The sequence below is a fragment of the Eupeodes corollae genome, chromosome 2, assembly GCF_945859685.1.
Source record: "Eupeodes corollae chromosome 2, idEupCoro1.1, whole genome shotgun sequence".
In the NCBI taxonomy this organism is placed as follows: Eukaryota; Metazoa; Arthropoda; class Insecta; order Diptera; family Syrphidae; genus Eupeodes; species Eupeodes corollae.
In genome coordinates this window covers 70,562,866-70,851,223 of record NC_079148.1, presented here as the reverse complement: position 1 = coordinate 70,851,223, position 288,358 = coordinate 70,562,866, and the positions used below count along the sequence as shown (strand labels likewise).

General features: G+C 34.5%; 16 protein-coding genes, 3 long non-coding RNA genes and 1 other non-coding gene across 29 annotated transcripts in view; 7 read left to right on the top strand and 13 right to left on the bottom strand.

The window, feature by feature from the left end:
• Positions 1-110,633, bottom strand: part of LOC129946644 (uncharacterized) — a 113,570-nt gene extending 2,937 nt beyond the window's left edge. Inside the window, exons 1-8 of the mRNA XM_056056895.1 lie at positions 109,896-110,633; positions 46,391-46,579; positions 19,423-19,684; positions 19,152-19,362; positions 18,264-19,096; positions 17,994-18,195; positions 17,662-17,932; positions 16,820-17,602 (exon numbers count right to left, since the gene is read on the bottom strand). Of these exons, the coding sequence (XP_055912870.1) occupies positions 16,820-17,602; positions 17,662-17,932; positions 17,994-18,195; positions 18,264-19,096; positions 19,152-19,362; positions 19,423-19,684; positions 46,391-46,579; positions 109,896-109,928 (2,784 nt within the window). The 5' untranslated portion in view covers positions 109,929-110,633. The remainder of the gene's footprint in view (positions 1-16,819; positions 17,603-17,661; positions 17,933-17,993; positions 18,196-18,263; positions 19,097-19,151; positions 19,363-19,422; positions 19,685-46,390; positions 46,580-109,895) is intronic.
• Positions 7,652-9,060, top strand: LOC129946645 (uncharacterized). Its single transcript, XM_056056896.1, has 2 exons — positions 7,652-8,478; positions 8,535-9,060. The coding sequence occupies exons 1-2, from the start codon at positions 8,376-8,378 to the stop codon at positions 8,942-8,944; spliced, it is 513 nt and encodes a 170-aa protein (XP_055912871.1). The 5' UTR covers positions 7,652-8,375; the 3' UTR covers positions 8,945-9,060.
• Positions 25,606-25,701, bottom strand: Trnai-uau (transfer RNA isoleucine (anticodon UAU)). Its single transcript has 2 exons — positions 25,664-25,701; positions 25,606-25,641 (listed from the first exon to the last, which is right to left on the bottom strand). It is a non-coding gene; the product is annotated as a tRNA-Ile (tRNA).
• Positions 110,634-117,046: 6,413 nt separating the features above from the next.
• On the bottom strand, positions 117,047-118,131 carry LOC129945621 (alpha-tocopherol transfer protein-like). Its single transcript, XM_056055461.1, has 2 exons — positions 117,547-118,131; positions 117,047-117,479 (listed from the first exon to the last, which is right to left on the bottom strand). Exons 1-2 carry the CDS (start codon positions 117,840-117,842, stop codon positions 117,065-117,067), a joined length of 711 nt encoding a protein of 236 aa, XP_055911436.1. The 5' UTR covers positions 117,843-118,131; the 3' UTR covers positions 117,047-117,064.
• Positions 118,132-120,112: 1,981 nt separating this feature from the next.
• Positions 120,113-123,946, bottom strand: LOC129945024 (uncharacterized). The gene is made up of 2 exons (XM_056054685.1): positions 121,313-123,946; positions 120,113-121,201 (listed from the first exon to the last, which is right to left on the bottom strand). Exons 1-2 carry the CDS (start codon positions 123,944-123,946, stop codon positions 120,113-120,115), a joined length of 3,723 nt encoding a protein of 1,240 aa, XP_055910660.1.
• Positions 123,947-124,117: 171 nt separating this feature from the next.
• Positions 124,118-125,359, bottom strand: LOC129945023 (uncharacterized). Its single transcript, XM_056054684.1, has one exon. It carries the CDS (start codon positions 125,357-125,359, stop codon positions 124,118-124,120), a length of 1,242 nt encoding a protein of 413 aa, XP_055910659.1.
• A 4,378-nt stretch (positions 125,360-129,737) lies between these two features.
• On the bottom strand, positions 129,738-130,673 carry LOC129948161 (farnesol dehydrogenase-like). Its single transcript, XM_056059040.1, has 3 exons — positions 130,057-130,673; positions 129,854-129,991; positions 129,738-129,791 (listed from the first exon to the last, which is right to left on the bottom strand). Exons 1-3 carry the CDS (start codon positions 130,630-130,632, stop codon positions 129,750-129,752), a joined length of 756 nt encoding a protein of 251 aa, XP_055915015.1. The 5' UTR covers positions 130,633-130,673; the 3' UTR covers positions 129,738-129,749.
• Positions 130,674-130,784: 111 nt separating this feature from the next.
• Positions 130,785-132,190, top strand: LOC129948160 (farnesol dehydrogenase). The gene is made up of 3 exons (XM_056059039.1): positions 130,785-131,375; positions 131,448-131,588; positions 132,032-132,190. Exons 1-3 carry the CDS (start codon positions 130,800-130,802, stop codon positions 132,071-132,073), a joined length of 759 nt encoding a protein of 252 aa, XP_055915014.1. The 5' UTR covers positions 130,785-130,799; the 3' UTR covers positions 132,074-132,190.
• LOC129948162 (farnesol dehydrogenase-like) lies at positions 132,079-133,101 on the bottom strand. The gene is made up of 2 exons (XM_056059041.1): positions 132,452-133,101; positions 132,079-132,386 (listed from the first exon to the last, which is right to left on the bottom strand). Exons 1-2 carry the CDS (start codon positions 133,022-133,024, stop codon positions 132,231-132,233), a joined length of 729 nt encoding a protein of 242 aa, XP_055915016.1. The 5' UTR covers positions 133,025-133,101; the 3' UTR covers positions 132,079-132,230.
• A 6,636-nt stretch (positions 133,102-139,737) lies between these two features.
• Positions 139,738-140,800, bottom strand: LOC129945714 (farnesol dehydrogenase-like). Its single transcript, XM_056055579.1, has 3 exons — positions 140,170-140,800; positions 139,953-140,093; positions 139,738-139,895 (listed from the first exon to the last, which is right to left on the bottom strand). The coding sequence occupies exons 1-3, from the start codon at positions 140,740-140,742 to the stop codon at positions 139,854-139,856; spliced, it is 756 nt and encodes a 251-aa protein (XP_055911554.1). The 5' UTR covers positions 140,743-140,800; the 3' UTR covers positions 139,738-139,853.
• Positions 140,801-143,884: 3,084 nt separating this feature from the next.
• On the bottom strand, positions 143,885-149,548 carry LOC129945713 (farnesol dehydrogenase-like). The gene is made up of 3 exons (XM_056055578.1): positions 148,914-149,548; positions 144,190-144,330; positions 143,885-144,115 (listed from the first exon to the last, which is right to left on the bottom strand). Exons 1-3 carry the CDS (start codon positions 149,487-149,489, stop codon positions 144,074-144,076), a joined length of 759 nt encoding a protein of 252 aa, XP_055911553.1. The 5' UTR covers positions 149,490-149,548; the 3' UTR covers positions 143,885-144,073.
• A 347-nt stretch (positions 149,549-149,895) lies between these two features.
• On the bottom strand, positions 149,896-159,683 carry LOC129945712 (activating signal cointegrator 1 complex subunit 2). Its single transcript, XM_056055577.1, has 8 exons — positions 159,538-159,683; positions 159,404-159,481; positions 159,174-159,331; positions 158,528-159,109; positions 158,305-158,469; positions 158,096-158,236; positions 151,214-151,326; positions 149,896-151,150 (listed from the first exon to the last, which is right to left on the bottom strand). The coding sequence occupies exons 1-8, from the start codon at positions 159,568-159,570 to the stop codon at positions 150,087-150,089; spliced, it is 2,334 nt and encodes a 777-aa protein (XP_055911552.1). The 5' UTR covers positions 159,571-159,683; the 3' UTR covers positions 149,896-150,086.
• A 4,171-nt stretch (positions 159,684-163,854) lies between these two features.
• Positions 163,855-178,709, top strand: LOC129946569 (rabenosyn-5). The gene is made up of 5 exons (XM_056056808.1): positions 163,855-164,358; positions 164,439-164,553; positions 164,616-164,763; positions 164,819-165,420; positions 178,211-178,709. The coding sequence occupies exons 1-5, from the start codon at positions 164,018-164,020 to the stop codon at positions 178,472-178,474; spliced, it is 1,470 nt and encodes a 489-aa protein (XP_055912783.1). The 5' UTR covers positions 163,855-164,017; the 3' UTR covers positions 178,475-178,709.
• Positions 178,491-179,934, bottom strand: LOC129946570 (acyl-CoA-binding protein). 2 transcript variants are annotated; one of them, XM_056056809.1, is made up of 5 exons: positions 179,877-179,934; positions 179,506-179,578; positions 179,245-179,307; positions 179,069-179,183; positions 178,491-178,952 (listed from the first exon to the last, which is right to left on the bottom strand). In XM_056056809.1, exons 3-5 carry the CDS (start codon positions 179,257-179,259, stop codon positions 178,810-178,812), a joined length of 273 nt encoding a protein of 90 aa, XP_055912784.1. In that variant the 5' UTR covers positions 179,260-179,307; positions 179,506-179,578; positions 179,877-179,934; the 3' UTR covers positions 178,491-178,809. The 2 variants fall into 2 exon arrangements, with proteins under 2 accessions (XP_055912784.1, XP_055912785.1); XM_056056810.1 differs by lacking the exons at positions 179,506-179,578; positions 179,877-179,934 and adding an exon at positions 179,399-179,417.
• Positions 179,935-183,164: 3,230 nt separating this feature from the next.
• Positions 183,165-186,092, top strand: LOC129946493 (uncharacterized). The gene is made up of 3 exons (XR_008781608.1): positions 183,165-183,930; positions 184,014-184,120; positions 184,183-186,092. It is a non-coding gene; the product is annotated as an uncharacterized LOC129946493 (long non-coding RNA).
• Positions 186,093-186,259: 167 nt separating this feature from the next.
• On the bottom strand, positions 186,260-194,186 carry LOC129946492 (uncharacterized). Of its 4 annotated transcripts, none has more exons than XR_008781606.1 (9): positions 194,049-194,186; positions 193,674-193,972; positions 193,461-193,613; positions 193,284-193,382; positions 188,944-193,155; positions 187,890-188,896; positions 187,440-187,768; positions 187,257-187,384; positions 186,260-187,193 (listed from the first exon to the last, which is right to left on the bottom strand). It is a non-coding gene; the product is annotated as an uncharacterized LOC129946492 (long non-coding RNA). The 4 variants fall into 4 exon arrangements; XR_008781605.1 differs by having other exon boundaries at positions 187,890-193,155; positions 193,674-193,755; positions 193,819-193,972; XR_008781604.1 differs by having other exon boundaries at positions 187,890-193,155; positions 194,049-194,185.
• Positions 194,187-194,330: 144 nt separating this feature from the next.
• LOC129946494 (uncharacterized) lies at positions 194,331-196,158 on the top strand. The gene is made up of 3 exons (XR_008781609.1): positions 194,331-194,716; positions 194,800-194,906; positions 194,969-196,158. It is a non-coding gene; the product is annotated as an uncharacterized LOC129946494 (long non-coding RNA).
• A 3,490-nt stretch (positions 196,159-199,648) lies between these two features.
• LOC129948012 (armadillo segment polarity protein) lies at positions 199,649-240,666 on the top strand. 6 transcript variants are annotated; one of them, XR_008781817.1, is made up of 8 exons: positions 199,649-199,853; positions 210,427-210,483; positions 215,059-216,692; positions 216,765-216,965; positions 217,029-217,301; positions 221,870-221,963; positions 222,630-222,850; positions 229,045-229,202. XR_008781817.1 is itself a non-coding variant. In XM_056058815.1 (7 exons), the coding sequence occupies exons 2-7, from the start codon at positions 210,453-210,455 to the stop codon at positions 238,761-238,763; spliced, it is 2,424 nt and encodes an 807-aa protein (XP_055914790.1). In that variant the 5' UTR covers positions 199,650-199,853; positions 210,427-210,452; the 3' UTR covers positions 238,764-240,666. The 6 variants fall into 6 exon arrangements, 5 of the variants coding, with proteins under 5 accessions (XP_055914793.1, XP_055914792.1, XP_055914790.1 ...); XM_056058815.1 differs by lacking the exons at positions 222,630-222,850; positions 229,045-229,202 and adding an exon at positions 238,573-240,666 and having other exon boundaries at positions 199,650-199,853; XM_056058816.1 differs by lacking the exon at positions 222,630-222,850 and having other exon boundaries at positions 199,650-199,853.
• A 6,889-nt stretch (positions 240,667-247,555) lies between these two features.
• LOC129945567 (AP-3 complex subunit delta) lies at positions 247,556-282,754 on the top strand. The gene is made up of 15 exons (XM_056055376.1): positions 247,556-248,022; positions 248,424-248,519; positions 257,257-257,385; positions 257,457-257,597; positions 257,674-257,803; positions 257,874-258,013; positions 271,044-271,117; positions 271,363-271,511; positions 271,578-271,925; positions 271,999-272,170; positions 280,286-280,442; positions 280,530-281,235; positions 281,307-281,438; positions 281,507-281,636; positions 281,696-282,754. Exons 1-15 carry the CDS (start codon positions 247,927-247,929, stop codon positions 282,138-282,140), a joined length of 3,045 nt encoding a protein of 1,014 aa, XP_055911351.1. The 5' UTR covers positions 247,556-247,926; the 3' UTR covers positions 282,141-282,754.
• On the bottom strand, positions 249,947-250,649 carry LOC129945568 (putative nuclease HARBI1). The gene is made up of 2 exons (XM_056055378.1): positions 250,283-250,649; positions 249,947-250,235 (listed from the first exon to the last, which is right to left on the bottom strand). The coding sequence occupies exons 1-2, from the start codon at positions 250,595-250,597 to the stop codon at positions 250,083-250,085; spliced, it is 468 nt and encodes a 155-aa protein (XP_055911353.1). The 5' UTR covers positions 250,598-250,649; the 3' UTR covers positions 249,947-250,082.
• Positions 282,755-288,358: the final 5,604 nt, after the last annotated feature.

Sequence of the window (288,358 nt, the reverse complement as noted above, 5' to 3'; positions counted from 1 at the left end):
CCGGATGTTGAAAACAATGGAACAATGAAGCCATAATCTCAAATTTTTGAAAAGATATTTGAGTCAAAATTAAATTTTTACCACCTTTATATAATTTTTTTTTTATGTTTTTATTTTTTATAAAAAAAAAACTGTCAACGCGAGTTTTCTTAAAATTTAGCAAATGTTAAAAACTTAATTTTTAGTTACACAAAATTGTTTTGAAGATAAAATCATTTTTTATTCGTAAAATTTTCAAGGTGTTAATTTTTTTTTAACTTATTGGATTTTTGTGAAAATATTCTTGTTTGGTAGCACGTGACAATATATAATATAAAATTGAATTCAAATCGTTTGCATTTTTGGATCGTGAGATATTCAGGGTTAACCAAAACTTTTCACCTTTGGTTTAATCTTCTATATTAAAAAAAAACACCCAACCAATTTTCTTGACAGCCCTTTCTGCATCTTTTTCCACAATTATCTGTATAACAAAATTAATTTGATTTCGATACGTACGGACGTACAGACGCACGGACGTTCGAACGTACGCACACACGCACGCACAGACATCTTTGTAAAAATCTTTTATTGCGTCTCTAAGGATCTGGAAACGTCGAGAAACGTCAAAATTTTCAATTTGACAAATCGGAACCATTACAATAACTTCCTATGGGAAGTAAAAATTTCAGATAACCTAAAAAATTAACAAAGAACTGATAAGAAATGTTTATCGACTCAAGTATTATGAGAAAAAAGAAACAAACAAAGATATTGACTTCACATTTATGTAAAAAATATTGTTGTAAATATTTTGGTAAAGTTTTAGAATAATCGACAAAAGGGCACGGATGGCAAGTTATTAGTGTGTGTTGCATCCCTCTTTTTTGTAAAACTACGATCTTAAGGGAAATAAATTTATAACAATTTAAGTCTTAAGTTTTGTTCTTAGATACGTTTTCAGAATACAGTTTTTCAAACATTTTCTGAGACGTGTCCTTTTCAAAAAGTCGACAAATCAATACTAAAATAACAAAAATAGATAATTTGTCATAAGGTAACCTCGAGAATGAGAAGATTAAGCCAAAAGAAGAAAAAGTGTATGGGATGGGGTGGTCTACATCTCTCCTGTTAAGTGGGAGGGGTAATTTTTCATAAAAGTAATTTGACATGCAAAATCAGAAATAAGGAGCGCCAATACCATCATAATTGTAATGTAAACTTTTCTCAAAGTCATAGAAATCCACCATATCACTAGCTTCTTAAAAAATGTTCTTTTTTTTAATTTTAAGAATCAAAGTAATAACATTTGATTTTCAATTTTTCATGTTATTGAGTGCTATTTATTTTTTAGTAATCAATGTCCTTGTCAATTATTAATTAAACACCAAAAACTCAAACTTAAAAATATATTTTAGTTTTTGAGAAAATTTTAAACAATTATTTTATTATTTTTTCATAGTTTTAAGTTTTTTTTTCAATTTTTTCATAATAACTACTACTTTTATAAGACTTTTTTATATTATAAAATCTTTAGTTGCTAAAAATCATTGTATTCTAATCTCTATATGTGAGAAATATCCTACCATGTAACATGAATTCATTGGAGAAGAAATAAATTTGAATTTGAAACCATCTACTTCTACTATACTATTTTTTTACTAAAGTAGTTATTAAATTGGGCCGAAAGATCGGTTTTTCTAGGTTTCTATGATGTTGTTTTTATATACATAATCCAGGTTTTTGATCTCGACGCCTGAACGCAACATGGAAAAACCCTGACAAAACCACCAAAAAAATAATAGTTTCTCTAGGTATTAGCGATTTTAACCCTAATGGGTTAATTTCTTCACCATGAGTACACTCTACAATTTCCAGCTAACTGAATTGTCTTAATTTTGAGCCCAAATTCGTCTCTGTGTATCTAATACTTTTCGAAATAGAGCCATACCAAATGCATAACAAATACCCATTTTTATTAACGAAAGCACAATTAAATTGAATTGATAATTCAAATTTTATGAAAAATATATCTTATTTACTCTATTGAAAGTACTTAATAGATTTTGAATTTAATATGTTATTATTTTAAAGTGGATCATTGGATCATTAGATATCAATGTATTTTAAAGACATATCGTCAAGTGTACTAAATAAGAGCGTACTCGTAAGTCTAAGTAATTTTGAATGCAATTCTTATTGAGAGTAATAGATATCTTAATATTTATTATGGTAAGTCTATGTTTATATTAGTAGGTTCCTAACTATCGAGGAAAATTGTTTTGTAATCACCAAAAATTGAATGACTAATGAGTAGCATAATGAGTAATTCGTTTTGATAATATAGGGTTTTCCTATAATAGAAATGTCAGTAGACAATTTTCACTTTTAATGTGGTTATAAGAATGTACTCATTGATATTGTTTAAAATTATTAGTATTACGATTTTGCAAGATATTCCTGACTTTGTTATTTCTCGGGGATCTGATTACAATTGGCAACGATTGTGATTATGATTTAACACATTTGGATTTTTTACTTGCGACATAAAGGAACTATATTGCAAGTATTACATTTGTAAACATTTTGAGCAATTTTGGTTCATAACTTGGTCTTCTTTAAGAAAGAAAACATTTGGTTGTATTACTAAAAAAGGGTAACCCTATAGAACCGTTATTTTGTTTTTAAGTTTCCTCAAGAATTACTGAACTGATTTCAATTGTTTTACTAAAAATATTTTTAAACTAAAGTTATATATCAGATCTACAAAATTAATTTAAGAAAAAACAGTTCTATTGATTTAAATTTAAGTTTACATTTTGAAGACAAATTTATTTTGTATCTTAAATTATTAGTGATATTTTTGAATAGACTTTGAATACCGAAGCAAGTTCGTGCGACCGTGTGTACGTAAATTCAGCATCATAACGTTTGGGATACCATTTTTCATTTTCATTTTATTCATTTCTTCTACGAGATATAATCAACACATACGAAAACATAAATTTTAAGTCCTAGAAATAAATTTTTGCGTTAAATAAGCCACTAACAACTTCTTAAAAATAATTCTATTTAAACGTTTTAAAAAGCAAATGATAGAAGGATCCAGATGGCTTCCTTCAGGAACACCAAAGGTAACTTGGATCCTTTTAGAACAAATGTTATCAACAATTACAAATTGGTTAAGACCAAAAAAATATGAAACAAACCACTTCAACAATAGAAGATTTTTAAGTTGACCCTGCTTAAAGCCTTTGTAAATACAGTGTATACTTTTTTTATTAACTTCGACTTTATACAGAAGTTTGTTAGTTAAACCATTATTGAGATAGTAGATCTGCCCTTCCGAAACCCGTTTATATGATTAAAAAATATATCTTTGACAAGGCAATCTAACATCTTTGGAATGATAGACAGTTTTGAAATGTACCTATAATAGTAATAATACCTCATATTATGTCCCAGATTTATAAATAGGCGATGTTACCAAAATTTCCCACACTTCTGAGAAAATTCCAGAAGACGATGATTGATGAATGGCAGAGAAAGTATATCAGCACAATGACGCAGAACTATGGGAATGAAACCTAAAATATCAGGCTTATGATTGAGTTCCTATTTATTAAGAAGAAGAAAAGATTTAAAATACTTCACCAATACAACTAGAATTATATACAACTTGATTGTGATAAGCAAACATATTAGCAATATTATTACGTTCACAGAAAAAGCTCATAAATTTTGTATGCCGTTTAAGCGTTGAGTTTGTATCATTTTTAGGCTTTTTAACTTCCCATAGGAAGTTATTGTAATGGGTCTGATTTGACAAATTAAAAATTTTAACATTTCTCGACGTTTTAAGGTCCCTAGAGCCGAAACAGAAAAGAAAGATGTCTGTGCGTGCGTGTGTACGTACGTTCGCGACGTTTGTTTCGTCTTCCATAGCTCAAAAACCAGAAGAGATATCGATTTCAAATAAATTTTCAGATAATAAGGCAGAAAGATGCAGAAAGGGCTCTCAAGAAAATTGCGAGGTGGTTTTTTTACCATAGCAGTTTGAAAAAAAAGGTGAAAATTTTGGTTAACCTTAAATATCTTACGAACCAAAAACGCTAAAGACTTGAATTAAATTGTATATAATATATTGTAACGTTATACGAAACACGTATATTTTTTGAAAATAAATCAATATAACGGTTTTTTTATAAATCAATAAAACTGAAAAAAAAATTTGTCACCTCCAAAATTTTACGACTAAAATATGATTTCATCTCTAAAACAGTTTTGTGCAACGAAGAATAATGTTTTTGACATCTGATAAAATTTTGAGAAAAATCTAATTTACAGTTTTTTTTTATAAAAAATAAAAATCTAAAAAAAACATTACTCAAAGTTCGTAAAAATTGAATATCGATTCAAATATCTTCTCAAAAACTTGAAATTTTGGCTTCAAGCTTATTTTACCTATAATAAATATTGTTTTCAACATTTTGAAAAATGTTGAGTAAAATCGAATTGACATTTTTTTTACAAAAAATAAAAACCTAAAAACAATGTATAAAAGTTGGCAAAAATTGATTTTCGATTCAAATATCTTTTAAAAAATTAAAAATATTGGCTTCAAACTTATTTTATTTCACAGAAAATATTGTTTTTGATATTCAGTAATTTTTATATAAAAATCCAACAATTCGTTTTTTCATGAAAAATAAAATCTACAAAAAATAGTACGCAAATTTGGTAAAAATTGATACGAGTACATATAGACAAACTTTTAAGCAAGACAAATCGACAGACGGGATGGGAAGTTATCGATGTGGGTCGCATCCCAGCCTCTTTTTAAGGAGGTAGTTGTACCATACTTTGGGGTACAAGAACCTAAAATACCTCACGATCTATTAACACTAGCGACTTCAATTAGGTTGTAAATTATATACACCAACACCTTGATTTGCGTCGTTTCGTTTTTTTTTTTAAGCTGCGTCGATGCTGAATTAGTACTAATTTTTACTGTGCATCATTGGATTTTCGAAGTTGCCTTGTTTTGGGTTGCAGTATTGATTTTTTTGCTGTGGACGTTACCCGACAGAGTTAAAAGCGTTAATTAATGAAGATGGTAGGATCCAAAACAAGTCTTTAATGTTGACGAGATTGAGTTATTTTGGAAACGTCAACATAACAGAACTTTCGTATTTAAAACAGAAAAATCTGCGCCAGGATTTAAAACTAGCAAGGATAAACTGACTCTTCTTCTTGGTGGAAATGCAAATGGAAATTTCATGGACATCGGTTTTTCGTTTATGAATTGCTAACTTCGCACAACCGAGAATTGTCTAAAGAAGAACTATTGCAACTGGAATTGCAATTTGCTAATGAAGAAGATTTCAGTAGATATCTCGGAAGAACAAAATTTAACCTCCAAACTAATTTCGAAAGCGATGTGTCTGATTGACGAAGGTATGGACATTTTTTTAAAAAACAATCCTGACAGAGGAAGAAGTTTTGAAGTGTCCCAAGCAATAGCTTCAAATATCAATTGCTATAAGGAAACGTATTTGTTAAAAAAAAAAAACTGTTCAGCAAACATTTGACCGGTATTTTGATAAAAAAAATAGATAGCAAATATGGACTCTTCAGACAGTCATTATTTTTTTTATATAAATTGATTGCCAATTTTATTTTGGTTTTAATTGAATTTATTGTTTTGTTGCTTTTATGAATATAATAAAATTTAATATTTACTTGTTGAATTTTCTTTTTAAAAAGAAATATTTTCGTTACTCTGGAACCTATTTTACAAATATATAGGAGTCTGCTTTACTAAGAACTTGAGCATGGAAAAACATCTCACTGACAAACTTGTTAAGGCGAAAACTGCTATAAACGTAGGGAATTGCGCATGCCATTAAATTCAGGATCTTCGAAGCTGTATCGGAATCAGTTATGTTTTATGCTGCGCAATCTTGGGGAAGTTGGAAATATGAACAACTGCTCAGATTTTACATGATCATGTTGGAAACGGGTCTATCACCTTCATTTGTAATAACACTCAAGCTGCAGGTCGATTACATCCTCAATGCTCTGGATATGCCAACTTATCGTCTTCCAAAGAAAGTAGTTCCTCAAACAATCTAGTCCCGGAGTGGATGGTTTAAAGACTGGATAGAACTAGCCGAGCAGGTGGATATTGACCTAAACTATAGTAACCTTGCCTCTTAGAAGCCAACTTTATATCGCCTAATAGCTCGTCTTAAGAACGCAATACAAGGAGCAAGCCAAAGCTCACTGCACCGCATGATTTACAGTAGACTAGACTATACGATCTCCGGAAAAGAAACTACTTCCCCGACAAATATACCATTGAACAAATTTCGTGCAATTTCCGGCTAAGAGGAGAATTCCTTCATCTGAACTATATTCCCACAGTGAGGACTTGCCGATTTTATGCAACCTGTGCAACTTGAGGGAGCGCGAGGATGTTTTTGATTTTGTTGGAAGATGTGCGATATTGAGAAAATTAAGAAAACTTATCCTAGGCAGTGACTTTCTTTCAAATATCGATATCATAAGCCTTCTACACGAAATGTATGTCACAAAGTTACATGCATATTGCAAAACAGCTCTTAAATATAAAAATCAAATTTTAAATGAAGCGTTTTAATCTTAAACTGCACTTTCCTTATTTTAATTTATATAAAGCTATTAATTTAGTTGTCAATCAGAAAGACAGCAATGCCATGCATCATTTTGTTTGTATTAACCAAATTATTGTTAAAAATGTATGTTTAAATAAAATCAAAATCTAATCTAAACGTAACCACGACGCAAAGTGAGGTATTGGTGTAATTTAAAGTGATTCAAAATTAGTATTTTGAATCTTCATTTAAGTGTTTGTTTATTAAATCAAAAGAAAAAACTGATACCTCGAATATTTTACGAACAAGCAAAATGATTGAACTTCCAAAATAATCTTATGCAACGAAGAACAACGTTTTAGACATTTGGTGAAAATTTCTTTTTCATACATAAAATAAAAAGCTAAAAGAAAAACAATGTTGGTAAAAATATATTTTTGATAATTTTACCAACACAAAATATTTTATTCAAAATTAAGTATTTTTTTTGTAAAAATCCAGTCACTTTTTGCATAAAAATTTAAATCTATCAATTAAAAAAACAATTAAATAGAAATTTCTAAACAATAAATAGATGCTTAACCATATGTATATAAATATCTCATAAACTTTATGGACACCCTGAACTATTTACAACGTTAAATTAAGACGTGTACCTTTTTGTTGTTATTCATATTGTTGTTTACAGTATATTCTGTTTACTGCGGGTTAATCAACAAGCTTATCAATGAGCCCAGCTCCTAGCTTAATAGTAGGTAGGTAAGGTAGGTACTTCCTTCTAAATGTAAACCTAATCAGCTCAACGCCCATAAAATATTCTTAAAGTTGAACGAATCCATTTAATCTCTTGTCAGTCGGAGCGTGAGTCATTTTCTTTAAAACTCTGTTATTTTTTAAATATTTTATTATATTAAGCCACAATCAGCTTAATCTTTTTTGTTGTTGCATAATAATAAATTAACTTAGCTGACTGCTAATCGAAAATAGAACTAGTACAGTGGCACACGCTAAGAATTCATTTGGCATGGACTTGCATTTTTTTTTTGTTTTGCAAACATTTACGAAGCAGCTGATCGATTCGAAATTTTATTTAAGGGAACAAAAATAAAACGCCAACGGTCGCTTCATCACACAACAAGTCAGAACATGAAAATTTCGTAACCATCGTTTTGTGCTAGAAAACAATTATTCCACTCAAAAGTTGTGTCTTGTCTTGAGTGTTGCTTCACAATTTTCGGTTCAACAAACGCTCAAACCAGACCGAACGTGAACGTGATACGTGAATCTGACTCAGAGTGAATGTGAAATAGTTTCAAATTGTTTTTTCGGGTTTGGCTTGCGTTTGGTTTTGTTTGTTTTTTAATTTGTATTCTCTTCGATTCTATGGCAAAGTGCGGTCGTCGTCGCGTTTGTCGTCTTGTTTCTGCTTCCAATTCCAAATCCATACCTGAAATAAGGGATGTTGTTTTCAACAATAACTCTGTGATATCTGCTTAAGAAGGGCCTGACAATAAAATAGGAGGGTGCCATCCTAATCATCATAATAAAACTTTGTTATTGTTGTTTTCCAAAAACAAGTGTTAACAAGGATTCGTGAACCTTGTTCGTTCGTGGATTATTGTTTATTGTGAAATCAGAATAAAAGCAACCAGTTGTGAATGTCCCGGCAACATTCCTGATCACATCGTTGGATAGAAAACATCTGAGCGGAAGTTTAAAAAATTTGAATAATTTCGGAAATTTAATATCTCGATCATTAACATGGCCCAACAAAAGACCAAGACCTTAAAGATGATGTACAGTGGAAATTTGGAGCATATTTCCTGTCCAATTAAAGCAAAATACGAGGAGTGCATCGAAATTGGTAAGTTTCACTTTCTCATACTTCAGAAAATGTTCTAAAGATATTTTTTTCCTTAGCTCGTGAACGTTTTGAAATTCCAGAAGAATTTAAAAATTACATACAAATCTCAAATGGCTCTAGATATGTATTTGGGAAGCATACATTCGAGTACTTCAACTTATTATTCCCAAATCCAGAAATAATATTCCACATAAAATTGGACTACAATGGACTTTTGGGCACTTTGGACTCGGATTCGGAAGAACGAACACCATTCACCAAATTAAATAATAAAAGAAGAAACACTGACGATCACGAAGGAGTTCCGGTCACAAGACAGAATTGTTTCATTGGAGCAATTGATGGAAATGAGTCCCCATTGTCAGACATAGAAGAGCCTCAACCAAAGAGACAAAGAACGATCCTTACGAAATCCAGAAGTGTTGTTGTTAAGAAAGTATCATCGAGGAAGTCTATTCGTATTTAAATACTCTTATTTATTTATTTGTTAATATATATTCTATTTTAATTTATTTTTTTTAATTTACTTAAGACAAACTATTGAACTGAAACCTAAGACTTTTAAAATCGCAAACAAAAATATGTATTAGAATCTATGTAGAAATGTAAGTTTATTTATGACTGTTTAAAATATGTATATTTATATTTGAAAAAACTTTGCGTTCCTTTATAAACAAAATTATTTTCTTTAATATTTAAAAAACAAACCTATGTAATTTATGAAAATAAAATATTTTTCTTTACCAAACAACATTCATTGATATTTTAAATGTCGACAAAATGATGACATAGACAATTTTTCAAGTTTTGTTCCTACTTTTTTAATAAATGTAATTGCATTATTTTATACCGAATATTAAATGGAATTTCGTTTATGAATGACTAAGACTGACTCCGGTGCCAGGAAGACGATTGCCACACCTATCATTGAAGTTGGTGACATTATTAATCAAAAGTAGGTAGGTAAACGAACCAGACCCATGTTAACCGAAATACTCAAGGACAACATGTCAAAGTAAAGTGTTTTAGATCTTTGCTTAATGTTGAAAAAAAGAAATAAGTTGGAATGATAATCCTTACTGAAATACTAACATAATGTTTATAAGTCCCTCCTTGATGGATATACTGTAAACATATAGAGTATTTTTATCTACACCTTCAATAAAATATATACCTTCAATAAAATTTTACATTTGAGCTTAAGAGTCTATCGAAAAAGAGGCTGCAATGCGACTAACACTTCCCATCCTGTCTAAGGATTTGTCTAAAACTCAAAATGTTAATAACAATATTTTGTGCGAGAAGAGAAAATTTGAAGTCAATATTTTTCTTTAATCTCATAATACTTGCGTTGGAAACCATTTTTAATATCAGTTTTGAAAGTTATTTTGTTTTGTAAAAAAAGCTGTCAATTTAATGTAACAATATTTGTTTATGAGAAAATTAGTTTGCGTTCAATATCTGTTTTTGTTCCTTTTTAATTGAAAGTAGGGTTTTCTGAAAATTCTTATTTGTTATGTATACAAACATTGGATTTGTTAGTAAGTTCTACGCCAATATAATTTTTACCGGATGTCAAAAACGTTATTCCTCGTTGCATAGAATTGTTTTGGGAGTAAAATCATATTTTTTCTTGGTAAAATATTTGTTTTGACCACATTACTCACATACAGGAATGGTTGAGAGATGTAAGTCACTAGGCCCTGGCTCTTGATGAAGTGTTGCACCACCTAATTTATTTATTTAGTTTTTTTTATTAATTAACAAAACCGTTTGGTTTCAATTTATTTCGTGATATGTTTGGGGTCAACCAAAGCTTCACTTTTTCTTGCGACGCATAGGATTTATATGGCAAGTTTTGCATTCGTAAAAAGTTCTGAACACGATATTTTAATCAAACATTACGATTGTAGAGAAGTCGAAAAAGTGGGTCTTCTGATTACGTCAGTATGTCTGTCCTATCGATTTTTAAAAAAAATACCAAACTTTTTTTCAAATTTAACATCTCAAAAATGTGTCATCATTTTTTTACGAAATTGAAATGTAAACAAATATGTAGAAAATAAATTTAAAAAATACCGCTATAACAATTTTCAAATAAATTTTTTTTAAAAATTGAGGTCTTTTTGAGAAACTAAATCTAGTTTTATTTTTTTAAAAACAAACTTTTTTTGTATGTACATTTTAAAATTTTAAAATACAGGAAATATTTTTAAACAGACTTTTCGGATACATGAGCAAGTTCCAAGTCGTGCATTTTATTAACCTCACATAGGAAGTTATTTTAATGGGTCCGATTTGTCAAATTGAAAATTTTGACATTTCTCGACGACGTTTCAAGGTCCCTAGAGTCGAAATAAAAGATTTTTAGAAAGATGTCTATGCGGCGCGCGTGTGTACGTACGTCCGTACGTTGGCGACGTTTTTTTCATCGTCCATAACTCAAGAACCAGGAGAGATATCGATTTCAAATAAATTTTGCTATACAGATAATAATGCAGAAAGGCTCTCAAGAAAATTGCGAGGGTGGTTTTCTACCATAGTAGTTTAAAAAAAAGGTGAACATTTTGTTAATCCTAAATATCTCATGAACTAAAAACGCTAGAGACTTGAATAAAATTTTATATAAAACTAGCTGAATATTTTGCTAGAAATAAATAACTTGTAAGCGTGTAAGAATGTGGTTTATACATAAATAAGTGGGAGAGACATAGAGCACTGTAAACGGTGACAAAATATTAAAATAACAAACAATGTTTGTTTAAATCTATTTAAATTAATTCATATCGATAATTATGACAATACTAAAACAAACAATATCAATCCCTAAACAGAGGGTGTATATTTTTTGTGATCCCATCTTTTCCCCAATACAAACAAACTGGATGGTTTGCCCACTCGAGAGCACGCCACATATTTGCCTTTTAGAATTATGCCTTCGATAACATTTTTCATCACTATTTTAATTACTATTGGCATGCCGTTGCACAACCGTTGTTGGTTCAAATTATGAAGCAAAATTTCCGGAGATCCAACCTTCACTTGTAATTCAAGCCTGGTAAATCCAATAAGTTCAAAAACTCAGTTGGATAATTTGCAGCTTCGGTAGCTTCATAAATTGTATCAATAGATTTGTATGACATCTTGAGATTTAATTTGTTGACTCATAATTTGTATATTGTCTGTGTACATCGGGAAGTATCTGGTCAATGAGAGCATCTTGTGAATCAATAATAATTGTGCAGAAATTAACCGGTAATTTTATGCATCCAGTATCAATTGTAGTAACTTTTCCTCGCGTTTATCTAACAGTTTTTTTGAGAATATTTCAGCGAATAGAATATTTAAACATTTGAACACGCATATTTACTTTCAGTTGTACTTTTTCAACCTGAAAGGAGTAACAGAGTGCCACCAAATAGTCTGTCGTTGTTTTTTATATCTTTCAATGACTCAAACGAATGTTTGTGTGTAATAGTGCATTCATCCCAGATGATAATTTTTCAATGTTTCAGCACTGTGCCAAGGATGATTGTTTTTGTTTGTATATTGCACACCGTGTCTGTCTTATTTTGAATATTCAGTGGCAGTTTAAATACTGAATGAGCTGTTCTGCTCCATCCAATAAAGTTGCCGTAATCTAAGAAGATGCAACAGCCAACGCGATACCATTGTTTGATCGTATTTAAGCAAGCGAAATAAGGAATGCTTTGCCAGTTCCACCTGGTGCATCTTTGTTTTTGATTCATAAGTGGGAGTTGTGAGCAATAATCGCTGCCATTTCTACAATATTGTATTGTAGTTTACGATTCAATTCATTGTCTATTAAATAAGAAGTCAAATAGCTTTTCAAAAATTAAAAATATTGTCTTAAATTTTTTTATTTTACAGACAATATTGTTTTCGATATTCAGTAGTTTTTTTTTATAAAAATCCAACAGTCCGTTTTTTCATAAAAAAAATAAAATCTACAAGAAATAGTACCTACACAAATTTGGTAAAAATTGATGTTCGGTTCTTGATGTCTACCAAATTAATTTCATTCATCCAATTTTTAAAAATTTAATAAATGCTACTTAAATTGGTAAAAACTACTAAAACTCCATTAAACAAAACTAGATTTTCAAAGTAAACTATTTCTTTATATAAAAAATATTGTTTGTAATTTAAAATTTTTTAAAAATAATTCAAGTAACAACATTTTTAATCCAACCCTACAAACTTTAAAGCAAGACAAATCGACAGACTGGATGGGAAATTATCAGTGCGGGTCTCATCCCAAATTCTTTTTTTAATTGCTATACTTCAAAAAACCCCCGCTCAATTTTGTTAAAAGCCCTTTCTGCATCTTTCTGTGTACACTTTATTTGAAAAACTTCCCGAGCGATCGGACATACGAAAGTACGTACATAACTTTACAATAACTTCTTTTGAATCCTCACGTAAATCCTGAAATATTTTGACAAAAAAAATCAAGAAAACTTAAAAGACTTTGAAAATTTAGAATGAAACAACAACAACTTGTGTGTGCTACCACCAAGTTCATAGGCTGCAGACTCCTTTAGTGGTGCTTAATCGCTTTTTATGTTCAATTTAATTTTTGAAGAACTTTTGGCCGAGCTGGGCTTGAACAAGCGATCTAGCGTGTGAGGAGCTAGTGCACTACGCCACCGCACCCACATGAAAGTTGTAAGCCAATTACAGTTTTTTTTTTTTTTCGTTCTATCGAACTATACTGAACCGATTAGCATTTTTCTAAGCACACACAAGTAATTGTTGTTGTTTTATTCAGGTTCCTTCTATTATCTCCTCTCTTTTTCATAAGCCAACGATTTCGATTGGATTCGTATGAGGAGGTAGATGAGGCGAAAGAGTTGACACGGGTCAAGATTTTAATTTTTACAATTTCTAATGAGGTTTTTGTATGAAATTTTATACTCGCAGTTTAAGGCAGCTGCTTGCCGAATTTACAATTGAAAATTTAGAATGACTTTAGTCAAGTGACTTTCAGACTTCGAAACAGTCAAAAAGTATACTGTTATCAATTGACTGCTGTAGTTGTCCTTCTTTAGCAAGATTCTTAGAATGACTGTTAGCTTATAGTAAGTAATATAGTAAGTACTGTCGTGGGCCAAAGACGTGGCCTACAGAATCTTGCTAATGGACACTGTTTGACTTTTTTTTATGTTATGTTATGCAAATGTAAAGCCGCTTTTATACACAGATACGCCCAAGACAATTGACGACTAGCAAGAGAATATTCGGTGCGGTATTGTGGACATCCCTCAAAAAGAGGTCGAAAATTGCTCCTCTTGGATGGAATTAATTCAAGCCAGGATGGAATAATAACTCCGAAACGCGTCACGAAAATAAAATTATTTATAATTTATATGTTGTGTTTAAGTTTTGTTATTTATATTGAAATAAAGTAACTTTAAAAACAAATCATTTTGATTTTATATATCTTATATTAACACACAACAGGACCAAAAACCATCAAATATGATTTTATAAGATTAACTGAAAAGATATCATATTATGAATTTAGCAAGTTGTTCAAAGTTTAAGTAGTCATTCTGTAATTTTAACTTAAGCAAATTGTTAAGAGATAGTAAAACTGTGTAAGTCATCTCTTAAGCTTAGTAAATTGCTAAAAATCAACTTAGAATTATTTTGTAAGTAAGTCTCCATTTTCTAACCCTCCCACTGAACCAATTTTTACATTTAAGGGGTCAAAGGAAAGAGAATTTCTGTTATTTCTGTTAACTATGCACGATGTATGTTTGTTAAAATGTATAGTTTCTTGAAGATGCTAACTTTTTATTATAATTATAATAATAAGAACACACAAAGGTAGAAACCAAATTTATTTGTGGGAAGACCACTAGATTTACATTTGTTTGGTTTTTCACTAAAGATTAATTTTGACCACAAATTTAATTATGTTCTCCCATAAAACCACAAATCCGAAAAATAAATTATTAACATTAACGCCCAATTCCTTGACTTGACAAAGTTCTAATCTCTAAAACTCGGTTTATTGAAAAATTGAAACTAGGTTGAATTCTACCTCATTTCTTCATCAAGTTCTCGAGCATTCTGCTTTCAAGTTGAGATACAACTTCCATTTATTAGACTCCTAAAAATATTGCTAAATTTTGAACAATAAACAAGAAGTTAGACTGTTGCTAAATATTTAGCAATTTACTAAGTTAGTCCAAAATTTACTAATGGAGTCTAAGTTGCTAATTGCATTTTATAAAAAAACGAGCATCCAAACATGTCTAAAAAAAGACAGTTCGTCAAAATAAACAAAGTAAATACGTTTAAACGGACCTTGACTGGGCCATTCCATTTACAACTCTTATAAGAATAATTGTACCGATGTCATATGAATTTAGCAAAACATGGAAAATTTGTCAAGAAATAACTTTAAATATCAAACGTGCAATATGTCCATGTATTTTAATTTCTATAAGCTTAAGCTCCATTGATATTCTAACCGCAGATAATGCCATAGATCTAGTCACACCGAGCACTTCAAAAATGTATTAGAACCAAATAAGCAAAACATTTTAAAAGCAAGCAATACAAAATAATATTAAAACTCAAAACGAAACTTCTAAACGACATTGGATCACAGAAAAATAAAAACTCATTTAAAACGACAATTTATTTAATAAACTAAAATCAATGACAAAATTGTTTACTAGTCAATCAAACCTGACGGACGTTTAATATTATTACTCAACAGAATGTAAGAAATGTACGTCAAAAAATCCTACCGGTTGCCATGAAAGAAGGTTATTATTTGTTAGAACTTTTATTTTATTAAATTGAGATCTGAATCCTTAAACCTTAATAATAAATTTACATTGAGGTCTAAGGAAATTATAAAAAGCAAAGAAATGCCTGGATTCTAAATAAAAAACAAATATTAAACATAAGCCGAGAGTTATTAAATTGATTTAAGAGCTTTGCCAGGGAATTGGTTGTGTTTTCAATTGTCACATTAAAACAAATCCATGCCATTTTAACTTTAATACTTTAATAAATAAGTTAAAGATTTTTATTAAATTTAAATTTTAGTATTCACTTGTTTTAAGCTAATATTATTCGACAGAACTCCTACTTCTTTAGTCTCCCAATTAAAAATCAAAAAAAAAAAAAAAATTGATAGGCGTAATTTTGTGTATTTTATTATAATCTCATTTCGTTACAAACAAGAATTAATTTAAATTTGAGGTTTTCAAAATATTGAATTTCAAATTATCTGGATTTGGTTTTTGGAATTGTATCTATCTTCAAACAAACCACTAAATAGATCTACACGAAAAAAAATTATAACTTTGAAAGTAGAATATTTCTTTTTCTTTAGTGACAATATTTCATAATCCTGCTTGCAGTGTTGCAAGAAAATTTATTATCCGATATGATTGCAGGTACCAGATACGTTAAGTTAATTGCTCAAAAGATTTAGATATATGTAAAAACCTCTTGCAAAACTTTCCCTTCACATTTTTTCCTGAGCTAATCGAGCTATTCAAATATACCTACTTCTACATTTTCAGTCTTATTTAAAAACGCTGTATAGAGCCTACATAAAGTTATGTTATCTCTATAATGCCTCTAAACGCAAAAATGCTATTTATAAAACTTATACAAGGTTGCATAGTCCCATAATAAGCTAAACGCGTTTTGAGGTTGAATAGAGCCTACATAAGGAAATTATTGTTATTATTATTTCGTAAATGTCATTTTGATTTCTCTCCTCTCTTTTTGAAATTAAAATAAAAACAATAATGCCTCTCGAGTTTAGCTCGTGAGCCGAAGAAACGAAGAATCTAAAAAAAATATAGATTTTCGAAAGAGAATATCATACAAATAATTGGAATTATTTTGTTATATTTTAGTTGTTATGACAACTAGCAGATTTTATAGTACTTTTGGTACTTTTTTTGATATAAGCATTGTATAACTAAAATTTATAGCAGATTTTTTTATAAATAGGAATTTTTGCAACGTTACATAGAGCCTACATAAATCCTTATTCACTGTATAACTATTCATCTGTTTAGCGAATTCTATTAAATAAGACTGTTTATATACAATAATAAATACTGTCGACAAATCACGTATTAAACATAAAATACTCCCCTTTGTGATTTCGAAATATTTTTCTTCTGATTCAAGATAAGAATTGTATCGTTTAGGAAGACGCAATAAAAAAAATAATAAAAAATTACCGCAGATAAGAAACGTAGACAATTAGCTTCTGGGTTTTCTAGTTTAAATTCAATGAGTTCACCAAAAGATAGTATCAACAAAATAATTAACTCACCGTACAATCGTGCTTCTGGAATGTAGCTTCCGTACACATGCTATTCACGGTCGCAATCGAGACATTCTCGCATGCGGACATATCACCAATTTTCAATTGAACCCTCTGTAAATGGTCCCGCTGTCTTGACCAGCCCAACGTATTGCAATTAGTCCATTGTGTCTGCTCAGCAGATCGCACTGTTGTTACATAGGTTACAGGTAACTTCTGTTGACCCAAGGAACGCGCCTTCTGGGAGTAATACTGCATTTGAGGTACACTCTCTGGTAGAGGATATGATTCAAATGAAGGAATTGGTTCAACAGCTCGTCGGCGGCGCCGCCGCAGTCCTGAGCTGCTGATAGTGGTTTCTGAACTATCAATATCACTTGAATCAGTACTGAGGGAAGGTTTTTCAAGCGATGGAGCGACGAAGAACTGTTGTGTTTCTCGTTCTGATATCTGTACTTTGGCGGATGTATCACGTAGCTGATGACGGTCACCCTCTAGCTTCTCGGCTTTTGGAGTTAAAGTTCTTCTTTGGTAATCTGGACGTAGTTTCTTATCCAACTCATCGGGCAGGCAAACCGGTCGAACGAAGTCAGAGAATATCACTGGAGTCTCGAGGCGTATAAGAGCTGCAGTGGAACCTTCAACAGGGCTCTTAATCAAACCTATAACACGTCGACGTTGTGTCCAAGGAGCATTGGCATTTAATCGCACCGAACCAAATATTGCCATCCAGGTAGCTCGAGGTTGCCCCTGGAAACAGGATTCCGTTGTGAGAACCCAATCACGTGAAACCTGGAGTCAGTTAGTTGATTATATTCTAAACTTTAAAGCTTTCAGTAGAAAATTCTTACCAAAGTTCCATCACAAACATGTGTATCTTCTCTATAGAGCGCTACAAGCCATGGCCAATCTCCCGGCGAAGACATTTTTGGTAAAGATGTATGTTTTGGCGACAGCACTGACTGAACCCCACACTGCAATTCTCCACAGCCAACATAGAGTACTCTCTTGTTTTGGCATGTTGTTCGGATAAAGGAAATCTCTGGAGCATGTGGATCAAGAACTCGAACATAATCCTTGAGACTTTCTGTGTCGTTGCGGATTTCAAACAGCTGAACCGATCTATAAAACAAAAAAATTTACGTCTGAGTTATTGGATTTGATTTTCTACAGATATACTCACTCGTAACCCAGGGACTTGCATAGGGATTCAGCAACAGTTTGTCTCACTGTGTCTTTTTCACTACCGTCCAGACCTTCAGCACAAAGTTTTCCGATAATTCCTTTCTCTGAAAAGACTGCAAATCCTTCCGAATGAAATCTTGGTTGAAAAGGCACCAACGGTTCTGGATGAATTAAAGCAGATGCCAGTGGGGCAATTGATACTAAAATGGAACAAACAAAACCAAAGGTTTAAATAAACGCTAGCTGATACCCATAAGAGATTTCTTACGGCAGTCTTTTTCGTCGGAACCATCGGGGCAGTCAACTTTTCCGTCACATCGAGCCTTCTTCGATATACAAGCTCTTCCACGTCCACAATACAAGGAATTTGCTGGGCAAAACGAACACGACCGTTCATCTGAAAGGTCCGGACAATCACCAATTCCATCACATAACCGTGGGGATAAGGCATTGCTCTGCAGATCTTCAGAGCATCGGGGTTTGTGGTGACAAGATTGCATTCCAGTTGATTCAGGGAACGCCTCACAATCGAAAAATTTCTTAAATCTGTGCAACAACCGATTTCCACAGCCCTTCATGAAAATCTGACAATATTCCCGACAGATTACTCCAGGTGTTGGTTCTAATAGGCCATGCGACTCGCAAGGCGGCTGCAGAAGTCGGCAGACAAAGTCAAAAGCCTCTCGAAAACATTCAGCATCGACCATTTCACGAAAGGCGATCACATCGGCTTCCACTTCTGCAATGGAAGTGTGGCCTAAGAGATTTGGGTAGGTGGTAGAATTGTAGCCTATCGACCGACAATAGTTAAGCTTGAGAGGTTCACAATATCTTGGTGGCCTAGGAGTGGTCGTTACCAAAATCGGAACCTCATCGTCTTTTTCCAGTGGTGATGATGACATGATTGGTTCTTCAATTAGGCCAGTTACCTCTTTAATTGTCAAACTCTCCGGATCAACGGTCATATTTGCGAAGTACCTTCGGTTTTGAGCTGTAATCTCTTCTGTGAAAATGGCTAGAAGATCAGCTGTTGATACAAGGCCGATGTAGGGATCAAAGATAACATTGAAGTGGACGAGGATGTCATTTGTGTCATCAGTTCTATGAACAAACCATACAAAATACCAAAAATAATAGTGATTGATTTGTAACGTACCCATCGAGAGCCAAAATCTCAGTTCCCTCAAAAGGCTCTCTTAAGTCGGACCTCCTCAAAAGTAGATTTATCCTTTCCCTATAATCTCTTGACTTGTGTTGAAACCTTATTGACGTTTGATCCGCTAAATCCATTGACCATTTATCATTCACCACCCGAAACTTTCCACGAAACGTTCGATCTGGTAAAGGTTCTGGTCTAAAATAGGTATCTATAAGTAAAAAAGGTTGGAGTCGTTATTTCAAAAGAAAGGTATATTTTATGAACTTACATCCAATATATACAAACGCTCCAGCTACAAGCAGAGCGACTAGAAAACCTGTTATCACTACGCAACCACATTTTTGGCTGTCGCCAATTTTTCGTCTTGTAAATCGAATATCTGAATCTGTGGATAAAACTGATTCTGTTTTACGGCCATGACTGTGATGTTGGTGGGGCTTATGATGTCGTGTACAACGAGTATTGTGAAATGTTTTCTGTGATGATGGAACATGGCCGTTTGTGTGTGGCGTTGTACTGGTTTGTATCACCTGCAAAAGAAATTCCTTTCGTTATAAGTTTGATAAAACAAAAACAATAATTTATTTTATTTATGACAATAAAAAAATACTCAAAATTTTGCAATATTAATATCGGTGAAAAAGAAAAAAACAGGTATTAATTCCTTCCTTAGTACACAATTTACTTTCGGTTACTAGCCCAGCCCTGACCTAACCTCCCTGCTTTTCCTGCAATGTATAGTTATTAGTTAGTTACCTTTCAAAAACGTGCCTTCGTATGATAGTGCCTATGGAATCCTGACCCGTTCCCCTATATAGTTCTTTATCGCATATACGATTGGGCCAGAAAACCTGTTATATAATTCGAGGACATCTGTTAATCAAGGTCTACAATTTTCTAGTAATTGTTGCTGTTATTTTCCAGTTATTGCATCCGTATATAACAGTAACAATACTGATTCTTTGTCTTTGCTTTGGCTTCAAGCTAAGAGAATTGTTACTTCATTGAACAACATTCCAAACGCAGCCTTAGATTTCCCAATACGGCTACTTCCAAGATACCGAAAACTCTCTTCTTTTTCTACTGGTTGTTGAGTTATAATTATCAGAGTAATTGACTAGGAGGTTCCAAAGCCTTACATCTTAGTTTGTCCCTATTTGATTTCAGGCCCCGATTACTGCTTCTCTATCCACCCTTGTTGTCATTTGTTGGACATTCATTATCCTATAAGATAGCAAGCATACAACGTCTGCGTATCTAGATCCAGATGCTTCAAGAAGTTTGTTAGAGTTCATCGTATTCCTCCGTTCTTTTTTTCAAAGCTACTCGCAACACATAATTGATTACCACAATTGGTGGAACACAATTGGCGATAGTATGCAGCCCTTTCTGACTCCACTTTATGGACTTCAAACGCTTTTCAAAATCTATCTCCGTGCAAATTTAAAGAACTTATTTGTCTAAATAGAAATAAGTTTATGGCGGATAAACTCCTAATCCATATAACCTCCCCGTTGAACGTGTCAAAATCCTTTATTTCTTGTTGGAACACATATAAATAATACCTGACTCAACTATGAGACTTCAATATATGTATCTCCAAAATATCAAAGTTTTACATGCCTGAACCAGTGCAAATGATTCGTGATGAATTTTGTAATCCTCATGCCATCGCAAATAATTTTGTATAGAAATTAAGACAGCGCAATATTTTATACAACGCTTCCAACCATCACTCTAGTGTGTCAACCGTCTGGTGACCGAATCGCCTCATGAAATGTAGCGATTAAACACCTTTGAACTATACAAGTAACAATTGATCTTTCAGAGTGGTGCAAATTTAAACCGAGAGAATAGCGTTCTTAAAGCCTCGAGGTCGGTTAGACCAATAAACAACAACAAAAACATTAATGGCTGAAACACAAACACGCTTTAGCTTCTGCTTTGTCTGCGTTACGTTATGCCTGCTTCGAGGTTGCTTTGAATGACATTTCTAATATGACATTTTGAAAATGGTAAGAAATCTATAAGGATTGGAAACTCATTTTTGTTTTCAAGAAAAAATAATATTATATGAATATAATATACAATTTTCAATTCAATTTTTCTAATGACCAATGGGAATCCCTCCAAAAGCAATTGTATTTTGTTTGTTGACTTTTTTTTAAAGCTGTTGAGCTGTCAGACAAAGGAAATGTTCAGCAAATTTGAACTAAAGCTTCCGTTTGAAGTTACATTACGTAACATTAGGTTATTTTTCTTACGATTGTCAAACGATAGCATGCATTGAATTCCTTTGGCTGATCTCGTAAACGTCAGGTGAAGCCGAAACTGAAGCGTGTTTATGTTTCAGCCATAAATTCCCTGAATTTTATGAGCTAAAAAAGCCAACTCTTCAATAATTTGTTATCTTCTATGTTTAAAAAGAAGTGTTTGCCTCTAAACTAAGAGAATTATGTTGTAATTTTATGTTCCTTAGAAACTTCCTTGCAACAGTGATGTTTTCAGCGTATACGCAACCCTTCTATATATATTTATAACTTCTTTTGGAGCCTTTACGCCAGTTTAAAATCACTAAACAATTTCGTGAAAATGCATCCCATACACATATTTGAAAAAATGTATTATCAAAAATTAAGTTACTTGGATTTTCCTAAAAGTTAACACTAATATTTTCCATGTGATCAAATAATTCTGATTTCAATATCTTTTCTTGTTTTTGAAATGTCTTTTTATTCAAAAACCAATTTTAAATAAATTTAGTAGTATTTTTTGAAAGTCGAGATATTTGAATTGAACAGAAATTTTTAGCAGTTGTGTGTAGCATTTTTTGTAGATTTTTATTTTGTATGTTAAATGTTTAAAACAATGTTAATTTTTAGACAGAATATGATTGGAGGGAAAATCTTTAATTTTTAGAAAGATTTTCGAGTCGAAAATCAATTTTGAGCTACTTTTAGCAGTGTTTATTTAAAACTCTATTTTTTTTTGATTAAAAAAATGTCATCTCAATTTTCCTAAAAACTTACCAGATGTCAAAAAATTGTGCTTTAATGCATACAATTTTTTTTAGTAAAACATCAATTTGTTTGAAGGGTTCATGACCCTCCTCCCCTAACATTTTTTAGTAACTTAACAATATTCACCAAAAAGCAGTTTTCTGTCCAAAACAACTGAAATCTTTGTTTTTACATAATTTAGAACATGGACAGTAATGCTTTAAATTATTTTCATAAGATCTTTTCTGAGAGAAAGAGCAAATGTTCAGGTTCTTAAGAAGAAACCTTGAAACTCGTCTTCAGTGTAAGGCTTTCTTAAAGTGCTTTTTTCTCTTTTAAAATTGATTTTCTTTTAAATAAAAACTTTTGAAGATCTTGCAAATTAAAGAAATCTAATTGTTGAAGTGAATTCGTTTTGGATCTAGAACTGATATTTAAACACGAATCTCAAGAATATAAATGCCCAAAACAGCTAAAGTGACATTTTCGTCTAACTAATGGCTAACTGAAAAACATAATGAACGTTTCATATCTATTAATTTAATATAAAATCTTAAAATCTCACATAAATTGATGTGAAAAAAAGCTAAAGTGACATTTTCGTCTAACTAATGGCTAACTGAAAAACATAATGAACGTTTCATATCTATTAATTTAATATAAAATCTTAAAATCTCACATGAATTGATGTGAAAAAGATTCTGCAACGTGTAATTTGTGAATGCTACTCTTTTTATTTAATTTTTAGAAAAATTATGTATTTAAATACACCTATTTCCTTAAATTTGAGCACCAAACATTTTTCTCTCTACAATTTTTAAGTTTTGTCGATTCCTTCAAGATCTAAATATTTTCTAAAGGCTCACGCAAAACAATTTTTTTTTCAATTTGTCTTCTAGCAAACACACGAATCTATGCACGAGTACGCAGACTTATAACGATATTAATAATAGACTCTCGAAAATCGAGTCCGCAAAAAATGCGAAAAGAAAACAGCAATTCTTCATATCAGCTTCTGTTATATTTTCCAACGAAAACAAATCACATTTCTCTGGCAAACTTTCCCTTCTTCTGGGTTTTTATACCTATGTATGTTTTTTAAGGATTCATCGCATTTATAGAAATGCCAACATGTATTGTTTTTGGAAAAAGCTATATTTTAACTCAATTTCTAACATTTATGCCTGAAAAGGACCAAAAACCTTTAAAACTATTACATTTTAGCTCTTATGACCTATTTAGAAAACTGTTGAAATCTTCGAAAGCATTCATAAGTAGGGAGTCTAAATCAAACAGTGTGACCATATCTTGCTGGCGAACAGTGTTCTAAAAAATATAATAACTAAAGTTATCAATTTAGCCCTTAAAATATGAAAATGTAAGGTTATGATACCCATTATGTTATTCAAATTTTGTCAGCCTTTTTTACAGAGATTAAAGAACATTTTTTATGGGTGCTCGAAGACTCGACTTTATGTTAGTGTGTTACCAGCCCACATTGATTAAAAGTCTGGATCCGCCCTTTGCTTGTTGACCTTTTATTTAGGATCTATTTATTGGACCTTGAAACTTCGAGAAGTGTCAAACATTTTCAATTCAACAAATCGGACCTATTACAATAACTTCCTATGGGATATTAAAAAGATGAGTTAAGTGCTTTTAAAACAAAATATAAACATTTTAGCAGATTGATTAAAAACATTCTAAACAGACACAAAGTTTTTGTATCAAGTGTGTTGTTAACACATTTTCACACTCTCTGGCTCGTTTTTATTTCTGTTTTTTTTCTAAGATCTTTAAGCATTTAATTGATATTAAAAATAATTATGAGAACATTTTACGGCCTGATTATGAATTCTTTATAAAGATGATGTGTGCGATTTGAAGCATAGCTTATAATAGATACAATTATTATTTTATGATATGATGAACTCATTTTCGCTGCAAAATTATGGTAGTCTTTAGTTAGCTTGAGTCTGCAGAGTCTGCACTTTTTTTTAATTTTATATTTTAACACGGATAAATGCTACCTGTAGCCAACTAACTTATAAATAATTATTTTTAAATTGCTCTCAATTTAATCTAGATTTCATACTTTTGTAACAAATATTACAAAGATATACTGTTATACAATAGAATAAGAATTTAATGCATTATTAATTATTATAAACTTTACCCAAACAATAGGTAAGTTTCTTGAGACTTTATTTTGAATTGACGGCAGACATACATTTATTCAAGCTTACAAAATATATTTGTTGTTTCGCGTAAGTTGAATGTAGATTTATTTTCAAGAAAAACAACTTGTTGGAAATTTGGCATAACACTAAAAACTATTATTATGCAAAAGATATTATTAGAACTTAAGAAAAAAAAGGAAAAAGAAGGGGTTTAATGTTTTAGCATAAAAATTAATACATATCATTTATAGTTTAAGTACAATACTAAACCCTGAAGTATTTGATATAATTTAAAATTATTAACATAGAATTTAACCAGTTTCAATGAATTTTTGAATCGTGTAGAGTGTAGTTTACATGACAAATGACAAAAAATGACAGCTTCTCAAAAAGTTAACATTTGACAAGTGTAAGCTACGCTCTTCTACCAGGAAAGATAAGAGCGTCTTAGGATACTTCGAGAGAAAAATTCTTCGGGTGACTTTTGGTCCCGTATGCATAGATGGAGAATGGATTAGAAGATATAAAGAAGAACTGTACAGGCTGTACAACGACACTGACCTAGTAAGCAGAATTAAAGTCCAACGGCTTAAATGGCTAGGTCATGTAGAGCGAATGGATATCGACGCTCCAGCCCGGAAGGTCTTCGAATCCAATCCCGAATTATGGCGCAGTAGAGGAAGACCGTGACTCAGGTGGCGGCTCAGGTGGGTGAAGACCTCAACCAACTTGGAATGCGAAACTGGAGACAGATAGCTTGGGACCGAGCTGGCTGGAGACGCATGTTGGTTGAGGCCCAGGTTCGTCCCGGACTGTAACGCCACCTTAAATAAGTAAGTAAGTAAACTACGCTCTTTAACGTTTCAAATATTTGTATTGCTAAACTATAGTAATTGTTTCATTTTCAGTAAGTCTAAAATGTTAGCTGACAAATTGCTTGTAGGGTTACCATCACCTAAAGGTGATCAACCTTTTGTTAAGTTTAGTTTAATTTATTAAATTTAATGTGATGGAAAATGCAAATCATTTCTCAAACCTGAAATGAGTCGCAACAATATTATTTATTTATTAAACGCAGTAAGAAATAAATGGATTAGAGAATAATAATATAGCTCAGATAATGTTAAGGGTTGCCGCCCTTAAAAAAATGAATATGAATTAAAATTTTATTAAAATACTCAAATAGCAATATAGCACCGCCATTTACATGAAAACCAGTTATGTATCCCCTTTTGTTCCTATTTTTTGGATTTAAATTTTAAAAAATAACACTGCTCCAGGTGAGGCTCGAACTCACAACCCCGGCATTTCTCACACACAAGTTACTGATTATAAGTACCGTGCGCTAACCAATTGCGCCACTGGAGCGCTGAGAGGGGGGCTTGCCAAAATTATTCAACACATCAACGACACCAAAAATTGTTCTATTATGCCAGCTCATGTCTGGAGTCTTGTTTATGGGTTTCATTGTTGAACCCGTCACCCGATAGGGGTGACTCATGATAACAATTCATTATGTATACCAACTAAAAATGTATACATTGGTTTTCTAAGCATTTTGGTTGTTGGTTTCCGTATGTGGCATAAAAATAATGTTGTGTACGAACAAAAAATTGTAAGCTTTGAAGTTCTTATTTTGCAAGTAAGCTTAATTTATGCTGCCAAACTAACAAAGTAATTTTATATAAAATATGAAATTAAAAACATAGATTAGCTTAAAAACTATGCTAGAACTTTGTTTAGATTTATGACAGTGTCAATTCATGTTTTATATACACGTAATAAAGGGCTATATTAAATTATGATATTCATGATATATAAGCCATAAAAATGTTATAATAATTGACAGACAGAATTGTTGACAAATGACTATATTTAATGAAAAATAAAGCTTAAAACTTTCAAACTATAAAAAGTAGGGCTGTTCATGAAAATCGTAACATTTCAGTTTTTTGTATCGGTCTCGTATAACTGAGTCTGTCATCTGTCTCTTATTTTTCGAATGAATTGTTTTATCGCTAGTACCATCCAACCTCTTGTCTTTTTGAATGATTCAAAATTCAAATTTTTAGAAGTTTCTTTATATTCGAAATCATAGCCATTCTCCAATGAAATTTAATAGTTATTGGGATTTTTAAATTAGTAATCCAATCCTACATTTGTCACCAATATTTTACGAACAGGTAATATCTTAAATAATATTGGTTGGCAAAGGTTTTCTTGTTGGGGATAATATTGCACTTGTAAAATGGGTTTTGATGGTTAATTCAAATTCATCTTTGAAATTAATGTATCACGCTTTTTGAGACAATCTAAACTTATAAAGTAGATATTTTTCAATAAAATCCGTGATGGTTTCCCAAATCTATAATTTTTTTGCAATATTAATATAATTACATATAATATTCGAAAAATCTTCATAAAGTGTTATATTTTACTTGTCCTACAAACATCTGAAAGAAAACTTAAACCATTTATGCTACAACGGTTTTCAATATAAAAGGTAAAGGATTTTCATATAGTAAGTTTTGTTATTGTAACGAATTTATCTAAACAATTCTTTATACAGAAATATAAAAGTAATGTTGAAAACTGGTATTTTTAAAACTTGTGAAAATAGTTTAAATTTGGATTAAAAATTAGCGCTAAAAATTAACTCTTAAACGTAAATAAGATTTTCTTAAAAATTCATACAGGGCCCGCCATCTTATATTATATATTATCTTTATATGATTTGACAGATAATTCGTTTTATCCTTAGGCTAAACGAATATGGTTGTGTACACGCTTGCACCACTCTTATAGAAGATGCCGATTTTGCCAAAAAAATCATCTTTTCAGTAAAGCTCATTTTGATTTTGACGGGTATGTAAACAAGCAAAATTGGAGTGACCGTTACAGTCAATGGCGATCGTTATCGGGCCTGTTGAACAAATTTTTGCTCACAAAAATTGAAGAGGAAGGATATTGGCAACATTTGATTTCAACAGGACGGGCGGCGCAGTGCTACACAGCCGAGGCCACGTCCGATGTTTTTATAGCATTTTCAAAAAAAAAAGTTATTTGTTGGACCCCATATGTAATCAAATAAAGTCTCATAACAAATGAGGATTTCCAGAAACTAAGTTACATACATAGATAGTAAAATGGTTTAAATTGTATCTAGCAGCGAAAGATTTGTGCTTTGATTTGGAAAGTACAAATCTTAATACAATGTATTAATAAGATATATTTTCAGTTTAAACTTAGCCATACAAAAAAAATAATTTTGTTTTCGTAATCGTTATCATTTAAAAACGTATTTTGCTTTGCGTTTGGGACAGAAAAAAACGCAATTTTGTCGACCAGTGTAAAGTTACACTACGAAGAATAACGTTTTTGATATCTGATGTAATTTTCAGAGAAATTGAACAACAAAAAATACATAATTAACAAAATTACTGCTAAAAGTTTAGTGGAATAAATTGAGAATAAATAAAAGTTTAAACTAATTCTATGTTATAGAAAACATAATTTTTAGTATATGATAAATTGTTCAAAAACTTCAATTGACTTTTTTCTCGTAAAAAATGAAAAAAACTACAAATAGTTTTACGATCGAATATCTTCAGAACGAACAAAATCATCTTATACAAAATACTTTTGATAAGTCTCGGTAGATTTTAAAAAATAAAACAATTGACAGTTTTGTTAACAACACAATTCAGATATTCTTAATTTAATGTTAAAAACTTAAATTCCAATCAATTAATGCAATATTTAAAAAGTTTTGTAAAAACATTTTGTAGTAGTTTAATAAAATAATTATACTTTACTACAATACTGCAAATATATTTTGTTAATAATTGTGTTTTAATTTTTTTTTTTTATTAATTTATTAATTAATTTACTTTGTACCTGCTTATTTATGTGTTTAAAATTGTATTTATTTTTTATGTATTTAGCGGTATTAATTAATTTACTAATCTTTTTTTTATTCTTTGCTAACTAGGTAGTTATATACTATAGTGTACTTATTTATTTGTATTCGTACTTGCAAATGCAAACCTTGCAAGTCGTTATTTCATTTATGTATCTACTTGAAATGATTTGTGCATAATTTAAAAACAATTTCAATTATATGAGTACTTATACTTATTTTTACTAGAAATTTAGTTTTGTTTTGTTTTAACTTGAAGTTATAAATATTTCATTGTTTTGTATGGCCTTAAAAAAACAATAATAACTCCAAATATCATAGAAATGGGCGTTGTTAAATCCCAGAGAAATGTATTTTACTTCTGCTATAATATTACAAAATCGAGGGCTTACGAGATTTCTTTTTTACCAAGGTACCAATACACATTTTATATTATGTGTGTACATAACGAGATCATAAATTCATTCAAAAACCATGACTTTACTTTAGAATCATAAAGGCATATAAGTAATTAAATTAATAAGCCAATGTTGAATATATAACTATTTTTATGAATATTTAATTCAAAATTAACCTACGTTTGTTTGGGTTTTGGCTTTATTTTTAATTTTTGTGTTCGTAATTTGTTATATTTCCATAATATGTAGGTAAAATGATTTACATCCAAAAACAGATACAAACACTACACGGTTTTAATTTTTGGCTATAGAATCTTAAAAATTCAATATAACCCCGCTCATTCCGTAAAACGATAATCGTTAGACGATATCGTTAAAACGATAGTCTCACTTCAGGTAAGACGATAATCGTCAAAGTGATATCGTCAAAACGATAGCATTTGCACGATAGCTAAGTAGGTATCTTCTGCTATTAATTTCCATTGATAACTAAGCAAATTGAAGTAAAAAAGTTTCGGTGTAGTTTAGTTTTGTTACAAAATCAATATAAAAACTCAAAAAATACAATGAATTCGGTAACAAAGAAAATTAATAGATGAATGGGACCTTCTATCTATTCTAACCCATATGTAAGCATTTTTTTAATATATTTAAACTTTGGGGCGGAGGAACATTGGTATATTCGACAGGCAACGATTTTAGTATCGCTCTTGCACAAAGCACTAGTCCAAAGATGTTTTGGAAAGAACAAATATTTTTGAAGCCAAGTGATGTTCTCTGTGGATAAAATGGAGTCTTTACTTCCTTCCCTTGGACAAAATTGGGATTATTACTGCAGCTGATTTACAAAAATATCAGACATTGAAAAACATTTTTGATATTATAGTTTATTCTTCGGCGGCAAAAAATTAAAACACAAAAAGTGACAATAACAATAAACATCACAAAATAGTTGGCATGTTTATTAACAATACATATTTTGCAAATTTTCAAAATTTCCCATAGAGAAAAACCAAGTTTAATAACATTTTCAAGTTATTGAACAAGCTTATCTTTCGTTGATTTCTTTTTGACATTTTGAATATACTCAACGAACTTATACTGAAAACGATTCAACGAGACGATAGTGATAAAGTTACGTGAAGCAAATTATTGACGATATCGTTAATGATAATCGTTTTGAAAATCACGGAATGACTACCCTGTTTGTTTATGATTTGATTATTTTACTGACTCTTTATTTTTAAGTGCCATTCCATATTTTCCTAGCAAACAAGTTTTCTACACTGATTTAGAAACTTAGATACTTGTACATAAGATTGATATGTTTTCCAAAATTCTTTTTACTTGCGACTTACAAAAAAGATGTTGATTTAATGGTATTTAAAAAATGTTGTTACCTTACATTCAAAAAATATATTCATAATCTTCATTTTATTTTTTCCATCTTATTTCCCAAATGTATAATTTTAGAATGGTATTATTTCATCTAAAGTGAAATACTAAAATATTTTTTTGAAAAAATATAAAAGTTTGGACGGTTTGCTCGAAATTCATAAATATTGGCTGAATAGTAAAATGTTATTTCATAAAGCGTAAGTTACATATGCATTCAATCCCATTAAACTATTTATTTTCCATTGGGTTCATTTTAATTTAACATATTTTAATAAATAAACATAAGAGCTAGTTAAATTATGTCGAGAAATCACTTCCAATGTTAAATATTCAATATTCCCGTTTACAACATACTAAATACAAGTGAAGTTAAATCCGACAAGATTTCCGTTTTAAAATTATGTGCATCGAAATAAATATTAAAACATCCTAAACTTTCATCAATATTGTTCCATTTTCAATCTCAAAAATAATCTTTTGGCTTAATCTACTAAACATAGTTTCTGCTATTTAAATTTCACGCATCATGACGTTTTAGAGAATGCAGGACTTTAATATATGAGTTAATAATTCGAGTTTACAACAAGCAGTCGAAAAAAGTAGATGAAAATCAATTTATTTTGATCTTTTTTCAAGTAAAGATATTCAGTGCCACAGAATAATTTAAAATACACCAATTTTAAACGAAATCTAATTTTTATTTAAAAAAAATTGAGAATATCAAAACTAATTCCTAAAACGAATGTCTGTTACGACGAAAACTGACAGATATTTTTAATGTTGTTTGTAAAATTTCAGAATTTTGAGTCAAAACTAACTGCGGGGTGCAACACAAATAACAAACAATACAATAGAACCGAGTTCTACAGGTAAGCTTAGATGTGAAGAAATGCTCAAGTACCAAAAATCAACCGAGAAAAGATGAAACTGGATCTAGTTTTTAATTCGTTTTAGAACGTCGTCGTCAAGAAGTAGGCCGTTAATGTAGTTTCAATCCTGGGGCCGGGCGTTGAGAAGAAAGTTTACTTAAATTTTTAATTTATTTATATATATACAACTATCAACCATTCCTGTGTGCGAGTAATGTTGTCAGGAATGGAGGGGACATACAGTTTATATGCCGAATCCGAACGTCTAATTTGAGAAAGCACTTTTTCTTTTACTTTTTCTATAAATACAACAATAGAAGCTAAAACACTGCTGCTATACAAAGATTCTGAAAAAGAATACGCTAAATTGCAACGACAATACAGTAGTCAGCTGTCAAAGCTCGACAAAATATAAAATAAGCTTTGTCTTAAGGTAGTATTTCAGATTGCCTCAAAAGACTGATTGTGGCTTAACTTTCCAACTGAGTGTATTTGAAAATACAACTCTGATAGAAAAACGCTTTTTATTTTATTTAACTTTCAACTTGTTCAACTTCACCTCGGTTTTCTATTCTTTAATTGCCTCCGAATTAGAGATGTTGTACTGTATTGGCTTTTGCCAAAACAAATTTCACTTTCTTCAGAAATATTGATCCATCGTCTTTTGCTTAATTTATACTTAAATTTTAGTATTCACGATGACTGAATTTGACTTAATTATTTGTTGTTGAATGATTCAATGGGAAGATAATAATTTGAGTTCAAAGGCATCGCATCATTATCTGAATTTTAAAGTAAGTATACATTATATCAGAAACGAAATCACAACATAATTTAATCTGCATAATTCGATACTTCGAACTTGTTTTCTGAGTACCGAACGATGTCATGACAAGTGAAAGTAATAAATTATTATAAAATAATTTATATACGAACGATGCATGATTGGAAAGAGATCACTTTGTTTGTTTATATTCCAAAGTAAAAAGGCTTATAAAATGCATGTAAGTTAATTGCGTGGAAGTCTTTAAGTAAATTAACTTAAGGATGCATGGTTGTTCTTTTATTCATCTGAAGATTCATATCTACAAAAACGTTGATAGGAGCGTGAATCGTATTCGCTGAGAGATTTGTCATTATTAACATGTCATCAATTTCCTCTCGATTTTTAAATAATTAATTACATATAAATGACAAATGTTACGCTTTTCTTTTGATATGCGTTGAATTTAAGCAATAAGGAAAATTGTGTGAGAGACAGGATTTAGTACAAGCTTTTTTTCAAATCGTTTCCATGATTATCTGTAATAGCAAATGCCATTCACAAGAGTATCGTTAGTTTTAAATCTCAATTAAGGTGAAATCGAAGTGAGTTAGTGTAGTCATCGCATGATTTAAGAAATTTTCTGATGGGTACTACCCAACCAGGTCAAAGTTCAGCAATCAATATCATTGTTCAAGTCTTAGTTCCGTCAACTAATATTATTGGCTAGATCTTCAATAAGCTGTAAATGAGCAATTGACAGTTTGAAGTGGAGAAACTTTAAGGTAAAAATATCGGTTTTTGGAGTTTTGAAATGTTTACAGTTTGTAAATAATTATGTAACTTTTGGTCTAAAGATGAAAATAAAACGAGAAGTTTTTAATCTTTTTCGGGATCCTATAATGAACCGAAACACATTTTTCCGATTAGTTTTTTTTTAGATAGATAGATAGATTTATTGTTTATTTTTCAAATTTAAGTTTATAAAAAAGTATTATTCTTTAATTTTAAGACATGACTACAAAACCCGTCTGCCCGAGTTTGGCAAAATGTACATAATAAAGTATTGTAAAAGGTATGTTACAAATTTTCTTCAATTATAGCTCTTCTATATTTCGATGCTTGTTGACAATAGCTGTGCAATTTTTCCCATTCAGCATTTAAAATCATTTTCATTTCTGGTTCCTCCAGTTCTAGTTTCCCATAAAAATGAATCCTGAACTCCTTTAAGACAGGACATCTTCATAGTGCAGAAAATTTGCAAATCTTCTCTGTGGGGTAAAAAGTTAAGGTCCATAATTTCTCCGTTGGCCATAAAAACAGTAGATATTGCGTCAGTTGAATATTTTTTTATTAAAATAGTTGTTTTCGCAAAGGTTATGGTTTAAGTTGGCATATATTTCACGATGGGTTGAAGTTAGTGCTCTTTCAATGCTTTCCGCTAGCATTTTTTCATCCACCGATTGAATTAAGTTATCGAACTCTTCCTTCTATTAATGGATATTATCCATAGTAATCCTTAAAGTGTGACCAGCTAACTCTGCGAGTGCTTTCCAATGTTCATAAAACAATATTCTCTTCTCTATCACGTAACCTGCTAATCGTTTGGTCAACCTTTCTCCGTCCAGTACCATAGTTTTCGCAATGAAGTTGAAATGAAGTCGCAATGTTTCTATGAATAGTGGTGAGATTCCTGTTTCAACAAATAGCATGTGGTTTGGTGAGGATTGGGGAAGCTTGAAAATTCGCTTTAAGAAAAATCGGAGCAGTTTTTCTACTGTATCGTATGATTTGTATCCCCAATCCATATGGCATTATTGATTTGGAAACTGCCTGGAATAATTGGTATTTGATTCTCATCGATACATGTTTATCTTCTAGGCAGTTTTTCCATGCTGCACTTATAGCTGATTTAGATGAAGATAGCTTCTCCTGAAAGTGTTGTTCCATTTTCATGTTGCAGCAGGTATTTATTCCCAAGTATTTTTATTCCTGTCCATTAAAAAACCACTTCTCATTCCTAGCGTAGCACCCACCTCCATTTCTAAACACCATCGTTTTGGATTTATTTATGTTCACATTCAGCCTCCATTCATCACAGTATTGTCTGCATACATCAAAACTTTAATAAGATTCCTCCAATTCTTACACCGCCACATAAATAATCGGAAATGTCGTCTATAAACATTATGAATTGGACTTAAATTGCATCCTTGTTTTACACCTGTTACCGTTTCAAAAAAATTGACAGTTGGTTACCGCCCCAAACAGCAGAAGTAGTTGGTTCATACAATTTTTCCATCAAGGTGCCAAATTTTCTTGATAGACCTATATTGTACAATTTATAGAAAAGTGCGCTTCTGTCAACCGTATCAAATGCAGCTTTTAGGTCCACAAAAAACGCATAGAGATTTCTCTTTTCTCTAATAAATGTCTGCGCTGTCGTATTCAGAATGAAGATTTGATCTATGGTCGAGTAGTTCTCACAGAATCCTGCCTGGAATTCGCTTAGGCATCTGTTTTGTGAAGTCCAACACCAACCGATTTGCCATAACCCCCATTAATATTTTTAGCGTTGAGTTTAAAAATGAAATGCCTCTATAATTATCAGCCCGATTAGGGTCTCCTTTTTTTAAGGATTAAAAGATCACACTCTGCTGGATGCTCATAGGGACGTCTCCAGTTTCAAATATTCGATTTAGTTCTTTGGTAAGGATTTCTAATAAATCATAATTGGCATATTTGAAAAATTCAATAGGAATGCCGTCAGTTTCTGATGCTTTGCGATCTTTACTTTTTACTAACCAGCCTCTTACTTCTGCTTGAGTGATGGGTTTATCCAAAATCCAAATGAGAACATCTGGTCTTGCATACTGAAAACGAGGCTGGAGTAAAGAATCGAGAAGATTCAGCATATTACTGAAATATGTTTTTAGCTGTGCTGCATTGATATAAAGTCCAATTTTAAAATTTCTTCCATTTATTTTATTGAACATTTTCCACAAAGTTCGGCAAGTCCTTGCATTGCGAAATTTCGGTTGCTATAATGCTTTGAAACTCTGTTTTCTTGATTTGGCAGGTGTTTTTGCAATCTTTTTTTGCATTTAAAAACATTAGCTTGTAGTTGAGTTCATCGTACTTACGGTGGAGTTCTAAAAGAGCGAAAATTTTCCTTCCCTGTTTTTCACATTCATAATCAAACCATGGTTGTTTATAATGTTGACAAACGCGTTATGTCTTCAATATTTTCATCCATGTTCATTATTTCGATCTGTCTACTCATAATTGAGCGATATTTATCTATTTCCTTGTGATTCCATTTGTATTTTGGTGAAGGATTAATGGCAGTATCAGTATTTATCGTTTCATGGATACTTAAAGCAATGGTTGTAAGAACAGGTAAATGGTCTGAAAAGTTCTGTGATTGTACCTCGAAATTTTGTATTATTTGGTTCCATTCTCCTCCAGTAAGACTAAGGTCGATAACAGAACTGCCTTGGGCTCCCACAAATGTAAATTGGCCATGTCAATCTCCTTTAAAACATCCATTTTGTATTTTGAGGCCATATTCGCTGCAAAATTCCAATAATTGAATACATGTCCTATCTAAGATTTTGTCCTTGGAGTTAAGCAGCTGGGGTGGGTTGTCATCGGGTTGGGTAGCTTGCTGGGTTCCGGTTCTTGCGTTAAAATCTCCTGTTATTAATATATTAGTTTGGTGTTGTAGGTTATTAATTACATCTTTTATCCTTTGTAAATCGACGCTCCATTGTGGTCCTTGGGATCCATTTAGATACACAGGAATAATGTAGTATTTGCAACCTTGTGCATGAATCTTAAATATGCCATAGCCAATCGATTCTTGAAATTCAATTTTTATATCGCTGATGCTTTTTTGTATCCATAAATACAACCTCCGCTTGCTCGCCCTCTTCCGCTATTTCTGACTCTCGATGTCCAACAAAGCACATAATTTTCAAAATATTTTAAGTAATTTTTTTCTTTTCCTTCATATAAACAAAATATTTTACAGTTGTGGGTGCATATCCTGACTATGCTAAATGTTTGAAATCAAGAACAAAACTGGGTTAAGAATTGATTTTTAAATTAAGTAATCGAACAATATTTCAATAAGATACATAAATATGTAATTAATTTTGTATGACCTCAATGCTATATATTAACTGTTTCTTACATTAAAAAAGTATTTGTAAACAAAGGCCATTTTTACTCTATTTCATCGTTATATTTAATTTATTTCTTATATATGAGTATGACACTCATAAAAACCAAACATAATAATAAATCAATCACCGCTAAAGTAATAGAGTTAACCGTCGTCATCGCACTTCAGCTTTGTCCATTGATCTATATTGAAGCCAAGCCTTCACCTCTAAGCACACCCAACTTCTGTATACCAAACCTAAAGCCTTATTGCACAAAGTGAACACAATTTTTTCCACTCTATTTTGACTGGCGACACATGAACTATTAATCTATTTATTTATATATTTGTATTTCTGACTTGTGACATAGTTCAAGGCTGTCTTCACAGTGTGAAATTATAGGTTTTTAGCAATCCGGGCAATCCACGAGCCAGTATCATGGCCAAGAATATTACTGTCCAATCTCAATCTTCTCTCCTTTTGCAACCGAAGAAATTGCTGCAATATCAGTAAATCAACTTAACACTCTTAAAATTGCTATGATCGTCGTGTCGTCGTCGTGTAACACTTGTTGACCTTGCTGGAACATTTCTCGGTAGGATCGCTTGTTTTCTTTTCTTTTTTTTTATATTATAAGAACACAATTTAAAACAAAACAAGTTCTACAATCTTCATATGGAATTCGATACATATGCCTCATGCCTGGAGATCAGCTTGAAAGCCTGCGAAGCTTGTATAAGTTCGGTTTATCACACCGAGCGGCCGGTAGGCATGCACTGCACACTGCACAAAGCACAGCGCTCAGAGCTCAGCCACGACGACCACCACCATCATCGCTCGTCGAGATTTGAGATTCTTTTTTAAAGTGCACTGGAACAAGTGGCCATTGTTTTAAATGGCGCATTTTACAGTGTTTTGTTTAAAGATGTATAACAATATCAATATCCCTCTCCTCGTCCCACCACCTAGCTCGTCACATACCTAGACGCCAAGTCGGTAAGGTGCAGTCGCTACGGTAAGTAACTTTGATCTTCTTCGACTTACAAGCGCGAATTTCTATGACGATGACGTCTGTAAAGCCTCAAGGGAGCATGGCGTTTGAACGGCAGCATACAGTTTTCAGTGTTCGGTACTTATAAGTTGCTTACATAAAGAATGTTTTGAAAGGCATGTTAAATAAACGAAGATTTGGACAATGCATTCCATGTTACGAACGAAGAATTTCATTTGAATGGGTGGAACTTTACAGAATTCTGTGGAATTTAAGTTAGTGCATATTCCGATTAGCAAGCCCACTGAATAAACTATCTTAAATGGATGATGTAAATGGTAATGTTATACAGACTGGGAGTGCCATAGTGCATAGCTAGATTTATAACGAATGGATCTAGAGTAAGTGTCAAGACTTGTCAATTGATGATTGATTAATCGATGAGCAGGGAAAAAAATCTTCTTAAGAGTTGTTTTATTTTGCATGATGTTGGATAAAGAGATTCGAAATCAACAGGATAATCTCTAAGTTAACATTAAACAGGATGAAATGAAATGCTTACCCCATCTGTGTTCTTGAATGTTTTGAATTAAGTAAAGTTCCAACTTATTTCTTGGAACATTAAAAATGTTGTTTCCTATTTTTGAGTTCAGCCTGTACTTATTTATTTCTAACTTAAAGCCACAACAATCACTTTTTTAAACCTTCCTGAGCATCTACTTGTTGTACTCGTGGTGTGAAAGAAAAGAACACGTCTACAATTGTATTTTAAAATGGTTGCTTTTATTTCGCAATGATGTTACCACGTTGGATGTCTAAGCCAAAAGAAGGATATTGCGTCATATTAAATAAGTACATCACTTTTATTGCTAAAGACAAGTGCTACCAAATAGCTAACACATTTTAATAATCATTAAGGCTATAACACTACTGAGTGATCAAAATTTTCTCAATTGCCTTTATCTATCCTCCAAAAATACACATCCTAGTTACTGAGTCACCTTCTGTATGATTATCTTTAAAAACTTAAATTAAAGAAAAACTATTATAATCCATAACACTATCAATTATTACACTCTTACATGGATTCGCTCGGGAACGTTATGTACAGAGAAATACGTTTTTAAAGTTCAATGTCTCTTGGCAATTAAATATTGTATATTGCATTCAGTCATCATCCGGACAAGGAACAAAAAATATTGTAAAATTCGATTTGATTAAGTAACTTATTTCATGCTACATCAATTTTGAGAGTTTTGTTTTTATTTAATGTTGCTTCACTAATAATATAATAACAGAAAGAAAAACAAACCCACACCACATGAAAATATTCTTCCTCAGATGTTGATGCTTTAATTAAATTTATTTTAGTTGAACGGTTAAATCGTGATAACGTATATGTATATAATATACGCGTGCATGAATAACTATAATAATTTAAAATTGTTTCTTTTGCATGTTTTAAACTCAACAAGGTTTTAGTACAACTTGTAAATTATAACCGTTTTGCATGCTCTGTTATTTTTTAAATAGTATCTTTTGTAGGTAGATTTAAAAGGTAGGTAATGTGGAGAAATAAGAGGTGGATGGGGCAGGCTGGGATGCAAATCTAAGTAATTTGAAAACTTCCGATAACATTTTGTTATCATATAGCACGAAACTAACTTAAAACCGCAAAATTAAGTTGAGAAATTTTGTTGGCTATATCAACTTCCCTTTTTAAGCTTTAAGTGTTTCGAAACAGAATTGGGAATGTTCGATAAATTGTTTTAATTCATACAAAAATTAAGTTTAATCAATTCACCTAAACAGAATAATTTGTGTAATTTTTGGAAATGGGCAGTATTGGATTTTTTATTCCAATGAGAGTGTTGCTGACAATCCAGGAACCTCAATTCGATGTATGTCGTGGACAAGAATTGCAAATTTCAAGAACCTCTCTACAGCGTATACTCACCAAAGATCTGTGTCTTCATGCTTACAAAATTCAATTAACACAACAATTGAAGCCTAATGACCATGGACAGAGAAGAGAGCTCGTTGAATGGATTATTGAACATCAACAAATGGACCCTGATGGTGCTCGATATCGCGACATGATTACACAGTGCTTTCTGCCAAAATTGGATGATATTGATGTGTCCAATATGTGGTTTCAACAAGACGGTGCCACATGTCATACAGCCCGTGAAACAATTTAATTACTGCATGAGACATTTCCAGGTCGTGTACTCTCTCGTTTCGGTGATCAAAATTGGCCTCCTAGATCGTTTCATTTTACACCTTTAGACTTCTTTTTATGGGGTTATTTAAAATCACAAGTCTATGTCAACAAGCCCACAACCACCCGTGCATTAAATGAGGAGATTCAACGGTGCATCAACGAAATTCAGCCTCATTTATGCAGAATGGTAATGGAAAATTTCAACAAAAGAGTGCACATGTCATGCAAAGCCGTGGAGGCCATTTGTCCGATGTGTTATTCCATACATAACCCTATCCTTTGTACTTTAAGAGTCAATAAAAATATAACTATCAAAAGTCTAAAAACGGCGTTTTCTATTTAATTCAAATTAATTATAACTGGCCCCTAAGCTAACCTGGCTCAGATTGAAATATATATAATCGTCAAAGCCCAGAAAGAGATGAGAGATTTATTAAGAAAAGTCTTTGAGTGTATGAAGGTAATAAAAGTATATCAAGTCAGGGGAAAAACATAGACAAAATCTTAAAAATCTATACGTTCAATATTTTCTATTCTACCAATATTAAGGGAAGAGTCAGCCTAACAAAAGAAAAATACTAAATTTCAATAACATATATCACGGAACTCTTTTGTAGAAACCAAAGTATCCATTTTGTAGTTTGCAAAGTATAGGGCTGAATTTCGACATCTTCCAAAATTCTTCGTCAGTTGAAAGTCTGAAATTTACGAAAATGGACCGCTTAACTATCGCACAGTGCATACAAATTTATAAAACCTACTATAAAAATGGTGATTCTTCCATAGCCATAAATTGTGCTTAAGACGATATTAAATTTAATATAATCGTCCAACTATGCAAGCAATTCGCAAAATTGTGAAGAAATTTGAAGAGACTGGATTTCTTACACGATGGATGGCGATTTTTCGAACAAAATTTTCTTTAGCGATGAAACACAGTTCTCACTCGGTGGGTATGTTAATAAACATAATTTTCGTTATAGTCATATGATAACCGCCTTTTTGTTGACTGCTATTAAAGAAAACGACTTGAAAAATATGTGGTTTCAACAAGCCAGTGCCACGTGCCACGTGCCACACAACTCGAGCGAATACGGCTTTATTGCACGAGACATTTTCTGGCCGCGTCATTTCTCGTCGAGGCGATATCAACTGGCCACCCAGATCATGCGATTTGACACCGCTTAACTTTTATTGTGGGGTTTTTTGAAAGGCCTTGCTTCTGCAGATAAATCTTTAACTCAAACGTGACGAATTCAACACATAACCATAATTTATAATGTTGACGTTTGCGTGTAGAATACATCGTCGAAAATTGGTCAATATTTAAAATGAAATTGCACCATTCCCAAAATTTATTGATTGAAAATTGAGTAATTCAAAAAATTCCCAAACTCATCTGCACAGATAAGCGATACAGAATTATTTAAAACAAAAACAATTCGTTAATAAATAAAATAAACAGCAATGGACCAAAGGGATTTCCTATACAATCCTTGATTCAGTTAATAATTTGAACAATTCTAACATCATCTGGATAGATTTGCGACATAGAATTATTTAAAACAGAAGGCAAATCGTTGACAAATAAAATAAACAGCACTGGACCAAGGTGCCTTACTTGAGGTATACCAAAATTGAATTAAGATTAAATTGAAGGAATATTGCTTGGTCGTTAAGTCCAATATCATTTTATAAATTAGGAAGAATTTCATGACTTTATTTGTCAAGGGATGTAATCTTGTTTGATAGTTTTCATCGGATGTATCAACAAAAAAGTAGAGTAAAAGTAAGAAGTCAAATGCAAATCCATGCTGAATATCACTTAATAAGAAAGAATGAATTAAACAAACAAGAAGTTTAAACGATTTGAGAATAGCTATAACCAAGTCCGCTATAAGACGATAATTTTTAACTAAATTATTAGAGCCTTTTTTATTGACTAGCAATAGGTATGAATATATGCAAGGATCTGGAAACTTATAAGATTTCAGAAACTTGTAGAAAAGAAAAGAAACATAGGACACACATTTTTTTAACGTAAATTATGGTATTCCATCAGTACTAGGACGGCAACAGCTTCAAAATACTGTCACGTGCCGCAGAAATTGAAAAATTTATAAATGTGAGATGACTGTGTTCTTGAGTTTTAGTAAAAATAAGGGAAAAGGTTCTTGTAGAAGAAAAATCTTCAAAGGCACATGTCCGAAATTGACTCTGGAAGATGGCTTGAAGAGCTTTGAAAGGTCATTCTAGGATATCCGTCAAATTTACGTTTACTTTTAACGTATCTCTGAAACATATGTCGGTTTATTTTAATACCACGATCAATATTTGAAATTAATTGAGTGTACAAAAAATTTCAACAAGTCACAAAGTCGTATTGCAGTTCTGGGCAAACAATAAGCGTCTTAACACTCTGCCATAAATTGTCATTAAGAATTTATTCTAAAAAAAATTCTGAATACTGGGAAGTATCTGAAAAGACTGGGCTATGAGAAAATACTTTCAACAAAAATTGTCGTAAGTCGTTTGCTTGACAACTTTGAAAAAGGTGGAGTTAATATTATTGGAGTTTTAAAGAAGGTTGAAGTCTGTATTAAGATTGATAAGCAATGACATTATTGGTTTGCAAAAGGCATACATATATCATATATCTTTTCCGTAACTACACATGAATGATGGAATTAAGTTGCAGTAAGAGTAAGCATTCGAGTATTTAGTCTCAATTAAGTATCTAATCAAATATGCAAATATGACGTCATATTGTTTATGTTATTGTTTAAGTCTTAAGAGTAAACAAGAAAGCTGAATATATATATTTTTTTATTCCGCATTGTTAATCGATGAATGAGTGCATGCATGAGTTCCATCTTTTTTCACCTCTCATACCAAGCGATACCTGATTTATATATATTTTTTCTAAAACATGATCATTTGTTGTACGAAAAGTATCATAGGCATTAGCTCAGTGCTTCACAACAAACTTACATAGTCCAATGGTCATCAAATTGATCATGATGTTTATGCGGTCATAAGGAAGACTTAGCTGATGCTTGTACACGATAAATGGTGGAAAATCTTTAACTGGGCACGTACTCGGCATGTTCTACCTGTTTTAGGGTAAATCGTCTTCTATGTCTACTTGGAGGCCGTTTTCTCTTCTCCGTTTGCCTTAGTTACAATACAACTTATACCGTCATTTATGTCAGTTTCTTCTTACTTAATGCGTATCTACTACTCTTCATGTTCTAAAAGAATTAAAAGTAGGCCTCAAGAATAATCTTCTTTTTTTTTCTTTTAATACGAGTTGCTATAAAAATAATTGTAAAGTATGTTTACTAGAACCTACACAAATGTATGTGATACGGCTGTGGACTTGTATTTATTGCAATGGAAATTAATTTTAACTTTTTTTATTTGGAAAGGTTGAAATTTCTTGAATGAAGTTGTTGTGAAATTTTAATTATAAGATACAGATGCTGGTGAAAATATATGTTAAACCAAAAGAGTGGTTACATTAAGTAATTTCAACATTTCCGCATTATTATTTCTTTTTTTTGAGAAACGCCAAGAAATTTTGCTTACCTGTAATTTAGCTTGTAGACATTAAAAACATTCTAAGGAATTTCTTTAGGTCAATAACAGAGTGTACGATGGTTCATACATTATAATGAATCCCTTGTCTTTATTAGAACGTAAGAGGAAAAATAGGATTCTGTACTTTTAATAAGCATAAGCCCAATAAAACGAAATACAAATTTATTTATAATGAAACAAAAATAAATTATTCATAATAATTTGGAAGAATTTAAGAATGTATTTTATTTCGTTATCAAAATTAAATCTGTGACAATAAATAGCTTGGCAGTACTTTTCCTAGATTTAAGTACCTAAGTGCTTTATCTCGAGAAAAAGATTGAAAATCCGCATAATCAGTTTTAAGACCTATTTTGGTTTTTCTTATTCTTTTGATAGCTTTTTTTTAAATTTTATAATCCTTATAATTTTTGATTTGTTAAATGTGTATTTCTATTCAAATTTGTTTCTGTTTCAATAGCTGATATAAGATCTCGTCCAATTTCACGCACAAATTGTTTATAGTTTAAGGAACCACATTTATTTTGTTTTTATGAATAAAACAAAATGGTAAAATGGAAACATCTTTGCTATTTATTAAAATTCACTGCATTAAGAATAAGTTGTAAGCTGTCATTGACAAAAAAATATCCTTATAAAGGGTGTCAGTTGGCAGTTTTTATGTTTTGAGTACAATTATTTCAAAAAACCAATAAACGGATAAATGTTTGGCTTGACCCCAATAGATTCTTTTTTATGAGAGAGTTTACAGAAACAATCCCCGAACTCTAGTGAATCTAAAAGAAAGCATTTGTTGATAAATCAGCACTATTGAATAAAGTTTACTGCAGCATGTGGTGCGTAAACAAGGCTTCGTTTTAAACAACGCATGCAGCTCGACGGAAGACATTTGGAGGTCACTATTTGCAAAAATTGAAATCCGTATTTTTGGTCTATCGTTTAATATTTCAAATAAAACAAATAGATTTTTTTACTTAATTTTGAAAATATAAATCCGCCACCAGACACCCTTTACTTTCGTTTAATTAATTTTTAACTTCGATCGAAATTCATTGTAATCCGTCCAATCTGTCGAATTAAAATGTTAAAATTTATCGACGTTTCAAGGTCAATAAAATCTAAATCAAAGATTTTTAGAGAGATGTGGTTTTTATGTGCATGCAACAAAGAATAATGTTTTTAACATCGCGTAAAATTTAGAAGAAAAAGAAACAAATTAACAATTTTCTTACAAAAAATAAAAACCTGACAAATTACTAAAACTTGGTAAAAATTGATTTTTGAACCAAACATTTTTACAAAATATGTGTATGTTTTATGTGACCAATTTTTTATTGAATATGTGTAGATTTATGTTTGATAATGCAGGCTGTTTTGGTCAATTGATTTTAAATGCAAATAAAAAACTTTATTTCATCTTTTACCCAACGTTTTGTACAACAAATAAACAACATATCATAATAAAAACACCTGAAGAAGTCGTGAGTAGCGACGAAACGTTGGGTAAAAGATGAAATAAAGTTTTTTATTTGCATTTAAAATCAATTGACCAAAACAGCCTGCATTACCAAACATAAATCAACATTTTTTACAAAATTTAGGATTTTCGCTTCAAACTAAATTTATCTTATAAAAAATGTTTTCTGTACATTTATTAAAATTTTAATAAAAATCCAACAGTCACTTTTTTGTACACAAATTAAAATCTACAAAAAATACTACACAAATTAGCTAAAATTTATCTTCTATTATGGACATCTCGTGAATAAATGAAGGTATTAACTTCCAAATGATTTAATTCTTTGCTAAATTTTGTTGTTTAACGTAAGACAGTGGCCTTAAAAAAAACCAACCTTTTCTTGTTTTCCATAAGTATAAAAACTTTCAGATAAAAATTGGATTTCGACTCGTTATCTCGTTATCAGATTTGAAGTTAAAGTTTTGTTTATCACATGCAAACTATTGTTGGTAACCTAAAGTAATTTAAACAATTCAATTGACAACTTTTTTTACAAAAAACGAAATAAATATTAAGAGAACAAAGAAAAATATTAACTTAATATTATTTGTCTCACACAAAATATTGTTATTAATGTAATCAATATTTTGTTAAAGCTTTAGACTAATAGACAGACGGGATTGGAGTTATCAGTGTGGGTTGCATCCCAGCCTCTTTTTTGTTTTATGAACTTGAAAGAATTTTTAACTAAAAATCATCATCATAAATGAACAGTTTATGCCTAGGAAATTTCTTTATTTTCAGAACATTTCTCATTTGTGCTGTGAAAACTGTGTAATTGGAAATTTTAGGATTCAAAATTCAAAGCAAGAAAATAGAAGAAATTCAATGACATTTTGACTTCTTGTTGAGTCTCGAACAAAATTCTCGAACAAAATTCCATATATAGCAAAAAAAAAAAATTTCCAACAAAACGATCATCAGTAGCCATATTTTTGTATTTAAAAATTGGTACAACTGAAAGAAGATCTATCAGAATAATAATAAAAAAACACACAAATAGAAGAATGTTTGGTGAAAATCAAATGTTAAAATTAACTTATCAAAAATTCTAATTAAAACAATTAAAATGGACAATTTTCAAAAAGAAATAGTAAGAAAACATCTGTATATTGAGATTCTATAAAAAAATTATTTAATAATTGCAGCTTTGACATAAAATAAAAAAGTTCAAGAAGGCGGTTTGTTCGTAGACTACTACATTAATATGTGGTATTGAAGCGAGCTTGAAGCTCGTCTCAATTCTTTTTATAACTCAATCAAGTTGAAATGAAAGAAAAGACAAACCCGTGTGGAAGAGTTGGTTTTACAGATAATGCATTATGGTCTGTTTATTTGTATATTTGTGTATCTACAAAAAATATAGTTTTGTTTTAATAAAATTAAAAAAAAAATGCACATGGCTTAGGTATTGTATTCTTATATGTTGCTGAACTATTCAGTTCTTCATTGTTTAACACGAATCAAAGTATCTCACTTCCACTTCATAAGAAACACCCAAACACAATTTGCAATTTACAAAGTGCTGTCAAACTTAATCATTTTTAAATCTTCTTGTGCGGTGCAACCACCAAAAGGGTTTATTTAATATAAACTGAGATAAAACTCTAGTGAAAACATAGCAAAACTTGATTTTCTATTGTTTTCTCTTGCAAAATAAGCCCAGTTAGTCCATTTTCAATAACAAATAATAATATAATATAATAATAATAAATAATATCAACAGTAACAGATTGATTTTTTCCTCAAAGGAAATACATGATTCCAATCGCACAAATACTCAACGGACACAGCCATCGAGATACAAATGCAATATCAATCGTGCCAACATTTGAGAAAGAAATCACATAAGATCCATTCGAGACTCGTATAAATGTCAAAAACCTATCCGTAGTAAGATTCTACTATAACTTTTATCGGTAGTATTCATACTATGGATATTGTTTTTGTTATTTATGTAAAATCCTTCTATACTATGGATAATAAAACAGTAGTATTTTAACCCTTTGTGGCATTTTGAAATCACTGTTCCTAAATATTTTTATGTGCAATCAAAACTTTTATGTACATATGTATATGTTAAAGTGAATATATTGTTGATTTTTTGAATGAAAGTCTTACATGTTTCTCGTATTTTTAAACAAAAAAATATACAATCGATATTAAGATGTAAAATCCTAACATTCACAATGCATTCACCATGAACTTACCTTGGTATTCCAATTCGTCTTTCCATTTGAGTGCTTCCCGCAAATGTTATTGCTATCCCGGCTGGTTATGTTATTGTTATTGTTATTATTGTTGTTACTGTTGCTGTTGGTGTTATGTGTGTTATTTGTGTTATTTGTTGTCGTACTTTTAGTTCCTTTCTCAGCTGAAGACATTTTGTCCGATTTTTTCTAAAAAAAAAAAAAAAATAAAAAAATTGAAATACATAAATAAATCAATAGAAATATTTAATACGTTCAAAAAAATATTTAAAACAAATAAATAAATGGAAGTAGGTACCGGATCTGTTATTCCGGTTCCTTCAGCAAACATCCATCGTAGTCTTTAGCATATTCCTAAGTAAGATCCGATCAATGAAGTGTAACCAAACCACATACAAATATGTGATTCTCACGATCGACAGCGTATAGCGTAAAGAGCTTACACCATTCTCAACTCATAGTTTTGTGCTAAAGATGCAACATTGCAGTGCGCTATTTAACAGATGCAGAATTGCGATGAGCTCCCTGCGAATTTATTCGCATAAACCAAAAAAATCTTTGTCTTCGTGATGAAGATTCAGAAAGTTGCACCCAGATGTATGAATTTATACAATACCAGCTTGTGACTTGAGATGAATGATAAATATAAATTGCAGCAATAGTACAACACGAAAACCTCACAGCTTGGGTGGAAAATAAGGCACACGAGATGTTTGTTTTGTCTTTCGTATATAAGAGAATGATATTTATTCGCACAAAAATGCTGCAACTATTTTTGTGCTATACTGTCCATAATTGTGCGACAATGACTAATTGCGTCAGTTTCTCGAACAGTTAAATTTAGAAAGCAGAGTTTGTTTTCTAATTGTGGGACTTTAAGTTCGGTAATATATCAATATGCTTACACTTATAAGATTTCAAGTAAACTATGTTAAAGATCCTCTTTTAAATTTTTGACAGTTCAAAATAAATATTTACCTGCTTATGGGCTTCTCAGAAAATTATAAAAAAAAATATTGACGTCTTAAATTAGAAAATCTTTAATGCATATGATGAATATCATACTATATTCATTTCTTCAAATGGGTGATTTTAAAAATTTGCAATTGACATAATAATACTTTTTTTACACTTGAATTTTCAGAAAGTAATAAGCGTATAACAAGGGACAAGCTACAGTTTGCTCTCAACAGCTTCGTACCGTTTAAATCAGCAGGAACTTTGAAAAAGCTTTAAACGTAATTGTTCCAATCCTTGAGTCAGTTTTTAACAGCTGTCTACATCTGGTCCATATTAACTCGGCATGGAGAGAAGTAAAAGTTGTTCTTAAAACCTTACAAAGATTGATTGATTTCTATTTAAGGGAAAGTATTGATACAAGACTTCTGTCCGTGTCTCAACATGACTACTGTAAAGAAAAATCGGTTAGAACGGCTTTACACACCTTAGTACACCATCGAGTACTCCCTTCACTCCAAAATATATATAAGAAATCCAATTAAAAATCTCAGACGAGCCTAAGTACCTGGGTATTATTTTAAACAAAAAACTAAATTGGAAACGCAAAACGCAGTATTTGGAATCAATTCCAAAGCACACAAACTTAATAGACCATCACTCAACTGCAATTCGACAAAAAATTCCAGTTATTTCTGGCTCAATATGGCATTCCCGGAAGTAGAGTCAGTTTACTTTTATACAGATTGATCAAAAACAAACGAAGGGGTTGGTGGACGTGTGTACTCTGAATGACTGACATTAAGTCTCTCATTCTGCCTTCCCAATCATTGTAGCATCTTCCAAGCGGAACTTTCGGCGAAAAAAGCCCTGTTCTATCTAGAAAAAAGAGTCATATCAATATTTGATATCTGTATTTTCTCAGATAGTCAAGCCGCTATAAGTTTTCTGGACTCTATCGTTACAAACTATTTAACAGTCCATAGCTATTGATAATCTCTTATGTGGATGGCATAACAGTTTAATATTCACCTTTGCTGGGTCCCAGGCCATAGAGACATTCCCGGAAATTGTAAGACATACTTCCAGAAATAGTATAGTACAACCCTTTCTACCACGTTTATCTAATGATGGCATACCAATCGCTACATTTAAACTATTGCTAATACAAGACTTTATGGAAAAGGAAAACTTCAGGTGGAATAACAAGGTGCTATCTATAAACAGATTGCATATTAGCTTGATAATCAGTGTTATGTAGGGGCATTGTCTAATAGGAAACCTCCTCAAGTGGCTAGGCGTATTCTTAAAGTACCTTTGCAGAAGCTGTTTGGATGAGGAAGAGGGGAAAACAGGGCTTCAACTTCTATGTACATGGTCTGATCTAGCTCAAAAATACAAAACTCACCTATGATTAATTCAATTATATTAACAAAATCAGTCTTTAAAGTTATGTAGCGTACTCAAACTGGTTTTATTTAGTTTAGAAGAAAGCCTCAATATTCATGTGGTATCACAATGGGCCATTAAACTGGCCTTCTAACTCACTGATAGCCACTTTAACCTAAGCTAATTTAGCTTATATCAAGTGCCAAACTACGATAAGAGGTTAATCATAAAAAAAAGACGTTTAGATTTAACTCAATCGATAAACAGTTGAGGTTATGTAGAATGCTCATTCGACTTAGAGCTTCATTCTTTCCATAGTTACTTCCATGGAAGTAAATATGTATAAAATCAAGTTTACCCATAATGAGCTTCGCCTCTGTAGTTCAAATGCATACAAGATAATAAATAAGCTGCATCAATTCCACCATTAAGGAGAATTGCTGAAGAAATATTGAGTCATTACTTGCACGGCTTTATTAAATTTTCGTTAGGAGGCAGATCATAAATATCATCCCAAAGACCACCCTTTAGGTCAGAGCGAATGACCAATGAACACTGGACAATCTCCTTCTTGGTACCGTTCTTGAAAATTGGTGTAAGAGATGACTTCTTCCATTTACTGTGAAATTTTCCTGTTTCTAGGATTAAGCATTTCTATGTACACTTTTTTAATACTATCGAACGAATGCCATCGGGACCGGCGGAGCAGTCATCATTCAACACGGATAGACGATTACGGACCATACTTTGTAGCACAGGGATATGATTACAACTCGTTTTTGAAACTGAGTGAACATTTTGAAACTACTTTAGGGCGAAAGTGTTACAGATATCAAAAGTTTTATTAATAAAAGGTTCTTTTAAGTGAAGTTAACTGGAAAGCAATCTGAATTTTTATTTAAGTTGACAAGTTTCCAAATATTTTTTTGATTCTCTTTTACAAAGGTGTCCATATCAGAAATATAACTAAAGAATAAGAAATTGTCCTATATTCATTAAAGACATCAGCATAAAAAGAGAAGTTAGTTGAAGACAGATTTTCGGGGTTACTTTGCAATGTGTTAATTCTTTTGTTTCGCAGTGAACGCTGTTCTTTCAAGGATTGCTAAAGTTTTTTTATTGCTTGATTTCTTTAAAGCCTCATTTTTTCCAAACATTTTTCAAGGGCATTGTACAAAAAATACAAATATTGCTTGAACAATATTAGAAAATTTGAATGTATCAGGAAATGGACAAAAATGAAACAACTGAAAATAAGCTCTTCTGAAATAAAATTGAATGAACAATAAACAAAATTATTGTTTTCAGTAAGGTGATTTAAGTCAAAAAAACATCAATATTTTTCAATAACAGTGATTCCAGATCTACATTCTAGAACAAGGGTCAGAATAAAATTCACGTTTCACAGAAAAAAAACTTATCTAAGTAAATTATTACTAAAAATGTGTAGATGAGTTTTCACATACAAAATTAATAATAGATAACATTATGTTTGTACTTGCAATTTTTTAAGGCGATCTTCAAAATTATAAAACCTATCGAACAACTCTTCTACAAACATCTCAGGTTTACATTGTCTTCTCAATAAAAACCTCAAATGTTTTTTAACACAAAACCAACACTTATTCTGTATGCATGAACTTCTTAAGACTACAGAAGAACTGAGAAACGACACTGCCTTTTCTGTTTATAAGTTAATTTAGGTAGATATTTAGTTACTGTAAAGTCCATTAGCTGTATTAAAACTCTTTAAACTTTTCTTTACAATAATTTAAGTCCAATGATACCACAAAAATTATTTAAAAAAAAATCACTTTAGTGTGCCAACATAAGAATCTTAATAAAAACTACTATGGGAACTATTAAATCATCTTATTTCAGATTGTAATAAAATATACAAGTGATGATAGGTTGCATGAACTTGCTTGTATTTTTAAAAGATTAAGTGAAATTAAGTCAGACATTTTTGTTGTAAAATGGTTCTTTTATAAACTGCTGAATTTATAAAAGGAAGAAAAGATAACTAGTTAGAAAATACACATTTTAAAGAAGAAAAAATATTGTCAAAAAATTTCATTTTTGAATAAGTTAAACGTATGAAAAAATAAGGAAAAAAAACACAAATCGTATCCTTGCCAATTTCTTTTTTACTGTAGATATGTGTGTTCTATACATATCTACTGTAGCGGAATATTTATATTATTTTGTCATAAACAATATTGCAAAATTTACAGAACTATGGTAGAAATCTACTTTACTAATGGCAATCGCTTATAACAGTTAAAACAAAGTAAAGGACAAGGCTGGTTAGCTAACATAATTTGAAAGATATTGAAAAGAAAATACTCACGTAAAAAAATAAATACAAATATTTGTTCTTTAAAAATTATCAAAGAGCTCAGCATTGTTATTTCGTTATCATTTATTTCTGGTATTTAAAACGTTAAAATTTTACTAAGTTGGTTAGAGATTACAAAAACAGTTTATACAGACCTACAAAAAAATGTCACTGAAAGTCAAATCCATCCTATATTTTGAAGGTTTTGAATACCATCCACAAAGATTAAAATTTTGCCTAAGCATATACAGTGGGGTATATAAAATATCACCATATAGCTATGATGACGAAAATTGACCTTAAATGACTACACTGAGAAATTCTTGATCTTGAACTTATTCTTTCAAATTTTGAAAAGTTGTTCTTTTATGTACTAAATAATTTATAATGTATGTATAGCAAATAATTTTTGTATAGCCAACAAACCAAATGCTTAAATACAGAATTATATGAATGACATTTCTAAAAACATTGTAGTTTTGAAGCTTCAACCCAACTTTTTGATATGTAATCTAGCAATACGGTTTATACAAAACAAATACTAGGCCTAAAGCTGGCATCAAATACAAAACCATTAAAACTTCTCAAACATTGTTAAAAAAAAGAGAATATAAAAAAAAACACCTACAGTTAAGTTAATAAAGCGGATATTAAAACTTAAAATTTTCAAATATACATACGAGCCTTTCAAGATAAGCATCGACTTTTTTATTACTCTCACAGCTTAAGTCTCCAACCTCAATAATAACAACAACAAAAAACAAAGATGGTTTTATCATTACGCAAAAGGTCAGCAAACTTCATCGTCATCATCATCACTATAGGAAGACTTTATGCAGATAGATAGATGAATAGATAACTTTGCATCTTCCTTGATGCGTGCAGATAGTTTTTGAAATTTCCTTTCTCGTGGTAATCAATCCGCGCAAATGATCCATCGACAAAATATTAATGGTCAAGTGAGCCAAGTCGTAAATATAAAGAAATGAAGTGAAAGTATTTTATATGCATACAATGCAAAACTTTAAAGCAGATAAAATAATGACTTCAAAAGTCTGCCATCAGTCAGCAGCTTTAGACGGAGCATTAGCCAATGTTAGCTCATCAATCGGCAAATTGGTAATTTTTTCTAATGCGTTTGTATTTCTAATTACTTGGTTTATAATGTGGTAGCGTGTGTGCATTTCCTAGTTTATTAAATTTATATTTAAAATTATTTCTACTCTTTTGATGCATTGTTATATGGTAGAGAAAATTTAATTTAAAAAATAAGGAAAGCCAAATCCATTTTTAACTTAATGAAGCATAACAAAGTGGGTCAATTTTACGAAGAAGCACATAATTAGGACTCTGAAAATACTTTAAAGCTGTTTGTAGAATAAGATTAAAAAGGTGACTTTAAGGAAACTTTAAAAAACCCTGTTGGTGGATCTAAAGAAACTTATAAAGCACTCTTCCATAAAAACAAATAAATTTCAAGAACAAACATTTAAATTCAAAACCACCAAGCACTTATTACATCTTAAAGTAGGTCTTACCACTTAGTCTGGTCTTCTCTATATAAGATGTGAATCACTTCACATTTATTGACAGAACATTGGCATATTACATTATGTGATAGAAGAAGCCATATTGGTGAACTAGGTCATGCTTTGCGCATATAACGCAAAATAAAATACTCAACTTTGTTTACCTACAACATTGTTTTTTTCTTGTCAAGGTATAAACTAGCTTCATGAGCTTGATGGTTTTGATAAATGCTATTGTGGCGAAACTATGCCTATAGATATACCATAGATATTCGATTTCAATTAAAGCTGCTAGACAACAGAAAAAGCCGGTAGGTAGCTACGAACCCTAAATGTAAACAATTTATTTAAAATTTCAGTTTTGCGAATTTGACTCTTTTTGTTTTGAACCAAAAATCAATGATTCATAATAAAAGTAATATGCATACATACATACGTATGTAAATGTATTTTCATATCGTTATAGACCTTGAATATATGGTTTATCTGACTTAAGTGAAGTTGACAACTTGCACAAAGACGTATAGTGCAATTAATTTTGAACACATAAACGGGAACTTGCCGTTAAAAGTAGGTATCTTAAAGATACTGGTGTGTTTTAATGCGGCGGTTCTGTGAAATTAGGCCAGTTTTAAAAGTAAAAATAGAAATACATACATATAAATAGCCAATACATTTTGTTCAACTTATTTTGTCTCCATTTTGCAATATCAATGTCTCTATAAATTAGCCGCCCATAGTTTTTTTATATTCATTGAAATTTTATCAAACAAAAATTATCGTAAATTACAACACATTTTTAAAACAGGTTGCAACTATTTTCAAAGTCAAATTGTATTTAGAAAAATTATTGTTCAAGATAAGACCAAACAAAGTTTTTCTTTTCACAAAAATAAAAAGTATTTTTTAAAATCCAGTACAAAAATGGTTAAAAATTTGCAGTCACAGTTTTTGCAGAATTAAATTAAGCACTTTATCGGCCATCGGTCCTTTCAAAGTATATATAAGATTCTTTTCACCTCGGAGACTACGTTAATTATCAGAAGTGGTACATTTGCGCTCAGAAAATCCAAGAATAAAAATAGTCTAGAGTTCGACCCACACTGATAACTTTTCAATCTGTCCGTCGATTTGTCTTGCTTAAAGATAAATAATTTGAAGTCAATACCTTTCTTTGTTCTCCTAATAATACCTGTTTTTTTTTTAATAAAAGTTATCAGTTGAATCTTTTTAAAAATTACCATAAATATTTTGCAAGGATAGTTGCATAATAAAATCTATTTTTGTAAAGATATTTAGTCAAAAACCAATTTTTACCAATTTTAGTAGCGTTTCTTGAAAATTCGTATTTCTTGTATAAACAAATACAAACTGGATTTTTTAGGAAGAACAAAATTTAGCACAGAATGAATCCATTTTTAAGTCAATACCTTCATTTATTCAAAAGATTTTAATTCTTATGAAAATACTGACTGTTGGATTTTTTTAAATTTGACTGAGTATCGAAAACAATGTTTTGCAGGAGATGAATCTAGTCTGAAGGCATTATTTTTGAAAAGATATTGTAGTCGAAAATCAAATCAAATTTTTTAACTATAGAAATTAAAAATAAAATTAACACAAATATCTCAGATACTTATATCATCTAGCTAGCTACTTCAATTAAATTTTGTGTTATATAATTTGACATGATCCCAAATAAGTAAAATTTTGAAAAACTTAAAAAAATATTTGTCACCTCGAATATTTTACGAACGAAAATTGATGTTACCTCAAATCTAGTTTTATGCAAAGAAGAAAAACATTTCTTAAACTCTTGTAAATTTTCAAGAAAAATCGAAAAAACGCTTTTTTACAAAAGCCAAACATCTTCAAAAAATACTTCTTAAATTTGGAGTTCACAAGAGCCATAAGGCTCATAGTTGTATATCCAAAGAATTCATATACGGATTTTTTAGCAATAAATTTAACGATATTAAACAAAAAACGGTTTGTCTTTCAAAAACAACAATAATCTTAATCTTAAAAAAAATTTAAATTTGAAAGAAACTTTGTCATTGCTTTAAATTAATTAAATAAAATCATTTTATTTAGCTTTTTAAGAAAAAACCTTGAATAAAAGATCGTCAATTTGATGTTCGAAAAATCTTTGGAAAAAAGAATTTTTTATTTTCTTGACTCAAGCATAAGTTGCCTTTGAATTTCCGAAACTCGTCATCAGTTCCATTTTATTAACTTCCCATAGGAAGTTATTGTAATTGGTCCGATTTTTCAAATTGAAAATTTTGACATTTCTAGAGTCGAAATTAAAGATTTTTAGAAAGATGTCTGTGCGTGCGTGTGTACGTACATTCGTACATCAATACGATCGCGAAGTTTTAAACGTCGTCCAAAGCTCAATAACCAGTAGAGATATCGACTTCAAATAAATTTTGTTATACAGATAATAATTCCAAAAGGTGCAGAAAGGGTGCTCAAAAAAAGGTGAAAATTTGGTTAACCCTAAATATCTCGCAAACCAATGACGCTAGGGACTTAAATTAAATTTTATATTATATTTATCGTAACGTGATACCAAGCAAGTATATTTTTGGAAAAAATCCAATTAAATTTTCAACTCGAAAATTTTACGAATACAAAATGATTTCATCTCCAAAACAATTTTGTGCAACGAAAAATAACGTTTTCAACATCTTGTAAAATTTTGAGAAAAATGAAGTTTCCAGTTTTTTTTTTTATAAAAAATAAAAACCTAAAAAACATTGCTCAAAGTTTTTAAAAATTGAATTTCGACTCAAAATCTTTTTAAAAATTCGAGATTATGGTTTCCAACTAATTTAATCTTATAAAAAATATTGTTTTCAACATTCAGACAAATTTCAAAAATCCAATTGACAGTTTTTTTTACAAAATATAAAAACCTAAAAGAAAATATAACAAAAGTTGGTAAAAATGATTTTCGAAACTTTGAGGCTTTAAACTGCTTTTATCCCTTAAAATATATTGTTGTCAACATTCAGTAAAGTTTTGAGAAAAATCTAATCGACAGTTTTCTTACAAAAAATAAAAACCTAATATTAAAACTTGGTACAAATTTACTTTTGACTCAAATAGCTTTTCAAAAATTAAAAATATTGTCTTCAAACTTTTGTATTTCACAGAAAATATTGTTTTCAATATTCATTAGTTTTTTTTTTAATCCCACAATCCGTTTTTTCATAAACAAATAAAATCTACAAAAAATTTTACTCAAATTTGGTACAAGTTTATGATCGGTTCTTGATATCTCTCAAATTAATTGCATTCATCCAATTTACAAAAATTTAATAAATGCTACTTAAATTGGTGAAAATTTGTTAGCGACTAAAAATCTATTTAACAAAACAAGATTTTCAACATAACTATTTCTTGATATGAAAAATATTGTTGGTAATTTTAACTTTTTTAAGAATAATTCAACTGACAACTTTTTTAACCCAACACGGAAACCTACAAACTTTTAAGCCAGACAAATCGACATACGGAATGGGAAGTTATCTGTGTGGGTCGCATACATAACAGTTGCAAAGCTTTTTTAAAGTGCTTTTTCTTTCAAAATTGATTATTTTTTAAATACACAAACTCTGAAAGTCTTAATTAAATCAATTTACTTTTTAAAGTAAATTTTGTTGAATTTAAGTTTAAGTTTTGTTGACATCTTTTTAAACAAAATCTTTGACAAATGGTTAATGTAATATGGTATGTTTTTAGCATTAGCTCTAATTTTCGAGTTTGTATTGTTTTTACAATTATATTTTTTTTTGAAAACTAGGATACATTTCTTAACAAAAACATGTAAAGTGCGTCAAGAATCAAAAGTTTGGATCCGCCCTTGCATTAGAGTGAAGAAATTTGAAGAAAAAAAACATACTCATTTGGCCAACTGCATTGAATTAGTTGTCCATCATACTTACTTTTTCATACTTACTAAGCAATATTAAGACATCCGACCTTATTGTTCTTAAATAATTAACACATTTTCGCAATTGAAGCTAAAATTTGTCTACAAAAACTTTCATTGAGAGTAATCACTTTGGCACAGAGCTCAAAAGTCAGCACCTTCAAAATTCCATCTTATAAGACTTTCTACAATATATTATAGTCACCTGATGGGATTCAATTAATTGTAAATAGTAAAATTGTCAGAAGAATTTCTATCAATAAATTTTATTTTGCGATAAGGAAACTTTCCACCATCAATATTATGTACGTATAAAAGCCAAGTACACAGATTTGCCTCTTTGTTAGAAGTCAAACCATCCCACGATATCCAATCAACAACAACAGCAGCACCACCGAAGATGTCACCATATCACGAGCTAGCTCAAACATATGGCTTAAAGATGCTTTTTGCTCCATCCTGGTCTTCTTAATAAATTGTTTTTCCATGCTGTGTGCATCGTGGTAGAGTAAAATCAAACGAAAAGACCTTAGTGTTTCCCATGATGGCTTTATGGCAAAAAAGTGAAATCTTGCAATTGTCAAACAAAAGTTAAAATACAGCAAACACAAAGCAAAACAAAACATCGTTACCCACTTCTGACGGTCGGGTCGGTCGGTCATTGATTGAGTACCATGAACTCCAAAAAACTTAAAACTTATAGTAACTTAAGATTGTTCGTTACTTTTCTTCTATCCGAATAAGCGGTGTGGTGTGGTGTATTCAGCAAAGAAGCAATGTCAAGCGCATCATCAGCAAATAAATCCACCTTAAGGTTGCTACCGCATTTGTGCGAATCAAGCTTGGAGCACCATTTCACTTTCCACCGGAGCGGTATAGTGATGATGGTGTATCTGTATTTTGTATAGCTACTCAAAACAAAAACCGACAAACAAATTTAAAAGAAAACGTCATCGTTGTTAGTGAAAGCGAATTTAACGACCAACACGACACTCGTTTTGATTCGTTTTATAAATTTTATTTTGTTTTTCTTGTGTGAACTACAAGTTTTTGATGCAATTCAACATTGGAACTTACTTTCCATGGATTTATAAACCAGCTAACCCATCCACTCGACTTGCAGTCGCCGCTAATGTCAAGGTCTTCATTGCAATCTGAGGAAAATGGCAATGGAAAAGTGCATCCATGGAGCTGAGACTGAGAAAAAAAATGGAAAGTGGGTAAATTGCTCCCACAGCGAGAGCAATTTATATCTACAAGCCATCAGATACATTTGCATATATACCCGCTCATAGAGGAGATACGATTCCCGCCGAAAGTTGTATTAATATCTAACAGAAGTTTGATTTATTGCTGCACGATAAATGAGCTGAACTTGTTTTATCTCATACATATAAGACTCTCAGATGATAAACCTCGATATAATAAATATATCTTTACGCAGTGCACATCAAGTTGCTTTACTTTTCAATTGAACCAGATATCAGACTACACGCACTAGAGCACACTTTATTTTCAAGATTCTTGGTAAACGTTAAGTAACCAAGTGAAATGAAGTAGATTACATTTATTCAAGTGAGCAGATTCAATAATTTTGAATTGAATCAAGTTGAAATACCTGTTTGAATGAAGGTAAAAATATGCATAAATTGCTTCATTGTGGTTCTGAATAACTTCGATTAGAGTCATTCATTGCATATAGAAATATAGCATCACAGTGTTTTAAATTAGTTTTGTTTATTATTTTTATGATTTAAAGATTTTTAATAAACTGAGTTCGATTGTAAGTTATTGCAAATTTAATTTCTTATCGGCCTTCAAATAGAATCACAGGAAAAAGAGGATAGGTCGCGATCCCCTCAGAAAACTCTCATCCCGTCTTTTGATTTATTTAAGACTTTAACACAATGTTCAATCTCAGATCCTAATGTGGATAAAGAGCTATTTAGTAGGTAGAAAACAGGTGTTAAAAATTGATAGTGTCATTTCTAAGGAAATTATAATTTTCTCCGGTGTTCCTCAAGGTAATCACCTTGGACCACATCTTTTTATCATTTTTATTAACGACTCACCATAACATCTTACTTTTTCTAAATGTCTTCTATTTTCTGACGATTTGAAAATATTCTGTTCCATAAATTCACTTAACGATTTGAAAATATTCTGTTCCATAAATTCACTTAACGATGCAAAAAAGTTCAAATTTAGATAAATCATTTCATTAAATGGTGTTATATAAACTAGGGTTTTTTTTTTCTAAATTCAAAATATTTTGAAGACCCCTATACATTAAAAAATCTTTAATCTAGCCCCGTCCAACCACATTTAGAATATTGTACTGTTATATGGAGCACCTTTACCGCGTCTAGCAATTGTCGTATATAGAAAAAGTTCAAAAAAGGTTAATAGAACCGGAGCACTGGAAGTGCTTTTAAACCTAACACCTCTTGACATCTTCTCCAAAATGGTGGCAGCCAACTCATGTGTAAGGCTTAGAACCACCTCTCAATGGAACAGTAACAATACTGGACATACTACTATTCTAGATAGTTTCAGATCTATCCCAGATCGCTAAGACTATACCACCCCAAAAATAATATTCGGTAAAAGCTTTCATGTGTCCATCCCTTCAAGATCCTCCTGGGAAGAAGAGAGACCCCTGGAAGATGATGCGGTACACTTCTATACAGACGGTTCAAAGACCGATCAAGGAGTTGGAAGTGGTATCTTTTCGGAACAACTGAATTTCAGTCTATCCTATAGACTTCCCAATCAATGCAGTATATTCCAGGCAGAAGTAATTGCGATTAAAGAAGCACTATCCTGGCTCAAAGAGAACGTTAAATCTGGTAAGGATATACGAATCTTCTCAGACAGCCAAGCCGCTCTTAAATCTCTTGCGTCTGTCTCCACAAACTCTCAAACAGTCCACGATTATCGATCATCTCTGAATAAGATGACGGAACAGTTTAACATTCACCTCATTTGGGTGCCGGGCCACAGAGACATTCAGGGAAATTGCAAAGCCGATGAGCTCGTCAAAAACGGAACACTTCTGCCTAATGTTAGACGAAAACATAACATAGGAACACCACTTGCTACCAGCAAATATGTTCTCAAGCAATATGCTCTAGAATCAACAAATGCTCGATGGTCACAGAGTACCACCTGCCTAGCAACCAAGCAAATATGGCCAAGTATAGACTTAAAACGGTCAAAAGGCTCATATCACTGAGCAGACAAAGTATAAGCTCTACAATTGGAGTAATAACAGGACACTGCCTCATAGGAAGACATGCTCTGAGGCTATGGGTCTACACAAATGACTTCTGTAGAAGCTGCATGGACGAGGAGGAAGCGGAAACAGTCCAACACCTTCTATGTACATGTCCAGCACTCTCTATTAGATGGAATAATCGGTAACCCCTTCTTCGATAATACCAATGAACTGGCAACGATTGACACAAAACGTCTCTCTAACTTTATTAGAAGTACGAAATGGTTTGTTTAAATTCATTACTCTCCCATGAGTAACCTCATTAGTGGTATCACAATGGACCCTTGAGGTCTACGTGCGTCAATGACATCTGGACAGCCACTCCAACCTAACCTAACAGTGTTTGCCTTACAAAAAATATTTGTTTATTCAAATGTTCCATCTTATGAAACGAGGTGTATTTAAATTGATCTTAACCCTCTTGCTCAGAGAAGAAAATTAAACTCAATACTTTTTGATTTTTGATATCTTGAATTTTAATATTGACTGTTATGTATTTTTTTTATTTATGCGCCTTCTTGAAACTTGCATCCTCATGACTGTGATTTTTTAAATGTTCCTTATAACAGTACTAGCTTTACTAAGTATAATCCTATCACAAGAGCTTGTATGGATTTTAATGAATATGATTTTAATATTAATAGAAATGTTTTGAAACATAAATTAGTTATAATGCTATAAGTAAATTATGTATTTTTTTCTTAAGTTACGTATAATTAGTTACGTATATTATTAGAGTGTGTAACTTTTAAGACGATTAAATAAATAAATAAATAAAAATGTTCATAACAATTTTTGTGTGAGACGAAAAAAATTGAAGTCAATATCTTTCTGTGGTCTCTTAATAATTGATTCGAAAACCATTTTTTTGATTGGATTGAAATAAATTTTGAAGTCAATACCTTTATTTATTCACGTGATATCGAAAATCGAACTTCAACTTTTACCAATTCTGTGTAATATTTTTTCTATGTGTAAGCGAAACGCTTCGCACGACCCGTCTACGGCACTGGAAACCCTAACACCTCTTGATATACTTAGAAAACAAATAGCTGCAAGCTCTACTGTTTCCCTCAATGCTTCATAGCAGTGGGTTAACAACAACATTAGCCACTCTTTAATTCCTAAATATTAAGAATCAGTTCCAAGCACACAGACTACACCGTCCCCCAACTTCAATTCGACAGAAACTTCCAGATTTCTATACTACTTTTCAGGTCACCAAAAACATCTAGCCTACACTAGATTTTAAGCAGTCAAGGTGCTTGCTATTTCTAAGCAGATCACATACATATGAGCTCGATAATCGGTGACATAACCGGGAGCTGACTATTAGGAAAGCACGCCACGCGGCTAGGCGTGTATCGCAAATTGCTTTTGCAGATTGAAGAGGAGAAAACATGCCCTACTCTCGGGACCGGGTTAATAGGAGGACTAGGGGGGACTGCAAACCCGGGCCCCAGGGAAACGAGGGCCCCATCCCATCAAGAAACTTAAACCGTACAATCACGATATTTAAACTGTACAATCAATAAACCCAAAAAATAAAAACCACAATTAGTTGACCCCACAAAATCCACACTCGAAAGCTATATACGCCAAAAACGTTAAACCCATATAGCCCAACTCACGATTAATCCCATAAACTTTAAACCCACATATCTCAACTCGCTACTATATTTAAAAATTAAACCCGCATAACCCAAAACAGTATACTATAAAAAATCCATGGAGCCTAACTCAGCAAAAATGAATCCCAAATCCAATAAATTCAAAAGCTATAAGCGGATTGAAGCTTACACTTACATCACTAATATCATCGGATTTTTTGTAATATTATAAGTTTGAGTGAAAATGAAGTAAAAATAAAAGCAACAAATTTAGTCGAAATTTATCATAAATATTTAGAAATTGAAATAACCTAACTTACGAACTAGAGTAGTTTATTGAAATGATGAAATTGCAGCCACAAGTGTTTTCTTTTTAAGTTCAAAAAAAAAAAAAACTGAACTTATTTCAGCATTTAAAATACTTAACTAGATCGTTGAAAAACAGATGATTGACGTTCTTCAAAATGTTTATATAGCTCTTAGAATATTCGTAACAATATCTATGTATAATTGTAAAGCAGAAAGAATACAAAATATGTACCGATCTTAGATGTTGGATGAAAGATTAACTCGTTTAGCAATCGAATCCGAATTATTAAGATCGATTGAGTTTAATGATTTGATTCAAGATTTTGTAAAAATAAAATTGAGAAAAAAAAATCTTATAAATCCTAATTACTACATAATTTATTCGTTTCAATTTTTCGAGTTTTGAATAATCAAAAAAAAATGGTCTGACGGCTTTGAGGTCATGGTTTTTGGATTAATTACAAATTGGGTTATGTGGGTTTAACGCTTTTTGGTTTACGATTTTTTATTTGCGAACACATTTAATTTTTCAAAAACGTTAAAAGAGCCCCTGATGAATAATACTTAGCCCCGGGTTTAAAAAAATTTTAATCTTATTGTGGGTTGGAGTACTTCGGGGATAGCTTCTTGGATTTTTGATGTGTCAACTCCTTGGTGCATCGTCTCTGAGAGCGTGGACTCCTAGCACCCAGGGTTATTGGGTTTGCTCGCTTGGAGCTTAGGACGCTCTGGATTATGAGGGGTTGGCTTGCTTGGGGTTTATATCTTTTTAGGAAGCCTCAAATTTGAAATAGCCCCGGGCCCCCATTTTCTTTAATCCGGGCCTGCTTACTCTTGCTCAAAAACGCAAGAATAACCTAGGAGAATTCTTTAATAACGATCTAAACAATCTCAACCATATTAACATAATCAGTCTTTCACTTTTTGTAAGGGACTTAAAGTGGTTTCATTGCGCTTAGAAGAATGCTTTTAAAGAATCATTTGGTATCACAATAGGCCTAAGTTAATCCTTCTTCATTTTCGAAAATCAAATTTGTGGGCAATTTTAAGTTTTAATCACATTCTAAAATTCTAATTATTTAAGATGGATCATCATTAAACTCTACCACTTTGAGATTTGAGGCTGAGACGTCAAAATAAATAACCCAAAATTAATTATAACTGCATAACTACCATGCATGACTTCTGTTTATTCCTTATAATTTGTTAATGCACAAACAGGTAAAGGATCAAGGAGAAAACTTGTTACTCATTCAAAGGATAGGTACAGAATAGGAAGTAGAGACCAAAAGGGATAATACTAAGATCATTAGAAAAACATTTTAAACAGAATTAATTTTTAAATTTGAAACCAATATTTTTTCATTTCTTTGTTTCGTTAAGAGATTTCTATTTACCTTCGATATCACAAAATGGAATTTGTCTTATCAAGAAACTCGCAAAAAATATACATCAAAATTTACCTGAGCAAACTCATATAAAAAATCTGAATAGTAAATTAATAAAGTTCGATAATCTGCAGAATGTTAAAATTATAAACATTTTCTGTTTGAACAAAAATTACCTACATTTATACCTTATAAGTTCCCTGAACCTATTAACATAATCCGAATACAAAACCTATGCAAATGAAGTGATGACAAGCTTTCAGCAAATAAAAATACGTATTCATAAATTATCATTTTAACTCTCACCTTCATGCCAAAATGTTTCACTTTCTTATTCTTCAGACTTCTGACTAAACCCCATGAGAACAAAAACATTTTACTTTTTTTAAAGTTCAAATGATCAATAACTTTGTTTTAAAATACCGAAAATAAACAAAAGTCATACAAATACCATTTCAGGTAAATGATTGGACCGTATATAGAAATGTTTAGGCAATCCAAGCAGACACCCAAGACTCAACAACATTCAAGTTAACCTTTTAGTAAGCTCTGGGGAATGAAACTCCCTTACACCCGAATCTACTAGCTATGGCGTCTAACAGTATAAAGCGGTTAAAATATCAAACTTAGTACCAACATTATAGATACACCAAACAATCATTACTGCGAAAAAATAAATTACCATATACTATTCTCATGACAGCGAGGCTTACCCTGGTAACACTTAAAACCGGTGTTTATGAGCTAGCTGGGTTTATAAAAATATGACCAAAACGAAGTAGATGTACATATAACTTGAAAAAGTATAAGCGTTGATCTGAGTTAGAACTGGTTCCGATGGGAGACTGAAACTGTTGCGGTGGTGGCTTACGCTGCGCTGTATCACCGTCTATGTCTAAATTTTATTTAAAAATACAATTTCACTATTCAATCTTTGACAAGAACTTTTCTGAATCGAGGTTCGAGTCATTGTATAGTCTGAGAGTTAATAATGTACTTTGTGATATTATTGAACAATAAATAAAGCTTATGGTCGTAAACTTTCAATAATAACATAAAGTGCAACATTTAGCGATCTAAAGGTTTAAAGATAAAGTTGTCAGTTGCAAACTGCCCAAGAGTCTAAACCAACAAAATTATACTCGTTTAGTACTTATTTCGTAAATTCCCGACTGCCATTGACCATAATTCTACATTTCAAAAGGATCCATATCCATTTTATACTATTTCTGTTTCATATTTAGTTTTAAGACAAATAGGAGTGTGAAACAGCGTCAACAATAAGACCTAATAAGAGAAATTAACTTCCCTTCGATCAGTGTAGACAATCGTTGCATGTTTTTAGTTCATATGTGTCGAAAATATTGCATTCGTACAAAATTTCGAACTCGATATTTGTTTGTTCCTAGTTTTATAACAGTAGTCTCCGTACAAACATCTTGGTCAAAAATTGGAAATTCGAATTTTCTCAAAAACGAATCGAGAAATATTTATTCAATTTTTAGCAAAATTTGTATTCATAATTAGGCTTCTTTCATACCAAACAAATAGTTTTTTATAGTCCAGAAGGGTACCCCCTCAGTTCCTTACAGAACCGTAATTTTGTTTTTAAGCTTTCTCAAGAACTAATGAACCGATTTCAATAATTATTTCTATGCACAAGCTCTTATACTGTATTAATAGCATTTCCTGATCAAAAACATCTCACTTTTTGTAAAAAAATTAAATGAAAAAAGTATATTAATAAGTTCTAAATAACTGCATGCTAAGCATATTTTAACACTAAAATTTTATACTTACAAAATACATAAGAACCGCTCTAACTTTTTTCGAAAGAGAAAATAAATTTTGATTAATTAAATGGCATTTAAATTTTTAAAGACAAGCTTATTTATAGTAAATTTTAAAATATAATTTCTATTTGTAAATAAGGTGTTTGGATGCTGGAGCAAAAAAAACTAGATAGCAAAAAATTACAATTTTGGAAAAGCTGGAAACTTGTTAAATTTTTAGAAAAATGTTAACCAGCAAAATGATAAGCCTATACAGCAAAATGATAAGCCTATTAGCAATACGGTTGTTTAAAATTTGGCGATATTATGTCTTGGACTATTATAGAAAATATTTTCTAATCGCTCAACTAGAAGGCTTTTACTTTGCTTAAAATTTAAAAACAAAAAACAAAGACACAAATTCATTGATCGTTAATCTTGTAATTTTTACTTTTTCTTATGTTCAAGTGGATGTTTTGTTTTGTTTTTTTTTTTTAATTTTTAATTTTGTTTGTTGCCTTTTCTAAGGGTTTTGATATTTTGATTTTATTTTTAAGAATTTGATATAAATGAGATTGAGGTCAATATGAACAGATTGAGTTTCAGATATAACAATCATTATATTTACTCATAGTCAATTTTATTGTTGAAAGGTCATGGTCGTACTTGGAAAAAACATAATTGTGAAATAGTGTCATTAGCATTGTCATCATAAACTCATGCATGAAATTCAAATTATCTATAAAACAAAAGAAACAAGAGCATTGCACGCCAACTGGTTTTTCTTCCGATATAGCTATGAAAAAAATGTCCCCTTATCAGCAAATCAAGTTTATGTTTGTAAAAGATATATTAAAAGACTTTATTAAAATGCAATTAAAATTTAACAACAAAAAAAACACAAAAATCGTATTTATAGCAGTATACAAATATTTGTACAATGCATGTTATAAGACGATAAAATAATCAACTTTTAAATATTTCCTTTTAATATTTTTTTTTTTGGGGATATCTAAAAAAAATAACGAAAATTGCGATCCTACGTTTTGGTTTATTAAAACTGTCTGTACTCTCAATTCATTTCGGTTACTGAATGTCACCTTAAAATGTGCCCTCATATGTTTTTGAGATATGTAAATAGTAAACTCAAATGTGACGGATATTCAAAATTCTTGAAGCTATCTTCTACAGCCAATTTCGAGCTTGATCGCAGAATATTTTAAGACTGTCTTTAAAGATTTTTCTTTTGCAGGTACCTTCCATCAATCAATTTTTTGATATCTGAGGCCTCAATACGAGCAAAATTTTTAAGCTAAATTAATGTTTCAGTGCAATACAATTATTTTTGTTTTAAAATTGGGTGTTTTTTTTTCGACCTATTGATTCTTCTTTTCAACAAATCTCTGAAATGTTTTAAGTTCCCGGATTTTTGAAAATATTCATACCTAACGCCAGTTCATAAAAAAGGTTCTACAAATAATGTAATGAGTTATAACACTACACATTTTGTAATGTGGAAATCAAAACAAAAATCTACAATTACTAATTTATTACAATTCTCTACATTCGAAACACACTTTTAAGTCGATTGCATCTTTACAAACCTTAACGGGGCATTTAATAAATGAAAGTCATGAAATTCTTCTTAATAAATTAGGTAACATTGAAATTAACGACTTCTCAGTTATATTTTAATGGCAAATTTTATAGCAGGAGTAACCCTTCATTTCAATTCAATGTTAATTATGATGTACCTTAAGGGAGTAATCTGGGTCCATTGGTATTTATGATGGTTAACACTAAATATCTCACGAACCAAGAACGCTAGAGACAATGTTATATAATATCTTTTAACGTAATATCAAACAATTATATTTTTTGAAAAAAATCCAATTAATGTTTTTTTTTTATCTCCAAAACAATTTTGTTCGACGAAGAATAATGTTTTTGATATCTGATAAAAATTTGAAAAAAATCTAATGGACAGTTTTTTTTTATAAAGAATAAAATCATAAGAAAAACATTGCTCAAAGTTGGTAAAAATTGAATTTCTCCTCAAATATCTTTTCAAAAACTTGAGATTATGGCTTTCAACTTATAAGAAAAATCGAATTGACAGGTTGTTTTATATAAAATAAAAACCTAAAAAAAACAACTAAAAGTTGGTAAAATTGATTTTCGACTCAAATATCTTTTCAAAACATTGAGATACTAGCTTTAAACTACTTCTAGCTTTTAAAAAATGTTGTTGTCAGTAAAGTTTTGAAAAAAACGAATCGACAGTTTTTTTTTACAAAAAATTAAAGACCTAAAGAAAATTTAACAAATGTTGGTAAAAATTGATTTTTGACTCAAATGTCTTTTCAAAAATTTAGGATAATTATTTTCGACATTTTATAAAAATCTAACAGTCAGTTTTTTCATAAAAAAATAAATTCTAAAAAAAATAGTACGCATAATTGGTAAGCATTGATGTTCGGTTTTCGATATCTCGTGAATTAAAGAATAAATTGACTTCAACTTAATTTTATTCATCTAACTTGTATTTGTTTATATTAGATTGTATTTGTTTATATTGTTGGTAATTTTATTTTTTTTTTAGAATAATTTAACTGATAACTTTTTTAACAAAACACGAAAAAGTACAAACCTTTTAAGCAAGACTAATCGACAGACGCTATGGGATCAATGTGGGTCGCATCCCAGCCTCTGTTTTAAATAATTCTATATTAATCCATCGAGGATTGTTAAGAGCTACAAGAAGATCTATTTGAACTGGAGTCTAAATGTAACCCGTAAAAAAAAAAAAAAGCTTTTAGAGGGAGACAAATTAAATGCATTAGCTTGACATCCAAAGTCTTTAAAAATTATTAAAATTATTCTGCTTACTGTTAGTTGAGAAATTTCATGTAAGTCGCCTTATGTAACAAAATATTTACTTATTGTGGTAAAGATGCAAATATTGCCTACGCCACTTTTGTAAATAATGACAAGGGCTGACGCTTTTAAGACTTGGAAACAGTCAAATATTAGAAAACCTTTAATTGAATTTCAAACTTCAATATTCAGAAGGTCAGTGATAAACCTGGCAGTTCTTTTTAATCCAATCGATTCCTTTCATAAAAATCGCCGTTTTCATCTATTTCAAATGGGTCTATTCGATTTAATAAGAGCTTTAATTTTGTATTGGGTGGTAGCATTCCAACATCAAGCAAAATATTAAAATCTTGAGCGATGCTTAAGTCTATTGACACTTTAATTTTTGTTTTTATATTTTCAAATATTTATTTTTGACGTTTTATAGAGTTTAAAACAGCATTTACTTTAAGACTCCAGGTTTTCGCTTTAAATGGATTTTAATTTCCTATGAATATCGTAAACTGGAATTTAGTTTAGCAAGACACAATCAGAACTTATCAAATTATTATTATTATGAATGTGGTGGAATGTGTTTTACACGCGAACGTTTTATAATAAATTACGACTATATATTGAATAAGTCATGTTTAAATGGAAAATCCAGTTTTTCTGACTTTGTACTAGACTCAAAATTAACGTTTACTAATCACTGTTACTTTATAATAAAAATGTAACAAAACACTTGGTCTATTATTACCATTCCATATGTTTTTTTAGCCCAATTCTTGAATGCGCTTTACTTACTTACTTACTTAAGGTGGCGCTACAGTCCGGGGCGGACCTGGGCCTCAACCAACAAGCGTCTCCAGCCAGCTCGGTCCCTAGCTAGCTGTCTCCAGTTTCGCACGCCAAGTTGGTTGAGGTCCTCTCCCACCTGGGTGCGCCACCTGAGTCGCGGTCTTCCTCTACTGCGCCGTCCCTCGGGATTGGATTCGAAGACCTTCCGGGCTGGAGCGTTGATGTCCATCCGCTCTACATGACCTAGCCATCTAAGCCGTTGGACTTTGATTCTGCTAACTAGGTCAGTGTCGCTGTACAGCCCGTACAGCTCGTCGTTATATCTTCTCCTCCATTCTCCATCTATGCGTACGGGACCAAAAATCGCCCGAAGAATTTTTCTCTCGAAGCATCCTAAGACGCTCTCATCTTTCTTTGACAGGGTCCAGGCCTCAGCGCCATAAATGAGAACCGGGATGATGAGTGTCTTATAGATGGTGATTTTACATGCTCGAGAGAGGACTTTACTTCTCAATTGCCTTCTAAGTCCAAAGAAGCAGCGATTTGCAAGAGTTATTCTTCGTTTGATTTCAGCGCTGGTGTCGTTGTCTGCATTAATAGCGGTGCCTAGGTAGACAAAGTCCTTAACTACCTCAAAGTTATAGCTGTCCATGGTGACGTTTTGTCCAAGACGTCGTTGTTCAGTGTCCTTTTTTGATGACAGCATATACTTGGTCTTGCCCTCATTGACCACTAAACCCATCTTCTTCGCTTCCGTCGCAATGCTCAAAAACGCTCCACTGACATCACGCTTTGATCTTCCAATTATGTCAATATCATCTGCGTATCCGAGTAATTGGATGGATCTTTGGAAGATTGTGCCTCTAGTGTTGACGGTTGAGTTTTGCACAATTCTTTCCAGAACGATGTTGAAGAAGTCGCATGACAGTGCATCGCCTTGTCTAAAACCTTTTTTGACATCAAATGCATCGGTAAGATCTTTTCCGACCTTGATAGAGCAGCGTGCATTCTCCATCGTCATTCTGCACAAACGGATAAGTTTGACAGGGATGCCAAAACTAGACATTGCTCGGTAGAGCTCTTCCCTATAGATGCTGTCATACGCGGCTTTAAAATCGATAAAGAGATGGTGGGTATCGATTTGAAGCTCCTGGGTTTTTTCCAAGATCTGCCGTAGTGTGAATATTTGGTCGATAGTGGACTTTCCTGGTCTGAAGCCACACTGATAAGGACCAATCAGGTTGTTGACGAATGGCTTCAGACGTTCACATAATACGGCAGAGTGGATCTTATACGCAATGTTAAGAAGACTGATGCCTCTGTAGTTGGCACAGTTTAGAGGGTCTCCTTTCTTATGTATCGGGCACACTATGCTGAGATTCCACTCATCGGGCATGCTTTCTTCCGACCAAATTTTGCAGATGAGTTGGTGCATGCTCCGTACCAAGTCATCGCCTGCTGCTTTGAATAGTTCGGCAGCGATGCCGTCAGCTCCAGCAGCTTTGTTTGACTTAAGTTTAGATATAGCTATCTTCACTTCGTCAAGGTCGGGTAGGCGGAATTGTTGATCTGCGTCGCCGGGGTTGAGTGGTTCTATCTCCCTTACAGCGGAATTCGGTTCGTCATCGCCGTTATATAATTTGGAGAAGTGATCTTTCCATATTCTCAGCATCGACTGTGGTTCTACTACGATGTTCCCTTGATCGTCTTTACAGGCTTCGGTTCGTGGCTGGTACCCTTGAGAGGTTTTTTTTTACCTTTTGGTAAAATTTACGAACCTCATTCCTGTTGTGACATCCCTCTATCTCCTCGATCGCGCGCTTCTCATGCTCTCTTTTTTTCCGTCTAAGAAGCCGGTGTTCCTCTCTCCTCTTCTGCTCGTAGAGCTCTCGAGCAGCTCTCGTCCTTTTGTGCAGCGCCGTTTTGTATGCCTCTTGTTTCGCTGCGTGAGCTTGCTGGCATTCGTCGTCAAACCAGGGGTTTCGCTGTGGTGGCCGTGTGAAACCTAGCACTTCAGAGGTGGCATCTCTGATGGCTGCAAGGCAATGTTGCCACTGGTTTTCAATGCTTAATGCAGGAAGCATAGGACTCCTTAGGAGGTTATTAGAGATTCGATCGGAAAAGGACATGGCAGTCTCTTGCGATTGTAGCCGTCTAACGTCGAATCTTCTCACAGTACTTCCTTGTTTTGGCTTGGATCGGGATATCCGTAGCCGTACCTTGGCTACAAGGAGGTAGTGGTCCGAGTCAATGTTGGCCTCTCGGAATGTTCGGATATCCTGGATACTGGAGAAGTGTCGTGCGTCGATCGCAATGTGGTCAATCTGGTTGACGGTTGATTGATCAGGAGATTTCCATGTCCCCTTGTGGATATTAAGATGCGTGAACTGCGTACTAGCTACCAGAACGTCTCGCCCCGCAGCGAAATCGACCAGCCTGAATCCGTTGTCGGAGGTAGTGTCGTGCAGGCTGTATCTCCCGATTATGCCACCAAAGATGTCTTCTCTTCCTAGCTTGGCATTAAAATCTCCTAAGACAATTTTAATGTCATAGCCAGGGCACTGCTCATATGTCTTGTCCAAGAGCTCGAAGAACATATCTTTGGTGTCTTCATCTTTCTCCTCTGTTGGGGCATGCGCGCATATTAGGCTTATGTTGGCGAATTTAGCCTTGATGCGGATTGTCGTGATGCGCTCGCTCACACTGTTGAAACTCAAGACTTTTTGCCTGAGCCTAGTTCCAACAACAAATCCACACCCAAATAGACGCTGTCTTTGTTCTCGGTAGCAGTCGCCGTAGTAGATATCGCAGTCTTTTAGTTTGCGTTTACCCGGTCCATCCCATCGCACTTCTTGGATGGCTATAATATCTGCCTTGAAGCAGTTTAGGGCTTCCGCTAATTGTTCGGCTGCACGTGGTCTGTTAAGGGACCTAACATTCCACGTACATATCCGAAGTTCGTTGTCCTTATTTCGTTTGCGTGGGTTGTCAACAGTGAATCCGTCCGTATCCGAGGCTTGTTGTTGCTTCGAGACTATGATGTTTTTACGTGTCCAGGAAGTCACCCCGACGGCACAACCCCCAACCTGGAGGGCCAGATCCTTAGTATAACTCCAAGGAAGGGGAGCCGGATGAACCGCTCCTTATAGGCCTGGGTTCCGAATATGTCGAAGAAGCCCTATAAGGTGTTCACTAAGTAGTTCGACCTTACTGGATCTGTAGACGCCACCGTTGATTCTATCTCGAGAATTCGTCCGCTGCCGCCTGGATAAGGAGAGGTGCCTTAGTGGAAACACCTCTCCCCACCTCTCTCGTTTGCTGCCCCCAACAACTTTCCACTGGGGTTGGAACCCAATCTCCAGTTGAGGTACTAGGCCACCCGATGTTCACCACGTGGAGGTGAGAGTAGGAGTTGATAGACAGAGGTGGGTTTTGAGAAAAACCTGTGGACGCTTGTGTCCTCTTGAATGCACATGTCTACCATTTGAATGCGCTTTAATTGTTTTAAGTTAAGGTTCAAATAAAGAATGGGACATAGATTTCACTATACCCTACGCAAAGTAAATCGTATAAGCCCCAATGAAATTTCTCGAGATTTTTAGCAATATAAAACCACTTAATACACAGGACGTAAAACTTAATTTTCCCACATAAACATAATCTGCTCAAATTACGGAAAGTACCATAACAACACCATAATGAATTGATGGATTCGAGTACTGGCGACTGAACCCATATTGTTTCCCATACATAATTATGTAAAATTTTTCTATGAATCAAACTTCTATGAGTAGTTTATTGTGTTATTCGGTATCTTTTCATTCTAAAGTTCAAAAGATTTAAATAAATGAATCACATTTCGAAAGTTCAATATGTAGTACAAATATTAAAATTAAATTCTTGATTTTTTAATTTAAAATAGTATCACAATTATGTACAGGGGTACCTCCTTCTGAACCTAAAAAGTCCGATGAATTTCATTTCTTATAATTCTAAGGAATTTCATTACCCAGTTCTATCTCTTTTTCTTTTATTAAACATCATTCTCCTTTCGACGTTGACCTTAATCAATAAGAACATCATTTAATTTTTAATTAACGTAGAAGTAGTTTACATCAATATATTTTTCTTAATATTTATTGCCCATAGCAATGTTAGAAATCTTTTTTTTTTTGAACAGAAACCAATATAAAAAAAGTATTAATTTAAGTAATTATAAGGTTATAGTGAAAGGATCTACTGAAAAAAAAATACATTTCAAATCATGCTGCAGGGAATTAAAAACTAATCCACAAGAATTATAAACGATTAAAACCTGCAAGCTAACACGCGAAACTATTTTTGATCAATTCGAATTTAGTGTTAAATTCCGAGAATGACATGGAAGACATGTAAACGTGTACCAGCAGCAACATTATGCTAAACCCATATTTATTTCAATATGCAACGTATCTAGGAAAAAAAAACATATTTCAAGCCTTAAAACTCTTTAGTATTTAGATGTAAACCTTTTTTCTATGTTTAACACTTTACAGTAAGCAATTTAAATTCAGAGCATTTTCACCATCTCGTTATTTGTAACGGAAAATTTGATTCCAAAACCGCACTTTGGTCTCTGCACGAAGGAATTTTTCATTTAGCCATTATAATTCCATTCACAGTTGATTATTTTTTTTGTTAGCAAAGTTAAGGTGATAGTGGCAGTTGATTAAGTTATGTTAAAAATTTTGATGATCTCCGTATAAATTTGTTAATTTAAATGAGTTAACATTTAAGTAGACATTTACCTGAAATTGAAAAAGAAGAATTGGTTAAAAAATGTTAAATGTTATATTTTTTAATTATATTTTTCTAATCAAGAATTGTCTGGGCTGTTTTTGTACCTACTGGTGAGTTATTGGATCTTACTTACTCGAAGACGAATCTGATGGTGCAACAGTGCAATATCGCGGTATTATTCATGATTCTTTTTTTGTATAATTAACGGGCACTGAAGGGGTTATTAATACCCTTGACATGATAGAGAAGGATTAAAGAGGAGATACCGAAGTTTTGAATATAAAATGATAGGGAAAATCGAGCTGGGTAAAGCATTCCACATTCTTGATGTGCGATTAAAAAAGTAATCTCTAAACTTCACAGTACGTCCAAAATTGAGCTCAAGGTTAAACTGATGGACATTTCTAGAACTTTGAGTAATACGGATGAATATTTTGATAAAGCGGAATGCAACTGGTTAATTTGACAGAACACTGTTTATAAAAATACCGGTAGAACAACGAAAGTCTTGAAACATTGAAGCAGTGTTCGAGTGATGTAATTGTTTCGGTTATAGTTCTAACGCCCACCATTTTCAAAGCTCTTTTTTGGATCCTGTCCAAAGTATTTAAAGTTGCTTAAGGGCACACTCCCAAACATGCAAATATTCAAGTTTTGGATGACAAATTTCTTGAACCGTGCGTCGAAGAAATCCTGAGCACCTAGCAGCATTTTTGGCGATATCGAATATGTGATCATTCTATAATATGTGATCTGTGATACACATACCGAGTACTGTAAGTAGATAAGTTTTATGGATGTAAATGCCACTGATGGATAGCGGCATCGGGGGTTGGTTATTGTCATTTTTAAACAGTGGTTTTATTATCGACAATGGTTTGCACGATTTAAATTGTCACCAAGATCCTGTAACTAAATAACCTCAAATTTTGGAATTGGTTACGGAATTTGTTTACTTTATAGAATTTAATGGCTATCTTCTTCCAACCCCGATCAAAAGAGTTTATCGTATTTAGGCAGCAACCTTATAAATTGTGAGTTTTTAATATTTCTAAGCAAACACTTATAAATTATTATTGATATATTAATGTAAAATTCGGAGTTGTAATTTCACTTGGAATCCTTTTTTTACATTCTTTGAAACTAAAAACCTTTGACAAACGAAACTATTTGCTTGTCTATATTCTTTTTTCTGTTATATCCCTTTAAATTTCTGGTGTTGTCTATAGTTTTGACTTCCCAATCTCAATTATTTCATTCTAAGAAGGATGAGATGACGAATCAGAATGCCTATTTCAAGGGACACTTTTTCATTTCAAGTATTATGTAATTTCGAATTAACAATAAAGTCTGGCTATTCAAATGTTTAAGGCCGTATAATGGCAACCTTTAAGTCTTATTGTAATTTTAAAAAATTAAAAACAAACCAGATTTGAGAAAGTTCCACATAGTTGTTGCCTGCCACTTGCTCCCTCATTTATTTTTTGGTTCATTGCTTCCAGTGTGATAGCTGATCCCTCTTGAAACCCTGATTATTTATAGTTTTTTTGTTGTATTTATCTATTTTTTTTTAAAGTTCAACAAAAAGAATCATGGCAAAAGAAATAAGTTCAATAAACAACAACAACAATAACTAAAATTCAACGCGCAACCATAGTGAATGCATGCAATGAAATAAAGTGCATTTTACGAGTATTACATAACCAATACAAATCAGCTTTAAAAATAACGAAAATTAGGATTTCAATTTAGATTTAGAGTCCGAGAGTAAACCATAGCAACCATCGAAACTTCGAAACAATCCATACAACATTTGTATATAAATGCAACAAGCTACAAATATTTATTTAAATTTAACTATTAGACAATAGTGTGTGTATATAAAAATGTCGTGATCAGAATGGCTAATTAATTATTGAGTACACCAATGGACCTATGTATAGGAATGTATAAGAAAAATATAAAATACAAGGAAATAGAGCAATTTAAGGTGTTGTCTTAACACAAAAGGTACATGACCGCAACTAAAGCAGTGATTTTTTCTATTCCACATAGATGGAAGATTTGCGAACTCAAGAAACTTTTCACAAAGTCAAGAACTGCTAATTCAATTGACAAGTTTGGAGAGACAAAAAAAACATACACACAATTATCGCACTAACCTGATATTTCTTTTCACCGTTGAACTACTTTATCTATCAATTCACATCAATTGAGTGTTGATTGTTTTTACAGTTAAGTTGTTACATAAAATATAAACGCTACTAAAACCTTTTTTATAAGTTGTTTTTCTTTAATCGTAGTAATTAAGTCAAACATCAATTATTGTATTTTATTTTATTTTGCTCGCAATGAAGTGTTAACAAGCAAAAAGAAATAAACTGTACTAAACAAAAGAACTGACATAAGAACTCGATTATATTAATTTTAAGAGAATTAAGAGTTCTGGTAACATAACTTTGTATTTTAACTTTTTATTACTATGGGGAGCGTGGTGGTTTTTATTTTGAAAGTAACCCTCTCCCCTCTCTTTATCTCATGATATTAAACCGTGTTAACGAAAATTTCTTATAGGAATTAACTTAGGATTCTCAGCATTAAGTTGTTGGCTATGATGTACCATTTCCTATTTAGGTTTTGTATATCAATATTTGCATTCAAATTAACAGGCACTTATCCTATCATATTTGTTAATTTTCTCTAAATCATCAAATCATTTAATTTATGACCGAATCACAGTTTAAGAAAAAAAAAAATACACAACGACATGTGCCATATTTTGAGTATCTCGAACAAAAAGAGAAATCAATTTCTTGGCCGCAAATATTGCTAATTTTTAGATTATATTTATTCTGAGAGATAATAATAACTGTTCAAAAACAACAACAGCAACATGTTTATAAAGAAGCCCCATAAGCCCATTCTCGTCAAATAAAAATAAAAATTAAAAGGCTTATTCCAGATAACTTTCACTCTACACGTCTGTTGCAAAATGGCTTGTTTATTAAGCGAATTACTATTCACCCGTTGCAACACACCCAATAACAATAATATACATACTCATATATACATATGTACATACAAAATAATTTATTTATATAGAGTCATCGTTTTTTTTCTGACCCCGAAACTTAAATACGAAAATTGTCATTCAAAAGCTGTGATACCACAATAAATACCCTTTGTTATGTTGACAACTTAAAAACCATCCATCACGTAAAATCAAAGTAAAAATTAAATTAATTCAAAAAAAAAACTCCCAGGTACACAATACCTAAATATGGAACATACAAACACATATATCTACACCACAAACATCAATGAAAGAAATGGATAAAAACAATTCTCAGCTTAAGAAAAAAATTTACATTTGATTGTCACTAATCAATGATTGGGTTACCCACCCAAATTATAATTTTATACCCAAATTCGCACATAATCTTTTGCGATCCCATTTGATTCGTGTGCATAGGTATCTTTATTATGATGAGAAAGAGGACAACCCATTTAAAATGCGTAATTATTTTAATATCTGAATACCTGGAATTGGGCGTTATCATCAAAACAGAAAGTAATTGCCACTTAACCACAAGCGGATCCAGAATTTTTTTTTGGTGAGGGAAGGGGCCACACACTTAACGCAAAGAAGAGTTTTAGGAGTTCCCTAAAAAATTGTCTTCAATATTTTGTGAAGGAGGCTGACAACATTTAAATAACATAATGTGGGTTTTAAAATTACGTTTTCATATTTCAAAGATTTTAAGATTTCAACAGTATTTGAAATATGCCCTATTTTAGAGCTTTGAGTGCCTTTCATGCAGGTATGTTAGAGAATGTGCTGAAACGTAGAACTTTTTTTAAAAGTAATTTATTTATTTTTTCTATAAATGGAAAAAAACTCTAAAAAAAAGTTAGGTAGCACTACAGTCAGGGGAAGACCTGGGCCTTAAATAAAATGCATCCACAGCCAGCTAGGTCTAGCTAGCGGTCTCCAGTATCGCATGCCAAGTTGTTTGAGGTTCTCTCCCTCCTGAGTCGTGGATTTTCCTCTACTGAACCGTCCCTCGGGATTGTATTCGAAGATGTTCCGGGCTGATTCGTTGATGTTCATTCTTTCTACATGACCCAGACATCTAAGTCTGGACTTTTATTCTTTTAACCTGTTCAATGTCGCTGTGCTGCCCGTAAAGTTCATTGTTGCATCTTTTCCTCCACTCTCTATCTATGCAGGCGGGACAAAAAATCACATAAAGAATTTTTCTCTCGAAGCATCCTAAGACGATCTCATCTTTCTTTGACAGAACCTTAAGAGTCTTATGTATGGTAACTTTAGATACTCGACAGAGGACTTTACTGCTAAATTTCCTTCTAAGACCAAAGAAGAAGCGATAGGTAGATAAAGTCCTTACCGACATCAAAGTTAGAGCTGTCTATGGTGACGTTTTGTTTAAGACGTCGTCGTTCAAAGTTGTTTTTTTGATGACAGCATATACTTGGTCTTGGACTACTAAACCCTTCTTTTACTCTTTCGTCTCAATGCTTGAAAACGCTCTTCCCACATCAAACTTTAATCTTCTAAATATGTCAATATCATCGTCGTAGCCAAGTAATTGGATGCACCTTTTGATGATTATGCCTCTAGTTAACGATTGAGTTTTGCACAATTATTTCCAAAACAATGTTGAAGAAGTCGAATGCATTTGGCTTGTATCGATGAGAATTTTTCCGGCCTTAATTGAACAGCGTGCATTCTCCATCTTCTTTCTGCACAAACGGATCAGTTTTACAGGGATGCCAAAACTAGACATTGCTCTGTAGAGCCCCTCCCTATGGATACTGTTATACGCGGCTTTAAAATCGATGAAGAGATGGTGGATATCGATTTGAAGCTCCCGTTGTTTTTCCAAGATCTGCGGTAGTGTAAATATTTGATCGATAGTAGACTTTACTGGTCTGAAGCCACATTAATAAGGACCTAGCAGGTTGTTGACAAACGGCTTCAGACGATCATATATTATAGCACAAAGGTTCTTATATGGAATGTTCAGGAGACTGATGCCTTTGTAGTTGGCGCAATTTAAAGGGTATTCTTTGTTGTGTATTCAACAAACTACGCTCAAATTCCACTCATCGGACCATATTTTGCAGATGAATTGGTGCATACTCCCTACCAAGTCGCCTGCTGCTTTAAATAATTGCCAGCTCTGTAGCTTTAGCAGCTTCGTAGAATTGCAGCTTTGCAGTTTTGTAAATTTGTAGATTTGATCACTTTCCCTAGGAAAATAAAACATAATTTAATATGAAGAACTTTCTGGCTTTTGTTCTACTGACGCAATTTTTGAAAGTCTATTATTGTTATAATTTTTAGTCTGCTTACTTATAGATTAAAGCTGATGCTAGAAAACAAATTGTAAGAAATTACTGTTTAGCGTGAACCTTTTGCAAAAAAGGGAAAAATTAAAGGGTATCTTTCAGATGGGATTTTTTAAATGTGGAGGTAGAAGACTAGCATAGCTGCGTTGCAGTGACGAAGAATTCTGGACATTGGTGTAAAGTGCCCGTAATTAGTTCGGTGATGAGGGATATAGAAAAAGGGAGACAGATCGGAGATTTCGAGGGTGGGTGTTAAGATGAATATTACTCAGGAGTGCCGGTTAGTCAATATTTCAAATAATATATCAGCATTTTTGCGTCTAATATATAAGGGCTGCAAACCTATCAGTTTTAGTCGATAGGCATACGGAGGCAAGTTGGATGTAAAGCAAATTGAGCGAAACATCTTTGAACATTTTCAATTCTGAGTGAATGGTTTTCATAAAAGGAATACCATACTTGGCAAGCATACACAAGATGAGAACGGACTAGGGAAATGTAAAGCGCTTTAGCTACATAGGGTTTGGAAGATTCTTTTGACCATCTCTTAATAAAACCAAGAGATCTATTAGCTTTATTAATAATTTGGTCAAAACGGGAATGGAAATTCAAGTGTTTGTCACACATAGTAAGAAGATCTCTGATAGAATCGACTACGTTAACGCGTCATTAAAGAAGTAGTACACTCTATGAGATAGCGTGGAACTCTCAGATTAGAGGGACGAGTTATATTAAATTTATAGATTTAAAACGTTCATTAAGTTTTTTATCTAGGCATTAGTTCAAAGAAAGAGTCACCTTTGCTATTTTTTAAAACATTTTTTTCTCAAAATATAATTTAAAATTTTCGATCTTTTATACAAGGTTTCTTTTTAAAAAAAACTGAATATTTGTCCTTTCTCTCAAAAGATAAATCTTATTAAAATAATGTTATGCATTACTTAAGCTTTGCCAAATTTTAAATTTTATGAATACCTTTAAAAAACAAAGACTTTAGTTGTTTTTGACGACAAACCACGTTTTGGTCTAAAATCTATAGATACAATGTTTGCTTATTCAACTACTAAACTCCCTTGATCCTCCATTGGAATAGGACTGATAAATATCCAAAAATGCCATACAATTATTAGATTTGATTTCAAGGGAATTCTTGCTACAAAATTACCAAACAACAATGAGATTGTCTTACAGTTAACTTCAGTTGATATTTTATAAGACATCATTAAAATCAGTGCACACGTCTTTGAAGTTAATATACCAAATAATGTATAGAAGTTAATTGAAAACGAGTTAAAAAAAATAATGCTCTAAACAGCAACGCATAACAAATATTGGTTCTTTTTATCTAACACTTTCCAATTGCAATAAACAACGTCCTTTTCCCGAACTATGAACTAAAGAGATACTTTCCTTCTTTTTTAATTTCAGTCTTCACCAAAACGGAAACTAGCGATAGATATGAAAAAAATGCTTAAATTAAGTCATCAGTCATTAAAGTAAATCATAAAAATGCGACGACCGATGAAACGACGACGAAGGAGTGACGATAGACGCATCCATTGTTTTAAAGTGTTTATAAATTTTTGCGTAGTTCAGATCAGTTCAAAGCTATATTTTTGTACATAAATTAAATTGTCATGGCCATGAAGTTGCTTCTTATTTAAAGTGGGTTTTTCTTCTTATAATTTTATACGAATTGTGACTTCGAATTTTAATTAGATATACTTCTTCTTTAGGTTGGTAAATTGATTATGCCTACGCATCAATTTGTAATAAATGTAAGGTTGCATTTCCGTTGTGCGATGATGAGTTGCTCACAGTTTTTATGAATCACTCTTGCAATTATGAAATCGTATTACCAAGTTTGGAATTTATAATAATAATCTTTTAGATGATCTCAACTAAAGTAATGAAAATAATGAATACAACCAAAAATAGTGAATACTTCATTATGTAAGAAGGTAATAACATTCATATTGGAATTAACAATTGAAACCAAAGTAAAAGATTTTCAACAAAATTTTCTGATATCAACAAAAATCAGCCGACTGTGACACCTATAGTAAATTTTTACACTAAAGTGGACGTATTTTTCTGATCTTTTTTCTTGCCGTGCGATTGCTTATTTAATCTTATTGGCAATCTATATTTTATTAGACAAATTCAAAATACTCTATTTCATGAAATCAAGATAAAAACTTATTTCGCCTATTCTTTAGTTGTGAAGAGGTTTTCACTAAGAAGTTCCATTTTGATATTCTTAAGAAAATATATATTTTTAAGTGAAATCAATGAAAGGTCATTAAGAGTCAGCCAAGTGATCGCCACAACTACGATTACGGGACCTTATCCTTTTCATGAAATATTACATGACCATTTTCTAACATGTGGAGCTGTTCTCGATAACATTTCATAATCTTTAAGCTCCTATAAACGTCGTCGACATGAATTCCTCCCGATTCACGTTAAAGCTGCAAGGGTCCAACCATTCGTCTTATTTTCCAAGCTCAAACGCTTGAAAAGGAAGATCTTAACTATCATCTCAATGAATGAAATTATGCTAAATTGATTATATAAGATTTCTATGATTTTCTTTAAAGGGTATCAATACATGTGAAGCATATTCAAGATGAGGATGATCATGGACATGGGATTATTGAACCCCTTTCCGCAGAGTTTTATAAAACTATGCATAGAACTTGATATCTTGACAATAAAACTCATTTGAGGTGTAAATTCTAAGTTGAAACAGAAATGAACACATATGTACATCTTTAAAAATGAAGACGCGACAAAGTTTTTCCTGCGAAATACAAGTAAGATTATTGCACTTGATATGTCAAAGGCATTTGATAGGGTTTTGCATTAGGCTCTCTTACCGAAAATGAGTGCTTTAGGTTTTCAGGAACCCCTTCTTCATTGAATTAGTTACTACCTTCCGGATAGTTTGATACAAGTAGTATAGTACTAGTGTGCCCCAGGGCTCCGTTTTATCTCTAAACCTCTTTCCCTTTTTATTTATGATCTTCTGTCTGCAACCTCTAATCCCCTTGGGGATCGCGAAACCTTTTCACTATTGGCCATTGATACAAATGTTATGCCAGGATATTCTAATTTCCGTTTTAACCAAAAGGTATCAAAATCGAAAGACTTAAATTCTAATTGCAGCATTCTATCGGCAGATAGATCAAGCAGACTTTCCTTCAGTTTGATTGCCAATTTTGCATCAGCTGCATTTGAAAAAAGGATTAAAGATCCACCTTGGCCCAATATGCTTCAATATCTCTTCCATTGAGAACAAATGAAACATTTCTTCTTTTAACTTTTCTAACACCATTTTCATACCACGTATAATTTCCTTGATATTTATCACACATCCGACTTCAACAAAAGATTGTGTCGAGGAAAATAAATCTAAGTTGTTTTGATTAAGAGACGATGACCAAAATTCAATTTTGTATGTAAAGTCATGGATTTTGTCTTTACCAGTGATGACATTTGTATCCCTCCATTGAAGACTTTTATTCAAAAAAGTTCTAGATGTCAAAGTTAAAATGTATGAAAGAAAAGCTTTTAATTAAATAAAATTCGAATTATCGAAGTTCGAGCTATCGAACAGAGAGAATTATCTAGCCGTAAAAATTCTCGAAATCGAAATTATTATAAACGCTTTGTTGTTTTATTTTGTAAATTTATTTGTACGTAATTAAAAAATAAATGTCATCTGCACAATATGGAAAATATGTTAAACAAAATGTGATTATGTTGTCCATTTTTACCTGCAAGTGGTCATTTTTATTTTCAAATTTGAACGCACACTTTTTTTCAAGTGGCAACCGTGGTTTCAACAAGTTGTTGGATGTGTTTCCAACTAAATTTTCTTTCGAGAAAAATTGAAAAAAAGAGAATCAAATCGAGAAGGAGCCTTAACTAGGCTTTTTCCTACTACTGTATTATTAACGCGGAATTCGAAGTGGGAATTCAATTAAAATAGGTTGGGATATGTAGAAAATATTGTTATATAAACGATTTATAATTTTGAACCAGATGAACCATGCAATCTCTGTTACATTGGCACAACTAAACAACTCCTTCGACAAAGAATGGCTAACCATAAATCAGACATTCGCAAAAAAAAAAGACAGCACTAGCATGCCACACCATCGAAACAGGACATCAACCAGATTTTGAAGGAGTCCAAATTCTTGCAACGGAGAAACATACATCCAAACGCTATACATTAGAAACACTTTACATAATAAACAACAAAAATAATATGAACCGCAAACAAGACAATCAAAACAAATCCGCCGTTTACTATTCCTTAGTTTCAGACACAAACAATTCAACAGTTTACATTTAACAGTGGCAAGTCTTCAAAGTCGGAAGCGCTTTAAATTTTATTTGTTTTAATTGTTTAAATTGTATTTTTAATGTTTTTGTAATATTTAAATCAATGTAAGTCATACTTGTTCGTTTCACATAATATTCACCGTCGAAACGTTGGGAAAAATCAGATGAAAACTGTTTTCATTTAATCATCAAAAAGATCAATAAAGAGGATGAGAATCATTACTTTAATTGTTCTCAAATCAAGCGTGTTATATAAACTACCATTTTTTTCTAAATGTCAAACTTATTCTTACTATTAAAATTTAAGGGCGTCAAAGCCCATTTTTTACAATTTATAATTTAAGTAAATTTAAATGAAAAAAAAATTATATACTACTTTAAGTTAATCACACAAAAATCAAGAACATTTATAACAACTTTTTGGCTCGTCCGCCGGAATAAAAGATGCTGGAACGCGAGACCACCCGTTCCATTTGGTCATCATGATCGCTGAAACACCTGTTTTATTGCTTTTGCAACATATTGGCTAAGTACACCACTGGCTGATGGAACCATGGGTGCCCTGAACCTCACCAATATTTTGCAGCAGCAAAGAAAGTAGAATACGGAAGTCAAGGAATCGAAGGCCAGTCATTTTGTAGTAAATTTAACCCTAACACCTTTTACCGCTATTTTAACAGTTTGTGCTCCATAAAAATATCCAGCTGCATTCCTTGAACAGTAATACTCGCGCTTCTAGGAATGCTCATCAGACCCCAACTTCGGTCGTACTGTCAAATACAGTGATCCGTTCTTTACCCGTACTACGCGAATGTGGAATTCCTTACCACTCTGTATATTTTCCAGTCATTGCAATATTCAGGAATTCAAAACTAACTAAAAGATTTAGATTTAGGAACGTGAGTGTATACACAGTCAACTTCATAGTTTTGTTCTAAAGTATTTGACATGTTTTATAATGCAAGGAGATTTGCAACACTCTTACAAACAACTTTTTCCAAAGGTTAGGGAATGCAAAATGCAAGTTTTGCAATAGGCCTTTTCTTTGTTGTATCCGTATAACCTTTCTTGAATATTGGTATAAGTAATGGGTTCAACTAAAATATTTCTATAATTTATTAAATATTATTGGGGACATACCAAATACTTGAAGTTATAACTTCAAACTGTAAATGGTATTAAAATTGTATGACGGTTTTTTCCTCCATTTTTATTATTACAAAACTCAAAAGTGAATTTCAAACATTAAGTAACATTTATCCCAGCTGACGAAAATAGACACGTACATGTAAATATTTTCATAACTTAGCTCATTAACTTTAAAATTTTTGCGATAAGAAAAAATGTTATTTTATCTCTTCTTTCTTTTCAAAAAAATATGTAAGAATTTCCCATTCAAGACAAAAGTAAGTCTCCCTTCTGTTCTTTGTAGCACTAAAACAAAGCAATTTTGAATGTTTTGATATATCCAACTCTCAACAATTTATCAAGTTCCATGAATCTGATCACCATTAACACCTGCCTCTGAACAATCTTTCTTACTGCAAGAAACTCAAAAGTGACAACTACGAAATGCATATACATATTCTTCTATATCTTGTCATAAGATCTTGTCGATTTTTCTGATTTCATCCAAAGAAAAATAAAGTTAAAACAAACGTTCAAAGGAATTACAATTAACAAAACACTCCTCTTGAGAATCACCATCATCATCTTTCATCTTCATCATAGTCATGAATAGCTACATTGATGGTCTTAGTCGAAAGAGGCGTTCATTCACCAAGATTACGTGTGATACCCATCTTTTAGTTCTTTTCTCTCAATAGAACGTGAAAGTGGGACAAAAGCTGACTGACTACGGCCCGCGCGGCGGCGGCCCGGCCGGGCGGCGGATGCGGTACGCGGTTGCGATGATTAGTTATTGAGGTGTGCTACACTTTGTAAAGTGTGGAATGAAGTCCAATTTTAGTATGATCCCAGTATGGATTTGATTTATTATAGAACAATAAACTGAACATCATTGGTTAAATTCAGCACAAAAGACTGTAAAGTCATTGTGAGTTTTAATTGAATTCTTTTATCAAACTCTGACAACTCAATAACACCAACTGCTATCACCTCATCTCATCGCCTTGGGTACTGTTGGATTTGTTTAGATGAAGTTATACACCAATTTATTCTTAACTTTCATTGAATTTTAGTCCACCTATATTTAATAAATTCATATTGCTAACTTTCTCAAATGATTTCCATAAGGGCCAATTATTCAGTTAGTTTCTTTCACAAATTTGATTGCTTGTTGACACAAGCTTCAAGCTGAATTGAAAATTAGTTCACAAAACTACCACAATTTTCACTCTGGAAATAGCGTTAAGCACGCCTTCATTTTCGTCATAGTACCTGCTAGGCGAGGTATTTGTGAGAATTATGAGATTGAAACCCTCAAAGATCTGATTACACAGTCTATAGATAAATAGAGGGTGTTGCTTTTACAGTGAAATTATCACCTTTAGTTATTTCACTCACCATAGGGCAAAGATTTCTTTTTCCAACTTGATTGCTGCATCTATATTACAAAAACTGACAGTATTGCACATTTTACGTATAGTGGATAAAAAAGTCTCCACCTCAACTAGCGGCGGCGGCGATGGTGGTAACGATAGAGTTAAAGTTGGCAGCAAAGTGCAGTGCACTACTGTAACTCGCTTTGTTTTTTTTAGGGAGAGAAAAGTGAAATGTCTTGAAGGTAAGTTTTTGTGTTTCTTTTATTTTCCCTGCATTTCATGAATCATGATGATTGTTTTGCATTTCAACCTGTTAAAAAAAAAACTCAACGACTTGGATATTAGAGAACTTTTGTATATAGCTTGAAGTGAAATCATATAAAACGACGACGGTAATGTAGGTTGAAATTAATGAATCGAATCAGTTTAGGTGAACTAATTATTATTGTTTTTTTTTTAAGTTGGACGGATCAACCATGGTTGGTTTGACATCTGAAAAGTACTAACCTATTCCTTTACCATGAACAAAAAGAAAGTTTACTCGCCAATGGCTTCATCAGCTTTAAGCTGGTAGTCTTAACTTTAAATTAAAGACATTTATAGTGTTCTTTTACTTATTGGACATCTACTCGTAGATATTCTTATTTTGTATTCGTTCAAATGAAACTGTTAAGTCTTTTTAATCATTTTTTTTGAATGAACTAAAAAAAAAGAAGGTTGGAGTGAATGCTATATTGATATAGAGTATATACTTCAGAGGGAATCAATTGCCAATTTTGACGTTTCCGCCATAGCTAAAGTGTTCAAAACAATCACTCCAAATCCATCCGCGACTCATTCATCGGATTCTTCAATCGTCATGCCTGCTAATGCTTCGAATACAGACGAGTTGTGTTAAATAAATGAAATGGCATTCTTTTGTTTAAAGCAGCAGTATTAAAAATGAAAATTGAAAACTGGATCTTGTCTACTTTATTAATGTTATGAATACTGATGCTGCTGTTATCACATGCGATGCAAAGCTTGTACATAAAGTTTTTGTTTAACTTATGTAAAAATTATTTCGAGTCTGACTTTAAAAAAATTAACTTTACTCAGCAATTTAACTTATTAATCGAAATTCAGTGAGATCCTTTTTTTAATTTGTGTTTAGATGAAATGATTTTACAATTCTGTGAATTTTTATTGTGTTTTAGAAACTATCGCTCTACGCGAATTAAAAGCTTTAAATAATAGTTTGCTTTTGTTTGGTTGGCATTTTTAAACTTTACAATATAAAACAAAGAATAAGGTCTCTTTGAAGTTCAATCTATGGCAGAGTGCAGCGAGACACTTAGGTTAGGCAGGCACATGCAACTTTTTCGAAACCAAATAGTTCGGTCGTTATTTGCGCACATAAGCAACGCCGAAAGTAATCAACCAAATAAACCAATACACAGGAAACATTTATTCAGCTTGAATATTCAAAGATTTAGTTGCATGTCGCGCAGTTACCAATTATACCTTGTGACACAAACTAAGGAATTGGTTCGAGGTGATCGTCTAGTTTGTGTCAAAAATACGAACTAAAAAGTTACTCGAATGGGCGACAGAATGGTTTCTGCATGTGCGCTGACTCTCATATAAGTCTTTAGTGCTCCGTTTAGAAATCAAACAGTTTCTAAACTAAACGTTGCATGTGCGCGCCTAGCCTAAGAGTTTAACAAAAACTGCAACATAACTTTGTGAGTTGTTAAAAGATTTTGAATTCTTAATTCATTTCTAATACACAATGTGATCTTAAAGTAAAAAGCCATATGAAATAAGACCAACTTTCAAAGCTTGGCCTTATTGCACTTTACAAAAGTGAAATGAAGCCAATTTTCAATAGGTGTTCATATTGCTTTCTGAAAAAGTGAAATAAGGCCAAACTATTCTGAGAAATAAGAGCCCATACAACCTCCTTATTTGGGCACAATATAGGATTTGGGATTTGGCCCTTAAGGTCTTCTAATCCAATCCCAAGTGACGGCGAAGTAGAGGAGGACCACGACTCAGGTGTAGCACGCAGGTGGGTGAAGATCTCAACTAACTTGCCGTGCGAAACTGGAAACAGCTAGCTAGGGGCCAAGCTGGCTGGACTGTAGCGTCATCGTAAGTCACAGGATTTGAGATAGGTGCATGGTTGAGTGTATACACCAATTTGGCTTTATTTTAGTGTAATAAGGCTAATAGTTGAATAATCGCTTAATTGCACTTGACAAAAGTCAAATAAGGCCAATTCTTGAAATTTGGCCTTATTTCACTTGGCTTTATTTATGGCACCTCCTAAGTATATAGCATCCGCGGACAAATAAAGTCATGAAACTCTTAATAATAAATTAAGTAAAATTGGACTTAACGACCGTTTCGTTATGTGGAATTCATCATATCTTAAAGATAACTATTATAACTCCATGTTCAGGAGTAACCTTTAAAGCCAATTTAAAGTCAATTCTGGTGTCCCTCAAGGGAGTCACCTTAGTCAATTGCTATTTATTTTTTTTATTAATGACTTCCCTTCTGTGTTAAATAATTCTATATCGCTGTAGTTAGTGGGGACTACTGCAATAAAAATCATTTGATTTTAAATATGGGCAAATGTAAGACAATGAGTCTTAAACGCAATCGTAAAATAAAATAATGTCTATGTGTTGAATTCGTCTCGTTTGAATAGGCAATTCAGTTTTTCTGCCTTTAGTGTTGTACTAGACTAAAATTAACGTTTACAGTTCATTATAATTATAAAAAAAGCTAATTAAACACTTGGTTTCGTCAAAAGATTTTCTCGAGAGTTTCGTGATCTATAAGTTGGTAAAATACTGTATGTTTTTTTTTTTTTTTTTATAATAAACACACACTCAAGGGGATATTACTACCCTTATTATGCAGATGCACAGTGTGAGCACTAGGAAGAGGAGAGAGGGTTTAAAAGGAGATGTCGGTGCACATTAGTTTTGATTTCCTGAATATTGCAATGACTAGGAAAGACAGAGTGTGGTAAGGCATTCCATATTCGCGTAGTACGGCTAAAGAACGAATCTCTGTATTTGACAGTACGACCGAAGTTGGGCTCGAGGGTATACTGATGAGCATTCCTAGAAGCGCGAGTATTACGGTTGAACTGTTTAAGGGGAGGAATGCAACTGGCTATTTCACTAGAGCATAATCCGTTAAAATAACGGTAAAAAAGGGTCAGACAAGAGACCTTACGACGATGTTCAAGCGAAGTAAATGAACTTATGATGATATTATCACCTATCAATTTAAATGCTCTACGTTCAATACTATCCAAGAGGCTTAGGTAAGTTGCAGGAGCACCAGCCCAGAGATGGGAGTTATACTCAAGCTTTGGACGTATGTAAGTCTTGTAGATAACAGCCAGATCAGAAGGGGTGAAATATTTCTTGCATCGCCTAAGAAAACCCAAGCACCTTGCGGCATTTTTGGCGACATCGCGTATGTGATCATTCCATAAGAGGTGGTTGGTGACACACATACCGAGAATATCGAGGTGTTCAATGGGGGTATATCTCGCTTTAACGATACAAGACAGCATTGCGTTTTCGAAGCATTAAATTCCACGCGGTTTTTTAATCCCCATTGAACAATGCTGTTTAGATCGGAATTTAATGAGCTTATCATATTTTGTCGTTGCAGTTCCACATCCGAAGAAGAGGGATGTGAGTCTAAAAACGAATATGAAAAGCTAAGAGTACTATCGTCAGCGAAACAATGTATTGGATTAGATGTTGCAGACATAAGATCGTTAATAAAAATGAGAAAGAGTGTTGGAGATAAAACAGAGCCCTGGGGCATACCAGCATTTATTTTATGGTTTTCAGACTTGAATCCATCCAATACTACTTGTATTGAACGATTCGAATGGTAATTACTAATCCAATGAAGCAGGGATTCATGAAAACCGAAAGCACGCATTTTCGATAAGAGAGCCTGATGCCTAACCCTATCAAATGCTTTTGAAATATCAAGTGTATTAATCTTACTTTCTCCAAAACCATGTAAAAGATTTGCTCCACTGTTCGGTGACATAAACCATGAGATCACCAGGGGACCTATTGCTTCGAAAGGTGTATTGACGGTCATTAAGAAGCTTTCAATCTTCAAGATATTTCTTGAGCTGATAATTAATCAGCGGTTTCATGACCTTGGAAAGAAGGGACGTAAGTGCAATCGGTCGGTAGTTAGAGGGTGAGGAAGATTCGCCTTTTTTGGGAATAGGCTGGACAAATGCCGTTTTCCATTCGCTCGGAACGAGACCTGAGGAGTAGGACAGATGAAAAAGCTTACGCAGTGGTTTTGCCAGCGTTGAAGAACACCTCTTCAGAACAATAGAGGGGATACCATCCGGACCAGCGGATTTATGTGTGTTTAGATCTCTTAGGACTCTTGCCACAGTACGAGGGCGAAAAAAGATTGGTCCCATAGAATCACTAACTCGCTCAGGTACAGGCGGAGTCATAACACTCACTGGCAGCGTAGAATTGGCGGCGAACTGCCTAGCAAAGAGATTAGCTTTCTCTAAAGAGCTAACAAATGGATTGTCATTCACAACGAGCGTAGGAACCGAAGAAGAGGAAGAATTCCTCATGTTTTTTACAAATGACCAAAAATTTTTACTGCCTTTGGGACATTGCAGTATTTTTTGCCGTAAATTTTGGTCATGTAAAAATTTGGTCCGTCGAATATGGGCGTTGCAGGCCTTCCTGGCTTGTTTGAACTTTTTCCGGCTTTTCTCAGTACGGTTGGCTTTATAGCAACAGAAACTAACCTCTTTGGCCCTAATAACCTGTTTACAGCTCGCATCAAACCAAGCGTTTTCCTTGGGTCTGATACTTTTAACCCTGTTTGGTATAAAAGTTCTCATTCCCAGGAGAATTAAACTTGTGATCATATCAGCGCTGGCGTCAACGTCACTATCGAGGAAGCATAGTGACCAGTTAAAGATCCTGAAGTAATTATTGAGGCCGTCCCAGTTGGCTTTCTCGTATTGCCAACGGTTCTCATAGGAGCTCTTTCTTTAACTGAACAGTTTTGACACGAGAAATTTGCTGATATAACACAATGGTCAGATGTGCCTAGAGGAGATAGAACACTAACAGTGTACTTATCAGGGTCAGAGGAAAGAAACAAGTCAAGAGTGTTTTCTGCTCGACCTTCAACGTCCGATATTCGGTTGGGCTCGTTGACAAGCTGAGTTAGGTGGTTCAACTCAGCGAAGATTTCTGCACACACTCCATCGGTTGTTGTCTGGCCTGAATGTTGAAGCCATGAAGAATTGTGTACATTGAAATCGCCCGTAACAACGATTTCAGTGCGAGGATAGGACGAAACAATTCTTTGGATGGAATCAGACAAAGCATCAAATTCACGAGAAGTTGATACTCTGTCTAAATTTGGGCTTCGATAAAGGAAGCAGTAGTGAATGATTTGCTTATTCACGGAGAATTTAAACCACATATAATTAAAAAAGGAATTGGTGCAAAGACCATATTGTGTTTATTTTGTCGGACCAATTCTTTAACATGCTTGCCTTCTATGGGCTCCCGCCGCCGTATTTGCAGTTCTGATTTATAGCTGGAGTATTGAATAGAAGGATTTCATGTCGATCTATTATTTGTCGATTGTATTCTGAGTCCGGCTAGCTTAAGAAGCCCCTTATAACTATTTTTTAGCAGATCGAACTTATCTAAATCCTATACCCTATACCCTTTAGCTCTACAAATGACAATCTCAATTCTAAAATCTTTATATTTAGGTAGTAAGCTATAAGTAGTTTAAATTATTTTAGATTAATATTTATAAATAAATGCATCTGTTTTGATTTCTTAAAAGTTTGGCAACATTTTAACCGGAAATATAATTACTTTACTTTAATTAAAAACAATATAAACTCTGTTAACTATTTGAATGAGTCGTTAATTTTAATTATTTCAGTTGTTAATCTTGTTTCAAATGCCGACATTATAAATAAATAACTATATGGGTGCATATGACAGCACATAAATTTAGGTATACTCTAGTTTTATACAAATGCAAATTTTATCAAAAAATTATCTATTCATGAGTTTGAGCATTTGATTCCACAAATTAAAAAAATAGCATTTATATTTTTCTATTCACAGATACAAGCTTTTGGGTGTATGTTTTTTATGATGTAGAGATTTCTACTTGGATTTTAATTTAAGTTAATTTGTCAGCGTCCTTGGATCAGGTGCCTGTGCAGTTAAAAAAAAAGACACGACACACAACAACAACAAAAAAAAACAAAGATATAAAATTGTTCGTCGTCAGCGAAGTCAAAGCCCCCGCTAACCACATCACACCATGCAGTCAATGCATATGCATTTTACCATTTGTACTATCCACCTGCTCTGAATCTTGGGAATGAAATGAGTATGGGTCCCCTTTCATTTAATCCAACACATCACGACCATCGCGTCGTTTTTGTCGTCGTTGTTGTCGCGTCTCGTCGACTATATGAGGCGACATATGGACTGGACATGGACAAGGCATTGCTGTGCATAACATTTCCAAGTAAGGAGTCTTTCTCAAACGTCCACGTCCACATCCTCTTTGGTCATCGTTGTCGCGTCGCTCGTTCGTCCGAACGTATACTATTGTGATGCAGTTGACCAAAACTGTTTTACTTCGCTGATCCCTGGTTAGGTCTTTTATTTTAAAGTCGGATAGCAACAGAGGGATTTATAAAAAGTCAGCCACTATAAAGAGGTATAGTGAAATGTACATAAGCATAGAAGAATCTAAAACGACGCACGTTAGATTTATGTCTAATTGTAGTTTTCCACTTTTTCCCATCAAAAGTCACACTTTATACATAAAAGTAAAACAATAAAAGCCATAAGCTTAATCTATTTGGGCTATGAATTCATAAATGCCACTAAGTTTGATTCACAACGTTATGCTTCCAGCTCAAAGACCAACGTTCGGTTCAAACCACAAAGTCTTACAAAATAGTACTTATTTGACACAAAACCAAAATAATAACAAGTGCTGTGGTTACCATCAGTAACTTTTTTGTTATAGATAGCACTGTTCGGCAAGGTTTTCTTCCTGGCAATAGGATCGGTCTTTTCCAATGGTTTTGTTGGTTTAATTCAAGTGCGACTTCAAAATATTTGTATCACATCAGGTTTTTGAGATATTACCTTTTAAAATTCGACAAAAAAGACGGATATAAAGCTTTTTGAGGCAATCTTAATAACAGTTTTCCAAATTATGTAAAGATTAACCATTTGATCTTAAACAGTTTCCAACGCAAAAACGTGAAACGGTTTGAAAGTAAGTTTGGTTCTTATAACAAATCGATTTTTTTAAATTCTATAAGGTAAATCAAGTTTTGAAATATATTACAAAATTTAAAATAATATTGAAAATGGTATTTTCAAAACTTAAATTTAAAATTAAAGTTTACAAAGCAAAAAGGTAAAACGGTTTGACAGTTAGTTTTGTTCTTGAAACGAATCTATTCTCTATTCTCATATCAAGTTTTTAAAATATATTAAAACATTTAAAATAATATTGAATAGTGGTATTTTTAAAGCTTCAAGGCAAAACTAAAGTTAAAATTAAAGCTTTGAGTCAAAATCAGCACTAAAACTTAAGTCCAAACAGTATTTTTCAAAACCATGAGAGTATCAAATTCATGGTTTTCTAAAAACTTAATATTAGTCAAATAAAAACTCATAACTAATGAGAATTTCCAGAAACTAAGGAAGAGACTTAAATAATTTAAATTGTATGTGGAAGAGAAAGATCGTTGTACTTCGGGAATTTATCATACAATTTATTGTTAAGAGATATTTTGTTGCGTTTTAACTTACAATTAGCCTTAAAACCCCGCATTTGGTTTGAGTAATATTTTAAAAAACATTGTATGAAAGAATCAATAAATCTTAATTTTTTAAGTAAGTATTGTTAAGTATTGTTATTTTTTTTTTGGGACAGAAATAAATGTAATTTTTATTTTCCTTTCATTTTATTAAAATAATGCTTTCGGGAATCACATATGTTGCAATATTGCAATTCTCGAACGCCTGAGTTGACTGCTTTTTGTCAACTAGATTAAAGCAATGCACTTGTCAAGAACATTTTTGAATCTACTTCAGAAGGGCTGACAGTAAAAGTTCAGAAGTGGAAGAAGACCTTTACAAATAAGGTTTCTAAGGAATAAGAGGATTCGATTTGTTCGAAGTTCAGTTTTCCAATAGGAGTCAAGTCCACTTCTTCTTAAATTAAAGCAGTCTTTTGGGTTTGGTTACACTAGGAACACAAAATTGTATCTAAAAGTCAAAGTCTATGCGAATATAAAAATTATAAAACTGAGCCTGCTTCACAAGGTGTTGTAGCTGCTTGCGACGTACGTCGCGTCGGTCGTTGTCGGCGTCACCACTATAACTATAACATTACTATATTCGCTGCAGTCGGTGCAAGAGTAGTGTCAGAGTAACGACTTAACATTAAGAAGGTCTCTGGCATTTAATGTTGGCAAACAAGTTAGTTAGTTAGTTGTTGTTGTTCGTGGTATTCGATTACATAACCTCGTTGTGTACCGTCACCGGCACGGTCGGTCTGTCGGGCGGTGGTGGGGCTTCACAAGTGGATTGCAGTAGTAAGAACTGAAACCTCAAGAAACCAATGCAACAATTCACTGTTATCGCATAATATTGATCGGCAGGCATTTAAACAAAACAACAACAAAAACATCCAACAAGGAACGATAATAAACGGGTTGTTCAAGAACTGGGTGTTCCAAAGAGCCTTTCCCTTACTCGAGGCTATAATGTTGTTAAGCTTCTTTTTTCTTATATTTTTTTTCCTTTTTAAGTTCCCTTGCACTAAAAGGTGTACGTATGTAGTTTAGTTATTGGAATCATTTTAAAAAGAAGTTATAAAATGTATTTTGTCTCTTCCTGAAGTACTTCTTACATCGAAATAATGTAAGTTCTGTTCTGGGAAACTGGGAACTAAAATTGAAACTTGGTCTTGATATGTCGTGTTTATTTTGTTTTAATTTCATTGCTCCCTTATTGCGCGAACTTAAGAGATTTTATTTCCTTGATAACAAAGTAATAAGAATATAAACATGTATGTATGTATTTGCGCTATTTATTGAAGACATCTGCTGGTTTAAGGAATAGCTTACAGTTTTGCCTCATCACAAAATTTATTCGATATGGTCTGGCGGAGAGCCTAAGTGAATACATTATTCAGTGGCAATTTGCCGACTTGAATTTGACATTGACTTCTAAAGTAAGTAAAGGTTTATAAGTCGGAAACTATGCTGGAAACTGGAAACTATCAAAAAAGATTAAAACTGAACATTTAATTATTGTCATTCAATGTATGCGTATTCTAAAACCATGAGCTACATCTAACCAAGTTCTATTAAATTTTGTTGGCATTAAGCTATCAATATCTCAGTGAAATTATGAATGGAAACAATCTTCGAGGAAATTTTAAAATATTTTCCTCCAGATAAAGTCGAATTTTGTATAACTTCGTTGTTTCCGGATTGTTGAAATCCTTTTTATACGGACCTCCCTTTATAACGTTCTTAAAGGCCAAGAATTGTTGCGGTTAATTTAAGCAGGCATAAATTGGTCCGAAATAAATAAATCAAATGACTTTATAGCTGGATACAGGGCATAAATCAGTATAAGAATGCTGACAAACTTAAGCCTTGGATTCGCCCAACTAGAAGCTAAAAATCTTGATCAGAGATACAAATTTTGGGAAAATATCAACCAGGATTTACAATTTAGTGGAAGGCAGGGCGATATTTAAACAGATTTTTGCGTGTTCGTGTGTACCCTAACATTGCGTACAGCTACAGTTCGCAGAATAACAGAAACCCCCAAATTCAATATCGCCAGACTAAATTATCCCACGACCCGTCAACAACTCAGGGACCACCTTTCTTACGAAATGAGAACAATCAGCAGCATAGTACATGACGACATCGAACACCATTGGAATGCTGTGTAATTTTTTTCATTTCAGGTGCTGGTAGAATAGTCGGTCGGAAAAAAGGAAGTAACAACACTCGGCTTTCAGAAGAATCTTGCGCAAGAATCAACGAATGCAAACAGTTAAGGGCTCGAATAACTGCTGCACAAGGGGAAGAAAGAAATGAGCTGGAGTACTCGTACCACATGAAAAAAGAGAGGTTCACCACAGAGTGCGCCGTGACAAGCGTCACGCCAACGCATTTGCGCAAGAAGCAGGTGCGATAGCAGGATCGCTGACTGGTGCACACAGCTCAAAGCAACACCTCGTGAAAGAAGTAGACGGTACTGTGATAAGTTTGGTGGATGAGCAAGTCAGAAGGTCGAAAGAATGCTTCATCTCGATTTTAAACAGAGTGTTTGCTAACAACGTGCAGCCGATGCCTCCTGGAGCGCCTGAACAAACTAATCCCCGAATTCACACCGCAATTCCCAGTAAAGATAAGATCGTTGCAGTTGCCGCAATTAAAACACTTAAGAACAACAAAATGGTAGGACTTGATGGAACTCCCGCAGAGCTTTTACAAGCAGCGCCAACGTCATCAAGCGAACTGCTTCACCCGCTGGACCACCGAAAGCTTCCCCGATGAGTGGAAGAAGAGAAGCTCCCAAAAAAGGAGATCTACCAAAGCGCGAAAAGTGGAGAGGAATTTGTGTTCTACCTGCCACCGTTGCCAAAATAGCAAAAGTCATACTGTAACGCATCAGACAATACCTTGACGCCACACTCGATGCCGAAAAAGTAGGATTCCGCGCTGGATCCTTCTGTATTGATCATATTAACACCCTGCGGATCATTATTGAACAGTGCGTTGAATATCGATCACCACTACCACTGCTGTTCATCGACTTCGAGAAGGCGTTTGATTACGTCAACAGGGAGTATATCTGGTTAGCTTTGCGGAGGAGAGGCATCCCAGAAAAACTAATTGCTATTATTAAATCAACATTATGTATTATGGTGTATCCAAGTGTCAAGTTCTGCACGATGCTGTAGCTGTTGTCAGATGAAATCCGTAGCGGAGTCAGACAGGGCTGTATTCTGTCACCAGCATTTTTTTTGTTGGTGATAAGCGATGTACTGCGCTCGGCTTTGTCAGGTAACTGAGGGATCCAATGGACATTGACATCCTATTTAAAGCACTTGGATTACGCGGACAATATTTGCTTACTATCTCATAGGATGGATCTCCATCAAATGACCCCAAGTGTGGAGAGAGAAGCAGAAGTTGTGGTACTGAAAACTAATTCCGACAAAACAAAAATGATCAGCGTCGGAACCCGACTATCCTCTCAAACAAATGCCGGTGGCAAAAGTGGAGAGCTTTCAATACCTTGGAAGTAACATCTCCATCAAAAGCGGAACTGAATAAGACGTCATCAGTCGCATCGGCAAAGCAAAAGCAGCGTTTGGTATGTTGTCGAAAATTTGGAGGAATAACTCTATCAGCTTAAGAACAAAGCTACGACTGTTTCGCACAAATGTCGAATCTGTGCTTCTTTATGAGTGCAGCATTTGGAAGGTTACTTCAGCCATTACAAGAAAGGTGCAAATCTTCGTGAAAAGATGTCTTCGTAACATCCTAAGGATTTTCTGACTAAACCGTATATCCTTCATTGAAGGACAGGCTAGGAACCTATAGACCTATAATACGAAGGCGTAAGTGGTAATGGATTGGACATACGACCCGAAACGTAACGACTGCATTACAGGCCAATCAATGCAGTGGAATCCTCTCACACAAGAAGGAAGAAGTCTGGACGACCGAGAAGCAGATGGCGCAGGACAGTCGAGGCGGAATCAGCGTCACTAGGCAAAAGTTGGAGAAAGCTGAAACACATCTCCGCAAACCGTACACGATGGCGCGTAGGCGTAGTAGAGGCCCTGTGCCCCTAAAAGGGTTCCCAACGGACTTAACAGGTCTGAGCACCTAAGTAAGTATGTAAGTGTGTACTCACCTTTGTACGTACGTTATCGATATACCATTTTTAGTAATTTATTTTTTAAGAACCAATAGAGAAATCGGCTTGAAATAAATGCTGTTATACAGATAATAACACAGAAAGATGCAGAAAGGACTCTCACAAAAATTGGGAAGGTGGTTTTTTTCACTACAACAATTTAAAAAAAGGAAAACCATTTTGGTTCACTGAAAATATCTAACGAAACAATAACGATAGCGTGTGACATTAACTATTTGTAAAGAAACCAATTAACGGTTTTTTTGGGTTTCCAAATTTATAATCCCTTTCTTTAATATTCAGTTCAAATATTTATATTTTTTTTCATTTAGTATTCATAAATTTAGTCTTCATAAATTGTTAGATTTAAAAAAAACTGAAAGAAACGCTAAACCATTTAAGCTTAAACAGTTTAATAATTTTTTAAATATAATTATATTGAATTAATGTTTAAAACAGATCAATTAGAGTTTTATTTTTATAAATCAAATTAAAACTAAAAAATAAGTATTTGTCAGCTCGAATATTTTACGAACCGAAAATGAAATTACCTCCGGAAAATTTAATACCACGAAGAATAATGTCTTTAATATTTTGTACAATTTTGAAAACAATTTAAGAAATGGTGTTTTACAAAACATAAAAACCTTAAAAGACTCTACTAAAAGTTGGTAAAAATTAATTTTTGACTTGAATATTTTAAAAATTAACGATATTACCTTCAAACTAATTTTATTTTATATAAAATATTATTTTTAAGGTTTTTATAAGAAATAAAAATTCTAAAAAATAATACACAAAATTGGTAAAAACTGATGTTCGATTCGAATATTTTGAGAACAGATGAAATTATTGACTTAAAATTTATTTCAATCTAATCAAAAATTTTGTAGTTAAAGTAAGATAGTGTTTTTAGAAAAATCCAATTTTGGTTTTGCAAATCGGGAACAAAAACAAAAACACACAATTATTGACTTAAATCTCAAAAAAATATTAAATATAACATTTAATTAATTGCGCTTTATCTCTTTTTGTAAACCACACGTCTAAAACAACACCCTTTCAATGAAGTGGTTAAAAGCGGAAACTAAAATGCAATAGATTTCCTTGTTTCATATGACCATGATATTCTTAAAAAGCCATTTAAAAAGCATCTCGCAGACGAGTTAGACAACTTTATAAGACATTGCCTACTTTAACCATGCTATTGCATTTTTCTTTTAACTTTGAGTCTTAACACTTGAACATAACCAAAAGCGTAAAGTAGGTAGAGAATACGAGTATGTACTTTAAAATCAAGACAAGAATTAAGTTTTTAACTATCTATTGTTCGAACGCGTGGAAAATTATATTAAATTGATGCCAAGTTGATGTTCGCATGTTGGATTACTAGAGTTTCAAACTTAACTTCACCAAATTTGTGTTACCAAAAGTGACAAGAACAAAGAATACAAAAAAAAAAACAACAACATTTGAGAATCTCCCATAGACATAAAGCCATAAAATTATTGTCCAAAAAAGTCTCATAGTTAAGAAAGACAAAATAAAGAACACAAAACAAAAGAATTTGGGACAACACACACTTCTTGGTTATTAAAAAAATAAAAAAGAAACAAAATTGAAAGTAAAACTGATTTTTGTTTAGAATAGTTAACCCATTTGATTAATTATTCCTCTCAAGCTTATGATCATATGTCAAGAACATGCGTCATGTTAATTTATTCATGATATTATTTGACACATTGACAGTTTCACTTTTGGAGCAACCCAAAAAATATGACACATGTCCCTCAAAGAGGTACACATCATAAGAGCATAATGTCGTTACACGTTCATATCATAATCATATGGATGAATTTTTTATTTCGAATAAAGAAATCAAAAAAAAACACTCTTTGGTATATTCTACATGTTCTATGCCTTATAGTTAGTAAAAGGGTGAGGCTTAACCCAAAATGATGTTTAATGCTTTTTTATTAATAAATCAATTCATTTTTATTGACTTTCCCGACAAAAATGCATCCAACTGAAGTATGAGTGCGTTTGTATGAGTTTCTTTTAATTGAAATCAAATATTTTTGACACTTGAATCATTTCCTGACTGAAGGCCTTTTGACAGTAACCATTTTATGACCACAGACAACATAAGGTTGAGGTTACTTGTATACAGGAAAATAGACTTTATTGTGGGAGCAGATGATAGAAGATCTTTATGAATCGATCGAATATCCTCTTTCTATCGATTAAATAGAATTTCAATTCTGCAGCTGGTGGATGATAAGTATTGTAGTTAAGAATACATACAACAACAAAACACGGAACAAGTTTAGCGTTTAACAGATGAATTGGCACAACTGCATTCGGAGTATTTTTGTGGTTTTGTTTGGAGGAGTTCCATTACGGTTTTATTTAAGTTTATTTAAAATCTCTTTGCATAAAGTTCGTATTTTAAGCCCTCATGCAAAAACCTAGTCAATAGAGAATTTTACTGGAAAAATATAATAATACATAATTTGACGGGATGGAACATTTTTTGCACTCTTCACTTTCTTGAATCTAGTTACAGTTGTCAGGCCTGACAAGATTTCACACAAGATACTGGTGGTTTCAAAAAGTTTGTCTAAAACCTGAATAAACTGTTTTAGGCTTATAATGACTACAACAATAATCATCGATGAAATATGATAAAATGAAAAAGACTTCACATCCGTACCCGTTTGTCAATTGTTTTAAATCTTTAACAAAATATTAATACACAACATTTGAAGTCATTATTTTTCTTTGTTCTCATAATGCTTGAGTCAAAATCATTTCTTATCAGCATTTTATTATTTTCGTGTTTTATGAAAAAATTCGTTCTTCTAAAAATTTAACTAAAAGTTAGCCACAATATTAAACATATGATAAAATACATTTGATTTTAATATCTGTTTTTATTGCCAAAAATTTTTAGTCGAAAACTGGTTTTGTAACATTTTAACAGCATATTTTGAAATTTTCCCGATTTTTCTAAGAAAACCATCTTACGTTAACAATACAAAATTTGCATAGAATCGAATATTATATTTTATTATTTTTGAGAATCAGTTTTTTAAGGTTTTATTTTTTATAAAATGTAACGGTTTAATTCTTTAAAAAAAAAAAACGTTGAAAACAACGGCACACAATTTTAAATATCCCACGTCACATTATAAATACAAAATTTATCTGAAGTTGTTGGCGTTATTGGTTCGTGAGATGTTTGGAGTCAACCAAAATTTTGTTAAATGGGTAAGATTAAAAAAACACAAACTCTAGATTAAGATTAGTTTTTATTTTAACTACGTTGCTTTAATTTTTGTTTTGTAATATAGAGTTTACAAACAAAAACAAAAAGAATGGCTTTACTGCCAGCTGCCTAGTTGATAAATGATACAAAAATATCGTAGCTCAATAATATATATTTAAAATCTTTTATTTATAATTATATTTCTATAGAGAAGAGCTAGCTTGCAGAATAAATTCCATATTGTTGAACAAGACCAAGAGTATACCTTGATTTTGCGTCAGTATTTCACTACCAAAAGTATGCCTTCTTATTTCTTTAAGAACTGGACATCTTCCAACGAAATTTTAAATATCTTCCTTTTCCTTTAAATTGCAAAATGAGCCTTTAGTTGGTAAGTCATCCCTGTAATGTATAAAATTCAGCTGCATAACTTCACCTCTCAATTTAACCATCATTGAAATTTCGACAATACTATTACCGTTTCTAAAATAATTCCTTTCTTCCAAGTTGTGATTCAGCTGACAGTAGAGCTGCCTGTATATAGATCCTGTGGCGTCATTCAACTATTTCTCTCGTTGTCGTATGTCCACTGCGGAAATGAGCTGGTATACGGAAGTTTTACAATCATCCTGATTATTACACAAAAGATTAGGTTCCATTCCACATTCTCTTGCTAAATATATCCAATCAGCACACCAACTTGTTTTTGTTCGTATTACTTGAAGCGCTTGTATCTACGGAAGCCTATTATTGCTCATCTTCATAACTCTCAAGATGTAATCGACTTGCATTTTTAGGGTTCGTATGAACATAGGTGATAATCCTGATTCCAACATAATAACATAGTTGGGTGTATTTAATGGTAGTCTAAAAATTCGCTTAATAAAGTATCGAAGAAGTTTCTCAAATGTTTCGTATTGTTTTGTTCCCCAAGTTTGTGCCGCGTAAAACATGACAGACTCAGATACCGCTTTAAATATCTTGAATTACTGCTATGTATGTGCTATACTTTTGTTAGAAAAACATCTTTTCCAAACTGCACAAATTATTGTCGTTAAGAGGTCGCCACACACATTTAGCCTAAACTAATTTCTCTCTATGATGAATTTTATCGCTTAAATTTGTAGTTAATGGAACTCCAAGCTATTTGAATTCCGTGAAAATTTCAATGACCTCTCCATTATAGAACCATTTTTTTTTCGCCGAATTGCGGCCTCCTCCTCATTTAATAATCAAAATGTTGGATTTATTAAGATGATAAATATCTCCAAAGCTAAAACTCTCTCGAAAACTCTTCTCCATTCCATAACTTAGCAATTGTATCTGCATATAGGTTCTGAATAATTCTTCCTAACTTCCATGACATTCCTTTACTATACAGCTTGTAGATAAGCGCATGTCTATCGATCATATCAAATGCAGATTTAAAATCAACGAAAAACGTTGATAGCTTCTTGTCTTTATTCAGGAATGTTTCTGCGATACTTTTAAGGGTCAAAATGTGGTCAACCGTCGAATAACCTGCCTTAAAGCCTGCTTGAAACTCCTTTAAGAGCTTGTTGTCTTCTATTTATTTATTGAAGCGTGAATATTTTATATCAAGCTTTCAAGGACATTCATCTATAATTAGACACCTTGGCCAATCTCCCTTTCTTATGAATTGGGAAAATGCTGGACTTCTTGAATTCTAGTGGTATCATTCCGGTTTCCATGACATTGTTCTATATAGTTATCAGTCGGTTGATTAGCTATGCTGTGCCATACTTATAAAAATCTGCTGGTATGCCATGCGGCCCGCATGCTTTCCTATCTTTAAGTTCCCTTATAGCTGAAATAACTTCTTGGTGCCTTTTTCCAGCATCAAGACTTTCATTTTTAAAACCCGTAGTAGCGTATAGAAAAACAAGTTTCCCTTCTGTTGGATTCAACAAATTCTTAAAGAGATCTGCCGGCTGATCAGAACCTATACTAAAATGGATTGAATTTTTTTTCTGTTTAGCTGTTTTGTCTGGTTCCAAAACACATTTCCGCTGGCTTCTTTTGCTTACATAGTTCCTTGAAAGATCTATTAACCAACAATTATTGATTTTTTTAAGGAGCCATCATTCGAATATCTGTATGCTCTAAGCAATCTAAACGATAATTCCCCTGCCTTTCTACAGTCTACATCAATCCATGGCTCTATGAAGTTCTCGCCGTCTTTTGTTGAATTCACAATTTCTCTGTCTCAGCTGTGAGATATCAAGCCTTGCTTGATATTTCCTCTCTTTTGTCGGTTTCCATTTCAGTTTCGGTAGGGAATTTATAACCTTGGACACTTGAGCTTCTCTGAAAATCAGTCCGAACGTTATGATCATGGGAAAGTGGTCCGAATACGAATACACAGAGCTTTCCTGACCACTACCAATAGTAAATTCACTTTCTACATCTGACAAGCTTGTATCATTTTGCATTCTTAACCCGTACGAATTACAGAATGTCAATAAGCTTTAGGACCCTTGCGTTGCAGACTTAATCCTTTGATTTTCTCTCGATTCCCAGTACACTATTCTGATTTCCAGCTTGGCTTCCAGTTCTTGAATTTATGTCACCCACAACAAGCAGATTAGAAGTATTACTTTGAGAAATTGTTCCTTCCAATTTGTCAAAACCATTGTTTAATTGATTGCAATTGATGGATGTTACTATCTGTAAAACAAAATTTATTTCTAGTCGATATATCTACTGGAAAAATGGTACCCTGAAAGTATGAATGTTCATTTTATTTGCATTTCAAAGACTAATGTTGTATCAGTAATTTTACGTTAAGACAAATTCGATAGTTGTTTGTTTAAATATACTAACTTTTTCAAGATCAGCTTCTCAAAAAACTCTTCTTATAGATCACATTTATTCTTAAATACTTTCCGCGTCGCGTAATTTCCCGTGGCGATATCAACTGGCTACCAAGATCATGCGATTTGACACCGCTGAACTTTTTTTCGTTGGGCTACGGGAAAGACCGAGTTTATTAAAGACCTTTAAGTCTCGAGCACTTAAAAAAAATTATTCGTCAAGTATAATGGATACTGCCCAATATGTGTTAAAAAGTGGTCGAAAATTACCTCAAAAAAAATAATCGTTGCCTGCAACAATTCGCGTGGTGCTCATTTAAATGACTTAAACTTTATAATAAAAAAGAAAACATCATGAAAACAAGTATTTCATATGTGTTTTCATTACGTTTACTTTTGAAAACGAAAAATGGATAACCCTGTATAAGAAAAAAGAAGACTCCATAGTCTTTTTAATGTTTGTAAGTACGTATAATGGAATGCTTAGTAATTAATCTTGTGTTGCTGCCTAACTCGCAATAATTGGCAACTTTTTTAATAAATTATTACTCATTTTATTAAAACACCTGTATTTTGTTAAAAACAGATATTAACAATATTAATACACATATTTTAAACGATTGTTGCTATTTAAAAAAAATATTAAAATGTTACTTTGTTTATTTTTCTTTGTAAAATCAATGAACCCAGAAATTGAGTTGAGTGAAAGAAAAGTTAAAATAAAATTATCACCCCCCTACCTATAACATCGTTAAATCTTTACTTTAAAGATATACAAAGGAAAAAACCATGTTGACAGTCGGTCCAATGAACATAAAAGATTGCAAGACAACTTTCATAACACACGCTGTACATTCACATGCTATATATGATTCAGATACATAAATATCTATGAACATATGAATACACAGATGTATATACAATATGGTTAGATTTTTCAAGGTCTTTACTGAATTGAGATCACTCTAAGCTCACAAATGCACTAAAATGTAAACCATGTTATTTATTTACTTAGCATATCGATGTCGTAAATTTAAGTTTCCAAACAGTTTATGCCTTTAATTATTGTCAGTTCTCTGATATTGCTATCGTTTTTAATAAATACTCGTTTAGGAAAAGCAAAAAGAAAACAATCTTAAAAGAACTTGTAATGTAAGAGTTTAATATCAATAAATGTAGTATACAAAAAATAAACAAACATACAGGTGTTTTTAAATTTAATCAAGTATTGGACTAACAAGTTTAATGAAATGTTTAACATAGTAACTAATTTAGGGGCACACATTAAAACATTTAGTCGAGTTGTATTTTTCATGTTTGTCAAAATATTTTTCCTAATTATAAACTATAAGAAGTTCTTGTAATCGGCAAAATTTATCGAACTGAAAATGTTGACATTTCTCGACGTTTTAAGGCTTCTAGAATCTATATCAAAGATTTCTGGAGAGAGTCTGGAGGAACTTTTTTCGTCACGACTATCTCAAGAACCTGTAGAGATATCGACTTTAAATAAATGTTTGCGTACAGATAATAATATAGAAAGATGCAAAAAGAGCTTTAAAACAAAAATTTAGTGGGTGTTCTTTTGCTGTAGGTATTTAAAAAAAAGTAAACATTTTAGTCGACCTAAAACATCCAACAAGACTATAACGTAGCGACTTCAATTAAATGTTGTATTATGTTTAACGTTATAATGTGACGTGATACCAAATAAGTAAAATTTTGATAAAAATCGACTAACGAAAAATTAAAAATATTTTACGAACGAAAATTATCAACCTCTAAAATAATTGTATGCAACGAAGAAGAACGTTTTTGACATTAGAAAATCACTACCAAATGTTTTTAAAAATTTATTTTCGACTCAAATATCTTGGACAAAATTACAGATATTGGCTTCAAACTTATTCCGTTTACTGAAATGTGTATGAAAATCTAACGGCTAATTTTTTTACAAAAACTACAAAAAGTTGGTAAAAATTAATTTCGATTCTAATATTTCAAGAAAGACTTCAAAATTATTTAATTCTTTTTAACATCTTGCTGTTAAAAAGAGATAATCTTCTAAAAAAAAGTCTTTTACATGAAACAAAATCTTTCAAAAAATGCTAATAAAATTATTGAAAATGTTGGTTTTCGACGAAAAGACCACTTCTCCAAATTATATAACGGCCATGACGAACCGAATTCCGCTGTAAGAGAGATAGAACCACTCAACCTCGGCGACGCAGATCAACAATCCCGCCTACCTGACCTTGACGAAGTGAAGATAGCTATATCTAAACTTAAGTCAAACAAAGCTGCTGGAACTGACGGAATCGCTGCCGAATTGTCTGAAGCCGTTCGTCAACAACCTGATCGGTCCTTATCAGTGTGGCTTCAGACCAGGAAAGTTCACTATCGACCAAATATTCACACAACGGCAGATCTTGGAAAAAACCCAGCAGCTTCAAATCGATTTTAAAGCCGAGTATGACAGCATCTATAGGGAAGAGCTCTACCAAGCAATGTCTAGTTTTGGCATCCCTGTCAAACTTATCCGTTTGTGTAGAATGACGATGGACAATGCACGCTGCTCTATCAAGGTCGGAAAAGATCTCACCGATGCATTTGATGTCAAAAAAGGTTTTAGACAAGGCGATGCACTGTCATGTGACTTCTTCTCATCGTTTTGGCATCCCTGTCAAACTTATCCGTTTGTGTAGAATGACGATGGACAATGCACGCTGCTCTATCAAGGTCGGAAAAGATCTCACCGATACATTTGATGTCAAAAAAGGTTTTAGACAAGGCGATGCACTGTCATGTGACTTCTTCAACATCGTTCTCAACCGTCAACACTAGAGGCACAATCTTCCAAAGATCCATCCAATTACTCGGATACGCAGATGATATTGACATAATTTGAAGATCAAAGCGTGATGTCAGTGGAGTGTTTTTGAGCATTGCGACGGAAGCGAAGAAGATGGGTTTAGTGGTCAATGAGGGGAAGACCTGTCATCAAAAAAGGACACTGAACGACGACGTCTTGGACAAAACGTCACCATGGACAGCTATAACTTTGAGGTAGTTAAGGACTTTGTCTACCTAGGCACCGCTATTAACTCAGACAACGACACCAGCGCTGAAATCAAGCGAAGAATAACTCTTGCAAATCGATGTTTCTTTGGACTTAGAAGGCAATTAAGAAGTAAAGTCCTCTCCCGAGCATCTAAAATCACCATCTTTACGACACTTATTATCCCGGTTCTCATTTATGGCACTGATGCCTGGACCCTGTGAAAGAAAGATGAGAGCGTCTTAGGATGCTTCGAGAGAAAAATTCTTGGGGTGATTTTTGGTCCCGTACGCATAGATGGATAATGGAGGAGAAGATATAACGACGAACTGTACGGGCTGTACAGCGACACTGACCTAGTTAGCAGAATTAAAGTCCAACGGCTTAGATGGCTAGGTCATGTAGAGCGGATGGACATCAACGCTCCAGCCCGGAAGGTCTTCGAATCCAATCCCGAGGGACGGCGCAGTAGAGGAAGACCGCGACTCAGATGGCGCACCCAGGTGGGAGGGGACCTCAACCAACTTGGTGTGCGAAACTGGAGACAGCTAGCTAGGGACCAAGCTGGCTGGAGACGCATGTTGGTTGAGGCCCAGCTCCGCCCCGGAATGTAGCGCCACCTTAAGTAAGTAAGTTAAAACCTTTATTTTTCGTTGCAAGAAATTGTTTTTGAGATAAAATCATTTTGTATTCTTAAAATTTTCGAGGTGACACATTTTTTTCAGTTTTTTTTATTTATAAAAAAAAACCCTTAATTGGATTTTTTTTCATAAAATATACTTGTTTGGTATCACGTTACAATATATTATATAAAATTTAATTCAAATCTCTAGCGCTTTTGGTTCGTGAGATATTTAGGGTTAACCAAAATGTTCACCGTTTTTCAAACTGCTATGTTAAAAAAAGCACCCACGCAAATTTCTTGAGAGCTCTTTTCGCATTATTAGCTGTATAACAAGGTTTATTTAAAGTCGCTAATATCTCTTCTGGTTCTGGAGCTATGGACGACGAAAAAAACGTCGCGAACGTACAGACGCACGAACGTACGCACATACGCACGGGCATACATCTTCCTAAAAACCTTTTATTTCGACTCTAGGGACCTCGAAACGTCGATAAATGTCAACATTTTCAATTTGACAAATCAGACCCATTACAATAACATCCAAGGAAGTTAAAAAGAAAACGACTTCAATTAAATTTTGTATAATGTATAACGTTATAATGTGACGTGATATCAAATAAGTTAAATTAAAAAAAAACGACTAACGAAAAATTAAGAATATTTTATGAACAAAAATGATTAACCTCCAAAATAAATGTATGTAGTTTTTTTGACATTAGAAACCACTCCTAAATATTGGTTAAAATTTATTTTCAGCTCAGATATTAAAAACATTAAAAATATTGGCTTCAAACTAATTCAGTCTTACCAAAAATATAGTTTTAAACTAAAATTTCATACACATTTAACGATCTACAAAAAGTTGCTAAAAACTGATGTTTAATTCTAATATTTCAAGAATGACTTCAACTTATTTAATTGTATTAAATAAAAATAATATTCTAAAAAAAATCAAAAATGTATTTTCTTTTATATGAAACAAAATCTTTTAAAAAATGCTAATAAAATTATTGAAATTTTGGTTTTTGTTCTAACTTTTAGTTAATGTTTTGGAACAATTCAATTGTCAACTTTTGTTTCAAAACACGCAAACCTACAAACACAACGAACAAAATTGATAAGAAATTTGCTTTCGACACAAGCATTAGGAGGATAAAAAAGATACTGAATTCAAATTTTGTATCTCACGCAAAATATTGTTAATAATATTTTGTATTAAAGTCTTAGACAAATCGACATAGGGACACGGATGAGAGTGTGAGTAGCGTCCCAGCCTCTTTTTTTTTCATTTTGTGTGATACAAAAATGTCAAATTTTAAAATTTGTCGCAAAATCGAAAACAATTAATAAAAGATTGAGCATTACATCAACGGCTTAAGATCTTTTAATGAACACTTATATTCACGACAATTTAATGAATGACCTTCTGGAAGGTTATGAGCTAAAGCACTAATGGTTAAGTTGTATAATTTCGTTATTACTTTTAGGGAAGCTTAGTGCTCTGACTTCAGGTGTCCCTCTATAAAAATTGTAAATAATTCTTATTGCAAGTCTTCAATATTAAATAAATCTATATTTTCTGCTGTTTAATCATCATTTATGGAATTTCAGACTCAATACATTCAATATATGTAAATGTTTGTTATAATTTATTTTAAGAGCAAAATTGTATCTAAATTATAAGATCTGTCGCTTGTCTACAATACCTTAATTCTATTTTATAATTTTAATCCTGCAAGTGAAACTACTTGCATGCTAAATTTCATTACTTAAATAAGTTGTTTGGATTCGGAATAAAATTGTAGGTCCCCTAATTTTTTTTAATAACATTTACCTTGAATTGTTTAGCTCTTGCACCTCAAAATTAATTTTGAAACCATTTTTAAAACAACTTCAAATAAAAAACAAATGTAAATAAATGTATCCTCAAACTAATATTACGTGTAAATTGCAAATGTAAAAGACAAATGCAAGTTGACCTATGGTATCAAGAAGTATCAAAATGATTGTATTCTTCTGTTTTTAAATAAAAATCTTTATAGCCATAATTTTGTGAGACTTAGGTAATTTCTTTTTACTAACAAATAAAATTTAAACTAATAAAGAATAGTGTTCGTTTCATAACGAGTTAAATCCTTTTTATTTTAATTATTGTTGCTAATTAAAGAGGAAATATTAAAAAAGAAAATAGAAATGTGATAGTAAAATTCTGTTAGATAAACTTCAAAATTTCTCCCATTTTCTCACTTTATAGGTTTATTTTTTTTTGTTTATTATAAATTTCACATCCATAAAAAAAAGTAGTTGTATGATCAAGATTGAAGATAATTGCCTCATTAACTTTTGTATCACTTTCTCGTCATTTCTTCTACTTTGGGATATTTGCGAACAAAACAAAATCACCTTCTCTTTCAACCAACCAAACATAAAGTTCACCCACAAAAAAATAATGAGTTTCTTTTTGAAGTCATAATAAAATAAATAAAAAATAAGTCCATTCATAAAAACTTACTAACCTTATTATTACTGCAATAGTAAATATCCGACATTTCGCTGCGTGTTAAATAATTTTGTATCCAAAAGGAAAATTATTTTTTTATATGAATAAAAAAATGCGTCTTCGTTGACAAAAACAAAAATATTAAAAAAAAAGTTTAAAACTGGGCGTCCCACTTATACCAAGAACAAGCTTCAATTATGATTTTTATTTTCGGATTAAGCTTAAGTTTCACTAAGCAGATATGAATAAGCACTTGTTTAACAATTTTTCACTTGTTTTGACATTTAATTTTGTTTCACTCATAGGGAAAGGCCCTAGTTCCGGCCTCAAGTGCCAGACAATTAAAAACTGAAAAAGGCAAAACACGTTAAGAAAACATGCGCTCGTTATTCCGAGTTAAACATCAGTTATGGAATTTGCATGCGATTGAATTACCAAAAACTTTTGCTATTGTTGACATAAAATTATCACTGTCACGCTAACTTATGTGAACGTATCTCTAAGTTAATATGATTTTCTCCGTGTAATTAATCCGTTTACATCAGTGTCACAAGGAACCGGACTTCTTTGACACTTAATAAAAATAAAAACCTAAGACTCACACGTAACAAACGCAATGCAACTTTCGATTTGAGTCAAGTTCTGCTTTCTTCGCATTTCACTAGATAAACGACCGTAAAAAAACAGAAGAATAACTTTATCTGAATCTGCGTCTTCAACCAAACGAAGTCCCAATTGAACTGTCTTACCAAAGATATTTGTATACTCTTCCAAGTCTAGCTTGGCTAAAAACTATAAAAATACAAACATCGAGAGAGACACGACTTTCCACTATCTGTGCGAGTTCCACCAGATCAGACCAGACCAGACCTCTTTTTTGGCTTCAGTGCCTGTCAGGCCAGTCTCATAGTCTTCAGATTCAGAGCATATGTTTTTTCTCTGGGGCTGGGGAAATGTCCCAACATCGAACATGTTGTCTAAGATACTTTTGAGAACATAAACACAACTTCAGAGCTTAACGAAGAAGCCAAAAGTAGAGAATCGAGATTATAGAAGAAGAAATTTAAACTTCTTTTTCCGACTTATAAGTTCATTGCGTGTAAGTTTTTCTTCTTTGTATAATCGGATTGTTGGACACATCAAAAGTTATTGGTAGCATCTTTAATCATGTTACTTACACGTCAGGTAAAAAGCTGTTGATGGACTGTAGTTAGCAAAAAGGTGTGTATTACATTGGGAGTGGGACTTAATAGGGAGTAAAGATACTCTCAGTCTTCCCGGTGTGTGCGGTTTACTTATTCACTTTTTGTGATTCTTAAAATTGAATAAAGTGATAATGCGGGATTTAATGGAAGGGATAATTCCATTATTGGCCAATGATTTTTTTATGCCATGTTTTTTGCTTGTTGTTCTCTTTAACATAAACATTTATTCTAAACATAACCAAGTGCGGGTGTGGCTTTTTGTGAAAGAAGGGGTCGTTAAAAAATCATTTATATGCGTACTGAGGAATTTTCAAAATTATTGTTATGTTGTATAGAAAAATGCTATCTAAATTACCTTGAAGACGTTGTTCTGATATTTCTGTTTTTAAAGATGAATGTTTTTCAAATAATGTTATTTTATAAAGGGTGTTTTCAAACTTCTCATTTTCAGAAGTGACGATTTGTAAATTTACAACTTGACAATTGTCAAAATATCTTCCAAAAATAATTTGTAAGTTTTTGTTTCATAAAGAAATTATCATGGCAATAAATTTTTCCACAATTTATGAAATGAAAAAAATCAGTATTAAATGTACAATTGCGACAATAAACAAAGTTAGGGCCAATCGTTGACATTGAAAAGACCTTAAATTTAAGGATATATTTTTAAGTGAAAATAATGACGACTCTCAGTTGGGTCTCAGTGTAATCGGTTTTTATTTTTATTTTTAAACTTTCAATTCGATTTTTCCCAAAATTTTACTAAATTTTGACAACAATATTTTTTAAAAGATGATTGTAGTTTAAAGCCAGTATCTCAAAATTTTGAAAAGATATTTGAGTCGAAAATCAATTTTTACCAATTTTTGTTAAATTTACTTTTAAGTTTTTATTTAAAAAAAAAAAAACTGGCAATTCGATTTTTCTCAAAATTTTATAAGATAAAATAAGTTTTAAGCCATAATCTCAAGGTTTTGAAAAGGTATTGGAGTCGAAATTCAAAATGTTTTTTTAGGTTTTTATTTTTTATAAAAAAAATTATCAATTTAATTTTTTTCAAAATTTTACCAGATTTTAAAAAGGTTATTTTTAGTTGCACAAAATTGTTTTGGAGATGAAATCATTTTTTATTCGTAAGATTTTCGAGGTAACAAATTTTTTTTCATTTTTTTTTATTTATAAAAAACCGTTAATTAGACTTTGTCCCCGAAAATATACTGGTTTGGTATCACGTTACAACATATAATATAAAATTTAATTGAAGTCTCCAGCGTCATTGGTTCGTGAGATATGTATGGTTAGCCAAAAGTTTCACCTGTTTTTTAAATTGCTATGGTAAAGAAAACACCCACGCAATTTTCTTGAAAGAACTTTCTGCATCTTTCTGCATTATTATCTGTATAACACAATTTATTTAAAGTCGATATAAACGAAATAATTTAAAAAAGTTTAATAGCGAAACAACTCTCTTAAGCACAATAAATTGCAGCTTCACATTTCTCCGTCCCAGCGTTTACTTACTTACTTACTTAAGGTGGCACGACAGTCCGGGGTGGACCTGGGCCTCAACCAACAAGCGTCTCCAGCCAGCTCGGTCCCTAGCTAGCTGTCTCCAGTTTCGCACGCCAAGTTGGTTGAGGTCCTCTCCCACCTGGGTGCGCCACCTGAGTCGCGGTCTTCCTCTACTGCGCCGTCCCTCGGGATTTGATTCGAAGACCTTCCGGGCTGGAGCATTGATGTTCATCCGCTCTATATGACCTTGCCTTCTAAGCCGTTGGACTTTAATTCTGCTAACTAGGTCAGTGTCGCTGTACAGCCCGTACAGTTCGTCGTTATATCTTCTCCTCCATTCTCCATCTATGCGTACGGGACCAAAAATCACCCCAAGAATTTTTCTCTCGAAGCATCCTAAGACGCTCTCATCTTTCTTTGACAGGGTCCAGGCCTCAGCGCCATAAATGAGAACCGGGATGATGAGTGTCTTAAAGATGGTGATTTTAGATGCTCGAGAGAGGACTTTACTTCTCAATTGCCTTCTAAGTCAAAAGAAGCAGCGATTTGCAAGAGTTATTCTTCGTTTGATTTCAGCGCTGGTGTCGTTGTCTGCATTAATAGCGGTGCCTAGGTAGACAAAGTCCTTAACTACCTCAAAGTTATAGCTGTCCATGGTGACGTTTTGTCTAAGACGTCGTCGTTCAGTGTCCTTTTTTGATGACAGCATATACTTGGTCTTGCCCTCATTGAGCACTAAACCCATCTTCTTCGCTTCCGTCGCAATGCTCAAAAACGCTCCACTGACATCACGCCTTGATCTTCCAAATTTGTCAATATTATCTGCGAATCCGAGTAATTGGATGGATCTTTGGAAGATTGTGCCTCTAGTGTTGACGGTTGAGTTTTGCACAATTCTTTCCAGAACGATGTTGAAGAAGTCGCATGACAGTGCATCGCCTTGTCTAAAACCTTTTTTGACATCAAATGCATCGGTGAGATCTTTTCCGACCTTGATAGAGCAGCGTGCATTGTCCATCGTCATTCTGCACAAACGGATAAGTTTGACAGGGATGCCAAAACTAGACATTGCGGCTTTAAAATCGATAAAGAGATGGTGGGTATCGATTTGAAGCTCTTGGGTTTTTTCCAAGATCTTCCGTAGCGTGAATATTTGGTCGATAGTGGACTTTCCTGGTCTGAAGCCACACTGATAAGGACCAATCAGGTTGTTGACGAACGGCTTCAGACGTTCACATAATACGGTAGAGAGGATCTTATACGCAATGCTAAGGAGCCTGATGCCTCTATAGTTGACGCAATTTACAGGGTCTCCTTTCTTATGTATCGGGCACACTATGCTGAGATTCCACTAAATGGGCATGCTTTCTTCCGACCATATTTTGCAGATGAATTGGTGCATGCTCCCTACCCGGTCATCGCCTGCTGCTTTGAATAGTTCGGCAACGACGCCGTCAGCTCCAGCAGCTTTGTTTGACTTAAGTTTAGATATAGCTATCTTCACTTCGTCAAGGTCGGGTAGGCGGAATTATTGATCTGCTTCGCCGAGGTTGAGTGGTTCTATCTCCCTTACAGCGGAATTCGGTTCGTCATCACCGTTATATAATTTGGAGAAGTGATCTTTCCATATTCTCAGCATCGACTGCGGTTCTACTACGATGTTCAACTGATCGTCTTTACAGGCTTCGGTTCAGTTGGGAGGTTTTTTTACCTATTGGTAAAATTTACGAATTACGAAGTAGAAGTCGGTTAATTGATCAGGAGATTTCCGTGTCCCCTTGTGGATATTGAGATGCGTGAACTGCGTACTAGCTACCAGAACGTCTCGCCCCGCAGCGAAATCGACCAGCCTGAATCCGTTGTCGGAGGTAGTGTCGTGCAGGCTGTATCTCCCGATTATCCTACCAAAGATATCTTCTCTTCCTAGCTTGGCATTAAAATCTCCTAAGACAATTTTAATGTCATAGCAAGGGCACTGCTCATATGTCTTGTCCAAGAGCTCGAAGAATATTTCTTTAGTGTCTTCATCTTTCTCCTCTGTTGTGGCATGCGCGCATATTAGGCTTATGTTGGCGAATTTAGCCTTGATGCGGATTGTCGTGATGCGCTCGCTTACACTGTTGAAACTCAAGACTTTTTGCCTGAGCCTAGTTCCAACAACAAATCCACACCCAAATAGACGCTGTCTTTGTTCTCGGTAGCAGTCGCCGTAGTAGATATCGCAGTCTTTTAGTTTGCGTTTGCCCGGTCCATCCCATCGCACTTCTTGGATGGCTGTAATATCTGCCTTGCAGCAGTTTAGGGCTTCCGCTAATTGTTCGGCTGCACGTGGTCTGTTAAGGGACCTAACATTCCACGTACATATCCGAAATTCGTTGTCCTTATTTCGTTTGCGTGTTTTGTCAACAGTGAATCCGTCCGTATCCGAGGCTTGTTGGTGCTTCGAAACTTAAGGTATTTTTACGTGGCCAGGAAGTCACCCCAATGGCACAACCCCCAACCTGGAGGGCCAGATCCTTAGTATAACTCCAAGGAAGGGGAGCCGGATAAACCGCTCCTTACATTCCTGGGCTCCGAATATGTCGAAGAAGCCCTATAAGGTGTTCACTAAGTAGTTCAACCTTACTGGAACTGTAGACGCCACCGTTGATTCTATCTCGAGAAATAGTCCGCTGCCGCCTGGATAAGGAAAGGTGCCTTAGTGGAAACACCTCTCCCCCCCTCTCTCGTTTGCTGCCCCCAACAACTTTCCACAGGGGTTGGAACCCAATCTTCAGTTGAGGTACTAGGCACCCGATGTTCATCGCGGGGAGGTGAGAATAGGAGTTGATAGACAGAGGTGGGTTTTGAGAAAAACCTGTGGACGCTTGTGTCCTCTTGAATGCACATGTCTATCATTTGAACATCACAGTGACTTAGCTAATGGTATCAAAATTGAAACAATTACTATTTTATCATGCTCACAATTTAACATCTAATTTAGAATACCCGTTTTTTGTTGGAAAATCTATCAATAGTATAGTAGGATATTACACGAATAACAAAAACAATATACGAAATATATATGAATACTACCAAAAAAAGTTAAAGTAGAATCTTACTACGGATGGGTTTTTAACATTTTATACGAGTCTCGTATGAATCTTATGTGATTTCGTCATCAAATGTTGGTATGAATGATATTGCATTTGTATTTTGATGGCTGTGTTCGTTGAGTAGTTGAGCATTTGAAATCATGTGTTTTCCATTGGGGGAAAAAATTAATCTGTTACTGTTGATATTATTTAGTTTTGTTAGTGAAAATGGACTAACTGGGCTTATTTTGCAAGAGAAAACAATAGAAAAGATAATTAAGTTTTGCTATGTTTCCATTATATTAGAAGGTGATTATCTTGAATACCAATAGTTAATTTTTGTTTCAAGTCACATTTTAAAGTGTTCGTTTTGCGATTGTAAAACCAAATAATGAATGAAATTATTTTGGAAAGCGTTGCTTATATGTATTAAGAAAATCATCAACAACTAGAAAAAACAGCCCTTTTTTCCAGAGAAAAAACTATTTGACTAAAAAAATAGTATAGTAGACCTAAATGTTTCCAATTTTCTTAAAAATAAAATAAGTTCTTAGATTCGACTCTTTAGTTCTTCAGCAATAACTGACAAGGTAATTAAATAATGAAACAAAAATAGCTGTTTAAATATTTTTTTCTGTTGTTTTTAACTTTGAGATTAAAATTTAGTTTAACTGTTTTTGTTGTTTTTAAATATGAAATTAAAATTTTTGTTTAAAGTTACTTTACAGGAATTGATTTCTTTCTTTTAGTTATACCACAATAATGTAGGTACTGCCGTTGATATCATATCTTTGATCATGTATGTAAACTCACTTTTCTGAACAAATTAACTGTCACTCCTAACGATTGGGATATAGACATCCAATACCATAATATTTTCTTCTTCTTTTGGCAAATTTCATAAAATCGTTTTTTAGCTAGTTTTTGAAAACTTTTATTCTGAAAACCGTTGCATTGGTAGATACCACTTTAAACCCAAATTTTAGTTAGTTTATTTGATTTTTGACATGTTGCGTTTGGTGCACGAGTTCGAAAAGTTGAATTACTAATAAGGCCAGCATCATAAACAAGTAACCAATTATTATTATTTTGACGGGAGTATTTTTAAGTATAAATAAAATGGCGTATTAACTAATCTAATTCTAATTTTCTGAAACTAGAATTATATTCTAAACTAACACTTGATGTTTTTCGAAGTGTTTCATCAGTTCCAAGAAGTGCATCATTTTCAAAATATTCGCTGTGATCTATTAGAATTTTTTCCCACTCTTTTAAAAATTCTTCACTGGATCCATTGTTACCTCCATATTCTATCGGCATTGATTCCTGCGGTATATAACCATATAAATCACTTTCTTTCTCATGCACCAAATCAAAGCACAAATTTCATTACTTTAGTAATTCAGAATTTCGAAAACTATTTTTGACCTTACCGGAATTGCTGTTTCCGCAGCTGAGATAATACTTCTTGCAAATTGAACAATACTTTGAAGCTCTTTCTTCATGTTTATTATGTGAATTGCTTTTATTCGAAGTGGTGTGCATTGCTCTTGATAAAAAACTGCTTTCTTCAAAACAGCTGGTTGCAAATAAAAAGCTTGTTTGATTGAACAATTTTTCAAATCAAAAACCAATTCGGCACCACTTATACTAGCGACATCATCAGTAAAAGCTAATATTTCAAATAACATGAATCGAACCTTTACAATGTCTTTAAAATTGTGTTTTTTCGGATCAAATTTGCAGAAATGTGAGATTATCACTTTTGGACCACAATTTGGTAATGAATTCGGTGGAATTGTAACTAATCTAAAAAAAAAAGAAACATTTTAAATATCAGAGGAAAATAAACATACGAATCACAAGTAACCCTCACCCGGATTTCAGAATTTCTAAAGCAGTTTCATCAACTGATCGATTTTTGTAAATATCAGGACTGGTAGATTTACAAGTGAGGAAAGAATCAATTCTCTTTTTAGTATCCTCTAAATTAAAATCACAACGTCTTAGAAACGTGACCAGAAATTGATCATCCTTCCTGGAAATCAAGTGATTTTGTTTCTCTATCCAACAACGAAGAGCATCGATATCTGTTTGTAAACGATCATAGGTCTCGCCAAAGTCTTCTTCAGCTTTTCTAGCAAGTTCAGGGCTTAGCTTTCTGATATTCATGACTAAATATAGCTCAGTGTATATGTAAAATAATACACTATCAAAATAAACAAACAAACAACACACTTTGAAGCCTCAAACGCAAAAAAAAGTTTAGCTAAACAAAAAATCTTGTTTATCTTTTCAATTGTTATAAAAACTTAAATATAAATCAAATGTCCAGAAGACCAGCTGTCTTCAATGAGAATGACTAAACACTTATTGTTTTTTGTTTATTTTCAAAAACAATTCGAATTATAAATGCACTGAACTACTGATTGCTTCTCTTCAAACTACTTTACTTTTCGTCGAACTGAAGTCCATTCATAATTAAAAAGAATAAAGCTTACAACCATCACACGTTAAAGTTAATCGCACAAAGTAAATTAATAAAAGCTTCTCAAATGGAAAGCAAGTTCTGTACACAGGCCCCCAAACTGTTTTGTTTCTATCCATGAAAACGATATTAGAAACAAAAATCAATAGAATAAAATCAGAATTCAAATTTTAAAATGAGTTGAAAAAATAGACTAGGATGCAACCCACACTGATAACTTTCCACCGTACCCGTCTGTCGATTTTTTAGAAACTTTAACAAAAAATTGTGTAAGATTTAGTAAAAAAAACAGTCAATTCAATTTTTCTCAAAATTTTACCAGATTTTAAAAACGTTATTTTTTGTTTCACAAAAAAATTTGGCTTGTTTCATTTAAAAAAAAAACACTTAATTTTTAGAAACACTCATCGCTTTAAAAATCCATGCGTGAATAAGATTCAGCTGACATTGAAATGTCTTGAAAGTCAGAATTTTCAATTCTACAAATAGGACCGTTTACAGTAAAAAAGAAATCCTCCAAGAGTAATTCTTGTCATGAAAAGAGCTTTCTCAAATTATTCTTTCGAATTCGGCTTAAAACTGTAGTTCGCATCCGTCCCTTACAACATTACATACTTGCAAAAAAGAATGATTGTAAGTCACTAGGCCCTTATTTTTAACGGACCTTTGCACCACCTACATAATTTATTTGAATAAAGTACTAAAATAGTTAAAATTGCATCTAAAGAGAAATATAGTTTTTTGTTTTAACTAAGCCTTAAAAAAAAGTTGTTGGTTGTTTTTAGCATCTAACAATTTAAAGTTGATATTGATATAATGTTTGTTTAATAATGTTCTTACTCCTAACCTAGTTAAACTCATCAAAAACTGTTTCAGAAGAACATGGAAACGGACGGGCTATAATTATTACCAGAAATGAAAATTCTAACAAATTTGATTGAAGAAAGTATTGGAAGGTTTAGAAACAAGAAATGGAACCATAGAGAAAGGTGGCAAACCTTTCCTGAATGTTATTAAAGAAGCCTTACTTTAAACCTAGTAGTACACGTGGCATGATGGTTAGTTCGTTGGACTGTCATGCGAGAGGTCTTGGGTTCGATCCAAGGGGTACTGACTCTTGCGACGACTTGACAAATTGTCCAAGAGTAATTCTTGTCATGAAAAAGTACTTTCTCAAATTATCCGTTCGGATTCGGCATATAAACTGTAGGTTCCCTCCAACCCTGCAATTACTCGCACACAGGAATGGTTGAGAGTTGTAAGTCACTAGGCCCTGGTTCTCTATAGTACTTTCCAATAGAATGGTAAAAGGCTAGAATCATACCAATTTTTAAACCTAGAAAAAAACGTTTGCCATCCTGAAAGTTATCGTCCCATAAGCTTAGTTCTCTAAGTCTTTATAAAAAATTAAACACAAACTCATGGCACATTATACTTACTTATTTACTTAAGGTGGCTGTATTGACCAAACAAAGCTCTTATGGCGCAACGTCGCAATTACCTTACTCAAAATCAAGTAAGGTAGCTGCTGAGAAATAAAAGGCCGTGTTGTCTTTATGAGGCGTCAAAACAAGAATGATTTATTATAAAAATGCTTAAAACTAACTTACATGGTAAAGAAATATAAGAATTTAACAAACAAAAGAAAATAGAAGAAATGCAAGCCGTTAGGCTTAACATCAGAGCAAATTCGTTTAACTATGTACAAGATGAGCAGTTAATGCGTACGAGTGTTAAATGATTATATGTACATATGTTACAATGTGTATTATGTGAGTATGTATGTTTTTAATAATAACAATAGGGTAAATTATGATTAGATGCTGCCTTGAGCGAAAATAAAAGTAATTCATAAAAAAATAAATAAAATTAAATAAATTGATAAATGTGGTTCAGGTTGAGACTGAACATGCCGGCCACCTTGAAGTATTGTTATCTATATCTTCAACTGTGTTTACATCGGAAGTGGGTAGAGTTTATTGGCTGTTCGTTTATAGATGCCAAGTTTGGTTTTGACTTCAGCCACACGTACGATGCCATCAGAGCCAGGGAAAGTCTTGAGGATTCGTCCCATAAGCCATTTGTATGGGGGTAAGTTGTCGTCATGTATGAGAACGATTGTGCCTGCTTTGAGAATTTCAGATTTTTTGTACCACCTGGTACGTTCTTGTAGGCTAAGGAGGTAGTCTCGAGACCAGCGTTTCCAAAATTGTTGCTGAATTTGTTGTAACCGTCTAAACCTGGTGAGCCTCGAGATACTAGCATCTAGTAAGCAGGGTTCTGGTATGGATGTCAACGGACGTCCTATGAGAAAGTGGCCTGGAGTGAGTGGTTCCAGGTCATTCGGTGATGATGAGAGCGGTGTAATTGGACGCGAGTTCAAAATTGCTTCGATTTGAGCGGTGAGAGTGTTTAGTTCTTCATAGTTAAGAATCGCATTTGCTGCTACTCGAATGAAGTGGTACTTCGCAGACTTGACGGCAGCCTCCCAGAGACCACCGAAATGAGGTGACCTTGGAGGAATAAAACGCCACTCGATTCGGTCCACTCGACAGATTTCCTTAATCTGTATCAGGCTTTCACTTTCGAATAATCTCGCTAGTTCTTTGAGCTCGTTTCGGGCGCCGACAAAGTTGGTTGCGTTGTCGCAGAATATTGTACGACAGAGGCCGCGCCGGGCGATAAATCGTCGGAGTGCTGCGATGAACGAGGCTGTAGTTAGATCTCCGACTGCTTCTAAGTGGACTGCTTTAGTGGTGAAGCAGACGAAGACAGCGATGTATCCTTTAATGATTGTTCGAGCCCTTGGCTGGTAGCGTAGTTTAAAGGGGCCACAAAAGTCAACGCCAGTGGTCAGGAATGGACCTTCTGGTGATACCCGTTCTGGTGGAAGATTGCCCATAAACTGCTCTACTGATTTTGGTTTGACACGGAAACAGCGTTGGCATTTATTGAATTCTCGACGAGCCATGTTTAGTCCATCTATAGGCCAGTACCTTTGACGAATTATACCAAGAAGTGCCTGTGGAGCTGCATGAAGCGACTTTAAATGATAAAAAGAAAAAATTAGATCAGTTAATAAATTTCTTTTAGGTAAAATTATTTGATGCTTAGAATCATAATTAATAGGAGCGTTTTCCAGTCGTCCTTTGACCCTGAGCAAGCCATCTCTGGCTATAAATGGGCAAAGATTTCGAAGACGACTAGTTTGTTCAACTTGTTCAGAATTTTGAAGGCGATTGAATTCATTTTTGAATTCAAGAAGTTGCATATTTATGATTAAGCCGTTGTGGGCGAGATTACTTTCCTCCACAGTGGGAAGAGTTGAAAGTACCGCAGTAGTTTGAATTTTTCGTGCTTTATTGTAGAAACGATATACGTAAGCGAATATTCTCTCTAGTTTTGGGAGTGAATCGTTGTATTTTACGTTTTGCATTACGCTGTAGTATTGCGGATGTGCTGCGATGAGCGCCTTGTTGGATGATTTTCTTTCCGGGATTTCTTCAAAAGAGCTGAGCATTGCTGTTTCTCGCCAGCTCTCATGCATTGAAATTAAGAAGCTTGGTCCTTGGAACCAGAGAGATGATGATTGTAAGGTATCAGCTGTACAACCTCTTGAGATCAGATCTGCCGGATTAATTTTTCCAGAAACATGTCTCCATTGCTCTGCTTGGGAGAGTTCTTGAATTCTGGCTACTCTATTGGCGACGAATGTAACCCATGTGTATGATGGTTGGGAAATCCAGGCTAAAACAATCTGCGAATCGGTATGATAGAAAATATCGTTGATCTTGAGTTGGAGTATTTTTGTTAGCCTGTCAACTAACTCGACCATCATGACTGCTGCTTGGAGCTCTAGTCTAGGTAGGCTTGTCGACTTTATTGGACATACGCGTGATTTGGAGCATATGAGCTGGCAGTTTACTTCGCCTGAACGACTTAGTGAACGTAAATAGCAACACGTTCCGTATGCGGCTTCGCTGCTGTCCGAGAATGCATGTAGTTGGATGTCAACATATTCTGATTGACCAAGAAGATGCCGAGGGCAGGACAAGAATTTGACTTCATTTAGCTGCTGAATGTAGCGATCCCATTGAAGGCTAAGCTCCTCTGGTAGTGGTGAGTCCCATCCTAGTTTAGATTTCCAGAGCTGTTGCATGAACAGCTTCCCTTTTACGACGATTGGACCGATTAAGCCAAGAGGATCGAAATTCTTACCTAGATCAGAGAGCACTGTCCTTTTGGAAGTCTGATTGTGAAATTCTGGTACATAATTGAATTTGAAAAGATCTTCCTGTGGTTGCCAGATCAATCCCAAAGTTTTGATTGTCTCAGAATTATTTATGATCACAAAGGGCTCTCTATGTTCTTCTGGAGTGTCATCTAAAAGTCGGTCGTTATTAGCACAGAATTTTCTGAGTTCAAACTGCCCTTTTGCTAAGATTGAGATGATATCTTTCTTAAGTTGATTAGCTTCTGAGAGGTCATTAGCTCCTGTCATGAAATTGTCTACATAGACTCCATTTAAAACCGCATGGGCTGCTTTAGGAAATTGAGCCTCTTCTTCCTCTGCTAATTGAACGATACATCTAGTGGCTAAGAAGGGAGCAGATGATGTGCCATATGTCACTGTATTCAGGAGGTAGTATTTTAGAATTTCGTTCGGCTCATTGCGCCAAACTATCATTTGATATTTTCGATCGTCTTCGTGAATAAGAATTTGTCGAAACATCTGACGAATATCTGCCATGAATACGTAAGCAAATGTGCGAAAATTGATTAAGACTGTAAATAAGTCGGGCTGTACGGTTGGTCCAACCATAAGCAGGTCATTTAGAGAGAGATTTGTTGAAGTCTTTGCCGAACCGTCAAAAACTACTCGGAGTTTTGTGGATGAGCTATCCGGTTTGACAACGCAGTGGTGTGGTAAAAAATAGTTTGAGGTTGGTATAGTCTTAATTTCTTGCATGTGGTGAAGATTTATGTACTCGTTAACAAATGCTCTGTAAGGCTGTTGCAGTTCCGGTTTGGAGATGAGCTTGCGTTCAAGCGTTTTGAATCTTTTAGAAGCTGTGTTCAGTGAGTTTCCGAGTTGTGACGGGTTTCGTCGAAATGGAAGACGGACAATGAAGCGACCAGAGCTTGTTCGTGAGAAGGACTGCTTAAAGTGTTTCTCACATTCTTCTTCCTCTTGGGAGAGAGTCTTAGACGGAGCCTTGTAGTCTTCTAGGTCCCAAAATTTGTGAAGTGTCCTTTCTAGAGAAGAGAGTGTGGGAAGTGCTGTGGTTGCAATGTTGCAGTGTGAAAGCGGCAGAGGTTTTGATTGCAGTTTGCCAGCGACTACCCATCCAAGTTCGGTACTCTGTAAGATAGGAAGGTCGATAGCAAGGCGATACTGTTCCTGTTTCAGGATAGTGAAGAGTAGCTCCGCTCCGATGAGGATGTCAATTTTGCTCGGACGATAAAAATGAGGATCGGCTAGGTCAAGCCTTTTTAAGATATCCCATTCGTCGACATTGATGAAGCTATCAGGATGGTTGCCAGTAATTTGTGGCAAGACGTGAAAGTCAATTGTTTTAGAAAATTTACTGAACCGTGAGTATATGGACGTAGTGATTTTGTGACGTATTGTCGAGGTGGAGTTTCCAATACCGCTGATGGGCAGATCAGTCCGTGAGCGCTCAAGACCAAGCTGTGAAGCGCAAGATTCAGTTATGAAATGTAGCTGCGAACCTGAGTCTAATAAGGCTCTGCATAAGAGAGGTTGGCCGTATTTGTTGAGGGCCATGACAAGCGCAGTGGCTAGTATAATTTGAGAGCGAGTTTTAGTTTTCTGGTATTCTGATACCAATACTGATGTTCCGATAGTGGAGTTTGAGCTTGTTTGATCTTTTATTATGGGAATGGTCAAAACAGGTGTGGGCTTAGCTGTAGAAATTTTATCAAGCGAAGATTCTAGTCAAGGTTCCTTTGAAGGAGTTTCATTTTGTGCAGATGGTGCGGGTGATGCTTTTAAATGATCATGCAGCAATGTATGGTGTGGCTGCTTGCAAGTGCGACACTTATCTAAGCTGCAGGAATCAGTTAGATGGCCAGTTTTGAGGCAGTTAAGACAGAGTTTTAACCCATTTGCTGAGTTGTAGCGTTGTTCGGGTGAAAGTTGTAGAAATTTTCGGCATCTATATATATTGTGTTTCGTACCTGAACAATAACTACAGAGCTTTTCGTGTACTGCGATGAGAGACGTTTGCGGTTGTTTATTGTCCTTTTTAGGTTTAATATTCTTCAGATTCGAAGTGTAGGCTGCAGGAGCGAGACATGATTTTTCGTCTAGATTGAAAGCTCGGTTTTCCAAAAACTTCTTGAACTCATCAAGGGTTGGAAATCTATCTTGGGAACGAATGTCATTCCATTTATCTAACGATAGGCTGTCTAATTTAGTGCACATCAGGTAGATCATGGGATCATCCCAATAGACTGTAGGCCTACCCAGTGATGTAAGTGCACTTAAGTGAACGTTAAGTTCATCCAAGAGCGTACGAAGTTCCGTTGCGGAGTTTCTTGAAACTTGTGAAAGATTAAAGATTCTTCTAAGATGCTCATGAGCTATGACTTGCTCCTTATTATATCGAGATACAAGTGTTTTTAGAGCTACTTCGTAATTGGGTTCGTTAACCTCTAGAGCACGAATGCTGCTAAGTGCCTTTTCACTAAGCGCTGATCGTAGGAAATGAAATCGAGTGATGTTATTCAAGGCCGGATTGTTATGGATCAAAGTAACGAAAGTTTGGTAAAACGACGTCCAATTGACGTAATCTCCCGAGAATTTAGGTAGAGGTATCTCTGGCAGGCGGATTGGTGTGCCTCCAATTGTAGTTTCTAGTGCCGTACGATTCATAGGTTCGGAATCCGATGGATGCCTAGCATCGCTAATTAAATTTAGTAGTGCTGGACGAATTTCAAAATAAGTCTCTTCGAAATCACCTCTGACTGGAAGAGTAGCTTCGTTCTCGTCAAGCTCTTCAATTTTTAGTTGGATTGCTTCGAAATTAGTTCTCGTCGATTCGAGAGATTCTAATCTAGTCTCGAGTTCAGCGGTAAGTGCTGCAGAAGCGCGTTTTAAGAATTCTTTCGTTCTACCTAGCTGGCCGATGATTACTTGGCGTTTTACTCTAAGCTTCTCTAACTTTACTTCAGCCATTTTGAGATAATCACTTCACTTTTAAATAATAAAAAAATGGGTACTCACGAAGTTCTTTGATGTTACCAATGTGTTCCGTTATGAGAGGTGATGTGTTCGTTCCGTTATGAGGTGATTTGTTGCGTTCCGTTATGAGGTAATTTGTTCCGTTGCTGTTCCAAGCGTATTACAGTTGTGTTGAGATATCTGGAGTACCGTTGAGGTGATGTTGGTTTTTATTAATCTCCCACGTTTATGCAGCGTTGATGCGAAGAAATGATGTTGATTGCAGTCTCGGTGTGAATTAGGACGTAGTTTGTATGTAGATTGAAGATCCAATAAATTAAATTGCAGTTAATGCGACAATTAATCACCCTACCTGTTATGAACCATCCAATGTGAATATTAAGATTTGATTAGAAGCAGCTTTTCTTGTGCGATGATATGTAATTATTAATTTGTAATCCAATGTAATATTCACTGGATCACGTCGGGGTCACCAATGTATTGACCAAACAAAGCTCTTATGGCGCAACGTCGCAATTACCTTACTCAAAATCAAGTAAGGTAGCTGCTGAGAAATAAAAGGCCGTGTTGTCTTTATGAGGCGTCAAAACAAGAATGATTTATTATAAAAATGCTTAAAACTAACTTACATGGTAAAGAAATATAAGAATTTAACAAACAAAAGAAAATAGAAGAAATGCAAGCCGTTAGGCTTAACATCAGAGCAAATTCGTTTAACTATGTACAAGATGAGCAGTTAATGCGTACGAGTGTTAAATGATTATATGTACATATGTTACAATGTGTATTATGTGAGTATGTATGTTTTTAATAATAACAATAGGGTAAATTATGATTAGATGCTGCCTTGAGCGAAAATAAAAGTAATTCATAAAAAAATAAATAAAATTAAATAAATTGATAAATGTGGTTCAGGTTGAGACTGAACAGTGGCTCTACATTCCGGGCGGACCTGGGCCTCAACCAACATGCGTCTCCAGGATGTCTAGGGACCAAGCTCCCTAACTAGCTGCCTTTAGTTTCATACGTTGGTTGAGGTCTTCACCCATTGCGCCACCTGAGTCGCGGTTTTCCTCTACTGCGCCGTCCCTCGGGATTGCATTCGAAGACCTTCCGGGCTGAAGCGTTGATGTTCATTCGTTCTACATGACCTAGCCTTCTAAGCCGTTGCAATTTAATTCTGTTAGCTAACGCTGTTCAGCCCGTGCAGTTCATCGTTATATCTTCTCCTCCATTCTACATCTATGCATACGGGACCGAAGAATTTTTCTCTCGAAGCATCCTAAGACGCTCTCATCTTTCTTTGACAGGGTCCAGACCTCAGCCCCATAAATGAGAACCGGGATGATGAGTGTCTTATAGATGGTGATTTTAGATGCTCGAGAGAGAACTTTACTTCTCAATTGCCTTCTAAGTCCAAAGCGATTTGCAAGAGTTATTCTTCGTTTGATTTCAGCGCTGGTGTTGTTGTCTGAGTTAATAGCGGTGCCTAGGCAGACAAAGTCTTTAACTACCTCAAAGTTATAGCTGTCCATGGTGACGTTTTGTCCAAGACGTAGTTGTTCAATGTTCTTTTTTGATATTTTCCTAACTTGATAGAGCAGCGTGCATTCTCCATAGTCAATCTGCACAAACGGATAAGTTTGACAGGGATGCCAAAAGAGCTCTTCCCTGTAGATGCTGTCATACGCCACTTTAAAATCGATAAGGAGATGGTGGGTATCGATTTGAAGCTCCTGGGTTTTTTCCAAAATCTGCCGTAGTGTGAAAATTTGGTCGATAGTGGACATTCCTGGTCTGAAGCCACACTCATAAGGACCAATCAGGTTGTTGACGAATGGCTTCAGACGTTCACATAATACGGCAGAGAGGATCTTATACGCAATGTTAAGGAAACTGATGCCTCTGTAATTGGCGCAATTTAGAGAATCTTTCTTATGTATCGGGCATACTACGCTGAGATTCCACTCATCGGGCATGCTTTCTTCCGACCATATTTTGCAGATGAGTTGGTGCATGCTCCCTACCAAGTCATCGCCTGCTGCTCTGAATAGTTCGACAGCGATGCTGTCAGCTCTAGCAGCTTTGTTTGACTTAAGTTTAGATATAGCTATCTTCACTTCGTCAAGGTTAGGTAGGCGGAATTGTTGATCTGCTTCGCGTAGGTTGAGTGGTTCTGTCTCTCTTACAGTGGAATTTGGTTCTTCATCGCCGTTTTATAATTTGGAGAAGTGGTCTTTCCATATTCTCAACATAGAATGTGGTTCCCCTGCACTTACAAACTTCGGTTCGCGGCTGGTTTTCTTGGGAGGATTTTTTTACCTTTTTGTAAAATTTACGAGCCTCATTCCTGTTGTGGCATCCATCTATCTCCTCGATCGCGCGCTTCTCATACTCTCTTATTTTAAATCGAAAAAGCCGGTGTTACTCTCTCCTCTTTTTCTCGTAGAGCTCGCGAGCAGCTCTGGTCCTTCTGTGCAGCGCCGCACAGGTATGAAGGCTGTTTTGCTGCGTGTGCTTGCTGTAATTCGTCGTCATACCAGGGGTATCGCTGTTGTGGCCGTGTGAAACCTAGCACTTTAGAGGCGGCATCTTTGATGGCTGCAAGGCAATGTTGCCACTGGTTTTTAATGCTTAATGCAGGCATGGCACATTTTAACAATAGTAATAATCTGCCTCCTGTGCAGTTTGGACCAAATCGATCGAACAACTAAAATTATTAGAACCATTTTTATCAATGGTAAAAGTACGTGTTTTTATGCTTTTACTTGACGTTCAAAAAGCACTTTCGTATATATAAAATACAAATTTTGAAGTAAATTCTGTCATCGAGAACTTTAGTTGACTCTGTTAAAAAAATTCTATCGGCAATGTTTATGGGTTCTGCAGTTGTGCCTCAAGGATCTGTTCTTGGCCTGATACCCGATACAGATTTAACTGCTGATTTTCCTGTTTTGCAAAACTGCAATCAATGTATTTTTGTAGATGACACCTGCTTCTTTTCAAAATATTTTAAAGATTGGAGGATTAAGATAAATGATTCGAAAACTCTAAATTTAGTTTACTTTTAAGAACTGTTACAGAAGTATAAGCAGTAATTTATTCGTAAATTATTAAAAACGAATCGATTTATCATCATCATTGAAAGCACAGATGTAAGAAATATTACTTACATTTATTTAAAATCAATTTTTTGTATGAAATTTATTTTGATAACATTTTGAAAGTCTGTAACTTAGGAAACCCTTAGACGTACCAATTTAACTTCTGGTGTTGAATCGGCTAAGGTGATTGTTGATAATTTATTTAAAATCAATTTTTTGTATGAAATTTATTTTGATAACATTTTGAAAGTCTGTAACTTAGGAAACCCTTAGACGTACCAATTTAACTTCTGGTGTTGAATCGGCTAAGGTGATTGTTGATAATTTATTTAAAATCAATTTTTTGTATGAAATTTATTTTGATAACATTTTGAAAGTCTGTAACTTAGGAAACCCTTAGACGTACCAATTTAACTTCTGGTGTTGAATCGGCTAAGGTGATTGTTGATAATGGCAATCAAAAAGATAAAATTTGATCTACGTAAGGTGATAGTCAAATTGATAACTAAAAAGCTGTCAGAAAAAAATGGTAATTTTCAAACAAAAATGTTTATTCCGAATAGAGCTACCAGACGCTTACACAAACGACTTGAAAATTTCTTTGTTCACTTTGTTTCTTTAAAGCTTACCACATTTGAAAAGAGTAAGAATTTTATTCAAAATCAGCCAATTTGATACTTTTATTTAGATATTTTATAAGAATCGATTTGAAATTTCACCAAGGCAACAACGAATTTTGACAATTTGAATCTTAAATTGTGTAATTGAGTTGAATTGAGTTGAATCATCTTACACAGACGGAATGAAAACGATATTCAATTTGACTATCATAAATAGCCGATTAGCTGATTCCACCCCTGTAAATATATCTTACTCGTCTTTAAATTGTCGAATATAATTATTTTGAAACATTTTTTTTCAAGCTTAATAAAGCCTGGGACGTTTGAGGTCGGATGCTTTAATTAGGCCACCATCATAAACAAAAACTAACTAAGAGATACGAACTGAAAAATTTAACGTAAAGATTCCTTCTATTAAAATTATCACTTCGCTGTACTACGCTTTATTATTTTTAAAATACTAAACCTAATCTAGTATTTTGTACTACAAAGATGTACATTGTACAACTTTCAAGATTAATTCAAACGACCACCAATATGTAAGATGTTTATTTGTAAAAAACAACAACAATCTTGTGGGGGAATTGGTAAACATTTTTTTCTACGCAAATATGTTTTCGCTAAAATATACTTTGATTTGAAAGTTTGAAAGTTATGTTTTCAAAATATTTCGCCCATTGGTTTCACAGTAATTTCATGAATCTGAAATAACAAAAAAAAAGTTTTTTAAAAAATTTCAAATAATTTAAGATTTGTATATAAACCTGAACGTTAGGTGGAGTCCTTAATGCATACAAAACAGCGTCTGCAATATCGCCAGGGTTAAGTCTAGCCATATCTTTCACAAAGAAATGTATCTCTTCTGGAAAAATGTTTGTATTTACTGCACCTGGACAGATTCCCTTAAAAAAAAGATTGTATTTGTCTTATCTATTCCATTAAATTAAAATATTTAAACAAAAATTACTGTAATTTTCACATTAGCTTTGTGCAATTGAAACTCTTGTCGATATGTCTCTGTCATGGCAGTTATGGCAAATTTCGTGGACGGATAAATATTGAATGACGGCAGGACATCGATGAAATTCAATACTTGATGTCCAGCAATGCTGTTGATTATCAGAATATGACCCTCGTCACCACGCACCTTAATCCGATTGAATACTTCCCGAGTGCACCACAATACACCCATCACATTTGTGTCGATAACTTCACGAATTTTTTGTGTGTTCCCGGGTGTTACAAGTTCAGTTTCTCGTGTAATTCCTGCATTATTGAGCAAAACACTTGCTCCACCCAGTTGCTTTTCAGTCCAGTCGATGGCATCAATAACCTGATCCTCTTTGGAGACATCACATTTTCTTGGGATAAAATTTGACCGAAGACTTGCCGGAAGACTTTCCCTGAGCTCCTTAAGCTTTTGTTCCCTTCTAGCTAGACCCACAACTCTCAGCCCAGCTCCAACCAATGCCTTAGCACATGCCGCTCCGATGCCTCCACTGGCACCAGTTACTATAGCCAACTTATTCTGCCACCTTTCCATTCTAGAGTTCGAATGAGAAATGAATCCGATGGCACTAAAAAACTGAATTCCAATAGTGTTTGCTGCCAATTAGGGGTTGACAGGGTAATGTTGAAGAATTTTAAATTGGATTATTCAATTACCTATTAGGCTTCGCTTTGGTTTTTCAAAATGTATCATCATTTAATATGGAGCGTTGGCAGAAGAAAGTCGCCGTTGTGACCGGTGCTAGTGCTGGAATTGGAGCTGCTTGTGCCAAGGCCCTTACAGCAGCAGGTCTGATTGTTGTTGGTTTGGCTCGACGGGATGAAAGGGTGCGAAAACTAGCCGCGGATCTGCCAGGAGCTGTCCAGAAGAATCTACATGCTATTAAGTGTGATTTAACCAAAGAAGATGACGTCATGAAAGCCTTCGAATGGACCGAGAAAAATTTCGGAGGTGTTGATGTTCTGGTGAATAATGCTGGAGTCATTGAAACAACTCAACTAAGCAAACGTAACAATACCAAAGAAATTCGACAAACAATCGAGACGAACTTAATGGGAGTTGTGTATTGCACAAGAGAAGCCTTCAACTCTATGTTGGACAGAAATGTTGAGGGTCATATTGTGATTGTGAATAGTGTCGCTGGACATCAGGTTCCTAATTTAGGACCTGATTTGCCATCCTTAAATGTCTATCCAGCGACAAAATTTGCACTTAGAGCTATGACCGAAATTTATCGACAAGAATTTCTTAAAAATAAGTCTAAGGTTCGAATAACGGTATGTACATATATATGAGGCTTTGAATTTTAGATTTTAAATTAATGTTACATGCATTTATTTTGTTTAAAGAGTATAAGTCCTGGGATTGTGAATACAGACATTCTTCCGACAGAAATTCAAACCGTTGTTAAGCAATTTATGCCAATGCTCAGTTCTGAAGATGTTGCCGATGCTGTTTTGTATGCGATTTCAACACCGGATAATGTACAGGTAAGAAACATTATATTATTACGTGAATTTACGAGTATTGTTATTTTTTTTAAATAAAAGAAATATCAAGTCTAACGATCTTAAAAGTTCACTTTCATTGTTTATTTATCGGTAGAACGACTTTTGTGTTTAGCAATCTTTCTCATCAAAATACACACAGTATGCAATTTATTTTACCAAAAATATTGAGAGATACATTTTATAAATATATAAAATGTATCTCTCAATATATATATTATATTCATTTAATTAGTAAAAATAAAAGTTGTTAGACTGAAATAATAATGCACAACAAGTGATATTAAGATGTTAAGTTCAATTTTGTTTCCTTAAAGCGGAAACTTTAACCAGTTTGTTAATACCACTTTAGTAATCATTTTAACCAGGGATACCCTACAGATAACATTTTTAAGTTTTTAATAATATTTTTTTTTTACTTTTAGGTTCACAATATAATTATCAAACCAATGGGAGAGAAGTTCTAAGAAAAGAAAAGAAATCATACTACCGTAGCTAAAAGCAATTTTTTCCAATAGGTTTCAGGATAATTTCGTGCACCTGGATAAATAAATTAAAAAGAAATAAAAACATAAATTTAATAAATATGTGAATTACATTACTTTATCTAAAAATTGTTAAATTCTATTTAAATTTTACCTGAACGTGTGGTGGTGCTGCTAGAGCATAGAGTACAGCGCTTGACACATCCTTAGTTTTTAACATTGGCATGCTGGCTCGTATCTTGTCAATTAGATGATCTGGAAACATTTCAGTATCCACTGCGCCTGGGCTTACACTCTTATTGTATGATAACAAAATAACTAAATTAGTTAGCACAATTTCATAAAACAACATATTCTTACAGTTATGCGAATTTTTGTACCATGCCTCGAGAATTCCTGTCTATAAACCTCAGTCATTGATGTGATAGCATATTTTGTTGCAGGGTAAATATTCAAAGAGGGTAATTCTGGTATATTCGGCGTAATATGACCAGCAGTGCTATTTATGAGTACAACATGTCCATCGCCTCCTCGTTCTTTCATCGACCGAAATGCTTCTCTTGTGCACAAAACTACTCCCAAGACATTTGTATCTAGAGACAATTTTATATCTGCAGTGTTGTCTAGTTTCAATAACTCTGTCGATTTCACAATTCCAGCATTATTTACGAGGACATCAACACCTCCTAATTCACTTTCTACAAAAGCAAAAGCTTCCTTGACTTGTTCTTCGTCTTGAACATCACAACATTTGATATAAAATCGGGATCTTTCCTCAAATGCTATACTATTACGAATATCCTCCAAGCGATTTCCGCAAAGATCCAATGCAACAACACACATTCCTTCATGGTGAAGGTCTTTTGCGATTGTAGCACCAATTCCACTACCTGCACCAGTAACTACAGCGACTTTACCTTGCCAACGATCCATTTCAAACTGTGTTGTGAGAATACAAACTTGTTCAGTTAAATAAAGATTGTTATTACAAACATTTTCAATTAAGTTTAAGTGAAAAAGGAAGCAAGTTTGGCAATGAACAGGTGGTATTAAGTAATTCGAACTTGATTAAGAGTTCAGAGTTCAACTACCTATTTATTTATTAACTGAAAACATTAAATAAACTTGTACGAATCGGTAGAAAACGACAAAGGGTTCCCATCTGGCAGATTAACCCTTCTCAAGCCCAACATATTTATAACCATTATGTTCAAGGACTTATGGTATATGTCGGGTAGACCTTATTTTTTTTTTATTCTAGAACCCGACCCTCATGGATTATATGTATTAAAAATTGATTTATTTTTATACATTCTTAAATTGGTTATAACTTGTTTATACTAAATGTCTTATGACCTTCGTAGTTAAAATGGCGGATTCAGTTGGTGGGGGGTCTTGACCTTTTTTGACGCACATAAATTGTGTAAGGCTTTCTTAAAGTGTTTTTTTTTAAATCAATTTTCTTCTAATAAAGACAAAAACTTTGTAAGTCTTAAAAAATTGAAGCAATCTACTTATTGAAGTGCAATTCCTTTGGATACTCCAGAACTGAGATTAAAACACGAATTGTAGAAATTTAAATGTCCCAAAAATGATAAAAGTGACACTATCAATAAACTAATGGCTAATAATTAAAGATTCAACGTTCATTTCATATTCTGAATTTTTTAAATCCTCCAACAAGAACAGAATATAGTATTTTTGGAAAAAGCTACTTTTCAAGTTAATTTCTAATATTTCTGCATGAAATGCACCCAAAACCTCACTAGACTTTTGTATTTTGGCGCTTAAATGTGGCATATTTAGAAAACTGTCGAAATCTCGGAATGCTTTCATATGTATAGAGAGTGGTCCAAGTTAGTTAGTACCATGAATCGATAGACAACAGTGTCTTCAATAAATCTAGCAACTAAAATTTTGACTTTATCCCTTAAAATAGTAAATATTAAGTTAAGGTTTATAAAGATTATATAATTTTAATTTTTTCAGCATTCTTTATCGAACTTTAAAGAACAGTTTTAAGCTGTGCTCAAAAACTCGTCTTCATGCTACGTACTAGGTTTAGAAGGTTATGAATTATTACTATTTATTTTATTTTAATTGTTGAGCTAGTCTTAAGTTAAAATGAAAATCAATTAAAAACTGCGAACCATACACACTAATAACACTGGTCGACAATAAATGGCAATAAAATTTCACTTTTCCAATGGGTTTTTGTGGCCTTAATTCAAATCCGACTTCAAAATAAGTGTTTTTGAGAGTATGTATACATACATATATTATATTCGAAAAAAACTTCAAAAGTTATTAGATTTTACATGTCTTTCAAAAATCTAAAAGAAACAAGTAAGTTTGATACTTGTAACGAATCTGTTGTCCAAACAATTCTATTGCATCAAGTTTTTGAAATATATAAAAATAATGTTTTAAACAGGTATTTTTAAAACTTGAGCAAATAGTTAAAATTAGAGTTCGGATTCGAAATCAGCACTAAAACTTTTCCAAACCCTTTAAAGTATCAAATTCAAGTTTTTTCAAAACTTTATAAAGATTCAAATATAGACTCTAAATAATGAGAATAACCAGAAACTAAGTTATATACTAAAATTCTCTAAATTGCATCTAAAAGAGAAAGACTTTTACGTTTCAAAATCATCATACAATTTATTTTTAAGAAATATTTTAATTTGTAATTAGGCTTAGAAATTAGGGTTTAAGTTGTTTTTAGCACTTTTATAGTAGAATATTTTAAAAACCTGAAGGCGAGATTCGAAATAAGGACATGCTTTAAAAAATTATTTTTTGTTTGCGCTATAGAAAGAAAACGTAATTTTGGACTAATGTAACCTTCCATTGATACCAGCTAAAATTGTTCAAATGATATTTTTTGAAAGAGTAGATATGCAATTAAAATATTAAGTTTAAGCTGTTTTATGTAAATATGTATTCGAGGAGGTAAATCAGTACATTTATATGGGAATGAATTTCTAAACGATTTAATTAAGTGTTAAATTAATTTTTAGCAATTTACTAGAGTAAAAAGGTAATTTTAAACGATTTCAACATATCTTTCTATGTTTTAACAATTTTCTAAAGTTAAAAACATGTAATGCTAATTTAACTTTTAGGAATTTTCTAAATCCATGTGACATCGGTACAATGATTCTTATAAGAGCACTGGATGGAATGGTCCAGACAACCGTTGAGAATTCCAAATATTAGGACCGTTTCAGCGTATTTTCTTTGTTTATTTTCACGAACTGTCATTTTGTTGACATGTTTGGATACCCGTTTTTTAATTAAATGGCAATTAGCAATCAACTAGTAAGCAAAGATTCTAAATATTTGACTCCCTTAGTAAATTGCTAAATATTTAGCAAATAATAACATATATCACGTTTCAAGGTCCCTTGAATCTAAATCAAAGATTTTTAGAGAGATTTCTGTGTGTAGTACGTAATTCCTTAGGTTCGGGGTACCATCTGAATATCATATGAATATCTTACGAATAAAAAATGATTTTATCTTTAAACTAAATTTATGGAACGAAGAATTTTGAAATCTGGCAAGATGTTGAGAAAATCGAATTGACACTTTTTCTTACAAAAAAAACATTACTAAAAATTAGTAAAAATAAGTTTTCGACTTTAATATCTTTTTAAGAATTATAGATATTGGCTTCAAACTAGTTTTGTCTTATAGAAAATTGTTTTTTATAAAAAATTGAACTGTTTTTTCATGCAAATTAAAATCTACAAAAAAAAATAGTTAACAAAATAGGTAAAAATTAATGTTCGTTTCTCGATATTTCGTGAATAAAATAAACGTACGAGTATTGACTTTAAAATGATTTGATTCTGTGCTTATTTTCCTTAGAAAAATCTAATATGTATTTGTTTATACCTTAATATATAAAAATCCAGTGTCATATGTAATACCCGTGGCATGATGGTTAGTGCGTTAGACTGTTGGACTTCGTTGGCTAGGGCCACGAGGGATACGAGCAAGAATTGGCGCAAGATGGTCATCGTTGATCTTCACGGGCAGCCATTAGCGAGCAAAAGTGTAGTGAAGTACCTCGGTATCTGGTTAGATCAGTATTTATATTTCGACAGACGTATAAATGCTGCTCTGACCAAGGCTAGAGGAGCCTTCGCTCTTACGAAACGGCTGTTTTTAAGCAGTCGGCTTGACTCCAGAGTGATGGTAATTTGCTACATGGCCCTCATACGGCCAATGATCGTTTATGGTTGTCCTGTGTGGTTCAGCCTTGCCCCTTCCCAGATGGAGAAGTTTCGGGTGTTCGAGCGGCAGTGTTTACGACGCTGTACCGGCTTATATCGAGCATCCAAATCTTCTTATGTGCATTACTATTCCAACGTGGTCCTATACAACGGCACCCGAATCAACAGAATTGACAATTTCGTGATAAAACCCCTTCGAGGTCACATTGCAAGAGCTATGTCTTCGACCAACGATTTAATTTTCGGCGTTCTATCCGAGCGACGAGTATTTTAAAAGTGCACGCTCAAGCGGCTTCATTCCACCCGAGACATTCCTTTTTTTAGATAGAAGCGGTCTGATACAGGATAGATTGGCAGTTCCGCTAATATACCACGTTAGACCAAGAACCATGGATAGGCGACTCCTGTACAATCGGAATGTCATGGCAAAAGTCGGAACAGAGCTCCTTCGGTTTAGTAGGGCTGTGTCCGAACGGGACCGAACTGATAGGGTGAAGCAGGAGAACCAGTTTTGGTGGCTTCAATCGGCACTTGATAGTGGGTAATCGGGATGGGGTTTTAAGCCTTGGCTGGCTTACATACTTGTTTTAAAGTTTATGGGTTTAGTTTGAGGTAGAATAGGCATAGTGGCAAACAAACAAAAATATACACAAAAAAAATAATATGGAATAAAAAAAAGTCAACAAAATATGGTAAGAACACGTTAAATAGTTAGATTTGCTACTATGGTTGTTCTAGTTTTAAGTAGATTATAGGTACAATAGGCAGTTTAAGTTAGTTTTAAGTTTTATTTAAGGACCTAATTTTAAGTAGTTTTTAAGTAAAAATAAAAAAGGATATTGATAATAGTTTTTTTTTCAAATTTTCTTATAAGTACAAAAATAAATAAAATTTAATTGAAGTAAAATAGATCTTAGGGCCGAAGGGCATTAGAAATAAGTATTATTGTTTAGCTTAGAGTGTCCGTATGGGACCAGTAAGTTAGTTGTAAGTTATGATTAATTAGGCTAGTTTTATGAATTTTTGTCTAGCTTTTAGATAGGTTTAATATTTAGTTAATAAAAATGAATTTCAAAACCAAAAAAGTGCGTTGGACTGTCATGCAAAAGGTCTTGGGTTCGATCCCAGCCTATGCCATCTAAAGTTTTTTCACGGGTACTGACTCTTGCGAGGAATTGACAAATTCTCCAAGAGTACCTAATTCTTGTCATGAAAAGTGCTTTCTCAAATTTGTTGTTCGGATTCGGCTTAAAACTGTAGGTGCCTTCCATCCCTGACAACAGGTTCCCACACAGGAATGGTTGAGAGTTGTCAGTCACTAGTCCCAAGTTCTCAAACGGACTGTTGTGCCACCCAATTTAGTTTTTTAGTGTCATATGTATGTTCCCAGTGAACTCTTCACCAAGTCAACCGATTTCGATGAAAGTTGGCATTATATGTGTAATTTGGTTTAACTTGAGATATAGGATAGTTTGTATTTATAATTAACAATAAACTAATTGTCAATGTTGATGTTTGTTATTAATCGTTAGTTTCATAAGTCTCGAACAGATGGCGCCTTAAATCAGATTTTTTACAGAAAACTGTCGGACGATCTATCGTGAACTTCTCATAGATGGCGCCACGTTGGAAATGGAAATTTCTTTTTCAACAACACGTGGTGCAATGTGATATTTTGATCGATCTAAAACGTAACATCGCTTTTTCTGGATTATTTCTCATTTAATTTCATGTGCTCTATATAATTCTGAATATTCTTTTCAACTACTCCTACAGTCTCATTAATACAATAAAACTAGCGGCCGGGTAGATATAAATAGGTGCAACTCTAATATCCTCCACACTGCTTCAGATATACTTATGTACCAGCTGTTCAAATATTGTTTGTCCCAGGGACTAACTTTTTCACAAGTTGGTATCGACTTAATGAAAGAGTAATTGTATGTTTCACTTTCTAGAGTAGGATCTCCTGAAAATCAATACGTTTTGTGGCCACCTACAAATACCACAGCCAACTTAGTGTGGTATTTGTAGGTGGCGGGGAGACTTTAAGATAAGCATACACTTTTTTTTTAATTTAGTGATCCATAATAGTTTTAATAAGCATCCTTATAACTTAAGTATCTGTACCTATTTATGTCTACCTGTGCGAAGCCGGGACGGGCCGCTAGCAAGATATAAAAACTTTCAAGAAACTCTACTAAAATTGGTTCTCGACTAATAACATCGTAAACAGAAACAGTTTTTGGAAGCAAGCTTACCTTACTTTTTAGTTAATTTTTAAGAAAAAATCAATTACATAAAAATTCAAACAAGTATTAAACGAAGAAAGAAAGATTTCAATTTTGTATCTCTCTATACAAGTTGTTTTTGTTTTGATGGGATTTAAATATAGCGATTAGTTTATAACAACCTTCAAATACAACTTAATCACATTTATAAAATTTAAATATTAATTACAACATTAACTACACGTACTTTATTTTTGTTTTACCAGCCGATTTGTATTTAATTTTGATACCCTTTTTATGCCAAGATATTAGGAGCATTAGGAAAGAGAGAGATCTGTCGATGCATAATGGTTTTGAATTCGGAAATACTGCAATGACTAGAAGTGACACTGTGTTGCAAAGCATTCGAAATTCCCGTAGTTCGACCAAAAAACGAATCTATGTACTAGTCACTAAGCATGTTAGGATCAGAGGAGGGAGAAGAGCATAATCTGTTCAAATGACGGCAACAAAAGGAAGGAAAAGAAACTTTACGAATGATCTACTTTAAAGAGACTTTGGTAAGTTGCAGTAGCTCATGCCCAGAAATAGGAATTATACCAAAGCTTTGGACGTATGTATATATAAGTGGTACAGTCAGGTCAGAAGGGGAGATAAATTTCTTGCATCACCTTACGAAACCCAAGCATCTAACAGCATTTTGGCGACATCGTCTTTGTGATCCTTCCACAAGAGGTGATTAGACATTATAAAAAATTCGTGGTTTCTAGTCTCTTTGAGCAAAAGCCACTTATGAGTATTGGCAGAAATGGTTAAATAAGTTTTAACGAGAATAGGCAGCATTAAGTTTTCGACGCATTAAATTCTACTTGAGTTTTGAGACCCCATTTAACAATGCTGTCTTGTTTAGTATTTAATGAGCTAATCATACATTACCGTTGAAGATCCGCGATCCACGAAGAGCAGGATTAGCGGAGTTAAAAATCAACTTTATAATACTTCTTATATCAGCCAATGACATAGCCCATACGTATTTTTATGTTTATTTTTAATGACCACAAAACTCTTAAGCGCCACAATCTGTTAAAAATTTATATAAGATTTTTGCACATTCGTGATTTTCACCTTTTAGTAAAACCTTTTATACGCAGTTTATCAAAATTTAGATTTTTAATCAATTTTTGTTTTAATCCACTTTACTTTAACTTTATTGGCCTCACAATAATTTATACTTATTGTTTCTATTTTTATTTTAAATAAACATAATGTAATTATAAAATATAATTATCAAAACTTTTCACCGTTTGGTTTCAGAATGATCTCGTGAACCTAAAAACATTTAAATTTAACATATTAAATTCAAACAATAAATTGTATTCGTTTTACCTGCACATGTGGCGGTGCTGAAATTGCATATATTACAGAACTCGATACATCCTTAGCAGACAACATTGGCATGTTGGCTCGTATCATATCAATAAGATGTTCCGGAAAAATCTCGGTATCCACAACGCCAGGACTTATACTCTGATAATCATGAAAGTTAAGGTAATCATTTAGTTGTTTTTTTTCTTACAATACCAAATATATACAATAACCATACCGTTATACGAATTTTTGTTCCATGTCTGATGAATTCCTGTCTGTAAACCTCAGTCATGGAAGTAACTGCATGTTTTGTAGCAGGATAAATATTCAAAGAGGGTAGAGAGGGTATATTCGGAGTAATATGACCAGCAGTGCTATTTATGAGTACAACATGTCCATCGCCTCCTCTTTCCTTCATCGATCGAAAAGCTTCTCTTGTGCAGAAAACTACTCCCAACACATTTGTATTTAGAGTTGACTTTATATCCTCTGTATTGTCTGGTTTCAATAACTCTGTCGATTTCACAATTCCAGCATTATTCACAAGAACGTCAACACCTCCCAATTCACTTTCTACAAAAGCAAAAGCTGCCTTAACTTGTTCTTCGTCTTGAACATCACAACATTTGATATAAAATCGGGATCTTTCTTCAGAAGGTATACTATTGCGAATGTCCTCTAAACGATTTTTACGACGAGCCAACGCCACAACAATCATTCCCTCCCGGTGAAGGTCTCTGGAGATTGCTTCGCCAATTCCACAACTTGCACCAGTAACTACAGCAACCTTACCTTGCCAACGGTCCATTTCAAACTGACAAGTACATAATAGTAAGTATACATCGTAGCTCCCGAAGAGAAAGTATTTTTTTTTTCATTCAACTAGTTTTTCCTGCTAATGAACTTTTAACGGGTGTCTGTGCCTGGTCTACCTGTTTAACAATAACTTAAATGTTTAAATGCAACAACACAATGCCAGGGGAAGATTGTTTAATAAAGTACTGAGTCAGCGATGCCACTTTGCTGCAAAAGCAGTATATCTATGGCACATTTCGCAAAATTTAAATCTACTGCACTTTTTGTATGTTTTATAAACCTTCTCTTGGACAGCTGTCTAAAAACATATACATATATGTATACGTATATGTACAAATAACAGCTGTAAAAACCTTCCGAACGAAGCCAATTCATTGTGAACTTGATATGATAGGTATTTGAAATTAGTTGGACGTTTTCATTCATGAAACAAATCTCTGCCTCTGTTTCTAAAGTGCTCCCGTTTTCTGTGAAACTACAGAATTCTGAGAGCTCATTTAAATTTGTATATTTATTGTGTGACACTGGAAATTCTTTATTTTACAAGAATTATTATTTAAACAAAAATATCTATTCCAATTAGAGTGCACTCAAATACGTACATATATGTTTTTGATGATTATGCCATCTAAAGTCTTTTCACGGGTACTGCCTCTTGCGAGGAATTGACAAATTCTCTAAGAGTAACTCTTGTCATGAAAAAGTGCTTTTCAAATTAGCCGTTCGGATTCGGCATATAAACTGTAGGTCCCCATCCATTCCTGACAATATTACTCGCACACAGAAATGGTTGAGAGTTGTAAGTCAATAGGGCCTAGTTCTCAACGGACTGTTGCGCCACCCAATTTATTATTTATATTAGTCCTGTGCTTTTAAAATATTTCCAAAATTTAACTTACTAAATAAAAACTTTTTTATTTAGTAAGTATTAGAATATTAGGCTTTAATCCCATCCGCTTAAAAATACAGTCCGGAGCGGACCTGGGCCTCAACCAACATGCGTCTCCAGCCAGCTTGGTCCCTAGCTAGATGTCTCCAATTTCGCACGCCAAGTTGGTTGAGGTCCTCTCCCACCTGGGTGCGCCACCTGAGTCGCGGTCTTCATCTACTGCGCCGTCCCTCGGGATTGGATTCGAAGAACTTCCGGGCTGGAACGTTGATGTCCATCCGCTCTACATGACCTAGCCATCTAAGCCGTTTGACTTTAATTCTGCTAACTAGGCCTCAGCCCCATAAATGAGAACCGGAATGATGAGTGCCTTATAGATGGTGATTTTAGATGCTCGAGAGAAAACTTTACGTCCAATTGCCTTCTAAGTCCAAAGAAGCAGCCATTTGCAAGAGTTATTCTTCGGTTCGTTTGATTTCAGCGCTGGTGTCGTTGTCTAAGTTAATAGCGGTGCCTAAATAGACAAAGTCCTTAACTACCTCAAAGTTATAGCTGTCCATGGTGACGTTTTGTCCAAGACGTCGTTGTTCAATGTCCTTTTTTATGACAGCATATACTTGGTCTTGCCCTCATTGACCACTAAACCCATCTTCTTTGCTTCCGTCTCAATGCTCAAAAACGCTCCACTGACATCACACTTCGATCTTCCAATTACATATGTCAATATCATCTACGTATCTGAGTAATTGGATGGACCTTTGGAAGATTGTGCCTCTAGTGTTGACGGTTGAGTTTTGCACAATTCTTTCCAGAACGATGTTGAAGGCGTCGCGTCGCATGACAGTGCATCGCCTTGTCTTAAACCTTTTTTGACATCGAATGAATCGGTAAGATCTTTTCTGAACAAATGGATAAGTTAGACAGGGATGCCAAAACTAAACATTGCTCTTCCCTATAGATGCTGTCGTACGCGGTTTTAAAATCGATAAAGAGATGGTGGGTATCGATTTGAAGCTCTTGGGTTTTTTCCAAGATCTTCCGTAGCGTGAATATTTGGTCGATAGTGGACTTTCCTGGTCTGAAGCCACACTGATAAGGACCAATCAGTATGTTGACGAACGGCTTCAGACGTTCACATAATACGGCAGAGAGGATCTTATACGCAATGTTAAGGAGCCTGATGCCTCTATAGTTGACGCAATTTACAGGGTTATATAATTTGGAGAATTGATCTTTCCATATTCTCAGAATCGACTGCGGTTCTACTACGATGTTCCCCTGATCGTCTTTACAGGCTTCGGTTCGTGGCTGGTACCCTAGTCTTGGGAGGTTTTTTTTACCTTTTGGTAAAATTTACGAACCTCTTCCTGTTGTGACATCCCTCTATCTCCTCGATCGTGCTTTTCTCATGCTCATGCAACATAGAACTCCTTAAGAGGTTATTAGAGACTCGATCGGAAAAGGACATGGCAGTCTCTTGCGATTGTATGCGTCTAACGTCGAATCTTCTCACAGTACTTCCTTGTTTTGGCTTGGATCGGGATATCCGTAGACGTACCTTGGCTACAACGAGGTAATGGCCTCTCGGAATGTTCGGATATCCTGTATACTGGAGAAGTGTCGTGCGTCGATCGCAATGTGGTCAATCTGGTTGACGGTTGATTGATGAGGAAATTTCCATGTCCCCTTGTGAATATTAAGATGCGTGAACTGCGTACTAGCTTCCAGAACGTCTCGCCCCGCAGCGAAATCGACCAGTCTGAATCCGTTGTCGGAGGTGGTGTTGTGCAGGCTGTATCTCCCGATTATGCCACTAAAGATGTCTTCCCTTCCTAGCTTTCCATTAAAATCTCCTGAGACAATTTTAATGTCAAAGCCAGGGCACTGCTCACACACATACACATGTATATTTTTAAAATGAATTGTTTGTATATTTTTTGTTCGATAAAAATCTTCTAAAAATAGATCCAATCTACTGCTTTTTTGTAACGATCTACTGCGCTTTTCTCTTATTGAAGTGGCAACGCTGCCGAGTACAAGCGAACAAAATAAAAACTAAAATAATTAAAGTGAATTTAGAAAATTCCAAAAACAACAATGCAGCATAGTTGAAATTCAAAATTAGTTAGCCGTTGACAAATTTTGGGTTCTTTTGAATTAGCTGCTATAGAAAATATTGATCTTAACCGACAATTTAGATTATTAACTGAATCGTGAGTTATTTTTTATAAAAATACATAAAAACTCTAAAATAATCTTTTTATTAATATGATCAAAAATGTACTTCTTCCCTTCTTTCTATAAGCATAACTATAAAATCTTAATCAATTTAAATAAACAATTGTCCATTATTTATTCATCGATATGGCGTACAGACAGAAATACGTATTCTCATAACCATTCCATTATTTTTTCAAAAGTTAGAAACATTTCTTTAGAACTTTTCCCCAACAGGCTTCACAATTATTTCATGTATCTGAAATTTAGAAATTGTTAAAATACAATTTTAATGTCAAGTGGTTCCACTCTTATATCTTATATTTATATTACCTGAACATGCGGAGGTGCAGCAAGTGCAAACAATACAGCATTCGACACATCTTCTGAAGCTAGTAAGGGCATTGTTGTTCGAATAATATCAATTAAATGGTCAGGAAATATTTCCGTATCAACTGCTCCTGGACTGACGCTCTAAAAAAATAAGTTTTTTTTTACTTGGTAACACTAATTTATGAGTGAAAAATAACTTAAAAATATACAGTTATTCATATTGTTTTAAAATAATTCATTAAAACAAATCATCATCGGTTTACAAAGTTTAACACGAGAGGTTATTTCTGCATACATTTTTCGTAACATGATGTAAAGAAATAGCGACCAACATTGGATAGAGATGCCCTAGCTATGGAACGGCTGATGTTAACTAAGCAAGTGGCCATATATAAAACCGCTGCAGTAGCCTTAAACAAAAATTTAAGTAAACGGGCAACACGTAGAGCACTTCAGAGATTCGGCCTGCCATCGGCATTGAAACAAAAAAAAAACAGCACATTTAACCAAAAATGTAGCGTCTCAATAGTTTAAGACTGGTAAAGTCTGATAAAACCAAAATTAACCGATATCCGTCTGAGGGCAAGCAATATTATTGAAACCTTGCAGAAGAATCAAGTGAAAGAAACCATGAAACATGGAGTAGGAATTTTAATGGTATTGGACTGCTTCACTTGGTGGAATTTTAGAGCCTTTGTCTTGTCCTGGCTTAGAGAAAACGTGATATCAACATTTAATATTCGTATTTTTTTTAAATAGTCAGGCTGCTATCAAATCCCTGGACTCTATCTCTACAAACTCTATAACAGTTCATGCCGATCATCTCTAATGGAGATGGCACAGTTTATATTCACCTTTGCTGGGTGCCGGGCCATAGAGACATTCCAGGTAACTGTAAGGCAGATGAGCTCGCCAGGAACGGTACAGTGCAGCCCAACCTACCACGTTTGGCAGAAACTGGCAAGTCAGTGATGGGACTTCTACCACTTAAGTGGTATTTCTACCATTTTTTTTTGTTTTTGAAATTCTACCACCTTCAACTCAAAATCTACCACAGTCTACCATTCGCTGGTTAAAAAATAATTTGTCTATTATATCATTGAAAAATCGTTGAGGGACATATATTTTTACTTCTGTCATAGATCAAAAAAACAAAGAGATTTCATAAACTTTCAGAAGGCACTTGGTGTCGATGAACATCAAATTTTAAAAGTTTTTTAACGACTTGAACAGAATAATTCAATCTGAGACAACACAATTCCACCTCTTAATCGAAGGTAGGTAGACATGGCGATCTCAAGGCAACCTAGCCTAAGATCCAATTAGCGCTGTAGTGCGCCCTTTTGATACCAAAAACTCGTTTGACCTTTGATTGAAAGGGATAGATTGATAGAGAAGCTTCATAGCGAGTATGTTAGAGCCATTTTGTCGCATTGAGAAAAAAGATTAGGTCTCTAATCTTTGTCTCAGATAGCACATCAAGTTCTTGAAAGAATGCTTTTCCAAAGTATTTTATTCTAGTGTTTGCCAAAGCAGGACATTTGCATAGGAAATGGATTATAGTTTCACTTTCTCTTTGGTCACTACAGCTACGGCAAAAGGTTTTGTAAAAGATACCCAACATGCATGAACTCCTGTCCGGTACAAACCGCAACAATCCTGGCTTTGTCTTGCCTTGGCCTGCATAGAAGATCGTTTGTACAGGTTTTGTTATAGGTGGGCCATATCTATTATATCCTAGATATAATGCAGTTGGGTAAATTGCTCCACCTTTGGTTTGATTCAGTTTGGTAGATAGAAAAGATTTTACCCTTCACAGCACCAAGAGGAATGTTAACCATTTCCGCAAGTGAGCTATGAAGGGCCGATCCTTGACTGGCTAGCTCTTCAGTCCTTTCGTTTCCCACGATACCACTATGGCTCGGAACCCAGATCAGGGTGACATCGAGGTTAATATTCAGGCTCGCAAGCCTATCGTGACATTGCTGGACCAATTTAGATGAGGATATGGCCGAGTTAATGGCTTTGACAACTGCCTGACTGTCTGTAAAGATAGCCGCATTTCGGTTTTGGTTTGGGTTTTGTGTATCTTGCATGCCTCCCTTGTTGCTAGCAGTTCAGCCTGAAAAACGCTAGAAAAGTCAGGAAGCCTAAAGGATTTGGCTACATTTAGGGACTCAGAAAAGATCCCAGAACCAACTCCGCACTCAATCTTTGAGCCGTCAGTAAAGATGGTTGTGTCGAAACCTATCGACACGATGTCATCCTCCCAATCTTCTCTGGATGGGAAAATAACCTTAAAACCCTAACTAAGGTTCAAAGTAGGAGTGCAGTAGTCAGTGTCTACCGAGATAATATCTGAGGGAATCAATTTCGTTGTGCAGCTGTGACCATAAGGTTTTGACAACCAGCTATTTGATTCCTTCAGCCTAATAGCGCTGCAGGAAACTATGTATTTAATAAAAAGGTCGATTGGTAGAACATCTAAAATAACCTTTAAGGCGTCCGTTGGGCAAGTACGCATGGCCCCTGTGGTGCCCACGCAAGCTGTTCTCTGAACCTTCTTTAGCTTATTAATATTATAGGCTTTTGCTAAGAGCAGGCCACCACACAATCGAAGCATATGTTAAGATTGGACGTAGTACGGCTGCGTTCGACCATAAAATCATCTTCGACTGAAGTCCCCACTTTTTGCTGAAAGTTTTGCTGCAGGCGTAGAAGGCAACACAGGCCTTCTCAACCCGTACTTCAATATTTAGTTTCCAGTTTAGTTTAGGGTCGAGTATCACTCCCAAATATTTTGCACTGGAAGACAATGATAGGATTTGACCGTTGAGTCGAGGTAGCGTGAAGAGCGGTACTTTAGTTTCGGTGGTAAAGAGCAACAGGTCAGTTTTACTTTGGTTAACTCCTAGTCCACAACTCGTGGCCCAGTTTCTAACTTTCTTCAAAGCTGACTCCGTGATTTCACTAATCACAGAGGTGTACTTTCCTGACACCAATAGCACCAAATCATCCGCGTAGGCTACCTACCGCCTTCACTCCACATCTCTCTAATTTAACGAGAATTGTATCCATGACCAAAAGCCATAGAAGAGGCGAAAGAACACCACCCTGCGGTGTTTCCCTACTCACGTGTTTCGTAGCGATTGTATTGCCTAGAAAGGCTAGAATCTTCCTACCACTGAGCATGGAAATAATCCATTCTCGAATGAAGTCTTCAACACCGAACTTAACGAGCGATTCTTCTATGGATTCTGTAAGGAAGTTGTTAAAAGCACCTTCTATGTCTAAGAAGGTGGCAAGAGTAAATTCTTTATAATGGATTGTTTGTTCTACAGTATACGCACTACCTCATGGAGGGCAGTCTCCGTAGATTTGCCCTTAAGATAAGCATGCTGAGAGCTTTCGAGAGGTCGTCCAACTAGGATTTCTCTAATATGGTAACCAAGAATGCGCTCCAAGATTTTAAGCACAAAAGATGTTAAGCTTATTGGTCTGAGATCCTTCGCGGATTCGTGACCTCGCCTACCCACTTTCGGAAAGTCGAAAGTATGAAATCCTTTAATACGGATGTAAAAAATCGTGAAAACTATTTGCCATACTCTCAAATGTATTTTGGGTTACATTTTGAAGAATATATACTAGAAAATGAAATTGATGAAAATAAAATCATTGGAATTAAGAAAAGTTATGTGCAGCTATAGTAGTACCCGTAGCATGATGGTTAGTGCGTTGGACTGTCATGCAAGAGGTCTTGGATTCAATCCCTGCCTGTGCCACCTTAATTTAAAAAAAAAAAAAATAATTTTCACGGGTACTGCCTCTTGCGAGGAATTGACAAATCCTTCAAGAGTAATTCTTGTCATGAAAAAGTGCTTTCTCAAATTAGCCGTTCGTATTCGGCCTAAAATTGTAGGTCCCTTCCATTCCTGACAACAGTACTCGCACAAGGAATGGTTGAGAGTTGTGAGTCACTAGTCCCTGGTTCACAACGGACTGTTGCGCCACCCAATTTATTTTATTAAGCACAGACATCTCTCTAAAAATCTTTTATAACTTCCTATGGGAAGTTCGTATTCTAGAGCATAATTTACCAGACTTTTTGGAAGAAAACGCATACCCAGAAGACGAAGTTTTGTTGCAACAAAATGGAAATCCTAAGCATACGGTTAAGGTCGTGAAAAATTGACTCCTTAGGCAAACTGTCTAAACGATGCACTGGTCAGCTCAAAGTCCACAACTAAACCCCATAGAAAATGTATGGGCTCTTTTGACAAATGCAGACTGGGGCGGTACGATTTCCCATCAAAACTTTCGATAAGCTTTGGCCGTGGAAGAAGTGATTACATTGAATAATTTTATTAGATTAAATTAATTCAAAGCTAATTGTGGTTTCCCGTTTTTAAATATATTTTTATTTTTTTTTGTTTCTTAAAAATATAGAATTTTGTTAGTTTTACAACCACTTTAAATTTCGAGCCCATAATATGTATCCACAAATGCTCGCCACTGTATGTCTTCAAATCAGAATACAAACATTTCCATCCTAATATTTTGTCTTGGTTTCTGGAGGAAACTTAATTAAAAGATATTTTTGAAGTTTTTCTTAAAACTAATTAAGAAAATATTTATCTTCCTTATTTTCATCCTTACCAAATCATTTTGATTATTATTTTTTTGAAAATCTTAAAGCATCCGCTTTTAAATTAATTGATACGTACCGTAATTCGAATTTTTGTGCCATGTCGCATAAATTCCTGTCTATAAGTCTCCACCATGGACGTGATTGCATGCTTTGAAGCTGGGTAAATATTAAAAGATGGCATTTCATCTCCCAAATTAGGTGTTTTATGACCTGCTATGCTATTTATAATCACTACATGTCCATCAATTCCTCTTGCTTTCATCGAATTGAAAGCCTCTCTGGTGCAAAGAACAACTCCCAAGATATAAGTATCTAAAGTTGCTTTGATTTCCGCTGTATTATTAGCCTGAACTAATTCAGTGGTTTTCACAACCCCAGCATTATTAACAAGCACATCTACACCACCGAATTCTCCGTTCACAAATTCAAAAACGGCTTTCACTTGCCGCTCGTCAGTTACATCACAACGCATTATATGAAAACGAGAGCGTTTTTCAATTGGTAGGCTCGAACGAATGTCCTGTAATCGATCTTCGCGACGTGCACACGCTACAACAATCATTCCTTCCCGATGAAGGTCCCTGGCTATAGCCTCGCCAATTCCTGAACTCGCACCAGTTACTACAGCGACTTTACCCTGCCAACGATCCATTTCGAACTGGTTGATATGAATGATAAATAAATGACATTAACAGCACATGAAGTCAAGTGGAATGGAAGTGACGCGATATTAAAGTTGAAAACTGATACATTTATGTACTAGTTCCAAGAGATGATCTAAGCCTCTTCGGGTTGTGGTTTTACGGTTGTATGGCAGTCTTAATAACTGTTTATATAAAACAATCAAAGGTAATTCAATCTCGAGACTGTTTATATACACTGTGAATAAATATTTGTGTATATTCATACATAAGACGAATTACGAATTAATTTTGAATAAAAAAGTCTTGGACTGTAATTATGAAGCTTTTAAATGGAATCCATCATCAAAGAGGACTGTAAAAATTAGTTTATATAGAACTGCTGATCCATAACTAGACGAAAACATGTTTTTTAAATATTTTGTTTGTATATTCAAAATTTATTATATATTTAATTTATTGATTTCTTAGGTATAAAAAATTAAATTAACTATTTAGTTTATTTTTGTTTGCACTTGGCAAAAAACAATAATTGAACAATACTTATTTATGAATTTAAATAAGGAAAAAAGATTTTGTACACAATTAAACATAATTTTTTTGTTTTTTTAGCCCATCATTCCTTTGCTGCGTTTAAAGGCTGCACCAGCCTTGCGATTGTGATTGGCCCGACTGGACTTGTTAACATCTTTTTTGTGACGATTAATAACAACTTCTTTGCTTTGACCTTTTCCTTTAGCTTCACCTACAACATCGCGGGGGAATTGCGGAGGTGGGGCCTTAGCTGAATTATTACCGCCTCCGAACTTTGCTGCTCTCCTGGCTTCGTATCTTGCACGAACGTCTTCAGGATTTTCACAGAAGTTCATGTATTTATCATAATTAGTCTTTGTTGTATCGTTAGACTGTTGTTTTTTGTCTTTTTGTTGTTGTTCTTTTTCTTCTTCCTCTTCTTCTTCTTCGGCTGCTACTACTTCTTCTTCTTCGTCGTCATCACTCGAGTCTCCAATTTCAGCAAGAGTGGATTTTATTTGCTTCGATTTAACAACACGAGATTCACTTTCCAAAAGTGCGTCATAGCTATCATCATACTCATCATCGTACACATTTCCTTCTTCGACTAGAGAGTACTCTTGGAACCGATGTCTGACTGCGTTTAGTTCCGTCTTATCGTCTAACATCTCGTTCAAGCTCTGTGGGGCATTCGGAAAACCTTTGCCTATTTTTATAATACAATCGGGATTATCCTGGGTCATAACGTCGTACTTGTCACCATCGAAAATATTGAATCGTTTGATACCAGTTTGTTGATAGAGAATATCTTGAGGATCTATTGGGATGTACACCTCACTTTGATCCGCATGTATAAGATCGGGTGGAAGATTTTGTTCAAGTATAGCTGCTATCGCTTCTTCTGAATTGTCGTATCGACTTAAAACACGTCGTATAAAACCATCGCCCAGATGAGGAAGAACTTCTAAAACGCTCGTCACTTCCAAATCGATATCTCTATCATTGGCTTCCGTATTTGTTTCGTTGGCAGGGTTTGTTGTTGCTGTCGAAGATCTGGCTGCTCTGCTGGTGGACGGCTGATCATCATCGTAATCTATTTGTGTTGCAGCAGCGGCTCCTTCGGGTTGTGGACGTTCTGACATACTAGATATTAATGAACCTAGCAGATTGAGAAATATTAAAGATTTATTTTTGTTTTTAATATTTTATTTGGGTAACTCACTTGCTTCGGGCTCATCTATCGCTAGTTTTTCCATACTTTCAATTGTTCCTAAGGTTTCCGAATCAGCTTCGTCTTTATAACCTTTAGCTATAAAATCTGTTTTGAAGGTATCTCTTTAAAAAATTGTAGTTAAGGATATAACTTTTAATGGTCACATGTTAAAAATAAAGAATATATTGATGGACTTTGGTAATGATACACATTCATTTATGTTGAAACTGCGCTCTCAGACTGTTCAATACTTTAAATTAATTTATACTTTGTTTTTATATATTGTTTCCAGTAAATTTTCATTAAATGTTTTTATGACAAATTAAATTAAATCATAATCATCGTTACTAGAAAGAAGTCCTTGTTTTTTTTTTATTTCTAAAGGAAATATATATTGAAGAAGATACTTTCAATAGGTTATGGGCCCAGCATCGTGGCACAAATAATAATTGCTAATTATTTTAAACATTTCAAAAGTATAATCTGCAAATCTTATGATGGACTTGAAAGCGAATGTTTCTCTTTTAAATGGAGGAAATTATAGACGAAAATTCAAGCCGCCCTTATAAGAGATGAACTTTTTGATGTTGTTAGCAAAACGAAACCAGCAGAAATCGATGATGAATGGACGAAGAAGAATAATAAAGCGAAAGCTTATTTAACGATGAGCGTAGAGGATGGTTAATTGCCAATCTAGAAGACGCGTTGGGAAGTTTTCTCTAAGAAATACGAGAGGTCAACTTTTGGAAGTTGCCTCTACTTAAGAAGAAAATTATATGGAATTCACTATACTAGTGGTAAGATGAGTGATCATGTAGATGCTATTCTTAAAGTTGTAGGTTTGTTGAGAGCTTCTGGAAAACCTTTAGAGGAACATGAAGTTGTTGCAGTTTTGTTGGCGAGTCTACCAGAATCTTACTCTGGGCCTGTTACTGCACTCGAAGGTCGAGATGAGATTTAACAAATGAATATGTCACTGGTAAGATGTTAGACGAATATCAAAGACGTTTTAAAAGCACTGATGACAAACATGAAAATGAAGTTGCTATGTGGTCTAACTAAAGAAGAAATCAAAAGTCTACAAAATCGAAGAAGACGGATGTAAAAGAAGCAAGAACGTACTTTTATTGTAACAAAATAGGACATGTTAAAGCGGACTGCTACAATACAAGTCAATTTTGCAAAAAGGGAAGCATGTCAAGTCATATGTTGCATCAACATCATATGACAGCATCAGCAATAAAGATTTTCTCTCGTTTGAAGTTTGTGCTGAAGTACGAGTTGAGTGTAGTCGGTGGTATATTGACTCTGGAGCTACAATCCATATGACCAACGATAAAAACTTCTTTGATTCGATTCAAAATGATAACACAAAAATATATCTTGCTAATGGCTCGTCAGTGATGTCTTCAGGAATCGGATGTGACTGATTAAATTTCCTGGTACCTAATGGCAATAACCAGAAGATATTTCTCAAAGAAGTCTTATTTGTTCCTGAGCTTGATGGGCGATTGATTTCAGTGCAACGAATAGCAAATCAAGGTCATAGTCATTTTCGAAAAAAAAGATTTGTCATATCTACAATGGATCCCGAATGATTGCTGTAGCAAAGCGAAATTACAGTCTTTACAAGCTGGAAACTGAACATTCTATTGAACTGTCCTGTAAAGCTGACAATTCATTGTGTATTCATCAGTGGCATCGTCGACTTGGACATAGCGATCCAGTAGTTATCGAGAGACTTGTGAAGGAAGATCTTGCAACTGGTATTCATTTGAGGAAGTGTACTGAGAACATCATTTGCGAACATTGCATCAAAGGCAAGCTGGCACAGTATAAGTTTCCTGTGAGACAAAATAGAGAAAAGCAATCATTACAGTTGGTCCTATGCAGACATCTACTCAAGAAGTAACCGATATTTGTTAACACTGATTGACGATTTTTCTGGTCACACAGTGGTGCATTTGCTAAAATCGAAAGATGAAGTAACTAGTGCTATAAAGGGTTATGTCTCAGCTATGTTCAACAAGTTTGGTAGAAAACCTTGCATTCTGCGATCCGACAAAGGAAAGGAATACGTATCTAAAGACTTGGAAGAATTTCTGAAGAGGGAAGGAATACTTCATCAGACGCGGTTCCATGCACACCACAGCAAAACGGTGTAGCAGAACGCAAGAACCGAACCCTAACTGAAGCAGCGAAGTGTATGTTACTTGATGCGAATCTTCCAAATCGTTGCTGGGGAGAAGCCATGTCAACAACGCCCTATTTGCAGAATAGGCTACCCAGTAAAAGTCTCGAGAAAACTCCAATTGAGTTGTTTACTGGAGATAAACCTGATCTTAGCCATATTAGAGTTTTTGGATCTCAATCGTTTACCTTAGTTCCAAAACAGAAAAGGAAGAAGTGGGATGACAAGGCAGAAGAAGGTGTTCTTGTTGGATACGATCTCAACTCAAAAGGATATCGTATACTTGATCCAAAATCTAATAGAGTTTGCATATCCAGATCTTTGAAAATTGTTGAAAATTAACCCAAGAATCAGCAACCCACAAAAGCCAAGAATCCAGAACTGTACACAATTATGAAACGGAAGATACTTCTCCGAAAGAAAATTCAAAATATGTTTCAATAAGACTGGGAAGAGACGAAAACATCTCATTTAATGACTTGCTTGTCATTGAAGAGAAGTATTTGAAGAATATGAACCCCTCGTTATAGAAGAGTCAGTAGCCCAAGGAAATTCGAATTTCAAAGCGTTCAGATAAAGGCATTCCTCCAATACGTCTGTCGTACAAAGCCCTGGTTAATATCTCAAAAGAACCAGAATCCTGGGATGAAGTATTGCGTTTACCACTTGCCGAGAAGCGCAAATGGACTGAAGCTGCACAAGAGGAAATCAAGTCAATGAACGAGCTTAAACTTTGGACACTAACAGTAAGTTGTAAAATGGTATTTAAAACCAAACTAAATGTAGACGGAAGCATAAGTACTCATAAAGCCCGACTTGTTGCAAGAGGATTTTCTCAAAAATTCGGTGAAGATTACGATGAAACCTTTGAGCCAGTGGTTAAACACGAAACTATAAGAACTCTTCTAGTGGTTACACTTTGAATGCAACACTGAGCGATGAAATTTTCATGGACCAACCCCCAGGGTTCAAAATGTTGGGTCATGAAGAAAAGGTGCCTAGACTTAATAAAAACATATATGGTCTAAAACAATCAGCCCGGGAATGGAACAAGAGAGAAACAGAGATCTTACTTGGAATGGGATTAGAGGCATCGACAGCTGATCCGTGTCTGTTTTCAAGGAAAGAAAGCAACTGCCAAACAACATATATGTTGATGACATTCTGGTGGCTGGATTTTCTGAAGAACTTATAAACACCATATATAAAGAACTCCAAAAGCATTTAAATATGAACGACTTGGGTGAAGCGAAACATTATCTCGGTATAGAGATCGACCTCGAAAAAGATGGATCGTTCAAACTAAGCCAAAAGTCAAAAATTAAACAACTGATAAAAATCTACAAACTTGAGGATTTAAAAGGAACTTTAACATCAATTGAAACAGGTTTCTTGAGTCCAAGTGAAGAAACAAGTCCGATGTTACCAAATAATAACTTATACCGCAAAGCTATTGGATCATTACTTTATATTGCAACCGTTTCAAGACCAGATGTATCCTTAGCTGTAAATCTTTTGAGCAGAAGAATAGAATCTCCAACTGAAAGTGACTGGAAAGCTGTAAAAATGGTTATGCGATACCTGGCGATGACTGTTGACAAATCTTTAAGGCTTCAAACAAATGAAGAATAAACTTTGGTGTGCTATGAAGATGCTGACTGGGCTGGTGATTCAAAGGATAGAAACTCAACCAGTGGGTATGTATTCCAATTAGCACGAAGTAGCATAGCTAGGGCAAGTCGTAAACAGACCTCAGTAGCTATGTCTTCAACCGAAGCGGAGTATGTAGCGGCATCACATGCAAGTCGAGAACTAATTTGGCTACGAAGATTCTTGACAGAAATGGAGGTAGATTTTAATCATACATTATCTATGAAGATAATCAAAGATGCATTCGCCTAATTGAATCCGACAAGTGTGGAGCTCGAACAAAACATATTGATATTTGCCACCATCATATAAGAGACCTATGATGGAAACGGACAAACTTAGGCCAGTTTAATGGCCCATTGTGATACCACATAAATCTTGAGGCTTCCTCCTAAGCTCAACGGAACCAGTTTGAGTCCCTTACGAAACATGAGAGGCTGATTATGCTGATATGATTTAGATCGTTGAATAAGAATTCTCGTAGGTAATTCTTGCGTTTTTGAGCTAGAGCAGGGCTTGACACGTGGTGATGTTCTTCCACCTGGTGCCTGCCCTCCTCACAGCGTCTGTACTTTCCAAACGTGTATGCCAGTACTTTCCAAACTTGGTAGGATGGGCTGTATTGTGCCGTTCCTGGCGAGTTCATCTGCCTTACAGTTACCTGGAAAGTTTCTATGGCCCGGCACCCAGCAAAGGTGAATATTAAACTGTTGCGCCATCTCCATTAGAGATGATCGACAGTTATGGACTGTTATAGAGTTTGTAGAGACAGAGTCCAGAGATTTGATAGCTGCTTGACTACTGATAAAATACGCATATCAGATGTTGATATCACATTTTCTTTAAGCCAGGACAAGACCTCTTTTATCGCCAAAAGTTCCGCCTGGAACACGCTACAATAATTGGGAAGGCGGAATGAGAGTCGTTCAGAGTCTTCATCTCCACCAACTCCTTTTTTTGTTTTTGAACCATCTGTATAAAAATTAATTCATGAATATACGATAGATAGAGACAAAACAGAGCCCTGGCGGTATCCAGTATTTATTTTATGAATTTCAAACTAATCTTACTTTCTCAAAAATGATGATTTGTTCCACTGTTCGGTTAGATAAACCATCAAATCACCGGTGGACCTATGGACCACGTAAGTGCAATTGGTAGTTAAATAGGGAGGGGGGTGAGATTCGCCTTTTTGGGGGATAGACTGGACACATGTTGTTGTCTTTCATCCGCTCGGAAAGAGACTTGTAGAGTAGGAATAATTTAAAGCTTCATCAATGGTTATGCCAGCATTGAAGAACATCTCTTCAGAATAATAGGGGGGATACTACCCAGGCCATCAGTACTCTTTGTCTCATAAGATCATGTACGCTCTCAAGTACAAAAAGACTCGTTACACTTCCTTGTAGCGTCGAATCAAAAGCAAACTTTGTTGCCAGCAAATTGGATTTATCAATCGAGCTTACATAGGGAGCGTCATTATGTGCGAACGTTTGAACCGAGGATGACCTGGTGATTCGTACGGTTTTTATTTTTGAGTCATTTTTGTTCCGTAATTTAGCGACATCTAAAAATAAAGTTCGCCGGATATGACCATTGCAGATCTGTCTTTATAACAACGAAACTCACTTCTCCGAAACTAATAACCTCTTTACAGCTCGAATCAAACCATCAGTTTGGGTTTTACAGATTTTACCATATTTGGTATAAAATCTCTCATTCCAAGCATAGTGACCAGTTGAAGTTCTTTGAAGAATTCGTTCAGACCATCCCAGTTGGCTTTCTCATATTGCCAAATGGTCTCGTAGTTTTTTCTTTACCTAGGTTTTTGTTGTCATGAGAATATACGATGCAATGTTCTGATAAGGGTCTTACATAGCGACATTTTGGTCCTTCGAGAGAGGACTTTGCCACTCACTTGCTTTCTTAGCCCAAAGAAACAGCGGTTAGCAAGTGTTATTCTTCGTTTGATATCAGCGCTGTTGTTGTTTTCTGCGTTTACAGCGGAGCCTAGCTGGACGAAGTCTTTGACTACCTCAAAAATACGTCTGTCGATGGTGACGTTTTTACCGAGACGTCGGTGTTGTATGCCCTTTCTTGACGACAGCTTGTACTTTGTTTTGCCCTCGTTAACCGTTAAACCAATACTAAATACTCACAAAAGCCCCATTGACATCACGCTGAGTTCTTCCGATTATGTCAATGTCATCAGCATATGCCAGTAATTGGACAGACTTTTGGAAGATAGTGCCTCTATTGTTGACGTGTGAGCCCGCACTATTCTTTCAAGCACGATGTTAAAAAAATCGCATGACAGCGCATTACCTTGTTTAAAACCTTTTTTTACATCGAAAGGTTCTGTTAAGTTGTTTCCAACCTTTATGGAGCAGCGTGAATTCTCCATGGTAATCCTGCCAAAACTAGACATGGCTCTATACAGCCCGCCCCTGTAGACGCTGTCATATGCGGCCTTGAAATATATGAAAAGATGGTGGGTGCCGATTTAGAGTTCTTGAGGTTTTTCAAGGATCTGCGTTATGTGAATATTTGATCGACTGTGGACTTTCCTGGCCTAAAACCATACTAATTAGGACCTTTTAGGTTTTTGACGATGGGTTTCGGACGTTCACATATTACGGAAGAGAAGATGTTCAAATAGTAGACATGTTCATTCAAGAGGACACAAGCGTCCACAGGTTTTTCTCAAAACCCACCTCTGTCTATCAACTCCTACTCTCACCTCCCCGTGGTGAAAATCGGGTTCCTAGTACCTCAACTGGTCGTCGTGGGTGCGGAGCTTTCAGACATCACACAAAAATGTGTGGTAAAGCCATTGGGAACACTACTTTAAAATATCAATTTGAGCAAAAGAAATAAAGTGTTTTAGTGGCTCAAAAGATTTGAAAGAAAAGTGGACTTACATACCTAATTTGTTGTGAATTTTGCTTAAATAAATAATTTCTAAAAAAAAAACTTATCATTATAACGAACGGTATAACTTTACCTTACCCTCTACGCAATTAAAAGCAAATGATTATTTAAAAGGATACAAATCTTTACAGGCTTGCTTTAAAATATCGATATCCAATTCGATAGGATATTCTGGCTGATAGTCAATAACAAAAGCCCGGTCGGATAAACATTCAGTCATGATTGCAATAAATTCCTCTGATGGCGCTAAACTGTTTTCGCTAAACAAAAAATAAACAAATTAATTCGTTAACCGGTTCATAATACGAAATTCAAACAAAAAACTTACGGATCTGACAAAACATTTTCAATGTGCAAATAAACAATACTGCGAAAAGCTTTTAGAAGCTGTATTCTTGCTTCGTTAACATATTTTAAGCTCGAGGCATTGGCATTAATAAGGTAAATGTTTTTGTAGATAACTGGAATAGTGCTATCGTAGAATAATGTTAGCCTGAAAAAACGACACATTTACATAATTTTTGAAATAAGCAAACAATTCTAAGACTCACCTCTGTCCTAAATTAATGTCACAGCAAATCTTTCGGGCATCTGGAAAAATATCTAGTAAAATGCTCAACGTAAACAATGTATCAAGAGTGAACAACACCAAATCATCGTATGGTGTATCTAGGTTTTCATTATTTCCGTTTTCTTCACCCAGTGCACCTTCATTTTCAACTTGCACTTGGATAGTATCAAAGGTGGACATGAGGAACTTCAGCCCAACTGTCAGGTCGTCTCTGTACTTCGGTTCGATTCGAACGACTGTGTCGAAAATTTTACGCAAAAGATTTGTATTGGAGCGACCAAGAGCTACGATAAGATCGAAGAGCATTGGTATAGATATGAGAAAGTTAGAGTATATAAGATCTTTTAGTTTGTCCTTCGTTATCCACTCTTCATCGCTTTCCTTGTTGGTGATCATCCGACAAATGACACGGACTACCGCGGAGAGTACGTCCAAGTACAAAATAAGAACACGTTTGTCTGTTGGTAGTGACGACGTGTCTATGTAGAAAGGGGTCGCATTTTTTAGAAATGAAAGAACTGAAGCCATAGCGCCATCCTGGTAAATCATATATGACCAGAATCTGCAATTACATTAAAAACAATGCATAGTAACTCAAAAAATCGATCGCAAAAAAAAAATTATACCGATAATGTCGCATTTCTAGGAGAAACATCATTTCTTTCAGAAACCATTCAGTTTCATAGATCCACTCATCTAAATCGGCATCGGTTTTAAGCTTTCCTCCTGACAAAACGAGTGGAAGATAAGGTGTAAAGACATCTCGTTGAGCCCATCGTTTGTCCTAAAGACATACCGTTACTTTAATTAATTTACTTTTATGTATAAATAGAAAATAACTAAGGACTCTTCATACCAAAGCAGGAACTTTAATATTGACACCATCTTCAACTACGATTAAAACGAGCTCTTCAAGTGGTTTTTTCTCTGGATTCTATTGAATAAACTTTTGAAGTATACATCTTAAGTTAAACCTTGTTTTTTATTTACCGAAAATATCACATTGGGTTTCGTTTTTGGCATTGTCTCGAGGATTATTTGTGTGGATATAAATTTCACCACCGTTTCTGGAAATCACACTAAAAAATTAATTGACAAGTTAAAGTAAAGTTAATTTCACAGATGGACGCAGACAGCACAGCAGCTGACTGTCAAAAATTCGAAATTCGAATATCGAAAATAATGCAAATAAAGTGTCAAGAGAAACAGAACTATTTTTTAGCGTAGTTCATTTTTCTGTGGGAGCAACCCATTGAGTAGAGAACCCTTCAATAGAAACTCTTAAAGCCTTTTCACAACGAACCCCGAACCTGGAACTTCGAAGCAGAAGAAAAGCTTTAATTTATGCAAATGAAGATCATAGTCGTGGACTTTTTGGGAACGTGAAATTTCGGCGAACAATGATAACTTGGGGCCTCCATTGAACATTACCGATGACAGAACTATCGGCTTGTCATCAGATAATCCAATAGAGACCAACAATCGAACACCCGGTCCATGATCCGTTCATCGCAGTGTGGAATTTTCGAGCGGATCAAAATCCTGTCTCAAATTTTACGTTTGTGTTGTAGGTTCCACAGCCGTTTGAAACTAAAATTTCATTTCGTTCAAATTGTCGTCGAGTGCCTAAATTCATTAATTCAAAGTTATCTTTACTAGGCACAGAACAGCTTCAAAGCTGTCTACCGACATCCTACGAAAATTCTTATAGTCTACACCGTCGTCCCATAGTAAGTCTTTAAGTAGGTGCGCCTCCAAATCATGAAGTTCCCTTACTTCGAGAAATGGATTCACCCAAAACCTGTGTTTTCCTTTATCCTTTTGAATAGTTAGCTGTTGTAGTTCCTCCAGCTTCTTAGGCAGCATTCATTTTTTTAAAGGGCTATATTTTATTTACTCAAAGGTATTTTTTCTATGTAATTTGTTTGAAATTTAATTTTGTAAAAAAAAACAATAACTACCTACACTAAAGATAAATCAACAAAAAAGTAAACAACAGAATAACCGTTTCTAATGTCAAATGTGACATTTGAGGTTGCTCATGGCAAGAAATAATATGCCCAGTCAAAAAAAAAAACAATGGATTGCAGAAGAGAAGCTGGATTGGATTTTACTCTTGTGCAGCCTCAGGGTAAGTAGTTTAAACAACATTTCAAAATGAGTCATAGAAATTTTGATATACCTGCTCTGTAATGAATGGAAATGCAAGCTGCAAACCTTGGAAAGTATAAACCATTATACAAAATAGACATCTTAATATACACACTGGGAATTGCCACTAAATTTAGGATAATTTTAACTAAATTCGGGGGTAGGAATGTTCACAGGATAATAAAAAATATGTTTTGTGAAAATTTTTTTTAAAAATTTTTCATTAAACATTTTTGTCTTTTCTACAAATTCCATGGACGGAGTATCACCATCATCTTCGTATTGGGCTCAAAAGTACCTGCTGGACTTACCAGGTGCCAGAAATGTATCTATTGATATCTCTGAAATTTATAATAGATATGAACATTGCACATTGTAATATTAAATAGTTTTTTTTTATATTTTTCTTTATTTAAAGCTTTAATCCATAGCACAATCGTACTCACTTACTTAGGTTGGTGCTATAGACCTGTGTGAACTAGGGTCTCACTTAACAAACTTCTATAATTAGCTTTATGACAAAATCAAGATTTATTAAAATTCAAAATTTCTGGAGTTATGGACAAAAATCAAAAATATCATGGTGAAATATTTCTTTTGACAGCAGCCAACTGTTTTGTTAACATTTTGTTGAGTGCTAAATGTTTTGAAAGGTTTGTTGTTTAGTTATTCTCTGAATTTCTACTTGTTTTCGACGTGATTTATATAAAACTTTTTGTTTACGACAACTTGTGGCTTGCGAAAATAAATAAATAAGGTGGCGCAACAGTCCGTTAAGAACTAGTGAGGCCTAGAGTAATGTTGTCAGGTATTGAAGGGACGTACAGTTTCAAGCCGAATCCAAATGGCACTTTTCATGATAAGAATTGCATTTGAAGGATTTGTCAATTCCTTGCAATAGGCAGTACCCGAAAAAAAACTTTAGATGACATATACAGGGACTGAACCCAAGACCTCTGTCATGGAGCTTTGACAATTGACATCATTACAACTTAGTTTGTTTTATTTCAGAATCAGTGTATAGCAGCAGTGACTTCCCTTCAATTACTTAAAAAATCTAAAAAAAACTTAACCCCGGGGCTTAAGGCTACATTACAAATGTTATAAAGTCGGTAGGAAGCCTGTCAAAATTTCGACGGATTTAAAACATGTATTACGTTTCAACAGCACCACCAACAACAAACGAAGTGCTGGCCAGCAAATATTTTCGATACACATTAAAAACAGACAACAATCTTAGGATTTAGGTCTAACGGCACTGGTGACGTTGCGGTTGCTGTCCTAATCTGTGTTGAATGATTGAAGTACAGCTATTGGGCAAAACCATAATTCTCTTTTTTTGAAAATCGAAATTTTTCTGAGCTTCTAGTCACACACTAATTGGGCTTTAATGGAGTAGACTAGATTCTTTGAAAAATATGAGTCATGGTGTAAGACTGGTGGGTTGCAAACTTAATTTGAATTTGAAACTTTATAGGCTTTTCACACCAAGTCCACACCAAAACCCGGTTTTCGTGAAATTATCGGTTTTCGCCAAAAACCTACATCGAAAATTCAAGTTTTGCCATACATTTTTGTTAAGCTACAAGTTTTCGTAAACCACAAGTTTTATATAAAACTTCTAGAAAATTAGCAGCAATGGAAAGTTGAACTAAACAAATAAACCTTTCAGCGCTCAACCATGGCACTGGCGGTTCTTTTATGATACTCCAGATGATCAAACGCTCTTTGTTAAGCGACGAACCGGAATTCACTATGGCTACTGGCGTGACGACCCCAAGGACGAGGAAGACTCGCTCATAGTTCGTAATGACGTTTCCAAGGGATGTGTCTTCGAACTCGTCGACACAAATATGTTCGACGCTTTCGCTTAATCCTGGAGAAAGACTTTCCGGTAACTCCATTTAATCACAAGGATTTGGGTGATATGACAAAGGGGATAAGTTCATTTGTGGAGGAGAATTAATATGAAAGAACATTTCTGATGGAAGCTAAGTCGCAGTGGGTTAGGAAAATTTGCGCCAAAACGTTCCAGTGAATAAATCCACAACAGTGGGCTAACACAACTTGATGATCAGCCTGCCAACATCAAGAAGACCCTCAGTGCATTGTACAAACCAGGTGAGTCCGCAAAGGAAGAAGTCAAAGAGATAGTCATGGAGATATTGCAGCCCATCATAACAGCTTCAGTGATCGCTTTGGTTGAGTGTGATTTTGGTACGAATCCGGAACTAGAAATTGACCTTTTCTGCTCCTAAACGAAGTCGTTCAGAATCTTCTCAAGCCTGCCTATCAATAATTGTTCGGACGGCCACAATAAATGGTTATTCTGAAGGCACATTTGGCCAACAGAAGCAATTGTCATAATGAATTTGTTGTGAAAGAAGAAGAAAATATTTTAAATAAAATTAATTTTTATTGTAACAGGTTTGTTTGTTATTCTCCTTAGTGAATTTTTTGGAACAGTTAAAGTTAACTAAGAGGACAGCTGCAGCCAAGCGAGCTTAAAGTTCTTCTTGGTTCATGTCGTGAGCCAATTCCACCCGTCTCCAGAACTTCAGTTGAAACTCTTTTTCCAGAAGAGCTAGTGTCACGTTAAAATCAATTTGAATTGGTTAAAATTCATTTTATTTTCACAAATAATTTGAGAAGAACAAAACTTTTTACTCACAACTTTCAAATCATCAATACAAATTCAAATGTCATATGAAAACGTGTAAATGTTTGGTGTGAACGATTTTCGGGTTTGAGAAAACATTTGCCGAAATGCCGGTGTGAAAAGGCTATTAAAGTGAAAGGTATCAAATGACTTGTTTTCTAATTAGAAATTCTAAAGCATTGATTTAAAAGCAAAAGAACTAAGAAAGTCATGGGTGTACATTTTAAGATTTGTGGCATACATTTAAAACCCACAGGAATTTGTGAAATTTTGTATTCCACAAGAAAGAGCTATCAAAAACAGCTGATATTAATTCTAAAGAATTCTCTCAAAATTGTTTAATTCTCCTGCTGTGTTAATACATCGGAGAAAATTTTCAGAAATTTTAGAAATCTAAACTGACCAAATTATTTTCAACTTTTCACGAAAAAATAAATCAAATCGAACTAACCTTTGGTTGTCAAAAGTCAAATGACAGATCACAAATTTCTTGTCAAAAGGGTGTTTTGTTGACATCATTTTTTAGCTCTACTTGAGTCTTTTTATTGTTGTTTTTCTACTAAAACAAATTAGTTCAAAATTTTCTTTAATTAGTTTCCTCCTCCTTTCTTTATTTCCCTATAAATTTATCACTTGAAGTTCTCCATGTAATTAAAAACTATGTCGAATCCTTTTGATGAAGATAATGGTGAAATTCTTGAGGGTTTCTTGTGTCCCATTTGTCGTGAAGACCTCCGTTCCATCGAGTTCCTTACCGACCATGTTGAAAACTTTCATGCCGAAGAACAAGACGCCCTTAAATCCATCTTCAAAGATATTTTTAGCAAAGCTAAACGGAAAATAAAGTCGAACTTCGATGACTCCATTGATCTGGCGAGAAGTTTGGACCGTGATGTTCGGATCAACAGTAGCAATACAACAACCCGTGGCAATGTTTTTAATTATATGGTCCAAAATGTAGGAGCCGAACGTTCACACTTTTCATATTTCACCTCAGTTAGGTTCGTTATCTAAATACACACACAAAAAAATTAATCGAAAACCAGGAAATGACTCATAAACCGATTTGTTTTTGTTTTAGGAATCCCAGATTAGAACGATATGCAAGTGAAACGAATAAGTTGATAATCCGACTGCATAAATTACTCAAAGACATGCCCGCCGAGCCAGTCGCAAGGAAACAGCACGAGCAAAATGTAAGACAAATTACAAGTAATTCGCTTGAAGAAAGTGTTTAATAATATTGATTGTCTTTCAGATAGTTCCATGGCTTGATGGAAGTTCAGTAAAACTCTGCCCCAATTGTGCTAAAAGTTTTCATATTGCTCGACGACAACACCACTGCCGATTATGCGGCAGCATTATGTGCAATGATTGTTCCAAGTTCCTTCCCCTGGATGATGCACGTAAGTTAAATCTTCTCTCCTGATACGAATAATGCGTAATTCCCTGTACTTAAAGTGGAACTAGCCAGTTTAACCTTGTCCCGAACTGACCCGATTCCAAAATCCAAAGATGAACGCCTGAATAGCATCCGCACCTGTGATCACTGTCTCTGGTTGCTAGAGACACGCAAAGAAATGCACGACAGTCGGACATGTCGTCCTCCGACATCCGTCATATATGACGAAATCCAACAGCTTAAAAAGAACATCCTGCCCGACATCGACATGTATCTGAAGATCATAAATAGCTTGTATTCGGGTGATTCAATTTTTACCCTCGCCGATGCGAGTGCATTGCGCGGTAAAATTGGACAAGTTGCTGAAATCGTGGATCTAAAGAGCAAGAAGATACTGATGCTTCCTTGCCAAGAGGGTACACGAGAGGAAGCCATGAAGAAGTCTATTCGGCTGTCGTGTGTGCAATTTATAAAAGAAAGAATGTTATCGATTCCACCGTTGCCAGGAGAAGTGGAAATAAAGAAAATTCAGGACAAAAAGCGAATGGAAACTGAACAGAGAATAGAGACCGAACGTAGATTGGCATTGGAAGCTTATGAAAAATATGGGTTAGCCGAAGGAAGTGATGGTGCTGGCAGCGCTGAATCATATGCTTCAGGGGTGAGTGTCCTTTGGATTATTATTGGTTTTACTTTTCTTTTTTAATGGGAATACAGAACATAGCTAGGTTCAATGATGTTTCTTTTAGACGTTTTAAAATTTGAAATAAAAGTGGGCTTTAGTTTATGAAAACATTGCTATAACCACCATTATATGATAAAAATTCAGAGGAGGTATATACAAGACAAAAAGGGAGTCAAAAGGAGATAAACTCTTTTAGTGGCCAGATAAAAAATAGTCTTTGCGTTTTATTTGCACACCTAAATTAGCTTTAGTAAGTAAGCTTTAATTAGTTAAAGTTATGCTTACTTAACTGAGGACTTACATTTATGTTCATAAAAATAGCAGTGCTCTCCAAATGAAACAAAAAGGCCTTCAATATTAACGTTATAATATATTTCATTAAACTTCTAATAACAAACTAAAATATTTTATTCATAAAAACAGAAAATAAATATTATTGATTTTTTACCGTTAGCTTTGTTACAGTAAGAGCCGTTTTTTTAAATAAATGGCTATTCACAAAAATAACAGTGCATGACAAAGCACAGGATCTATTACGTAAGAACTAAGAAAAATTGTAATAAGTTATATGAAAGTATACAAATAATGTTATCTTACAATTAGTACTTTGTTGCATAACCATTGTTTTTTATGACTGCTTCGCATCTACGTGACATCGAGTCCACTAAAACCTGACACCTCTCGACTGGTATTGCGTTCCACGAATCACGCACTGCTTCCCACAATTCTTTCGAATTCTTGGGTTTTGCTTTATGAACTGCGTTCTTAACATCCCCCAACAAATTTGCGATAAGGTTAAGGTCGGGGGATTGAGCGGGCCATTCCATAACGGATTACTTCTTCTGCGCAAACCATGATTTTGCATTTTTTGACGTATGCTTTGGGTCATAGTCGTGTTGATATACCCAAACTAACGGCATTTCGTCTTCAGAATAGGGTAACATAACCTCCTCGAGAATTCTCACATAGCCGGTTGCATCCCTTATACCCACGATAAAATAAATAGGCCCGACCCCGTAATACTAAAAGCAAGCCCATATCATAATTTTTCCTCCGCCATGCTTCACTATTTTAATAGTGTACCGTAGATCTACTTCTGCATTTTAGGGTCTTGTCACATATTCCCAACGACCCTTGAACCCAAAAACGACGACTTTGCTTTCATCGCTCCACAGAACATTCCTCCATTTCTCTTTTGCCTAATCTCTATGCGCTTTAAAAAACTCCATTGTCTTGGCCACATGCCGTTTCGTCAAGATTGGTCCCTTGCGTGGACTTTAGGCTGGTAACTTCACTTATAAAAGACGTCTTCGCATTGTGACAGCGTTAACAGTTGAAATCCATTTCTTATTTTCCTAGAGCCTATGAAAAGGTTCTGTTTTGCAAACTGAATATTTTTTTTGTCAGTTCTTTCAGTAGCCATCCTTTTTGGGCCTAGCGTTTTCCGTTTATTTTGCCATTTTAAGGCGTTACTGACAATTTTTGGTGAGCAGCCTTGGATGTCTTGAATATTTTGGTAGGTTTTTCTCTTCAAACTCAGTTTTTTAATAAGTTTTTAAATTTATAGTATGTTACAAATACTTAAAACTTTATATAGTAAAATATTTACTTACCGAAAAATAAAAATAAAATTTGTTTTTTACCTTTTTAATTATAAAATCAAAAGCACTGCTATTTTTATGAACACTCTATATTTAGGGAGTTCAAATATTGTGTGTTCACCGGGAAAAGTAGAGTATAACTTCAAGCTAAAAATCTCTTATATAAAAACGAAAGACCGTCAGATGCAAGTAACATGGTAATTTTTTTTGTAAGAATTTCCGTAATTTAAATAATTGACAATCTAATAAAATGTGACCAGCAGTGCTATTTTTATGAACACAAATCTATATTCTCTGAAGTTCAATATTGATTATTTTTCAGAATTTAGATTTTGTTGTGTTTTTGAGTTTTATTGACTTTTCGGATCGGAGTAAATCACTTTCATAAAAAAGGAATTATTTTTTAAAATATCTAAAAGAATTATTAATAAATAGTTTTACCAAAGTATATTCATACCAAGTGTGTTTTTCAACACTCCTCCTCAGCTTTATGATAAAGTCTCAATTGCTTTCTTAATTTATTAAATTGTGGTTTTGGTAAAAACTTCGTCCTCATATCTGCTATCTGATGTTTTTATGAAATAAACGGTATTTTAACTTCTTCATCTTGAATAGCATCTCTTATAAAATTATATTCAAACAGATGCACTCAAATCCGGAGGGCAGGACGTCATAACGTACATCAACCATGCAACAATTAACAATTAACTAATACCAACTGCGAGTTACATTCTATTGGGTTAGTTTTGTCTTTAGCGTCTTGCATCTTAAACCTTTGTCCTTAAATTCTCGAGATATTCCATTCGATTTTTGATATATGTGAATTCGAAGAAAATGTTAAACTTCGTTTACGTCTTGCATTTGAAATTCCTTTGATAGAAACTTCTTCGTGTTATTGGCATCATTTAAATTATTTTCGACATCAGTAAGAGTCGTCAATATAAATGAGAATAAATTACTGATTTGTTTTCCTCTCTGAAGCGCAGACACTCGTCCAAATTCGTTCGTTTTAAACCAATTGAAGTAATGAACTTGTGCAATCTTTCACTCCTTTTATTAAAGTTTGTTTTAGAACATACAGTCAACTTGCAGACAAGATTTTCAATTTCAAAAGCGTGCCCTTCTTAACATAGTAGATTTGAAATCCACCAGGTGAACAAACATTCCATACTTATTTGCAACAGATAGAAGCATTATAATAATTATCTGTATAGTCGAATCCAAGTTTTTTTTGGCTAATTTACTTATTTTTCCGAATTGATCCTTTTTAATTTTAAAGACCCACTTGCTGCCAATAGTTTTATTTGGATCTAAATGATTTTTCAACGTCTATGTATTTGCTTCTTTCAAACAAGTCAGTTCCTTCTCAATCGCAGATTTTCAAGTGTTGCAATCAATAAATATTGTCATGTCAATCCTTTGAATCTGATTGGTATTTTAGTTGACCTTTACTACAGTGATATTCTTCAAATTAACTTGAATCATATTGAGTAATTTCTTTATTATTGAATAAGTAAATAACCCCAGTAGAAAGTTGTTGGGGGCAGCAAACGAGAGAGGGGGGGAAAGGTTTTCCACTAAGGCACCTCTCCTTATCCAGACGGCAGCGGAGAAGGCAACAGTTGCGTCTACAGTTCCAGTAAGGATACGGACGGATTTACTGTTGACAACCAACGCAAACGAATTAAGGACAACGAACTTCGGATATGCACGTGGAATGTTAGGTCCCTTAACAGACCACGTGCGGCTGAAGAATTAGCGGTGGCCCTAGACCGCTATAAAACAGACATCACCACCATCCTGGAAATACGATGTGATGGGCCGGGCAAAAAGAGGATGAAAAACTGCTATATTTACAATGGTGACTGCTACCACGAAAACCAACAGCGCTTATTTAGATGCGGCTTCGTCATTCGTGCCAGACTAAGGCAAGAAGTCTTGCACTATAGGTGCATCAATGATCGCCTAATGACGATACGCATCAAGGCTAAATTCGGCAACATTAGCCTGATATGCGCGCACGCCCCCACAGAAGAGAAAGATGACAACACCAAAGATATGTTCTTCGAGCTGTTAGGCAAAACATATGAGCAGTGTCCTAGCTACGATATTAAAATGGGCGATTTTAATGCCAAACTAAGAAGGCAAGACATCTTTGGTGGAATAATCGGGAAGAACAGCCTACACGACAACACTTCCTAAAACGGATTCAGGCTTATAGATTTTTCTGCGGGGCGAAAGGTCATGGTAGCCAGTACGCGTTTTATACACCTCAACATCCACAAAGGAACTTGGACTTCTCCAGATCAATCTACCGTCAACCAGATTGACCATATTGCGATCGACGCCAGACACGCTTCCAGCATCATGGATGTACGAAAGTTCCGAGCAGCTAACATCGACTCGGACCACTACCTCGTTGTAGCCAAGGTAGCACTTCGGATTTCCAGACCCAATTCAAAACAGGGAGGTGCTGGGAGAAGGTACAACGTTCGACGTTGTATCGGCTACAATCGCTAAATCCTTTTCCGACCGAGTTACAAGTAACCTCTCTCGAAGTTCTCTGCCGCCAACACAATGTATCGAAAACCAGTGGCAACATTGCCAAGATCCAATCAGAGAATCCGCCTCTGATGTGCTGGGATTCAAACAGCCACCAACAAGGAACCCCTGGTTTGATGAGGAATGTCGGCAGGCAAATGCAGCCAAACAACAAGCACACAAAGCGTCGCTACATAAAAGGACGAGAGCTGCTCATGAGCTCTATGAGCAGAAGAGGCGAGAGGAACCCCGACTTCTCAGAAGGAAAAAGAGAGGGCATGAGAATCGTGCGGTCGAAGATATTGAGAGGTTTAAAAGCAGGAATGAAGTTCGAAAGTTGTATGAAAAGGTGAAGCGAAATTCACAGGTACATAAACCTAGAACCGAAGGCTGCAAAGACGAAAGTGAAAATATCATAGTCAATGCTGAGTATATGGAAGGACCAATTCTGCAGACTATATAACGGCGACGACGAACCGAATTCCGCTGTCAGGCAGGATGATCCATTCAACATAGACGACGAAAGCCAACAATCCCGTCCTCCCGACTTAGACGAAATAAAGATTGCCATATCTAAGCTGAAGTCTAATAAAGCCGCTGGAACGGATGGCTTGAATGCCGAGCTCTTTAAAGCAGCTGGAAATAAGTTGGTTAGAAGCATGCACCAATTTATCAGTAAGATATGGTCGGAAGAAAGCATGCCCGATGAATGGAACTTCAGTATTGTTTGCCCAATCCTGAAAAGGAGATCCTCTAAAGTGCAGCAACTATAGAGGAATCAGTCTACTTAACATCGCCTATGAAATCATCTCTGCCGTAATATGTGAACGTCTAAAGTTTTAGACCAGGAAAGTCTACAGTTAATTAAATATTCACATAACGGTAGATCCTGGAAAAACTCAAGAACACCAAATCGACACCCACCATCTTTTCATCGATTTCAAGATTTTTTTAACATCGTGCTTGAAAGAATAGTGCAGAGCATTTATCTTTCAAAAGTCTGTCCAATTACTAGCATATGGTGATGACATTGACATAATCGGAAGAACTCAACGTGATGTCAATGGGGCTTTTGTGAGTATTGAGGCAGAGGCGGCAAAAATGGGTTTAACGGTTAATGAGGGCAAAACAAAGTACATGCTGTCGTCTAGAAAGGACATACAACACCGAGGTAGTCAAGGACTTCGTCTACCTAGGCTCCGCTGTAAACACAGAAAACAACACCAGCGCAGAGATCAGACGCAGAATAACTCTTGCTAACCGCTGTTTCTTTGGACTAAGAAAGCAGTTGAGTGGTAAAGTCCTCTCGAGGGACCAAAGTGTTGCTATATAAGACCCTTATCATCCCCGTCCTGCTATACGGTGCAGAAGCATGGACTATGACAAAAGCGGATGAAAGCACCTTGGGTCGGTTCGAGAGAAAAGTTCTTCGTGTGATCTACGGTGTGATCAGGGTCACGTAAAGCGCATGGAAACCAATGCTCCGGCCCGAAAAGTCTTCGAATCCACACCCACAGGACAGCGCAGTAGAGGAAGGCCGCGGATCAGGTGGCGCGCACAAGTGGAAGGTGACCTCACCCAACTTAGAGCGTGAAACTGGAGACATCTAGCTAGGGACCGAGCTTGTTGGGTGAGGCCCTAGTTGTCACAGGACTGTAGCGCCACCTTAAGTAAGTAATTCATTTATTTAATTTAAAATAAATACATTATACATTTGGGCTTGAATTTAAAAGATTTGGCTTTGCCGTCAGCTCGACTAGCAATTTATTCATTGGTCTAATTTGTTTTAAATTATATGTATATTGATTTTTACATACATATACATACATTCATTATATACATCTACCTGATCTAAATCTGCAAATTTCCTTCAGATAGTTGACAAGATTTGCCCAATCTGGTCCATCCAATGTTAGAATTGTCTCTTGTAGAGTGAGAGAGAATTTTTTAAAATATAAGAATCGCTTGTATTTAAAAATTGGACATACGCTTATAAAATGGAAGCAGTCTTCTTTGGATTTATAATTGCAGAGTGTACAGAACTGGTTGAAACTCCCATGGTCTGTATGGTCTACCATAAAAACATAAGACTTCGCATCTTGCTTTGAAAATAAAAGAAATATCTTTGTAGCTTAAAGAATCGTTGAAATAGTTATTGTTACTCAGATTAAATTGTAACAGTCTATGTTATATTCGACTTACTGACTCAATAGCTGTTTTTATAAGTTTATTCCGGACCGAGTCTGCATTAAGCTGGATAATTTTATATATTTTTTTTAGTGGCAATTCGTTGCCATTTATCATACCACCAATCTTTGTTTCTTATTTCGTAGCATCAGCATCATTTTGCTCAATCGCTCATCTGGGAAGCCTAAGACTAATATAATACGCTTGTAGTTTCTAAGTGCTAGTAAATAAATTTGATAAGCCAATTTCTAAGTAAATCACATAATTCGGCGTGTTCATTGGTAAGTTGAAGATTTTTGTTGATGAAACTCTTCTGAAATGTTGATTCTGAATTCCTCTTCATAATTATTAAGTTTTTGAAAAAGTAAATTTTTAATGTCTTCAGGTTTCGAAAAAAAACTATTCTTTGTTGAAAATTATCTCACTTCCTAAAATAATCTTCTTAAAAAAAAACGAGTGACAGAGGTTGAAAGCGACTAATGGTATGAAGGTTGTGTAGCGTCATATATTTGGTAGTTATTGTTAAGTTTCTAGATTTTTAAACCCTTCAATAGCACAAGTTATTATACACTTTATGCTACGCTATTTAGGCTTTAAAAACCAGTTTAAAATATTCCAATCAACGATGTTATATAACGTTTTGTTCATATGGTATTATAACCCAATCAAACTCAGACTTCAGAAAAAAAGAAATCTAATTTAATACATTTTTAGTTATTTAGCAGGACTTCTCAAAAAGGAATTTCTCTAGAAGCTTTATAAATTCATTGAATGAGGCAATTTCTGTAAAAAAAAAATGATTAAGTTGTCAGGGATTAATCCCAGACTTTAAAATGACATGCTCCAGCGTGACATTACTTTCAGTTTTGCACACAAGAACAGTTGAATGTTGAACACTGTAGCGCCACTAAATGAATGTATTTATTCAAATTGCCTCAAAGTTATTTTAAGTCAATCATTGATCATATATCAAACAATTTCCTATACAAAATTTTGATTTGAGCTACAAAATCAACTTCATTTGACCCAGTCGTAAATTTTCTTTCTATTCCAAAAACCATATCAGAACATATTATTAACACTATTTAATTTTGTTTTGCTTATATTTTTTATAATAACATTTTAATCATTTTATCTCTTCCCACTCTAATATTTTATCGGCACATAGTGATCGAAAAATCCTAGATTATGTTCCTTAAATTAAACATAGCAACATAATCAACCTTATTATTAGGTAACTGATAAAAATAAGTACTCGAAAGCTAAGTCTTCCGTTGGCTTAAATTGATAAAAACTATCAACTAAATTATTCTGTTTATAGTTAAAGCTATTTAATGACTGACATAGTAGATAATTCTATCCACTTTAGATAAGTATCTTTACGAATATTAAGTCATTAATACATACAGTCCCTGGCTGTATTATTAGACGCACTGCAGAAAATAAGAACAAAATTCTATAATTCTTTTATTTATTATATAAATATAATAAAAATAACTTAAATGCATTACAATTTTTGAAAACCTGATTGAAATAGCTGAAAATTGTACATAAAATCTAAAGTGCGTCTAATAATATGGCCAGAGACTGTATGTACATTTTTTTGAGTGTAGTCAGAAATTATCGTTTCTAACTGATAAATGCAAGCTATCCTCTAGTCAAATTTGAACACATCAAATGTCCAATACCCCCGATTCTGCTGATAAGTTTGGATTAAATAAAATGGAAATAGAATAAATTGCTGTTAGAAAGATTATGAGGAACTACTAAATTTTAAATTCTTACCCGTGCACAAAATTTGATAATTCTTAATCTTAATCAGATTAAACTATTGAAAATAATTGGGAGATAGTGCGTAGAAGTTTATTATATAGAAGAGTATTATATTTACTTAAAACAACGGTGGACAACAATTTGGTTATTGTGATAAGAAATATCAAGAATAATAAATGTTTTTTGAGACTAGCCGTCTGCTTAATTTGATACTTAGCTGATTTTTTAAGACCCAACCTACTCTACGGCGCCGCGGCGTGATAATATGGTGGACTGCTTAAGGCAGGTGTATGCCAGGAGAAACTAGGCAAATTCCAAGGTTCAGCTTGCCTTTGTATAAGCGGATTGTTTTCGTCCTCTATCTGAAACCCTTATATGTTTACTTAGCAAACAAATAGCTGCAATATTCACTATACCCCTCAGAGTTTCTTCACATAGCACCTAGATTAAACAATCCCTCTATTACATAACCGTCAATAATCTCCAATGAAGATGTTAATTTAGATGGCAATCCAAGATATTTTAAAGCAGATGAACTTCTTCTTAACCTCCTCTGTACCTACGTTGCTCTAGCTCAAGAACGTATGTCTTACCTAGAAGAATTCTACTACAACGATTTAAACGATCTCAGACATACTAGCATCTTTGGTCTTTTGCATTTCGTAATCTGCATATTTTTATGTTCTAAAAAATGACTAATTTCAAAAATGGGCAGGTTCAAACAACATAATAGACTTCATTTGCATATACAACTATTTACATTCTTTGAATGCAAAATTAGACGAAGGTATCTAATTAATATTGCAGATGTCATCTTTTTATATAAAACCAATAGTAGGTACCTACTATCATCCTGGGTTTTTACGGAAGCGGCACCTAGTGGCTAAACTAGGACCTTATCTTCACTATCTTTTACCTGTTAATCATGCTGAAAGCTATAAAAACATAATTATCTTAACAACAAAAAGAACTTCTTACAAAAGCTATAAATCCAAGAATGTTGTGTTTTGTATTGTAACGAAAAAGTCCTTATTCCTCTTCCAATATGAAAAGGAAAGTTTTTGCACAAAACTTTGAGACTTTGCAGTAAATAAATACATCACAGAATTATAAGGTTCTGCATTTAGTTGAATGTTAAAACATGATCAGCTAACATTTTGACATTTGTAAGTAAACTTCACTTGTTGAAAGAGAGGTTGGGCAGGTTCAGACGTCATAATGGCTGAAACACAAACACGCTTCAGCTTCGGCTTCGCCTGACGTTTACGAGTTCAGCCATAGGAATTCAATGCATGCTATCACAATGGAGCTTCGACCTCACGTTTCGTTTGACAATCGTAAGAAAAAGAACGTAATGTAACGTAATGTGACTCCAAACGGAAGCTCTAGTTCAATTATCTGAACATTTGCTTTGTGTGACAGCTCATCAGCTGTAAAAAACTGTCAACAAACAAAATATTTGCTCTTTGGAGGAATGAAGTAATAGAAATGTCATTCAAAGCAACCTCGAAGCAGGCCTAACGCAACGCAGACGAAGCCGAAGCTAAAGCGTGTATGTGTTTCAGCCATAAGGGACTTGAAAGTAGATCAAGTTTCTAGCATCTGGTTGGCCAGCTGTCAAAAAATGACCTTCCTTTTAAGGCAACTTTAATGGAAAGTTTACTGGAAAGTTAGTCACGAAAAATCTCCCTAACTATCAAGTCAAGTCAACTTATGACAAAATGATAATTAATTAGGTTTTTTCATTGAACGGAAAGTTGAGTTTTATTATTAACTTCCCATAGGAAGTTATTGTAATGGGTCCGATTTGTCAAATTGAAAATGTTGACATTTCTCGGCGTTTCAAGGTCCCTAGAGTCGAAATAAAAGATTTTTAGAAAGATGTCTGTGTGTGCATGTGTACGTACGTTCGTACGTCCGTACGTCTGCGACGTTTTTTTCGTCGTCCATAGCTCAAGAACCAGAAGAGATATCGACTTCAAATACATTTTGTTATACAGATAATAAGGCAGTTTGAAAAAAGGTGAACATTTTGATTAACCCTCAATATCAAAGCTAGAGACTTGATTTAAATTTTATATAATATATTGTAACGTGATATCAAAGAATTATATTTTTTGAAAAAAATCCATTATACGTTTTTTTTTATAAAAAAAAAAAAAAATTTGTCACCTCCAAAATTTTACGACTAAAATATGATTTCATCTCCAAACCAATTTTGTGCAACGAAGAATAATGTTTTTGACATCTGATAAAATTTTGAGAAAAATCGAATTGACAGTTTTTTTATAAAAACCTAAAAAAATTTTAAAAAGTTGGTAAAAATTGATTTCGATTCAAATATCTTTTCAAAACTTTGAGATATTGGCTTTAATTTACTTTTATCTTTCAAAAATTATTATTTTCAACATTCAGTAAAATTTTGAAAAAAATCGAATTGACAGTTTTTTTACAAAAAAATTAAAAACCTAAAAAGAATGGATAAAAGTTGGTAAAAATTGATTTTCGACTCAAATATCTTTTCAAAACTTTGAGATATTGGCTTTAAACTAATTTCATCTTTCAAGAAATATTGTTGTTAACATTCAGTAAAATTTTGAAAAAAATCGAATTGACAGTTTTTGTACAAAAAATTAAAAACCTAAAAAAAAATTAACAGAAGTTGGTAAAAATTGATTGTCGACTCAAATATCTTTTCTAAAAGATGAAATATTGGCTTCAAACTAATTTTATCTTATAAGAAATATTTTTTTCAATATTCAATAAAATTTTGAAATAAATCGAATTTACAGTTTTTTTACAAAAAATAAAACTATAAAAAAAAACAATACTAAAACTTTGTAAAAATTTACTTTCGACTCAAATATCTTTTCAAAAATTAAAAATATTGGCTTCAAACTTATTTTATTTCACAGAAAATATTTTTTTCAATATTCAGTAATTTTTATATAAAAATCCAACAGTCCGTTTTTTCATAAAAATTAAATCTACATAAAATAGTACGCAAATTTGTTAAAGATTGATACGAGTACATATAGACAAACTTTTAAGACAAATCGACAGACGCGATGGGAAGTTATCAGTGTGGGTCGCATCCCAGCCTCTTTTGTTATTTTGGAATTAATTTTTTATTTTCAATATGAAGTTTTTCATATTCAAGTTGTCAAAAAAGATAAAATGAGTGTTTACGTACTTAAATTGTATTATAAACTCAATAACTCTTTCTTGTTGAATTCGTCCTTTGCAATCAAAACATCCTAAAGTCATTTCATCTGTCCAGCACGAGTCCAATCTTTGCGATTTCGATAACTTTAAAATACATGTTACATTAACATCTTGAATTATATCATATAAAGATTTAAACAATTCTAATTTTTTTTAATTCTTTCATTCAAATAATACAATTTAAAAATATGTAAAATAATATGAAAAAGTAAATTTTTGATATCTACTTCCATTTTTCTCAATCTACTTTGCTTTTTTCCTTAAATCTACTTCCTTTTTTTTGAAGTGATAATGCTGGTTTGCATCTATTTTTTTGAAGCGTTCTTCGCTTTATAGAAATTGCAACAAAAACAAAATAGGTATATTATTTTTGGAAAAAATATAGGTACTACGTTTCATCACAATTTATAAGTTATCTTCATGAAACGCAAAACCCATAACCCGTCTATTCTATGTCAGCTCTTCAAACTTGCATATTTAAAAAACTATTGGAATGCTTTTATATGTAGGTTTAATACTTAGACCATATCTTGCTGGACAACAGTGCCCTAAAAAAGATAATAGCTTAAATTGGTCTCTCTCATAAAGCTAGTGACTACGTAGTCAAAATTCAACTAGCTTTGTGAATGCAAAACTACACTACAAAGCTAGTCAATCCGGAACTGTCATATTAATGACAAATGGAAATATATAAAATGAGAAACATTTTTCATTTGATAACTTTGACTTATCTTTTGTGTTTCTAAATTCATTAAAATCAAATTTAAGACACAATTTTAATGATTTATATTAGTATTTAAATACTGAACGATTTATTTCATTTTGAATTCGTGTGGTTTACCGAGCATCTGATTGTGAAACGTCAAAATCATTTTCCGCTAACTTTGTAGCTGAATTTTTTACACTACGTCGGAGGGGAAATTTCAACTACTTTTGTAGTTAGATTTAGCCAATCAGAATCCCTTGACTACGTAGCCATTAGCTTTGTGAATGCAACCAATATGATTGCTTTATATTTTTTGTATTTTGAATTCTTGTGTTTTTACCGAGCTCGAACAGCTGATTGTGAAACGTCAAAACTAGTATGCACTTTGTAGCCGAAATGTTAACACTTCGTGGGAGGGAAAATTTTAACTACTTGCATTTAGACAATCAGAATCCCTCGACTACGTAGCGACTAGCTTAGTGAATGTCCCAATTGTTTTTTTAGCCCTTAAAACATGTACAATGTGAGGTTTGTGTAAATTTAACTATTTTAATTTTGTCAGCATTCTTTACAGAAAATTCTAAGCGGAGCCCAAAATCCCATTGTTAAGTGTGTTCCCCTAATTAAAAGTCTGGATCCGCCCTTGGGAACACTCAAATTCTCTCATTTCATTTATAAATTAACAATATTCAATGATTTTAAGACAATACTATTCTTTTCTATCTTTCATTAGTCGGCTTTGCGTACCTTGGACAATTGGAGTGCTTATCAAATATCAACATCTGGAGTTGCAAGCAACGATCCACTCGTCGAACAAATCAACATCATCAAGGGCTACATCAAACAAGCACGCACTGCCATGCGTTTCGATGAAGTTGCCACTCTAGAACTAAACTTGCGTGAACTACAAAAAGAATTCTATATGCAACATCAAAAAGGATCAAATAATACCACCACCATCCCAGCAACAACAACATTACCACAGAACAAAGATTAAATTATACTAAAAGAAATTCTTTTTAAAAAATGTATTTAAGAGTAAATTTTTTATTGCATTCACCCTATAAATTAATTTAATACAAAAACAAATTAATATATGTATTACTCGTGTAAATGTAGAAAAGAAAGCTTTGTGCAAATTACAACAAAATACATTTTAATAATATAATAGGTATATAGCTAAAGCAACTATTTCATTTTTTTCTTTTTGTCTTTCATTGTGCGTGAAGAGACCTAACAAAATGCGCTAATTTTGTGCTTAAAATTAGTAAAGATTTTTTATACATTCGTTTACTATAAAAATTGTGCGTTTAAAAAAAGGCTGGCTCCGCTCTATGCCTTAATTCCAATCGATGCAATAAGGGCATTGACTTTGTCAACGTATTCCTTCTGGGCATCATCAGATGATTTGCCCTTTATTTTATTCCATGCCTCCCACTTGGCCTTGCCTTTAAAGTCCAAGAAACCCGGTTTATCTGTTGATTGAATGAAACGAGAGAGGCAAATAGAATAATACTCATCGAGTCAATAAAGATAACCCCCTATCAAGAGGTGAGCTGTTATTTTGCTATTTTTCTATATATTACTGTACCGGTATTGCAATCGCCAACAGTTGCTTGTTTGTATAGGCTGTATAATTCCAGAAGGTCATTGTCGGATGGTGAGGTTTTCAAGTTCTTGACATCTTCGGCGGCTTTGTCGAATTGCTGAAATAGAAAAAATTAATCCACCAAACTTATTTTCCAACACTTTGAAGAATGTTCTTACCTCCTTGGTGGACATGATGGTGGGTTGAAATTAATATTTTATCTCGACACTGAAGAGAAAACCCTGAAAACGATTGTAGATAGGTATTAATAATGTTTGTTAGTCCAATTGGATTGATTTTGCTTTGAATTGTTGGCAACAAATCGATATTAACCAATTACGGAAAAACTTAAGTAGAGGTAAAAAAAAATTACTAAATTATCAGGCGTTTTAAGGTGGGGTTGGGAGTTGCGTTGCGGAAAAACGAACTTTGCTACTTACTTTGACGTGCAAAATGAATGTGAACACGAAGTCGTGAACGGAATATGAATGTTGCAAAAAGTTAATATTGCCGAACAAAAACACTCTATATAAAGATATAAATCCCCGGTAGACATCTTGGTTTGCCTACAAGCTAAACCGGAAATCAGCCTCATAAACTTTTTCATAGTATGCGTGTAATTTCTCCTCTAATTTATTAAATTTCCCCAAAAACCTCAGGAAGTGTGTCTATGTATGCGTGAAAACACTTCAATTTTTCTCGTTGAATTCGTCCACATTACAAATACAACAATGTAAACAAATGGGTTTTGGAGGGTGATACGTACGAAGGATTTATATCTTTACTAGAGTGTTTTTGTTGCCGAATGCCGGTGTCGATGTCGTTCAGCTATCGGCGGACGGCGGTTTCAGTTTCCTCTCGATTTTTCGCTATCTTCAATTTCTCTACCGTTTTACAAGAATGTGGATTTGAAAGGTGCTTAAACTACATTCCGACTATATATAAGACTTGAATATGGGTTGAGAGTAAGTTGAAATTGAATTGACGTTGCACAATGGACGCATGAGGCCCACAAACGCCGAGACAGTTTCACGAGAGATATTGAGTATGTACTTGGAGGTATTTGAAATTTTCAAATTGCATAAAATTCAAATTGCTTAAAATTCAAATTGATTCGGACATCTTCAATAATAAAATGGCTCGATCGAGGCCTTTGGATCTCTAGAAAAGTAACAATTATTCAGCTGCATACATTATTTCACAACATTTTTAAATTGTTTATTGCAGTCGAAATATTGAATAGACTATAAACAATATTTTCTCTTTAATAAGGTTTGACAAATATTAATAAACAATGTTACTAATACTTTTCCGAAATGATCACTCTTTAAAATTTCTTATCAAGTTTTGTGTATATTCTGGCACCAAGCAATTTTTATTTCCAGCCAATTTATTTATTTAATATTTATATAAACTCCTTGTATATAAAATCTATAGTAAATGTTTTTTTAGTGCACGTGTTTTTCAAGAAGAAATAAAATGGATATAATTAAATGTTATGGCAACGGCGCCACTAGGATTAACTTCCTTAAAGCTGTCCATAGACGACAGAGGCAAAGATGTTGAGAAACCGAGGTGGCTCAATTGGGCTCTGTTGATCTAATTGGATTCTTAGCAAGTCCAAAATCAATGAGCCCGAAAAAACGAACTGTATCATTTGTGGAAAATCAACGAGCCAATTAGTTCTGGCCGTTAATCAACGAGCCAATTAGTTCTGGCCGTTAACCCAATACTATATCACCATCTAAAAACTATCTAACTATCTCAGTCCATCCCATACATCCTTAACGTCTCTTCCCCTCTTTTTTATCTGTCAGTTGTCAACTTTTATTATATGGGGCTACCATTTTATTCCATATTTTACTGCTTACAAGTTTCGTAACTTGAAAGTATTGCAAAGCAATGTTTTTCAATATCATGGAAACAAAATTCTATAAATCTGTTGTTTTATATTTATAAAAAAGTAGGAAATAGTTTATATTCTGCATTAAAAATAATTTAAATGCATTACAATATTCGACACCCTGATAAAAATAGCAGAAAATTGAGATTTTGCATAAAATCTCAAGTGCGTCTAATAATATGGCCAGGGACTGTAGTGGTTGTGGCTCGGTCTTTTATGCCGTACAAATTTGAACCGTGTCCAAATGGCTCGGAATCGCTATTTGACCGTGTTTTCCTTTGATTAGAAATAAAAGTTATATAATGTTCGATCGGAAATAACACACAAAATTATTTTTGAGACAAAAGTTTAATTGCGCATTTATTTTACTCTACAAATGTATTTTCCTATTTTTCGTACGGAAATTTAGTTTCCTGTACAGCTTATACTTTTATGTTCAAAATTAAAACGAATTGTTCCATTGATTTGTGTTCCAACTTCACACAATTCTAATGACAGTTTTCTGTCAGTAAAAATGTTTCTTCGAATTTTAATCAGGATTTTTTTTTCAATGACAGACATTTTTAATAATAGCTATAAACGACCTATCAAAATAAAGTGTGTTTTCAATGATCAATGATAAAAACCAATATATACAAACTTGTTTGTTTAAAAAAGTTATTTTTTTAATATAATTAGTTTAGAAATAGTTCAGTGCTTCAGCTTTTTTGTCAAAGAAACTAAGGACATCTATTATTAAAAAGTTTGCCGAAAACACAAATCTTGTTCTTTTGAACACATATCCATTGAACCTACAGAAGTGCTAGTGGATGTTAAGTAATACATGGCTAAAAAAAACTGATTAAAAGTAAGTTCACCTCATAAGATATTTTTGGCCCTTGTGTGTGTGGCGGAGAAAAATACAACTAATTTTCAAACGCCATCGTTTTTCTTCTTGGTATCAAAGAGTTTTTGTTGACAAATAAACTAGCCCTACAAATAATGGGGGCGACTTTCACCGTTAAGCCATACAAAAATATTTTATTTTTTGTATTTAATCTTACGTTCCTTTTATTTTATTTTCGAGTCACTACACACGCAACAGTGAGATATAAAAGGGGGACATGCTGCCCTGTAATCCCCTTGCTTGGCACAGTATAGGATTTGGAGTGGGTGCGAGATTGGGTATATGTAAAGTTCTTTTTGCGTTTCAACACTTTCTTTTGTTCTATTTAAAATGCATAATCTATGAATAATTTGAAAATACAATAAAAAAATATCAATAAAATCCCAACCAAAAAAAGAAGTATGGACATACGGAAACAAAACACAGAAGAAAAGTCAAAATTAACCAAAATGAAGTTGCGATAAAAAATCCCTTTTTCTTTTCCCTTAGGCTAGGCGCGCACATGCAACTTTTTCGAAACCAAATAGTTTGATCGTTAGTTGCCCAAACATCGCGCACATAAGCAACTCTAAAAGCAATCAACGAAATAAACCAATACACAGGAAACATTATTCACTTTTTCTATCTCACATACACGAAACGAAATTGTTTCAAATCTGTCCTATTCTTTTGCTTATGAAAGAAAAGAGTAGATGTATTGTTGGAATACAAATTTCTGGAAATGGATTTTTACAAATTGGTACAAAACAAAATGCCCCCAAAAAATTGTGGCTACTGGATGACTGCGATTTTCCTTTTTTTGGTTTCCTTTCGGTTGCCAATACTTTTTTTAACACTGCCATTTTTGCTGGATGTTAACTTTTTTCAATGAAAATAAAACATCTTTTAATTTTTCTTTACTTATGTATTTATTTTTAGTGATATAAATATAATAGATCTTCAGTAACTAACTTTATGCTTATACCTTCCCATAACTCAAATAAATGACATTCTTAATTATGAATCATAAAATGAACTTATTCCTTTATTTATTATTATTTATTTATTCCTTTTAACTTAATAAGTAATCATATTCAGATCTCGTGGTTAACGTAAATAATTTAGGCCTACTGAATCACTTATTTCATCAATTTAACCGCCAGCACTGCCAAAGCTCATTAGAATGGTCGATAATACCGCGACCATTTAGTCCCATTGCTCACACACTATGGACCGCTTCCAAATACAAATAAACTTTGTATTTCTTCATTAATGCAATTACCTCAGGCAATCGGACAATCAAACTCTCCATGCCACTGTTGCGGGCGCCTGAACATCCTTGGGTTGTAATTTCTGAAAAATAAAAGAAATGAAAATAAACAAAATATAAAATAAAAAGAAAAAAAGGGAAAAGTAAACATGAACTTACCAAAGGAAAGCACACTGCGCAGCCGTGTTCTGCTTGCTCATAAGTCATAATGGTATCGGTGACTGACAGTTCTCCAATCTCTACACGGATGCAAAATAATAGGTGTGTTCCAAGGGCGAGTTGGGTTGCGTGTTAGATTAGATAAGTTGCGTGTGACCTGAAATGTTACGATACTAGTTTTGTTTTAGGTTCGTATTTAGATATCGTGAACAACCATTTTTTTGCATGTTATTGTTTGTTATGGATTAAATGTTTTATTATTATTAATGTTATTATTTCGTTATTATGTAATGTGATGTTTGTAGTGTTCTGGTCTCAGGTGAAGCTGTGTTACAGGTCTCCCCAATTTTTGACCTACGAACACACCTCGGGGATAATAATACCCCTATTTTGTTAGAGGAGTACTAACACCAGCATGGCCTCCCACTATTTTGGTTTGATAATGTGAGTGGAGGAATACACTAGGTGAAGGTGGGTAGGCGATCGGATGATATTGCTGTTAGAGATACATCGTCTGAATATACCTTTGCCGGTGTGGGTTGTTATTTTAGCATACCCTCATTTAGCCGACTATCACACAGAGGCGAGTAAGACAGTGAATTCGAATTCAAATTCAAATATATTATAAAAATTTAAAAAAATAAGCAACCAGCAAACGACGAATTCGGGTATATTTTATTTTTTGAATTTAAATGGTGTGTAATAATAAAAAAATAAAAAAATGTTTTTTTTTTGAATTAAATCCTTTTAGTAGTGTCAATTGTCGATCGTCAATAGTGGGATTATAGTTTATATTGTGGTTTAGCCAATAACTCTGGGAGAACTATAAAGAAGGGAAGTGAAGAACAAAGAAAGGTGGTGAGTCCAGTAAATTATCATAGCATTTTCATAGTATATTAGTTATTTTCTTTATATACCAGTTTGATTTTCGGCGGCCCGAACTCATTGGCGGAAAGCTGGGCCGCCGCCAACAAAAAAAAAAAAAAGGAAATTTTATACGCGATAAGAAAATTCAAAGAAGAAAAAAAAGTTGAATTGAAACAAATCCAAATAGGATAGCGTAAAAATCCCTAGGTCCATTAAAAAAAAAAGGAAAGGGATTCATAAATTAAAAAAAAAAATAGTGAAAATTCCATCAATATAGCAATAATAGATACGCAATCAATTAGATTTAGCTATAAAATAAATACCTACCTGTACTTACCCAGTGGATTTTTATGTGTTGTGATTGTCCTATAATTAAGTTGTTCGGTTTTGTTTAAAAAATTTGTACGTATACAAAAATATTCATATTTGTACAATTAGTCGAGGCGTGGAAGTTACTTTGTTTGTTCTCAATTTATTTATTTTTTTTGGTTACTTGTTTTAAAACATATTCTTGTGAGGTACCGAAAATCGGTGAGCGGTTGAATCGCGTCCAGTCACTGGGTTGTTTGTTTTAGTCTTAGCCGACACCTCCACAGAGCTCTATAGGGGTAGGGAGCTAGGGCATCGTCGTTGATTGATTGAAAGATACTACAAAGGGTATCAAAATTGAATATTGAAACGCGGCTTTTCAGTACCAATTTCTTTTTTTTTCTCATTTGTTTAAAAGTTTAATGTTGTAAGCAATAATTGTAATTTAAAATAATTATGTGAATAAACTTCCATAACGCCTATCGAAAGGACGAAAATAGTTTTTTTGTTATTGCTGTTTCGCCCCAGCGAAGCAATGTTGTGCTAAGTTCTTTTTTTCAGGGGTGTCGAGGGTAGCGGAGTGGACATGGACCTAAGATGACCTGAACCCGATCGTCGACCACCATTTGGGGGTATCCAAAACTGGCCACGGATACCTAAAGGTAGGGTGGGTAATGGCCTCACTGCACAACATCCGCAGTGCCCTGATGTGCCAATAGTCCGTCCGTTTATGTTTCCTTCCTGTTCCTCATTCCTTGGCCTGATTTATGTTTTTGTCTGCAGGCGAGGTTGAGTTTCGGGGGCAAGATCCCCCCCGTCCGACGAGCTGACGCCGTGCACCGCAAGCAGGCCGCGTCCCCCGGATCTCAACAATCCCACCTAACCTATTCCAAATCTTCCTATCTCTTTTTCCTACCTCATCCTTATCCTACCCTTCCACTTCACCCACCTCCGCACCTCCTCTTGCCTCGCAACTAAATGGCGCCCAACGTTTTTAAAGGGTGTTCCAATCGCAACAAAATGGCGCCCAACGTCATTAAAGGGTGTTCCAACCCAGTTGGAACATTTTTTTTTGGCTAATTAGTTTATGTTGTACTAGTTTCCGTTTTTTCTATGTTGTATTGTCTTAACCAAACTTGCTGTGGATTTTTAAACCTCGTATGTCTGCGTCAGGAAGGCCACAGGCGTACCTAGTCGTATCGCGACGAGTGTTTGAAAATTCACAGTGACCGCGGTTAATGAATGTAATGTTCTTTCTGGAATTACTGAAGTTTTTGCATAGGGCGTATGTCTGCACCAGGAAGGCCACGGGCGAACCTAGGTGTATCGCGACGTTCCTCTGCGAAAGCTTGAGTAAGGTCAGTCAGTACATTTTGCGTTTTGTCTTTTACCTATTCCCATCCTAACTTTTTTTTCTTTTCTTTCTTTCTAATTTTTCAATTTTCTATTCCTAGTCTTGTTTTCTACTTGGACGATTGAATGTGCGAGACGTGTAGTCCAACATCATCGTTCGAAGATTTTTGTAAGTTTTATTCTACCGTTTCATGTCTTCTAGCAAGGTCCCTTGAGACTGTCTAGGATCGCGGGAACGGTAGGGGAAAACTTTGTCACGTAAATTGTTTGTGTTTCTAGTAGTTTTCCTATCCCATTATAGTCACATCAGGGGAAGTTTATATCTGTCCGTCTGATGTCTTTTTTTTTGCAGCGATGTCGTCAGTAAGGTCGTACCATGTCGCTCATAAGCTACCTAAAGCACCCCGTATGTTTATGGAAACCTGAAATTAACTTCTCGTTAGTGAGTAACAAAATCGTTTACATAAATCCTTTTGTTTCAATTACTAACTTTATTACATACATATTTTTCTTTGATTTATTTTTTTTGTACATTTTTCAAAGTTATTCTGATATTTTTTTCTTGATTTGATTTTTCGTTAATTTTGTTTGAGTGTTATTTATTACAAAATTATTGAAATTTTACATTTTTCTTAATTTTTTTTTGTTTTCTTAGTTTGTTAAGTTTGTTTTTGATAATTTTTCTTACTTTATAGAGTTAATTTGTTTTCATTATAGAAAACTAATTTAATCTTAGTAAGACAATCAAATTTAAAGATAACTGTACAAAGTTTTCTAAAATAGTTTTTTTTTAGAATTACATTTGTTAAGAGGTTATCTATCGTTTTTCGTTTTTCATTTTTCATTTTTCATTTTTCTATTCTTATTATTATTTTTTCTTATCGATTCTTAGTATTTTTCGTGAGTAATTTAATTAACAAGTTATTTTTTGAGTTTCTTATTTATTTACAGTTATATAGTTATAGTTTTTTTTGTAAGTTTAGGTACAGTTTTGATAAATTAGTTATTTAGTTACAATATTTTTCTTAAAATTTTTCGTTTACATTATTTATTTACTAGTTTTCGTTATTTATTAAACTTTTTGTTATTTATATATCTTTTTGTTCCAATATTAGGTTTTGTTTAGTTACAGTGTACAGTTTTTCTATCTTATTTTCTTATTTATTTATTTTTTCTATACAGTTTTCGATAAGTTTACATTTCGTTTTTTTTTGTTTGATTAATTTATTTTTCTTAATTTAGTTTTTTCAATTTATCTTTTTCATTTTTTTTTTCTTATTCTAGTTTCTATAAATTTACATTTTTTTTCATCGTTACATTATTTATTTATTTTTTTTTGACATTTTTGCTTTCGTAAGGTTAGTTGTATAAATTTAGGTTGCAAATACCAATAGGTGTGTTTCTGAAAAGATTAATTTTTTTTTGTATTAGTGAAGAAATTCAGTTTCTTAGATAAAGTACTTACTTTTTTTGGCAAGCTCACCCCTTTTGTTTTGTTGTTTTTTTATTTTCTTTGTTGATTGTTGAACCGATAAACGATGGCTTATTCCAGTAAAGAAGAGGAAGAGCGCATAAACCGCCTTATAAGGAATGCTGAAATAAATCAACCAAGATTAACCAGGTCGGCAAGTCAAGGGTTAGACCATACCTCTAGACAGCAGATGATGTATTCTCCTCTTATTTCTGATAGGCAAATCCGAGCTGAATCCAACCAACCAGCTAGGGCTAGTATTCCTCTGGCTCGCGATGAAACCTATAGCACGGTCGATTCAGTTTCTCCTCCCCCGATTAGTCAACTTAGTGGGATGAGAGAGGAGAACGTGCATAGTAGGGAAAGTATCGGGTCGATGAACGATACTGTGCGACCAGCGACAGGTTTTGTGCCTGATACTAGTAATAGACCAGTATCAGTCCAGGCAGTTGGCTCAGGTAGTTCCAGGGACATCTTAGAGAGCCTAGCTCAAAGACCACCTCCTCCTGTAACAAAAGTAAAAGAAAAGAGATTACTACCAGAAGATATAAAAGCTTATATTAACTTGGCAATGGTAGAAGGTTTGTCTACTACCCGCCAAGTAATGCAAAGGGAAATGACCAATACCTTAAAGAGTGAAATCCAAAATCAACTTGGTGAATTCCTTAGGAATTTAAATGTAGGGCCAACAAATCATTCTTCTGCTGGTCAGATGCCCAGACCTGTGCCGGCGACCCAGCCACCAGTGCAGCAGTATCCTCCAAGTGATCCAGGTGGAAGCGCTTTTGTACCGGTTAATCAATCGAGTCGCCTAATACATGACCCGACGAGAAGACCTCAAGATAGGGGTAATCTTCCCGCTGGGTATGAGGAAATCCCGTCAGATCCGTATGTCAACTCTTATCCTATGAGAACTCCTAACCCATACGGCTACCAACCGGAGTACTATGGACCAACTCAGCATCCGAGACCCCAGGGTCCAATAAGATTGGATAGATGGGGTTTGAAGTTCGATGGCCAACCAACGACTATGACCGCAGAGGATTTTGTTCTTCGGGTTGAGATCCAGCGGAACAAGCATAGATGTTCCTGGGGCGAAGTGTTAAGGGATTTTCATCTACTTCTCTCAGGAAATGCTACCGAGTGGTACTGGCAGTTTCAGCGGACAAATTACCGTCATGACTGGCCAGCTTTGAAGGATGCCTTGCTGCGTCAGTATAGGAATACTCGCTCAGACTTCGAGATAATCCGAGACATCATGGATCGCAAGCAGCATTCCTGGGAGAGTAGTGAAGATTTCTTCATGGCCATAAACAGGATGAAATTCCAGTTAAGGGTCCCAATACCGGATGTTGAAATGGTGCGAATTCTGAAAAGAAATCTAAATGAAAGAATAGGGAAATTAGTTTATCCACAGGCCATCTTTACCTCCGATCAGCTGAGGACTGCGTGCAAGGATGCGGAAGTGGCATTTCCGAGGAAGGAATTGCCAAAAACCTTTGCCAAACCACCAGGTAAATATCCGGTCAATGAACTGAAATTGGAAGAGGAGTACCAACCGACGGATGAACAGCTTGCTGCTTATCAGTTTGGTACGGCTCGACCAAAAATTTCGCCTCGCAAATACGCGGACACTACAAAATTAGAATGTTGGAACTGCAGAGTGCAGGGCCATACTTACTTTGATTGTGAGTCTGATGTGCGAAACGTGTTTTGCTACAAGTGTGGTCTAGAAGGCGTAATAACTCCACGTTGCCCACGATGCAATCAGGGAAACCGGTCTCGGGACGCGAAGGGTACGGGGGAATCGCGTGCCAATCCAAATCAGAACCCCCAATAGATTTTAAAAATTCCACCTCCGCTGATGGAGTGATGGAAACCCCTCTCTTGCAAGAGGGTGAGATAAAAATACAAATTTTAAAGCGAAAAGAAAAAGGAGAAATTATAAAAGAAGTAAATGAAAGAAATTTATACAAAATCAAACCGTTACATGTCCGTCTTCAGGAATACGAGAAAGCTCGGGCAAGAATTTTTAACGGTGCAATTAGTACACCTTCGAAAAATATTTTAAAGGCAAGGGCGAGATTCAAGGCCCGTAAAGATACTTCGAAGAAGATATCTTCGACCATTTTAAATTTAGAATCCGATCCTCGGCCTTATGCAAAAATTAAAATAGGTTCGAGAGAGTTTTTAGGCTTACTAGACAGCGGTGCTAGTGTAAGCATATTAGGGAAAAACTGCAATCAGTTGATTGAACAACTTGGTTGTCCTATTACACCTTTCAGTTCAGGAGTTAGGACTGCTGACGGAAAAAGACAATCAATTGTGGGCAAAATTTCCATTAGCGTTACATATAAGGATAAAGAAGAGATGTTGACCTTCTTCCTCGTTCCCAGCTTGGACCAGGAGATCTATCTTGGAGTTGACTTTTGGAGAGTGTTCCAGTTAGCTCCGGGAATTATAAGTAGTATCTCGGTTGACGAACAATCAGATTCTCCAAATGCTCACCAGTTAACCTCGGATCAACAGGCCAGGCTGGATGCTGTCAAAGATAAATTTTTAAGTTTCGAGCGCGATGGTCTTGGAAAGACTACCATGATGGAGCATGTCATCGAAACAGGAGATGCTCTCCCTGTGAAACAGCGTCACTACCCTGTCTCTCCAGCGATACAAACACTGTTGTACGATGAGTTGGATCGGATGCTGAAACTCGGTGTGATTGAGGAGAGTGAAAGCCCGTGGTGTTCGCCAGTGGTACTCTTACGGAAACCCGGCAAAAACCGACTCTGTTTGGATTCCCGTAAGGTGAACGCACTGACGAAGAAAAATGCGAACCCTCTTCCTCACATTGAAGGACTCACCAGCCGATTTCCCGACGCGATTTACATGAGTAGCATCGATCTCAAAGAGGCCTTTTGGCAAATTCCGCTGGAGAAACAGAGTAGAGAAAAGACTGCCTTTGCGGTACCGGGAAGACCCTTGTACCAGTTCACTGTGATGCCGTTTGGGTTGTGCAATGCAGCTCAACGGTTGAGCCAGTTGATGGACAAGGTGATTCCTGCACGACTTAGGGAGCGCGTTTTTGTGTACCTCGATGACTTGCTTATCATGGCACCGGATTTTGATACCCATATCAGCCTGCTAAGCGAAGTAGCCGAATGCTTACGTAAAGCCAATCTCACCATCAACATGAAGAAATCAAGGTTTTGCTTCAAAGAGTTAAAATACTTGGGCTTCATAGTTGGTGGTGGGAAATTTAAAACGGATCCGGCGAAAGTAGAGGCGATCGTGGATTTCCCGATCCCGAAAACCCCTAGGCAGATCCGTAGGCTACTTGGAATGGCAGGCTGGTATCGGAAGTTCATAAAGGACTTTTCAACTTTGACTGCTCCTTTGACTGACCTGTTGAAGAAGAGAAGCGAGAAGTTCTTCATGACGGATGAAGCGCTGATGGCATTCGAGAATCTGAAGAAAGCGTTGATCTCAGCACCGGTTCTTTCGCGCCCGGAGTTCACAAAAAGATTTTACATCCAATGTGATGCTTCTGACGCCGGGATCGGTGCTGTACTGGTTCAGTTGGACGAGGAAGGAGAGGAGGTACCGATCGCGTTTTTCTCTCAAAAATTTAATAAAAGTCAGAGGAACTACAGTGTCACCGAGAAGGAGTGTATGGCCGCGGTGATGGCTGTGAAGAAGTTCAGGCCGTATGTCGAGGGAATGGACTTTACAATCATAACGGACCATTCCAGCCTTAAATGGCTGATGAGCATGAAGGACCTTAGTGGCAAGCTTGCCAGGTGGAGTCTTTCGTTACAGTCCTATACCTTCGACATACAGCACCGTAAAGGAAGTCAACACGTAGTACCGGATACTCTTTCTCGGGTACATGTGGATTCTCTGACCATCGAGGACGTTGCCCCGTTGATTGACCTGAAGTCAGCGGAATTCCTTTCCGATGAATATTTAGACCTCATCGAGACGGTTTACAACCATAAAAACGAGCTTCCCGACTTAAAATACGAAGACGGATATGTTTATAAAAAAGTTTTTAAAAAATTAGGCGAAGAAGAAATGTGGGAACATTCTTGGCTCCTTTGGGTACCATCAGGGTTAACCGAGGAAATTATAAAGAAGGTTCATGATCCTCCTAAATCCGCACACGGCGGCATAGCTAAAAATCTAGCTAAACTTAGAAATTATTTCTACTGGCCTAATATGACCGTGCATGTTCGTGAATACGTCTCTAATTGTAGTGTGTGTAAACAAAGTAAAGCGTCGAATCAAGTATCTCGTCCTCCTATTGTTACGTCATATTGTAGTAATCGTCCGTTTGAAAAAATATACATTGACTTTTTAGGACCATATCCGAGGTCAAAATTAGGAAATGTATACGTGTTTGTTGTCTTAGATCATTTGTCCAAATTTGTGTTATTGAAAGCGTTAAGAAAAGCAAGTACTTCAAGCGTCATTAAATTTTTAAAAGAAGACGTCTTTAATATGTTTGGAGTACCCAATATCATCCATTCCGACAATGGAAAACAATTTGTATCCAAAGAATTCGAATCGATGATAACTAAATACGGTATAAGGCATTTTAAAACCGCTCACTATGCACCGCAATCGAACGCGTCGGAGAGGGTGAACCGCTCCTTGTTGGCTGCTATTCGATCGTACCTAAAAGACGATCAAAGGTATTGGGATACGCACCTTAGCGACATCGCGTGTGCGTTAAGAAGCGCGGTTCATAGCTCTACCGGTGTGTCACCTTATTATGCATTATTCGGCACTAACATGATGACGCACGGTAGCGGTTATGAACTTGCCAAGAAGTTGCATGCGCTGGACGACAGCGAGCTGTTAACTCTTCCCCGACAAGGTCGATTGCAGTGTATACGAAATCATATTCGCGAAAACATAATTAAAGCCAACGATAAATCCTCAAAAATTTATAATGTCCGTACTAAAAACGTTCAATTTTCACCCGGACAAGAGGTGTATCGGAAAAATTTTGTGATGAGCGATTCGTCGAAAGGTTTATCAGCGAAACTCTCACCCAAGTATATTAAATGCCGCGTAGTTAAACGAATAGGAAATCAAATGTATGAGTTAGAAAACTTAACCGGAAAAAGACTTGGAATATATCACGCCAAAGATTTAAAACAATAAGTAGAATGCTTCAAAAACACGTTTGTTTGTTTGCTTTGAATACAAGTCTTTTTTCTTAGTTATCATTGTTGCTATTCGCATCGTTTCGGTTTGTTATTTGTTAATTTATTAAATTATCCGTGAGTATAGCTTATTATATTTATTTAGCAACAGTTCGAAACAGAAAAAACCGAAACACCCTATAACCACAAGTACCTGGAACTGTTTAATAAACACGGATATTTTAAGTATATACGTATTTATTATTTTCATTGCATGCCTTATGTTCTAAATGTTACTTAATGTTAAATGTTCTTATTTATTTATTAGGATTTAACTTATTTTATTAAACATCTGGGATAAAATGGTTCAACCATCCCATCTGTGATATTTTTACTTATTTTATTAATTTTACTAAGACTAATAGCTTTTAAATTTTTCTTTATCTGTGATAAAATGGTTCAACCATCCCATCTGTGATATTTTTACTTACTTTATTAATTTTACTTAGGCTAATAGCTTTTAAAATTTGTCTTTATCTGTGATAAAATGGTTTGACCATTCCATCTGTGATACTTTTAACTAACTTTATTAATCCTACTAAGACTGATAGCTTTAATTTTTTTATCTGTGATATTTATATTTTCTTTTTATTTTAGCTTAAGTAACTTATCTTTTAAAACTTGTGATACTTAATTTACTAATTTTACTAACTTAAATACTATCCGCAATGATTGAAAACTACGATCTGTGATATTTACAAAAGTTACTGATTTTAATAATGTATCTATTTATTTATTTATTAACTTATTTATTAATTTGTATGTTTAACTATAATCTAATCCATCAAAATAAGGTTATAAAAAGATCACTCACCAACAATCACTTGAATATTGTATGGGTGCTGTAACGTAGAAATTCATAGTGGTGGCGGATAGAGATGAAGCGATAGTACAAATCGTTGACTGCTTGATTCTACAATTTCCGAAAGAAAAAATTCAGACAAATTAGTAGATATTAGGTACAAGGTAAATATAGTTTTAAAATTGGTACCTCCCAGCATCCCAACCTTTGGTCACCATGTCACTCCAGCAGGTGGGGCCCCAACAGTCGCAAATCGCACCTAAAATCACTATGGTTGAGATAGGTCGGGAATGAAGATGTAGTTTTTTTTTTGGTCCAGGTCATTGCCCTCTAGGGGTACAGCTGAGAAAAAAAATTGTTAGATGAGGCATAATCAATGTGAAATGATTATGAAAGACTTACCTTAACTTAAACGTTGCACCAAAGGTATTGCCCGGCTTTTAACGTGGGTTTTTCCCCACAGTCAGTTAATCGGCCAAGATATCTGAAATGAAAAAGGGATAAATAAGTTGTACCTACAAAGTATAATAAATAGAAATTTATAAACTTATCTCAGCGTCCATTGAGTGTCCCGTTATCGTCTTCGCTTGGATTCCTTTCTCAGGCGGCCGAAAATTTCTGTTTTTGCTGCTTATTGAGAATATATCTCAATAAGCAACAAATTTTGTTGCGGGCGCCTGAACATCCTTGGGTTGTAATTTCTGAAAAATAAAAGAAATGAAAATAAACAAAATATAAAATAAAAAGAAAAAAAGGGAAAAGTAAACATGAACTTACCAAAGGAAAGCACACTGCGCAGCCGTGTTCTGCTTGCTCATAAGTCATAATGGTATCGGTGACTGACAGTTCTCCAATCTCTACACGGATGCAAAATAATAGGTGTGTTCCAAGGGCGAGTTGGGTTGCGTGTTAGATTAGATAAGTTGCGTGTGACCTGAAATGTTACGATACTAGTTTTGTTTTAGGTTCGTATTTAGATATCGTGAACAACCATTTTTTTGCATGTTATTGTTTGTTATGGATTAAATGTTTTATTATTATTAATGTTATTATTTCGTTATTATGTAATGTGATGTTTGTAGTGTTCTGGTCTCAGGTGAAGCTGTGTTACAGGTCTCCCCAATTTTTGACCTACGAACACACCTCGGGGATAATAATACCCCTATTTTGTTAGAGGAGTACTAACACCAGCATGGCCTCCCACTATTTTGGTTTGATAATGTGAGTGGAGGAATACACTAGGTGAAGGTGGGTAGGCGATCGGATGATATTGCTGTTAGAGATACATCGTCTGAATATACCTTTGCCGGTGTGGGTTGTTATTTTAGCATACCCTCATTTAGCCGACTATCACACAGAGGCGAGTAAGACAGTGAATTCGAATTCAAATTCAAATATATTATAAAAATTTAAAAAAATAAGCAACCAGCAAACGACGAATTCGGGTATATTTTATTTTTTGAATTTAAATGGTGTGTAATAATAAAAAAATAAAAAAATGTTTTTTTTTTGAATTAAATCCTTTTAGTAGTGTCAATTGTCGATCGTCAATAGTGGGATTATAGTTTATATTGTGGTTTAGCCAATAACTCTGGGAGAACTATAAAGAAGGGAAGTGAAGAACAAAGAAAGGTGGTGAGTCCAGTAAATTATCATAGCATTTTCATAGTATATTAGTTATTTTCTTTATATACCAGTTTGATTTTCGGCGGCCCGAACTCATTGGCGGAAAGCTGGGCCGCCGCCAACAAAAAAAAAAAAAAGGAAATTTTATACGCGATAAGAAAATTCAAAGAAGAAAAAAAAGTTGAATTGAAACAAATCCAAATAGGATAGCGTAAAAATCCCTAGGTCCATTAAAAAAAAAAGGAAAGGGATTCATAAATTAAAAAAAAAAATAGTGAAAATTCCATCAATATAGCAATAATAGATACGCAATCAATTAGATTTAGCTATAAAATAAATACCTACCTGTACTTACCCAGTGGATTTTTATGTGTTGTGATTGTCCTATAATTAAGTTGTTCGGTTTTGTTTAAAAAATTTGTACGTATACAAAAATATTCATATTTGTACAATTAGTCGAGGCGTGGAAGTTACTTTGTTTGTTCTCAATTTATTTATTTTTTTTGGTTACTTGTTTTAAAACATATTCTTGTGAGGTACCGAAAATCGGTGAGCGGTTGAATCGCGTCCAGTCACTGGGTTGTTTGTTTTAGTCTTAGCCGACACCTCCACAGAGCTCTATAGGGGTAGGGAGCTAGGGCATCGTCGTTGATTGATTGAAAGATACTACAAAGGGTATCAAAATTGAATATTGAAACGCGGCTTTTCAGTACCAATTTCTTTTTTTTTCTCATTTGTTTAAAAGTTTAATGTTGTAAGCAATAATTGTAATTTAAAATAATTATGTGAATAAACTTCCATAACGCCTATCGAAAGGACGAAAATAGTTTTTTTGTTATTGCTGTTTCGCCCCAGCGAAGCAATGTTGTGCTAAGTTCTTTTTTTCAGGGGTGTCGAGGGTAGCGGAGTGGACATGGACCTAAGATGACCTGAACCCGATCGTCGACCACCATTTGGGGGTATCCAAAACTGGCCACGGATACCTAAAGGTAGGGTGGGTAATGGCCTCACTGCACAACATCCGCAGTGCCCTGATGTGCCAATAGTCCGTCCGTTTATGTTTCCTTCCTGTTCCTCATTCCTTGGCCTGATTTATGTTTTTGTCTGCAGGCGAGGTTGAGTTTCGGGGGCAAGATCCCCCCCGTCCGACGAGCTGACGCCGTGCACCGCAAGCAGGCCGCGTCCCCCGGATCTCAACAATCCCACCTAACCTATTCCAAATCTTCCTATCTCTTTTTCCTACCTCATCCTTATCCTACCCTTCCACTTCACCCACCTCCGCACCTCCTCTTGCCTCGCAACACCACCTTGGACAATAATCAACATATTTTTTCCATGGTTAGCTGTTTTTGGCTCACCATTAATTGTCGCAGAACACTGTCCAAATCTTTCATGTTTTTGTTTTCTGAACACTTTTGTTGTGGCTTCTGACAATCGAATGCCAAGTATAATTGATGCATGATTCTTTTCCCAAGTATTTGTACTTCAGGTTCAGACATCGTGTTTCTGTTCCTGTGAACTCGAATGTCCAACCGTAGTCCTTGATTATGAGATCCTTGAGGGTTACTTTCGCCCTAGAGACACTGCGAATCGGTGGATTCCAGCAATCTCGAGCTCTCCGATGGATATAGCGTGATTAGAAGCTCTCGAAGGCATCGTGAAGCGTAACATAACCCTGAAAACAAATCTAATTTCAGACTCAGTCAGTTCGTGGATTTCAAATCGATTCAAATCGTCATCTTACCTCTCGATTATTTTCTTTCGCGACTTTTGGGTCACACATCAATTGATTGATGTAGCCCAATATCATGAGCAGGTAAAATCCAAGATATGTTCGAATGAAGATTTGCTCCGATTAGGATCATCATAGAATCCTCCTCTTCTTAATACTGCTGCTCCAGTGTTGTTTATGTTACTTTTTATTGTATAAATTTCAATTTGCAGTCTGGTTAATATCATTCGGATTCGACGGTGACAGCGTTGTTTTACTCTTAACATTCCCATTTGTAAAACGCAAAATTCCATTTGAAATAATTGAGCCGTTTTATGAGGGATTACATTCCATTTTTTAAACAATGAAGCACTTTGATATGATTGAAGTACATAATAATCTGAAAATAAAAAAATTAAAAATATGTTTTGTTTTGAGTTACAAATAATAATAACCACCACTTTCAGTTCATAAATACATTTGACGAAAGTAGCAAATTGAATTATGAAAACAAACTTACGAGAAGGATACATTATTCTGCGCGTCTGGAAGTATCCTACTAACCTCGTCACACTTTAAAGAATTATTCCACTGAAATGCACTAATACAAACATACGAAAGAAACTATTTAGTTGCATGTGCGCGCAGTTACGTGTATCATTGTAGGATACAGACATTTTTTATGGGTTTAAGCAACTAATAAATTTTCGCAATCAATGTATGAAAGAGAAAACTAGTGAAATTGAGATGTAAGGTGGTACTCTTCCCTCAGAATTTTTTGTGAAAGGAAAACATTGACTAATTTTTTTCTCTCTTGCACTTAAAGAAAATTATTCAACGATTTAGTTGAATGTGCGCGCAGTTACCTATAATTCTTTTTGACACAAACTAAGGAATTGGTTTGGGGTGATCGTTTAGTTTGTGTCAAAACACAAACTAAAAAGTTGCTCGAATGGGCGACCGAATAGTTTCTGCATGTGCGCGGACTCTCGTATAAGTCTATAGTGCTCAGTTTAGAAACCAAACAGTTTCGAAACTAAAAGTTGCATGTGCGCGCCTAGCCTTACTTTGAGTTTCACCCGAAAAAAATGATGTTCGAAAAATTCCTCTTATCAAAAGCATTAAATTCGGGCAAAATATAACACACTTGACAGCTAAAATGTTCACTTAAATTTTGGTGGCGAAGAGGAATGCAACAACGTTAAAATAAATTGTAAATTGTTTGAATTTTGTGATTTTGTGTTTAACAAATTATTATCATCGAATTTACGAAAAAGTAATAGGTTCTCTCCTTCTGAGGAAGCAATTTTCCAACTCGTTGGAATGAAGACGGCAATCGAGGGTGTCGTTGCCTCCCCTTCATTCGGACTGCATCAGCCAAAGACGAAACCAAATGAGAACACAGAAACGTACCAATCGGAAGCATTTTAAATATCCGATGAAAATGTATTTGAAGAGGAACAGATAGAAGACATCGAGGAGATCACTATTGTTTCGGCTCCACCACCTGTTCTTTCTCAAATTATCGACAGTAGTGCCTCCACTCTGAGTACAACATTTCAAGAAGGCCAAAAACAGAGGATTGACAAAATCAACTCGCAGCAACTTGAACGAACTGGAAGTCCAAAAGGCACTTCGTGTGAAAGTTGATAAAGCTATTGTAGTGATGAAAGAGCATAACAATCAAATGTACACAAATATGAAGAGGTTGTACCGATCACTAGATAGCATTCAATATCAACAAAAAGACCAGACAAAAGAACAGAAGTGACACAATCTTGAAATTTAGAAGTTATGAAAAAAAGAAATTGAATTTAAAATAAAAAAATAAAATGTAATCCTTGTCAACAACATAAAGAACGGAGTAGTAAATTTTGTATTTCCTCTTACTTATAAAGTTTTTTTTTTTTTGAAGAAATCGATTTTCGAGGGATTAAAAATCGCATGGCTCTCAGTGGGCACAATTTTAACAGGAAATTGCAACACCTCATTCGTGTTATACTTCCTTTATATTCAAGAAAAAAGCTTAGTTTCAGATGTCATTCTCTGTTTTCAAAACAGAGATGGGAAATTTATTGAGAGCTCAATTTTTTTCGAAGAGAAATTTTATTCGGGCGAAAATCCTGACAGCTTTTTAAAATCCGGGGGAACAAAAATATTTCGGGTGAACAGCTTTTCGGGTAAAACTCCTGATAGGGCTGATTGTTTTTAAAACTATTGTATTTTGAAGACTTTAGACAATTCCCGACAACAGTACTCGCATACAGGAATGGTTTAAAAATGTCAGTCACTAGGCCCTAGTTCTCAAACGGACTGTTGTGCCACCAAATTTATTTAGATTTTAATCAAAAGCTAATATTTTCACCAAGTTTCCACTGAACTATCAGTAGAGCTAATAGCGTTAAGATGACACCAACATGAAGTTGGCTACTAGCAGTCCATGTCTACTATGTCAATGTGAGAAACTTTTGAATTTGTTTTTTTTGTCATCTTATTTTTTTTTTAAATCCTCAGTTACTTTGAAAAACATATTACTTAGGCAAAACGACAAAAGATGGCGTTTAAAAATGAATTATAATTTTATTCACCAAACCTACAAAAAAGCCAAGCATCGGTTAAGAGATGGAAACATTTTTAAGGAGGATTTTCTATTGTTATTTGACTCGATTACCAGTCTATATCTAGTCAATGGCATTGTTTTTTAAGCACATTTTGTATTCATTTCTTTCGGAGCAATATAAACTCGCAATTAATAATTAAATGTCTTCCAAAAAACATCTGATTTCAAAATTCAGAATATACCCCAACTCTGATCTGAATGCAGCCATTAGAAAAATAGTTCAATGTTGTAGAATGCCGTTCACATATAAACTCACTCGGACAAAATACTCTATTTTTGGCAGCACTTATTATTAAATTTGCCTTCTCAAACAACCCTGTTCAAAAACAAACATTAATTTATCGCTGAATTAAAAACTAAAAATGGCCGCCGCTGAATATGTTCATCCATTGTGTACATAATTCATCCACCAAACGAAAGTTGGTGTAAATTTTTGTAGTTCAAAAGCAAAAGCAAAGTGAATTTTCATCTGCAAGTGAATAGTTGTGTGGGGAATTTTTCATTCCACCATATTGTGTGTCTCGAATAATTTTTTCCGTCAGTGAAAAATCAATTTTTTTAACAAAATAAGTGCGTTTATTTAATTTAATTGTGCATAAAAACATTAATCAACTATTTGCGAACGGTAAGTGAATAAAATAATTGCTAAAATCTCAACGAAAACCCCCTAAAAATCGAACTGAACAAAATATTCTGGGGGTGTGGTATCTCATCAGTAGTTCATCACAAGTGCAATGGCTGGCTCTGGATCGGCCTAGCGCGTACCTTGCATACAATTTTTCTTCTTTTTTTTTTTGCGGGTGTAGGTACATGGAGTTGAAGTTTTTTTTTCTTTGATAATTTCCTTAGATTGGACAAAAAAAAACATGGAAAATATGTAACTCCAAATAGTTTTTGTTTAAATATTTGTTGAGAGAAAATGTATGTTCAAGAAGTAGAAATTTTTTGTTTTGAATTATGTTTCGAGTCTGGATGAAAGTCCGGAAATGCCAACCAAGTTTTTGTGTTTGTTACGATTGCATTTTTTATTTTTCGTGTAATGAATTCTACTGTGGTGCTTCTCTCGATGACCTCTTTATGTTGTCTTGAGAATGGCTTGCAAGTTTTTTCTTCAGTTAGTATCTTAGAACTGCATAATTATGTTTGTTTTTTAATTTCATTTGCTTCCATCCATTGCACTGTTGCGGGGTAGGAGGTACAACGTTTCTTTTTCTTGCAGTAGATTTGTGTTGTTGTTGGTTGGCAGAGTTCTTGGAAAGACCGTGACTAATTTACGAAGTATGCTCGCCTTACTGAGGGAGCTGGTAAATGGTAATAGTGTAGTGCTAGTGCCTGCTTGGCTGCTCAAACCCGGCAAAAAAGAATACAAAAAATAAAATGTCTTGTCCTTTGCAACACAACACACTCTCTTCGTGTAACTCGAGTCCTCTGTAAAATTGAATGGGTCTGGTCTGAGATATGTATAAGTAGGGAATTAAATTGATGGAAAAGTTGTATACCTACCTGCGCCTTTGTCTTGATTGAATATTGAAAAGAATTTTTCTGCAATTGGTGCGTAGCTACCTTCTTAGTTGGGAAAACAGGAAACATTTGAAATAAATAAAAAAGGATTTTCAGCAGGTATCCACTACCTACCGACAAAATTTAAAAATAATGAAACTTTAAATCGTATTGTTTGTTTTATTGATAACATCGGCATCGCATGAAAATATTATCAATATGCCAACAACTTCTTTTTAGATAACACGTCACGTTTGAACTATTCAACTTCCTAAAGATCTAAATGAATATTATTTGTTGACAAAGTGGCTTTCTTGCTTTTGTAGCCATTATTAAAATGTATACAGAGTTAATTTTTAAAGAAAAATTAACTGAAATACTTATCGTATTTCTCTTGTAAATTACAAAGGATTCAGGAGACAAGACTATTAATAATTTTTATTTTGTGTACATGAAACATGTAATTTGTTTAAAATATTTCTTTTAAGATAGATAGATAGATTTTATTGAATTAAAGTAAATTATAGCATAGCAATTACCGTCTGCCAGATTGACAACAAAACACAATGAATGTAAAAAGCCCTCAATATCATTTCTTTTTAATATTAAAAAAGGTATTTATATTTTTTTAACAACATAAAGTTCATGATAGATTAAAAATAAGCGGCAGTTTTGCAAAATTTGTAAAGTTTGACAACATTCATTTCCTTCAATAAGCTTATCACTTGATCTTCTGATAAAAAGTCTTTTCTGAATACATTCCTCCTGATTTCTCTGAGAATGGGGCATTTTCCCAGGAAGTGGACAGTATCCTCTCTTTTATAATATTAATAAGCTAAAGAAGGTTCAGAGAACAGCTAGCGTGGGCACCACAGGGGCCATGCGTACTTGCCCAACGGACGCCTTAAACGTTATTTTGGATCTTCTACCAATCGACCTTTTTATTAAATACATAGTTTCCTGCAGCGCTATTAGCCTGAAGGAATCAAATAGCTGGTTGTCAAAACCTTATGGTCACAGCAACACTACGAAATTGATTCCCTCAGATATTATCTCGGTAGACACTGACTACTGCACTCCTACTTTGAACCTTGTTAGGGTTTTAAGGTTATTTTCCCACCAAGAGAAGATTGGGAGGATGACATCGTGTCGAAAGGTTTCGACACAACCATCTTTACTGACGGCTCAAAGATGGAGTGCGGAGTTGGTTCTGGGATCTTTTCTGAGTCCCTAAATATAGCCAAATCTTTAGGCTTCCTGACTTTGCTAGCATTTTTCAGGCTGAACTGCTGGCAATAAGGGAGGCGTGTAAAATACTTAAACAAAACCCAAACCATAACCGAAATGTGGCTATCTTTACAGACAGTGAGGCAGCTGTCAAAGCCATTAACTCAGCCATATCCTCATCTAAATTGGTCCAGCAATGTCACGATGAGCTTGCGAGCCTGAATATTAACCTCGGTGTCACCCTGATCTGGGTTCCGGGCCATAGTGGTATCGAGGGAAATGAACGGGCTGACGAGCTAGCCAGGTAAGGATCAGCCCTTCATAGCTCACTTGCGGAAATTGTAACATTCCTCTTGGTGCTATGAAGGGTAAAATCTTTTCTATCTACCAAACTGAATCAAACCGAAGGTGTAGCAATTTACCCAACTGCATAATATCTAGGAAGATATGGCCCACCTATAACAAAACCCGTACAAACGATCTTCTATGCAGGCCAAGGCAAGACATAGCCAGGATTGTTGCGGTTTGTACCGGACATTGGCCTATATTAGTTCATGCAGAGAAGTTGGGTATCTCTTACAACACCTTTTGCCGTAGCTGTAGTGACCAAAGAGAAAGTGAAACTATAATCCATTTCCTCTGCAAATGTCCTGCTTTGGCAAACACTAGAATGAAATACTTTGGAAAAGCATTCTTTCAAGAACTTGATGAGCTATCTGAGACAAAGATTAGAGACCTAATCTTTTTTCTCAATGCGACAAAATGGCTCTAACATACTCGCTATGAAGCTTCTCTATCAATCTATCCCTTTCAATCAAAGGTCAAACGAGATTTTGGTATCAAAACGGCGCACTACAGCGCTAATTGGATCTCAGGCTAGGTTGCCTTGAGATCGCCATTTCTACCTACCTACCTATCCTCTCTTTTTAATAGGTTGCACATATTACTCTCTAGGGGTAAATCAGGTCTGTGTGGAATGAAATTTAAATCTATTAGTTCACTACGTACTCTGATTATCATAGAAATCACACGGACATTATAGAAATACTTAAAATAGCTGTTCTCTGCAAGGTTCTGATTTAATCTGCTGTAAGTTGTTCTGTACAAGGAAATAGATGCTTCAGCAATATATTCAGCTCTACATTTCCCATCAACCTTTGAAATGGCTTCATACAAGAAGTTTTTAGCGGTTGTTATATTCTCGATGAGTAAATTTATATTAATTTGACATTCCTGAGCAAGATCTTGCCAATCTCGATACCAACTAATTTTATCTTGTATTGCTTTTATGGCCACTCTTTTCTTGGCCCTAAATCATTAATTTTAAAAACGATAAGCAAGAAGTGCGCTGGTAATTTCAATATTTTTATAAATAACGTAGTTTGGCGTATTTTTCGGCAAATAAAATATTCTTTTTATAAAGTGCTTTATGAGTATTTCAACCGAATTGTACTTTTTGCATCCCCATAACTGCGATCCATATAAAAGTATGGTCTCAGCTACTGCTTCAAATACTTTAAACTTGTTATTATGTGCTATGCACTTATTCGTGAAGCATTGTTTCCATGTCATATTAATAGCAGTTTTCGCCTTAACCAAATTCTCCTTCAAGTGTTTTTCCATATTTAAATTATTTGTACCAGTAATGCCAAGTTATGTGTAGTCTCGCACACATTCAATATTTTCGCGATTAAAACTCCATTTTTCATTTGATGCACTACGTCCACCACCACTTTTAATAACCATAACCTGCGATTTATCTATATTTACTATTAAATTCCATAGCTGAAAATACTGGTAAACTCTGTTAATCATGAGCTACAAAGTTTTCGGTGAATGCGCAAACATGACTTTATCGTCTGCGAACATAACTGCCTTAGTCCGCATCCCTGCGAATTCCACTCCACCTGTTAGGTAGTCTAAAAGGTCATCTATGAATAGTTCAAACAAAGAAGGGCTTAATATACAACCTTGTCTCACACCCGACGAGGTTTCAAACCAGTCTGAGAGTTCTTCCCCTGTACATACAGCCGCCCTTGTTCAACGATATCCCTAGACTATACTGCTTATAGAGTAGTGCACCTCGATCGATTGTATCAAAAGCTGCTTTAAAATCGATACAAAATACATTTAGCTTTTTTCTTTGTTTCAAGAACTTATCTGCCTAGCTCCTGAATATAAAAATGTTATCTATTGCTGAATATCCTGGTCTAAATCCTGCCTGGAACTCCCTCAGCAAGTTTCCGGTCTCAATTCAACTTACAAGACGCTTATGCATCATCGTTGTAAATATTTTGTAAGATGCATTTAAAAAGAAATTCTCTCTATAGTTAGTTGCATCAAATAACGATCCTTTCTTGTGGATTGCAAATATAATAGCATCTCGAAATTCATCTGGAGACAGTTCTCCTTCCAAAACTGTATTTAAAAGTTTTAAAAGGTGCTCTTTAATCATGACAGCCCCATACTTAAAAAATTCCACTGGAATACCTGGAAGACAACTAAGAAAATAACGAAAGCAGCTGCCGATCCTGGAATTTAATAAGGCATTAGGAAATGTCTGTGTTGTCAATTCTATACAAAATAAATCATAAAACGTCCTTTAAATTATCTGCCGACATTTTCCAAAGACCAAAACCGTTGCTGTAACGAGCTCTTAACACTCCTCAAACAAAGTTAATATGCTCCAATAGTCAAGCATAGAGGTTGTAGAGTCATAATAGTATTCCTAATCAAACTTGACTCAAAAAAAAAAATGCGTAGAAATTGTGTGTTGCTGATAAATGAAATACATTGTTACAAACGAATTTTCAAAAAAGTACTCGTTAGTTTTTAGAAGTAACTTTTTATAAACAGAGTTGTGTCAATACTTTTTTCCATGGCTGTACCTACCAATCGAATTTTAAAAAATTATAAACCGAACATTCCTGAGGAATCTTTTCTTAAAATTAATATTTCACTGCATAAAGTGACTGCCTAATCTAGGATAAATCTTGTCTTATTATAGTTATGTATAATTTTAGATTTAGTTTAAGTCACAAAATTAACACCGAACGATAGTTCTGCATTCTAAGTTAAATATTTAACTTATGGTTCAATTATTTTATATCCGATTTGTCCTTAACCTGGAGCGAAATTGAGGTTTGAAAGTATAAATTCGCTGCAACATAATTTTAACCTTTAACCACGGTTAAACTTTAATTAACCAGTCCAAATGATGAGTTAAATGTTGAACCACGATTTCGTTATTAGCAGGATATGCAAAGATATTCAATTCTTGGTTTCAAATTCGTAGCGCTGACTTTTGACACTTGTCACAAACTTAGCTGTCATTTGAAGTGTTGTACATTTACGATATAGATCGCTTTCCAATCGAATACAAAATTATCACTTTAAAAGTGGTGAATTAAATGTAGACACTTTTCTTACAATACGCAATGTTTATGGTTGTCATAATCAATAAACAGTTAAAACTGTGCAGAAATTTGAAGATACTGGGAGCTTTACTGATGTCGCAAGGCCTGTGCATCATTGTAATGCACACTGCTACAAGTAAAATTATCTCTGGTTTTCCGGGGTTCGCAGCAATTTAATTTTTCGTGTGCTTAATGGATTTTATTTAGCTTTACTTTCGAAACTGAGAACTAAATGCACCTATTCTTAGGAAGTATGCTGAGTATGCTGAGCCTAGCGTAAGAAGCAGTACATATTGATTGAAATAAAATGTTTGTTTTTGTGTTTTTCGATACTGCTACGGGGACGTGAAACAAGACAACAATTAATGCAAATGCACAACACGACGGCCGGACATGAACCTCCTTAATCGAGCTTTCACTGATAACTCTCTGAACGGACTATGCTCTAGTGAAATAGCCAGTTGCATTCCTCCCCTTAAATAATTTTACCATAATACCCGCGCTTCATGGACATCAGTTCACCCTTGAGCCCAACTTCGGCTGTACTATGAAGTACAGAGATTCATTTTTTAGCCGTACTACGCGAACGTGGAATGCCTTGCCACGCTCTATCTTTCCCTATCATTGCAATGTTCATGAATTCAATCTATGTACCCGACACCTCTATCCAACCCTTCCCTCTCTTCTTAATGCTCACACTGTGTCGGTGGCATATTAAAGGTATACAAAATCCTTTTAGGGTTCGCTAATTATAAAAAACGTTTTTTTTATAAACTTTAAATCTTAAAAATTAATTTAAATTCAAATTTACTCTTCTGTCTAGGAAATTATTCTGTTAGTCACACTTCAGGTAACTTTTTCAGACTTTTGACGAATCACACCGCATAACTTAAGCTTTGAGGCTAAAATTGTTTCACAATTGAATATAATACAAACAAATAGTGTTTAATTGCTTTTTTTTTTTTTTTTTAAAAACGCCTGCAAGACTAATGCAGGAAAATTAATGAAGTAGTTTTTTTTTTAATGAATGTTTTTTTTTTTAATGTAATGATGGTTTTCAACATGTACAGTTGAAAAAATAATAGAAACAAGAAATAATACTCTCAAAAGTAAAAATTGTTTGGTGGAAACAAATTTTTATTTTAACTTAACGGAAAAAGGTTCAGGCCAATGATGATTTCGCCTGGAAAAATAATAGAAACAAGCTTCTTTAACTGTTATTACAACGCAAGGATCAATTATTTTTTGTATGCAAATAGGTGTTTATAAGTTTGTCGGAAACGATGGTTGAAATTGCAAAAACCTTACACTGTTCTAAGAAAAAAGCATTTGAAACTTTACATTCAAGCCTAAAGAAGAAACAAGATGAAGAAAAAGACAAACTTCTTCGCGTTTTGATACACTATTGGTGAGAACATGTAAGAAGGAACCATTTACTTCTTTAAAAGAACTCAATAATGACAGCTAGAACAATAAGAAACCAAATTAAAGAAGCCAGTCTTCCTGGTACAAGTCCACGAAGAGTGCAGTTTTTTAACCAAGAAAAACATTATACAAAGATTTCCCTTTGCAAACAAACAGGAACACCGTTCTTATTGGAATAACGTTTCATGGTTTCATGGATCAAATCAAAATACGCAAAGAAGACAGTGAAAACGTTAATATAATAATTTGCGGGTACTTTTCAGCACATGATGTAGGTCCAATATTTTGGAACAAAGATAAGATGTGTGCTGTGGATTATATCCACATCTTTAATTCAGTTATGCTTCCATCAACAGAAGAAGGGTTGCGAATTAAACGAGAGTTCATGCAGGATGAAAACCCGAAGCACCCCTCCAAATTGTCTAACAAATACTTAAAACAGGATTAAATCAATGTTATGGAATGGCCATGCTAATCTCCCGAACCTAAACCCAATTGAGCACTTATGGGACATCCTAAATCGAAGGATCTGAGATTGTAAAAATAAAGATGAGTTGTGGTCGAAAATTTATAGGGAATGGTACTCCATACCCGTAGAGACATTTATCAACTTGGTGAATTCGATGGTGCGACTACAAAATACTGAAAGAATTTGAAATACTTTTACCGTTAAGTTACTTTCTCGCTACAAAAAGAGAGTGTTAAAAAAATGAACACGAAGCTTGTTTCTATTATTTTTTCCATCACTGTATAATCCCCTTCTTCAATATTTAGTTAAAATATTTATATTATTTTATATGATTTCAAAAATTTTTAAAAGTTAAGCAAATAGTTAATTTAAAGTTTAGATTCGAAATCAGCACTAAAAAAATTAAATCATAAACGTATTTTCAAAAACTATAAAAGTATCAAATTCAAGATTTTCGCAAAACTTCATAAGACTAATAAACTAATGAGAATTTTCAGAAACTAAGTAAGGTTATAAAATATTTTAAATTGTAATAGAAGAGAAAGATTTGTACTTTTGCAAAATCATCATACAATTTATTTTTAAGAAATATTTTTAGTTTTAACTCAGCCTTAAAAACTGCGTTTTTGGTTGTTTTTATCATTTTTAAAGAGGCATATTTTAAAAATCTGATGTAATAAGGGTGCATATTAAATATGTCAAAGTTGGCACGACCGATTATAATTTGGCTATAATTGTGGCTACAACTGATAAGTTAAAATTTAGTTTAGGAGCTGTAATTCAAAACTTTGCTTGCTTTGATTTTCTAAAATTCCCCCTAAATTTTATGTCAATGATGGTGTACTTTGGGTTGAAAATGTGTTTTTGTTTTTAATAGTGGGCTATTAAAGTTTCGGAGGGGACCAAAAGTTTGTATTTCGAACTTGAACGGCAAATATTTAAGTACATATGCCCTTTCCATGACAATCATTACTTTTGAAGTATTTGTCAATTCCTAGCAAGAGTTAGTGTCCGATAGAAACAAAACTAGATGCCACATGAATGGATTGAACATCTAATTTTTATCACTGGATTCAGATAACACAAAATATACACTGCTCGTCATCAGGTTAGCACATCTCCCATAAGCTTAATAGAACTGATCTGGGCGTTGATGTTTTCAACATGCAGCTTACATTGTGTACCCTATTTTTTCGTATCTTTGTATTCTCTCTCACTGGCAAAGAGAACATGCAATGGATGACTCCGTTATACGGTTTTTACTGTTTATGTTATTTTTTTTTATGGAAAAGTGACCTTTATTTTTGTTAGCACATGCAAATTGTTTTTAGTTTATCTTCAAGAGTTAAACGCGTAGGCTAACCGCATTTTTGCTGGAATATTCTCCCTTGCAACAACCTCTGGCACCCGGCCAGACTTCTGGCAAGCCATTGACAGCAGCCCTGTATAGATCGAAAGATCTCTGTTCTCCACAGGCGATGAGTTTGATACGATTTTTGTACCATCCTGCATCGGCTGTGTCTGGGAGAGGCCCCGGATTTTCCTCGATGACAGATACAAATCTGAATCCGAGGTGAGCCTTGACCTCTGCCCAATGATCATGACAGATGTTACCATCCACATGACTCCTGTCAATGACCGCGGCAATGATCTTACCTTTGAGCGCGTCGCTGAAGGAAAGATCTTTGTTGACGGCTGTTGTGCTGTTGGAAAGTACCTTCTGCCTTTTTCGTTCGGGCTTGTCACCCTCGAAAGACCTATCTCGCTTTGACGTTGAGTCGCCGCAGGTCGGTTTAGCTTTTTTGCTAAGAAAGCCACTAGCCCACTCGAGTTTACGCGTTTGCTCTGGGGTTCTTTCCGCCGGCGGTATGACACCGACTGCGGCTAGAATCCTTTCGGCATTGCGTTGGTCTACTAGTAGCAACCACAGGATTGACAACACGTTCACACACACCTGATTTGGCTCGACAGCCTTTTCAGGTGATGTGACCGCATTGGCAGCCTTGGTGCGATTTTTTTGTTTTAGGATAGTTTTGTTTGTTTGTTTATTTTTAATTTTTTTCATTTTATTCCCACGAGTAAAGCGGAAAGACGGTCAGCCCCGGCAGAGCCGCTTGCCGGGGTAAGGCAGAAATATGACGGACCTTGCCACAGCATCCGAAAGAGCTCGTTAACGGCTGGTTTATCCCCCAGCCTTTCATTCTTCGGCACGGTTTTCGTACTAGTACACTCACACCACCACTGAAATTAGGAACCTCTAAACTATGATTAAATTGGGTTTCCGAACGTTGCACTATTGAGGAGTTACAACAATTCAGCGATCCAACTCAACCTTAGCTAATCACCATCCTGCCAAGAACGCACAGGACTACTGTGGTGATCATTGCCCGCCTGGCACCCACTTGGAGGGTTTGAATGAGGATTTTGCCGGGCTATTTTTTGTGTTATTTTCTAAAAAAAAAATTAAAACAATGTTGAAAAACGGAAAAACAAAAATGTTTGTATTATTTAACTAAAAATTGAATCGGCCATAAATAAAAAATAATATAAAAATCTTAGCTCATAGTTTGGTTGCAATCAGTTACGCGGGAGTGTGTACTAACCTGATAACGGGCAGTGTATAAGCATATAATTGTATTTTTTTAAAGTCAGAAAGAAAAGTATTAAGACATGCCACGGGTACTACTACGGTACTAATGAAAGCTATAACTGTCCCTAAAAGTAAGCTTTTTGCAATGAAGATGCTAACAATAAATAAAAGAATGGATTAAAAACAAAAATTGTTTTTTTTTCGTAATTTATATTTTTAATATGTTCAGATAAAAACAGATTTATGAAAACTATCAAGAAAACAGTTTTGTATTATGTTTTTATGCAAAACTGACTAATTTTAAAAACTCTCCTGTTGTAGTTTTTGTCTCAAATGTTTGCTATTCCCTTTTCTTCACTGAATAAAGGCTAATAACTTAATGTATTGGTACAAACTTCTGATGCACAAACTATTCAAAAAATATCACAATCTTACAAGGACGAATTGCATATTGGCTTTTGTTTTTAAACTAAAATTCAATAACAAAATCCAGAATTAATTTTCCATTTCATTAAATAACTTTATTTTCATGAATAAATCTTATACATATATTTATTGTATTTCTTTTCAGGTGTGGTGTGAAACGCCTAAATCACCATGAGTTATTTGCCTCCCCAAAATCGAACCAGTAAGTACACAAAAAAATATACATACTTAACAACACTGCTGCATGCTTTTTAATTTAACCTAAAACAAACACTCCATCCAATCCAATGACGACGACGACCGACGTAGTGTACATTCTCTTTGTGTTGAGAATTTTTCTCATCGTTGCATAATTAATTGATTCCTCTTTCTTTATTTTATCATGAAAATCCATTTGAATTTTGAAAAAAAAAAAAAAAATCTCACCCAATTGGTGTTTTAAGAGTTCTAACTTGAGGCTAAAGCCTTGTAAAAAAAGAATCAGAGAAAAAATGATGCAAATTTGGGTCTCTTGAGCAATTGCACACGCCTTAGTGTATCCCGACCATGCCGTCGTGTTTCACTGGTCTTTATTTTTTTTTGTTTTACATTTAGGTATGTGCCTGTGCATGGAATCTATTTGCTTTCTAACACAAAAAGGCAAAAATTATGCCAACTTGTGAAAATGTTCCCGCCATAAAAGATTAAGCCCCATTCTGTTCGTTCTTTTTTTTCAATCATGTACTCATTCTGCGAAAAAATAGGCGAACAAACGGACGGATGGGAAAAAATCCTTTTGGCTGAATAAACTTGCTGCAGAAAGATGAATATAAAAAAAGAAAAAAAATTGTGAAAAAAATAAAACAAAGTAAAGCCCCTTAAACAAAAAAAAAATAAACTGCTTGTGCTGTAATAGAAACTAAGTGCTATGTATGTAGCTTACACTGCAGTCGTGCACTTGGTTGAATTAATTCATCTAACACTGTCGCGTCTCGTCACAGTCCTTGTCGTCATCGTCATCATAATTTTTCAGTTTTTTTTTTATTCTTCTCCTGCATCCTTTATCCTTCTCTCTCTCGACGTTTGTGTATTATTATTCCTTACGATACGATATCTGAGTTAGTGCATTGAGGAAAGCAGGAGAGAGTTCCTGTGAGAACACTACCAGCCACCAGCAACAACCCATGGGGGAGGTTATGAAAAATCTCCACCTACTTTTCCCGCTTCCCATTAATTCTGTCGTCGCATGTGTCAAAGGGATTTTGATTGTCAACAGGGATTTTTCTGCTTTCTATAAATTCGAAAAAAAATACATACAACAAAAAATGGGAAAAATTGGGTGGCGAGGAGGTGGATGGAAAAAGTTTACGTAAGTTGAGTCCTTCGGCTGCGCCTTTCAGTTGCGTTCCGCAATGTTTACAGAAATATATAAATCCGAAGTGGAATGAATACTTCCCATCACCTTTAGGTACGTTTATATTTCATTTATGTGTATTATGAAAAAGGAAATCTTTATATACATATGTACATTGCACATATGTATGTACATTTGCAATGTGCTTGCATAATGCATTGCTTGCGGTATTTTTGCGCCATTTCAAATTTACATTTGATTGGTCTTTTTTTGTTGTTGTTGTTGCTGTTTGTAACGTTGTTTTTATGTTACAATTTCACATCCAGGTGAATTTTATGATTAGTAAAATCCCTTTATAGAAAAAAAATGTGCTTACGAAATGTCAACGGATATTAAAATAAATGCAAAAGACACCTGTAGACGAATCAAATGGTATGTTTGTTTGATCATAAATGCATAGTTATAATTGATTCTATCTTACCTCATGCATATGGAAACGTTCAAATAGCCCTCAATTGTCGGTAACTGAAATTTGAATGCAAGTTACTTTCAAAAATGTTCTAAGTATTATAGTATTTCTGGAACTGCTGGAAACTCAATGAACCCTAATGTAACTCTAACCAAAATTAAGAATGACGGTTTTAATCTCTTCAAAAGCCGACTACCTGTCTTATTGACACGATCGTCTTGTTTAAATTGTTTACTTTATGTACTCTGTTCAACAAAAATAGTCAGTACAGGGAAGATAGGACTCAGTCTGATTGCATTGGCTTCCATAAGCGTTTCGCTCTTCAAAGAATTTTATTTTCAAAAGCATTGAAAGCCAAAAGCTCTTTAATAAAATGCTGCTCTGCTCTGCTTGTAATTAAGAGTCATAATAGTAATTTTGTAAAGATAATAAAATTATTCAGATGTCTTATCCCTGGATACAAAAATGGTTCATATTTTTTTCTTAGTCTGTTGACCTTCCTCACTTTTCAGAAAACGCATTTTGTTCTCATTTTTAGGTTGTGTAGAAGCTACAAAAAAAGCTTTTTTTATTGTTGATTTAATTTTCATTACCCTTTTTTCTCCATAAGGGTAGGGTATCTGTATAATTGTCTGTGATAGCAGTCAGAAGTGGGATGTCAGTGGCTTGTTCATTTTTTTAGGGGGAATGTCAGACGTCACTGCTTTGCAAGAAGCTCCCCCAAAAGACCTCCAGCTATTGGAAATCGATTTGGAATTCAAATTTCACTAAAGTCAAACATTGACATCTGATCTAACATTTTTGAATATATTTTGTTTTGGGAATGTACGAATGTCGCGAATTCCATCTTTAAGGCCTTGATTAGATTGTGGATAGACTTATCTTACATAGTCGTGGCATAAGTTTTGTTACAAGCATAAAACACCATAAGACTTGAACTATGTAATATTTTGTATTCATTGTTGTTTCATTTATTTGGCCGTAATATTAGTTCAACTAAAAAAGTAATTGCGTTTAAAATGACCCTTCTCAGCTTTAATTAAATTGGGTGGCGCAACCGTCCTTTTGAGAACTAGGGCCAAGTGACTGGCAACTCTCAACCATTCCTGTGTGCGAGTGCTGTTGTCAGGGATGAAAGGGACCTACAGTTTTAAGCTGAATCAGAAAGGCAAATTTGAGAAAGCACTTTTCATGAGAAGAATTACTCTTGGAGAATTTGTCAATTCCTCGCAAGAGGCAGTACCCGTGAAAAGAACTTTAGGTGACATAGACATGGATCGAACCACTAACCATCATGCTACGGGTACTACCTCAGCTTTAATGCCAGCCCTTAAACTTTCCGGTCATCGACCTATGGTGGCACGGACTTTTGCTTCTATTGATATTTTTGACACTGCTTTAGTTAACTCATTCTAAGATTTAAGATTTAAAAAATGTCTGTGAAAAGACTTCTACATTTCTGATGACAAAAAATAATCTTAAGGATTATAAAAATGGACTCACCGAGAGTCAATCTTATGCTTCTCGGAGACCTACGATATTGACCCTAGGGCACTTTTTTGTATCTTGGCTTTGTTTATCTCATCAAAATCCTGTAGAAAAATCCATCTATCGTCATTGAAAAGGATATTTGTTAAAACCCTTAACAAACCCCTCTACCACATCTCTTCGGCACAACTTTTTACATTCGTCCCACATTTTGGAGTGAGATTTGTAATGAAACAATTAAAGGAGCGTGGTGTTGATTACGTTTGACCCTTATTTCATGCTCAATTCTCACGTGTCACAGTAACATCACTTAGGCCCTTTCCACAGTAATTTTTAGAGTCGAGGTATTTACAAATGATCAATAGAGCGTCAATAGCTAATGTTTAGCTCTCTAACTAAATGGATCTGCTTTCGAAGAGCTTTTGGTGGTATTAACCACTTCTTTTTTTGAGGCAGAAATGACTTACAGAATTGCGTTTTTTCCTTTTCATTTACATTAAACTCATTTTTTACTTTCAATTTAATTAAAATTTCCAAAACTCAAAAAAAAAAAATCAACGACTGCTAGGCCAATAGCTACTGGTTGAATTCAATTGAACCTTACTTATCTTCATTGACCCCGCCGTTTTATGCCAGCCTCGTTCTCTTGACAGTTGTAACATGTCAGTGTTTTTTTTTTACAATCTGTATCTCGATTCTTCATTCTCAAATCAAACCTTGTGGTTAAAGGGTTTTCTAGAGGGAGGTAATAGAAAACACGTAGGTAAAAAGGTATCTACAAATAAAGGTTAACAAAGGATAGATAAGTATTTTTAATTTACCAATTAATTTAAATAATTTTGTGTTGCTCAGCAAATGTTGTTTCAAGCTCTGGAGCTTGTAAAATCATCCAAACAGCTACCAAAAGTATACAAATATTTACTAAGGCACAACATACAGTACAGTACTCTTACGCACTACATTGAAGTATCATGTTCACATGAAAGTAAAATGCACTCACTCATGAAATACTCACCGACTTCAACATACGATTCCAATAAAAATAAAATAAAATAAGAAAAAAAAAAACAATCTCCAGTGTGGTTTCAAAATTATTTCAAGCTGCATTACTTTCATATACGAGTGTTATATATATTTACAAGTCGTCGTATAGGTATATAATGTACAGAGAAGCTCAACAGTATATAAAACTGTAATGATTGTAATGCGTCTGATAAAAAAAGGAGAACACCTAACCCCTTCATCGACATACACTAGCGGTAGCTTTGCACTTTTAATGGAACCCATCTTTAGAAGAGTAATATTCTCAAGTGGTACGATTCACAGTCGAATACATTTTCTACTCTACAACCTCTCATCGATTTATTGTTGTCGTGTTCCTTTTATTTTTATTTTTTGTGTATTTATATTTTTTAATAGTATCGTCTTATATTGTAGACTTTTCTTTAATGATGGGTTTTGTTTTTTTTTTTCGTTTGATTTTTCAGTGCCGCATAATCAATACAATCCACCGGACTTACCAATGGTATCGTCTAAGGAGCAAACGCTTATGTGGCAACAAAACTCGTATTTGAGTGATTCCGGTATCCATTCGGGTGCTGTGACGCAAGTGCCCTCGTTGAGTGGCAAGGAAGATGAAGAAATGGAAGGTGACCCATTGATGTTTGATCTGGACCAGGGTTTTCCCCAGAATTTCACCCAGGATCAAGTTGACGATATGAATCAGCAATTGAGCCAGACACGTTCTCAGCGTGTGCGGGCAGCAATGTTCCCTGAGACACTTGAAGAAGGTATTGAGATCCCATCGACTCAGTTCGATCCGCAACAACCCACAGCTGTTCAGCGTTTATCTGAACCGTCGCAAATGCTTAAACATGCCGTGGTCAATCTAATCAATTATCAGGATGACGCTGAACTTGCAACCCGAGCAATTCCCGAACTCATCAAACTTTTGAACGATGAAGATCAAGTTGTTGTCTCGCAGGCAGCTATGATGGTCCATCAATTGTCAAAGAAGGAGGCTTCTCGTCATGCCATCATGAACAGCCCCCAAATGGTGGCTGCTTTAGTACGTGCCATTTCGAACAGCAACGATCTGGAGACAACCAAGGGAGCCGTAGGAACCCTACACAATTTGTCACACCATAGACAAGGCCTGTTGGCGATTTTCAAGAGCGGGGGCATTCCAGCACTGGTTAAATTGCTCTCTTCGCCTGTTGAATCTGTTCTCTTTTATGCCATTACCACTTTGCACAATTTGCTTCTGCACCAGGACGGCTCAAAAATGGCCGTGCGTCTAGCTGGGGGCCTCCAGAAGATGGTCACCCTGTTGCAGCGTAACAATGTGAAATTCTTAGCCATTGTCACTGATTGCTTGCAAATTCTGGCTTATGGCAATCAAGAGAGCAAGTTGATAATTTTGGCTTCCGGTGGACCGAACGAGTTGGTTCGCATAATGCGTTCGTATGACTACGAGAAGCTCTTGTGGACAACATCGCGAGTGTTGAAGGTATTGTCTGTCTGTTCAAGCAATAAACCAGCTATTGTTGATGCTGGTGGGATGCAAGCTTTGGCCATGCATTTGGGCAATCCATCACAGCGTTTGGTGCAGAATTGTCTCTGGACTCTGCGAAATTTGTCGGACGCAGCAACCAAAGTTGAGGGACTGGAGGCTCTTCTGCAGAGCTTGGTTCAAGTTTTGGCTTCCACAGACGTTAATGTTGTTACTTGTGCAGCTGGCATTCTCTCCAACTTAACTTGCAACAATCAACGCAACAAGGCAACCGTCTGCCAAGTTGGTGGAGTCGATGCTCTTGTTCGTACTATCATCAATGCAGGCGACCGTGAAGAAATTACCGAGCCTGCTGTATGTGCTCTTCGTCATTTGACTTCGCGCCACGTTGACTCCGAGCTAGCCCAAAATGCAGTTCGTTTGAATTATGGATTATCAGTAATTGTTAAGCTGTTGCATCCTCCATCCCGTTGGCCACTCATTAAGGCAGTTATTGGTTTAATTCGTAATCTGGCACTTTGTCCAGCAAACCATGCACCATTGCGTGAGCACGGTGCCATACACCACTTGGTTAGACTCCTAATGAGGGCATTCCAAGACACAGAGAGGGTAAATAGATACAAAAAAATAATAATATATTTTTGAAGTGTAATTTTTTAACTCTTCTACTTCTGTTTGCAGCAACGTTCTTCGGTTGCAAGCACAGGTTCACAGCAACCGAGTGCATACGCTGATGGTGTACGCATGGAGGAGATTGTTGAAGGCACTGTTGGTGCATTACATATTCTCGCTAGAGAATCACATAATAGAGCACTTATTCGCCAGCAGGCTGTTATTCCCATCTTTGTTCGCTTGTTATTCAACGAAATTGAAAATATTCAGGTAAGTTTTGATACATATTTTATTTAAAAGAAATATAAGTAAAAATATATCTACTATTAAAAGCGCGTTGCTGCTGGAGTACTTTGTGAGTTGGCTGCTGATAAAGAAGGAGCAGAGATAATCGAGCAAGAAGGTGCCACTGGGCCCTTAACCGATCTATTGCATTCAAGAAACGAAGGTGTAGCTACATACGCTGCAGCCGTTCTATTCCGCATGAGCGAAGACAAACCCCAAGATTACAAGAAACGTTTGTCTATTGAGTTAACAAATTCTCTTTTAAGAGAAGATAACAATATATGGGGCAATGCTGATCTCGGAATGGGACCAGACTTACAGGTATATTAATTGTTGATTCCATTTAAAAAAAAGAACAAAACTACACTTTTTATTTAAGAAAATTGTGAACAATAATGTAAACAATTAGAAATATCAGTGCCTTAGAATATTTGGAAATTGTATCCCTCTCCTGCCCCTCGTCGCTAGAATTTATATGTATCTCTAGTTGGTTTGTTTACATCTTGTAAACACACAAGCAAACATTCATGAATAGAAGATGTGGGTCGTTAGTTTAAATATTTATTTTAAGGTTTATTTTTTATTAGCAGGGTTATTCTTTAAAAACAATCTATTTTAAGTTCATACACAAAAATAACACATTTTTGTCACAATTGGATGGATACAAAAAGTGGTGGAACTTTTTTAAAATCACTTTAAAGATTCACAGGGGATTAGATTTGTATATAGTTTGACAAATGTAATTTCGAATAATTTAATAAAATGCACATTGATTTCTTCAGAAGTTTCATGAATCTCTATTGTAATTTTTAAATAGTCATTTTTAAAGCAATCGTTTTGTAAACATTCTTAAAGAATGCTATAGTAAGGTTTTTAAAATAGCTTTCTTTAGACTTTTTCTTATGTACAGTCACCCTCAGTCATATTCGTACAGGAGAGTTAAATTCAATAGAATTATTAAAAATAGTAGAATAAATAACAAAACAAAATTCCAAATTAAAATTTAACTCTAGAAAATCATGTTTCCAGTGCTTACATGCAAAATGGGCATATAATCAAACAATACGAATGGTCAGTTAACAAAATGAATAAAAAGTAATTTTAAGAAAAGTAATTCAAGTGCAAAAATAGGTGCTATTGCCAATAGAAACCGATGAACCATTCAATACACCATCACTGAAGAAAAAATAATTAAAATAAACCAAGAAAAAGAGCAAATCCTAAATGATGCCGACCAAAGGTTCATTTTGCTCCAAATAAAAACAAATCCGAATATCAATTGTTCCTAAATTGGCTGAAATTTTAAAAACTGACCTCAACAAAAATGTAAGTTCCATTAGGCTCACGAATCAAAGATGATGCAAAGAGGTACTAAAATAAGAAAGTAGACTTCTGGAAGAACGTTATTTTCACCGATGAAAACAAGCTTAGTTTATTTCGATCTGGTTTCGAGAAAGTCTGACACGGAGCCGAATCCGAAACACTTTAAATATGTATGTGGATCCATAATAGCGTGAGGCTATTTTTCGGCGGCGAGGACTGGCAACCTTGATAAATAATAAATGCGATAATGAACTATGGTGTATTTATCACCATTCTAAAAAAAATTCAAGGAAAGTGCCCTTATGCAAGGTTTGAAAAACAAATTTGTATTTTACCAAGACAATAATCCTAATTACACCGCATAGAGCTTGCACCTGGAGCTTTTATAACTGTCCAAAGGTGTTGCAAACATCACTACAGTCACCGGATGTAAATCCAATTAAAATGTGGGAGCATTTGGATTCAAGAATTCGAAAACACCAGGTAACTGAGGGCCGATTCCAGAAAGTGCGGCGGATTGCATTGAAATCGAAAATTCAATTTCGACCGTCTTCGCTTTGAGTTAATTTCAAAAGCGAACATGGAAGAAAACGATCCTTCCATTTTTCCAGCTTAAATGTCAAATATTTCCAATCCATTTCCATGATATTTTCCAATTTTCCATTTATTTGTCAGCTGTTTCCAAAAATATGACATTTCCTTCCACTAAAACTAATTGTTTTTCTCTGAAAAAAGTATCTTAATGTTTGTAGTTATATTTTAATATTATTGTTGGTTTCAAGTAAACAAAACTAGTTTTCAATGGACTTCATAAGTGTTTTTTTAAAAGAAAAGAAGCTAATTATTTAAATATTTAAAGAAAACTATTTAGAAGTGGGTCTTTTCGCCTCTTGATGTTCCCCCCAAAGAGTGTGTATTTAATTATCTTTTTCCAAATTAAATTTTTTTTAAGGATTTTTGTTCAATAAGTTTTATAAAATTGTTTCGACTATCGCGAGAAGCATTTGTGTACGTTTTTGAAGAAATCAAAGATGATTTCAAACGAGAAAACACTACCAAAAGAGCGTTGGGCAGGACTACCTAATCGCTATGGCTCAACCAACGGTATCCAAGGTTTTGAGTGAAATTCAACTCAAAAAAACACAAATAAAACTTATTTTTGTTTACATTTTGTTCCAATCCGCCACTATCACGCCTGTCGCTTTCAAAATCCACTAGAAGAATGACATTTTTTTGGAAAGCACTTTCGCTTTCCAAATGGAAACATTAAAAGCGATCCGCCGCGCTTTCTGGAATCGCCCCTCTGGTAAAAAAAAGAGCATTAAAAGCGATTTCAAAGAATGAAGTGCAATTGACCCGACTTTCACCCTTAAATTAGTTGGAATCAATGTCGAAAAAGCTAAAAGCCGTCATAGAAAATAAATGGTATGGCATAAAATGTTAAGAATGTTTTACACCAACACCTGTTCAAATGTGATTCATTTTAAAAATTTATTATAAAATGCATGTTCTAGTTGTTAACTTCTTTGCTTGTCAAGAAGATCAATATACCTAGTCCAGCCATTAGTTCTGTTGTGGCCATTGGTCTATAGCCGCACTTACTGTGTCGATGGGTATCGATGACCCTGCTGTTAAAAAAGCAACTTTTAGGCTATCCAATTTTCGATAGGGGTCTTACAGGCCATCTTCTCTAGTTCGGACCGCAAACAGTAATCCAATGGATTCAAATCTGAACTCACCGACGACCAACCTGCAGGTGCAATAAAATCCGGAATATTTGTTCTAAGCCAGGTTGAGTTCAAAAATGCAACTAGCTGCGCAAGTCATGCCGACAAAATTCATGCAATGCATTTATTAACATAAAAACTTCTGCAAGCATGCGACAGATATACAGTTTTCAAAAACCAGTTCATAAATGTTATGAAAGAAGGCCTATAAAAAAATGTGATAAAAACAATTAAGTTTAAGAAAGCGGGTTTTGGTTTTTTAATGTCTTAACAAAGTTCTTTCAAAATGTTTTACATTAATGATCTTACCCCCACTCTTGTGTACTTTTGGCCTTGTGTGCTGGAGCAGAGTCTTGTTGGAAGACCCATCTTTCCCCGTTAAAGAGAGTATTTGTTAATCTCTTAACAACACCCTCGATAACATTCTCCTGATATACTTTTGCACAGGTTTTTACACCTGTGTCACAAAATATGCAGTGATGTGACACCTTTATGAGAACCTCCCACCAAACCATTACTGAAGCGGGGTGGTGTCCACGCTGAACCCTTAGAACAACTTTTTTAGCTTCTTTGGATGACGTCGCATTTTATCGTTTTGTTTATTATAAAATTCTTTTATTGTGAAGATTTTTTCATCCGTAAACAAGATAAAGCTTTTGCTTCTTTCAAGTATTATTTTTTTAAGACTTGGAGTTAAAAGATGTCCTATTGCTCAACGATAGGTTAAAGCCTATCATCTCAGATGAGCTTTGACATGGATCTGGCGGATGTGTCCAATTCTCTGGACATGATCTTCTGCTTCCGGAGAGGATTCTTACGAATTCGTTCACGCACAGCTATTAATTTTGCGCTCGATCGAGGGACGCATGGGCGACCACTTCTTGGTCTGTCTTCTACTCTTGACAGTTCATCAAAACGTTTGATAGTACGATACTCAAACATTCACGATAAACCAAGTGTTTTTAAAAGTTCAAAAATTTGGTTTAAATTTTTTCCACACTTATTTAATGCGATTTTCGAATTGATTTTCTTTAACGCCCCACTCCATGATTTCTGATCAAAAGCTGAAACCAAACTAGCTTCCATTCTTTACTAAAAAGATTACGTATTTCGAAAATATAGGTAACGGTATTATTCATAGTGGAAGTAATAAACAATGCGCTCTTAGGTATACTAGGTATATTGAAGTGGAACTATGCAAAAATACAAAATGTACGAATATGGCTAAATCTAACTGTTGTTGTATTTGAGAAAAGTTTTACTTAAATTACTTTACACATTTCTCAGACCAATCAATGTATCAACAATATGTAATACATGATAAAGTATTTCTATGAGATGTTCCTTAAACACATGTCACAACACAATCATTTATATTATACTGAAATAAATATTTTAGTTTGGTCTTAGGAAATCGATAATTACATTTGTCAAATATAGCTTTTCACAGTAGTTTAATAGATAAAATTAAGCAACAAGAAAATAAGTTTTGTTTTAAATACTTTTATTAATTTAAATTTTTAATTTATAAATGTTTTTTATTTTTCTTTGTTTTCTTTTCTTTTTATTTTATTTTTATGTTGGAAACAAAATTTTCTCCACGTATACGATTTTTAACAACCATCACAAATTATATATATACAAAAAAATAATCTCCCTTCTCTCTGCACCTGTATTATTCGGGCTTTGACTTTAAATTCACATCAACAACAAACAAAAAAAACAATAAAATGCAAATCACAAATTAAATATAATAACTAATTCGTTATTGTTGTTGACGGACAAAATAAAAAAACTATCACTTCTACCGAACTAATTCAATAAAAATACAAAAAATAGGATATGCTTGGACCAGAACAAGCATATGAGGGCTTGTATGGGCAAGGCCCTCCGAGCGTACACAGCTCACATGGAGGTCGAGCATTTCAACAAGGTACGTACCAAAGTAACGAGTTGCATGTCATCTCACCTAGTTTGAATATTAATCATTAAAGTTACATTTTATGTACATTAAAAACAAACTAAACAAAAATGTTTTCAAACAAAATCATTTATAAAAAGATTTGCCTAAACAAAAAAAAAAAAAAAACATTTTCACATAATTACCACCCTAATTCTCTAACTATTAACATATTTTTACTTATATAATTACTAATCAAAAACAATAAACAATCAAACGATGCACATAAAGAAATATAGTTAAGTTATCACACACACATTGCACAACTGTTTTGAAAGAACAAAAAAAGTAAAAACAATAACTTAACATTTTTAGTCAAATACAAAGTACTAAACGTAAGTTGATCTAAAAACTAAAAACAAAACGTTACTGCACATACTAAATCAAAATGCAGTTTAAAGAAAAATGTTTGAGTTTATTTTTGTTGTTCACCCCACTTTTTACAGTCACCCACCCCCCTCATAATTAATAATATAATATTTATATTCTCACACGTTGATGTAGGATATTTTGTGAAGAATTGAAAATAAGTTTTAAATGAATGTTTGTCAGCATAATACAAATAAATATTTCCCTTTTCTTTTTGTTTTATATACGTATGTATCAAAATAAACACTTCTTCGACATTTATCACTAAAGAACTACCTGTTATTATTATTGGCGACGACACGATGAACAACTACGATGAATATTATTATCGTATGGTTGAATAGCAAAGTACATAATATACAAAACTATACTAAACTATACTAAAAATACTATTTGGAAAATTACACAAGTTAACATCATACAAAAAAGAGAAGAAAAGAGAGAATGACTTTTCTCCCAATTGGCTGAACAAAATTGTCTTTTCCTGACAGGTATTCCATAAAGTCTAAACAAATTACGAGCATTTCAAAAAGTCAAAAACACTTAACACGAAATCGCACCCAACCATGTAATTTGCAAAATACGGTTTAGATAGAAAATTTGTGTAGACTTTGGGTTAGGTTTATTGAAAATCTCGGAAGACTGGAATTGGAACATAAAAGTTATATATTTTTCTTTGTTTATTTATTGAACATTTTTCGAATCAGTTTAAATAATTTAACGTAATTCATTAAGATTTAAAAGTTCGTACATGAGGAGTAAAAGAAACTCCGATTATTGATTACAAGTTAGAGTTTCTTTTAGGCCTCAGTACGAATTCATTATTTCCTGATTACAAGTAAGAACTTGCTTGCCTTATTTTAATAAGAATGAGTTTCAAAACTATTATGAAACAATTAAATTACCGATTTGGTCCCCTTATTATATCCACAGGTCGCTGTGTTCTTAGTATGATCCATTGTTTAATTTTAATTTTTAAACTCGCAGTTGTATTAAATTACATCTGTTTATTTATAAAAAGGTTCAATGAAAACTCCCTAAGTCCATTTTCAGCAAAAATGAAATTAACACACTAAGTTCATGCAAATGATAAAATTTATATTTTTTCAAAACTCCCTAAATTAACGATGCACCATTTTTAAATTACAAAGAATTGAAACTCCCAAAATCTATTAATTTGCCTGTTGTTTCAAACTTTTAATGCAAATATCTCAAAACACAAAAAATGGACTTAGGGAGTATGCAAATATCTCAAAACACAAAAAATGGACTTAAGGAGTTTTAATAGAACGACGACGATATATCCTACTACAATTTAAGTACAATTTCACTTAAACCTATGTATACATAATGGCTTGTAAAGGGGAATAAAATAAATTGTGCAAGATGGAATGTCCAAATCTTTGAGTTTCTTTAAATTATTCTGTTTGCTCTTAGTTGAAGATTTTATGTAAGTCGCACTGGTGCTGTAAAGACTTGAAAAAACGCAGATATTGGCAAAGCTTTCATTGAATTTCGATCATCAATATTTATAAGGTCAATCATAAATTTAAAAGATTTTTTTCCAATCGATACCTTTGATACAAATCGTCCTCATCTATTTCAAAGACGACCTTTCGTTTTCTGTTGGATGGTAGACAACATCCAGCAAACTATTAATATATGCTTAAGTCTTTTGACGTTTAAATTTTTGTTTTTAAATTTTCAAATAAAGTATCATGCAATGTAATGTTCTCTCAATCAGTTTGTTTATTTTTGACGTTTTATTGATTTAAAAACAGCCTGATAATAGGTTACGCCATGTTAATTTTTAGCCTCCAGGCTATCTTTTTAAAATGGGTTTAAATTGTCTGCATAACATAAAATGAAATTTAGTTTAGCAAAGGCAAATCAGAACTTATCAAAGAACTATGAATATAACCCAATATGTTTAATTTACAAAACCTAATTTGAGACCACTGAAGTGAATTGAATTTCATTTCTATCCCTTTCTGTAATCAAGATACTGTAAAGATTCTTAAATTCCTGCTCTAAGCTTATTTTTGGGCCACCTCATAAAAGCACAAGCAAATTCGTCTTGCACTTTTCATTCCAAGACCTCTGATAGCCCAGATTAAAAAAAAAAGTACAGGGATGTTAAACTTTCTTTCCGTTCCGGAGAATTGGTCTCTACTGTCGCTGTAGAGCATCACGTACAGCTTGTCGTCTTCTATGCATACGGGACAGTAGATCACGCGAGGAACTTTTATCTCGGAACAACGCAAGGAGCTAGCCTATGCGGACGACGTTGCTAAACCAGTTTCAGGAAAGCATCTTAATATCCTGGATGCCGTGGACAGACTAATACTTTGGGCTGATCGGTTTGGACTGGGTGTTAACCCACACAAAACCGATCTGGTCTTATTTTCGAGGAGATAAAAAATTCCATTTGTCAACCCTCCCTATATTAAAGGAATCCAATTAAAATTCTCAGACGAGGCTAAATACCAGGATCTTGTCTTAGACAAAAAACTAAACGCAACGTACAGGAAAGAATCAAAAAAGCTACTGTAGCTCTCTTTTCTTGCAAAAAAGCTATTGGCAATAAATGGGGCTTACAACCCAGAATCACGCATTGGCTATACACATCGGTAATCAGACCGATTTTAACATACGGTGTGATAGTATGGTGGACTGCTTTAGAGAAAGGTATAAACAGGGATAAGTTAAACAAAGTCCAACGTTCAGCCTGCCTATGTATAAGCGGATCGCTTCGCACGACCCTGTCTGCAGCACTGGACACCTTGCTTTACCTTACACCTCTTGACATATTTAGCAAACAAATAGCTGCAAGCTCTGCTATTCGCCTCAATGCTTCGTCGCAGTGGACTAACAACAACATTGGCCACTCCGTAATTCTAAGGTACTTAGAATCAATTCCAAAGCACACAGACTACACCATTCCCCAACTGCAATTCGACAGAAACTTCCAGATTTCTATACCTCCCAGATCTTTTTGGGAGGATAGGACATACTTGGAGGATGAGTCAATCCATTTTTACACAGATGGGTCCAAAACAAAAGAAGGGGTTGGTGGAGGTGTGTACTCTGAACGACTGAAATTGGGTCTCTCATTCCGCCTTCCTAATCATTGTAGCGAGTTCCAGGCGGAACTTTTGGCGATTAAGGAAGTCTTGTCTTGGCTCAAAGAAAACGTGATATCAATATCTGATATCCGTATTTTCTCTAACAGCCAGGCCGCTATCAAATCTCTGGGCTTTGTCTCTACAAACTCTATAACAGTCCATAACTGTCGATCATCTCTAATGGAGATGGCGCAACAGTTTAATATTCACCTTTGCTGGGTGCCGGGCCATAGAGACTTTCCAGGTACAGTACAGCCCATCCTACCACGTTTGGCAAGTACTGGCATACCAATCGCTACTTGTAAACTGCTGCTAATGCAAGACGCTGCGAGGAGGGCAGGCACCAGGTGGAACAACATCACCACGTGTCAAGTCACAAAAAACATCTGGCCAACACTGGATTTAAAACGTTCAAGGTGCTTGCTCTCTCTAAGCACATCGCATATAAGCTCGATAATAGGTGTCATAACCGGACACTGTCTAATAGGAAAGCACGCTACGAGACTAGGCGTATTCTCAAATGCTTTTTGCAGAAGCTGTATGGACGAGGAAGAGGAAGAAACGGTTCTTCGTCTTCTCTGCACATGCCCTGCTCTAGCTCGAAAACGCAAGAATTACCTAGGAGAATTCTTCTTTAACGATCTAAACGATCTAAATCATATCGGTATAATCAGCCTCTCACGTTTCGTAAGGGACTCAAGCTGGTTCCATTGAGCTTAGGAGGAAGCCTCAAGATTCCTGTGGTATCACAATGGGCCATTAAACTGGCCTAAGTGTGTCCGTTTCCATCTTCGACAGCCACTATAACCTAACCTAACGCAAGGAGCTTTTATCCGCTTTTTTTTTTGTTATATGCTTCTGCACAAAATACCAGGACTCTCATAATAAAGTTCACTTTGTTTGCCTGAGGGGAGACCTTTGCCAGTCAATTGCTTTATTGGCAACAAAAAAACAGCGATTAGAAAGAGTAATCCTTCGTTTTATCTCGGATCCAAGGTAGACTAAGTCGATTGTAAACACTGGTGTTATTTTCTGCGTTCATGGCGGATCCAAGGTAGACTTAGTCGATTGTAAACACAATACAAATAAAAGAAAAGTATTTATGTACAATCAAATCTGTAATACATTCTAGTGAGTATTTACCAAGAAGAATGAAATGTATAAACTCATAATTTCTCAAACGAAGTTACTGGTATTATTGATGTTTACAATTCGAAAATATTTCTCGATAAAACGTATATTGATGTTGAGCATTATTAAAAATAATAATAGCCGCGTTTTATTATCACCATGATCTGATCCGGATCTTGGATTTACATGCATTACAACAACAACACAAGATCCTGCTTTGTGTTTGGATCTCAATTTGAGATCCAAAATTTAATTCTTTTTTTCACAACAAGGAGCGCTCTATCATTGTGATTTTACATGTAAATGTTGGTATCATTGCAAACAAATTAAATAAAACCTGTATTGCCATATAAACATTTTAATTTGACTGAAATAAAATATTTTTTTTTAAATAAAAAGCGAGAAGCTTTATATTTATTCATTTGGTATATAATCCATGAAATAATTAGATATTTAAACAAAACTAATTAATTGGTGAAATTCAAATAATTAAGTCCAAAAAAATGTATATTTGACATAATTTATGGGTAATATTTTGCCCAAAAAAAAGGAACAAAAAAAATCATTGAGCAAAATGTTCTATGGGCAACCCTGCTTTAAATGTCAAAAAACAAATAAAATCGAGAAAGCTGCAGCAGAAAAAAATGTTGAAAATACTTTTACATGGGAATTTTTTGAAATCATTCTTTAAATTGAAAATGGTTGTAAGAAACACTTAGGTGACATAAATTAGAACTCAGAACCGTCTGAACCATCTCAATGAAGAGAGTAGTTTTGCAATGACAGTGGTTTGTATGTAACACTTCCAAGAATTTCGAGAGAAAATCATACAAATTCTTAAAAGTGTTACATACAACCCACCGTCATTTCAAAACTACTCTCTTCTTTGGGATGGTTCAAACGGTTCGGAGTTTTAATTTATGTCTGCTAACTGATTCCGTAAACTCTATTACATTCAAAAAATTATTTCAAAATATTTCCATCAAAAAATAGTTTTAACTTTTTTTTTTGAGAATCAAAAAATGTTGAAAATACTTTTACATGGGAATTTTTTGAAATCATTCTTTAAATTGAAAATGGTTGTAATAAACACTTAGATGACATAAATAAGAACTCAGAACCATCTCAATTAAGAGAGTAGTTTTGAAATGACGGTGGGTTGTATGTAACACTTTTAAGAATTTGTATGATTTTCTCTCGAAATTCTTGGAAGTGTTACATACAAACCACTGTCATTTCAAAATTACTCTCTTTATTGAAATGGTTTGGACGGTTCTGAGTTCAAATTTATGTCACCTAAGTGTTTCTTACAACCATTTTTAATTTAAAGAATGATTTCAAAAAAATCCCATGTAAAAGTATTTTCAACTTTTTTTGATTTTTGTGATTTGCACATTTTCAGAAGTTGTGGAGCTACAACTGGAACTTGAATCATCATCCATAAGATTCAATAGGGATTCTTCGCTTTCATCGCTTTCAAATAAAAACTGCAAATTATAAAAGTTTTTAATAGAGAAAAGAAATAAAATATGATGATCCAATGCTGTTTTATTATCATGATCTGATCCGGATCAGAACACGGTGATAATAAAACGCGGCTAATATAAGAAACATTATTAAATGTACCAAGCGGCCTTGAAATAAATTTCATAAAACAGATTACAATAAAAAACTTAAATTAAAGTACACAAACTAAGATTTCCAAACACTAAAATAATGTGTTTTTTGTTGACACTCGCGTCTCAGTGGGGTTAAGCCGTCCATGCAAAGCAACTTTGATGTTCCAATTTCTATCATTTTCCGTAAAACATAAATAACACACAAACACAATGCACAGTACAAAGCTAGTTCCACTCCCTTAAATAAATAAATTATTTATTGTTACTTAGCTCCCCCTCCAGTAAAACGAAATTTGCAGATGTTCCTCTGTATTTATTAAAAATCGTTGAAATTGTCATTATCATTACTTTTACATTATTAATTCATCTTTATTGATTATAATTTTTACTTTTTGTTCATTGCAAAGGTTAATTTTATTCATTTTTGTGTTTAGTATTATTATTATTGTTTTATACGAAAATCATATTGAATTTGTATCGAGCGTAGGTGATTTTGTTGTTTTTATTTGTTATATGCTTTACTCTCGCAGAATCATCATCTCAACGACCACTCTTTCCATCATTCAAAACAAAAAATAAATATTAAACCATTTGTTGAAGTAGATAAAAATATGTCACCATTGTCATTTACATAGCTGAGTTTATTTTTGTTTGTTTTTTATCACAAAAAAAATAATCAATAAAATTCTTCCAGTCTAATCTTAACAACCGAATTGAACGAATTTAACTAATAAATGCGTTTTTTATCTTCTTTTTTCTGTCTCTCCATTGGATTTTTCGTTTTAATTTGTTTTCCGATTACAATTATAGCTAAGCCAGCCTAACATATATCATCACTAAAACAAAATTTAAAAGCTTGTTCAACTGATTAAATATACATTTTTGGACAAAGAAAAAACCATAAACAAAAACCGAATTTTTAGTAATATTAAAACAAGAATTAAAATTTTAAAGAAAAAAAAAAAAAAACAACAGAAAAAGTATAAAAAAAATGATTTTAATTTTGTGTAGGAGATAAATAAAATATAATATTATCATCATAAAGATAATATATATATATATATATATATTAAATTGATGAAAACAGTATTTATCTTAGCTTAAGAAACAAAAAAATGTAACAACAAATAAAAAAAAAAACAAAAAACAGCACTTACGAAACATGAAATTCACCGATCTCTTCCTCCTCCTTCTCGACTTCTGTTATTTTGAAAAGAATGTCAAGCAAAGCAAAACGGCGTACAATAGGTGATTACCAAAAAAAATAAACAAATTTATTTATCTTGTACAAAATTTTGTATATTCTTAGATATAATTTTATTTTTGTTTTGCTTAGATCATCAAAAACTTTCAGTTTTATATTTTTGAAGCTAGATTAATTTTAAAATTGTATTTTATTTTTTGATTATCCTTTACGGATTATTATTTATTAAGTCAGTAAATATTATTATTTTTCTTTTTGTGTTTTTACATCCCAATTGCTGATTGCGTAAACGTATTGCTTAATATCGTTTTTATTTGTAGATTGTGAACAATTAATATTAAACTTACTATAAAGGATTATAGTAAGCTTTTTACACGCATCTTGCATGGTTTGACTGTGTGTGTTTATTTCAGAATCTTTTACTTTAAAAATTAATTTTTTTTATTATAAATAAAACTATACTAAGAGGTTAAATGAGTTAACTCATGCACTTAACAAAAATGCTTAATAATTAAAACATAAACTTATTAAAAATCAATTTCAAAATTAAATTAGACATTTTCAAGTCTTAAAGTTGGTTTCATCGATACAATTTTGCCTATATTTTAGACCATGATCAAAGACACAAATAGATTTATGTTTTTGGGTTTTCGTATATTTTAAACATGATCACTCCCAAAGCAGGGAAACCCTCACACGTTAACCCTAAATTTATATCAGACATAATTTAAAACCATGTCTCATTTCCACAGCTCAACATGCTTACTCTAAGGGAAAATCAGTAAAATCAGCACTTCACTGGCTGGTACGTACTATTGAACATTCCCTCGAATACAAAGAATATAACCTGGTAGCGTTCCTAGATATTGAAAGAGCTTTCAACAACGTCAGTTACCAGGCGATCACAACAGCAATGGATAAGCTGAAATTAGAGAAGTCACTCATAGATCTTATAAGTCTCATGCTCAAAAGCAGGCCAATAATTTCTAACATGAGAAGTTTTACTACCACCAGATCGGTGAATCGAGGCACTCCCCAAGGTGGAGTCCTTTCGGCTCTTTTATGGAACATGGTAGTAAACGACCTACTTACTGCATTGGAAGCAGAGGGTTTTAAGGTGATTGCCTATGCTGACGACGTTGCGATATCCGTATCTGGGAAGCATCCCTAAATTCTCTCGGAACTCCTACAAAATGCCCTAAACAGGCTAACTAAATGGGCTAAGCAATGTGGATTGGACGTCAACCCACACAAAACAAAATTAATACTCTTTTCGAAAAGATATAAAATTCCTCAGATTAGCCCACCCAAGATTAGAGGAATACCATTAAGCTTTTCCGATCAAGCTAAATATTTGGGCCTCATTTGAGACAAAAAACTAAATTGGAATGCAAACATTGATAAAAGAGTCAAAAAGGCTACTGTAGCGCTTTTAACTTGTAAAAAGGACATAGGATCAAAATGGGGCTTCTCCCCAAAAATAACCCACTGGCTATACACTTCGGTAATCAGACCGATACTCATTTATGGAGCTTTCGTATGGTGGACCGCACTGGACAAGATGGTAAATCTAAATAAGCTCATCAAAGTCCAGCGGTCAGCAGGTATGTACACCACAGGAGCACTTCGCACAACACCAACCACTGGAGTGCAGCACTGGAAGTGCTTTTAAACCTAACACCACTTGACATCTTCTCTAAAAAGGTGGCTGCCAACTCATGTGTAAGGCTTAGAGCCACCTCTCAATGGACCAGTAACAATACTGGACATACTACTATTCTAGACTATTTCAGATCTATCCCAGATCGCTTAGACTATACCACCCCAAAAATGGTATTTGGTAAAAGTTTCCATGTGTCCATCCCTTCAAGATCCTCCTGGGAAAAAGAGAGACCCCTGGAAGACGATGCGGTACACTTCTATTCTAAAGGTTCAAAGACCGATCACGGAGTTGGAAGTGGTATCTTTTCAGAACTGAATCTCAGTCTATCCTATAGACTTCCCAATCAATGTAGTGTATTCCAGGCAAAAGTAATGGCGATTAAAGAAGCACTATCCTGGCTCAAAGAAAACGTTATATCTTGTAAGGATTTACGAATCTTCTCAGACAGCCAAGCCGCTCTTAAATCTCTCGCGTCTGTCTCCACAAACTCTCAAACAGTCCACGATTGTCAATCATCTCTGAATGAGATGACGGAACAGTTTAACATTCACCTCATTTGGGTGCCGGGCCACAGAGACATTCCGGGAAATTGCAAAGCCGATGGGCTCGCCAAAAACGGAACACTTCTGCCTTATGTTAGACAAACACATAACATAGGAACACCACTTGCTACATGCAAATATCTTCTCAAGCAATATGCTCTAGAAACAACAAATGCTAGATGGTCACAAAGTACCACCTGCCTGGCAACCAAGCAAATATGGCCAAGTTTTGACTTAAAACGGTCAAAAAGCTTGATATCACTGAGCTCTACAATTGGAGTAATAACGGGACACTGCCTCATAGGAAGACATGCTCTGAGGCTAGGAGTCTACACAAATGACTTCTGTAGAAGCTGCATGGACGAGGAGGAAGAGGAAACAGTCCAACTCCTTCTATGTACATGTCCAGCACTCTCCATTAAAAGAAATTACTTTCTCGGTAATCCCTTCTTCGATAACACCAGTGAACTGGCAACGATTGACACAAAACGTCTCTCTAACTTTATTAAAAGTACAAAATGGTTTGTTTAAATTCATTACTCCCATGAGTAACCTCATTAGTGGTATCAGAATGGACCCTTGAGGTCTACGTGTGTCAATGACATCTGGACAGCCAATCCAACCTAACCCTAACCTAAACATGACCACTATATTTACAAATTAATCACATCATATTTACAATTAATCACTAAAAATACACGAAACTACATTATTAAAGAAGAAATTATTGCCGATGTATATTTAATACAAATATTATGCTTCCCTTCGTAGCCCAAGAACATACAAAATCATTATTTTTTTGAAAAAGGTTGGGTTTGGAATATAAAAAACACGTATTTCTTAGAAATGTAAAAACAAATTTTTTCAAGGATTTATTTCACATTTAAAGGCTTGTGACATAACTGTAACATTGAGATTAAGCTCTGACTTGGGTCAGAGGCAATTCACCAGCAAAAGATGATAAAAGAGTTACAACTTTGTTGTCCTTCCATATAGCATTTGACACATCGATACGATCCATGTCTGCCACATATTCAACTGAAAATCCTCGTTCTTTTTTCATTACTTCCTTGTCATAGGCAATTTACAATCAGGAATTCGATTGCGTCGTACTGTCCCAAGACTCATTATACCCTCTTTAGCCAAATATTCCAGTAAAGGCAGAGAAGTGAAATAGTTGTCGAAGTATAGTTGAAAATTTTGATGCCTTGGTTTTCCTCGAGCCATTCTGACAACTACGTTCGATGAAGCTCCCAAATCTCTTTCTCCGAGAAGCACAACATTTTCAGCTCCTGTTTCAGGTTCAATTTTATAAGCGAATTCTGAAACCCCGCTGAGAACAAATATTTTGTAGCCCCATTTGTTGGGTTTCTTTGGATTGTACCGCTTCAAATTACTCCTTGCTTTATTATAGCAAATTTGTTCATCCACGCAAAGATATTCTTCCATGGGAACTCCACTAAAAGGTTTCTTTGGATTGTGCCGCTTCAAATTACTCCTTGCTTTATTGGAGCAAATTTGTTCATCCACGCAAAGATATTCTTCCATGGGAACTATACTAAAAGTTGCGTTCAATTCGTCCACGATCGGTCTAATTTTAAAAATCCTGCCAATGTTCGGTGCATTACGTGCTGGCAAGTTAGAATCGTCTTGAAATGTGTATATTAGATATTTTCTCAAACTTTTGTTTCGACATTGTTCCTTGTATCATAGGAGTACCAATAGACGAATTTCAATGACTGGTTACCCTCGGAAGATGTATTAGTGACATCATATAAGTTGCTCCAATGAACTGCTGGATGTCGGTTTCAGTAACTTGAAATGATTGGTTAGGATTTTTCTTAATGATGTAGGGATTTGTTTGTTCAGCGATAGAACTGATCAATTGTTTGGGAAAAAAATAGGAAAAGAACTGAGCTCCAATAAATTTGGTGGTAGACTAGAATTTCCCGTGAATCGAATTTGTTGGTTGTTTATAACCAGGTTCTTTTTTTCCAATTTCAATTCTGGTTTTCGTCGCTTTTGATAAGTCGAAACTGGTTGGCTGTTCCGGATCTTGAAATGAGGGTCCAGCAATAGGTTCACTGCGTTCAATATCTTCAATGATTGAATCGACGTCAATTTCGTTATTTTCTTCCAAACCAGGAAAGAATTAAATATATTCCAGTTTGTGGTTGATAATCGGGGTCAATAAGGCTATCATCATCGAAATCGAATCGATCTTCACTATCATATTGGTAATTTATGCCATACACCTCATCTTCCCGCAGTGATCGCGAAGCCATTCTCCAAGAAAATGAGGCAACTTAGCATCAACATCCACATACTTATGAAATGGATATAACTAAAATAAACATTGTTACTCAATGTAACAGGATTGTTACAAACATAAAAAATAACATTTTTCCTACATGCACGTAAAAATGCAAACAAATAACTATACATTTTCAGGATACGTTTTCAGGAAAACAACACAATTTTTCACAATCTTTGTATTTTTTTTAATAAAATTTCAAATCTGCACGTGCTCACTCTTGGCACTACTTTCTGACCGAAAAATTCAAACTGATGAAAGTCCAAAAGTAACGCATGCTATGATTTTTCCTGGATACTAGGTTCGTACATTAGTATGTTACTTAAAGAACTTAAAATACTTATAACGTATTTTAGAGGTGTTTTTTTGGGTTTGTTACAGAATTGTCACATGGGGCTATAAAGGGCTGTCTGATCAGATCATAATCTTCCCAAAAAAAGGATTTTTTTCCATATACCGCTTTCCACTATACCTTTTCCAATAGTTACTTTAAAAATCGTATTTCTTTTTGTTTCAGTTAATCCCTGAACGGTAATTGAGCGTGTAATTAATAATTGCAGATTTTACACTTAAACTTAATCTTGTGATTGTTTATAAAACTCAACCGCTGTAATTAGTTGTTAGGCATTGTAGTTACGACTTTATATTTGGACGTAACAATCAAGTTCAATTTTATGTTTACCTTTGCACCTTAGTTTTTTTCTAAAATTTCAGTCCGAACCTTTTTGGGACCATGGCTTTCTAAACAAGAGAAACTTAAAAAAAAAATAACTTTTACTATCCTGCTATAAGCACGGACAATTAATTTTTTTGAAATAACATCAACGGTGTTTGAAAAAGTCTTTTCTATTTGATTTTATCCCAAATGACCAGCAATTAGTATTTATCATAGAGAAACATAATTTTATCTAGCCGTGACATAAGTTCTGTTACAAGCATAAAACACCATAAGACAAGAACTTGTAATATTTTGCCGTAATATTAGTTCAACTAAAAAAATTGTTTTACTCAAAATGACCGACCTCAGCTTTGAATACTTACTCAAGGTGGCGCTACAGTTATGTGTGAACTAGGGCCTTACCCAACAAACTTCTCCATCTAGCTCGGTCCCTAGCAAGATGTCTCCAGTTTCGTGCTCCAAGTTGGGTGAGGTCACTTTCCACTTGTGCGCGCCACCTGATTCGCGGTCTTCCTCTACTGCTCTGTCCTGTCGGAGCGTTGGTTTCCATGCGCTCTACGTGACCCAGCCATCTTAGTCGTTGGACTTTAACCGTTCTGATGAATACGGGACAGTAGATCATACGAAGAAATTTTCACTTGAAACGGCCCAAGGTGCCTTCATCTGCTTTTATCATGGTACATACTTCTGCACCGTATAGCAGAACGGGAATGATAAGGGTCTTATATAGCGACACTTTGGTCCTTCGAGAGAGGACTTTGCAACTCAGCTTTAAATGCCAGCCCTTAAAAGCTATCGACGTACGCATTGTTTCTTTTGATATGTTTAACACTTCAGTTAACAATGTCTTAAGGATTTATAAATTCCTGTCAGAATATTTTATAGACGGTCTCCAATTCTGACCACGAATCCTCGAGAGCCAACCTTAAGTTTGTCAAAGACCTACGATGTTGACCCAAAAGCACTTTTTTTGTGTTCTGTCGAATTACCCAGTAGAACTCCCCCCTTCAAACAATTCAGCCGTAACTTCTAGGAATGCACATCGGTTTAAACTTGATCTCAATTTCGGACGTAATGTCAAGTCTATTGATTCTTTTTTTCACCGCACATCGAGAATGTGGAATGCTTTACCCAGCTTTGTATTTCCCTATCATTTTGATATTCAAAACTTTTAGACCAATGTGCATCGGTATCTACTCTTTAATCCTTCCTTATTTTCCAAAAGCTCACTGTGTCACAGTTAGTTAAAGCCCTTAGACTCTTTCTACAATTATTTTTTAGAGTCGATGTATTGACAAGTGAGCGTTAATAGCCCTTTAATTCGAGATGCTCCCTAACTAGCATTTTAAATCAATAAAATTTCACCAAAACTCATTTCTTGCCTAGGTAGTATGGGTAATGCATCCGTAGTCTGAGAAACATCTCACTTAGGTCTCTTTGTATCCATTGTGTTCAAATCCTTACCTATTTTAGGCATTTATTGCGATTCTATTTCATGGTACACTCCATGGTTATTGCTTACTGATGTAAATATTTAGAAAAATAATATGTATAACCATTGTATGTACACTACCGGTCAAAAGATTGAGACCACCTCTGAAATTTGAGAAATATCGAGTTTTAACCCCTAAAATGAAGTTTTAAGAAAACAGTTAATACGTGAAAAAAAATGAAGAGCATATCTAGTTGTAAATGTTAGAAAAATATAAACTAGTTTTGTACTAAACATAAATTATTTATTTAAAAAACCAATAAAAGCTCTAAATTGAGTTTTCATCAAAAAAACCCTCTTTTAAATTCAATAATTTTTTTTACAATTTCGGGCAATCTTCTTACAAGGCTTTGTATTTTTTCTGTGGAATATTATTCCAGCAATTTTGTAGCGTTTCCCAAAGAGCAGATTTTGATGTTATGTGGTGATTGAGGACATTTCTGCCAACCTCTTCCCATAAGAGCTCAATGGGGTTAATATCTGGAGATTGCGGTGGCCATACCATTACTTTTAGAATTTTCTCATCTTCTTTTTGTTTCTGGTATCCCCGGCAAAGTTTTGAAGTGTGTTTTGGGTCATTGTCTTGCTAGAATACAAAACATTCACCGATTAATCAGAGTCCAGATACCAAAACGTGGTCTTTCAATATCGTTTTATCGACTTGTTTATCCATTCTTCCCATCACCCGTGTTAGAACTCCTACTCCATCGAAGGAAAAACATCCTCACACCATTACTGAACCGCCTCCGTGCTTTACAGTTGGGACCAAACAGTCTAGTAGCATCTTCTGTTCAGAACTGCGCCTGACGTGCACTGCGATTTGAGCCAAATATCTCAAACTTGGACTTATCGCTCCATAAGACTCTGTTGAAGTCTTCATTTGTCCAATCCTTATGGGTTTTGGCCCATTCCAACCGTTTGATTTTGTTTTGGCGTCCTAGAAGTGGTCTTCGCACTGCAACGCGCCCTAAAAGTCCAGCATGCCTTAGCCTTCGTTGTATCGTTGATACAGATAATGGTTCTTCCCGGATTTCATTGATCTCGGTGCGTATTTCTGGTGCTGTTTTTTTCCTAGAAAGCTTGCTTATGGTGATGATATACAGATCTTCGGTTTTCGTCGTAACTCTAGGTCGTCCTGACCTCGGTTTATCCTTAAAACCGCCGGTACTAAAAGAACGCTGTGAACTGCTCCTTTGGATATCTTTAGTTTTGTAGCGATTTCTCTTTGCGAATAGCCTTCTTCAAAAAGGGTCATAATCGCAGATCTAGTTTCAATAGTTAATTCCTTAACTTTTCCCATGATACGCACTTTGTGTACTGGAGAAGATCACAGTCTCAAATAAATTTAAATTGGATCAAACTGAGTATTACATACAAATTCCTGAATATGCAGGTATTCAAATTTGACATTGTTTACCCTTAATATTACCTCAGTCATAAAAAAATTCCAAATTGAATGTAAAAAGTCTTAAAAAGTAAAAACTGTGAGAAGTCCAAATAGAAGCCAAAAACCCATACCTTTTTTTTTACCTTTTCACAAAATTCCTCATAATTTACAGAAAAGGATTAATATCTGGGGTTTTTTGACTTGCACCTTTTATGAATGGTCTAAGTTAACAATCCAGGTAAAAAAATCCTATATTCAATCATAAACCCAAGCGCCAAGTACAAATAAAGCAACCCTTTGAAGGTGGTCTCAAACTTTTGACCGGTAGTGTATATCAAAGGGATGTCTTGAGGAACAGGGTCTTGAAGTTTTTTTTACAGAATGTATGGCTCGACTAGGTATTTAAATTGTTAATAATAAAAGATTAAATGCAAAGCTTATTTAAACCATAATTATGCATTTACTATATATTCAAAAACAAAAAACATGCATGAAATGTTTCTTTCAACTCATATGAATGTTAATTTTTAAAATGTATACATTTTTGCGTTGCTCATGTGTGTGTATATGATTTTTTTTATTAAATAATTTTATGAATGACATTAATTTACATAAATATTTTAATCAAACATCTTTATTTATTCTTATGTAAACATATTTGTGTGATCTGTTTTAATTGTGAAAAATTAAATTTTTCGTTTTACTCGTAACTCGCAGAAATTCGTTCTCAAGTCGGAGATGCCGTTGTTTGGAGTAATAACCTTAAGTTCGTTACACTACAGGAGTCACAACATAAAAAAATGTTATTTTTTTCTTTTAATAAAAATAAAACCAAACACATTTTGTGCCTGTGGCTAAAATGATTCTCATTTGTAATTATTCTTCTTCATGAGAACGAAAACTGTCGAGTACTTGTTCTAAGAGACAAATAAATTAATTGCAAAAAAAAACAACTGTAAATAAAATATTTCTGTTCTTTTTCTGACTCCTTTTTTCTTTTCTCTTCTTTCTGTGTATGAAAATTTAATTACAACAGGATATGATACTCTACCAATAGATTCGATGCAAGGTCTGGAGATAAGCAGCCCAGTTGGAGCTACACCTGGTGGTGCACCCACTTCGCCCTATTCAATGGACATGGACGTTGGCGAGATTGGAGCTGGAGAGTTGAACTTTGATTTGGACGCTATGCCAACTCCACCAAATGACAACAACAATTTGGCTGCTTGGTACGACACTGATTGTTAAATTTAAAAAATTTTAAACAACAAACAAAAATCATACAGAGAAACATTAAAATTATAAACCTTAAAAAAAAAAAGAAAACATTTATATATTTCATATTTTAATCATTATTATTATACATTATGTTTTAGATGTATTCAAATTTTTTGTTCTATTTAATAAGAAAATTGATACGAAACTTATATTAACACACGCAATCTTGAATAAAAAAAAAAGTATTTTTTTTGTCAATTAGTATTAAAAATTTGTTTTTATTTTGATAATAATTTCTCTTTTACTACAAGAAATGGTTTGAGTTATATTTCGGTTGTTTTCCGTACAAAAAAGGCTGATTTTCAATTAAAGGATCTTGGACTGTTTTAAAGGATATTATAGAGTCTTTAATAGTTACGCTTTTGTCCTTAATTTTCGGACACGGTACATGAATGTGGTTAAATCAATGTCAAAATGCCACTTTTAATTTAACACTATATTCAATAAATGTTTGTGTATCAAACAAAATCCCATTTTGGAGCAATATTTCGCGTTCCAGCTTCCGAAAAAGTGAATTTTTACGAATTGATAGTTTTCTTAACATACAAAGCTTACTAGAAGAAGCTAAAAAAATATATGCAAATGTTCTTAGGAGCTTCTTGATCAATGGGATGGTAACCAGCATTTTGTAGTTAATACTCTGAAATAAGGGCACCGGTTGTCCGCAGATAAACAGCCATAACAAATGCAACCCAGTTATCAAAGAAGAGATAGGTTTTTAAATGTTAAACGTTGTGATTTTTCATTACTTACAAGAGAGAGAATACCATACATTTTGATTACGATAACAATCTTAGTGAAATTTGGTATAAATTAATGGCGCCCAATTTGTATGGTTTGATAATTGCTGGGCTTAATTTAAATATGAAATTGAATATGTTCTTCTTTACTTGGTAACAATCCCATCCAACGTGATTTGTTTTGTTCACCAAAAATACTTACTTCATTGTTATAGGACATGTATTGCTAACATTTATTTTTTTTTCTTAGGAAATTTTAAAAATGAATAACATATTTGTCCTTCAATATTTTATTCATATTTGTTTTTCCTTTTTCTACGATAATTTATGATGGAATTCAATGTGTGTTAAAAATAAAACATCAAAAATGAATAATACATAGGTATCTTTTAGCTTATCAGCAATGCACTATATTTAAAACTAATGTTTAACAACTCAAACAAAATAAAACACAAAAGGATCTTTCACTTAGCGAGAGACTTACTTTATATATCTACTCTTTAGCAAAATACTTTGTAATTGTTAAATTTTAAATGGTTCATTAAAGAAAGTACTTAAAATAACAAAACTAAATATAAAACACAAAAACTGTTTGTTATAAAACAAAATAACCATTTTCACCAACCTCGACACATGAAATCACCGTTAAAACAAAAATGATTATGTATTTTATTTATATCATGGGTTTTGTTAAGATATTCTTAACTTAAATTTAATTAAATTATGTATGCACATATAAGAAAGCATGTATTACATTTCAATTCACAATTAAAACACAAAAAATAATAAACAAATGGTATGAGAAAAAAAAAACACAAACAAAGTTAAATAGATACTTTTTATGTGCATTATGCAATTTTGTGTCGAAAGATGAATTTTTGTACAAGAAGACGAAAACAAATTTAAATGAATGCTACCAAAATAACAAAATAGAAAAAAAACTACTTGTTAACATTCAATATGATAAAAAGAAAATTATAATAAAAAACGTAATAGCATAGTGTGCTATTTTTAAATATTTGTTAAGAAGCCGAAAAAAAAAACATTTTCCAATTTACACAAAAACAAAGAACTATTATCTACAAAAGAGGAAACTATACATAATTTCAATAAAGGAAAACGTTTACCAAATATTTGTATTGTGTTTTAGTCCTCTTTAAATATGCTCGTAGGTTTTCGTAGGAACTCCCTTAAATTCCCTGGGGCCCTACTATGTATCTCAATTCTACTGAAGGAGAAAAGGTTTGTACATATATATGTATATGGTAGAATGTTTGCAGTAATTCTTAATGAGAAACATGTACATATATCCTTTTGTTTTGGTTTTGTTAAGAACTATTATGCGAATTCGAGCAATTTTTTGTAGAATCGAGTTACATAGTAGGGCCCCTGAACTCAAAACTATTGTATTGCGTAAATGGATATGACTCCCGTTATTCACAAAATTATTAAGTCAAATGTATTTATTTAGTTAAATGTCAATTTAAGAAAGCAACAAAAAAAAATTAATTAAAAGAATTAACAATTTCATAAAACAAAAAGGAACAACAAAAACCGTTTTCTTTGGTACTAAACATTAACAAAAAAAAAACAAAGTTCGTCTAAAGTGCAGTCTTTAATCACAAAATTATTGGGCCAAAATATGAAGTGAATACTTTTGGGTTGTAATTATAGTGTAGTTTTGGATTTTTTTGTTCGTGTTCAGGGGCCTGATTATGAGGTTCGCGGCGGATCGTTTTCTATTCGACCTTTCAAATTCGACTCGCTTCGTATTTCCTTATTAACGAACTCGCGGCGAAGCGAAAGTAGTTCTTCCTATATTCCAGTGATTTGACACTTTGGTTTGACTTTTTCTCTCTATATTCCAGTGATTTGACACTTTTGGTTGGACAGCTTTCCACAAATATCATAGCATGATAGGGTTAAAAGAACAAAATGCATACTTTCTTCCAGCTCTCCACATTTTTTCGAGGGGGTCCTAGGCTATTCAAAGTTTTGAAATATTGTCCCACAGTTCATTTGTTTTAGCCCGATATTCAGGACCGATGAGTGCTCCCGTTGCAATGCCTTTATTTTTTTTTTTCATAAACTCGACGAGAGCCAAAAATTGATGTCAATTTGTTTGCTTATTTTTATCGTCCCTTGAATGAATTTTAAAATTTTATATTTTATTATGGATAAATTTTAAGAAAATTAAAAAAAAGCTAATTCACATTTTTAAATTAAAATTAAGAAATAATCCACGAAATCGAACACTGAATAATAAAAAACACTCTTTCGCCTGTAAATCCGCAAAAAAAGAAATATCGGATTCAACTCGCCAACAAACATTGTGACATTTCAAACTCGCCTTCGAATTCGTTAATTGGTCGAATTCAAAACGAAGAAGGCGAAAGCAAAAGCAATAATTAAAAAATGGCAAACTTGCTAGCAAAACGATTCGCGGCGAACCTCATAATCAGGCCCCAGTACTTGGTTGGGTATCCCTTCTATTCGATAAATCCCTTCAATACACCGTCCCATAGATTCGACTAAACTTTGAGTGGTTGAAGCACTGATTTTATCCTATTCTTCCAAAAGCACTTTCTTGAGATCGGTTTTGGTTGATATGGTGTGCTTCCCCACACATTTTCTATGGGGTTTAAGTCAAGGCTCTGAGGTGGTGTTTGGATGACTTTAAGGCAATTATAAAGTAACCATTCCTGTAAGACGCGGGATTTATGTTTTGGGTCATTATCTTGCTAGAACTGAAATACCCATTTTTTCACCGCTTTGTTGTAAATTTTGCTTAAGAAGGTCTAAATACACCATTCGATCCATTATCCCTCAATGAATACCAAATTACCAACCTCCGCATGCGGCATACAGGTAATGGTATGACCTAACCTCCACCATGTTTTATGGTTGACAAAAAAAATGTCTTTCTTTAGCGCGCTATTTACCTTGCGCCATACTTTTCCTCGACCGCCCGGTCCGAATACATTTTATTTGCTCTATCATCAGCATCAGCAAATATGACTGTTTTCCAGAAATCCAATGGATTGTTTTTAATGATTTTAGCAAATTCTAACCTTTTTTTTCTAGTTTGTTTCATTTGTGAATGTTTTTTTCTAGGCACTACCGTTATAGCCATTTTCTCTAAGAACGCGGTTTATGGTTTCTGGATCAACAATTTTTCAGCAATAATTATCCACTTCAGTAGCTATTTTTGGGTCTAGGATTGGGCTTAAAATCTATTCTTTTTTGACCTCCGGATGACTTTTCCAACAGTTTTTTTTTGGAATTTGAACAAATCATCGATTTCTCTTTGCGTCTTCCCTTTGGCATCATGAAAAATAACAAATTGCCTCTTGTCGAAAGAAGTATTTTTGGCTTTTCGTCCCATACTGCAGGAAATGCGTGTTATAAAATGCAAACAAATCAATTCAATCGATTAATATAACGGACCTGAACAACTGTACAATTGTTTTTTTTCCTGCGCTCAATTTAGTATCCTCACTTGACCCAATAATTGTGATGTTGTTTTTCTTATAGTGAATTTCATTGGGTAAGGTAACGGTAAATTAAAGAACGAGAAGAACTATTTTCAGTACAATTAAAATCACAATAATGAAATACAAACCGGTTGCTCTTAATTCTGAGTGTATATTTTGTATGGACTATTGGTATTTTACTTCCTTATAATTTCTTTGCTTAACCCCTTGCTGCATGATTTTTTTTTTCTTCATGAAAAAAATATATGTGATAGTTAATTATAATTAAAAAAACACGTGTTTCAGGAATTTAGATTTTTTTGAGAAAAAAGTGGAGAATTTTGCGATTTCCGGTTTGGATCATATATGGCACATTGAGCAGAAATGAAACAAAACATTTTTCAATAAATTAAATCAACTATTTATTCAAAAAATTATGTAGTATGGAATATCGTGAAACAGTTTCTTTTCTCATTCAAACAAAGATTTACTTTGCATTTTCGACACTCCACATAAGATCTTCCAGGGCAGTCTGGAAACTTTCACCGCTGTCTTTTGGTCCAAACAGGAAGGTGATCTAATTGATTTAATCGAACGTCCTGCGATGGCATTATGGCAACAGGTCCCTTCAATTTCTTCAATTGTAGATTATTCTCCATTACATAAGAGGGTCGTCCACGTTTGTTTGTTGTACTTGGTTTGCTGGCATGGCATAAATCTTCGGCTACCGCGCACTTAAAATCTGCTAGTGGCAGCCATGCCTCAGAACCATCAAGCGTTCGTCTGTACAATAGCCACGCATTCACGGCTGTCATGTCGATCATGTGGATGAATATTCTGTGGTCAAATTTGTTTGATCTAATTTGTATTCTATAGTAGCCAAGAAGAGCATTCAACAGATCAACTCCACCCATATGCCGATTATATGCCATGACAGCCTTTGGACATGATACAGTTTGGTAGCTCTTTTCTTTTTTGTTGAAGCGTTGGACTTCAGAAGACGGTTTGCTGCCGACATATGTCGAAGCAAGGTTCACAATTCTGTTGTCAAACCATGTTACCACAGAAATATCCAGGTTATCAATTGTCACCAGTTTTTCCACAGTTGCACCTCTTCCTTTTTTTTCAATTCCTTTTCGGTAGGAACTTTATATCCCGGAATCCGATTGGCTTTTATTGTTCCTAGCGGTAAAATCGATTTCTTTGCAAGATAAGTCAACAGCGGTAAGGACGTGTACCAGTTGTCAAAGAATAATTTGTAGTTGAATCTGTCGGGAATAGTTCTCGTCAGTCGAACAACAACGTCACTGGATGTATTAATCTTTGGCAAATCGGTAACTGTACATTTCCTTGGGCTCCAGTATAAAGTTCAAAGTCGTAGCTGAATCCAGAGCTACCACTGAGAACAAAATTTGTATATCCCCATTTGAAAATTAAATTGTTGGTCGAAGACATACGAGTAGCTCTTGCAATGTGACCTCGAACGAGTTTTATCACGAAATTGTCAAATCTGTTGCTTCGAGCCCCGTTGTATAGGACCTCGTTGGAATAGTAATGCACATAAGAAGATTCACTTTTGTGTTTTGCACGAATTTCCTTATGATTTTTTTTTACAGTTAGGTAGGGGTCTCAATAGATCATGTTATTAATATTAAGGCGAAGAAACACCTTTAGGTCATAGAAAAAAAATATTTTCTTTTTCGGACTTACCCTCCTTTTTTTGTATATCATTTTTTGAGCCTAAAACAAGTTTTTTTCGAATTGATAACACGGTGTACTTACAGTTAAGTATGTAAGGGAGGAATTCAGCCCCCCCTGTAACCCCACTGCATTTGTGGTGTTGCAAGTTTGGGTATACTAAAATCAAAGAAATTCCCAACAAAAAAAGCAAGTATGGCAACACTGAACAAAAAATATGAAAGAAATGTCAAAATCAGCCATTTTTGCGTATTTAGTATGTAAAAATGTGTACTTTGAAAATTAATTTAAAATAGAAATAAATGTTTCCTCACTCTAAAATTGCTATAGTTATTATTTATTTGCACATATCTATCAAATAAAAAAACCGCGAGTCGAAATTCTTGCTGCGGTAATGGAAAGTTGAGCCACATAAACTTTTATATAAAATTGTACATTTAATACAAAAAATGACAGAGTGATAAAGTTTAGTTTTCAGTTGATATTTCGACATAAGTAAATTGTAATTATTAGATTTTCCTTGACTAACTTTCAAGTCAAATTTGCAATGGACGCATTCACAAAGCTATTAACTACGTAGTCAAAATTCAACTAGCTTTGTGAATGCAAAATTGCCCTACAAAGCAATGACAAATACACATACATTTGTTTTTCTTTTTAAATTCAATAAAACCAAATAGAAGATATAATATGATTGATTTATATTTGCACTTAAATACCGAAAGATTCATTTAATTTTGAATTCTTGTGTCCTTTCCGAGCAGCTGATTGTGAAACGTCAAAACCAGTTGGCACTAACTTTGTAGCCGAAATTTTTACACTACGTCGGAGGGGAAATTTCAACTACTTTTGTAGTTTGATATAGCCAATCAAAATCCCTTGATTACGTAGCCACTAGCTTTGTGAATGCGACCAATACTTTAGTGTCTAATTGGAACGCAATGTTTAGCTTGATGGCTAATCAGGAACTATAAAACATGTCTTATGTTATGTCGCCTTAACCTGCCTGAATATTCCTATTTTTTTATATTTTTGTCTTAAGCCTACATAAATATTTATTTTAAACGATTATTTTACCGTATGTTTTGTAATCATCAAATACCTCTATGTGCCTTACCAATAATCAAATTTAGTGACGACTTAAATATTTAAGTGGACTCCAAATAATGAACCATACCAATAATCAATTTAATAGTCAGCTTAACGCTAAACGTCACTCTAAAGTTTAGAGTAGAGAAACGCGTGTTTAACTTCGTGATTAAGGTTTAACATCATGTTTGTGCTGTCATACTGGCAGTTGGCAGGAAAAGAAATTTTTCGTATGTTTCTTTAATCTGCTGCAAATTTATTTTTGGCTGTGACCGTGAGCTCATAGAAATTAGCAATCAAAATAAACAAATAGATTAATTTCTTTTTATTTAAATATATAAGTTGTATTGTAAGTATTTAATATATATAAGCTTGACAGAGCATTCAGGAAATGTTAAATGCCACTGGCTATTGCCTTAAAAACGCAAGCCAGGAGCAAAATAAGTTTAGTCGGTTTCAGAAGGAAACTGGTGAACATCCCCCAAAGAACATTGAAATATCTGCAATGCTGTCAGTGGACTTCCAATTAGATAATGCGAGATTTGATACCGATGCAATTCACTCATATGTCTGTTTGGCAACAAATGTAGTAGATAATGTAATAGAGCAGAGTTTAGTTAAAGACGTGTTTAATTTGGTTATTGGTTAACACACAAATAAACTCGTCTCTAAAGTTTAACGTGGCGTTTATCTAAACGCTTGTTTAGGCAATAATTATTGGTAAGGCCCTATATATTTTGTAACGTCAAATTCCTTGAAACAAATTCTTAATGCCACTTTCCTCTTTTTTTTCTGTGTCAGTTGCCAACTTTTATTGTATGAGTTTACCCTTTTCAGCCATGTTTTTTTTTGCTATAAAGTTTTTATTTAAAAAAAAAATTGCCCGGAGCCAATGGCTCAGTCGTGCATATGCCCCGTCAGTCGATTCCGAGCCACATCTGATTTTATCTAAGGGCCTTACCAATAATAAATCGCTAAACACACGTTTAGGTATCGTTGAGTTAAATTTTAACAGCGACTTAATTTGCGTGTATACTAATAACCAAAATAAACACGTCTATTATTAATTAGCCTTCTATTACAATATCTACTACATTCTCTGTCAAAAAGACAGCATTGAATTGACATTTGTAAAATTTGCAAACATCAACAAAACAAAACAAAACAAAAATATTTGATTAAAATTAAACTTAAAATGGATTCGGATGATTTAAATAGAAGGTATAAATATCTTGGGAAATATGACCGAAGCGGAGGCAAAAAGTATATAAAGACAAAATTAAACCATATTCAAAATATGACGATACAAAGTTTTAATGGGGGTTGAAAAACATAACCGCAATTATATATTAAAACAAAATTCTATACTTACTTTTTTATAAAATATTGCCACGAACAACCAGCAGACAACAATCACAACAAATCTCATTTTAATTACAGTTAATTTAACTGGACCTTAGCCCTTAACCTTACTATTAAAATATTTATTGGTATAGCAAATCATTTAAGTTCCAGTTAAATATTTAAGTGAGCTTTAATTTTGATTATTGGTAAGGCCCTAAGCGTTTAACTAATTTTGAATTAAATTGCAGTTGAAAGTACCCATTAGAAACCAACGTTAACGCAACGTAAACTCTAAAACAGTGGATTGGCTTCACTTCATATTTAACTCTTTACGTGTTTACGTGGCCGGCTGGCAGTCAGACCAAAAAAAAAAACAAATGGCCGATTCATTTTTTGACATTTATCATTTCGTTCTAATTTTGATTTTTGTGTTTCTTCTATCTGTCGTGTGAAAAGTAACTTTTGAGTGAAGCAGAGTTAAAAAAAAAAAAACGGTAGAAGAATAGGAAGAAAATAATTTTTATTTTTGGTGTTTGCCTAACTTTCGCCTCGCAGTTAAACTAATGAACTGCATAAAAAACAACTCCACTTATTATTGTTAAATTAGTACAAAAGTCTTAATCTGAAGAAGACACAAAAAACAATAAATCAGCAAATGTATATAATTTGCGAAATCTTGTGATAAAAGGAAACCAAGAAGAAAATCTTTGGCCAGGGAAAGTTGGGAAAAATACCCAAAGTGCTGTAGTGCGTTAAAGTTTTCTGTTCTTTTTTTTTATTTAAATAAAAATGGCTCTAAAAAAGGTGAAAGGAAACTTCGAACGAATGTTTGATAAAAATCTAACAGACCTCGTACGTGGAATCCGGAATAACAAAGATAATGAGGTAATTGAAGAACATATAAAATATCTTGTAACATCTTTTGCCAGGGAAATATGCTTCTTAACAATATGCCACGGGTCGAGCTCGGTAGTCTTTTCTTGTGATCCTTTGCAATTTTGGATTTCTTGTATGTTTCAAAAAATCAAAAAAAAAATCAATAGTTTACATTGATGGATCCTTCTAAGCTCTCTAAGGCACTTATTGTAGAAGTATCTTCTCTTCTACGAAGAGGATATAACCCCTCGCAAACTAATTGGTTGCTTCCCAGCTGCCATTGTCGAATGCCTTATGGGCGGATTTGCAGTATCTGCATTCGTAACATAATTGACACCACCCCCTTCAAACATTACAAATTGTAAAAAATATATAGTACAAGTTTGTCTTTTTCTTTTTGTTCTTCTTAGGCCAAGTATATCGCACAGTGTATTGAGGAGATCAAACAGGAGCTACGCCAAGACAATATCAATGTTAAGTGCAATGCCGTCGCTAAGCTCACCTACGTAAGTATAAAAAAATGTTTGCCTTTGAGGCAAGCTACGGAAAAGCCTATGTACACATATACGAACAACACATATGTTGAAAATTGAAATCAAAGACAATTAGGCAGAGTGGTTATAAAAATAAGTTCTTTCTTCTTCTAAGACTAAATTTAGTTACAAAAATCCTCTACCATAATCTTTTAGCAGGCTAATACAAAAGCACTTTGTTATAGAAATCAATGACAATCAAATTCCAAAAAAATTAATAAAAACAAAAATGATTATTCTCAACTTAAAAAATGGATCACCTCTGAGTTGAAACAGTTTTAAAAATACTGACTCCTGTTTCATTAATATCCTTAGTCTTTGCATCAAAACAATAGGTATCCCTTGTGTTTTTATTCTTTGCTTATAGAAATAAAAATTAAAATAATTTAAAATTTAATCCCCGGTAGCATCTTTTCTATATCATAACAAAATATACGGTTTATGATGACAAATATACATTGTGAGTAAACTTCTTATCTTTTAAACTTGTCATAGAATTACTTATCAATGTGACCTTTTCATAATGATGTCAAACGTCTTTAAATAAGACAAAATATATATGATTCCTAGTTACAAAATATCTACAGATTTTTTTAAGATTTGTGCATAAATATGTTAAATTACAAGCAATGAAGTCAAAACACATAGAGTATGTAAACAAGTAAAGCATTCATTTGAACAAAGAAATAGTTCGCATATTTCCTGACACTTAATAAATGCCTTAGAATTTGAAATATTAATCAAAAAAGAATACGAATAAGTATGTTATGGTTTAATTTTTGTCTGATATTATTAATGGCACTCTTACTTACTTCGTTGGTTTCCCAGTTAGCTGGGGCCTGATTATGAGGTTCGCGGCGAATCGTTTTGCTAGCGAGTTTGCCATTTTTCAATTATTGCTTTCGCTTTCGCCTTCTTCGTTTTGAATTCGACCAATTAACGAATTCGAATCCGAGTTGAATCCGATAGCTTTTTTTTGGCGGATTCACAGGCGAAAGAGTGTTTATTATTATTCAGTGTTCGATATCGTGGATTATTTCTTTATTTTAATTTAAAAATGTGAGTTAGCTTTATTTTAATTTTCTTATTATTTATCCACAGTAAAATATTTTTGTACTTTATTTACAAGCTATCTTTTATTCGATTTCTTATTTGTTTTGAAATATTGGAATAATTATTTGCTTCAGATGTGGAAACTAAGTCTGAGACATCATCCATGACTTGTGATTGAAATTCTTCATCCAACGGGGTATTAAACTTTATACACACATTGTGCAACATATCACATACATTTACAATGCGTGCAGCCTTCTCCGGACGATAATGCAAGTGTCTAGATTGCAAAAGGCATCTAAACCTTCCCTTCAGCAGGCCAAAACATCGTTCAATTACGTTTGGAGTGAACTGTGTTGAAATTCGCTTCACGACTTCCACTTGCAGCTGCCCTGTACGGTGTCATCATCCATGGCTCTAAGGCATAACCAGCGTCACCTAAATCAAACAAAAGTTTTACGTTTGACAATATTGAGTTTCAGTTCATTTGTTACCGAGAATCTTGCTGCTATCCCCATGTCTAAATTGTTCTTCCATAAAAGCTCTCTCTTTACTCATTGACCACACAACAGAGTCATGAGAACTTCCCCCGTAACTGGGATTAACGCAAGTTATCCTCGTTTTGTGGACACAGGCCTGTAAAATAATTTAAAAATGACCTTATTTTACACGAATATACTCACCACCATTACATTTAAGCTATGATATCCTTTTCTGTTGTAAAAATGGTATTCATTTGTTGTAGGACGTATAATGCTTACATGCGTTCCATCAACGCACATTATAACCCCAGGAAAACCACTATTTTCATAGAATGCTGTTTTTGCTTCTAGCTTTTCCTGTTCATTCATTTTAAAATTTATCATTTTTGGGCACAACGTTCTCTCAAGAATTTTAAGAGTTTCAGACAAAACGTTTGAGACTGTTGGTTGTGCCATTCCAAGCAGTACGTCTTGTCCAACTCCTTTTTGGTACGATCCCTCAGCAAGAAATCTCATAGTAGCGGCAAGCTTTAAAATTGAAGGAATGCCGTTGCTGCTGTGATCCTTGAATTCCTCACTGATATCTTGCAAAATGAAGACAAAAGCTTCTTTCGAAAGTCGAAATAGTTTGATAAATCTTTTAAGACAAAGTGTGTAAATTAATTGATTAATTTGATTTCAACTAAAAGGAAACAATACTTACTCAGTTGAAGGGAGATCCAGAGGAGAAGATTTGCTCCTTAGTAGTCTCCTGGACTACCGTAATCTTGAGGATTCCTGGGATTCCTCAAATTCCTCACTTTCAGAATAGAAATACACCATAATTGATTCCATTTTTTAATTTTAATATTGTTTATTAAATAAATCACCGCAAATTTCACGAATTTAATCAAAACAAAATTTGTGGAAAGCTGTCAAACCAAGAGTGTCAAATCACTGAAATATGGAGAGAAAAAGTCAAACCAAAGTGTCAAATCACTGGAATATAGGAAGAACTACTTTCGCTTCGCCGCGAGTTCGTTAATAAGGAAATACGAAGCGAGTCGAATTTGAAAGGTCGAATTGAAAACTATCCGCCGCGAACCTCATAATCAGGCCCCTGGTTACAGTGCTACAAAATTGGAGAATAGTAATCTTTTCTCTATATAACTTATCTAACGCCCGATTTCTTGACAAAGTTCTAGCCCTTAAAACTCGATTTAATGAAATTTTAGAACTCATTTGAGTTGTCATTTCTTCACCAAGTTCTAACGCGTTAGAACTTCGATTTAGAACTTTGTTATAGTTCGAACTTCGATAAAATTAGAGCCTAAAATTCGAGGGTCTAGTGCCTTAAAACTCGGTTTATTTATAATTTCGTTTTTTTTTCAACGAGCGAAATGAAAATGAATTGAATTTCTAATCATTTTCGGAAAATATATTAAAAGACAATAAATAGCGAATATCCTACGAAAATGGATCTTATTTTTAATGATTTCCTTTTTATGGACGATATCCTGGAAGAACGGCGTATTTATCGAATGCCAATACGTGCAACAATTAACACATGGGACGACACCGATTTTTTTCGGCGCTTCCGTTTAAGAAAACAAACGTTTTCAGCAGTCCTTCAACTAGTGGTAGAAGACCTTCAAAATCCGCAACCACTGATTTTTTTTCAATCGCAACTCCACCTGCAACTGCAATGCATCAGTTGCAGATTACCAGAATTCCATTTGTTTTACTGCTAAGGCTTCTTGCAGTTTTTTCGTTGCTGAATTTCTAAAATTCACTCAGCATGCTCCAAGCGAAATTAATTCACCCTCAATTTATGGAATTCTGCAAGGCGACTTTCTTCCTTTGTAATCATTTGCTGACGCATTTCCGCCATAGTAACTGAATGTAAGCTACTTTTTTGATTTCGTATCGGACGACGACGTTGACCGTTGGTTGGGAAAAATTTATATTTTTCTTGTCTTTTGTCCTTGTCTTGTCCTACATTGGTGTTGTCACACGGCTGCGGTACCGTTGTCGTACCCACGGCTTTGGTGGACAAAGCTGCACACATATCAGCTATCGGTGAAGAGTTGACGGTTTGAGATGGCGGCGTTTTTTCACGCAGATTTTGGCAATCGTCTGTACTTGTTTCTTCACTACGGCAAAAGGTAGTTTCACTACCTTTTCCTGGTTGCAGAAGTAAATTTTTACTGCTGTCAGAAACAATTGGAGGCATTTGGCCGAAATCTGTTGGCATTGCATCTGAATCAAAAGATTCCAACCCTGTGAGCAAATGACCGTAATAATTTTTCAATTGAAGTACTCCGCCGGTCATTTCAATTTTCAGCACGGGTGGTGTATTGGCCGGTCCCCCACCAGTTTGCAGCGCACTTTGTTTTGCACAAGTGGTAAACTGACGCAATGCCGTTACAATTTTCTTATGCCTTCCAATTAGTGCAGGAACTTCTCTTTGGGTTTTCATCAGAACAAAAATGATACGTTAAAACTGACCAGGAAATGAAATTATAATGCACCTTTGGGTCTGTATTGAAATGTGAGCGAATTATGCTCCACTCTCTTTTTTTGATGTCGTTTGTTGCGCCATTCGTTTAGAATTCCTTTTTGAACAAATTTAACCAACAAATTACACAGCAAGTTCGTGTTCTCTTGAGTCCAGTTGTCGCCTCTGTGTTTTTTGCTGGCGGGCAAATCACCCTCATTACCCCTTTCTCGTTTTCTTCCTTTCGTATTGTCCTTGTTCATGTTATCTAAGAATATTATTGATAAATGCACAACAAATTCACTATAATATGCATAAAAATAGGCAACATACCAGAAAAGAAAATAGGCGCAGCAGAAATATTTATTTTGTATTTTGAATTGAAGAATATAAAAACGGAAACGTCTGTCAAAACATTCTGCCGGGTTATTCAAAAGTTTCAAAAAAAACATTTTAAAACTAGGTTCTAAAAATAACAAGTTCTAAGCGCTTAGAACTCGATGATGATTTTAGATCGAGTTCTAGAGAAGTGGAGAAATGCTTGAGTCCCAAATATTTTAAAAACTAAGTTATATCGTTAAACTGGATCGATTTCTAAAGGGAATTTAAAACTTTGTGAGAAATTTGGGCGTTAGTCACTGGCGTGTAAGCGAACTCATGCACCTGAACTATTCAACAACACAGGATAATTAATGTGTCTTAAAGGGTAATCTTATAGTTGCTCAAAAAGCGCTTTTCTACTAAATTATTTTCTAAGCCAATATATTCATCACTTTTTTTTGAGACTTTTTCTGTTTGATTGAATAAATTCAGAGTTTATTAAATATTGTTTTAAAAAAATAGAAAAAAGCATCTAGGAGTTGTAAAAATAATGTCTCCTTCCCTCTACTCTTTTTTGATGAACATTATTAACTATTTCTTTATATTAACGACTGTCATGCCTGTACGATTTAAAGCTTATTTTCACGGATACTGCCTCTTGAAAGGAATTGACAAATCTTTCAAGAGTATTTTTTTTTTCATTAAAATTGCTTTCTCAAATTAGCCGTTTTACTGGACTTGGCATAATAAGCAAGGATTTTTAAGCAGGGGGAGGGGTGGTAGTTTTATGCACCGCGTAAAATGTTCTTAAAAGGTCTGTAAAGTATGTCGACAAAAGTGATCTATAGTTAAAAGATTTGGTCTAACTATTTATTTTAGACTACTCCCAAATATGAAAGCATTTCAAGATTCTAACAGTTTTCTACATATGCAAATGTTAAGAGCTTACATACAATATTTAAGAAGAGTTTTGCGTGCGTTTCATGCAAAAATGTTAGAAATCGTGTCAGCCATTCTAACACAAGTCACAAGTGTCACGTTACAAGCTTATAACAATGATTTATACTATTGTTTTTGCTCACCAATAAACAATAGTTTACTGCTTTTTTGTTTCACAAACAAGATAATACTTCAAATTCTCCATTGTATAATTGTTTTTCAAGAGAAATGTGTCGTAGGACTCTAGCAGTTGTTCTTGTTGCAATTTCTATTAACGTCAAAAACTTTTCAAAAATTTAAATGAAAAAGCATCATTAGCCAAACAAATTTTACCCTTTTCCTTAGGTAATAAAACATAATTAAATAAATAATGTTAAGCTCTTTTTAGAGCATTTTCTTTATATTAAATATTGTAATCAAGAGATTAAGTAAAATATTTCTACATATTTAGTTTAATTATTATCATCTTGAGAGTTAAAAAAACAACATATAATTTGATATTAGGATGTTTGTAGATAATATGATGTTCATGGTAACTTGTATTTAAAATTTGTTTCAAGTTGCCCTGACAGAAACTGTCATGGATAGTTTCAGGACAATCCTGATGAAATAGCAATATTTATTGCCTTTATTATCAGATAATAAGGAGGAAAATAGCTCACTTGCGGAAATGGTTAACATTCCTCTTGGGGCTATGAAGGGTAAAATCTTTTCTGTCTACCAATTTACCCAACTGCATTATATCTAGGAAGATATGGTCCACCTATAATAAAAACGATCTTCTGTGCAGGCCAAGGCAAGACATAGCCAGGTTTCTTGCGGTTTGTACCGGACATTGGCCTATAAGAGTTCATGCAGATAAGTGGGGTATCTCTTACAACACCTTTTGCCGTAGTTGTAGTGATCAAAGAGAAAGTGAAACGATAAACCATTTCCTCTGCAAATGTCCTGCTTTGGCAAACACTAGAATGAAATACTTTGGAAAAGCATTTTTTCAAGAACTTGATGAGCTATCCGAGACAAAGATTAGAGACCTAATCTTTTTTCTCAATGCGACAAAACGGCTCGAACATAATCGCTATGAAGTTTCTCTATAAATATGTCCCTTTCAATCACAGGTCAAACGAGTTTTTGGTATCAAAACGGCACACTACAGCGCTAGTTGGATCTCAGCCTAGGTTGCATTGAGATCGCCATTTCTATCTACCTACCAGATAGTAAATCTAAAACATTTGCGATATCACCGATCTGAATAAAAACTAACAAATACAAAACGTGAAGAGCGAACTGTAGTAACATTTGAAGCAATAGACTAATTTAGTTGTCAAAGTGTTGGAGGATAAAATATGTGTTTAATTGAAATAGAATCGTTTCACCTACTATTCAAAAATCCACTATCGCTTCCATCGTAGCCAATAAAGCTGCAGACCTTAACTCCGAACAAATTCCAATGCAGTATAAAATCCATAAAATAGAATCAACAGTAAGCAAGAAATATCATAATAACAATACAACAAAATAAGTCTAATATATTTACAGCTATAGCCAAAATAATAAGAACACTCAACACGATTGGCTACTTTTATTTGATGTTACGTTTGTTTTGTGTTGAATAAATATATTATATTTTGAGAGGATGGATTATTATGTTAATTTTAAATTCCAACTGTTAATACAGGGAATTATCAATTTATTTATTATTTTCAACCGAAAATTATTAGTTTAATATAAAAAACCTGGCCATAAAAATAAGAACACTTTGACAAAATAGTAATTATACACCGTTTTAATATTTTTTAAAAACAAATTTTTATGGATTGAATACCTTACTTCCTCAACAAACTTCCACAATTCGGATTTGTTTGATGGATGCCGCTTGCTTACTTCAATTTTGAAGTAGTTCCACAAGTTTTCAATGGGATTTAAATCCGGAGACTGCGAAGGCCAGGGCAAAACATCAATTCCGTTTTCGTCAAACCATCTTTTTGTTAATTTTGCTGAGTGCTTGGGGTCGTTATCCTGTTGGAATCGCCACTTTAAGGGCATATTTTCTTCTGCCCATGGTAGCATTGTGTCTCTCAAAATCCCAACATAAGTTTTCTTGGTCATTGTTCCATCGATTAGAAATACTGGACCTACTCCCCACCAAGAAAAACAACCCCATATCATCAGACTTCCACCTCCATGTTTCACAGTCGGCTTGGTGTATCGTGGATTGTACGCCTCACCTTTTGGGCGACGAACAAAATGTTTTCCATCCATTCCAAAGAGATTGATTTTTGTTTCGTCACTCCACAACACATTTTGCCACTGTTTAACCTCTTTCGGTGGATCATAGGGCATGTGAAACATTTTGGCAAAAGCCAGGCGCTTCTTTATATGAACTGGTTTTAATAATGGAACCTTTCTTGGTGATCGAGCTGGTAACTTTGCCTCAAGCAAAATTCTCGGGATTGTCCTGGAACTTATTGCCACAGCAGTCTCATGAAGGTCACGTGACGACATAAAAGGATTTTCCTTAGTTTTTCTTACCAAGGCCCTTTTGTCTTTTTCTGACAATTTTGATGGGGGACCTCTAGTTTCAATAGATTTTCTTGGTTGTAACGCTTGAAAAATCATTGTAGAGGAGCATTTGAGTATTCTGGCAATACTCCAAATAGACTCACCCTGGTCACGCAACACCAAAATAGCTTGACGCTGAGATTCCGAGCAATGCTTATTTTTTCCCATAACGTTCTTCAATAAAATAAAATTATTTTAGTTATAAGTTATAAAATAATAGAACTTTATTACTTACCTATTTTTTTTCATGTGAAGTCTTTATTGCAAAACTTTTAAATTTTTTTCTTGATTGTTCTTATTTTTTGGCCAGACAGATATGGCACCGTGAACAAATGAATTGCAACTGAACGCATTGTTCTTTGTTTTAATTAATACAAAATATATATAACTAAAGAGAATAAAAAGAACAGTTATTTTACAACAAAAAAATGAAAGCGTTACTTTTTGTTGTTTTATTCAAACGTTGTAACTGTTCTTATTATTTTGGCCATAGCTGTATGCTCAAAAGGTAAAGGCTCTTAAAGTAGTTTTAGCTATTTATTCTTATTTTTATATATATTCTGTCCATGAACTCTATTTTTTTTACCATTGGTGATAAAGCTATAAAATAAGAAAAACAAGTTATGACCTTTGGTAAAAAAGCATCACTTTACTTCGTAGGGTTTTAAAAGGTAAACCAACTTATGTAAAGGATGACTCGTCATATAGATAATAGGCAAAATGGTTTTGGTAAAATGTCTGCAGTTGTGTCTATGTACAAAATTTATCAAAAAAGTAAAATCGCTCATGTCAACTTAAGCTATTTGCTTATAAAACTAGTATTGCATTCACATATAAATACAGATACAGTATTTTATTTATTTAATTTACTTTCCAGATTCAAATGCTTGGATATGATATATCATGGGCAGGTTTTAACATCATTGAAGTAATGAGTTCCTCTAGATTTACTTGTAAGAGAATTGGTTATCTAGCGGCAAGTCAAAGTTTTCATCCGGATAGTGAGGTAAGCTAAACGAAGCGACGAAAAAAAAAACACAATCTTTTATAAACAAATTTTTCCATTCATTTTATTAGCTCCTTATGCTCACAACTAACATGATTCGCAAGGATTTGAATTCGCAAAATCAATACGATGCAGGTGTCGCTTTAAGTAGTTTAAGCTGTTTTATTTCGCCAGACTTATCAAGGGATCTCGCCAATGACATTATGACTTTGGTTTGTTCATATGCACTGAATATATTTCTGACTATAGCTCACATACTATTTAAATATTTATGTTGTTTTTGTTTAGATGAGTTCAACCAAACCTTATTTAAGAATGAAAGCCGTCCTTATGATGTATAAAGTTTTTCTACGCTACCCAGAAGCTCTGCGGCCAGCATTTCCAAAGCTTAAAGAGAAGCTAGAAGATCCTGATCCAGGTATAAGTTAAACAAAAATAAATCTTAAATAAATCTCATTTCACCAAAACATAAAAAAAAACTATTTCAGGTGTTCAGTCGGCCGCAGTAAATGTTATATGTGAACTAGCTCGCAAGAATCCGAAAAACTATCTTCCACTTGCACCAATATTTTTTAAACTTATGACAACATCCACGAACAATTGGATGCTTATAAAAATTATTAAGTTGGTAAGTGTAAAAAGTTTTCGTTTTATTTGTCATTGATTAAAATTATAAATCTCACGAATTCATAATCTATATCTCTCTATTCTCAACATTGAGAAAATTTGTACACTGTTTTCGTTGTAATCCTGACATTTCTCTCTTTATTTTTTCTTCTTTTTATCTTTCTTTCCTGTCCTTATACTTTTTCCACTCCTGTCGACTTTTATTGTTTACTACTTTGTGTTTAATAATAATTAAAAAAAAAACATTATAACCTTATACAAAACAAAAAATTCAAACGGACAAAATATATAAACAGTTTGCCAGTTTAACTGCCATCGAACCGGCGCTGGGAAGAAAACTAACGCAACCCTTGATCGAAATTATTTCCAGGTTTTTTATCTATATTCTTTATATAATTTTTGAACATTAAAAAATTCCTGTTATCCATTTTTTCTAATTTTTTTTTAATCCTCTTTTTACATTTTTCTTAATAATTTTACTTTGGTCACCAATCTTAAATTTGAACACAAAATTTGTTATCAAAAAATTATAATTCGAGTTTTAGTTATTGTTTATTTTATTTTAATTTGATTCAAAGAATTTAATTTGTGTTTCCTTTTCATAACAATTAGTGCTTCCTCAATTTTGTTAGCAAATATTTTTTTCTTTTGTTTTAATTTTTCTACTCATTTGGCCTGTGGAAGTAAGTGAATAGTTTATGTTAGCATTGAACAAGTAATAAATCAATTGAAGAAAAAAATGTAAATTAACATATCATAGAGTATGAATTAGCTAGTAAAACTTACATCAAACCACTAGTTAGTGTATGAAATAAAATAGTAGATATCGAGTTTCAAAAATTTTAGCCCAACTGTTTTGAAAGGACAAGATTTATTATAAATTTCTTTTTTCTCGGTAAATAGAAAAACAAAGTTAACCCCTTACTGCATGATTTTTTTTCTTCATGAAAAAAATATATCTGATAGTTAATTATAATTAAAAAAACACGTGTTTCAGGAATTTAGATTTTTTTGAGAAAAAAGTGGAGAATTTAGCATTGAGCAGAAATGAAACAAAATATTTTTCAATAAATTAAATCAAAAAATTATGTAGTATGGAATATCGTGAAACAGTTTCTTTTCTCATTCAAACAAAGATTTACTTTGCATTTTCGGCACTCCACATAAGATCTTCCAGGGCAGTCTGGAACCTTACACCGCTGTCTTGTGGTCCAAACTGGAAGGTGATCTAATTGATCTAATCGAACGTCCTGCGATGGCATTATGGCAACAGGTCCCTTCAATTTCTTCAATTGTAGATTATTCTCCATGACATAAGAGGGTCGTCCACGTTTGTTTGTTGTACTTGGTTTGCTGGCATGGCATAAATCTTCGGCTACCGCGCACTTAAAATCTGCTAGTGGCAGCCATGCCTCAGAACCATCAAGCGTTCGTCTGTACAATAGCCACGCATTCACGGCTGTCATGTCGATCATGTGGATGAATATTCTGTGGTAACATTTTTTTGATCTAATTTGTATTCTATAGTAGCCAAGAAGAGCATCCAACAGATCAACTCCACCCATATGCCGATTATATGCCATGACAGCCTTTGGACATGATACAGTTTGGTAGCTCTTTTCTTTTTTGTTGAAGCGTTGGACTTCAGAAGACGGTTTGCTGCCGACATATGTCGAAGCAAGGTTCACAATTCTGTTGTCAAACCATGTTACTACAGAAATATCCAGGTTATCAATTGTCACCAGTTTTTCCACAGTTGTACCTCTTCCTTTTTTTCAATTCCTTTTCGGTAGGAACTTTATATCCCGGAATCCGATTAGCTTTTATTGTTCCTAGCGGTAAAATCGCTTTCTTTGCAAGATAAGTCAACAGCGGTAAGGACGTGTACCAGTTGTCAAAGAATAATTTGTAGTTGAATCCGTCGGGAATAGTTCTTGCCAGTCGAACAACAACGTCACTGGATGTACTAATCTTTGGCAAATCGGTTACCAACTTTACATGTCCTTGGGCTCCAGTATAAAGTTCAAAGCCGTAGCTGAATCCAGAGCTACCACTGAGAACAAAATTTGTATATCCCCATTTGAGTGGTTTTTTTTTGAGTTGTATTGCCGCATAGATGATCTGCTTTTGGTTGGTATGATTTGTTCATGTACTGCCATATACTCTTCTCTAGGGACAGTAAGGAGTCTCTGCCTTGTTTGGTCCAAGAATGGTCTTATTTTGTGAAGGGGATCATGTCCTGGTTGTCCTTTGGGTACTTTGGTGTTGAAATGAATCTTTTTATTTCTTCGAAGCGGTTACATGCCATTACAGAGTTAATTTTTGGGTAACCTAGGCTTTCATTCCAATAAAACCTAGTTGATGGTAACTGTACGATGGACATGTACAGGCATATTCCAACAAACTGTTCAAGTTCCATTGCTGTAATATGGGTAATTTTTCACAGGAGTATCGGATAGTTTCTTGCTCTATATATTTGAACATTTCGTCTGTAAACAAGTACTTGTAGAATTATACTGGCGTATCCAAGCTCCTTATTTCCTCAGGTAATGTCGTATCACCTGTGAATGCGGTTTCATGATCACCTTTTTCTAAAAACCCATCCCGCCATCGGGGTTTTTCAGCTCTCGCACATCTACTTGAGAGAGGTATCATCTGGGATAGAGGAATATTATCCTCTAATTCCCAATCGGATTCATCAGACTCTGGAATATATAGAGCCGGAAGATTTTTGTTCACCTCGTGCTCATCATCATGACTATTTCGTTGAACACCCTAATTTGTCCTTTGTTTAGGCTAAAAAAGAAGGTATCTTTCTCTCAATGGTCTAGGTAGGTAAGTAGAAATGGCGATCTCAAGGCAACCTGGCCTGAGATCCAATTAGAGCTGTAGTGCGCCGTTTTAAAAGAATCCACTTGTGATCCGAAAACGAATTCAAAGGGGAAACTTTCCAAATCTCCACTAATAAATTACGGTTGTTTACTAAAGTAACATCAAGCACATCCTCCCATCCATCATAATTTTCCGAGCTCGTAAAGACGACGGGGCATAAATACAAATTAACGATAGAATCGGAGCATAAATACAAATTAACGATAGAAGTTTAGTACACTTTATGTGGTAACATAAAATATCTCGCACAAATACTATATCATGAATAGTTCTTTGAGATTTGAGAGATTTCACACCCAGAAGATTACGTCGGACTTGAGAATCTGGACAAAAATTCCCGCGCATTTTAGAAAACACATATTTTGTGAAACGACTCTGAACTTTCTCAATTCTATCCGAAAACGTTTTTTGAAAAGGATTCCATATGACATTTGTATTTGTATTTATTACATATTATTTAGTCTTGCACAGTAAGATACAATATCTTTTAAGGTAGTACAAGCTTCAGTTTTAAAATTGGTTTACATGAAATAAATGAATACTAAATTTTAAACAAGATGACTTGAAAAAAAAAAAACATTTATATAAACAAAACTACTTTATACCATTTAATTAATGAGAAAGATATGATCCGTGGACTTTATTATAATACCTTATAAAACACCTTTAAAGTATAAAAAAAAGTTAAAATCATCGCAATGTCTCAAAATACTGTCTAAGTCTTATTCTAAACCGAGTAGTGCAGCCTATCAATCTTATAGTTTGCGGTAGGGAATTCCACAACCGAACTGTGTGAACGAAAAATTGACGGTTTGAAACAAGATAGGAGTAGCGTATTGGTATCAGATCGCCGCTTCGATTAGAGCGTGGAAAAAGGACTCTGTTGTAAAGGTACGGGGGTTATCGTGTTTGCATGACATTGTGGAGCATTATTAAGGTCCTAAACGAAAAAGGTTTTCAAGAGAAAAACCATTGATCTTGTATATGACGAAATTTGAACATATTTCCGTAGCCCAAAAATATATCTTGTCACACTATTATAGACAACATTAAGTTTCCTTTTGTGCCTGGAATCGCAATTACTAAATAGTTCACACCCAAATAATAAAAGTTGAATAAACAGCGACTTAGCAAGTATCATTCTTGTTTTTATTGGAGTGATTCTTTGGGTGGTTCATAACATACGTTAAGCCTCCGTAAACACTACATATGATAAGTTGTATATGATTGGTCCAAGTGAGTGTCTTATTAAATACTACTCCAAGATTCTTGGCTGAACCAACAAACTGAATAGGGTTATCATTGAAGAAAAGCAGGATGTGTCTGTAGGGTCTTTTGAAATGACTAAGCATTTTGACTTTTTTAACAAAGTCCGTTTGATCGCGACCGGAGCAATATCTTATTAAGATCTTCGTTTATTTCCCAAATACCATTTTCAACCAACCCCAGTGGACAACTGTACCTAAGCTGTACATCATCGGCATACATATGTATGGATGAGTTAAAGCTTAGAGACGGGAGCTCATTAACATACATGGTAAAAAGTAATGGGCCCAAAATAGACCCTTGGGGAACACCTCGTGTTACAGGAAAAAAAAAATTAAGTTTGGTTGTTAGCAACTACTGCTTGGTGCCAAGAACTAAGATATGAGAAAATGAGTCTCACTGATGATGGCGTAAATTGAAACTCGTCCCATAATTTGATGCATAAATTACGGTGGCTAACAATGTCAAAGGCTTTGGAAAAATCCAAAAGAGTGAGAAAAGACACAAAATTCTTATCTACACTTTCTCTAATTTCCTCGACCACATTTATAAGGGCAGTAGTGCAACTGTGTTTGGCACGGAAACCGGATTGATTGGGACATAGCATGTCGTTACGTTTTAGATATTGCCGCATTTGCGTGTTCATAATTTTTTCAAAAACTTTCGATAAATATGGCAATATGTCTATTGGCCGATACTCATTTCGGGTTTTTGGAACAGGAACAATTTTAACGTTTCCAGACGGTAGGAAAAACCCCAGTCATGAGAATAGTGTTGAAAAGATGTGTTATGTATCTCAATGTAATCGGTAGAGTTGCCTTCACAAACAATGGATGGATTTCGTCAAATGCTGTTGAGTTTGATTTAATAGATAAACAGATTTTAGAACAACTTCATCATCAATTGCAGAGAAGCTAAAGCCCCTTGTAGAGCAGATGTCGGTTTCTAAATGTCTAGAAAAGTCTGCGCTATCATTGAACTCAAATGATGATAGGGATGTGAAATTGGTATTCAACTCATCGCATAGTAAATACATTGTTAAAGTGCTTACCAACACCAATTTCTTTTAAATTTTTCCAAAATCTATGTACGGCTAATGAAGGGTTAAGTCGAGGAGCATAGAAACGTCTCTTAGCTTCCCTAATCTCAAGAACAATTTTATTTCTTAAGTCAGTGTAGACCTTATGAAGTTCGTCGAGTCTAAAACGTTTCCAAACTTTGTAAGCTAGATTGCGCTTATTTATTAAAACTTTAATTTTGTTGTTGAACCAAGATAGGTCATTGCATTTAAAGGTTTTTGTTTTGTAGGGGACGTTGTAAAATTAATATTGTACATTAGAATGTAAGACTCATTGTACAGTCTGTCCTGTCATCTGGCAATACCTTTTTTATCTATTTAAGTTCAAGTTATATGTGTCATATTCATATTCACCACATGAAGAAAAAAGAGGATGAGCGCGGCGATGACATGGAGTTTGATAGATAACTTAAGCTAGATAAGTAAATTGTAATCCTATTGTTAAATAAAAGAGAACTAAAGAAATAATAAAACAGACATGAATATTGAAAAGAGATCTAATGTTTCCTTCAATAAAAGAAACTTGGTCGTCGACAGACTCCATAAAGAAAACTCAAGACAATTCAACTGATCTTAAGTCATTTTCTAGTTGGTTATAATTAATGCTTTTAAAGTCTCTAAAGCAATAACTGCTGCTTGAAACAAGAGGTTCGCACTGGTAAGTTAAGTGCAATAGGTCATGATGTGAAAAACAGGATGCAGAAAGTTGGTTAAAGTAAAGAACTTTGCTCAATTCACTAACAAAAAATACATCAAGAAGGCTACTTGTGTCCTTGGTAAAGTGAGTAGTAGTGGATGTGTTTGGATGTAGAAAAAGTAGATTCTAAAAGAAGGTTAGGTTGGAGTGGCTGTCCAGGTGTCATTGACGCACGTAGACCTCAAGGGTCCATTCTGATACCACTAATGAGGTTACTCATGGGAGAGTAATGAACTTAATCAAACCATTTCGTACTTTTGATAAAGTTAGAGAGACATTTTGTGTCAATCGTTGCCAGTTCACTGATGTTATCGAAGAAGGGATTACCGAGAAAGTTATTCCTTCTAATGGAGAGTGCTGGACATGTACATAGAAGGTGTTGGACTGTTTCCTCTTCATCTTAGTCCATGCAGCTTCTACAGAAGTCATTTGTGTAGACCCCTAGCCTCAGAGCATGTCTTTCTATGAGGCAGTGTCCCGTTATTACTCCAATACTAGAGCTTTTACTTTGTCTGCTCAGTGATATCAAGCCTTTTGACCGTTTTAAGTCAATACTTGGCCATATTTGCTTGGTTGCTAGGCAAGTGGTACTCTGTGACCATCAAGCATTTGTTGTTTCTAGAGCACATTGTTTGAGAAGATATTTGCATGTAGCAAGTGGTGTTCCTATGTTATGTTTTTGTCTAACATGAGGCAGAAGTGTTCCGTTTTTGGCGAGCTCATCGGCTTTGTAATTTCCCGGAATGTCTCTGTGGCCCGGCACCCAAATGAGGTGAATGTTAAACTGTTCCGTACCTCATTCAGAGATGATCGACAATCGTGGACTGTTTGAGAGTTTGTGGAGACAGACGCGAGAGATTTAAGAGCGACTTGGCTGTCTGAGAAGATTCGTATATCCTTACAAGATAAAACGTTTTCTTTGAGCCAGGATACTGCTTCTTTAATCGCCATTACTTCTGCCTGGAATACACTACATTGATTGGGAAGTCTATAGACTGAGATTCAGTTGTTCCGAAAAGATACCACTTCCAACTCCGTGATCGGTCTTTGAACCGTCTGTATAGAAGTGTACCGCATCGTCCTCCAGGGGTCTCTCTTCTTCCTAGGAGGATATTGAAGTGATGGACACATGGAAGCTTTTACCGAATACCATTTTTGGGGTGGTATAGTCTAAGCGATCTGGGATAGATATGAAACTGTATAGAATAGTTGTATGTCCAGTATTGTTACTGGTCCATTGAGAGGTGGCTCTAAGCCTCACACATGAGTTGGCTGCCACCTTTTTGGAGAAGATGTCAAGTGGTGTTAGGTTTAAAAGCACTTCCAGTGATTGCGGTTGGTGTTGAACGAAGTGATCCTGTGATGCACATACCTGCTGACCGCTGGACTTTGATGAGCTTATTTAGATTAACCATATTGTCCAGTGCGGTCCACCATATGACAGCTCCATAAATGAGTATCGGTCTGATTACCGAAGTGTATAGCCAGTGGGTTATTTTTGGGGAGAATCCCCATTTTGATCCTATGGCCTTTTTACAAGTAAAAAGCGATACAGTAGACTCTTTCATCAATATTTGCATTCCAATTTAGTTTTTTGTCTAAAATGAGGCCTAAATATTTAGCTTGGTCGGAAAAGCTTAATGGTATTCCTCCAATCTTGGGTGGCTAATCTGAGGAATTTTATATCTTCTCGAAAAGAGTATTAATTCTGTTTTGTGTGGATTGACTTCCAATCCACATTGCTTAGCCCATTTAGTTAGCCTGTTTAAGGCATTTTGTAGGAGTTCCGAGAGAACTTGGGGGTGCTTCCCAGATACGGATATTGCAACGTCGTCAGCATAGGCAATCACCTTGAAACCCTCTGCTTCCAATGATGTAAGTAGGTCGTTTAGATTCTAAAAGAAGGTTGCTGTTAAAATCTCCACTTAAAATAATATAAGGCGAAATATAGGCCAATTCATACAATTTGGTTAGTAATGGTGTTGTATCAATGTGTTTATTTATACTGAAGGCAGTACCCGTGGCATGATGGTTAGTGCGTTGGACTGTCATGCCAGAGGTCTTGGGTTCGATCCCTGGCTATGTCATCTAAAGTCTTTTCACGGGTACTGCCTCTTGCGAGGAATTGACAAATTCTCCGAGAGTAACTCTTGTCATGAGAATGTGCTTTCTCAAATTAGCCGTTCGGAATCGGCATATAAACTGTAGGTCCCCTCCATTCCTGACAACATTACTCGCACACAGGAATGGTTGAGAGTTGTAAGTTACTAGGCCCTGGTTCTTCATGGGCTGTTGCGCCACCCAATTTATTTATTTTATATGCTGAAGCCAGTAGAATCTTTTTATCTTTGCATGTTATTTCAATAAATCCGCATACTCAAGAAACCAATCATAGAGTTGGCTTTAGCGACAATAGCTTCCACGTGCGGAACAAATGTTAACTTGGAATCAAAGGATACACCCAAATCCTTTACCAGTTCTCTGTAGAGAAATACGATCGAGAGAATACGCAAACTCATAAGTAGTGAGTTTCCTAGAGACAGATATTTCTTGACATTAAATTTAAGACAGTTAACCAAACACCAGTTTGATAAATGATCGAGGTTTATTTGGAGATTAAGGCAATCATAAATGTAATTCACTTTTAAAAATAATTTAAGACCATCAGCATATATGAGACATTGGCTGAAATTTATGTTTTTGAACATATCATCGATAAAGATTATAAATAATAGTGGACCAAGAAGACTGTCCTATGGAACTTCTGAGGTACATTTAATAGATCTCGAGGTTTGATTGTCAAGTTTTACTTTTTGTACTCTTACAGTTAAAAAAGATTAGAGTGAATCCCCAAGTTATGAAGCTTATGAAGCAGAATGTTGTAGCATACAGAATCAAATGCCTTACTAAAATCCGTGTAGATAGCGTCTACTTGACTTTGACTTTCTATACAATTAATAACGAAAGAGAAAAAACATGCGAGATTAGTGACAGTTGACCATGTTGGGCATCACTTACATGTTCTTTTACGAAAAAATCCAGTTTGGTCTTTAGTAAACTTTCGAGCAATGTAGGAATTGTGGACAGCTTACAAATGCAAATGCAGCTTACGTAGCCCCACAAAAAATAGTCTAAAGGCGTCAAATCGCATGATCTTGGTGGCCAACTTACCGGTCCATTCCTTGAGATGAATTGTTCTCCGAAGTTTTCCCTCAAAATGGCCATAGAATCGCGAGCTGTGTTGCATGTAGCGCCATTTTGTTGAAACCACATGTCAACCAAGTTCAGTTCTTCCATTTTTGGCAACAAAAAGTTTTTTAGCATTGAACGATAGCGATCGCCATTCACCGTAACGTTGCGTCCAACAGCATCTTTGAAAAAATACGGTCCAATGATTCCACCAGCGTACAAACCACACCAAACAGTGCATTTTTCGGGATGCATGGGCAGTTCTTGAACGGCTTCTGGTTGCTCTTCACTCCAAATGCAGCAATTTTGCTTATTTACGTAGCCATTCAACCAGAAATGAGCCTCATCGCTGAACAAAATTTGTCGATAAAAAAGCGGATTTTCTGCCAACTTTTCTAGGGCCCATTTACTGAAAATTTGACGTTGTAGCAGATCGTTCGGCTTCAGTTCTTGCACGAGCTGTATTTTATACGGTTTTACACCAAGATCTTTGCGTAAAATCTTCCATGTGGTCGAATAACACAAACCCAATTGCTGCGAACGGCGACGAATCGACATTTCACGGTCTTCAGCAACACTCTCAGAAACAGACGCAATATTCTCTTCTGTACGCACTGTACGCATTCGTGTGGTTGGTTTAATGTCCAATAAAGTAAACTGAGTGCGAAACTTGGTCACAATCGCATTAATTGTTTGCTCACTTGGTCGATTATGTAGACCATAAATCGGACGTAAAGCGCGAAACACATTTCGAACCGAACACTGATTTTGGTAATAAAATTCAATGATTTGCAAGCGTTGCTCGTTAGTAAGTCTATTCATGATGAAATGTCAAAGCATACTGAGCATCTTTTTCTTTGACACCATGTCTGAAATCCCGTCCCGCGTGATCTGTCAAATACTAATGCATGAAAATCCTAACCTCAAAAAAATCACCCTTTATTTCAATGGGGTTCTCTCCATAATTCCATTTAAGATTCTTCGAAATTCTTGCACCATCACGGAAAACAACTATCTTTGACTTGTTTAAGTTGATTTTCAGGCCCCAAAGGGAGCAATACTTAAAAAGATGATCAATCATAAGTTGCAAATCAGCAGGGCAGTTAGAGAGCAAGACGAGATCATCTGCATAAAGTAAAATCTTAATCACCATATTCGCAACAAACACCCCACCGGGTAAGTCTTCATGAAGGTCATTCAGATAAAGAGCAAATAGAAGTGGGCTTAACAAGCACCCTTGCTTTACGCCCTGGCTAACCAAGAAGTACTCCGACAACGATGTTTGATCCCACACCCGACATGTTGTGTTCTCATAAAGCTGTTGAAGGATTCTGATGACCTTTGAGGATAATCCGAAACAAGAAAGTTTATAAAATAATGAATTTCGTGGAATTAAATCAAAAGAGCAGGAAAAGAACAACTTTATAATGAGTCTCAAATACGAACAAGAGGTCCTATAGAAAAATCCTTTGGAATATTGAAAAGACGGTTTCCTGTACTGGCATACGGCTGTCGTCTACAATTAAAGACGACATTGATAATTATTGTGGCAACATGTGTTTTGCACAACATACTTCGATACAATGGTGTGTCATTAGAACCTCCTGAAAGCGTAGATTTTGACCCAGAAGACATTCAAAACGCAATTAATTCAGGAGAGATCTCATGCACTAATATTTCGCAGAATGGAAACGATAACCAAACTTCATCGAACGGCGGGATGCAAAAACGCAAAGACCTGATAAACAACTATTTCAGAAGGTTGTAAAATCGTAGAGATAATTTGAAAGAACATAATTTAATTCAAACTTCATTTTTATTAACACGTAACTTAAGCATAACAAACAAAATAAAATACATGCAATTCTTGCACAAAACAAAAACATAAATTTCATTTTAAAACAGAATAAAAATTAAAGAAATATGAATTATGTACCCTTGGAATTACATATCCATAGGTATAAGAATTTTTTTTGAGAATGTAGTATTAAAATGTTTATTATTTGGGATTAAGGTTTCCCAAGTCCTTAAGGATAGGTACTACATGTCTCACACATTCTGAACGAATCACTTTTGATTTTTTTAAGAAATTCTGTCTTTATTTCTATATCCATTTCCAAAAAACGTTTTCTTAACTCGTGTTCAATAGAGGCTGTATATTTTTTTTGAGTCGCTTCCTTTTTTTGGGTATCATATTGAAGCTTAGCAAGCTCAATTTTTATTCCCGATAGCTGTGAATATTGCTCGGTTATTTTGCTGCTAGGTAATGTTGAAGCAACTGGTCTGCGCCTTCCACACCAGTTACTTTTATTTTCTGTTTTTGTGGTTGAATTGTCAAACTGCTTTTTAAATCCTTTGGACATAAGAATGCTAGTTTTTGGGATATTGTCATCAATATTTTATAAATAACTTCCTGCTCATCAGATATATTCTCATGACTTCTCTTTAATTTTGGATGTATCGGGTTTCTCAATTGACTAGGTTTGTATTTTCCCCAATCCTTAATTGGTTCATCATACTGCCTTTCTTCAATCTGTAATTTCAAAAAATACATACATAATAAAGTTAATAAAAACCAACAAAATATTCTTCTTACAATGTTTGTACTGGTTCCGGGTTCATTTTCGAACAACTCATCTGCACCATCACCATCAAAAATGTTTTCATATCCAGTTATTGTTTTTGGATTCATAATGGATATGGCAAGATCAAAGTTTTCATCGCGTACATTTATGGCCTTGCCACCTCCAATCTGGATTCTGGACATTTTTTCGTCTGCGGCCACCTTCCTAATTTCTTTTTTATAGCCTTGGAAAAATTTTTTGAGTGCTTCGACGGTCCTGTAGCATGCTGAATCCGAATGGGAATTAAAATTCGATGCTATTCTCTCCCAAGCTGTTTCTTTTTCCTTCCCCGTAACTCCATCTGTTTTTTTATTTTCAATTATTGCTTTTTCTTCATAAGCACATTCTAAAAGTGATCGCTTTTCTTTTAGAGAAAAATTGGGATTTCTTGTCCTTTTTTGTCAGCCATTATTAATAACTTTTGAACAAACACAAAGCGTCTTACAATCTATTCATAAATTTACCGTTTTTGAAATATCACACATACGTTTACACAATTTGAATTTTTTGACATTTTACATCTAAGCGAAGTTAGCTACGTTTCATTTTATGTGTAACTTAGTAAAGTGGAACATAAAAATTTTCTGACAACCAAAAATAAATTATGTTATACTTAGAATTTAAGATGTACTTAGTTATGGCACAGATTTAAGAAGAGTATCAGCAAACGGGCCTTAATCTTATATAGTTCTTAAACGCACGATCGATTGAGGTTCATTGAATCCGATTGATCTTAGACGTTGTAATATAACGCTCATAGACATTTAGTTATTTGAACAAAATTTGCTAACATAACTTTTTAAAAATACTTCCACAACTTAGAAATGAGTTTCATGTATGTTAACCCCAAGTTCACCAATCACGGCACACTGAGATATAGTTCGAGCTCGTAAATGTATGATATACGCAAAACTCTTGTTCAAATTTGATATCATTGCTGGGAGGCGTTTTAAAATGAGAACAAATAAAAACTATAATTGCAAATAGAACAGAATTTTAAATTTTGAAGCTTTGCAAAACTTTTCACATTTACGAATTCGACAATGAACATGATTTAGAGAGCTAAATGTAGGGTTTTGTTCGTCATTTAAAAACAGTAGGGGTCCTAATCACAATATTTTCCAAATGATTTAAAACCTCCACCAAATATTTTTCTATCTATCTCTCACACACATTCATTATAAAAATAACAAAGAAACAAACAAAAAAAAAAAGAAAACAAAATAACAATGTGTACAAATTTATTATTTTATTTTGCTTCTTTCTTTTTCTCTTGCATTTGCAGTTTGGCGCTTTAACTCCTTTAGAACCCCGGCTAGGAAAGAAATTAATAGAACCTCTCACAAATCTAATCCATAGGCAAGTTTTGTGAACTCTCATACATTTTTATTTTGACTTTGATTTTGATTTATTTATTTTAAGTTTTTTTTTAATTATAATATAATTGTGTGTTTTTATTATTATTTTAAGCGCTCAAATTAGATGTGATTTTCATTGTTTTTTTTTTGTTTTTGTAAATTAAAATTTGTTTCTAAATGCTTTTTGCTAGTTATGAGCTGGTTCGAAGAATAAGTTTAATATTTGTCTCAATTATGTCCCTTTAGTACGTCGGCGATGAGTCTTCTTTATGAATGTATAAATACGGTAATTGCTGTTTTAATAAGCATAAGCAGCGGTATGCCAAATCATAGTGCCTCAATTCAACTGTGTGTCCAGAAACTGCGTATCCTAATCGAAGATTCTGATCAAAATTGTGAGTAATCTAAATTTTAAAATAGAATGTAATTTGGCTAATTTATTAATTATCTTCGGTTTTTAGTAAAATACTTAGGTCTCCTGGCGATGTCGAAAATCCTTAAGACACATCCAAAGAGTGTTCAATCACACAAGGATTTGATTTTGGCGTGTTTGGACGACAAAGATGAATCAATTAGACTGCGAGCTTTGGATCTGTTATATGGCATGGTCTCAAAGAAGAATCTCATGGAAATTGTTAAAAGGCTTCTTGGCCATATGGAACGGGCCGAGGGCTCAGTTTACCGAGATGAACTGCTTTTTAAAGTGATTGAAATTTGTTCGCAAAGTTCGTATCTTTATGTTACGAACTTCGAATGGTATCTAACGGTTTTGGTTGAATTGATAACACTGGAAGCTGGTTCAAAACATGGTAAGAATTTTGTCTAAAACAAAAAATAAATCATAGTTTTAATATACTCTGTTTGTTTGTTTTTCTTTTGTAGGTGGTCTTATTGCTGAACAACTTTTAGATGTTGCCATTCGGGTACCAGTTGTAAGACAGTTTGCAGTTAATGAAATGAGTAGTTTGTTAGATACATTTGCAATTACATCGCAAAGCGATTCAATGTATGAGGTGCTGTATGCTGCCGCATTTATTGTTGGTGAATTTTCAAGGTGATTTTTGGCATTATTTTAGATAGATCTTTAGATGTTTAAAGCTTCATCACATTGGATCAATAATAATATTGTTAACTCCATTATTAAGATCAAATTCTTCTGTTTATCTAATACCGTCGACTACATAACCCTTCTTTTCGATCTTTTTGATACAAATTGGGACAAATTTATAAGATAGTCTAATGCCAAGGAGAGATCGTTATAAACAGACTCCAAACTTTTTGGAGGAATGTAAAATGAAAAAAGTCTTAGTCTGTACCATTATCTTTACACATACCAGTTCAATTGATAATACAAATGAAAAAGATACAGAAGAAGAAAAATATGTATTTTTTACCGCTATGAGAACACATCCACCTAAATCCTTTGCATTACCAACATGAAGATCTTTTCTGTAAACTTCGAACTCTTGACTAAAAAGTTCTGTGTCGGAAAAGCTTGAATTAAGCCACGTTTCTGTCAAAACGAATACGTCGCGTCGTGTGGAAATGATTGGGAGTTAAGAAAAATGTCAGTAGTCTTGCTACGAAGTCCCCTTACGTTTTGGTAGAAGAGCGTAAGCCTGTTAAGTTTTTTGATTTGTTTTTCAAAGAAACACCCTGTTTTTGACTTTGGGTAAATTCTTTGACTAAAGTCTCTGCTGGCCATATATTTGGGTTGCAAATAGAATCAAAGTAAGTGGGATTCGTTATTAATTTAAAAGAGGAAACAATGCTTTTTGGTTTACTGATCTTAGTACACCTGATAGATGAGCTGCAAGGTAAGCTCTTGGTAGATACTAAGTGGGAAGTTATATCTTCTGGCGTAGTAACTGGGTCCAGACGTTGTTTATTACAGTTCCTGTAACGGTGTCACTATTTGAAGCTAAATCTGAGGCAACAATTTGAGGCATATTGGGAGTTCCGGTGGGATCTGTAGGTATTGGAGTGATGTTTACATTTGTTCTTTTTGATGGTGGGGTAGAATTTCTAGCAGGTTCAGAGTTTTCTCGGCTTCTTTTCTTAGACTTTTTCTTTTGTTTCTCAGGTACACTTTCTGCGTTATTAACACCAGAACCTGATTGGGCGAGAATATCTTCACATGTAAAACAGAAAGTAATGGGAATAGGCTGTGCCAAATCATTAGTCGAAGTAGAACTATCGACCATGATATTGGTTACAGAGTATGCATTTAATTTGCAAACTGCAGTGTTGAAAGACTTCACTAGCTCTTCAAAATCTTTAGAAAGTTTTAAAATGTCAGCCTTAAAAGAAGACATCTTAAAAGCTAGTTGAGATACAGAGAGCTTACGGCAGTCGTGACAGTACCAGTAAGCAAATTTAGAATTGGCTATTTTTTCAATGAAAGCGTTGGTTGAACCAACGCATTTTGCATGGTAAAGATTACCACAGGGTCCGAAACAGGCAAATAGAGGATTATTATTAGCACCCTCTTGGCAGTTTTTATTGTAGCAATCCATATTTCGCGCTCCAAGTTGGGTGAGGTCACCTTCCACTTGTGCGCGCCACCTGATCCGCGGTCTTCCTCTACTGCGCTGTCCTGTGGGTGCGGATTCGAAGACTTTCCGGGCCGGAGCATTGGTTTCCATGCGCTCTACGTGACCCAGCCATCTTAGTTGTTGGACTTTTACTCTTCTGGCTAAGTCTACGTCGCTGTACAGCCCGTACAGTTCGTCGTTCCATCTTCTCATGGAATGCTTTTCAATGCTTTTGCATGGTCAATGCTTTTGCACCGTATAGCAGGACGGGGATGATAAGGGTCTTATATAGCAACACTTTGTTCCCTCGAGAGAGGACTTTACCACTCAATTGCTTTCTTAGTAGAAAAAAACAGCGGTTAGCAAGAGTTATTCTGCGTTTGATCTCAGCGCTGGTGTTGTTTTCTGCGTTTACAGCGGAGCCTAGGTAGACGAAGTCCTTGACTACCTCAAAGTTACGTCTGTCGATTGTGACGTTTTGACCAAAACGTCGGTGTTGTATGTCCTTTCTAAACGACAACATGTACTTTGTTTTGCCCTCATTAACCGTTAAACCCATTTTTGCCGCTTCTGCCTCAATACTCACAAAAGCCCCATTGACATCACGCTTAGTTCTTCCGATTATGTCAATGTCATCACCATATGCCAGTAATTGGACAGACTTTTGAAAGATAGTGCCTCTAGTGTTGACGTGTGAGCTCTGCACTATTCTTTCAAGCACGATGTTAAAAAAATCGCATGACAGCGCATCACCTTGTCTAAAGCCTTTTTTGACATCAAAAGGTTCTGTTAAGTTGTTTCCAACCTTTATGGAGCAGCGTGAATTCTCCATGGTCATCCGCACAAACTGATGAGTTTGGCAGGGATGCCAAAACTAGACATGGCTCTATACAGCTCGTCCCTGTAGATGCTGTCATATGCGGCCTTGAAATCGATGAAAAGATGGTGGGTTTCGATTTGGTGTTCTTGAGTTTTTTCCAGGATCTGCCGTAATGTGAATATTTGATCAACTGTGGACTTTCCTGGTCTAAAACCACACTGATAAGGACCTATCAGGTTGTTGACGATGGGCTTTAGACGTTAACATGTTACGGCAGAGAAGATTTTATAGACGATGTTAAGTAGACTTATTCCTCTATAGTTGGTGCCGTTTAGAGGGTCTCCTTTTTTCAGGATCGGGCAAACAATACTGACGTTCCTTTCATCGGGCATGTTTTCTTCCGACCATATCTTGCAGATAAGTTGGTGCATGCTCCTAACCAGCTTATCCCCAGTTGCTTTAAAGAGCTCGGCATTCAAGCCATCCGCTCCAGCGGCTTTATAAGACTTCAACTTAGATATGGCAATCTTTACTTCGTCTAAGTCGGGAGGATGGGATTGTTGGCTTTCGTCGTCTATATCGAATGGGTCATCCTGCCTGACAGCGGAATACAGTTCTTCATCGCCGTTATACGGTCTGCAGAAGTGGTCCTTCCATATACTCAGCATTGACTATGATGTTTCCACTTTCGTCTTTGCAGCCTTCGGTTCTAGGTTTATGTGCCTGTGAATTTCGTTTCACATGTTCATAAAACTTTCGAACCTCATTCCTGCTTTTTCTTCATCTTCGACCACACGCTTCTCATGCCCTCTCTTTTTCCTTCTGAGAAGTCGGCGTTCCTCTCGCCTCTTCTGCTCATAGAGCTCATGAGCAGCTCTCGTCCTTCTATGCAGCGCCTTTGGCTGCATTTGCCTGCCGACATTCCTCATCAAACCAGGGATTCCTTGTTGGTCTCTGTTTGAAACCCAGCACATCAGAGGCGGCTTCTCTGATTGCATCTTGGCAATGCTGCCACTGGTTTTCGATACATTGTGTTGAAAGCAGAGAACTTCGAGAGAGGTTACTTGTAACTCGTCGGAAAAGGATTTTACGATCTCTGGCGATTGTAGCCGTTCGACGTTGTATCTTCTCCCAGCACCTCCCTGTTTTGCCTTGGGTCTGGAAATCCGAAGTACTACCTTGGCTACAACGAGGTAGTGGTCCGAGTCGATGTTAGCTCCTCGGAAAGTTCGTACATTCATAATGCTGGAAGCGTGTCTGGCGTCGATCGCAATATGTTCAATCTGGTTGACGGTAGATTGATCTGGAGAAGTCCAAGTTCCTTTGTGGATGTTGAGGTGTGGAAAATGCGTACTTGCTACCATGACGTTTCGTCCCGCAGCAAAATCTATGAGCCAGAATCCATTGTCGGAAGTGTTGTCGTGCAGGCTGTTCTTCCCGATTATTCCACCAAAGATGTCTTCCCTTCCTAGCTTGGCATTAAAATCGCCCAGGACTATTTTAATATCGTAGCTAGGGCACTGCTCATATGTTTTGTCTAAGAGCTCAAAGAACATATCTTTGGTGTTGTCGTCTTCCTCTTCTGTGGGGGCGTGCGCGCATATCAGGCTAATGTTGCCGAATTTAGCCTTGATGCGTATGGTCATGAGGCGCTCATTGATGCACCTATAGCTCAAGGCTTCTTGCCTAAGTCTGGCTCCGATGACGAATCCGCATCCAAATAAGCGCTGTTGGTTTTCGTGGTAGCAGTCACCATAGTAGATATCGCAGTTTTTCATCCTCTTTTTTCCCGGCCCATCCCATCGTATTTCCTGGATGGCGGTGATATCTGCTTTATATCGTTCTAGGGCCTCCGCTAATTCTTCGGCCGCACGTGGTCTGTTAAGGGACCTAACATTCCACGTGCATATCCGAAGTTCGTTGTCCTTAATTCGTTTGCGTTGGTTGTCAACAGTAAATCCGTCCGTATCCGAGGCTTGTTGGTGCTTCGGAACTATGAAAGCTTTTACGTGTCCAGGAAGTCACACCGACGGCACAACCGCCAACCTGGAGGGCCAGATCCTAAGTATAACTCCAAGGATGGGAGCCGGATAAAACCGCTCCTTACCGCTCCTCCTGGGCTCCGAATAAGTCGAAGAAGCCCTATAAGGTGTTCACTAAGTAGTTCAACCTTACTGGAACTGTAGACGCCACCGTTGATTCCATTTCGGGAATTCCCCCGCTGCCGTCTGGATAAGGAGAGGTGCCTTAGTGGAAACACCTCTCCCCACCTCTCTCGTTTGCTGCCCCCAACAACTTTCCACTGGGGTTGGAACCCAATCTCCAGTTGAGGTACTAGGCACCCGATGTTCACCACGTGGAGGTGAGAGTAGGAGTTGATAGACAGAGGTTGGTTTTAAGAAAAACCTGTGGACGCTTGTGTCCTCTTGAATGCACATGTCTACCATTTGAACATCATATGGTAACTTACTCTTTCAAAAAATTATTTGTTATTCATCAAAACATCAGAAGTTTAGGAGAGAATTTCGCGAGTCTTGTTTCCCATATAGATTCTTTTATGTGTATTCCAGACATTGTTGTTGTCTCAGAAATTTGGATTTATGATTGTGAGAAAAATGATTATGGGTTGCCAGGTTATGATTTCTATCTGAATGCAAATGAGAATTATGCAGCCGGAGGTGTTGGTTGTTTTGTAAATCAAGCTTTAGATGTTATTGAAGTTTTGAAATTAGATTTTCAAAGTGCGTATGTTTTGAAAATTACCGTCAAAATTAATAAACAAATCTTTTATATATTATGTATTTATAGACTTCATATATTTAACAGTACAGTTTTTATGGAAGAATTTTCAACTTTCTTGGATAGTGAGAAATCAAATAATTTGTTAATTGTAGGTGATTTGAATATCGATACTTTAAAAAGTAGTGAGTTCGTGGCATTTTATCTTGATTTGTTAGCTTCTCATGAACTTGTTTCGTTTATTAAAGAGATAACAAGACCGAGATCTGGAACTTGTCTTGATCATATTTATGGCCGATTCGCTCCTTCAATCAGTTCCTGTGAAAAGTGTGTTTTTGACCTCAGAATAACTGATCATTCCATGACTGGAATTCTTATTGATATAGGGGAAGAAAGTATTTGCTCTGATTTTAGTCCCCGAAATTTGATTAAAAATATCGATTTTAGTAGGCTTATAACTAATTTGTCTTTTGAGTTTTGGGAAGAAGTTTTTGCCGAGAGTGATCCTTCCAAATCGTATGACATATTTATTGATATCCTTTGTAGATACATTTCTGATGCTTCTTTTGATATCGTTCCGAAAAAGTCTAATATGCGTTTAAAGCCGTGAATTACGTATAGTTTGCTTAAAAAAGTGAAGTATAAAAACAAATTAAGACAAAAGTGTTTAAAACGCAACAGCAGTCAGAATTTAAAAACTAAATATAAGAAAATTTGTGTTGAATTAAAGAAGGAAATTCCTATTTGTCGTGATAACTATTTTAAAAACAAATTAAAAGAAGCAACTAATGATCTGGGCAACTATAGGCCTATATCACTCTTGCCCTCGATAAGTAAGATTTTTGAAAAAGCTGTAAAAAAATAGAATGGTGAGCTTTTTAAAGAGAACAAAATTTTTCAGTGATATTCAGTTTGGTTTTCAAAGCAATAAATCAACCAAAGATGCGTTGTTACATTTCTGTTCTCAAATAGTTGTAAGGCTTAATAGAGAAAAGAATACAGCCGGATTGTTTGTTGACATATCAAAACCCTTTGACATGGTTAATCACGAAATTTTGATTAGCAAGCTTGAAAGTGCTGGGTTTCGAGGATTCATTAGTGATTGGTTCAGATCTTATTTAAATTGAAGAGCCCAAAGAGTGAAATTTGATGGTATTAAGAGTGATATAAAGACATTCGATTTGGGAGTCCCAAAAGGTTCGGTTTTAGGACCAATACTTTTTTTGGTATACATTAATTCTTTATTCAGTTTGCCTTTTAAGGGTTCTCTGACAGCCTTTGCAGATGATGTTTGTTTTTCGTATGATACAGATAGTTGTCTGAATCTTATATCGGATATAAATTGGGATTTCGGCTTGTTAAGAATCTGGTTTGCAGAGCACAAATTGATAATAAGTTCTAAAACCAAGACAATGTTTTTCAGTTTGTATGGCAGAAATATTGTTAATGCTGATCTCTTTTTCCACTTTACTGAGTGTCCAAAATTCAAATTCAAGCTTTTTAACTGCACCTGTAATCCTATGGTTACTTCCATAACATTTACGGATTCTATGAGCTGTAGTGATAAATGCTTTAAATTAGAAACAATTAATGAATTCAAGTATAATAATTGATTCTGGAATTAGTTTTTATAACCACACAGAGAATCTTAGACAATATTTTCGGTGCACTCTTAGAAACTTCTTCTTTTTGTGTAAAGTTTGCTCTTCCAAACTGCTACTTAAAATTTATTATGGCATTTTTCATTCGAAACTAGAATATGGAATTTCTTGTTAATTCCTTATGTCGGGTATTCAACAGACTCCCCCGTCCTATCAGGATGCAAACTTCTCATTTGTTAGTTATGAAACAAGTTAAATATTGGCTCCTTATTTTCTACTTTCTTTTTTAAATTTTCTTTTAAGGTCACCCCACCCATTTTAATTAATAAATGTAAATTTTTTCTTAGAGTGGTAATAACTCTATTTTTTATAAAAATATTTTTGTCACTTATTTCTTTTCTTCTTATTGTTTTTATTTGGATTTTAAGAAATAAAATGTTTAATCATCATCATGCACAATTCAACAAAAAGAGTCCAACCCTTCCAGGTCTTTCTGTGCAAAAAAGGCACTTTTGACAGATGAACAAATTTGCTTTTATACAGATGGATCACAAACCGATGACAGTATTGGTAAAGGCGTTTACTCCAGAGGACTCAATTTCAATTAGGGTCTCTCATTCGATCTTCCCAATAACTGTAGCATGTTCCAGGCAAAACTTCTTGCCATCAAAGAAGCCCTCTTTTGGCTCAGAGAAAACATGATTTCGACTATCGATATGCGCATCTTCTCAGATAGTCAAACTGCCATCAAATCTGTTTCAATAAAATTACTAACAGCCCGATACCGTCGGAGATTGCGGAGCAGTGCAATATTCACCTTCTTTTGGTAAATGTTGCAAAGCCGGTATACCCCTACCTACTTGTAAACTTATCTAAAGCGTGATACCATAAAGAAAGCAAACCACAGATGGTCTGATACAACTTCTTGTCTGCCAAATTAATTTGACCAATATATCCATTAAAGTCTCCAAATTTTAGACTTTTTTACTACAATGATCCTAGTGATCTAAGATATTTCGACATCTATTGCCTAAAACGCTTCATAGCTAGCTCTAACTGGATCAAAGAGTAAGGTAGACCTTAAGATCCTTGTGATACCGCAACTGACCAACTATTGCTCTTAGTGTATTGGTTTTTCCCGTCAACAGCCACCTTAACCTAACCTAGATAGACCCAGAAACAGTGTGTACTCTAAAATTCTCATTTGAGTTTAAAGGTGCTTGTTTGTTCAAGTGTTTGAATATGGCCTGCTCAATTAGGAATAAGTCAAGATTTGTATTATATTCGCTTTTAAGTGGTTAGAAACCAAAAAGCAAAAGTTTTGACAGAGCTTCACAATTAGTATCTAAGAAATTATACTAAAAATTTATTTGATATGCATGTTTCCATGAACTTCAAATTTATAGTGCATGTTATTTCAATTGAAATACAACCATACATAGTGACTTTATTATATTTTTTTTGTTGGCATACAGTGAACTCAATGATGCAGAAAGTACACTAAATATTTTGCTGCGTCCACGACAAGTGCCAGGCCATATAAAGGGCGTGTTTGTGCAAAACGTAATAAAAATATTCACGAGACTGGTTACAACATGCTTGGAGAACCGAGACGTTGATGGAATTGTTAGAGTAAGTCACTTTTTCACATTAAATTTTGCTAAATTATATAAATAATAATTAATATACTTGTTTTTTTTTTGTTTGTTTTACTTCAAGCTTTGTGATCATGTTCTTACCAAACTTCAAGAATTTTCCAGTTCAAATGATATTGAGGTGCAAGAACGTGCAAACTCCGCTTGCGTTCTTATCCAAATGCTGCGTTCCCAATTCGAAACCACACATCCTTCCAGCAAATCCAACACAAACCACAATCACACTACCACCACCACCACTACTAAAGAAATACTAAGTGGCCTTGAAACAGTCACTGATGATTGTGTGGTTGATAATAATTTAGCGAAAAAGTCTGTAGTTCCTAACATTCCAACATTAGCTATAGAAATTGTTCAGGAGATGGCATTGCTATTCGCTGGTGCATTAATTCCAGTGGCACCGAAAGCACAACGTAAAGTCCCAATACCCGATGGTCTAGATTTAGACGAATGGATAAATCCCCCAGTGGAAAAGGAAAGTAGTTCATCGAGTGATGAAGAGAAGGAGGAACTGTTTGCAGCAATTACAAAGAATCACGACGGAGAAACAAGTAAGAGGCGTAAAAGTGATGATTTAACCCCGGAACAGCTTGAAAAATATCGACAACAACGGCTTCTGGAACAGAGCAATAATCCCCATTACTTAAAGTCCAATGATAACAAGAAGACTGGTGATTTAAATAGTCCGAATAATGATGCAGATGCTTATGTTAATATCGATGAAATTCCAATCACCGAACTATCATTAGAAGTTCCGTTGCAAGTGCTTTGTAAGTTTTTAGACCATTAAAAACAACAACATGTTAAAAAAAATCGTATACATTTGTTGACTTTATTTCAGCTATTAAACGTTCCGATAAGTACTTAGAAGAAGAAAACAAACCGATCAAAGAAAAGAAAAAACATAAAAAGTCCAAAAAGAGCAAAAAATCTAAAAATAAAGTTGCCTACACTACTTCGGAATCGGAAGAAGGTAGATATTGATATTTGTTTTATTTATCAATACATATTTTTTTTTTAAATTAAATATTCCTATAACAGACACAAAACCTATGCCGTTGGTCAACAAAACCTTAGACATGCCAGAAGGTGTGGCTCTTTCTGACAGTGAAGATAAAGACAAATTCGATCCCGATGATCCTCATCGAGCTTTAGACATTGATCTAGATATGTAAGTCAAATACAGTTTAAGTAAAATCCAACAAATTCTTATCTACATCTCCCCTTTAGTCCCGACCTCGAGAAGCCCCGTAAATCCAAGAAACCCGCACTTGAAAACAACTCAACAGCTTCGAATGAAAACTTGGAACCATCTAAGAAAACAAAATCAAAAAAATCTTCAAAAGAATCCTCCGCAAACACCGTCCCTCCAACGTCAACCAGCACCGGTGCGACCAAAAAAGATAAGAAAAAAGATAAAGAACACAAGGAACACAAATCAAAATCCAAAAGCAAAGAGAACAAAGATGATGAAAGTCCAAATCTCATTGGCACCCCAATTAAAGTGAAGAAAGAAAAATCAAAAACATCTTCTAACATGGACGAGTCAAGTGAAAAGAAAAAAGATAAAAAAGAAAAGCATCACCATCGACGTCATCATAAAGAGAAGAAAGAAGAGCCGTTATTGTTAGGCGATTTTGAAGAACCTTCAACGCCTAACAAAGAGGCATCCTAAAGAAACCATAAGATCCAGCAGTTTTGCGTTAACAACTGCTTAGCAATTTATTACAGAACCCCTCCAATCTTCTTAGGTTTAACCAAAAGAGGTTAAAAGAGGAAATGCGTCGTCGTGTTACAAATCGAGCTATGTATCATTTAATGTAATAGCATCATGTATCGTAGGTAAAACTATTTTTTTTATAATTGAAATTTGATTTTATTTGTATTCTGTTGTTCCCCATTTATCGATGACTTTTGTTTCTGACTCTTTTGGCATTCACTGAAAGTTTCGAAACCACAAACAAATTCACATTCCGAAAAAAGTCAGGATCAAAAATTCGTCGCTTAATAGGGGACTTTTTCATAAAAGCACACTAACAAAAAAAATTAAAATAAGAAACAAAAGAAATTGTTATAATAATTCATAGAACATCATTTGGTTAGAAACAAAAATAAAAAGAAACATTGAACAAACATTTTAAATATCTCAAATAAAATTATAAATAAAAAGCGATGTATTTTATCATTTGTTACTCAATTAATAAGAGATTTTAAGCTTGTACGAAGAAAACTAAAATTACAATTACAATTAAAATAAAATGCGAACTAGCTAAAACAATAAATAAACAACCACATCTTCTATTAAAATTATTACTTAGCAACTGTAAATTAATTACTTAAAAATGCAACTTATAAAGGTAAAAAAAATATAAATTATATATATAAATATATTATTACTCTTATATACATACATATATATTCATCTATATATATTTATGCATAAAGAATGCTCCATTATTCCAACAAATAAGAACGAAATAAAAAGAAAAGAGAGAATCGTGTTAACCTTTTTAAATATTATCTTTTATTTTTATTATAAAGAAGATGACAAAGTCGAACTATAGATTTTCAGTTTTCTATATTTTATTTATTATCATCAAGTCGACCAACGTTCCAATGTCCAAAATGCAGTATCACCATAACGTACAGAAGTCCCAACGATATGGAACAGATGTGCCGAGGCCAATGTTAGGTACCCTAACCCCAAAGCAAAAATCCCCAAAACACAATGCCCAAATATAAAATCTCCGAAGCCTAAATCCCCAAAACTAGAATGCCCAAATCAAGAATTCCCAAAATAGAAGACCTTAAGCACAGATTCACCACATTTTAAGTATAATATGGTATAAATTTTAAAAATTCAATTTTTTCAACTTTTGACCGCCTTGATTTTTTTTTTATCTTCTTGTATTTTTTCACGCTCGATTTTTCCAATTGACGTTTTTCACAGCTTCTTATTTTCTCAAATGTGGCAACAACATCTATCATTTCCGATTTAAGGACAAAATTCCACATCCGTGTGTCCCAATGCCCATTTTTCCAAAAATGTAATGTCCCAATTTTTGTCATGCTCAAGGTTTCCAATCATTATTTATCCCAATGCCAAGTTTATCCAATAATAATGTTTTGAATTGATAGCACGGCGGAATAACAGCTAGGTATGTAAGGGGAGGGCATGCTGCCCCCCTGTAACCCCACCTGCTTGAATTCACTATAGGATTCGGGGTGCGTGTGAGTTCGGGTACATGCAAAGTACTTTTTGCATTTGAGCACTAAAATCAAAGAAATCCCCAACAAAAAATATCAAGTATGGCAACCCTGAACAAAGTACACTAGATCTCCTTCTAACTGGGACTTATACAAACAAGCTATAAGGCAATATAAAAAAGAATTAAGGAAGAGTAAGAGGTCTTCTTGGAGAAACTTTTGTGTTAAAATAGAAAATAATTCAGAAGCCTCAAGACCCAGGAAAATTCTCTCAAAAAGTCCAACAATTCCCAGTGCTTTAAAGACAGAAGCAGGCACGTGGACTATCACAGATGAAGAATCTCTTAATCTGTTATTAGACACCCACTTTCCAGGTAGCTCTAACATACTCAACGACTTAACATCACAGTCTCAAGCTTCTACAAGCGATTTAGTTGATCTAATAACACGGGAAAAACTGCAATGGGCCATAGACAGCTTTGATCCATATAAATCTCCAGCACCAGACAATCATTCCAGCCGAACTACAAAAATGCTCTGACATGATAATTCCACAATTGGAAATCATTCTGACAAGCTGTTTAAGGTTGAGATATATTCCCAAAGCCTGGAGATTGGCAAAAGTAGTCTTATTCCTAAACCAAGGAAACCCTCCCACGTTAACCCTAAAGATCTACGACCAATCAGCCTCTCATCCTTCCTTCTTAAAACCTTGGAAAGATTGATCGAAATTTACATCAGACATAACTTAAAACCATATCTTATTTCCACAGCTCAACATGCTTACTCTAAGGGAAAATCAGTAGAATCACCACTTCATTCGTTGGTACGTATTATTGAATATTCCCTCGAATACAAAGAAAATAACCTAGTAGCGTTCCTATATATTGAAGGAGCTTTCAACAACGTCAGTTACCAGGCGATCACAATAGCAATGGATAAGCTAAAATTAGAGAAATCACTCATAGATCTTATATAGCATGAGAAGTTTTACTATCACCAGATCGGTGAATCGAGGTACCCCCAAGGTGGGGTCCTTTCGCCTCTTTTATGGAACTTGGTAGTAAACGAACTACTAACATCATTGGAAGCAGAAGGTTTCAGGGAGATTGCCTATGCTGACGACGTTGCAATATCTGTATCTGGGAAACACCCCCAAGTTCGCTCGGAACTCCTGCAAAATGCCTGAAATTGGCTAACAAAATGGGCTAAGCAATGTGGCTTGGACGCCAATCCACATAAAACAGAACTAATACTCTTATTCTTTTCTTAGCCCACCTAAGATTAAAGGAATACCATTAAGCTTTTCCGACCAAGCTAAATATTTAGTCCTCATTTTAGACATAAAACTAGATTGCGAAGCAAATATTGATGAAAGAGTAAAAAAGGCTACTGTAGCGCTTTTTACTTGTAAAAAGGCCATAGGATCAAAATGGGGCTTCTCCCCAAAAATAACCCACTGGCTATACACTTCGGTAATCAGACCGATACTCATTTATGGAGCTGTCGTATGGTGGACCGCACTGGACAAGATGGTAAATCTAAATAAGCTCATCGAAGTCCAGCGGTCAGCAGGTATGTGCATCACAGGAGCACTTCGCTCAACACCAACCAAAGCGCTGGAAGTGCTTTTAAACCTAACACCTCTTGACATCTTCTCCAAAATGGTGGCAGCCAACTCATGTGTGAGGTTTAGAGCTACCTCTCAATGGAACAGTAACAATACTGGTATCTATTCGGAACAACTGAATCTCAATGTAGTGTATTCCAGGCAGAAGTAATGGCGATTAAAGAGGCACTATCCTGGCTCAAAGAAAACGTTATATCTTGTAAGGATATATGTACGAATCTTCTCATACAGCCAAGCCGCTCTTAAATCTTTTGCGTCTGTCTCCACAAACTCTCAAACAGTCCACGATTGTTGATAATCTCTGAATGAGATGACGGAACAGTTTAATATTCACCTCATTTGGGTGCCGGGCAACAGAGACATTCCGGGAAATTTCAAAGCCGATGAGCTCGCCAAAAACGGAACACTTCTGCCTAACTTCTGTTAGACAAAAACATATAACATTGGAACACCACTTGTTACAGACAAAGTATAAGCTCTACAATTGGAGTAATAACAGGACACTGCCTCATAGGAAGACATGCTCTGACTTGTGTAGAAGCTGCATGGAGGAGGAGGAAGAGGAAACAGTCCAACACCTTCAATGTACATGTCAAGCACTCTCCATTAGAAGGAATAACTTCCTCGGTAATCCCTTCTTCAATAATACCAGTGAACTGGCAACGATTGACACAAAATGTCTCTCTAACTTCATTAAAAGTACAAAATGTTTTGTTTAAGTTCACTACTCTCCCATGAGTAACCTCATTAGTGGACAGCCACTCCAACCTAACCTAATCTAACAATGAACAAAAAACAAGAAAAAATAGAAATAAATGTTTCTTTGCTCTAAAATTGCTATAATTGCGTGTCGAAATTCGTGTTTCGGTAATGGAGCCAAAAATTGTATTGGGACACCAATTTCTTGGGAAAATTATCTTGTTTGGAGCCATTGATTTTGTGAAGATCCGCGGTCTTCCTCTTCTACTGTGCTGTCCTGTGGGTACGGATTCGAAGACTTTCCGGGCCGGAGCATTGGTTTCCATGCGCTCTACGTGACCCAGCCATCTTAGTCGTTGGACTTTTACTCTTCTTCCTAAGTCTACGTCGCTGTACAGCCCGTACAGTTCGTCGTTCCATCTTCCCCTTCGATGCATGCGGGACCGTAGATCACACGAAGAACTTTTCTCTCGAAGCGACCCAAGGTGCTTTCATGTCCATGCTTTTGCACTGTATAGCAGGAGAGGGGTGATAAGGGTCTTATATACCAACACTTTGGTCCCTCGAGAGAGGACATTACCACTCAATTGCTTTCTTAGTCCAAAGAAACAGCGGTTAGCAAGAGTTATTCTGCGTTTGATCTCAGCGCTGGTGTTGTTTTCTGCGTTTACAGCGGAGCCTAGGTAGATAAAGTCCTTGACTACCTCAAAGTTACGTCTGTCGATGGTGACGTTTTGACCAAGACGTCGGTGTTGTATGTCCTTTCTTGACGACAGCATGTACTTTGTTTAGCCCTCATTAACCGTTAAAGCCATTTTTGCCTCCTCTGCCTCAATACTCACAAAAGCCCTATTGACATCACGCTGAGTTCTTCCGATTATGTCAATGTCATCAGTATATGCTAGTAATTGGACAAACTTTTGAAAGATAGTTGTTATGTTGACTAACCTCTGAAGGTTTGCACACATCCTCTGGAACTGTCTTTTGCGGCCTCCTCGTTTCTTCTTTTGTTTATTTTCTTGTTTCTTTCCATCTTTCTTCTTTTCTTCTTGACGTTTTCTAAATTCCTCTATAGATAGTAGTTTCGGTCCAGCGGTTTTAGGATTGTGTTCTTCCCACATTCTAAAGATCTCGTTTATGTCGTCTAGTGTAGTCATCTATTTGGAAACTATTGGTAGTGTGGTTATCTTACTGACTTTTTTTTTAAGATAGCGAAAAAGTATTTTTGAAAATTATTATACATTTTGGTTCAGATTTGCAGGATAGCCATGTTATGTTAGGCGAGAAAGTCTTGGTTCTCGAAGGAACAAAATTAGTTTCTCAGCTTAAATGTAAAGCCGCTTATTTTCATTGATAAACTAATTTTGTTCCTTCGAGAACCAAGACTTCATCTGCACTATCTGTCGATTTGGTGTTCTACGGTTTTTTCCAGGATCTGCCGTAATGTGAATATTTAATTAACTGTGGACTTTCCTGGTCTAAGACTTTAGACGTTCACATATTACGGCAGAGAAGATTTCATAGGCGATGTTAAGTAGACTGATTCCTCTATAGTTGGTGCACTTTAGAGAGTCTCCTTTTTCAGGATTGCAGGCTTTGGTTCTAGGTTTATGTACCTGTGAATTTGTTTTAACCTGTTCATAAAACTTTCGAACTTCATTCCTGCTTTCAAACCTCTCAACATCTTCGACCGCACGCTTCTCATGCCCTCTCTGTTTCCTTCTGAGAAGTCGGCGTTCCTCTCGCTTCTTCTGCTCATAAAGCTCATGAACGGCTCTCGTCCTTTTATGCAGCGCCACTTTGCGTGCCTGTTGTTTGGCTGCATTTGCCTGCCGACATTCCTCATCAAAGCAGGGGTTCCATGTTGGTGGCTGTTTGAAACCCAGCACATCAGAGGCGGCTTGTCTGATTCCATCTTGGCAATGTTGCCACTGGTTTTCGATACATTGTGTTGGCGGCAGAGAACTTCGAGAGAGGTTACTTGTAACTCGGTCGGAAAAGGATTTGGCGATCTCTGGCGATTGTAGCCGTTCGACGTTGTATCTTCTCCCACCACCTCCATGTTTTGCCTTGGGTCTGGAAATCCGAAGTGCTACCTTGGCTACAACGAGGTAGTGGTCCGAGTCGATGTTAGCTGCTCGAAACGTTCGTACATCCATGATGCTGGAAGCGTGTCTGGCGTCGATGGAAATATGGTCAATCTGGTTGACGGTAGATTGATCTGGAGAAGTAATGTTGAGGTATGGAAAACGGGTACTGGGTACCATGACGTTTCGCCCGCAGCAAAATCTATGAGCCTGAATCCGTTGTCGGAAGAGTTGTCGTGCATGCTGGTCTTCCCGATTATTCCTCCAAAG

What these genes read in the sequence shown, in the direction of transcription:
- LOC129945568 (XM_056055378.1), bottom strand. Translation starts at nt 250,597, where the DNA reads ATGAGATTTCTTGCTGAGGGATCGTACCAAAAAGGAGTTGGACAAGAC. An exon ending in ATAGCTTAAATGTAATGGTG is followed by an intron (nt 250,236 to 250,282) that starts GTGAGTATATTC and finishes ATTATTTTACAG; the next exon opens with GCCTGTGTCCACAAAACGAG.
- LOC129946570 (XM_056056809.1), bottom strand. An exon ending in TGTTGGCGATTGCAATACCG is followed by an intron (nt 178,953 to 179,068) that starts GTACAGTAATAT and finishes TTCAATCAACAG; the next exon opens with ATAAACCGGGTTTCTTGGAC.
- LOC129945567 (XM_056055376.1), top strand. Translation starts at nt 247,927, where the DNA reads ATGGCTCTAAAAAAGGTGAAAGGAAACTTCGAACGAATGTTTGATAAA. An exon ending in CCGTCGCTAAGCTCACCTAC is followed by an intron (nt 248,520 to 257,256) that starts GTAAGTATAAAA and finishes TTTACTTTCCAG; the next exon opens with ATTCAAATGCTTGGATATGA. An exon ending in GGAAGCTGGTTCAAAACATG is followed by an intron (nt 271,926 to 271,998) that starts GTAAGAATTTTG and finishes TTTCTTTTGTAG; the next exon opens with GTGGTCTTATTGCTGAACAA.
- LOC129948162 (XM_056059041.1), bottom strand. Translation starts at nt 133,024, where the DNA reads ATGGATCGTTGGCAAGGTAAAGTCGCTGTAGTTACTGGTGCAGGTAGT. An exon ending in GTACAAAAATTCGCATAACT is followed by an intron (nt 132,387 to 132,451) that starts GTAAGAATATGT and finishes TCATACAATAAG; the next exon opens with AGTGTAAGCCCAGGCGCAGT.
- LOC129948012 (XM_056058814.1), top strand. Translation starts at nt 210,453, where the DNA reads ATGAGTTATTTGCCTCCCCAAAATCGAACCA. An exon ending in GCCTCCCCAAAATCGAACCA is followed by an intron (nt 210,484 to 215,058) that starts GTAAGTACACAA and finishes TTGATTTTTCAG; the next exon opens with TGCCGCATAATCAATACAAT. An exon ending in GAATGGGACCAGACTTACAG is followed by an intron (nt 217,302 to 221,869) that starts GTATATTAATTG and finishes TACAAAAAATAG; the next exon opens with GATATGCTTGGACCAGAACA.
- LOC129945712 (XM_056055577.1), bottom strand. Translation starts at nt 159,570, where the DNA reads ATGCCAAAAACGAAACCCAATGTGATATTTTCG. An exon ending in ATATTAAAGTTCCTGCTTTG is followed by an intron (nt 159,332 to 159,403) that starts GTATGAAGAGTC and finishes GTATGTCTTTAG; the next exon opens with GACAAACGATGGGCTCAACG. An exon ending in CTAGAAATGCGACATTATCG is followed by an intron (nt 159,110 to 159,173) that starts GTATAATTTTTT and finishes ATGTAATTGCAG; the next exon opens with ATTCTGGTCATATATGATTT.
- LOC129945024 (XM_056054685.1), bottom strand. Translation starts at nt 123,946, where the DNA reads ATGGCCCTCAACAAATACGGCCAACCTCTCTTATGCAGAGCCTTATTA. An exon ending in CCAGAGATGGCTTGCTCAGG is followed by an intron (nt 121,202 to 121,312) that starts GTCAAAGGACGA and finishes TATCATTTAAAG; the next exon opens with TCGCTTCATGCAGCTCCACA.
- LOC129945621 (XM_056055461.1), bottom strand. Translation starts at nt 117,842, where the DNA reads ATGAATATCAGAAAGCTAAGCCCTGAACTTGCTAGAAAAGCTGAAGAA. An exon ending in TTAGAAATTCTGAAATCCGG is followed by an intron (nt 117,480 to 117,546) that starts GTGAGGGTTACT and finishes TTTTTTTTTTAG; the next exon opens with ATTAGTTACAATTCCACCGA.
- LOC129945023 (XM_056054684.1), bottom strand. Translation starts at nt 125,359, where the DNA reads ATGGCTGAAGTAAAGTTAGAGAAGCTTAGAGTAAAACGCCAAGTAATC.
- LOC129945713 (XM_056055578.1), bottom strand. Translation starts at nt 149,489, where the DNA reads ATGGATCGTTGGCAGGGTAAAGTCGCTGTAGTAACTGGTGCGAGTTCA. An exon ending in GCACAAAAATTCGAATTACG is followed by an intron (nt 144,331 to 148,913) that starts GTACGTATCAAT and finishes TTATTTTTTTAG; the next exon opens with AGCGTCAGTCCAGGAGCAGT. An exon ending in CTGCACCTCCGCATGTTCAG is followed by an intron (nt 144,116 to 144,189) that starts GTAATATAAATA and finishes TCTAAATTTCAG; the next exon opens with ATACATGAAATAATTGTGAA.
- LOC129946569 (XM_056056808.1), top strand. Translation starts at nt 164,018, where the DNA reads ATGTCGAATCCTTTTGATGAAGATAATGGTGAAATTCTTGAGGGTTTC. An exon ending in GGAAACAGCACGAGCAAAAT is followed by an intron (nt 164,554 to 164,615) that starts GTAAGACAAATT and finishes ATTGTCTTTCAG; the next exon opens with ATAGTTCCATGGCTTGATGG. An exon ending in CCTTCCCCTGGATGATGCAC is followed by an intron (nt 164,764 to 164,818) that starts GTAAGTTAAATC and finishes CTGTACTTAAAG; the next exon opens with TGGAACTAGCCAGTTTAACC.
- LOC129946645 (XM_056056896.1), top strand. Translation starts at nt 8,376, where the DNA reads ATGGCCCAACAAAAGACCAAGACCTTAAAGATGATGTACAGTGGAAAT. An exon ending in CGAGGAGTGCATCGAAATTG is followed by an intron (nt 8,479 to 8,534) that starts GTAAGTTTCACT and finishes TTTTTTCCTTAG; the next exon opens with CTCGTGAACGTTTTGAAATT.
- LOC129948161 (XM_056059040.1), bottom strand. Translation starts at nt 130,632, where the DNA reads ATGGAAAGGTGGCAGAATAAGTTGGCTATAGTAACTGGTGCCAGTGGA. An exon ending in AAGCTAATGTGAAAATTACA is followed by an intron (nt 129,992 to 130,056) that starts GTAATTTTTGTT and finishes CTTTTTTTTAAG; the next exon opens with GGAATCTGTCCAGGTGCAGT. An exon ending in GGACTCCACCTAACGTTCAG is followed by an intron (nt 129,792 to 129,853) that starts GTTTATATACAA and finishes TTGTTATTTCAG; the next exon opens with ATTCATGAAATTACTGTGAA.
- LOC129945714 (XM_056055579.1), bottom strand. Translation starts at nt 140,742, where the DNA reads ATGGACCGTTGGCAAGGTAAGGTTGCTGTAGTTACTGGTGCAAGTTGT. An exon ending in GAACAAAAATTCGTATAACG is followed by an intron (nt 140,094 to 140,169) that starts GTATGGTTATTG and finishes CATGATTATCAG; the next exon opens with AGTATAAGTCCTGGCGTTGT. An exon ending in CAGCACCGCCACATGTGCAG is followed by an intron (nt 139,896 to 139,952) that starts GTAAAACGAATA and finishes AAATGTTTTTAG; the next exon opens with GTTCACGAGATCATTCTGAA.
- LOC129948160 (XM_056059039.1), top strand. Translation starts at nt 130,800, where the DNA reads ATGGAGCGTTGGCAGAAGAAAGTCGCCGTTGTGACCGGTGCTAGTGCT. An exon ending in AGTCTAAGGTTCGAATAACG is followed by an intron (nt 131,376 to 131,447) that starts GTATGTACATAT and finishes TTTTGTTTAAAG; the next exon opens with AGTATAAGTCCTGGGATTGT. An exon ending in CAACACCGGATAATGTACAG is followed by an intron (nt 131,589 to 132,031) that starts GTAAGAAACATT and finishes TTTTACTTTTAG; the next exon opens with GTTCACAATATAATTATCAA.